At 39.0% G+C, this 243,250-nt stretch overlaps 3 protein-coding genes across 4 annotated transcripts; 1 reads left to right on the top strand and 2 right to left on the bottom strand.

Annotated features, from left to right (window-relative positions):
* Positions 1-2,399: 2,399 nt before the first annotated feature.
* ppp1r9alb (protein phosphatase 1 regulatory subunit 9A-like B) lies at positions 2,400-35,690 on the bottom strand. 2 transcript variants are annotated; one of them, XM_036564845.1, is made up of 18 exons: positions 35,534-35,690; positions 32,412-34,506; positions 24,490-24,622; positions 23,740-23,860; positions 23,258-23,362; positions 21,151-21,424; positions 18,856-19,008; positions 17,541-17,594; positions 17,220-17,449; positions 15,600-15,696; positions 14,702-14,834; positions 13,808-13,965; positions 12,845-13,166; positions 12,417-12,474; positions 12,247-12,318; positions 11,335-11,545; positions 5,427-5,615; positions 2,400-4,753 (listed from the first exon to the last, which is right to left on the bottom strand). In XM_036564845.1, exons 2-18 carry the CDS (start codon positions 34,317-34,319, stop codon positions 4,595-4,597), a joined length of 4,377 nt encoding a protein of 1,458 aa, XP_036420738.1. In that variant the 5' UTR covers positions 34,320-34,506; positions 35,534-35,690; the 3' UTR covers positions 2,400-4,594. The 2 variants fall into 2 exon arrangements, with proteins under 2 accessions (XP_036420738.1, XP_036420739.1); XM_036564846.1 differs by lacking the exons at positions 2,400-4,753; positions 5,427-5,615 and adding an exon at positions 7,720-7,905.
* Positions 35,691-49,746: 14,056 nt separating this feature from the next.
* On the top strand, positions 49,747-63,301 carry eef1a1b (eukaryotic translation elongation factor 1 alpha 1b). Its single transcript, XM_036564865.1, has 8 exons — positions 49,747-49,873; positions 54,309-54,490; positions 55,220-55,399; positions 57,037-57,333; positions 58,244-58,394; positions 58,935-59,191; positions 60,531-60,765; positions 62,503-63,301. Exons 2-8 carry the CDS (start codon positions 54,347-54,349, stop codon positions 62,625-62,627), a joined length of 1,389 nt encoding a protein of 462 aa, XP_036420758.1. The 5' UTR covers positions 49,747-49,873; positions 54,309-54,346; the 3' UTR covers positions 62,628-63,301.
* A 1,259-nt stretch (positions 63,302-64,560) lies between these two features.
* kcnq5b (potassium voltage-gated channel, KQT-like subfamily, member 5b) lies at positions 64,561-230,469 on the bottom strand. The gene is made up of 14 exons (XM_036564861.1): positions 230,156-230,469; positions 114,458-114,548; positions 107,353-107,479; positions 97,901-98,076; positions 96,342-96,467; positions 95,394-95,504; positions 94,782-94,877; positions 93,521-93,615; positions 89,214-89,240; positions 84,157-84,377; positions 77,030-77,138; positions 73,025-73,156; positions 69,706-69,832; positions 64,561-67,778 (listed from the first exon to the last, which is right to left on the bottom strand). Exons 1-14 carry the CDS (start codon positions 230,467-230,469, stop codon positions 66,768-66,770), a joined length of 2,763 nt encoding a protein of 920 aa, XP_036420754.1. The 3' UTR covers positions 64,561-66,767.
* Between the last annotated feature and the right edge of the window lie 12,781 nt (positions 230,470-243,250).

Here is a 243,250-nt window from a genome sequence, read left to right as displayed (position 1 = left end):
GACGTTTTTCAGTTTTTGAAATAATTTGAGTATGTCTGTTGTCCTTTACATTGTATGTAAATTTGATGATAAATGGACCAAAAGTAACGGCCCAAAACGACTTGGAAAAAATTCTGGTTCCATTGACTTACCTTAAAAGTTGAGTAGGTTTTTTCCTTCTCCTGTAAAGTTATCATTTTGGAGATACAAGGTTTTCTTCCGACAACAGGGATGCTTTTTTTATGCTTATAATGAGGGTCTATGCAAGGAATCTAAAACTCGTCTCCATCTTTTCAACTTTAACTTTTTGAATTTTACTTAAAACTGCTTGGATGAATGTAAATATTTGTTTTTTGAATTGTTACTCATGTCTAAGTTCTCTGTTTTGTAAGTTAGGTTTTTTTTATTATAATGAATTGTGAAGATTGGTACAGATTCACATTAACTACTGCAATTAGTCTTCATTTGTTCTGACAGGATTCCTGGAGGTCATCATTCATCTACATATGTCATCCTTTGTAGGTTTTACTGTAAAACTGACAAGGGCTTAAATTTGAAGCAAGTTAGCACTTTTATATAATGAGAAGTATTATGTATGTATAGTGTTTCTTTTTTTTTACATACATGGATATAATGAGAAATGGGGGAGAAAGGAATTTCAGCCATATTTGCCTACAGACGTGATGAGAGAAATGTTACAGAATGTATAGTCAGAGGTCATTAGTATTATTAAAAATAACTGCTGTGGATTTGGGGGGGTGGGGGGTGGGAATGGAGGGTATAGCACTGCAGAACTCACCATTGCTTTCAAATGAAATAATTTCCAAATCTGATGTGGTAAAACCAACTCGACTGTTAACAAAAAAACAATAAAGTGGAGATTTTTTTATGTTTGATTTTGTGGGAATCCTTTTGAATTTATGATTTTTGGGCATGTATAGTATTTTGCAAAAATCACTGACCACCCTTCAGTACAGGTAATTCATTTTTCAGCATCAAGAAAAAAAGAACAAAACAATTCTGGATAGAATAATATAAGAATAACAGCTGATGTATAATAAAAAACATTTTTCATTCTCTATTGAAGGTGGTATTAATCATAATATAGCAATGATAATCTTTGTGTGTAAAGTTCACTCCTGACAATGTATATCAGGGAAAAAAAAAAAAGAAAAATCTTAAACGTGGTCTTCTGTGCACTTTGGAATGAAGCCCTTCATATATTTAGCAAAAAATTACAATGAAGCCTCAACAATCAAATATAATATAAAATTTGGTAACACTTTCTATGAATGTCACCTTTGTAAGCATCTATAAACACATTTATAACGTTATAATGCATTCATATGGCATTATAAACATGATTATAAACATTTATAAAAATGAATTACACTGTATAGCCATGTTTATTATGCATTATGAATTGTTAATATAATGCATTATAAGTAGTGTTGATAAAATGTTAAACTGTCAGTGTCAAAGAAGTCAGTCTCAGCTTGGAGAGCGTAAAGTAAAGACAAAGACCAAGCTAACGGTGGTGTACATTACCTTTCCCACATTGGGTAAAACACTGATGGCAGCTCTAGTTTAAACTCTGACATTTGAAGCCTGTAATGTGCTTTACTGTGTTTTAGTGTTTCAGTAAATCCTTCAGTAAATACTTCAACTTGAAGCCTCACTCTTAACACTGGAGGAGGCTTTAGTACAGTACGCTTCACTTTACTTAGAGCGGACAAATACGACTTATGAGCTCTTATAATTAGTTATGATCAGTACTTATAATGTATTATGTTAACAATTCATAATGCATAATAAACTGACTATAACGTGTAATGCATTTTTATAAATATTTATAGCCATGTTTATAATGCCTTATGAATGCATTATAACATGTTATGAATGTGTTTATGGATGCTTACAAAGTGACATTCATAGAAAGCGTTAGCTAAATTTTTTCAGTACTTGGTTCATCTTAATTCAATGAGTTCATTCTTTGCCTCCCATTCTTTTCAGTTCGCTTGCTTTCAGTTTTTCAAAAAAAAATCTGCAGGACTATTTTTCCACACCTCCAAAGTTCAGTCTTAGAAGTTGGTTGCATTTTCTGCTTCTCACAGTCCGAGTAATCCCAATAATACATTTAAATGCTGATAGATTTGATATTAATGTTAATGGCAGCTTCTGTGTAATTTTCTGTTATATATGTTTGAAGAAAATGACACTGAAAAATTAATAACCTGCCCTTAATGGCAGTTTTGACTGGAAATCAAATAAACAAAATGGTGGTCTCTGACTTTCACACAACAAGAATAAAAAAAAAAAATGAACACAAAAAATAGTCAATTTTAGATGAGTACATAAACTACATTCATGATCACACGACAAATGTTAAAAAATATAAAAACACATGGTTTTGTTTGTTAAGCCATGTTTTATTCACATTCCTTACAGACAAAAGTCCAGCATATTCTCATTCATAAACACTATGTTAGTCATGAAATTAATTACTTGCCAGGTCCAGCTTATCAAAAGTCTCAGTGGTGGCTGTGATATCAGACAGATGGTAGACTACAAAATCAGCATGTATTTGCTGTAAAAAAGAACCAGATTTTGCTGAAGTGTTAAGACATTCGTTCATAATATATAATCAATCCACCCTCTTCTTTAAGTCCATTCTGTTCGTATTTCCCTTTAACTTAAATCAGTTTAAAATATAAAAGCAACACACACACATTGCACAATCTTCTCTGATTAAACCAAAAAATAGGCAGTTAATGTAAAATACTTTTATTTATTATTACACAAGTAAAACGGTCACTCGTTGCCATTTGCAGCTACAAAAGACAACGAAGACCTCTCCTCCCATCGCAATTACATTTACAGCACTCATTTATGAAAGTATTATGTACAGCAGACAGTAAAAATATTTTAAAAATTACAGTAGAGGAGGCGAAATGCACTCTTAAAAATGCACACTCCATTTACATAGTGTGCTTGTGTGCTTTATAATGCGTTGTATAGATTAAAGTGATAGACTGTGGTTAGTAGGAGTGTCTAGGCTAAAGTGCAGAGCACTAGCAGCAACGTCAGGTTTAAAAGAATAGCCCAACAAACATGGTAAGATGGCTAACTACAAATGGAAGCTAACAGCTTGACCAATCATGCTGACATTGATAACAATGAATGGAAGCCAGTGGCCTCCAATTAGCTCGACCAAACATTCTAACATGGCTAATAGTGAGTCTAAACTAGTAGCTAGCAATTGGCATGTCCAATCATGCTAACACAGCTAACAGTGAATGGAAATTAATAGCTACCATTTAGCTTGACGAGCCATGCTAACATAGTTAACAGTGAGTGGAAGCTAGTAACTACCTACTAGTAGAGGTGGGTAATCCAGATCCAACAAGTAAAAACCCTCCCCAGGATTTTGCTCCAACTGCTCGACTTCTCTAATTTGCTCAAACCGGCAGCAAAGGTGTTCAGGCAGTTGGAACAAAAATCCTGTGGAGGGTTTTTACGTTTTGGACCTGGATTACCCACCTCTACCTATTAGCTTGACCAATCATGCCAGGCTATTTTTAAAAAATGCAAGGAAGTAGCTACAAATATTGGCATGACTGTATTTGCATAATGCAAAATTGTATGTATTCAAGTTCATTCATTGTTAGCAACATTAGCTTTTTGACTGAAGTATTCCTTTAAAACAGGACTGACAGTTGCAGCGCATGTCCGAATAGCACTGCTTATCTTGGATCAGGCCACATCCCTGTTTATGGTAATTACAGTCTCAAGAACAGATCCCAGATCAGCATTCGTGCTCTAAAATACTGCCTGAACACCAGCCCTGATGAAAAAGACTGGAAACAGATATATTAGTCAGCTCATTTACACTGCTGCCCTCTAGTGTGTACAACTGGTAAGTGCTACTGGTGAGTGTGGATGGCCTCAGCAAAGGCATTGGATCACTGAAAAAGGTAGGAGTATCTCATAAAGGAAACGTTAATCAAACTAAAACCTGTCCACTGTAAACAGCAGGGTGATTGATCTATCCAGGCTCCACCCATAGAGGTGTTCTTTTGTGGTAAATGTTGCAAGATTAGACAAGCTGTACACAACCTCATTCCTTCTAATCAGACTGATGACGCAGGTGACAGATGAGATGAAGTTTTTGTTGGTAATAATGCAAACAATCACGTGTTTTTTCCCCTCAGAATGCGCCAATGTTTTATAAAGCCTGTCAGGCCTAACGACAGTGACTATGGACGAACTAACTATGTCCTGAAATATAAAACTAAGAGCAAGCTCATTAAAAAAAACATCAATGATAATAATAATAATAATAATAATAATAATAATAATACCAGAGGCCTTTACAGCAGGTGTCTGACTGCGAGGAACTGCAAGAGTGCACCAGAAGAATCTGTGTGAAGTGACTTCAAGTGATGGTCAGTCTGTGTATTCTTCCACTCATCTACAACCTACACAGCTTCTCCAATGACCACAAATCATGCCCTGCTGGAACTGCTCGAATGATCAGTGTTGTTTCCCTGTGCGTACTGCCAGCCCCCGACTAGCTGGGTCGTGGGGTACCGAGATGTCTGTTGCCATGGCGACTTCAGCAGGCTGATTCAGGTTTTCCCGGCCTCCCGCCGCTTCGCTCGGCCTCCTTCTCTTTCTTCGCTCGCTGTTTCTCCAGCTTTTCCTGAGCCTTCTTCATGTCTCGCAGCTTCCTCTTGATGTTGGAACGATCTCTGTGACTAGACACTCCAAGCTCCTATTAAGGGAAGCAATACGGATTTCAATATTTAAAGCAACAGTTCAGAAAAAAAATCTGATTGTCAAACTTCTCAAAAGTCGCCAGTGTCCTTTCCTATGGAGGTAGACGATCTCTGAGTGACAAGTCAGAGTTTCTTTATTCCTATAATATCGTGCAAAAGTTGAAATGCATAAAGTTGTAAACATGACTGCGATTCATATATTACAGCTACACTATGTACGTTTTTAGAGACCTCTCTGGTGAAAACGTGTGGAAGAACATTTTGTATGGTGAGTTGTGTTTCAGACCCCTTTCCTGAGTGAATGAATCTGATGATTGTGCCTGTGTTGAAAGAGTATTCAAAGAAGACTCAGTCAAAACGTCTTCTGAGGATGTAAGTCAATGATCTGTCTTCATATCTTCATGATTTTACATTTAAGATCTAAACATCGAGCCGGACTTTTTTTGATCCTGCACGTACGACGTGAACACTAAGATCTAGTCTGAAAAACTGACCCAATACCTCTGACTTCTTCAGGCTTTGCAGAGTCACAGGAACAAACGCAAACCATATTTTAGCATGATTTTTCTCCTGACTCAGTAACACTACTCCTTTGAATTTGAACAAAAAAAAAAATCTTACATAGTGCTGCTTTAAAATGCTGCTTTAAAACTGCCACCACTGACTTACCTTGAGCTTACTACTGTCCAACTCCATGAGCTGTTTGCCATCCACGCTCTTTGCTGTGAACTCAGCGATGTACTGGTCCATGTTCATGCCCATCAACCAGTGACACACCTGTTGGTTGGTCCACTCTGACAGGGGTCGGTTTTGCCACACGTGTTGCTTCACAACAGGAACAGGCTCATCATCCAGTGTCTGAATAAGAACAGAACCATGAGAACACAAACACACAGCAGGCAAATCTGTATCAGCTAACTGATACCGCATACTGCAACATGCATCCTGCCCATCTTAATCTAACTGTAAAAGGCTTTAAAGCTATTAATGTAGGTTGTGTTAATACGGTACCTTCAAAATTCATCTATGAAAATAATTAATTAAAGGTGGTCTTGAATCTTCTCCCTATATTAAATTAATAAGTGTGTAATAATGTAACTGTCACTGCCAATATGGTCATTTTAAACGAGACATTTTTTCTTAGACATACATGATCATATACTTCAACATGAACATATGAATCATCTTTAGTTTGATGAAATGCTGAGTCTAGTTTAATTCTGAATAACCTGATTCTGAATCATTCTAACCTCAACTGTTTATTAAATAACTCCAAGAACTCTAACTCTAAGAATCCTAAACCCTAGACATATATCCCCCTAGATCAAGAACCCTAAACCCTAGATCAGGACCCTAACCCTGAGATCAAGAAACCTAAACCCTTGATGTATATCCCCTAGATCAAGCAACCTAAACCCTAGATCATTACCCTAACTCTGAGATCAAGAACCCTAAATGTTTATCCCCTAGATCAAGAACCCTAAACCCTCGATGTATATCCCCTAGATCAAGCATTTTAAACTCTAGATCAGGAATACTAAACCACAGATCAGGAAATCCAAATCCTAGATCAGGACCCTAACTCTGAGATCAAGAACCCTTAAACCTAAGACGTATAACCACTATATCAAAAAACCTAAGGAATCCTAAACCCGAGATTAGGAAATCCAAACCCTGAGATCAGGAACCCTAAACCCAGGATCAGGAACCATACACCTAAAATCAATAACCCCAAATCCTAGATCAAGAACCCTAAACCCTAGATCAGGACCCTAACCCTGAGATCAAGAACCGTAAGCCCTAGATGTATATGCCCTAGATCAAGAACCTTAAACTCTAGATCAGGAATCCTAAATCTGAGATCAGGAATTTCAAACCCTAGATCAGGACCCTCACCCTGAGAACAAGAACTCTAAACCCTAGATGTATATCCTCTAGATCAAGAACCTTAAACCCTAGATAAGGAATCCTAACCCAGAGATCAGGACCCTAACTCTGAGATCAAGAACCCTAAACCCAAGATCAGGAACCTAAAATCAATAATCCTAAATCCTAGATCAAAAACCCTAAACCCTAGGCCTACAACCCCTTGAACAAAAACTCTGAAGTCTAGACCAAGAACCCTTAATGATAAATCCAGAATCCTGAGAGAGAGAGAGATTAACATTTTCTGTACCTTTCACACCTTTTGTCTTGCTATTATTGGAATCTTGAATAATTTCCTGTATATTTAACTCTATATGCTATGGGTTATGTTGTATATAAAAACAATACAATAGATTTCAGACTTCTGTACAGTAGGTGGTGAAAGATACACAATAACTCTCTTTCTTTCACACACACACACACACACTACATACACACACTACATACACACACCTCACACCTTCCACTTACAAAACCATAAGATCTCAGTGCAAATCATTTACATCTACTCTTCACACTCTACAGCGCAGATTCTCAACCCAGTCACATTTCAAGGCTGCAGAATTCTGGAACTGAATCTAAATATACACTACTGTTATAATAAAGTTACAATAACTAATAATAAATACAATAAAGTTACTGTTATTTTATTATAACTTCTTTCTGGATATTATTTTATTTAGAACTTCATTCTGGATATTAACTTTATTGCAACTTCATTTTGGAGGTAAAACTTTACTAGACCTACATTCTTGATGTTCTACAGCTTTATGAGTCATTACAGAATAATCTACAGTTCTGCTCATCATTCTGGACAATTTTTTCCAAATTTTTTACAGCATCCTACAAAATAGTTGAAAGCTATAAATCCATAGAGCGCTAGCATGAAATTAAAAGCATTGTAATCTTTAACTGTAACCAATTTGGTCGTACATATTAAAAACAGTGATTCCAAACTTAAAGCGTAGTGCACACATGGACTGGCTGAAAGGCCGTGACGGCTGGGTGGAGAGTCTATTCTCTACAAAGCCAATGGGCAGATTATCCACTACTAATGACCTAAGGTCAAAAGGTCATGCGGCATGTGACCACTACGGTCACTCACCTCACAGGAGGAGAAGGTGAGGTTGTGGGAGCGCCCTCGAACACAAGGGTCACTCAGTAAAGCCGCCAGCGCAGACCGAGGGCTACTGGCGGTCGACTCGTCCGTCACAGATAAACTCTGCAGCGGGCACATACGCAGAAACACACACCGTCTTACGTGATGGAGAGAATCAGAACGAAAGCTGGCCTGACCTCAGATCAACACCTGCTCTTTGGACTTTGCTGTTGAATGAAAAATGTTCACCAAATTCCCAAATTTCACAAACCCTGTTCTTAACTCCAGTGCATGCAACTGAATGAGATCCAGTTCATTACTGTGCTTTGCTACATTTCAACAAGCTGAAGTTTGTTGTCGTTGTATTTGGCTCGAGTATAAACAGTACATACTGTGTAAAAGCCAGAACCACCCTTCATTTCTTTAATTTACAGTTAAAACAGGCATTAGGTACAAGTTGTTTTTTTTTCACCATCAGGAAAAAAGAAGAAAAAAAGTCTCAACAACTAAATATACTACCATTTTTTTGCAGTAATTTAGTGTGTCCACTCTGTCTTTATTACAGCTTCCATTCTTTTCAGGGGACTGGCAATCAGTTTTTCAAAGAAATCTGCAGGGATTTATATTTTTTCATACCTCCAAAGTTCAGTCTGAGAATTTTGTTGCATTTTCTGCTTCTCATGATCCAAATAATCCCAAATACATTCAGTGATGCTAAGATCTGGACTCTGGAGTGGTCAGTCCATTATTCAGTGAACAACAGCAGCTTCTTTGTTTTTTCTTTTTTCTCTTTCCTTTTCTTTTTAACAGCTACATCCTTTCAGACTCATAGTGTTGAGTTGTCGTCTCACAGTGGAAGGATGGACAGAAACACCTGTGGATTTATTCAGATCTGAATCTAGGAGCGGAGCTCGATTTTCTCCTCTCTCTCAAAGATGAAGCTTTAGGTTCTGTTTATCTGATGGGGACAGTGTTGGTGGTCTATCAGGTCTTGCAGGTGGTTGTCAGGAGTCCCATTTTCTCTGTAGCTTTTAATCATTATTTGAACTCCAGTTTTGGAAACTCCTGTATTTCACTTATTTATCTTTGATTTTCCTCTTCATTATTTGAGTGGATTATACATCTAATCTCCTCAGAAATATCTCCTGGAAATGAATGACTTGAACTTAACGTTACTGGACGTAAATGAAGGGTGGCCTGACTTTTGCACAATACTGCACACTATATGTCCAAAAGTGTATAAACCCCTGTTCATCCAGTGTTTCTTCTAAAATCAAGGGTACTAATAGGGAGTTTGCTTTGCTGCAGTAACAGCCTCTACTTTTTACACTAGATGTTGGAACATTGCTGTGAGGATTTGACTGCAATCAGCCACAAGAGCATTAGTGAGGTCAGGTACTGATGTTGATGATTAGGTCTGGATCACTTCAGCTCATCCCAAAGGTATTGAATGGAGCTCCATCACTCCAGAGAACACAGTTCCACTGCTCTACAGCCCAATGCTGGAGGGCTTTATACCCTTTTAGCTGATGCTTGGCATGTGGCATGGTGATCTTAGGCTCATCTACAGCTGCTCCAGAGCATCCTATTCAATTGAGAGTTCTTTTCTATGTGCGCCTACTGAAAGCCTGTGTCAGAAATGAGTGCAACTTTAAGCAGCTGTATTCACTTATTAGAATAATTGAATACTTTTGGACGTACAGTGTACTTACTGTAGCTCTATCTCCAGATGTTTCCGCAATCATGTGAAATATATCCTACGAATTTTCTAATCGATGTTAAGTAGTGCTAAACTAATAACTAATGCTACAGTAAGACATACGAGAAACACATGAATAGAATGGAAATGGTAATGGTGAATGAATGCTAGTGACTTCTACTTTACTTGTCTATACAAGTGTTCGTTCATAATCAGCAACCATGGAATCTGTGGGTGAAGCGTCCCTCTAGAATAGTTTACAACAGTGACGGGTGCCACTACCTAGAACTAGAACTGCAACGCATGCACAAAGTTGAGACGTCTGTTAGTCAGCCACTTCTGATGATTCTAGTTTTCAAAGTTTGCACCGACACTAAGTGTCGGTTTCCCAGACAGAGGTTAAGCTAGAGAATCTACAGTCACAATGCTGTGGACTACATAGCATTCCGAATGGGAATTCTCCATAGAGAGCAACTAGGCTTAATTACTGTCCAGGAAGCAAACCCTACATATGATTAATTAACTCATGCTACTGAAAAAAAAACAGAACTGTTACATAGCACATCAACACAAATGTCTAGTAGAACATCCAGTAGCTACTAAATGGCATGTATGTTAGTTAGCTGCCATCTATTAAAGCCGAATACTCTACACTGAGAACACGTTCCATACTGTACCAAATCTAAGGAATGCGAGAGGCGAGAAGGCCAGGACAGGTTGGTCTGTTTCAAAGAAGAGTTTTAGGCAGATATCAATCAAACTGACGCACAGGAAATGCCATATCCTGCAGGAGGCATTAGCATAGCAAGTTTGCTTGAATTGAACATATGAATGAACTAGTTGTCAACCACTGACAATGACGTTAAACAAAAGCTGTCCAGTCTGAACAAAGAGACAAAGTTAAAGGGCATTTCCAGACTTGTCCTGCACCCAGCACCGATTGTTAGCTCATTTTGGGGGGAGAGTCTCATTATCACAGGTTTGTTTTCACACAGGAGAACTTCTTTCGGACCTACATAATTCCATATGCCACCTTCATTTATGGAGGACCAGGGATTGGTTCTATGGACTGCTCCTTGACTCGAAAACAGCTTTAACACTTGGCCAAAGGTACAGATCTATCATGACAAGCGGTCCCAGGCCCGGAAAAACAAACTCAAGTGTGAAAACACCCTAAGTTTGGAGTGCAAGAGTGAACGTCTGAGCAGCTCTGCAAATTCATAGCTCTTTTTTCTTTGCGAGAAATTTTCCAGCATCTTTAGGAATCACTTGGAAAGGTTTAAAGGAGACTCCAAATCATCTATACAGGTGCAAAACAATAATGAATGCTTGACAACTGTCTGAAAATCAGCACCTCTCTCATTCTAGGGGTGGGCAATACAGTAAAAATATGACATCACAACATTCAACATTTTTGTGCTATTTTTCCAAGAGTGCAATGTGACAAAATTGAGACTACAAAAGTTAATATTTCGCAAAAATAAAGTATTTAATAAGGAACACAAGGACTAAAAAAACAATTACTACCAATAAATGAATGAAATATGATGACATAATCAGCTGACATCCAATCAGCTATTTGTTACTGTTTGTTACTGTTTACATTACTATAACTTGTCTAAGTCTGTCTTATGATACATGCAGTAGTTCAGTTCTACACTCTTAAAGAAGATGATTCTTCAAGGGTTCTTTAGTAAAGACAAAGAACCCTTAAGGAACCGTCTATTTTAAAGGAGTGTTCTAGAAGTGCTGATGATACCAATGAAAAGCGTATTGTGACGTTATTTTTCGCGATAATGAGATCACATTGTTCACCCATACGCACTCTTTTCTCTCTCTCTCTCTCTACTCACCTTATTTCGTCGTTCCCTGTCCTCCGTGTGTCCCTCTGAAGGAGTGTGTGGCAGGCTGTAGCTGGACAGCGACTGCTCCTTCTCTCGCTCCCTCTCTCTGTCTCTATCTCTATCTCCAAACCAGGAGAAGGGCATGCAGGAGGGAATGGAGGAGACGGAGTCCGACGGAGAAACGGTTCTGCTGGATTCACCCACTAGCTCTGCAGAACCCCTGCACATTACAGCACAGAAGTGCAAATGAACTCAAAAATGATTCTGTTCACAAAATTGTCCAAATCTACATGAATATTACGCCTGTGAATGCTACTATTGCTACAAACGGTAACATTATATTTCGATAGTAAACGATGCAGCAACTTAACTTTCACTCGACTAAATATCTACTAAAAACATAAACCTAACCCTGGTCCAAACCCTAAACATAACACTCAGTTTAACCACACTGTTAACAATTTAAGCATCTGTAAATCTAATCTATGGAGTGCTAAAGTGAACTATTCAAATGAAGCGAGATCAAAATAAATAAGGGGTAACAAATGAAATTGATGAATAATCTAGCAATACTAATTAGCATGACTGAAAAAGAATATTAATAATCTGCTAATTAGATTCCATTTATGATGAATAACACCAGGATTTTGGGGTTAAAGTACTCCGTGTGTAACCTACAATACTGCAAGAACCACAGACCTTGTAACCCAACTATTCAGTGCCTATTTTTGCCTTTAGGTGTTTATCTTTGCTTTGAATTCAAGTGAATTTAATTTTTCTTTGTATAGCTTGTTTTACAGTGTAAGATGGCAACAAAGTAGCTTTACAGAGAAGTGCCAGACATCAGTTAGATACAACTAGACACACAGAAAGATCAAAAACTGACAAGACTGTCACAGCAATAGGAAGCTGTTTAATCACCTGCTCCCCACAGAGCCCCGCAGCGTGTCCTTCTCTTGTTTCCGGCCTTTCCCACCTGACCTGCGCAGACCACTACACAACAACGACAAAGAGAGTGTGCAAATAAATACCATTGAAATGACATACAGAACATGTGGACATACGGACATACAGGAGGAGCCAGGTCTTACCCAAAATCTGGAAATCTTCTCTTGGATCTTCTTGTGGTTGAACTATCACTCTCCTCATCTGTGAGAAAGTATTTGTATTTACATATAAAAAATGTTGTATTTAAAATGTATATATTTAGCCGTATATTTAGTCCCAAGTTAAGATCTGAGAAGGTCAAGACAAGACTGTTAATAAATTAATATTACAAGCAAATGTTATGTTAATTTAGGGATTATATCTAGTCTTACATGATCTGTGTCAAAGTAGGAAATACTAAACTTCCCAATTAATGTCAATCAGTTGTTATGTCTGTTACCAAGCAATGCAATATGTGCAAAGCTGATACATACAAACAACAAATCAGAATAACAAAAAGAAACATAAGGTAATGAAAAGAAATGTCGGTAGCCGAAATGGATCCCACAGCATAAACAAAACAATACTGCACCTTTGAGCTTCCTGCTCTGGCTGCTTTCCTTCTTCTTGTACCTCCTGTTGCGAAGGTTGTGAAGCAGGCTGGACGAGGAGTGGCTGGAGGAGGGGGAGTGAGGAGTAGAGGAGTCTTTAGGAGGAGAGAGGCTGGACCTGGTGCTGCCTCCTCCTTGAGGGGTGAGGCCCTGAAGCGAGGGAGAGCTCGACACATCACCACCTCCTCCTCCTGGCCTGCTCTGGCCCTCAGACTGTATGGAGGGTACAGGTATGGAGAGGCTCTCCAGGAAGGAGTGTCTTCGGTTACTTTCAGTACTGTTATCACTAATACCCTCTTGTTCCTATGGATGAAAAAGTGTCCAAAATTCATATGAATTACTTCATATATTAAAGACAATGTACATTAATCCCAAAAGAAATCATACATAAACATATAATAAAATGTACACACTAATTGTAAACAGCGAAAGCATGAATATTAATACCGTTAAGCTGTGGCGACAGTGTTTTGTTATTTTGCCATTATAATTGCTTTATTTTATGCATATTTATATAGCATCATTTCTTGTCCCTGAAATGTAGCCACTCGACTCCTCTCAACGTTTTATTTGTTTTATGTAAACGTTAATGTGAATGCATGAGTTTTAATCTTTACTTGGGTATTCAAGGCTGGGTCAGCAGAGCAATTTGTTAGCGAATGTCATAAAAGAAGCTAACCATGGCTGCATTTGTTAGGCTTTATCAAGCTAAAACTAGCTACTGATGCCAGAAACAATTCAAATTAACAATACAAAACAGTTTTCATATAAACAAAATCATCCAAATTCATAACAAATTAAATCTGTGTAATGCCTAATATACACCCCTGAGGCACACCTAAGTCAACACAAATTGCGCTGCACTAAGTAAACAAAAGAAAAAAAAAAAGGAAAATTTGGCATTAGTGTACAATCAGATTGTCAGTGCCAGTCCTGGTGCTCACCTGTGGTTGAATGGAAGACTGGGTGCTTTTGGCAGACTCTCTGAGTTTGTTTCGAGATGGCCTCTTGCGCTGGACCCCCTGGGTCAGCCTGGCTTTGGCTCTGTATGCGCTGCAGTCTAGACGATCCGTCTGAGGTACTGCCTCCCCCAAATCTGCATCTGAGGAGTGACACACTAAAGTTATTCCAACAACAAATGTCATTATTTTCAGCACAACCACAAAGCTCTCTGGATCAGTTGTGCTTCTCAGCACTGTAAAGGATGAAGGTTTCTTTCTAAATGCCACAAAACAGCAAATCACCAAAAGCTCTATTCAGTGCTCACGCTACAGGGTGAAATGTGATTACAGGGCAGAAGGGGCACATATTTGTTTTGTTTTTTTGCGTAAATGTGAAAGCAATCTAACAATGGAGAGCTATTAAAAGAGAGCTAACAATACAGCTAGGAGATTAATATCTTCTTGTAGCTGTATAACAGTAGTGGGATTGGTTGACACCGCAAGGATTTCCAATAGCTGCATTTGCATCATGCATTCTGGCTACTGCAGGGAGAGAACAGTGATGAATGGAAAACACAACTGTGAAATGTGTTGACCCGATGAGACAGAGGCATATGATTGCTTGTTTAACTTGATAATGAAATGTATGCACTTCAGAACTCAGGTAAATAACGCTACTGACAGACAGGCAAATGTGAATCTTAAAGGCAGCAAGATCTCATCTGACCAACAAATTGGAGCCTTGCAATGTGAATGAAGCAAAAACAATGTCGAGCAGAAAGGCCACACAGTTATAAAAGACCATGCAGTTCATCATCAAAACAGCATTCACAGTCAAGGATTCTCAGATAATGAAGCTTTGGATGACACAGTGCAACAGGCGATTGATAACGGTACCATAGAGAAGGTCGTCTGATGTCTGACCGTTCCTGTCTGAGGATCCTGAGGGGCTGCTATGCTGGCTCTCTCCTGCAGGGCTGCAAGAGTCCTCAGGGTGGCCTAAACTTGCTCCACCCTCTAGACAAGCAATCTGAAAAGCCATAGACAGAGACAAAGTCATTTCTCCAGAAAATACAAGAAATTATTTAAATTATTACTGGATGTCCCTAAGTTCAGCCTTGAATTTTAACATTTTTAAATAAATCAGATTTTTAAAAATTACTGAACTGCATTTTCATTCATTTTGAACTGAACTGTTTTATTTGAGGGTGGGACGGTGTCTGCGTGGGTTTCCTCTGGGTGCTCCTGTTTCCTCCCACAGTCCAAAGATATGCAGTCAGGCCAACTGGACACACTAAATTGCCCCCAGGTGTGTGTGTGTGTGAATGTATGTCTGTCTGTCTGCCCTGCGATGGACTGGCGACCTGTCCAGAGTGTTTCCTGCCTTCCGCCTTATGACTGCTGGGATAGGCTCCAGCTCCCCCCAGCGACCCAGAAGGATAAGCGGCTTAGAAAATGTGTGTGTGTGTGTGTGTTTGTGTTTTATTTGATTATTTTACTAAAACATCTAACAGGTCGATTTCCATTCTGCCAGTTAATTGGCCATTAGGTCTGGAGAAAGGGGTTAATATTCTGCTGTGAAATCATTTTTGCTTGCTACAACATGAGAAAACGAGCAGGTTACAGACTAAGCCTAGAGCAATTACCCCAAATTACACTGCCAAGTGAGCTTTCTCATACAAAATATCCTAAATTGGCCCTGTGACTCTGTACAACAACTGCAGTCTATGATGATCCATCAGCATTATCCCCAACACTTCAGCTTACCATCTCCACACTATAATCCCAGATTTACCTGTTCCTGTAGCTTCCTCACACTCTTCCTGTAATCTCTCTCCCTCTCCTCCACCCGTCTCTTCAAATCCTCCTCTCTCTTCACAAACTCTGCCTCCCTACAAAGAGAACATTGTTAAATACAGCACTTTCAAATCCACCACTCAATTCCATGAATTATTCAAACCTTGCACTCTGTTTTAGATTTACATTACCCACAGGCCTCTTTGGATCAAAGAGCGTATGAGGTAAAACAAGACCAAACATAGTTTAATAGTAAGTGTAGAGATGGGGGTGAGGGAAGAGCTTCAAATAACAGTAATAAGAACTGTTGAAAGTTTGTAGACCACTGTGATTTTTCATAGTTCTGCTATACAAATTTCAAAAATATTATTCATCACATCAGGATTTTACAATCGATGAAGGGATAAAGCCCCTGTTTTTCACTAAAGATTACAACAATGAATGTAAATAAACCACCCTGTTTGCATTACACCACGACCATGCATTTTCAAGTGTGCAGCAACTAGCGATTAGTTCTATAATTGGAAATGTGATTTTTTTGATTAATAGACTATCTTATTAGCAGGATGACGTGTTGTAACACAGGTGCTTTGGTTTTAGTGCAGGACAGTAGAGTGATATTTACTGTATTTATAACTGGTCTTGGCTGGATTGTGACAATATTCTTTGCCACTTTTGTCACTCCTATCTGATTTGTTCATATGTTGCTGATGAGCTGAGGTAAAAAACATCATCTCTGCTTCACAGTTCTGAATCTGAACAAGAATCAATTTCTTCTTTCATGGTGCGGTAAAACAACAGACGCCATGTCATCCCCTGCAATTCCTGCAGTGCACGGCACGAAATTCAGATTCCAAGACCAGAATAGATCTGATCACTGATAGAGCAGTGAGTGTGATGTGTGACAGAGGCGAGCTGGCTTGTGCCGAAGGAACAGCGTCTAAACTCTTCTTATGTCTAAATTACTCACAGAAATTCTACGTCCTTAAAGAAAAAAGTCAAACTGCAATACTAGTCTGTGTTGCTTTATTGAAACATGATGTTCAACAAATGGTAATTAAAGATCTATAAGTAAAACTAGAAAGAGCTCCCCCTTCTGGAAGTCTGCAGACATAAGTAAACGTAGCATTCTGCAAGCCCTAATAATCAAATGCAGATCTTTTTGGACTTTCTTATAGTCTTGACAGTACAAACAGTATTTAGTGCTGGTTTAAAGAGCTATTAACACTATTATTGACTCTTAGACATTTGTATTAAGAAATCTATGCAATTTTTTGGCCCTGTGCGAACTGTAAAGAATTCAGTCGAACTTCCAGTCAATCACATTTGCAGTACTACTATAAGTGTAAAGAGAACGTAAAACATGTACAGTGTACTCAGTCACATTATAACAATGTGTATCGTGAAAATTATTTTAATGACTGTGATACTGTATTTTTGCTTCTAAAGGGTCTATCACTCAGAATGAAAAAAAATCCAAGAAAAAGACTTGATATAAACATTAACAAAGACATTATTTCATAATTAACAGCAAAATCAATCAGCTAGATTGAGTCATGCCCACTTCCACAGTGCCACTGCACTCTATGTAACAGCATGAAGCCCTCAGTGGTCCTACCTCTGCTTGTGTTCTTGCAGTTGTGCATTGGTCTTGTCGTATTTGAGCTGCAGGGCCTCGTGCTGGCTCTGAGCTTCATTGAGCCGTTGGTTGATGGCCTTGCAGAGCGCCTGAGCGTCCAGCCAGTACTTCTCTAGCTTTTCCACTCTTTCTCTGCTTTCGTCCACACTCTTCTCCAGAGCGGCTCCTCGAGCCTCCCAGGCCAAACGGTCCGCCTCACACACTCGCAGCTTAGAAAACGCACAGACAGATGCATCGTCTTGATCTTGCACACACTAACAGAGATCATGACCGTGAACATCGGGAGGTTTTGGAGCTTACCTTTTCCTTCATCAGCTTCAGCTCAGATATAGTCGCATTGTGCTTCATTTGTAGCTGTAAGACAGAATCCTCAAGGTTAAAACTATACATTTGTTCATTGTTACAGATAACAGTGGGGTTGGCCCAGACAGCATGATACAAGCTTCGATCAGCCCTTGGTGTTTCAGAACGAGTACCTGAATACTCGTTAATACCACTCTGAAAACAACAGCATTTTATAATTAAGTATAACTGGTTTATTAAACATAGTATGTTCGTTTGTTCAGGTTATTTTTTTATTTTAAAGTACTTCAAGTTTTAATTTGTGTCAAAGTTTTATAAATTTGCACATCCCCTTCTAATGACAGAAAAGTTGTGACACTGCAAAAACGGAGGGAGAAGGGAGAGCTGCGTTCAGCCTTTTGCTAACATTACATGTGTAGACCTTTTTTATAGCCTCTTATAGCCTTTTTTACAAAAAAATGAGCCTCCAACTCTGAATACTGAGTGTTCTAGAAATCTTGAGGGATCTAAACTGTTTACAAATGAAGCTTCCGAATACTAAACAAGGAAACGAACACCAACACCAACATGACGATTGAACACTCAAGTATTTAAATTAGCTGTAGACAACATGATGCCATACAGTATAGGAAACCACACAAGCAGGTCTATTTGAGATAACTGAACAACTCTGTGTGGTTGTGGTTACTTCATATGAATTGGTAAAGCTGGGTTGGTAGAGGGCATCATCTTTGATAAACACCCCTCAAACAGTTGCCAAAATGACTTTGTTGGAGAGATTTCGTAGACAAACTGCTTTTGGTTACCTAAAAAACTTTTAATGAGTGGGCAATGTTTAAAGAACCATTTTTTGTAAATTACATGTGAGTATTTTTAAGTTTTACAAAGTTTTAAATAAATAAATTAATTAAAAACCAACCCAAAACACGAAGCTAACTGCTCCGCTGTACGGCTATAGGAAAACTGCTAGAGAACCTTTTACATTTGTGGTTGTCACACTTGTCCTCGGGGAACCCAGACGGCCTACATTTTTGATCTAACCCAATTATCAATACAAAGGGATAGAGCAAAAATGTGGACCATGTGGAAGTCCCTGAGGGCTGCTTTGAGAATCACTGACGTAAAAGGATCTACACCAGTACAGCTGAGCAGTCAGGTGTATTTTTAAAATAAATTCATCGTAAGGAGGTACATGCATCGTAAGGCAAAACTGTAGGAAAATAAAACGTTGTTTTTTGGATTTTTCGTTATTTTTTCATTCATATAGAAACTAAGAACACAGCTGTAGGCCATAACCATTTCTGAGCCATACCTCTTTAAATCTTTGGTCCAGCTCGGTATGATTTATGTCCTCCGGAAGGACGATGCCTTGATTTTTCAGGTGCTCAAACACCTCCTGGGTCAGATCAAATGTCATATCCTCTTCTTTTTCCTGCTCCTTCTCTTCTGCCCGTGTTGTAATATCCTGTATTACGGCACCAGGGAGGCAACAGAGGACAAATCAGACACTCATTTACAGATCGAACCTGACTGACTAATCCATCATTGAACACATTCACTATGAAAATCCATAATTCATTGTACTACCTCTCACCTCTAACTCTACTTCTCTTTCTCTGTTCTTTTCGTTGACGTCCCCTTCTGAACTTTACACATGCAGCACAAGTGCTCACTTGCTGATGGAAGTGTGGGGCGCAGGATGTTTAAAAATGGAACGGCCTCACCCCATTCAACACCCGCAAATATGGGCTGGTATTCACAAAGCAGTCCTGAATAGGGCTGGTATTGAAATTCAATACTTTAACGGCTTCGACCGTATTACTTCAGCACTACGAGAATTCTGAATTTCAATACCTCAGTAGTCAGTTTTATCAGCATTCGTGAGCCAATAAGGACGCTTTTCCACCTCTAGACTGCTGACTGGCTGTCTAAATTACATTGTGTAATGAAGTTGTTAAGGTGGTTTCCACTTTTACCTTCCTTTTTCTTAATTTCTGTATAATTAAATGATAAATTAATTAAATGGTTCAGACTCCCCTCTAAAATCTACATCAAATCCATTCAACTTCAAACTGATTTCTTCAGATTTACCATTATTTTAACATTGGTAATATAAACGCTACACATAAAAACACAGGTGTTTAGACAAGAAGTAAAATGGCTATATTTGCATTGCATTGCGACCTCTTGTTCCCATCACCTCCACTGTAAAGAAATCTGAATCAGAACGTTTCTCTACAACTGGGCCCCTCCAATAAACATTAACCATCCACCATCTACCCATCCACCCAATAAACATATTAACAATCCATTTTTTCAATTATCTGTTATTTTGTTTACAACCTTTTACTTTAAAAAGCCATTAAAATGCTTAATTTATATTCTAGTGACTCCTTTTAAACATAGGGCATCAAATAATGCCATACTTCTAAGATTTTTAACACAAGTGTAAAAAATTTGACATTCATTTTTACAATAAAATGTTTTTCATTGCAAGGGCTCAATTAATCATTTCACATCAAACCACTCTGAATTACTCAAAGATTGAATTATGCATCCCTTTTGGAAAATTAATGAAATTCTCTTTCACCACCAGGTTTTCCTCATTAGTCTGCAGTCTGCTGTGGTCAGTAGATACACCCACTTCCATCACCTCACAATTTCTGTTTTTAGCCACACCCACTTTTGGTTTGTAATTTAAAAGTAGGTATAAAAAGCACCACTCAGAAACAAGCATTATAGTCAAGGTATCAGAATCAGTATTGGTATAGAAACATTTTGAACAATAGCCTAATCCTAAGAAACCACACGATCACAGCAGTGGGCGTCCAGTCATTTCCTATGGGAGTACCAGATTTGTAGCCATGACTTAGCAACAAGTGGCAAGTGACACAACGACAGAGTGCCAAGCGACAAGTCGAGCTGAAATTTTCTCAACTCCATGCAAATAAACTATGATGCGGTAAAGCGACTAAATGACTGGCTCAAACAAAATCAGACTGATCCCCAGACTGTGCTCTCCAAACTTGCTCCTATTGACATTTCATTCCTATAACCAATAGTATCCCACAAAAGCCTTAATGAGATGTACCAGCAGGCGTACCACTTTGTTTCCTGTGTGTGTTTTTCTTGTAGCATCTTCTTGAAAATCCCCTGCCTGTATACATCACACAGAGCAACAGCAAGTGATTGGTTACTCTGCATGCGGCAACAAAGGATCTAATCAACTGCACCATCACAGCAGAGACGAAAGCAGCAGTTTCTTTTTCATCATCTCACATTCCTTTATAAGTTGTATTAGCAATCCATGCATTCCAAACGCTTGCCACAGTCCTTACATGTACACAAACAAAGTCTCGTGGGACATTTTTGTCCGTCAACCTACGCAGCAAGAGAATGACGTAGTAAATGTGTGCGGTACTCTTCCACCAGTCACGGAATCAGATTATAAGTGGTCACTAGAGACACATTCCAGACATATTAAAATGCCAGGTGTAAACTGTTATACATATCATTGTCCACTTGTGGTCAGATCACGTGGGACAGATGTTAATAAAAAGTATAAACAGGCCTTGAATACTTTCTCTATTCCACCTTTTCCTCTCACCTCTTTCACAGTGCTCTTGTTCTTTTCTCCAGACAGTAGCTGTTGATTCTCCTCCTGCTCTAACTGTTCTCCATGCGTGTGCTGTTGTCTCTGCTCTTCAGCCTGAGCTTCCTGAGGCTGGAGGGTCTTCTCTTCATGCTCTTCTTCCTCATTCTGAGGTATATCGTCTTCTTGGCGGGCCTGTTTCTGAGGGCTCTTCTCTTGCTCCAGAGTTTCACTGATCAGTCGAGCCACTTCACTCTCCACCCCTGGCTTCTCCCGGCCAATCAGAAACCTGAGTTTAGACACAAAGGGCAGTTAGGGTCATTAAGAAACTTTTAGACCCTCATATAGACTCTTATTCTGCATTTTCCTTGTGTGTGGCTTTATGTACAAGTAATTGTCTGAATTACATTTTTACATGACCATTTCACACTAAACTGCTTTAGACTGTACACCAATATGTATGTGGTTGTGACATCACAACAACCATTAGCTGACATAACAGAACTGGTGGTGGGACACTTTCCTCCAAGCAACAGTTCAAGAAGATGTGAAGATGCTTGTGCCATCCTTCGCCCTCCTAGACCCGGTGATATTGTGTGACTGGTGGAGTCCTAACTAGTGGGTGGAACTGGATTTGACTAAGTTGAGGAGAAAATTGGGGAAAAAAAAACTGCCTCTAAGCCCAAGTTATTCATATTTCGGCATCAGGAAAAAAAAACAGAAAAGATGTATTTAACAAAAAAAAAAATATAGAAGCCGCAACGGCTAAATAGAACATCAATATTTTTAATATTTAGTGTTTTTATCACAGCTTCCATTCATTTCAGGAGACTTTTTCATTTTTTCAAAGAAATATGCAGGGATACTTTTTCACACCTCCAAAGTTCAGTCTTAGAAGCTGGTTGCACTTTTTCCAAATAATCCCAAACACATTCAGTGATGTTGAGGCCTGGACTCTGGGGCGGTCAGTCCATTGTTCTGAGACCACCAGCAGCTTCTTTGGTAAATGTTCTTTTTTGTCTATTTCTGTTTCTCAGTTACAGCTTCCTGACAGCTACACATCCTTTTAGACTCATGAAGTGAACCTTTTTAATGAAGTGAACCTTTAACCCATCCGTGCACCTATCCACCTAACCTATCCACGGCGCCCGGGGAGCGGTTGGGTGCCTTGCTCAAGGGCACTTCAGTCATATACTGACAGCCGAAGGGATCGAACTGGCGACCTTCCGGTCACAAGGCTGGTTCCCTAACCTCCAGCCCACGACTGCCCCCATAGTGTCATAGTGTTGAGTGTCTTATCACAGTGGAAGGTTGGACAGAAACTCTTGTGGATGTTTTCAGATCTGAATCAAGAGTGGAGCTTGATTTTCTCTTCTCTCTCAAAGATGAAAGCTTTAAGTACTTTTTATCTAATAAGGACAGTTTTGATGGTCTACCAGGTCTTGAACAGTTGTTAGAAGTCTCTATAATTTTTAAGTCATTCTTTGACTTCCAGTTTTGTAAACTCATTTTTCCCCCCATTTACTTTCCTCTGATGTTCCCTTTCCTTATCTAAGTGGATTATCTTGCATCTAATCTCCTCAAAAATATCTACTGAAAAATGAGTGACCTGTGCTTAATGAATGTTTTGACTGGAAATTTAAAAACAGAGGGGTCTCTGACTTTTGCACAGTATTTTATATCTCAGTTTTTGGGCACATTATTTTCTACTAAGTCACTTTAGGTTTATTATGCTATAAAATATACACAGGCTGAGGGGAACTGACTCAGACAGTTGTTATATAATGAGCTGAAAGGAAACTCTGCCCTTTAACTGAAAATCAGACACTGATCTAGTGAATCATTAACTGATCCTCAAGTACCAGAGCGCAATATCTTTGTGCAAATACAAACACACCCTATGATCTATGACCACTGAGACCGGACACTAGAGTTAGTGGGGTTATGCTAGAAAGGTCTTCTGTATTTCACTGTCTGAAATGCTTCAGTTCATAACAATAAAGAAACCTCACCCAGAATTCCATGTGGTTAAATAATTGACAGAATAGACATGTTTGAACTGAGCTGATTATGTGTATGTGTGTGTGTGTGTGTGTGTGTGTGTATGTGTGTGTTTGCCTACTTCACAAGTCCTCTGGTATTCTTCAGTACAGTAGCAGCAAACACCTGAGTGACTCCAACCAGACTGACTCCATCCACCTCCACTATCTGATCGTTTACCTTAATGCTGGAAAACAACAACAGTATACAAAAGCAGTATTAACCTTACATTACTTATGTTACATTATCACATAACATGTCTTCTAGGTCTTTTGTCCCATGTTAACCGGAATTAGGCCCTAGACTGTGCAGACAGCTGGCTTTACATGTTCAGTGAATACTGAATAATGTAAGCAGTTTAGAATTAAAAGAAAAGCTCACCTAAAAGCATTTAATTAAATCTGGTAAGGCCTTTGCATGCATGCCTTTGATTTGATTTGATCAAATCCCACAGTCTCTAAAGTAAAATAAACAAACCTTGTCCAAACAGGCATTTTTAGGCTTAGTTTCAGTACTACTGAGTGAAGTACTCCTTTAAGGAATACACTGGTGTTACGCTCGTACCGGCCATCGCGCTGGGCTGCTCCATTCTCCGTGATGGTTTTGACAAAGATGCCAAGTTTCTCCAAGCCTTGGTCAGCCCCAACGCCCATTCCTATAATGCTGATCCCCAGCCCCTCTTCTCCTATACAAACATGCAAACAAATACATACAGGATGTTTACAGTAAAACCAATACAGTTCAGCACACAGATATGTTCTAGAGGCCCAAACAAAACAAATACATACAGAAAAGCCAGGAGTTCAGTAAACAAATCAATTCTAAAAATATTAAAGACAACAAATACAACAGAAAGGAAGTATACTGCACACAACAAACCAACGCACAGTGGAAAACTCACAGGATACTCATCTGTCTTTTCACTCATCCAGCCATCCATTCTTCCACCTTTTCATCCATGAATTCATTAATTCATTCATTCATTAATCTGCTTATCCATCTATTCATCCATCCACCCATCCATATATCCATCAATCTATAATTTCATCCAGCCACTCAGTAATTCATTCATCCTTCAATCTGCTTATCCATCTTTTTATCCTTCCACTCATCAATTCACTCACACACTCCTCCATCCATTCATTAATTCATTAGTCCACTCATTTACCCATCCATTCGATTATACATTCATCCATCTATTAATTAATCCAGCCTTGAAGACACTCAAGCAGTGCATGTACACATTCGCTACACACCAACCATGTCACACATTAATACATCACCTTAACTGGCCTCAAATCATTTAGACATTACCTTTCTGGATTTCCACAGGGAAGACGTTCATCTTCTCTACCCTCTTCTCCAGCTCATACTCAGCCGAGGCAGACACAGGGTCCACCTCTTCATTCCTGCGATCATACTCATCGTTGGAGTACGTACAGAACACCTGCAGACAGAGAACACACACACAGTTTCATCTGACTCATATTCCCACCACACATCACGAATATAATGACAGTTAAATGTGACACACCTTAGTAAGTAGAAGATTACAAACAATAACACAGGCTATTCTATCACATATTTCAGAATGCAATGAACTATTGGTGGTTCTAAAAGCAACAACAAATCGATTCCTTTGTATTCATCTTTGCAACAGTGCATTGGCTGCATTTTAGAATTACTATAATAATACTGGACTGGGATGCGTGATGTGGGGTTGCTGAGGGGGCAACAGCACCCCCAGATTTAGAGAATGTTAACTGCATCTGCTAAAAAAACTCTGCTAGGGCAGAGTTTGTTTTTTTTATTTTATTTATATAATTTCAAAACCTGCACTAGTCATGCCCTGTAAGTTAATGCTGTATTTCCATTACAGTGAGCTAAACTCTTTCCTCACCGACTACTGGCTGCTTTGGGGTGTGTGCTGACACAAACAAACAATACAAACAAGTGAAAGTGTTTGCACAATTGTAGGCCATTTATTTGGCCCAAAAACATAAACAACTGACATAATAATGGTCCATGTTTTTCAACACATTTTTTCCCAACCATTATACACTATACAGCCAAATATGGACATAATGTGTGACCATCAGCGCTATATGAGGTTGTTGGACATCCAATTCCAAAACCATGAGCATTTATATAGAGTTGACCCCCACTTTGCAGCTATACCAGCCCCCACTCTTCTGGGAAGGCTTTTCTATGACAGTGCCATGTTCAAGTCACTGAGCTCATCAGTGAGACCCATTCTACTGCCAGTACTTGTCTATGGAGGTTGCATGGCTATGTGCCTGATTTTATACACCTGTTAGCAGTAGATGTGGGTTAAAAACCTGAACTCAGTAATGACAAAGGGTGTCCACATACACTATATGGCTAAAAGTATGTGACTGGTTTTAAATTAAAACAACTTTAGCGGCAGCAGTGAGTCATGTTTGTTTATTTGAGCTCACACTTTAGTATGTCCTGCGTATTACATGTACAGCGTGCAAAGGTTTTAGGCGCCTGAGAAAATTACATTTAAAAGGCTATTTAAATGGACTGGAAGTGTTTATTTGCTCAGAAAAAACACTAATATTAGAATAAATACCAAATATTAATACACGAACTAGGGACTTTATGTCTGTCAGCACGTTTGCTTAATAATTTCCAAATTTCTCCTTGAGAAAGCTCAGCATCATTTGTGGTTGACATTCAACACCTGGTTTGTTTAATCAGCACTTAATTAAGTTAATGAGTTGGTGTTGAAATTGAACAAATCTGTGATGTCTGGAGGCATAAAAGAGAAATCTGGAACCAAACTTTGCTCTTCAAACCAGCTCACAAGATATCAGCACTTCTCTAAAAAAAATCCTGTATTTATATTCTTTTACACACATTCTAATGATACATGGTGGTTTAACAAGCACTCGTGGCCAAGATAAATGGTTTTAAGTAATGCGCTTAGGTGCCTTAGACTTCTGCACAGTACTGTATACGCTGCTTAAAATGTCAGCAACTCAAACACCTTCCTGCGTCCCTGTCATTAAGTGAATAGTTTGAATACACACAAAAATGTAGCTATGCCCAAGTATGCACTGGCTGGAGTATGCTCAGCAGACAAAAGCAGGTCAGACTGTGTTCCTCACGCAGGCGGCAGACTTGGCCTGCAGCACACATTAGCAGAATTAAACAAAAGAAACACACTGGCTGGAAATCAGTCAGTCTGACAACAACACCCCACTCTAAAGTGGCACAACCAGGCCACCGTAATCTCTCTCACTCTCTCTCTCTCCTGTTGTCATGGAGTAACTGCACACCTCTGAACAATGTTCTTTTTACCAGTCAAACTTAAAGGGGCATTTCACAGATTTCTCAAAATGAAAGCATAATTCAATAGTTAGGAGGGAAACCAATTCATTCAGAGTGGTTTGACCAGAAGTGCTCCATTCTAGAAAAACGTAAGAGTCAGACTTGTTCACAGTCTGATAGGAACCAGACGTCCAAATAGTTTAACGTCTCTAAAAGCTCCCTCACAGAAAGTTGTAAATATGCCCCCTGATGCCGGAGACATTGTTTTAAGACCATTTGGCCTAAAATCCATTCATGGTAGAGGGGTACATGCAGGACGTTATTAGGCAAAACAGTCCCCAAGACAACATATTTTTCTTGGATGTACCTCTATTGTACTGTTGTTACATCACAAATAAAACACAGGACACATGTACATTCACTGATTGCTCTGGTTAGCAGTTAAAATTATTAGACTTGTGTTCGTTGCATCCCCTCGCTCTTATTACCACCCTTGCGAAATAATCTGAGGTTAGGGTTGGGTGATATGTCAAAAAATATTATATCACAACACTTCAAGACATTTGAACAATACATGATATGCATCATGATATCTAGTTTTGTTTTTTTTAATTAAAATAATGTAATAAGTTAGAATAATTGGTATAAAATTGAACCTGTTGTGCAATATAAAATATAATAATAATAATAATAATAATAATAATAATAAACAACCTAAACTTGCAGTGATTTTATTCAATGTTTTACAAACTGCATTACACTAAATTCAATTAAACTAATACTGCTATAATGAAACGCAATCAGACCGTATTCTTTAAGTACTGATAATGTCAACGATATGCTCAGAAAAGTGTATTGCAACATTATTTACCACAATAACTATAAAATATGGTCATATCACCCACCTCTATCTGAGGTTACATCTAAACCACTGAAATACACAGAATTTGCAAAAATCTCCTGAAGTGGAGTCTCGTACTTCATCTCTCTGTCTCTCTCGCTGTGAATCTAAACAGGAGAGTTTATTTTTAGCCATTAGCAAGTCAGAAATTTTGAACACTGTGTGCTCTGAGTGACAGGGAGAGAGTGGAAAAACTACAGGAATTAGCACGCTAATCATGCTAATCAGGTCACACACCAGACTCCACATTACAATTCCAGGGTTTTGGAAGGAGCTTCCAGGGCTCCACATTCTAATACGGCTTGGTAAGAAGCAAAGCAAAACTTGAGGTGGAACTAGTCAAGAGTGAAATCCCCTCTTACACGCACAGAAAGCGGCCTGTTTCAGCCTCTCCTGCTGGCGCCAAACATCTCAACTTCTCACTACAGCAACTGAGAGACACTCTGAGTGTGTGTGGATGTGAGTGTTTAGCTATTTTAAGGGGTATTTCTACCAATTTTTCTAAAATATCTGCAGAATTCGATCACTGAAATATACAAAGAGTCATTCAGAGTGGTTTGACGATCACTGTAGAGAAACTTACTGACTCAGATATCTTTACAGTGGTGCTGATAGGAACCAGGGGTCACCAGGTCTACAACACAAATACAGACATTTTGTTTACTATGTAAAATGACCAGTGAACTTAAATGTGTCTTCAAAATGTTTATATGTAATGTTGATAATAGCAAAATAGTGGTAAAACTGGGAAAATGTATGGGGGAAAAAAATGTGGACATTTAAGTTTATTGCAAAATGATCATAAAACAATGTCTCAGGCAGAATATTCATAATTTCATGTAACAGCCTTCAGAGACATTAAACCCCTCAGACGTCTGGTTCCTATCACCACCACTGGGAACAATTCTGACTTCGTAGTTTCCCTAGAATGAAGCATTTCAATCAAACCACTTGAAATGACTTCACATCAGGGGTGCCTAATCCTGGTCCTGGAGATCTACCACCCTGGAGAGTTCAGATCCAACAGCTGGCTATAATATTCAAATGCCCCGAAGGCCTTCATTACCTGGACCAGGTGTTCTTTGGGTTGGAGCTAAACCCTGCAAGCTGGTAGATCTCCAGCACCCATTTATTTGTGCAGAGATGTAGAACATTAGGAGGAATCCTCCTTCAACAGCCTTTTGTAAGTGTCTAAATAAATGAAATAAAAAAAAAAATGCAGTTGGTAATATTTTATATAACTGGACTTTGAGAGTAAATAGCGGTCACAGTGAGGCTAATAGAAATGAGATGTTGTGTATATAAACAGTAGTCATGAGAGCACTGGGTGAACAGGTTTCCTACTAAGGATTTTCATCTTAAGATAGCCATAAGCCCGGTCATTCATGAGAACTGGTTCAACAAACGAAATCTTAGCCATGCTCTAGATTGCCATATGCCAATACCCAACAGCTAATGTAGGATCCAGATCTGGAGAGGAAGGGGAAGAGCAAAGCCCGAAGAACGTAATGAAGAGGAAGAGCCTAAATAGGGCACGCCTACTGCATCAAAACAAGCAAGGAGATTTCTGCTTCATCACTTAGCAAAAGAACCAAGAAAACAACACAGGAAACCACGTGTCAGGCGTAAGACAGTATAGTCCTAACCATACCGTGTATCTGTGAGGGAGAGCTCTGTGAACGTCTGGTTCCAACCACCACCTCTGTGAACAAATCTGATTCAATAAGCTGCATAAAAGCTCTTACAGTAGGTTATTACATGAAATGGTTCTAAATACACCTTATGCATGTGAAACTGTTTTAAGGAATTGGCTTAAAATCTCATTTTTAAAACATATTAATGACTGAGAGGGTCAAAAGAAAACTTTTTACCATCTTCCACCTTGCATATAAAAATTCAGAAGATACTTGTAGGTTCACCGGTGGTTTTGGATAGTGAATAAAATGACTACATTTGTGTTATCAACACTGCGATCCCTGGTTCCCATCACCAACAATGTAAAGAAACCAGAGTCACGCTTCTCTACAATGAACTGTTTCACATCAAACCACCTGGAATGACTTTGCTCACACCTCAGTGATTGAATTATGAAGAAATTTAGAAAACAAAACAAAACAACAACACACGAATTGGCCTTTAACAATAGTAAATGGGCTTTGACACACACACCTGTCATCAGACTTGAGCAACACTGCCGTCTGGAATTCAAAGCTAGACTTGGACAAGAAAAATGCCAGACTTTGTTCCGCACAGCTGACACACTTAACATACTCACATGCCTACTGTAGTGGATTTGCATTGCCAATTCCACTCTAAATCACTCCCTCAGGACACAGACAGACTAACATTCAGGCCCTGTGTCACTAGCCACACACACAGACATGGACAGAGGGGCTTTTCTTTGCTAAACAGGATCTGCCCCTTTCAAGTATTCCACTTTCTAGGAGTCCAGGATTCGGTCATGTGGCCTTGGGCACAATGCACTTCCTGTGTGATGCCAACCAATCACTGTTTCAGGAAATGTTCTGAGATTAACCCTGTGCACTAGTAGTTGAATGAAGCTTCCTTTCCCATCTTCTTCCCTTGATTGTGTCTGATCTGTAGCCACTGGACTCACTAAACACACTGGCAGAGCAGACTGGCTTGTGGATCCCCATGGCTGCCAGATCAGGTGAAATCAAGCAAAGGAAGCTTCATTCAACTATTCGGAAGCAGCCCTAGACGAGCTATGAATTAGCTCAGACATCCATACAAATGTACTCAGGGCTAAACAACATTATGAAAGGCTAGTGCTGTCAGCATGTAAGCCAAAACCAGAACTGTTCCACTAGCTTTCCATCGAACTGCTAACTAATTTACAAAACAAATACTGTGCACTGAAGGACATATAATGATGTGCTTACACAACTGTAAAAATTCTTGAAGAGCCACAACCATCATTAGCAGGATAACATCTCCCATAATGAGTAAGTGGCCTCTGATATGAGGGCCTTGATACACGTGGCATTTCTGCAGGGCTACTAAGAGTGAGGTGGGATACGGCGAAAATATATGACAATATCTCAAGACATTTTTGCAATACACTTCACAATACTTATTTTTTTAGGTTTGTTTACAGACAACACACTTAGAAAAGCATACTGTGACGCAAATCTATCACGATAACAAGAAATATCGCCATATTACCCGCCCCCAAGTAAGGTAACACAAAACTAAGATTTTCGACACCTTATAAATGTATGTTGTTGATATAAGATCAGTTTTGCCATCAGTGCTACAAAGATAAACAGATTATTGGACCATAGACTGGTACTGGTATTGCCAAAGCATTTCAGAGAAGAAGTGGGTGGGATTGTGTTTTCTGAATAATATAACCATAAATTGCAGTGTTTCTGCTATATATATTTTGCCCACCACAGGGGCGGGGGGCCTTGCCTGCCACCGCAGCTGAAAAAACAATCCTAGGGGAAACACTGAACTAACATTAAAAATGACATTAAAAGGGAGGAAACTAGATCAGCATGTCTGCTCTGAAACCCTATAAAACCACTGGTGAACTTGGTCTACTGCTAACTTGATCGTTCAATGGCATCATACAAATTAATAGTCTCACAAGGCCAGAACTGACCTATTAAAGAGAACCTCTGCAGACAACCATGAGAAATTTTCAGCTAAATGTGAGTGGGAATGTAGATTTATTAGAGTGGGAACAAACTGAGTGTGAAATTTCTAAATTAATCCAACACTTTGTGGCAGAGCTCAAAGTAGATGGTGCCAAATAGGCATTTAGATATGTAACGTATGTATGAAGAACACATCACATGCAGTAAAATTAAACATTATCTCTCACAATGAAAAAACAGTTCCATTAGCTAACAACAGCATTTCACTAGCTAGCTTTTTTGTTTTATTACAATTACTCTGGAAGATAAAGAAGCACAGGGTAGAATTTGGTGGTGTTTTTTGAGAGGGAGGAAACCTCATTAGTGACATAATCCAGCACCAAAAGTTTAAAAAGTATAAGCTGTCCCTAGACATGTATTCTTGTTACAAAATCATGACCGGCCCTGCGAGACTAACAAACGAACAGAACTTTGATGGAACATTAGAAGTGGTCAATATGACTATAATTGGATTAATGTCACAATATGTTTTTCTCAGCACACCATAGAAATCATGAATATTTTTTTTTCTGTTCCAACATATCAAACTTCAAAAAACTGAAACATTCCACTGCATATTTTGTCTTTAAATAATGTGATACTGTATTTTTGCCATATCGTCTACCCTTACGGGAAATTTTCCAAATTTTCCAATTTACAAATGTACATATTAGTCACCCAACTGGAGGTCAAGCTAAAGATCTCAGCACATGGAAATAAACCATTGCCCAAGGCTCTTTCCCTCCCTCCCTCTGTCCTTTTTTTCCACATGATGGCTGTCAGAGTCAGAAAAAGGAAATTACATGCCTGAATTGATGCAAGCTCAGACAAGACTTTAGCTGCTTGCTTGGCTGCACTCTTCAATGATCTAGAATCAGCTCTTCGTACCCACCCCATACCTATGACTGTAATAGGAAGAACAGCAAAACTAGTCTCAAGACAGTGAAAAAGGGAGCATGCGGAACCGTCACCTATATGAACCCTTTAGCTGCTGCAGTTGCGAAACAGCTAGCTACTCAAATGCAAAATACCTTCACAAGCATGTGAGATCTTGTAAGAGAACTCTTTCACTTATCCCAATACCAGCATAAACACACAAGCTTGAAGACAAGTTTCCAACAAATGAGGGATATTAGACTCGCCAGTTCAGACAAGCATGTCAGGCGAAGGTGCTGACAAAGGGATTTGGGTCAGTGCTAGTAGACTAACACCACTTGGGTTGAAACACATGATCTTGTTATCCCAGAAACAATAGGGTATGTTTAGACACGGATAACTTAAAATCCCAACCAGAAAAAGGAGCCTTAGGCAGAAAAGGAATACAGCAAATTCGCGCATGGATAACAGGCAGAAAATGTAAGTAACGTTTAGCATACCTTAATAGGAGCGGTGGAGAACCTGACCTTCCTCCTCGGGCTGGTGCCTTCCTCATCAGAGAGGCCTGGAAGCTCCTCATATTCCTGGGACGGCTCTTGCCCATGGTGCTCTCTCTTTTCCTGGTATTCCATATCCGGCTTACTCTCTCGGTCGTCCACGAAAGCGGCATTCTCGATCCCGCATATCAAAGATCTTTTCCCACCCTGATTCACTTGCTGTTGCCTCTCTTCATGTTCATCCTCCTCATCCTCTAAAGCTTCAACAGCCTCTTCCACAATATCATCTTCTTCCTCATCCTCCTCTTTTTCCCTCCGTTCATCCTCCATGGTGCTGTCCTCCACTTCCCTCACATTCTGTTCACACTCTTTCATCTCAGTCTGTAGATCTGGCTCTTGCTGCACTTGCTCTTGCTCATACCGGTCTTCTACTACTTGCCCCTTGTCGTCTTCCTCCTCCTCCTCTTCTTCTTCCTCCTCTTCTCCCTCCTTTTTCTGCATACCTTCCTCCTCAGCTAACTTTTCTTTGCTTCCTTGATCCTCGCCTCCTGCGTCCTGAGTGGGTTCCTCCCTCCTTTCCTCCTCCCCTTGACTAAGGCTCCTCCCTGATTCCTTCTCCTGGAACGTGTCTTGGACCTCTTTGCTACTAATCAGCTTCCCTTCTGAAAGGTGATTGCTGGTGACTTCCTCAAAAACATCATCCTCGATGCGATCCTCCTCGTTGGCTTCACTTTCTGAGGACTCGTTCTGGACCACCACCAGCTCAGCTCTAACCGTGGCCAGACCTGGAGCTCCGGGCTTATCTTGCTTCCCTCTGGAGGTCTCCGAACACTCCTCGGCTCCATCTCCAGCAGGACTGCCGGAAGCACTGCCCAAAGACAATCGATGGCTCTTTTCACTCTTAAACAGAACAGTTGGTTCTGTTGCAAGAATGGACACAGAGGATTCGTTAGCATGGTCAGCACTATGGGCACTCCAATCAGGGGACCCCTCCACGCAAACTCCGTTCACTGGAATGACTGGCTGTTGGGGCTCACTGTGTGACGTTAAGCTGCTTAACTGATGTGAACATGCAACTGCCTGGCCTGAAGGGCTTTCAGGCCACAGCGAGTAAGACGAAGGAGAACTGGCACTATCTGGGGATGAAGGTGGGTCTGAATGTTCACTTCTCGGGGAGGACGGCGGTTGGGAATGACTGCTTGGACTCTGTGAACGAGTTGAGACGGATGGACCAGACAGGGACTCGCTGTCGCTGTCCAACATGAAGCTCTCCAGCCTCCGGGATATGGGTCCTGCATTCTTCACCATGACCCCAGGCTTGCGAAGTGGAGTCTCACTCTCGCTCCTCCATCTCTCCGGCTGTCCTTCTGTTAACGGAGCATGGTCTTTTTTCTCTGATAACTTCCTTACACATCTCCCCTCGTCCGAAACACTGCACACAGAAGATCGGCTGATGATCCTGACTTGTGCAGTTCTCTCTGTTGGAAACTGATCCTTAAGGCCACTTTCAAACAGCTTTCTGGTCACAGAGAACTTCTCAGCCAACGCCACTTTGTCAAACGAGATGTCCTCCACCTTTCGGGCCGTCTCCAAGGTGGCGGATTCCATGCTGGAGACGCTGCTCATACTAGATCTACCCGATGTGGAGCCTCGCTGGAATTTGGCTGGCCCGGGTTTGGTGACAACTGAGCCTTCTTGAGGCTGCTGGCCATCCATTTGAAGGAAAATGTTTTTTATTTTGTTCACCCGGCTCCCTGAGGGTCTGCCTCTCGTCTCACTGCTTCCATTGGAGTAAGGGACAGATGGGCCCTCAAAGGAGCATTTGATTGAGTGGAAGTCTGACTTATATGCATTTCTGTGAGGTGAGGCACTTCGTAGCACCCGCTCACTTTTGGGTTCACTCTTGATCATTTTTAGAGGTTGAATAAACTCATGAAAATTGTCCAAGAGTACAAAGAGATTAAAAAGAATGTTTTAGTTTAAAATGACCCCATGTGCCCGTTGCTGCCGTGTACTGTACAGTCCTGAATCACGCTGGTTTGTTTCCTAGCTGCAGGGAGCTCTTGAAGAATGCCACATTGCACTGTGCTGCATTTACCTAAAGACAGGGAAACAGTCGTCTGTTATTTGAGAGATAATATCAGCTCAGTCTAACCTAACCTGTTTAAAGGAGTCATCTCTCCTTTTATACCGTATTTCTTTCAGTTTCGAAATGCAACACTTACCAAAACGTCTCACAACAAGATTTACTCTCTGTCTAGTCTGGCAATGATGGGACTAACATCAATTTTTCTGCATTTATTTCTGGATAACTCAATTGTTGGGATGTGAACAAAGTAATCGAGAGTGGTTTGACATGAAATGGCACACTGTAGGGATACTTCTTTACAGTGGTGGTGATAGAAATCAAAGGTCTACAATGCAAATACAGACATTTTATGTATTATCCCAGTGTTTCTGGTCCTGAAGGCCCACTGTCCTGCACATTTTAGTGCTTTTCCTGCTTTAACACACCCTCTTTAACTCAATAATGGGCTGTTAATGAGCTGATTAGCTGGATCAGGTGTTTTGGGAGCAGAGAAAACACTAAAAGTGTAGGGCAGGGGGCCTCCAGGACCACCACCAGTGCACCTACACATGTATGTCTCATGCATCAGACAGATATTCATCAGCATTTCATGTAACAGCTTTCTGTGAGATAGCTTCCTCAGACAGTTCCTAACGCCACCACCACTGTGAACAACTCTGTTACAGAGTTAACATCTGAATGATTTAATCATGCAGAAATTTGGAAACTGGGTGGAACTCCCCTTCGAGCAGCCTATCAGTGTTACCAAGTGCAAACGAAGAAACAGATAAGCATTCAGACGTTCTGCAAGAAACTTCCCAGACTAATAGGACATCTCCAAACTATCTAGAACACGCTGACCAACTTGTGCCACCGTGAAGGCAGCAATGAAGCGTCTGGACTGAAACCACACTGACTTCGTGGTTAACTAGGACGCTGCTGCCACCGCGCCGTCCTTCAACGAGGCTCGACTACAAATGGGAGAACTTTCTCTGTATCGCTGACAGCGACCCGAGAGAGGCTTCAAACTCACACAGAACGACCGAGCACAACTCACCGTGACCGCACGCACAGCGCCATAGCAGGTCCACGTCCAGAACCAACAGATTACAAACTTGTCACACCCTTCCTTCCCCGCCTGCCTGCCTGCCCGCTCCGTGCGCGTCCGCTCAAACCAACCTTATCCTCAGCTGCGCGCTCACGAGCGCGCTTGCGCGTAGGGAGAGGGCGCTGAAGGCGCTGCGGGGAAAGCCGTGGGAAAAAAAGCCCAGTTTGGGCGCTGGAGTCCCACATATTTGAGAGACTGGGTCTCCAGTGAGAGGAAGAAGCCTGGCACTCTGTTCCCTGATGGAAACATCTTCTCCACGTTGAACAGTGCTGAGTTTGCTAGGAGTTAAAGGGGAATTCCACCAAATTTTCAAAATTTCTGAAAAAAATCTTCTTCCCGTCCTTGCTATCTAAACAGATTCATTCAGAATGATTTGGTATGGATGGTTCACTGTAAATAAATATACAGACTCATTTTTTCACAGTGGTGGTGATACGAACCAGCAGTTGCCAGGTCTACAACACAAAACTAGCCATTTCATTTACTATCCAAAAGCACCAGTGAACCTACACGTGTCTTCTGAGTGTTTACATGTAATGTTGATGACGGTAAAATAGTCATAAATCTGAAAAAAAGTTTTATTCGGGACTATTTTGCCTTACAACACCCTACATGTATTCCTCCGCCATGAATGGATTAAAGTACATTAAAAGACAAAACTTTATCATAAAACTATCATAAAACAGTGTCTCAGACATCAGGCACTGTATTTATAACCATTTCATGTAATAACTTTCTGTGAGGGAGCTTTCAGATGCAAATTTAAATTGTAATTGTAAGACGTCTGGTTCCTATCACCACCACTGTGTACGTTTCTCTAGAACAGAGCATTTCACACCAAACCACTTAGAACGGCTTTGTTTACATCTCAACCATTTAATTATGTCGAATTTTTGAAAAATCGGTGGAGTTCCCTTTAAAACGAAGTTACTTGCCACTGGAGCAGTTCAGGCACAGCTGTGTGGGGCTGAGTGATGTATCATCTATAAAGCTGTTCTAGTCATTTGTTCTACTCAGTGAATGGTCCTACTGCGCATGCATGTTAATTTAGCCTTACATGAAGTGTATAACACAGACTTAATAGTATCACTCAGGGCTGGGTGATATGGCAAAAATTCTACATCACAATACTTACAAGACAAGATATTTTCACAATACACAATATGTATCACGATACTTTGACACACAGACACTGCCATCAAATACTTTGGCTACACTGTTAGAAATTATTTCTGTGCAGGTACATTTTTCATTCATCAAGGTACAAACAATGTAAATGTCCCCTCAAAGGTACAACAGTGGTTTTAAGGTCCAATTTTGTACCTTAAATAAGTTTTTCCAGGTAAAACGTATTTGAACATTTTCATAACCTGATGTTTTAAAACAGAACAATAAAATAAAAGCCTGGAGTCGAGACGGGGTGTGTGGAGTCAGTACAACTTTCATCATTTCAATGGATTATAGTACAATTATGTTCCCTGACAAAAGGTACTGAGATGTACCCTTGAGGGTACCACCCCAGTGACAAGAGCGGTACTGCCCCAGTGACAGTTTTGTACCTTTATTTCTGAAAGTGTAGAATGACTTTTATTCAGTGCTAGCAGGACTAATTATGCTCTCTATGGAATGAAACATGCAGCATTTTCAGTATAAGTATGATATAAGTAAGTAAGTATGTTATCCACGATTTGCCCAGAAAGGCGTGTTGTTGATCACAATACCAATATTTATTGTGATAGTGATAAAATATCCTCATGTTGCCCACCTCTAGCATTACTTACCCTATAATAAGGTGATTTAGGCTATTAAAATACCCTAAATATCCTACTTATAGTTTTAAAGCAGGTAGCATATTCTGATATGGTGATTTAGACTATTAAAATATCCCACCTGTAGTTTTAACACTGGTAGTATTTTCTTATAAGGTGATTTAGGCTAAAAATCTAAATATTGTCACTGCCCAAAAGAAAAGATGTATCTCCATTTTTGTCCATTTGTACTCTTCTACACTTTTAGAACACAAAAGCTGTCTTTTCCATTATCTGGAAATTTCATGATGACCAATAGAAATGCTCCAAAATCACTTGGAATAAAATCTCTTCACACTGACTTTTATTAAAATTGAAGGCTGTTTCTCCTGTAAAGCTACTATTTTGAAGATATATATGCCATGATGTCCTACTTAAGTTTTAATGCTGGTAGTATTTTCTGATAAGATCATGTAGGTTATCAGAATATCCTTCTTATAGTTTTATATAAGGAGCTACCTATCAATACGGTGCAGTACAGTCAAACATTGCTTGTCAATTTCTTCATATTTTTAGCAATATATTTAATAGACAATTAAGCATTAATCAATGCTCAATCAATATTGACCTTTTTTTTTACCTTGTTAACTGAATTTGGTCATATTAAGCACAACTTATCATACCATTTAAAAGACTAAATTCTTATTTTCCTGTAATCAACCATCGAGATGTGATGAATTTTGCTGTTTATAAGGTTTCATTTGGGGCAATTTTAATAGAATAAAACAGATCAAAACAGTCTAATCAATACAAGCTATATCAGGTTACTAAGACTTTCTCTTAGCAATTTTATTAATGCTAACTTGAATATGATATATTCTGAAAATACTGTGATTTTGAATTTTATCGGTACTGTCCAAGGCGAGAACTGAGCAGTGTTCACACTTTCCCTTTATTACAGCTTCTACTCTTTTCAGAAGACTCGCTTTCAGTTTTTCAGAGAAATCTGCAGGGATATTTTTCCACATCTCCAAAGTTCAGTCTTAGAAGTTGGTCACATTTTCTGCTTCTCACAATCCAAACAATCCCAAACACATTCAGCGATGTTGAGGTCTGGACTCTGTGGTCAGTTCATTGTTCTGAGAACACCAGCAGCTTCTTTGTTTGATGTGTCTCCTTTTCTCAGTAAGAGCTTCTCAACAGCTACACATCCTTTCAGACTCATAGTGTTGAGTTGGCCTCTCACAGTGGAAGGATGGACAGAAACTCCTGTGGAGCTGATTTGTTTAAAGCCTTAACTACTGTTTTTGTTTAATACCCTCAGAAATATCTCCTGAAAAAAATGAATAACTTGTATTTAATGGCTGTTTGGACCAGATATTAAGTAAATGAAGGGCGTTCTCTGACTTTTGCACAGTATTTTGGTGCTTATGTCTTTTGTTCATGAATTAAAATGGTAATATTCACTGTCTACATAAAACACTTTGAATTACAAGTGTATATGAAACATGCTGTGTAAATAAACCTGTCTTATATGTTTACATTTAAATGTTTCATCTTTTAAGTGACATATTGTGAAATGTTGAAGTGAAGGCAACTCCAGTAGCATTCACACCATGGGTGCTATTCAGTGATTCAAACATTCTGATACAGCGTTTTGCCAGCAGCATTCACTGGAACCAATCTGTTTGCAAGTGAAGGATGTTTGCTTTGTTCTGTTTATAAAGCAACCTGTTTATTCTCTAAGTGAGCCTCGCCATGCTGCTATTTTTACACGTGTGAAGCCAGTTGACAGTCCAGTGGCAAGATGTGCTCATTCTGAGGACTGCAGTGTCTGAGGAGACTGTTTTGGTATCCTGTGGGTTACTTGGGTAACATTTAAAGCTGGTGTTTTATTTGGGAAACATTTAAAGCCTAAATTAACTGGCACTGTCAGGTGAAACTAGTCCAGAGTCTCAGCTTGCTATCACTCTAGTCCACTGCCACTCTTCCAAAGCAGAACTGACGCTCAGGAGCTTTTGTCTTTCCCTCACACACATTTAGGTCACCATCTGAGTGCCTCTGATGAGAAGAGAAAAGAGGGGAGGAGAGAAGTGGAGGGAAGAGGAGGACAGGAGAGGAGCAGAGTGAACAGAGTGAGAGTAAAGATAGAAGGAGAGGGTGGACATTTAGACAGAGAACACAGAACTAACCACAAACCATGGCTCATTCCTATTCCTTATTTTTTACAGAGCATGCAGATTAGAGGTGGTAGACCGGTATTGATGGTTATCTGATCCAATCCTGTAACAAATCTGTCTAATCAGTATTGGCAGCGGCCAATACTCAACCTTTTTCACCGGGATTGGAAAACAAAAAGTATCTAGTATAGTATCTTGCCATCTAGCGCAGACACATTACTCCTATTTATTTATGTAAATAATGTCTGTATGTGTGTGTGTTTGCCATTTTTTAGTTTTTGACATAATTTGGAAACACTGTTGGCCTGCACATTGTGTGTAAATGTCATGATGAATGGACAAAAAGGCCCAAAAACGGCCCAAAATGATTCGGAAAAATGTCTGTAAAGTTATCATTTTGGAGATATAAGGTTTTGTTCCGACAGCACCGATACATATATATATATACACATATATATATATATATATATATATATTATATATATATATATAATATATATATATATATATATATATATAGACAAAGATCCCCCAAGTAAACACAAATGCTTATTTTAAATGAAGAAGTGCTGTAGTGTGATGGTCTGGGGCTGCTTTGCTTCTGCAGGACCTTGACGACTTGTCATAACTGATAGAACCATGAATTCTCCTCTCTCTTTAAGAAAATCCTGAAGGAGAATGTCCACCTGTCAGTTTGTGACCTAAACCTACAGCAACAAAATTAAGGTTTTGGAGCAGCCGAGTCAAAGTCCTGACTTTGTCTCATTGACATGCTGTGGCATGTCGGGCAGTTCATGCTGAATTAAACAATTAAACAGCCGAATTAAAACAATTCTGAGAGGAAGAGTGGGCCAAAATTCCTCCACAGCGACTTGAGAAAGACTCATTGCAAGTTATATATATTCACATATATGGGGCAAATATGCATACATATGTGTGTGTGTGTACATAGAATACATACACATGTTTGCTGTATTGTTGCATAGAAATATAGTGAATTACTTATAGATCCTGCTAGTAGTCCTACGTCCCACTGTGGGTCATAATGTGCAGTAAACCTTGTGCATGTATATGTGCGGGTGAGAGAGGAAGACAGAGAGAGGGAGGGAGAGAGAGAGAGAGAGAGAGAGAGAGGATCCTCTAACAGATGGCATTTTACAGCCTCTACATATTGAGAGTAGATTATCTGTGCTGATCCGCTGTACGCTGTGTCAATCAGCACTTCACTGGAACAGACGTTTACTATTACAGCTATCAGTACAGAACAACAGATAAAACTCTCTTTTATGATGACCTGAAACCAGTTTTACAGCTCCTGCTGCGTTATTTAACAGGTAAGCGGTTGCAAAGTCGACACAAACACAGCATCATCACATTCTACATTAAACTTCGGCATAAAATAATACACCTGCATGACGGCATGAGCCTGTAAATCTGCTGCCGTGATAAGAAAAGCTTGTAAGTTTTCTTCTATTTCATTTAATTCATTTATTTAGTTTTAATATCATTTGAAAACATCGGCTGTCCTTTACATTCTGAGAGTGTTTCATTATGAATGGACCAGTAAAAATAGTCCAGAATTCTTTGCAATAAGTTCATAAGCAGTATTAACAGAAACTGAGATATTTTTACCCTCCCCCTATGAAGTCCCATTTTGGAGATGCAAGGTTTTTGTTACAACAGCAATAATTTTTATATCTTTTATATCCATTATGCATAATTTTTTCTGCTTCTATACACTTTCTTCTGATTTATACCTATATACACATATATATATATATATATATATATATATATATATATATATATATATATATATATGTATATATATATATATTTTACTTCTAGTCATTCTTGACTCTGTCTCAGGCCAGAATCTGTTGTAAACACGACCCCCTCATACAGGGACGCCACAACAGTTTCAAGAGAGAGATTTTTCAGTTTAAAGAGTTGGAAAATCCCCTCCTGATGAGGTATCTTGAAGGTGGGAGGGACTTTTGAAAAACACAAAGCACTTTACAGCAGATAGATGAGCTCAGATTGTTTTTTTTCTGCTACTGCAGAAAGAAGTCAGATTGTAACGTTACTACATCAGTGGCTGTGTAAGCGGTCAGGGCTTCTTTGTTACAGTTGGGAGGATTCCAAACAGTTTTATGATGTATGACTGCACTCTGACCCTCATGGCAACATGGTGAGCAGTTAGAACCCATTGTTCTGAAGTGAATGTGTCTGATAATAACGTATAGCATTAAGAACTGTCACTACGGAAACATCAAAAACCTCATTTTTAATGAAAAATATGATGATTTTATGTGTGTACAGCTGTTCAGTGCTGTGTTGCTAGTCATGTACTGGCTATTTATGTTTAAAATCAGCTAAATAAAATAAAATAAACACAAGTATATTAAGGTAAAATAAGGGATTAGGTATAGGGTCACTCAGTATATTAGGGTTAATTAAGGTAAAGTGTCACTCAGTATATTAAGGTTAATTAAGATAAAGCGTCACTCAAAGCAAAAGGACTTCAGTCTAAAGTCCAAGTCAGTTAAAAGTCCAAAACTCTGAATCAGTCTTGTAGAATGGTTCATTTACATATGCAATACAGAATATAATAACTGACCACCATAACTATGTGGATGCAACGGTGGCATAATTAGAATGGCAAATAAAAAACTTGAACTGCAAAGTAGCACTAAAACATTAAAACATTACACTTTGTTTAAATTATCTTGGTTCTCTTTTTACTATAGCCTTCACTAAAGAACCCTCGAAGAACCCTTTATTTAAGAGAGTAGTTAATCCACTCCAAGTTGGCGCTGCTCCTTTTACACTGACCTAGAATCAGTCGCCTCAGTTTAAACCATTATAACAGATACAGCCAAACAGAACTCAGATCAGGATATAGAGGACATTGCAGCTAATATCTGATAGATTTGTGGCGGAGGTGCTAACAAATCTTAGATCATGTGTTTCCATTGGCTCCAGCATCACCCCGATGCCCAAACTGTTCCTAAGAACACAAAGTACACTTTCCAAAAAAGCAGTCACTTTGGGTTACGTAAGCACAAGACGCATTCCACATTAAAAATAGAACCATGCCAGAAAAAATCAAAGTACATTAGACAAGCAAAAATAAGCAAATGTGCCTCTTACCATGCCTCAGATCTGTCTTGCTAGAGAAATGTAGCGTTTAATGTCTGTTAGACTGCACTGATGTCGTTCAACTTGACTATACTGCCACCACTAATGTATCTATAGTGCTACTTCAATGAGCAATGGCTTCTTCCTAGTTATTCACTGGTGGGAAAGCTATGGTACGGTAATATATTACTGACGTCCTTTCTTCTTGGCCTGGGTTTGTTTCATGGCCTGAATTTGGTGCTGTTTTCCCCAGGTGGCCTCCGGACCTAGATTTTATAAAAATATCACCCAATCAAAGAGGCAGGAAGAGAGAGAGAGGGAAAGAGAGAGTGAGAGAGGGAAAAGACTATAAGGATAAATTTAGTAGTGTCTGATCTTTCACCACTGATAAACTGACTAAAAATGTAACTTTTCTCACTCCCTACCTGCTGTTTTACATTAAGCCATCTAAAAATGCTAATAGACAGGTTTAACATCCAGGAAAGTGCTGAACCCTGAAAAACACACAATGCCGAGGGCCTGGGGCTTGATTGATAGGTCTCTGTACCAAACATATACCCTCATAAATCACATAAATGCTTTAACTATGCAGCATTCTTTAACACGTGGTTGACACATTAAGCCTGCAAACCGCAGGCCTCTGAAGGAACTGGTGGAACTGCTTTTAATGACAGTTAACCCCCAAAAATGAGGAAAAACTCACATGAAAATGAACATGGGAATCTTTAACCCATTGTGTCTTAATTCACTCATTAACTTCCAACAACTACATTTAGTATGTTGCCACATAGCTTGTTCTGATTGATCTAAAGTGATGAAATTTTGTATAGTCGTATCTTTGATGAGCAACTAACAACACATTTGAATAATTACATGTTGTTTTGGTAAAAGTCAGTAGTCCAGTGTGACTCAAAACTATATTTAATATGATAGATTGAGTGGTAAAATTTGCTCCTCTTAGCTATATGGTTTGATCAATTTGCTCAGCAAACACCTATCCCACCTATCATTGAAAGAAAATGCCCAGCTAGTTAAAAGACCCTCCCTGAAATTTCAAATACCCATTCATGCTGACTTTTTAAGCCAAGTTAATGTCAGCTATCTCTGAAGCTATAAGGCTATTGCTATTAGCCTTGCTAGAAAAACCACTGGTCTAATGCTGGTCTAGTGCTAGTCTGGTGGTGGTTTAGCTCGTCACGCAGCATGGTCATGATGGTTGAGCCTAACGTCTTGGGACTGTGTCTGGTAATACATAGAACTTTAAACAACTGATTAGCAAATACACAGTATATACTGCATAAATACCTGCAGTTCAGTTTAGAACTCTAGCACTTTAGCTAAAAACTCCTAGACACTTAATCAGTGGCTTGATTTTTTACTAAATTCAGTGGGTGAGTAGTTATTACAGTAGTAGTTATTACAGTAGTTATTCTCTAAGATAGATAGATGTCAGATAGGTTACAGAGCCTCATCTTCTCAGTTATTACATTTTAGTGCTGCCTAGTACCTAAACATCTCACCAGCAGTGCACCAATCCCAAATTACTCTCTTAATTTAATGAAGGATCGATTAGCCAAACGAGATAATGGTCGATAGGTTTGGAGATGGTTAAACAAACACATTAACACACATATTAGATCACAATCTTCCTAAGTTCAGTCACGTCACCCCACTGCTGCGCTCCCTTCACTGGCTTCCTGTAGCTGCACGCATCAGATTTAAAACCCTGATGCTTGCCTACAAAGCCAAAAATGGACCAGCCCCTCCCTACTTGATGGCAATGGTCAAAACTCAAACTTTAGCACGAGCCCTTCGAGCTTCGAGTACAGCTTGGCTTTACCTGCCATCCTTCAAGACGCGTGGAAGAAAGCATCAAGACTTTTCTCTGTACTGGCACCCAGGTGGTGGAACGAACTCCCACAGCAGAGTGTCTCACTGTCTTCAAACACAGACTGAAGACACATCTCTTTATACAGCACTTAAATGAGCACTGAGTTAAGTATTCATTGTAACATATTGTACCGCACTTATTGAAATGTATTGTACTGCACTGTGCTGTGTTTAACTCTTTCTTTTCTCTAGGTATCAACATAGACTTTTGTTTCTAGCAGTATCTGAGCTCAGGACTGGCTTTCTCTCTAACCTATTTGTTACTAGCAAAGATACTTTCTCTAGATAGACAAAGCACTTTTTGTAAGTCGCTCTGGATAAGAGCGTCTGCTAAATGCTGTAAATGTAAATGTACTTATTGCATTATGTTTTTTTAATTTAGTCTAACGTTAATGTTTTTGAGCAAATGTGCATACAGACCAGACAAACAGATTTTTAAATATCACTGTCTTTCACACAGTACAGTATAACCCAGCGGAAAAAATGTCTTTCTTAAGATTGTCACAGAGAAATAAAGCAGATCTCAATATTATATTAATGAAGGATCACTGATTTCTGAATTGTTTCTCCTAAACCCCCCTCAGGAGAAAAGAGGAGATTAACATCAGCATTTCAGTTTGTGAGAAGTTCTGGTGATGAATGAGAAAAACATGAGTTCTCCTTCCTCACTGACAGATGACGATGAGATCTTACACTTTTCTTATGGAGATATTATTCAGCTGAGACTGGGTTGAGACAAGTCAGACACTAAAGAGTTAAGCCACATGTGTGACAACATTTTGATCAAAGTGAGAAATCTGAGTTTTATTTCTCAGGAGCAGAATTTCAGAAACAGGAAAAAATGGTTTAGGTCTCACTCTGATTTCAAACTGGACTTAACCACATCTAGAAGTACCTGAGACCAAGAGGAGATCTCATGTAGAATATTTCTTTCCTCTGGGAAACCACTGACATGATTTATTTCTAAAAGAATAATGATTTGACTTAAGTTGATGTGCAATGCAATCTGGAAAACAATGGGTCAGTGCACACGTTGCACTGCGTTGAAGTGGGAAAATTGTGACATCACCAAATTCTTGATGGTTGGCTGGGTCACCGGCAGTCAGGAAATTTGTTATATAAATAGTAAGTATATCAACTGAGATGGACATTAACATCAATTACATAAAAGGACACTGCCCAGTGGTTTTGCAGGTGATCAACATTATAACTTCCATTGCTGCTGACCAACATAGCGGCATCCATGAAACAGCATATCGCTGCTGTCTGAGGAAAACCTTGTATCTCCATTTTTGATGTTTTTCAGTTTTTGACATAATTTGGAAATAACGGTTACCCTTTACATTGTATCATGATGAATGGACTAAAATAACTAACCGAAAATGACTTGGAAAAAAGTCTGGTTCCATTGACTTACATTAAAAGTAAAGTAGGTTTTTTCCTTCTCCTGTAAAGTTACCATTCTGGAGATACAAGGCTTTCTTCCGACAACAGCGATATGCTGGTGACCAGCCATGCTGGTCTATGCTGTTTTTTCTAGCAGCGCATATCAGTCGGACTCACACTCTCACATGTAGAATCATGAAAAACATACATTTTTTTTCCTTTTGAGAATGTAAAATCATGACCAAAAAAAGAACCCATTGTTTTCTCTCTGCTAGCATATAGCACTAGCATTATAGCTTCAGCTATAGCTGCTAGCATTTGCTGAAAAAAACAGCACAGAGCTATTTTTTGCTGGTTCATGCCTTTCTAGTGGTAGCTCAGCTGGTCACCCAGCATCGTCATGCTTGTTATATTAACTTGGTTTGCCAATTTAACGTCAGCCAGGTCTAAAGCCTTCATGCTATTGCTGTTAGCCCAGCTAGAAATCCAGTGGTCTAGTGCTGGTCAAGTGCTAGTCTGGGGTTGGTTTAGCTCGTCACCCAGCATGGTCCTGATGGTTGAGCAGCCTCCTAACAGCCTCCAAAACACAACCTATGCTGGTTTTCCTAGTGACCTGGTGTATGCTGTTGTTTTCAGAGGGGCTAATAGCATTGGCATTATAGCTTCACAGCTAGCCGATGATAACTTGTACTGTTTACAAAGTGATTCACACAAATGACTACAGTTATTCAGAACCATGTGTAAATATACATTTTCTCCTGAGAGTGTAAAACATAACATAAACATAAAAATAGCTCAAATAAAAGTACTTGTACAAATAAAAGTACTTGTACAAATAAAAGTACTTGTCATTATCATTATGGTAAAGGCCATGTTGTGTTTCGGTGAAAACATTTGCTTTCTTCCATCACTTGTCAGCTTTTAATGGTAATGGTAGTGCTGGGAGGGTATTAGAGTGATATTTTTTGGTACTACATAGAACCATTTTTGCCAAGCCTGTAGCAAACGGCTCAATCCCCAGCTCATTTACGACATACAGAACAGGTGTCTGATTTGAGACGAATCCTTAACTTGACAGCAGAACTGCACCGAATCGTGATGTCACTGGTGAACTCTCTGCGGCTAGATTTGTGGAGACTACGACTTTTTAAGTGTGGTGGGAAGTTCTCCTGGCAGGGTGTTCTCAGACAGATGGTGATCTATTTTCTCCCCACACTCACCCGTTTCCCACGCGCTTTGGGCCACAGCGATACAGATTTAATCACGAAGACCTCCTTTACCACAAAGCACAGATAACAAAGAGACTCCCACAGCCGGACTAATTTAAGACATTGTGTGAACAGCTTCCATAAAACATTGTCCTGTACAATGCCGTATCGGCTGAATGGTTGATCTTAAGAGGGAAAGTGAAACAAGGAGCACATAGTGTGACTCCCTGTTCTTTTAAAGGGGGAATCCCACCTATTTAACTAGGCTACTGTAAAATGAAATGGCTAAGATGTAAACAAAGTCATTTAGAGTGGTTTGGTGTGAAATGCTCTGTTCTAGAGAAACTTACAGAGTCAGAATTGTTTACAGTGGAGGTGATAGGAACCGAATGTCTGAAACATGATTCTGAAAGCTCTCACAGAAAGTTATTACATGAAATGGTTGTGAATACGCCGCTTGATGCCTGAGACACTGTTTTAGGATAGTTTTTTCAGAGCTTGGTCTTTTCTAAACGTTATTCTAAGGCAAAATAGTCCCCAAAGAAAACACAGTTAGATTAACCACTATTTTGTCATCATCAGCATTACATATAAAAACTCAGAAGACACTTGTAGGTTCACTGATGGTTTTGGATAGTAAATAAAATGGCTATATTTGTGTTGTGGACAGTTTGACTCACCACCACTGTAAAGAAATCTGAGTCAGTAAGTTTCTCTACAATGAACCAGTTCACCTCAAACCACTCTGGATGACTTTGTTTATATCTCAACGACTGTATTATACAGAAATGTTTAAAAAAAGTTGAATTTGCCTTTAATGCTGAAAACTGAAGCCTGAAGACCGAAGCGACTGAACAGCTGTTTGGCTAAGTTTGCATGAGTTTTGTCTAAGCATGCTGACAGAAGAGCTGATATGTACAGGCTTTCATGAATATACACACAGAATGGCTTCAGTACTGTTCACCACTACTGATTTCTCTCTTTCTAACATATGAGCTTCCAAGCTTTTGCTATAGGCTACTTAAAAGGCCCAGACATCGCCTTAGCTCGCACACCAGTGCCTGAACAAGTGATAGTTTTCCATCTTAGCGAGTCCTCTTGGCTCTGTAAGGAGTTGCTGGCTGGTACAGCAGAATTCCTTTAACAAACTGTGTTTCTGTTTATCGTCTCAAGTCGCCTGAGTCACTTCAGAGGCATTTAGCAAAGCTCTGCAGTACCCTGTGGGTAGTTAGTTAGGCTAGCATTTCATATAAAAGGTATAGATGTCTATATATAAAGGTGTCTATGTCTCATAACTTATGCGACCTATTAAAGACAGTGACTTGTATGTCAAAGGTGGAAGGTAACTAGTTCCTTTACTCACAGTTCCACAGTTCCACATAGCTCTGTAAAATTTAGATGGATACTAACTTTTCTGAATACTTTCAAATACTTTGACTTCTACATTAATATTTGTGAGAAAAGGGATCTTTTTCCTCAGTTCTATTTTAGGTTTTCATATTTGACCCCTTTATTTATTTATTGTGTGTGTGTGTGTGTGTGTGTGTGTGTGTGTGTGTGTATGTGTGTGTTTACTTTCATTCTTATCTGTTGGTTCAACACCAAGCCTGCTTTGCTGGTCACACCTTTTACTTTGGCACTGTAGCATTTTATTTTAGACCAAAAGCATCTAAAAAGAGAAGAAAAGAGCCTAACAAACTTCAGTTCTTCCTCTTATAGATGCAGTAGTTAGGGTACACTGAGTACAACTGTAATACACACACACACGCACACACACATATATATACACATATAAGTTCATTCCCACAGTAACTATAAATAATAACTTATTTCTCAAAATAATGACATCATTCCAAAATAAATACTCAATTTTCTGAATGCTTTGACATAGTATGTTGGAATTTCATCTTAATAGCTCAAAATTTCAAGTAAATAAGTCATTATTTTAAGATTCTATTTGAATGTTTACAGAAAATAAGGCATTATTTTGAGATATATTTTGAGTCAATATTTAGAGACTACAAGGCCTTTATTTCGAGACAAAAAGTTATTTTGAGATTATACGTCAGTATTTAGAGAAAGTAAGTTATTATCCTATATCATACATCCAGTCATGCAATCATCCATGTGCCTTTCACAGTCTTGGTCCTGCAGCACCCCCTGCCCTGCACAATGTAGTGCTGCAGACTGCGAAAGGCACATAGATGATGAGGGACCGGGGTGCCATTTGTGCCCCACCGATATTACATTTACAAATATACATGCAAAGTAAAGTTAAAAGACACGTTACCTGTGTTTAAACTGTACTATCGGTGGGACACAAATGGCTCCCCAGTCCCTAATCATGCAATCATCCATGTGCCTTTCGCAGTCTTGGTCCTGCAGCACCCCTGCCCTGCACATTGTAGTGCTTTTCCTGCTTAAACACACGCACTTCAGCTCAGTAAGGGCTTATTAATTAACTATTTAGTCAGACCAGACATGGTGGGGGCCAGGAAAGCACTGGAACGGACAGGGTAGCGGTGAGCCTGCAGCAGCAGAGCTGGGAAAGACTGTAGATGATGGCTGAATAGCTAAAAGATAAGTATTACTGTGTAATACCGCCACCTGCTGGACGACTTCGGTACAGCAGATGCTCTGGCTGTTCTGACGACATCAGCGGCATCCAAGCCAACAGTATCCGAGACAACTGCACAGCGCTCTGTCTGCTTCAGGCCTTCAGCACCTCTTCTCAAGGTGAGACATGAGAAAACTGTGTTTTAGAGCGTCTCTGTGTCCCGCTTGTTCTTTATGCGGCTAAAACACACGGATGTCTCGGTGCATGTGTGTGTGTGTGTGTGTGTGTGTTTGTGGGTGGTAACGTTAATGGATGCTGTGCGAGGCTTCGATGCTACTTATATTTCTGTCAGGCTTAAATAATGAAGAAAATGGCGAATGATCTGTTTTTATTATCATTATTATTAGTTTCAAATGTCTGCGCGGCAGGTTATGAGCGCGAGGCGCATTGCAGCTCGCATGCTCTCCGTCATGTGACGCGCGCTCTATACATGAAAGCAGCCTATTGCATAATTGCCTTTCCACGTTGGTGAAGGACAAGAAGGCCCTAGTGGGTGATTTAGGAGGTTTGGCTTTTCAGAAAGACGCCTGAAAGAGTTGAGGGGGTTTGCCGCAGAGGGCAGGAGGCCTGTGCTGCTATTTTGATACCCAGACCGTTGGCAGAGCAAAGACATGAACAGTTCTGTGATGCCAGTTGGATGATATGCCATTCAGTACCTGAGCACGACGGTTTGCCGACGACTGGCCGATGGCTGGCCGACGGCTAACCTGGTCTGAATAAATAGAAATAAACATACTAACCGGTGACCTTCTCTAACGTTACAGCTGTACAGCTTTGCTTTTCCCTCCCAAATTTGTGACTAATAATAGGAATGGCTGACATTTCTAAAATTCAGTATCATGATTAGGTGGGCGATATGGCAAAAATCTAATAATCAGATACTTTTTACGATACACAATGTCACGATATTTGCTTCTTCAGACATCTGGGGCCATATTAGTGACATTCCTTAAGTCTGAAATCTTATCTTATTTGCTTAGTCATCATGACGACTTCAGTTAGGACTGAATTTAGGACAGAAGCTATTACAGAACAGTTCTTCAGTTCATGATCTTATCCCAACTCCAGACGAGAAAACAGTTTTACAGAAACGTCCTAACTAGACTAAATCTCCTAAAATCTGTCCTAACACCAAGACGACCCCAGAGCTGTCTTAACTTCTGTTTTAAGGGTCTGTTTCTATTGTTTTATGCAGACAGGCAGCACAGTTCACTATAACTAGCATAACGTTGCATTTATCTACACTGGAAACGGTGCTTTGACTTATGAGGGTTTTTTTTTTTGTCTAACAGCGTTTTAAAAGCCCCAGACGCTGCAGACACGATCTCCACCGTCCCCTCGTATTATCTTCGTGTGTTCATGTTGTTTAAAGCTCGTCAGATAAAATATTACAGTGATGGTGGTGAATAATGAGGAGACGGAGCTGAACCTGTGTCTGTTTATCAGGAGGAATAACGTAGCGCGCTCGGCTAAACCGTTCGGGAAACTAAAACAGCACGAAGCACTAAAACAATATTCTTAACTTCAAGTTTATCTCGCTTTAGTTTTGTTTGACCTTTTTAACCTCAGTAACAGTAGCTAATGTTAGCTGTCTGGCTAACTAACTTGATTATTTTGATTACGTGTTTATGTTTCAGCTGTGCGCCTATGGTCGGTTGCTAGGTAACAGGCATGACAGTTGATTGTCGACTTCGATCGAGTAAGTTAAGATTTCCTAAATTGAGATAAAATGCTGTAAGATAAGATTCATAAATTAAGGTAAGATTTCATTCTGTAATACGAATTTGTAAAAAATCTTATCTTGACATGTCAGATCTTAAATTAAGACAAAAAATAGGACGTTTCCATAATATGGTCCCAGCAGTGTTACATTCAAAATACTATCAAAACACAATGATTTTATTTGCACACTGTTTCACTAAACCCAGTTAAACCGGACTAATTCTGCTGTCTTTATAAAGAAACTTGCAGTTGGTCAGTGCTTTACAGTTACTGACAATATCCACAATGTGTTCAGAAAAGCATACTGTATTATATTGTGACATAATTTATCACGATAACGATATAACAGTATATATTGTTATATAGCCCAGCCCTAATCATGAACGTTTCCAAATACATCACTGGATGATATTCTATTTGACATTAATGAAGTTAATATGCTCGCTTTAATTCTTGCTGCTTTGTAACTAATGTCTTATAAACCTGACGTCTCCTTTCTTCTCTTAAAATGACACCAAAGGGGACCAAACACGGTATTATCAACGTTAACCAGACAGAAAGAAAACCTACTATTTATTTACTTTTTATGGAGATCTTTTAAAACAATATGAAGCACCCATTAAATGAGATATGACATATATACTGTATACAGACTGAATATGTCTTATACAGTCAAATGCAAAAGATTTGGCACCCCTGGTCAGAGTAAATTGTTGATTTTCTGAGTGAAAATAACACATCCTCTACAGAGAACACACATTTTAATGGACGGTTACTGTTTATTTGCTGAATTTAACATACTGAGGGAAAGATATAAAAAGTCGCCTGTGCAAAAGCTAGCACTTTTATATATGATGCCTTATTTTATACTCAGGAAATACATAAACTGAAATTGTTCACTAAAATGAGTGGAAACACTGCATACTTAAGTTTGTTCCCTTTAGAGAATGTGTAATTTTCACTTAGAAAATATGACATGTATTTTTGTAAGTTAATGAAATATGAGTAACCGTGCCTTACCATTTGCAGAAAATGTTATTTTTTTTATATAGTTTGTTGTAAGTGTTGTTTTTTCCTATTTACACTTCAAAAAAACCAACAAAATATGTCATTTGGTGAGGGGTGCCTAAACTTTTGCACACAATTGTTACATTACAGTTATCTGTCAGGTCCTGGATATAATGAGTAAAGTGGCACAAAATAGAATAAAAAAGCTAAACACAACTTGCTTATTAAGTGGAACATGTCTAGTTTTGGGGTTTTATATCATAAACTTAATGCTTATTATCATCGAATATGTCGCCTATAATAGAGCTAAAGCTGAAAAGGATATATGATCCAGCCCTTACTAATAACTCTTCATGTTACCATTATTTGGGACAATTTGACCATCATTCTTGATATAAACCGCAGTTCCAGCTGAACTGGTGTTGATTTGTTCTGTGTCGGCCCACACAGAATGGCTCAAAGTAAAACGTTTCAGACTTACAGCTGCGATAAATACAGCCCTTTCCTGATGGGCCTCACGCTGCTGTATTATTTTCACTCTGTGCTGGTGTCAGGATACAAGGTTAGCTAGAGCTACAACGCCACCATTTCACAGTGGTTTGATAGTGATGGTTGAATAGTGGCAGAGCAATCTAGAGATTAAGCTCAACTGACAGACAAACTGTTAGCAGGTAATTCATGTGTGAGTGTTTTGGTACAGTGTCTCTAAGTAACTGTAGTCAGTGCTCTACAATACCCTGGAGGAACAATTAGAGAGCTACAACAAGCCTCTGTTCAATAAGTTCTTTATTTTTAATGTAACATATGGTTTAAAACAGTCTAGAAATATGTTAATGGTATACTTAGAAATAGGATTATATTTGCTTATGGGGTACTGAAAAAATGGACCTTTGAATGTATGTGAATAAAATACATTATATCAACACATTTGCTGTTTTTCACTTTTCAGATTTTAGTTGAATCAGTATCCTAAAATATATAGTGTTTTGCAAAAGTCAGAGACCAACCTTCATTAAATTAATTTCCAGTCAAAATGGCCTTTTAAATCAAAGTTGTTTGTTTTTTGATATAAGATCAGATTGGATATAAGATAATATATAGTGAAACTGGTACTCATAACAACCATGCAAAACTTGGTAGACCACCAAACTCTATAAAAACAATGTTTAAAGTTTTCATCTTTGAGAGAGAGGAGAAAATCAAGCTCCACTCTTGATTCAGATCTGAATAAATCCACAGGAGTTTCTGTCCATCCTTCCACTGTGAGAAGACAACTCAGCACTGTGAGTCTGAAAGGATGTGTAGTTGACAAGAAGCTCTTACTGAGAAAAAGAGACAGACAAAAAAGGAAATTTACAAATCAAACAAAGAAGCTGCTGGTATTCTTAGAACAATGTTCTGACCACCCCAGAGTCCAGACCTCAACATCACTGAATGTGTTGGGGATTTTTTGGATAATGAGAAGCAGAAAATGCAACAAACTTCTAAGACTGAACTTTGAAGTCTCCTGAAAAGAATGGAAGCTGTAATATAGGTTGGAGACACTAAATACTGAAAAAATTACATTTTGCTATTGAGGCCTCAATGTAATTTTCCATTAAATATGTTTTCTGCTTTTTTCTGAAGCTGAAAAATGAATAATTTGTACTTAATGGCCAGTGTGACTGGAATTAAATACATAAACGGTGGTCTTATGATATTATCATGATATGTTTAACCATAAATTGGTGGCCATGTGAAACACATTGCTTTTTTATTCATCAACAATCAGCTCCTGAATAAGAGATATGTGTAATTAATTATTCAGTTTGTTTCCTGCTGTAGGTTTCATTACCCTGCTGTAATCCAATAAACCCAGAGCCATGGGAAAGGAGAAGCTGCATATTAACATAGTGGTCATTGGCCATGTGGACTCAGGAAAGTCCACCACCACTGGCCACCTCATCTACAAGTGTGGCGGAATAGACAAGAGGACCATTGAGAAGTTTGAGAAGGAGGCTGCTGAGGTGAGACAGTTCAAAACACAGAAATGACTCAGACAAAATGCTGCACAAAAAAGCCAGCAATAAAATTTTATGCTGTTTTTGTACTGAATTTATTTAATGTCTATTAATTGTTATACTTTTGAATGTGTGTTATTATGAAAGACCAACAGTGATAGAGGTTAATAATGCAGTAATGTTCCAATTATCTAAAATATTACAAAATTATCCAAAGAATAATTTATTTAACCTTCTAAAAATACTATAATTTCACTTAAAATATATATGAATTGTTAGCATTTATAGATCACATAACTAGAAACTAGTTTCTATTTACTGTTGTTTACCTTTTTTCATTTACTTTTTTTACAGATAGTTAATATTATAGTTAATATTTTCTCTTTTAAAATGATTTTTTAAGCAAAAAGGCTAACATAGCTAACAATGACTTTAAACTAGCAGTGCAGATTAGCATCTAGATCTCATGCTAACTAAAACTTCTACATTACATTCACTGTTATACACTTTAACTTTGTGACAGTTAATATTCTCTCTATTTAAGATGAAATTTAATCAAAAACACTAAAATAGCTAACAAAGACTGAACACTAGCAGTGTGGGTTAGCATTTAAATCTCATGCTAACTAGAATTGTGAATCCATTCATTGCCACATAAACTTTTGGCTAAAACACAATGTTATTTTGCCATAAGCAGTAGATTTTGAATTGTAGCTTTCTTGTTCTTCATCTCAGATGGGCAAAGGTTCCTTTAAGTACGCGTGGGTCCTGGATAAGCTGAAAGCTGAGCGCGAGAGGGGCATCACGATCGATATCTCCCTCTGGAAGTTTGAAACCAGCAAGTACTACGTCACAATCATCGATGCACCTGGACACAGAGACTTTATCAAGAACATGATTACTGGTACCTCCCAGGTCAGTCTTACAACCCGCAAGCAGAGTGTCCTCACTAAAGAGATCCACCTTGGACTGGATTTGACACCACATTTTAACACTTTCATTAATTTTTTTTGGTGAAATGCTTAGCTAAACAGCTGTAAGTTAACATTCAGCTTTGTAATCAAATGACTTCAGGTAGACTGTGCTGTGCTAACCATGATGCCCAAGCTTTGTATGTGTGATCTCAGCGATGTGAAATGGTTAGCTAATAGCCTTAAGCTAGCATTTAGCATTCACGCTAACGACATAACTTTTTCTGTTCTGTTTGTGAGCACAGGTAGACTGCCCTGCTAAAAAAACTGCACAGAGCAGCAAGACGTCCATGCTGGTCTAAGCTGGCCTATGCTAGTTTATACTGGTTTATGCTAGTCTAGTGCTGGTCTGGTGCTGGTTTAGCTTGCGACCAGCAACCAAAACACAAGATGTGCTAGTTTTGCTGGTGATCAGCCTAATAACTGACCAAAATACCAGCATCCAAAACACAACATGCCGCTGCTGTCGAAGCAAAACCTTTTATCTGCAAAATGATAACTTTACAGGAGAAGGAAAAAAAAAACATAATTTACTTTTAATGTAAATCTGTCTAACCAGACTGTTCCAGGGTCATTTTGGTCCATTTCTATGGTCCATTAATTATGACAACAGGTACTTTCAAATATGTCAACAACTGAAAAACGACAAAAATGGAGATACAAGGTTTTGTTCCAGTGATATGCTGGTTTTGCTGGGGACCAGCCATGCCAGCCTGTGCTGGTTTTTCTAGCAGGGTGTGCCTTTGCTAATAGTGACACCCAAGCTTTAACACATTTCTGTGCATGGTCTCAGAGATGTGGATTGCTAGGCTAAATAGCCTTAAGCTAAAATTTAGCATTTATGTCATGCTAATCACGACTCCCAAGCTTTAATGATGCGTTCACAGTGTTACGGTGAAAAAAAAACATAGCGGTACGCGGTCGGCGGCGGCATGAGGTCACAAATGTTGGTATGGTGACGACGGTGCCAGTGCATATAGATGATTACCAGAGGAGATCTTTAGCAGAGTAGACTGTTTATTTAAGGTAGAAAAAGTCAGGAGGATGCTCTGAACTCTTTTTTGTATAACTCTGGGCTCGTCTGGAATTCGATGAGAAGTTTGACATCCATGGCTCCCAAAAAAAATTAACATCCGGCTTATTCCACCACCGGTGGGACGCTGCTACTTGCTGTGGCAGAATTTTCCATCGCAGCTCCATTGATAACAATGGAACATTCGGTTTGCTGTCATCTGTCTGCCACAAACAATTTTAGTGATACAAAACTGTCAGTGAAATGCTTAGCTAAATAGCTGTAAGTTAACATCTGACACTTTTTTGCTTGTGTAATCTTGGTGATGTGAATATTGTAGTGAAATGCTTAGCCTTAAGTCATTTAGCATTCATGCTAATCACGTAACACTTCCTATTTCAGAGCACATGTGGTCAGGGCCATGCTAATCGTCACACCCAAGCTTTAACGCATTTTTTTGCACATGTAATTTCAGTGGTGTGCAAATTTTAAATTGTTTACATAAATAGCCATAACTTATTAAGATTCAGTGCTAATCCCATAATCTCCCATTCTGTCCATGAGCACAGGCGGACTGTGCCGTGCTCATTGTGGCAGCAGGCGTGGGTGAGTTTGAAGCTGGAATCTCGAAGAACGGGCAGACTCGAGAACACGCACTGCTGGCTTACACCCTGGGTGTCAAGCAGCTGATCGTGGGCGTGAACAAGATGGACTCCACAGAACCCAACTACAGCCAGAAACGCTACGAGGAGATTGTGAAGGAAGTCAGCACCTATATCAAGAAGATCGGCTACAACCCTGAGACCGTGGCCTTCGTGCCCATCTCTGGCTGGAACGGAGATAACATGCTAGAAGCTAGCCCAAACGTTAGTGCAGTTCTGCTCTACATATATTTCATTATCCTAATTGTGTGAATATGGGTTCATGCAAATCAATGATTTGTCAGACATGCATCATCACTGACTTATCACCAGTTACCTCATGGCCGTGATAGCGCTCTCCATCTTGTGTTCTGTTGCTTTTATACAGCGGTTTTACAAAGCAAAGAAAAAGTAAAGTAGAAAGCCCCAAATATTGTTTCAAGTATGTTTTTAATATTCTGCCAAAAAAGCTGTTCTAGTAAGAGAACATTAGCAACCAGTGTTCAGTGGACTGATGGAAAGATGAAAAAACTATGCTGTAAGATACTATAGATACTAAAAACTATACTGTTAGTTACTTCTTATTTATCTTCAGTTCACTTCAAGTTTTATGTTATAACGCATTACTGATATAGTTAAATAGGGAGTGTCTCATTTTGGGTAATCCAGTTTCTGGTCCTGCATTTTGTAATCAGTCACTGGTACGTACAGCACTAAGTAGCCAATCAGTTCTGTTATACTAGCAATAGCAAAACCTGGACCATGAACTAGATTAAGGATCCGGATTTTAAGACTTCTTGTGTAAGGTTTTGCCATGTTATCGGGAAATCACTGAGGCTGAGTTGTTAATTATCAGCACATTATTGACGATTCTTTCACTGATGCTGATAAAGTGGGTGTCAGATTTTGCCCTTTTGGCTGATATTATCAGCCAACCGATATATCAGTCAGGCCCTAATAACAAAACAGGCTGAACCCTTTTCATTACATAATGTAGGAACTACCACTTCATTTACTACAATGAACATGAATCTGCGTATGAAATAGTGTCATATATTGTATCTGAAAAATATCGGTGGCATGACAGCTGATTATTTATGGGCTGCAATGACATACAACTGTATGTTTCCCTCAGATGACCTGGTTCAAGGGCTGGAAGATAACTCGTAAGGATGGAAGTGTCTCTGGGACGACACTGTTGGAAGCTCTCGATGCCATTCAGCCTCCGACTCGTCCCACTGACAAACCGCTCCGCCTGCCTCTGCAGGATGTTTACAAGATTGGAGGTGAGGAAATGGACAGACAGAGAGACAGACAAGCAGCAGACCTTTTCAAAGCTGGCCACTGTGAGGAGCTTGGCCATCAGTCAGAATTAACGGCTAGCATGCTTAGTCACCAGCATAAAAATCTTTGTTGTTCAATACTGAATGTGGTATTTTCACCACAACTGTGGTGCTGTTAACTTCAGCAAAAGCACTGCTTTTCTAAGTTCTTTGAAATGCTTTGCTAGAAGGTGGCTGTGCTAAATTCAGAGATGGCACTGCTAAAATGGCTCTGCTATGAAACATTCAAAGATGGTGCAGCATTGCTAAATCCAGAGGTGACACTACCCCTTACAGCTGCTCAGAAACACTAAATTGTTTTAGCTTATGTGTTTACCTGTAGCCTAGTTATGTTACGTCATGTGACATATAGAGAAAAGTTTGAGGTTGGGTTTTTGCAGCTGGATGTTTTAGCATTCATGCTAAAAGCTGCCTTGTATTTTTATACATAACAATATTCTGCTACAATCAGTAAATTAAAAGGCATTTTCCTCTTATACTCAGGTATCGGAACTGTTCCAGTTGGCCGTGTTGAGACTGGCATCCTCAAACCTGGCCTGGTTGTGACTTTTGCCCCTGTGAACGTGACCACTGAGGTGAAATCTGTAGAGATGCATCACGAGGCCCTGTCTGAGGCGTTGCCCGGTGACAACGTGGGATTTAACGTAAAGAATGTCTCAGTTAAAGATATCCGCCGTGGAAATGTCGCGGGAGACAGCAAGAATGACCCTCCTCAGGAGGCGGCTAGCTTCACTGCACAGGTGAGGAGAACATTCAGTATTACAATCATAGAAACACGTAGGAACAAGTCATATTACACATGCGCTTCACCAAAGGTGACATAAGTAGATTGGCGGGAAGAGCACTGGTATTGATCCCTAGGGGGGTGTTTACACCCTCGTTTCCCAGGTGCAGAGCGAATGGTATAATTTTACCAATAACCTATAAAAATGCTTCTAACATGATTCTATACACAACCCTTACGGTTGTGTATAAAGTGTGTGAAGCATTAATATTATTGTCACAACAAACCTCCATCATCATAGTCAGCTTTTTTAATGGAATTACATATACATTTATTTGTTTTTGTAGACCTATGTATAAAAAGCTGTTTGGGAAATAATATTTTTTTCTCTAATAGCCTTAGAGTGCAATACAGTCTGCTTGCAGTTGATTTAAGTAGTGATTTCTATTTCATTTGTTTTAATTTTCTCTTTACATTTTATTTTGAATTTAATTACACAGCAAAAAAAAGCTGCTGTTCATCCAGAGACACTATTTTAATATTTAAATAATTTATTGCTTCTCTTATTGTAATCATAATATCCAAAAACTTTATTGAAAATGGCGTTTTATGTCCACATTGAAACTGTTCATTGCCATCATAAGAAGAGAAAACTGTACCTGTATAGGAGAACGAAGGTCCATTCTTCTGAAAATGTTCACACAGAGTAAAGAGCACAATTTTGGCGTTAAAAAACAAAACAAAAAACAGAAATTTGAAATTTAAATTGGCTAAACAAAGCTGTTGCTATGGAATCCCAGATGGTTGCTAATGTGTTTTTTGGGCCGTTGTTATGGTATCCCAGGTGTTTGCTAACATGGTGCTAGGCTGTTGTTGTGCTATCCTAGGTGGTTGCTAAGGTGTTGCTAGGCCGTTGCTGAGGTGTCCCAGATGGTTGCTAAGATGGTGCTAGCATACTTGTATGATGGTGACATAAGAAGAGTGTCTAAAAACATTTGGCTTGAGAGTTTGGAATAAGAGGTAGAGGTAGAAGTGAAATGACTTGTGTCATGTTTGAATGAATGTTGTATAAACATCATATGTCGAATAGGTTAAAAAAGCACAAGCAAGCTGTTCAGGTGTAGGTTCTACGGTCCTGCAAAGCTTTGTGGTTGTAGCTAAAAAAGCTGTAGGAGGGGTAGCATTGCAGCATTTCTGACCTTAGAATAATAAGAAGAAAACAGTACAGAAAGAACAAGTTTTTTAGGCCAATTTAATAAGACGTTTTCTTATACTGCAGCCATAATTTGAATGAACCATCCTTGTTAACCATTTCACTCTCTCTTCTTCTCTGTATATGTTTTATCTGTATGCAGGTCATCATCCTGAACCACCCTGGACAGATCAGTGCCGGCTACGCTCCTGTGCTTGACTGCCACACGGCCCACATCGCCTGCAAGTTTGCCGAGCTAAAAGAGAAGATTGACCGTCGCTCGGGTAAGAAGCTGGAGGACAACCCCAAATCGCTCAAGTCTGGTGATGCTGCCATTGTGGACATGATCCCAGGCAAGCCCATGTGTGTGGAGAGCTTCTCTGAGTACCCTCCTCTTGGTAAGTACTACATTTTCTGGAAGATTAGCTCTTTTTTCACTGCTTCCCTACACTCTTCCTTAAGGCTGCTGAACAGTTTCTGGCTTGGATGTACGGTTCAAGGAAAAACTTTTACTAGTATAGACCCTTTACATTATTGTAGAGGTTCTTAAGACTTTAAAGAGGTTCTGTATAGACCTGCAGTGGTTCTTCTATGGCATTGCTCCAAAGAACCCTTTTGGAACCTTTATTTTTAAGAATGTACAAGTAGAAATGAGTAATTTTCATCAGTCATCCACTAATTCTATCAACTATTTTTTCTCGTAAGCCACAACTGCAACCACAAGACACTGATTGTAATACCATGGTTTGGTTGTTTGACTGTTTACCAGTGATTTTGTTCTTATTCTGAAATTATTTACATTGATTGTCTGTCAAAATTAGCTCATTTATTAGTTACTTTTTAAACTGGTTCATTTTATACCTATACTTTAAGAATATGTACTAGAAGTCACTACATCACTTCTGCTTTGTTTACAATGTTATGTTAGTCAATGCCTTTTTACACATGAAGGACAGTTTCGAGCTTGGGATCTGCTTTACATTCTTAAAAACTAGCTGCTTTTAGGGGTTCTTTGAGCAGTGCCACAGAAGAAACACTTATGGTTCACTGAAGAACCATGTTTGAAAAAGTGTGAATAACCTTTAACTTTTTAAAAAGAAATGGTTCAGCTAAAAATCAAATTCAGACAATTTTGGCAAACTTACCCCAGATGTTTTTGATCAGCCAAAACATGTTTGGTGTCCAAATTTTGCTTCTTTAGTTTAGCACTAAGCTCCGTTGCAATGTATAGATTCTGGAAAGACTCCTTAAATTAGAATTTGTGTTAAATTTTCCGCAGCCAAATTTTGCTTTATTTGTTTAGCGCCAGAGGCTAACGTTGCTAATGAACATTAGAAGTCAGCAGTCACCCAAATCTTTTTCTGTAAATACATTGTCAAAACTCCTCTCAGATAGCTTGAACCACATCCAGCTCTTCATTAAGGTCATGCAGACTTGTCGATGTGGTTTAGGACACAGTACGACTTACTGTGAACATAAAAATGAACAAAACTTCATAGCTGAAAGCTGTGGGCAGCCTTTTTTAGACAACAGTGTTGTGCCAAATTCCTCTACCAATTTGCATGCACACACAGGCATACAGACAGATCACATTTACAAATGTAAGTTTGACAGTAAATTATAAATAGAAACATCAGAAATTGTGGACGTAATCTGTAGCTCCATATGCCTACATTATGTGTGCACACGACAGGCGGTTGAATTTCAACACCACATCTGTTATGTAAAATCGCAGTGTTCAGCTACACAGTAAAGTTTTGTTCATTACTATGTTCACAGAAAGTTATGCTGTGTCCTAAACCACATCGACAAATTTACAAGACCTTAATGAAGTGTCCTGGATATGGTTTGAGGAGCTTGAGAGAAATTTTGGGTTGTATTTACATTAAAGATTTGGGTGACTACTGACTTCTAGTGTTTGTAAGCCATGTTAGCGTCATAGCTTCATCTCTAAAGGAGCAAAAATTGGGCACATAATGTTCGGCTGCGCAAAATTGTGTAAATTAGGGTTCCTTTACGAAACTGTCACATAGTGCAAAGTTTCTGTGCCAGTTTAAGGGATCTTCTTAGATTGTATACTTTATGGTTCTTCCAAGGACAAATTGAATTTATTGAAATGATGTTGTTTCTCTAAGGGCGCTTCGCGGTGCGCGACATGCGTCAGACGGTGGCCGTGGGTGTCATTAAAGGTGTTGAGAAGAAGACGCCCACCTCAGGCAAGATCACCAAGTCTGCCCAGAAGGCCCAGAAGAACAAATGAATGTTGTGCAGGGCTGCGACCTCTCAAGCCAGCCATAGCCGAATCCACGTCACCCATCCGCTCCTTAGCTCCATAGTTAAAGCCTGGCTAATTATCACAATGCATCGCAAAAGTAGACGGAGGAAAAAAATCTAACTCATGACTGCTCTGACGATGATAACTAATATGTACCGTTGTATTTATGTTTGCTTTGTAGTTTGGGGTTTCTCGTCTAAACTGTTGTGTGTTCCATATATGGATTGATATCAGCACCTTATACTAGGCGTAGGAGAGTCTTCCTGTCCTTTCAGCTTAATGTCTGAGTCTGAGACCCTCTCCTAGAATCCCAATCAGCCATGTAGCTAACGTTGTTAATGTGATGTAGCCTGCAGCAGCTATAAATCCTCTCTGCTTGTTGTCGTAGATATGAGTTTTTACATTGGTCTGTATTGAAGTGACGTGTTGTGATGTAGCTTCAAACCTGAACTTGGTGTCTTTTTCTGGCTGCATGCATGAAGCTAAGCTAGCTAGCGCACTTTACTGAGGCTCAGTACCTTCCCTCCTTTAGCACTTTGAGTAAGCATGAGCTAAATACTTTGCACTCGCACTCATGTACCTTAACATATGGACGTAATCCTCATGTAACGTGGGATCAAACCGAACAATAAAGACATTTTATCACTCTTTTTTGGGTACTCATGGCTGTTGTCATTTTTGCCTATTTTTAAGTGCTTATATAAACCAACATATTGTATTATATGAATTAATATAAACAAATATTAGATGAAGTCTGAATGTAAGTAACTGCATATACATGAAAAATACTCAAATCTAGCCATAAAAAAATAGATCTTCAGAGAGGAGTTCAGCACAGCATAGGGGTCGGCAACATGCGGCTCTTTTACTGCCCTGTTGTGGCTCCGCAGCAGAATTACATTTTTATAATAAAAAAATAAAAGAATCCTCCTTTGCAGTAAAATAAAGTTCAAACTGTGGTCCAACAGTAAAATGAAGTATTCAGACCTTAGATTATGTAATGAATATTATGTTATGATCTATTTCAACCTAAGACGTTTATTGAGATAGTAATATGCTAAATATAAAAACAAAGTCATCATTTATAAGATGCTTGCGATTGGGAGGTTGGAAGGGCCAAAACCTAACCCTAAATTTACACTTGTGAATATATATTGTAGCTGAACTTGCTTATCCTACTCGGAGAAGTTGCATGTGAATCTACAAACCAAACAGCGCAGTGCATTATGGGTATACCCGAAGGATACTTCAGTTGTTTGCGGTGCTTTGTGGGACTGTTTGAGTGTACTGGATCTTCTAAACTATGTTTTCGGACACCACCACAAATTGGCAGACTATTTAGTGAATAGGCCGCAGTTTTGGACACAGCTAAAGAGTTGTAGTCTTAGTTTTAGCCTTATTTTAGCCACACCCCTGCCTTTTAGAGCAGGAAGTGGGACTGTATCCCTGTCCCTCATGGCCACACGGTGAGCAGTTAGATCCAAAACAGTCACTACTGAAACATTTGGTTAAATTTCAGTAGTGTTATTATTGTATTAGTGGTGACAAAATGTAATGTTTGAATGATACGTTTTAATAAAATAAACATAATTAAGGTATATAGGTCACTCAAAGCAAAATTTTAAAACTAAATATTAGTGTAAAATCAAAGCAAGCTAAAAATCCGAAACGTGTTTTCAGCTCTGACTTTGAACCAGTTTGGTAGAATGATTGATATGTGATCTGGATCCGTTAAGATTGATGTAGGGATTCTGCAAAAAATCCTGTAGCCGTCCTTTTTCATAAGGGTATTGGAGAATATGAGCAATGCATGTCTTGGGTCAGCTGTAATAAAACAATGTTACACTGTACCTCAACTAAGATCTTCAACTAGTTAGAGAAGAGAACTTGAAATAAGACAAAGTGAAGCAGTTGAAAATGGAATTCTAAGCTCTACTCAGTATTTAATTGAAGATATCAAAACTGTACAATGTTCAGCAGCAAAGGCGTCCATCAATGTGTCCGGCACTTATTGTATCTGAAGAAAAATAAACAAAGTTTATGATGCAATGTAACAGTTGGAAAGTGTAAAAAAAAACAACATTTCTGTAGGACCTTCAGTTACAGAGCAAAAGAAGATAGAATTAAGTTGGCTTGACCTAATTTGGCTTGAAACTTTATATTGCCAACTTGAAACACTCAATTATATATTTGAATTGCTATTCTTCTTCTTCTTCTTATTATTATTATTACAGACCTTTTTGTATCTCTCCCTTTTTCATCCATCCTTTAATACTGAATTCCTTTTGGCTTTGAAAAAAGTTACCATTCCTTTATCTAAAATGTACTTTTATAATCTTTTGTCTACAGCCTATTTTTTCATCATTCCATTTCAAACAAAGAGCTAAATGTAAAAAAGAAGTCCTTCAAGTTCAAGTGGTACATATCCTCAGATAAACCTCATAGAGGCTAGATATTCTATTCTAATTAAATATTAATACCACTGTCGACCAATTAAAACATACATTATAATACTTTTGTCAAGCCAACTTGTTAAAAACTTTCCTTCCTAGTTTAACATCAGTCATCTGGGGGCAGGACTCAGCGAATAATGCGGTCACTACTTTATGTACTTGTGCTGGAATCATGCAATGCTCATGCAGTTCTGTTTTCACCATGTCTTACTGAGTTTTAACAGCTGTCGTTGGATTATCTCTCCCTGTTGATCTGTGCTATCAGTATGGTTCAGCTGGAAAAAGAATGGTGCATGCAATGATATGTCATCATGTATGATCAACGGTATGAAACGCTTTCCTTTCTTTTAAATTAATCACTACTAAACATTTAGTTATAAAAATGAAATAAAAATAATTGAAATTAAAAAAACAAACTTAAACTACAGCCCCCTCCCCATTCCAACCCACTAACCCACCCTCTGCTAACCTCCCTTCACTGTTTTTTTTCCGAAATAAAATTCTTCAAAATAAGACAAAGCTTTCAGATCAAGCTTTGCGTCATTCATTAAAAGGAGCAGCTCAAGCAAATATGCTAACCTGGCTAACGATGAAAGAAAGCTAGTAACAATTGCCATGACGCTACACTGAATAAAAAGTGATGTGCTGGATTCACTCTATTCAAATGTGTACATCATTTCCACATGAATAAAAGAAGTTTCACACTATTTCATAAACTGTGTTGATGTAAAAAACCTATGTGGAAATAATGCAAACATTTAAATCAAGCTAATTTAATTAGGGATGTAACAGTACAATATATCATATTGTATTGTTTTGTATTTTTGTAACGTGACTATCATGTTAGCTTGTGGCTACAGCATTAATTTTAGTTATAAATACTGCAATTTTATAATGTTGAATGATCTAACAAGCTGAAAATTTAAACTGTAACACAGTCATATACAAATGTTTGATGCACAGTTTAGTGCACGGTTTCTATTTATTTGCGGAAGATTTTATTAGAAAAAAATAAGATCAATAAAGCGCCATTACTTTTACACATGCCACATTTTATGTTTTTGTACCTAAAATATGTCAAATTTGGCAAATAAACTGTAATTCTGCATTAAAGGGCGTAAAATTTGTTCTCTGTAGATGATTAGTTAACTTACTTTCACTTAGAAAATCAACAAAATGCATCATTTCAAAGGGCACCCAAACTTTTGCACATGACTGTATTAATGCAAGCCTTTTTCAGCCACTCCTTTTTTGCTGTATCGAAAAATGTAAGGAATTGAGACACCACTGTATCAAACTGTGGCATGCACCTGTCTCCCGGGCCTCACTGTGGAACAGGATGGGGGCCTGGGCAGCGGAGTTCGGGATTCATGCACCGTTCCCATTACCACTCCCTGTGAATTTCTTCTCCCTGCCATCCTCATGGTGCTTCGTCCTCGCTCAGGGTTCAGGTCTCGCCTTCCTGCTGGCTCTCGCGGTCGTCATCGGGGCCCGGGGGACAGGCGCACATACGAAATCAAATTACAAATTTTATGAGTTGCTACACCCCCAAGTTATTTTTCTTTCAGTTAGCATAATGCTAATTGCTGCCTAATCACTTTCATTCACTGTTAGTAACATTAGCATTTCTGACCGAACTGTTCATGTAAGAGTCTGACCAGAGTTCATCAAGTCAATTTAGTCGAACGTGCGACATACTGAAAGGCTCGGTGCCACCCGCGTTGGGTAGGTTGAGGTTTTCTCCTGCTGTTGTGGTCCTCAGAAGCTCAGAGGAGAACGTAACATCAGCTGCAGGCTGAGACAGGAAGCCAAAGTCAGAGTGAGTCTGAACTGAGTTCTCCAGGTCACTATCGGCAATGAAAAGGTCAGCTTCACACCAGCCCCCTCCAGAGTCCTGGCTGCTGCTGGCCGAAAGACTCCCTTGCCCGTCCACTTCTGGAGCTTCCATGAGGTCTTGGACTGAAAGGGATTTCTCCAGTGCTTGACCCCCGTTGCCTGGAGAAAGCGCAGCCAAGGGATACATCTCCATCTCCATCTCCATCTCTAGGCTCATGTGTCTCCTCCAGGAACCGTCCTCCTTGGCACTGGGCCTGCTTTTCTGCTGCAGCCTCCCCAATGCTGGCTCTCCAAGGGCTAAATCCTTCTGGGGTCTGGTTAAATATGAAGGAGGGTAGTCATTTGGTGGGTTGGACTGAGGTGGTATTGAGCCGTTGTTGGTCCGGCCTGACTGGGACGCCAACAGGGGCAGCTGAAGCCTTGTAGAAGCTGTTGACAATGGAGGTGGAGGGAGGAGGCCAATGTTGGGAAAATGCATCCCGCTAGAGTGGATGTTATTGGGCATGAGGATAGGAGGTGGGCTCCCACCAATGGGCGGACCCTCGGGGGTGGGCGTGGCTGGAGGCTGGAGTGGGGAGGGGCTAAAAGGTGGAGCAGAGGTTGGGACAGCTCCACCAGGAGGAGATCCAGACGAGTTGTTGAGGTTGAAGTTGAGCTCGTTGAGGCCCTGGGACAGGTTGGAGTTGTTTGAGCGGCTGAACTGCGAGGCCGAACTCTGGTAGTCAGATGTCTGCTCGAGCTCAAACAGCGGCAAGGAGGAGAGATTGATTGCCGAGGGGGAGCCCTTACGCAGGACCTGCCGGTAGATGTCCAGCAAGGAGTCCAGCTTAGATTCAATAGACTGGACCTGGACAGGGGACAGGGACAGACTTAACTGCTGGAACTTTAGGTTAATTATTCAGTTATTAGTCTTAAAACTTATTATTCAGTAGCTAATATGATGTTTGCAGAGATTATTATAAAGGTTTTGGTTACTACTATGAAACTATTCTGTATGAGAGCGAGAAACTGAAGTATATGGGCCTTTACAGTGTAAAGCGATAAACCCAGGATGTTATCTAGTAATAAAACACAGTAAATACACTAAACTGGACTAAAAAATTTAACATCTGTCAATTTGCAATTTTGTACAATTCCAACACATTTTATTTGTAAAAAAATGTCAGATAACTCTCTGACTCATCTGTATATGTGAAAAAGTTTCACCTTCTTCTCTGTACATATTGTCGCTGTCCAAAAAAAAACAACCAAACAACTGAGTATCTCAAAAATGACAACTTTCCAGTTAAAGGCACAACTGGTCTCAACTTTCATTAAAAGTTAATGCAACATTTTTTTAATTCAATTGATTTTGGACAGCAAGGGTATGAAATTCTTTTAATACAGCATTAAGCTCTTTGTACGTGGCCCACACTTCAATTTCTCACTTTCATAAACACATAACTTACATATTAACTTCACTGCAGTTACAGAATAATTCACAGTACTTGCTAAAAAAAAACAAAAAAAACAATAAAGATAATAATAAGGGGTTTAAAGCGAATTTCTGCATAATTAATTCTTTCACATGTGAACAAAGTCATTCAAAGTGGTTCGATGTGAAATGCTCAATTGTAGAAAAACTGTAGAGTGGTGGTGATAGGAACCAAACCTCTGAAGAGTGTAATGCCTCAAAAGGCTCCCTTGTGGAAAGTTATTGCACGAAATGCTAACAAATATGCTGCCTGTTGTCCGAGAAATTGTTTTAGGGTCATTCTGAGATGAAGCTTTGGCCTAAAATGCTTTTTCTAAAATCCATTCATGGTGAGGTACATGCAGGGCTTTGTGAGGCAAAACAGTAAAGGAAAACTAATTTATCACTGTTTCACCATATAAAAACTCAGAAGACACGTGTAGCTTCACTGGTTGTTTTGGATGGTAAATAAAACGGCTTTACTTGTTTTGCAGACCTTATGACTTCCCTATCACCACCACTGTAAAGAAATCTGAGTCGATAAGTTTCTCTACACTGAACCAGTTCACTTCAAACCACTCTGAATGACTTTGTTTACATCTCAGTGACTGGATTATATTGAAATTTTGGACTACACCTTTAAGGCATTTAAAACAGTAGTATATTTTTTCTTCAGTAAAAGACTACCAACACATTTCATAAAAAAAAGATGCTGAAATGAAACATATGACATTTAAAAATGTTTCTTTTCCCGTTTTTGCCACGATTAGATGTGAGATTACCAAATATCAATACAGTACTGAAAGCAATATTACTTTATCAGAAGTGTATGGGTTATGACTAGCTATATTTACATGCACACAATGGGGCAACTCATGTCTTAGTCTGAGAACTGAACCACAACATTGCACTGAACCACAACATTGTGTAACTTTATTAGTTTTCCCAGCATGCAGCATGTTAAATTCAGCAAATAACTATGCATTAAAATGTGCAGAAGTGTGAAGATGTATTAACTTATTTTCACTTAGAAAATTAACAAAAATATGCTTTTTGACCAGGGGGTGCCCAAACTTTTGCATACGACTATACATGCATAATCTGACACAGAAACACCACAACATGAAATGCCCCCTAATTCTGTTTACATGACCATTTCTTAACACTAACACTCTTAGACTAATGTGAAAGTACTGGTGTGCATGTAAATGTAGTAACTGAATAGATTTTAAATGGTCTTGAATGGGGCTCATTATACTAGAATCTGCCGAAGGAGACATTGTGAATTAGGGTCATAATACAGTGTTTGTTTGTTACTCACCTGCCTCTCCACCTTACACACTCTCCCCAGCATGCTAACATCCTCCAGCAAATCTCCATCAGCCAGCATCTTCTCCCTCAGCTTCTTATCCAGAGGAACCTGACCCTTCCCCAGGATCTGATCCACCCTGAGACACAGACAGTATTACAGTTATAGCAGGTAATAAAACTGATAGGAGAACCATAAAATCCATAACAGTCAGTGTGTTGAACGGTCAAACAGAATGAGAATATTCATGCAGTAAAAATGGACACTAGAGTTCAAACATTTGGCATCACTGTTAAAAGGTTTATTGCATAAAGTAGCATGGTGGCAGACAAGTGTACAACATATCCTCCTAATACGCGAGTGCTGCCCACCTTTGCGAGTTTATATAATCACAAATAATTAGTGGAAAGCTAACAAATAAATAAACGAATAAATAAATCAATAAATATATAAATGGATGGATGGACAGACAAAGAGACAGATAGATAAATGAATGATGTGTCCAGAATGATGGACAGAGCTGTAGATGACTGTAACATAGTTGAAGTTATAATAAAATGAATATTCATAATATGGTATATTTCAACAGTGACAAAAAATTGCTAGAAAATACATAATTACAGTATGTTTATCTACAAATGTCTTCTTGTTGTTGCCAAAACACTTCAAATATTGACTAAAACATCAAAGAATACCTTTGTTGCGTAGTTCAGAGTAGTTAAATCTGCATTTTCTAAGGTATTGTACATAAAAAAACCGAAACATGAACATAAAAAAGTGATTTCAAACTGTAATGTAACACGGAAGTGATCATATTGACATTGTCAGAAAACTGTGGTTAACCACAACAGCAATAGCGTCATCCAACTGTATTCAACAGAAAAAAAACTTTTTCCAGCAAATCCAGTTTAATCCTCACAGGTTTAATTAGGAATTGTGAATGATATTCTACTGCACACATTCAGTTAGTCACAACCACAAGGTGGCACTGGCCCCTTGGACGGGAATATCCCTTACCAGTCAAATCCAGAGGATTTCAAATGGGAGATCTACTGTATAAAACATACTGTAGGAAAACAAATTCACTTAATGCAGAAATTTTGTTTAAAGAAAAGAAACAAGGAAAATACAATACAGAATAAGTGAAGTGCATCTTCCACTACGCTGCAACCACTGAATTTCTTGGGAAAATCCACTGAAGAAATTAATCATGTGAACAAAAGTGATCAAGAGAAGACCAACAATGACTTCTTTAGAAGTTCCTCCACAGAAAATACAGCTTATTTCATTCACTCTAAACCTGCCCATTGAGTCCAGTGTACTGTCCATCAAAACTGCAAGTGACCCATTACTAACCAAGGAGAGACACTGCCTCCAGGTCAGCCATCTACACACGACATGATGGCACGAAACTGAAAACAACCCACGTTGTTGGCTCAAACAATAATACATCTTCAAAAACAAGTTCAGTGTCTCTAATGATGTGAGCATTTCTATACTGGTCTTGTGAAAATGAATAAAGATTAACTGAATTAATATTTAGTGAAGGTCAACATGTGAAATCCGGACACACACAGTTTTCACATTAAACCAAAAAAAACGTGGACGACCTTCCTGTGTGAATTAACGTGACTGCTGCTGTTGACTGTTGTTGTTTCCCAGATGCTGATTGGTTAACATAAGACTTGAGATTGGCTAAATGCCTGATATGTGAGAGTTGTTGGCTATGTAACTAGAATGCATGTATGTGCTGGCTGCATTGACCCCTACACTGACCACTTCCTGCTGTACTGCTTTCAGCTGTAATACATACGGAACTAGCGTATGAGAAAAAAAGCCCTGGGGTGACTGTAGGACAACTACAGTGGGAGAAAACAACAGACAAAAGATGCACCACAAATATAGACCATGTGAAGACATGGCCTTGCCACAAGCTTCTGTAACACAGGAGGATAAAAAAAGGACACTCCTGACCCATTCAAGCGACAGTGAATTCACATTGCCTTAAAATCCGAGCTTGAAACCGATGTGACCAATAAAAAAACAGACAGTTACTTCTTTATATCAGGTTAAAGGAATATAACACATTTTTTACGTTTCCCCTCACTGAGATCTACAGAAATACTGACAATGATCCTACTGTTTTAGCTGTATAATATACTGTTTTTATAGATAACAGTATGTCAGTGTCACATCAGCAAGTCTATTTGAGATTCAACACACTCTGAAGCAGGTGTGTGATGACTTAGGCATTCAGTTAGCACAGTGCTAATTGATGGAGTATAAGTTTTCATTATGTGTTTTCTACATTAGCCTTGCAGCTCTGATGTAAATATGAATTTTCCCCAACTATTCTTCAACTCTTATCAGCCTGAGCGCATGTCAGTTTATTATGTGCCGTATACACCACCAGTCAAAAATTTGGACACTCCTAAAGGAACCTAAACACATGCTTAGATATGTGTTTCTAAGACTATAAGTATAGTGATATCTAATATAATATATCTGAGGTCTGCAAATAAAATTATTTTCAAATAATACACATTTTAGAATTTCATAGTATTTAGTATGTCCCTCTTTAGCTTTAATGACAGCATGACAGTTGAACAATGGCTGTAAGTTGATTGACATAAACAAGCCTCTGACAAATAGATGGGATGCACTTGTATGTCATATGAACACGCATATCAATGGAAGGGGTACGACTCCAAATAAAATGTGCATAAATTTGAACAGTGGCCTAGAATTAGCGCAGAATCATTAATATTTATTCATTTTCCTTGCATTTTACTTTTCTATGTTTTAATATTTAAAAATTCTAAAATATTCTGTTGTTTATTTCCAAGTTTAAAAATTCCAGATTTTCTTTTTCAGTATTTAGTGTGTCCACTCTTTGCCTTGCTTACACTTTCCACTCTCTGCTTTCAGTATTTGTAAATCTGCAGGGAGATTTTCCCACAGCTCCAAAGTTCAGTCTTAGAAGTTGGTTACATTTTCTGTTTCTCACGATCCAAAAAATCCCAAACACATGACCCATAGTGTTCAGACTAATAGTGTCATTCTCCTCTTTCGCCTTCCTTGTAGATAGACTTATATCTAACCTTATCAGAAATTAAAAACTTGTACTTAATAACTGTTTTGACTAGAAATTAAATAAACGAAAGGGTGATCTCTAACATACGCACAGTACTGTATGTGTATATATATATATATATATATATATATATATATATATATATATATATATATATATATATACATACTTTTTAAAATGCCCTTGGTATCATATGTGTAGAAAGTGGATCCATTTCACTGCTGAGGTTTGTGGTACCTGGTCTGTAGACTTTTAATCCGACACAGCATGTCCAGATGTCCAGCTGAATACTGCTCGATCACGTCCTTCACGTCATATGGACGCAACGTCTCTTTAAACTTCTTCTTTGCCACATGGAACTTCATGATCCTGAAAATAAAGCACATAGCATGTAGAAAATTAGTGACTGTAACTCAGCAGAAAATTACATGAAATGAGAAATAAAAATTAATTTGAATTTCATTGAAGGAAATAAGTATTTGACCCCCCTAGTAAAACATCATTTAATACTTGGTGGCAAAACCCTTGTTGGCAAGCACAGCAGTCAGACGTTCCTTGTAGTTTTTTATAAGGTTTGCACTTCAGGAGTAATTTTGGCCCACTCCTCTCTGCAGATCATCTCCAAATGCTTAAGGTTTTTAGGCATGCATTTGGAAACGCGAAGCTTCAGCTCTCTCCATAGATTTTCTATGGGATTGAGGTCGGGAGACTGGCTTGGCCATTCCATGACCTTGATATGCTTCTTATGGAGCCGCTCCTTTGTTTCCTTGGCTGTATGTTTTGGGTCGTTGTCGTGCTGGAAGACCGATCCACGACCCATTTTCAGTGCCCTGGCGGAGGCAAGGAGGTTGTCACCCAGGATTTTGCGATACATGGCCCCGTTCATCTTCCCGTCGATGCGGTGAAGTTGGCCTGTGCCTTTAGAAGAAAAACACCCCCAAAACATAATACGTCCACCACCATGCTTGACGGTGGGGATGGTGTTCTTAGGGTCATATTCTGTATTTTTCTTCCTCCAAACACGTCGAGTTGAGTTGAGGCCAAAGAGCTCAATTTTGGTCTCATCTGACCACAGCACCTTCTCCCAGTCTCTCTCGGAGTCATTAATATGTTCACTGGCAAACTTGAGGCAGGCCTGGACGTGAGCCTTCTGGAGCAGAGGAACCTGGCGTGCACTGCAGGATTTTAAACCATTACGTCTCAGTGTATTACCAATGGTTTTTTTGGAGACTGTGGTCCCAGCTGCCTTGAGATCATTAACCAGCTCCTCCCGTGTAGTTCTTGGCTGATTTTTAGCCTTTCTCATGATCAATGAGACTCCACGAGGTGATATCTTGCATGGAGCTCCAGGCCTAGGTTGATTGACAGTAATGTTGTACTTCTTCCACTTCCGAATAATTGCACCAACAGTTCTCACCTTCTCATCCAGCTTCTTACTTACGGCTTTGTAGCCCAGTCCAGCCTTGTATAGGTCAACAATTTTGTCCCTGACATCTTTAGACAGCTCTTTAGTCTTGCCCATGGTGGAGATGTTAGAGTGTCACTGAGTCTGTTGGCAGGTGGCCTTTTATACAGGTGACAATTTGGGACAGGTGTCTCTCATGCAGGTAACGACTTCACTGAGATTAGGGTGTGTCAGTGGTCTGTGGGAGCCAACATTAGTCATGGTTTTTAGGGGATCAAATACTTATTTCCCTTAATGAAATGCAAATTATTTTGTATTTAAATATTATTTAATTTTCTAGATTTTCTTTTTGATATTCCATCTCTCACTGTTAAAATGAAGCTACCATAAAAATCATAGACTGTTTAATTATTTGTCAGAGTACAAACTTTCAAAATCAGTGGGGGATCAAATACTTATTTCCTCCACTGTATATATATATATATATACATATATATAAAAAGTAGAACATTGAGAGACATTTTACAAGAAACTGTTCTACTTGTGTGGAAAAGTTTCCAGCTGGTGAAGCAAGAAAAGCAGCTACAGCTGAGCTAAAGCTTAAAGCGGAGCAAAGTAAGTCTGCATTTTTGTTTGTATTATATTTTTAGATTACATTAGGACATCAGCACATACTGAGACACATACAGCCAAGATGGTAAAATGGACATAAAATGTTGTGGCTCCCAAGGTGGTTAGATTTTTATTGAAAGGACAAAATGACTCTTATTAACATTCAGGTTGCGACCCCTGCACTAGCTTTTAATGTAGTGTGCAGCCACAGACCCTCCGGGCGCTGCACTTCCACACTTTGCACAGTTCCGCCTTTTGTGTTCCGTCAGTGATACATTATCAATTAAAATTTAGAAAATCGATTTTTGATATTTGTGAATCAATTCAGAATCGTCCACATCCGCATCGCGATGCATCTGAGAATCGATTTTTCCCCCACCCCTAATATATATATATATATGGGCATCATCACACTGGCTGAACAAGTGACAGATGCTTTCTAAGCTCCAGTATGAAAAAATTAAGCTCACTTGGCCTCATGCTGTACTTTCATATTCCTGTCAGTAGGGGGCAGTAATGTAACTCAAAATAAAGTAACTCAAAAGAAAAGATATTGGAGATAAATTAATAAAAAATATTTGGGAACTGTTATCAAAATATTTGGGCCTTGTTCATTTAAAACTGAGTCAAAGTGTATTACCCTCAGAGAAAATATTATAGGATGGTTATGGTAACCAAACAAATTCCGATACTCTGATAAAACCTCAGGCAATGCTTGAGCTCTCTCTATCTCCCCTCTTCTCTCTCTCTTTCGTTTTCTCTGTCTCACGTACACCCACCCGCAATCACCCTACAGCTCTTCCAAAGCCCACTGTTGAAAGCTGGAGGGGCTACCACAGCAGCCTGTCAATACGCACTGAAGATAGCACCCTAACGGAGTGCGTCCACTAGCACTTTTCTCGCCGCATTCTGCAACGGATCCCTCTGGTTTCTGTTAGTGGGTGTTTCTATGTTTCTGTTTTCAAATAAAGGAAGCATATCAAACATATTTTGGACAATCTGATGCGCATCTTGCTGTTTCTTACTTGTTTCGATGTCACACAAAAGTTTAAAATGAGACTAAAATACAGACTTATGGCTTTTGACAGTGGTGAACCCTCAGCGCCTTGTAGGCAGTCTGAGAAGGCCTAATTATTTATGTGCAATTTAGATGCCCCTGAAGGCCTTCATGGAACAGGTATGTTAGAGTAGAGTTGGAGCTAAACTCTGCGGAGTGGTAGATCTTTAGGGTCAGGACTGGGAACCCACTTCTGGAAGTTCTACATATGTCAGTGACTGAATAGGAACATTTCAGTCAGTTGTTGGAAATGGGAAACACATAAAAGCTAAAATATATGCTAATATGTCTGTTACAAACTTCAAATAAAATACGGAATGAATTTTACAAGTTTGAACTGTTCTTGCTTAATCAACAAAGTCCCCTCAATAAAAAAACAATAACTTGGCATTAACATCCTACTCGAGTCCCATCGTGGTGCTAGCAGAAATTAACAATAGCATAGAGAAGTGCTTTTTTGCATTTATGGCATGAACTGAAGGCCTCACTCTAATAGTCACTGCCTTTTTATGCTTTTATAACTTTTACTGTGTGGATCTGGCAGAGATCTCCATTAAAATAAATATGACGCAGTGCAAAATTCCTAGACGTAGCAACAGATTTATAATTTCATTTTTTCCATATTATGCACTCCTGATGCCTTCTGTACAGTATATTATAAGATCATGCCCAGCCAATATGTAATTTACCTTATAAGTAATATGATCAGGAACTGGCAGTTATATTCCTTACAATAGGCTTTTTCAGTTAGACTGACCACCATTAGTGCGATGTCTATACTTCTGGTACGGACGGCTGATTGATCGACAAAACGTGGATAAATTCTATCAAAATTATTCATTCTAAACTTCCAATTCATCTGTGATTGTAAGCAGAAGAGGAGATATTTTATTATGATCTGAATTTGATGAAAAGCTATTGCTGTATATACAGTCTTGTTTTGCAGAAAGAAAAAAAAACATTTTTCATTTTTGTCATTTTTTGGGATCAACATAAGCAGAAAAAAGTCAGACGTGCATACCACAGAACTCAAATCAAATTTCAATGTAATGCTTAGCATAACAAAGCAATTAAAATCTGCAATCATATTTGAAAGGTGTAGAAACTCAAAAGTAACATCTCTGAGCTTCTAAGGCTTAAATCAAAGAGGTGATAAGAGATGGGTTACCTGACCGCTCGGATGACTGTCTTAATGGCTGGCTGCAGATCATCAGCAGACATTTCACAGTGACAGCCTTTGTCATCGAAAGTGTCCTCTGCTCCCACATTAGACTCAGCTGTTTATACACACACACACACACACACACACACACACACGCATACATGTCAGCTCTCTCATGGGGTCAAACATGGTTAACCTTCCAATCATTCACTCACACGAGTGAGGTATCATTGCTGTTAAAAGCTGTCTGTCTACTAGATAACCTGCACAAGAAGAATGACAAGGAATAAGAGAGAAACTGAGAAAAGCAGGTAATAATAGCAGGAGAGCCACACAGAGAGAGTTAAATGAGCTGAAATGAAAGAGCCAGTAAAAAAGTGGGAACCACAGAATTAAAGTTTGACTGCTAATATCAGTGAATGACAGAAAACAGCCACCTATTACTGTTAAAACCTGACCAAAAATGCTAATGTTGCTATCATTAAATGAAAGCAAATAACCAACCATTATTATCAGTGAATGAGAGTGAATGGCCACTCGTCACTACTAAAAGTCTGAGCAAAATGATAATGTTTCTATCATTAAACGAAAGTGAATAACCACCCATTACTACTAAAAGTCTGAGCAAAAATGAAATTGTTGCCATCAGTGAGACGATGACTATTACTATCCCCATTACTATTTGCACAGGATAAAGCTAATAAGAGATATTGCTTATTTTCATTACTAAACATGTTATGAAGGTTGAGTTTAAAGCAATTTCTTAAAAGAAAAATTTAAGTAGGCCCATCCGTAGAAGTCCAAGAGATTATTATAGGCCTTGCTCTCTCTGGGTGGGTAGGATGGAGGAAGCATGTGCTAGCCTACACCCATCACAGCTTGGTAGTGTGGTGAGGGACCTAGCCAGCAGTTAAACCGGTCATGACAAAAATTAAGAGGAAGACTGGGTAAAAATCCAAATAAAAAATAAAAAACATAAAGAAAAAGAGACATGTATCTACTCTGCGCTCAGGCAGTTAATATCTAGAGTGCTAATAGTGCACCTTCGCCAGCTTTGAGTTACAAGGGCGAGCCAGGGCACTGTACTGTTGCCAGCAGGTGAAGTATCCGGCCAAACACTTTTGTGCCTCACCTAAGGTCATCTGTGGCCAAAGATTAGCACCAGCTTTCATAGCAGGTCATGTGAGGACAGTGGAGGATTGTGTGTGAAATCCATGATATCCAGACTTAGCCACACAAAGGCAGTATTAAAAAAACAGGTTTGGGATTTAAAAATCAATAGTAATCATAAGTCCCTGAGAGGATATAGGGCTACCACTTCAACTGTACTGCAATGGACCACAGGAACCAATTTCCTTTTTTAAGTCTTTAAGTTAGAAAAGCCTGAGGTTTCTTCTGGTTAAGGGCGATGGCTTCACTGCCGCACTGGAGAGTAGCTCCAGTAACTGACTTATCCAAGCTGTACCTATAAATGGATCCCTTCATAGCAGCTGATGCAAGCTTTACAGAATATAGGCAAAAATCCCATGAAGGCTAATAAAATACTATCATTTTAAACTGGAAACTCGAGTCTAAACTTAAATTCATTGTGTTGAATGCGAACGTTCCGTAAAGCTTGTCCAAAGAACACGTTTGTGGATGAAGCACGGATAGGTCTGTTTATTTCACACAATCCACAGATATGTGAGAAGAATCCACGGCTCTGTTGCAATGAGAAGCACAAAAGTAGACAGAAACACACAGAGACAGTGGAATGTGACCCTCTCTTGATTAAGGCCATTGTTTTGTCTCGCTATTTGCCGGCTAGCCACAGGCAGGGTTGGGAACGTCGGGATTGGGAATTTTGTGGAAGTGGAGGGTTGAGACATGCAGACAGGGATTTGAGTGTCAGTAGAAGTGTGAAGAAGAGAGGGAAGTGAATGTGTATGTTGGTGTAAGTGTGTACTTGTTTGTTTCATGTATTTTAAGGATGAAAAAAAGTCTTTTGTTGTAGGAAAACCATAGAAAAACAGGGTGAACCTACTCTGTCAGAACCAACAAAATGGTTACTGAAGTTAGGTAAGGTGTAGGGTGTAGGGGACATACAGTACTGTGTAAAAGTCAGAGACCACCTTTCATTTATTTCATTTCCAGTCAAAACAGCCATTAAGTATAAGTTATTTATTTTACAGGAGATATTTCTGAGGAGGTTAGATATATGACAAACCACTTGCATGAGGAAGAGGTGAGCCAAATGAAAATATGTGAAAATACAGGATGTGTCATTTTCCAGTATGTTTTCTGCTTTATTTTTTACACTGAAAAATGAAAAACTTGTACTAACTGTCGTTTTGAATGGAAATTAAATGAAAGGTTGTCTTTGACTTTTGCACAGTACTGTAAATAATAGAAATGGGACATATTATTACATACATCCCTCATACATACAGTTCTGCTCATGGGTTTACATACCCTGGCACAATTTGTAGGATGTGTGCCATTCTTTAAATAAAACATGAGTGATCAGGAAACACGCATTACTTTATTTTAATGGGGTTCAAATTGAACTATAAGGCATCATAGAACAGCACAATCATCAAACAAAACATAGCAATAAGGAAAATACTGAGATGGTCCCCCGTTCAAAAGTTAGCACACGCTTAGTTCTTAATACTGCATATTGTCCCCTTCGGCATCAATGACAGCAGTCTTTCGTGATAGTTGTGGATGAGGCCCTTTATTTTCTCAGGTAGTAAAAGTTGCCCATTCTTGCTGGAAAAGGCCTCCAGGTCCTGTAAATTCTTGGGTTGTCTAGCATGAACTGCATGTTTAAGATCTCCCCAACATGGCTCAATGAAATTGAGGTCAGGAGGATGTGATGGCCACTCCAGAACCTTCACTTTTTTCTGCTGCAGCCACTGAAGAGTTGACTTGGCCTTGTGTTTTGGATCACTGTCCTGTTGGAAAGTCTGAGAGCGTCCCATGTGCAGCTTCCGGGCTGATGAATGCAAATTATCCTCCAATACTTTCTGATAACATGCTGCATTCATCTGGCCATCGATTTTGGCTAAGTTCCCTGTGCTGCTGTAGCTCACACATACCCAAAACATCTGAGATCCACCTCCATGCTTCACAGCAGGGATGGCATACTTTTTGTCATAGGCCTTGTTGATTTCTCTCCAAGCATAGCGTTTATGGTTGTGACCATAAACTCCAATTTTAGTCGCATCACTCCAAATGACTTTGTTCCAGAGGTTTTGTGGCTTGTCTAGGTGCTGTTTGGCTTATTGTAAGTGGGCTGTTTTGTGGCATTGGCGCAGTAATGGCTTTTTTCTGGTAACTTGACCACGCAGCCCATTTTTGTTCAAGTACCTCTTTATTGTGCATCTTGAAGCAGCCACACCACTTCTTACAGAGTGGCCTTTATTTTAGCTTAAGTTTCTTGTGGGTTTTTTTGTTGCATCCTGACCAATTTTCCCAGCAGTTGTGACTGAAATCTTTGTTGGTCTATTTTACCCTGTCTTGGAATCAACAGAACCCCTAGTTTTCCACTTCTTTATTCTTTTTTAGTAGTTTGAACACTACGGATTGTCATTTTCAAATCTTTGGATATCTTTTTATATCCTTCTCCTGATTTATAGAGGTCAACCACCTTTTCTTGCAGGTCCTTTGGCAGTTCTTTTGCTTTCCTCATTGCTTAGTATCCAGCAAAGTCAGTGCAGCTCTGGATGAATGTGCAGGGGTCTCTAAAGTGCTAAGAAACCCATTGACTATTTATACTTAGACAATAATTACAATCAAACAAGTCACAGCTGTGGAAATTTACCCTTAATAGCCATTTAAACCTGTGTCAACTTGCAAGGGTATGTAAACCTTTGATCAGAGCCATTTTAAGTGATTTCAATTATCTTTATAATTTAAGAAGAGCACAAACAACTATATGATCATAAATGGCTTCATCTGACCACTATTCCTAAATAAATTAAATCCTGTCAGGGTATGTAAACTTATGAGCAGAACTCTACATACAGAGCACATGTATGATCCCAAGTCCTGACAATGCATAAAACAAACCAAAGTGTGTGTGTGTCTGACAATCTACTTTACTGCAGACACAGATTATTAGAGACATGGTGGGGAGGGGGGATTTTTTGCAGCATCACCCACGCAGTGATGACCCCACAGGGCATGACTACACTTTGACCCTTCACCATACCAAGAGAGATAGAGGGATAAGGAGAAGAAAAGGGTCATTTAGCAGGACAATGCCTCACCAATGTCAACACCACAGCTCACTGAGCATTTCTCATGTAATTCATTTTTTATTTTAGTATTACTATTAAATGCAACTGTTTCATCTAAATTATTTGTGGTCATTGAATATATTACATAAATATAACATGTATCACTCACATCCCCAAAATTGCATTTGTGACCAATTTTACATTATTTTGTTAGTGCGTTCGTTTATTCAGGTGAGCTAGGTAGCAGCAGCCTACCAGACAGAGCAAGGTAACAAGTAGTTCCAGCCTATCTAAAATACAGTAAAATGTGGTTTGCTTGCATTTGTAAGTAAGTAAAAGTATTATATCACACTTTGCTAGTATGTAAAAAGTGCCTTAACATGAGCATTTTGGCAAGTTCATGCTGTCAAGGATGTACCTGAGAAGGCAGAGAGTATAGCTTTAGCACTAACTATGCTAACTACTCTAGCTGATGTTAGCTAGGTCCAGAAACAGTGGAAATATATTTCTCTGACAAAATAATCTGATGGCACATCGTTCACCTGTAGAAGACAAGGAGTTCATACAGTGTTGTACTGGATAGCTGTTGGTTTAGCTCATTAGCTCACCTGACAAGGCGAGTCATCCAACATGAAAACCTACCAATTTCCCTCCAGCGCACCAGCGCTTTCACCTAAAAAGGTCACCCTACACTGTTAGGAATAAAGGTTCTGTGCAGGTACATCGAGGTACAAACAATGTAAAATGTTCCCTCAAAGGTACAACAGTGGTTTTAAGGTCCAACTGTGAACCTTAAATACGTTTTTCCAGGTGAAAAGTATGTATTAGCACCATTTCATAACCTCATGTTTTAAAACAAGGCAAGACAACTTAGAAAATATAATTTTAGTGGATTATGGTACAGTTATGTTCCCTGACCACCCCAGTGAGGAGAGGTACTGCCCCAGTGACAGTTTAGTACCTTTACTTCTGTGTACAGCACTACATTAATTTAAGCAGCAAACCACTTGCTTTGTTTTTCTTTTCTCAAATGTAGTTAACATATTATTCTTTAACTCTGTTGAATATCAAAATTATCCAGAATGCACATCTCAATTTGGGATATTGTCAGTTTCATTTTGATTGGCTAGCCATGCTTCAGCGTAGCAGGTTTGATCAGTCTGATGGGAAGCAAGTCTTTTGGGGTCAGACGTGATCACAGTGATAAAGGGTTTCGTTTGAAGGTACAATCTGGAAAGCTGCTAGCATACGGTGTGGGCTCATTGTGGATTTAACCTGAGAGTCATCATCTCAAACATTATCCCTTCACAATGACCTGTCATTCACTCTCTTCTGACTATGCACCTGTTGCAAATGGAACCTGGGCACTGACAAAAGACTGACTATAAAACACTCGTCCTTGAGAGTGTACTGCTGTACAGGGTAATTATTTTTATGAATTTGACAAGAACGTGGCTCGCAGACGGCAGATGTTCTGAAAGGTCTGTGATGAGCCACAACAAACAATCCAAGATAATTTCTTAAAGTCACTGTGAACCAGAAAACAGAATGCATTTTCTTTCAAAACCGTGTCACAGAGCTTGAAATATCTGTTTCAACCCAACTGCTTATGTCAGGTTCGTTTGGGTTCATACATCATTTTCCAAATATGTATCCAGCTGAGTCTGGGTTCTCACAGCCCGCCTCCCACTTCGAACAGATTGTACCCTGCGCTTCCTCCTGCTTTTATCCTTACTTCATTCTTCATTTCACTACTTTACATTATTTTTAATAGAGCATAATTCAGCAGTCACCAAATAGTGTTGCTGACAGAGGCCCACACTTGTGAGAAATAGATAAAAATGGATGGGAAATAAAACCGTGAATCAATTCAGGAGAGTCCAGTCTGCTTTATCAGCACAGTGTGAGAACAGCACAGTATGGAAAGTTCACCCAGACTGAAAACTCTCGGAATGTTGTTCAAAAGCATTGTTTGAGAAACAAATTAATTAAAACACATTTTGTTATATAGTTCTTATTATACTATATATGTCATATAATAATAATAATAATAATAATAATAATAATTTATCAACTTAATGTTCTTCATTTTATTCATTTTCACTTTTTTGGTAGCCTTTTCATGGGTCGCTTTTCTCAAGCTAGAACCACGCCACCATTTGCAATTACCAATCTGGGATACCATATGAATGCCCTAGCCACATCCTAGCAATCACTTGTGATTTAATAGCTCTGGCTTTGTGAAGTTCGTCCACAAACTGTTCCCTTGTAGTTACATAATTATTAATGATTTTACATTTATCAGGTCTTTTTCAGATTTAATGAGGGGATTTGAGTTGGGTCAGAGCCGGGTTCGGACTCAAAACAGGATGATGTGGGTTGACAGACAGAAAGTTCTGGCATTGTCCATACTACATGCCTAAATCATAACATATTTGTCGTGTTGTTAGGCAATCTCAAACTAGGCCTGGGTGACAGGGCGATGTAATTAGATAATCACTGATGATGGACAAGTAACCCGATGGTGATGAGTAAAAGTAAAAGTTGCCTGTTAGTTCTCTTTGCTATGCGAAGTAATGCAAGCATTACCGCACAGCTCTCCACCTTCTACTTATATATAATTAATAATCACAATTTTTTAACTAGAGAATATTGTACAAATTATTTTTAAATATCACCCAGGCCTAATCTCTAACAGACTTGCTCGGACACATTATGACATTCTGTTATCTACAAACATGAACAAAAGTATGTTGTATAACTAAAAGCAATAGGAACCATTTGGAACAAACATGTCTTGGCTGATTGATTAAAATCCTTTAAAGCACACGAAAGAACAAGAAGTGGGGGTGGCCACAAATATTTGACAATGAATCAACAACTCAAGCTGCCAATCAGGAGAGAGCTCACCGTCGGTGGTGGAGCGTGACTGACTCTTGAGGCGGAGGGAGGGTCTGAAGCGGGTGCGGTCATTAAAGCTCCAGCTCTTTTGGACCTTGGCTGGACTGGAGGCCTCAGTGTTGATCTCAGCACCTGGAGAGCGGCGGTCAGTCACTGATGTTTGTCTGCTCTTAATGCTCTGACCCCGAGGACTGGCCATCCTCACCCGGTCCTTAAAGCTCAGCTTCTGACTGATAGAGAGAGAGAGATGAAGATCAGGAAAGAGAGAGGAAGAGGGCTCTAATGTGGTATAATATAATGGTTTGCACAATATTTGTACAATATGCACAACCTAACCTTCATCTTCATCTGGTGGGCAAGTGACTTTTAATCATTGACTGATATTGTCTTTAATAGGCTATAATCTTTTAGTTTGATCTAAAAACAAATTTTGAATGTTGTGTCTGTACTGAGTATTTGTTGTACATTTACATTTCCCACTAGTATTTAACTCATTTACATTTTAAGCATTTGGCGATACATAGGTAGGCGAAGGAAGAGTTAGGAGTCTAGCCCAAGGACTCTTATTGGTATAATGTAGGGTGCTTACCCAGGTAGAGATTGAGGTGTTACCGTCTACACTATACCAACCACAATAACAATATACTACCATAACTGTTTTTATCAGCCGTCAATGTTGATGGTCATAAGCCTACATCTTTACCAAGTCCGTATCGTGATGCATGGTATCAGTACAGGTCTCTGAGCTAGTTGAGTGTTTTGATAGGTGGGGATGGTGGGAGGGGGAGGAGAAACATGATACTCAGAAGAGATTTTTTGAGGCAGTCTTTGCATTTTGATGACAAAAATGACCGAAAACAAGAAATTTGTCTTCTAAATTGTGTAATCTGGTGAGTTGTGCTTAATATAACTGGTTTCATTCCAAAAATGCTGTATATCCATTTGTAACTTTTTTGGATGTAATGAGTTTTTGAAAAGAGTAACAGTTGGCATATAAAACACCTTTTTAATTCTCTAAAGTACTGATCTTTCTATAGCACTGATGTGTAAAGCCCACTGCCAACACTACATAAAATTCTTGAATGTGGTCTGTAACACGTTTTGCAACAAAACCTTTCAATGTCAGCCCTTAATCCTTTCAGGCTACTATAATTAGGTAGCATAACTGTTTTCTCGCTATTGAATATTTGGCAATATTACAAAAACACAATTTATTAAAAATGAACAAATTAATTTTAGGACAGATTCTGCAGGCCTGCCGAGCAAAACACATGCACATGTTCTCCACTGTCATTTGCCTGGAGGACGACCATCAGAGACCATCTTGCTCTACGGCGTGAGCATATGCTGCATTCATATGAGGTCGAAATGGAATTACCCAGAATATGAGATTCAGACTGGGATGTTTCAGCTGAATGACCTCCATTTCAGCAAATTGAACTTGGCAATAATGTGGTAATATTGTCTGAACTGTAATGACTGTTATCTACACTGCGTTCTTCCTCATGTTACAGCCCTGCCTTATATACGGGTTGAAAAATCCTGTGTATCTTAAAGCAGCAGCATTATGCAAAGCAGTAGCATTATGCAAAAGACCATGCTAAGTAGTCCCCATGAGCTTTCATTTATTTTAAGCCCTCTGTGTATCAAACATCTTAAAGCACTGATCTAGAACCAACTTTTGGCTTTCATCATCTTAATGAGTACTGTTATGTGGACAGGGTAGCTGATGATCATAGATAAGCACCTCTACTCTGAGATACTGTATACAGCTCAACTCCCAAGCAGAATCAGTGTTATTGAACCTTAAGAAATAGGCACCTTAAGCATGAACCTTCCTGATCTCTATATTTCAGGCATTTGCTTGTTAAACTACACATTTTATGAATTAACACAAAGCTTCAGCTCAGATGTCTGTATGGGGAATTCCATTTTCAAAATTTCTGCATAGATAATTCATTGAGATGTAAACAAAGTCATTCAGAGTGGTTTGATGTACGTGATTGGATGTGGACATGATTGAAGGTCAGAGTTCAAAAATCTTGTAGCGGGCTCCTGAGTGGCACAACCGTCTAAGTGTTGGCCCTATCATCAGGAGATCGCAAGTTCGATCCCTGGTGATGCTACAACCATCTGTAGCCGGGAGTCCAAGAGAGCACAGTTGGCCTCGCTCTCTCTGGGTGGGTAGGTGACGTAATACCTATTTTAGCTGACATAACAGATCTGGCGGTTGGCGCTTTCCTCCGAGCGCGTTCAGCTGTCCAGTGCTGTTATTATGATTTAACACCTTTTTGCAGTAGCCAGAATATGCAATTCATGCCTGTTTTTTGAGGAGGTCCCTCAGCTGAACTATGCATTTTCTTCTTCAGTAACACTGATGGAATATATTTTGATGAAAAGTATAATTTACAATTTTTTTGATATAAAGAAAGCTACAGTTGTGCAGTCTCTTCCAGCATGGTTTTTACAGAAGGGGGTTCTCGCCCCTCCCCTCCAAAATTTCACACACAGAGATCCAAAAAAATCCTAGTTAATCTGTTAACTGAGTTACAGGGAACAATATTTTATTTGATTATTTTCATTGAATACGTCTAAGTCGGTTTCCATTCTGACGATGGAATGGTCACTATAGGGCCTGAGGAAAGAGGCTACGTAGCTACCTAATCCTGCTACTTGAATAAACAAGTGTGTTTCATGCAATTACTTTTTTATAAGATTAACTTATTTTCAAATTTCAATGTGTAACTGTCAAGTTACACATGAATTATGTTTCACTGGCTATGTAAAACTTTGCACCACACAAATCATTTCTGGCTTACCATGAACCTTGACTTAGCATAGCACTGTAGCACAGTTAACACAGTACATGATGTATTCTTACACCTTGTTGGACCCATTTTTGTGCGAAGCCAGTGATTACCACCAAGGGACACACCAGAAGCAAGGGAGAGACACAAGCACAATGCTGACTTAGGTAGCCTTTCTCTCAACATGATTACAACATCACCCCTGCTGTTTTTCCAGATGAAAGAAGGAAGGTGAGGGGTGGCTGAATTTGTGAGCTCTGGCCATCTAGAAAGCTACCAGTGCTTCAATGAGTCATCAGCTACCCTCTTGTCTCAATAACGCCTCACGTAAATATGCTAATTTCACTAGCACTACACAGTTACGGCCCTTGGTGAACAGTGAGTCACCAGGGGAACGAATGGCGACTCATCAGGTGCAATAAAGGCTTCAGAAGCCACATTACCCTGATGAAGGACCCTCAACCCAACGCCTCGTCCACATCGTTGATAAGGCCTTTCACACAAAGAGCCAACAGAGATAAATAGGTGGATCAGGCCTATTCACGCCTCCGAACGCTCGTCCCTGGATAATTTCCGAAATTACTTTGTTTGTTTGGCTCAGCTACTATGATTTTCCAATTGCCCAAAAACTATTACTTTCTCTCACATTCTATTAAGAACCATATGCCTATGATGAAGGGAAATCATGCAGCTGCCTCTGGGAAGTGAATTTCTGATGTTTGCTAGCAGCATCTATTAGCATAATAACTGTTGTGTAACAGCGCTCCAGTGTCACTGTCAGGTTTGGCTTCCCTTATTTTCTCTTTCTTACTAAAAGCAATGCCTCCACGGGACTGTATTTCAGCAAAATCGAGACAAAGACACAAAACGCGGCACACTAAAATCCTGCAATTATTATTCCATCACTCACTCAGGTGCACCCAGTCTAATCTCACCACACATCTGCGACTAGAAAACACAATATGAGTTGCTAATAATGTAAGAAATAAGTAAGATAGAATATATATTCTGTAAGAACCTACCTAGACACCTAGTGGTGACCCTGTACATCACATTTTACCAAAAAATAAGAACCAGACATTACTGAATAACTTGGGGTTTAGAAGACCTTTATGATTTTGCTGAATATTATTCATTTATTCTACTATCCTACTAGTCTGCATTCACTGTTAATGATAAGAAAGTCATCTAGCCAAAAATTACTAACATGGCTAATGAAGGTTAGCATAGGTTCACTCTCTAGCTTACATTCAGTCTAAGCAATATAAGGATTTTTGGGTGGAAACTTTTTTAAATCATCACTGAAAAACTTAACTCATGCAAAAATGCTGACATGGCTATTAATGAATGAAAGCTAGTGGGGATCTGTTAGCATGAATATGATGAACACGATGTTAATTTACACTCTACTGTCTATCTTTCATTCATTGTTAGCAATATTATCAGCAGTATTGTTTGAAAAGCCATTTAAATCATCACTTGATAAACCTTGTTCATCCAAAACGGTGCCATGGATTATGGCTAGTTGGGATCAGTTAGCATGAACTTACATGCATAGCATCAATTCAAGTCGGACGTATATTCATATAACAACTTTTCTGGGGGCATGATAACTACGTACTATGTACTACGTATGGTGTAAGAAATATACAAGGAATACATTTTCTATAAGAACCTATACCCACCTAGTGGTCACTTTGTGCATTGCATTTTACCACAGCATAAGCACCACAAATTTAGAAGATCTTAAGCTACAGAAGACCTTTATGATTTTGGTGGATCATTTATTCTGCTATACAACTGGCATAAATTCAGTGTTAACAAAAAAAGTCATCTATCCAAAAATTGCTAACAGGGCTAACAATAAATGAAGGTTAGTAAGGAACTGTTAGCACGAGCTCAGATGCATAATATTAATTCACTCTCCAGATTATATTCCGTCTAAGCAATATTAGGATTAAAGCTCTTTAAATCATCACTGAAAAACTTCACTCATCCAACAATGCTAACATGGCTATTTATGAATGAAAGCTAGTAAGGATCTGTTAGCATGAACTCAGCATGAACTATGTACTAATGGAGTAAGAAATATACAAGGAATACATTTTCTATAAGAACCTATAGCCACCAAGTGGTAACTTTGTGCATTGCATTTTACCACAGCATAAGCACCACACATTTTGAAGGCCTTAAGCTATAGAGACCCTTATGATTTTGGTGCATTTTATACTTAGTCAGCAACACAGTGGTGATACCAACCTTGTGGACGTCTCAGCTTGGTCCTTCCTTTAATAGGAGGAGGAAAAAAAACAGGAGAAACATCAGATGCTACATATATTATGCATGAAAATGACATTGTACAACATGGTTTTGTAATAAAGAAGCTCTCGAGAAGGTCAGCAAGCTTTTATGGAAAGGCAACCATTCATTAGCAAACACATGCATACTAGCCTATACGATACATAACATACTGCAGGCAGAGACACAAAGCACAGGCCTAAGAATGTGAAATATACAGACACAGATTTTCTGAGGTAACAAAAATGTGAGTGTGGGTCTGTATTTCTGTATTTGTTTGTGGTGCAGTTGCCTCAGTATTTCCAGGCTCAGGTTTGTCCTAAAATGGCAGCAATATTAAGTTAAAGGAGGAATCACTCCTTCTAAATAGATCTAAAACTAGAACTAGAGATAAAGCACAGATGATCCTACTAGCTTACATTCACTGTTAACAAAAAAAAACCCTCATCCATACAAAAAAATGCTAATATGGCTGATAGTGAAAGGCTAGTTAGCATGAATTATATCAATTTAAACATATTAGCTTTTATTCATTGTTAGCAACATTGGGATTTTGGGTGGAAAGCTCTTTAAATCATCACTGAGAAACCTTACTCATCCAAAAATGCTAACATGGCTATTATCCCCAATAGGGATCTGTTAGCATTAATAGATGACAGTTTGCTAGCTCCCACTCACTGTTAACAATAAAAATACACTGAAAAATGCTTACATGGCTAAATGAAGGCTAGTAGGCATCTAGCATGAATAACTTCATATTAATTCACATCTTACTAGCTTACATTTACTCTTTCCTGCCATGATAAACCTTGTTCATCCAAAATGCTACCATGGCTAACAACGAATGAAAGCTTGTAGGGATGTTAGCATGAACTCACATGCACAATATTAATTCACTTCTTACTAGCTCACATTCATTGTAACCAACATTAGAATTGTTTTGTGTGAGAAGTCCTTTAAATAGTCTTTTTCATAAGACAACCTCATCCATTCAAAAATGTTAGCACAGTTAAGAATAAATGAAATGCTAGCAGAAAGTTTACATAATATTAATTCACGTCCTATTAGTTTTCATTCATTTTTAGCAAAATTAGGGTTTTTGGGTGGTAAGAATTCCTTAAAATTGTTGTTGTTGATAAAACCTCACTAGCATGGCTGACAATAAATAAAAGCTAGAACAAATCTGCTAACAGTCGCAACAGCTGACTGAGTTAACATCATATGACTGAATGGAATACATTCCAGTCTGTGCTGTTTCTTTCAGCAGGGACGCTAACTTGGCTACTATGAATGACCACTTGTGATCTGTTAGCATGAACCAGTAAGTAATTCACTCACAACCAGCATCCTTTTAAAAAACCTTGTCTGTTCAAAAATGCTAAACATTAAGAATGAGTGAAAGGTAGCGGCCATCAGTTAGCAGTTTTCATAATTCACTCCCTACTAGGTTTTATTCATGTTTAGCTACATTTGAGTAAGAATTCCTTTAAATTATTTACGTCAAGAGAACCTCAGAGACAACCTTAGTGAAAGCTGGTACGAATCTGTTAGCATAAACTTAGTTTCATAAACCACCTCATGCTAGCTTACACTGAGCGCGTTTACATGCTCTCAGTAATCCGATCATGAACGGATTTCTGCAGTTATCTGATTATTCAAACCTTCATGTAAACATCATACTCTGATTTCTTAGATGGGAGTAAGGTCTAGAAATCTGATTAAGAAATCTGATAAAGAGAGCTGAATTTTAGATCAGTACTCAGATTTCTCAGTGCACTCTTACTCTGATTTCTTTCGGATTTCTCAGTCTGCGCATGTGCAACAGACGGCGGTACTGGAAATAAGCAAGCAGCGTTGCTGCAAGACAGCAGCAAAACACTTTTGGAGTGACGCTGAAACCGAACACATGCCTGACAAAATGAAGCATTTCAATTTTTTTTCATCTTCTAGATGATGGATGTTCATATTTTCAGGTAAATCAGGCGCGATGTTTAACAAAAAAGCCACAGCATGCAGTTTGAGTTTTACGTTACGTTTACGTCACGTCTTCTTCTGTGAGTTTTTTGGCTGGTTGCAAAGCAGAAATCTGATTACTGTCTGACTCATGTAGACCCGGAGTTACCCATTATCTGATTACCCAAGTGCACGTAAACACGTTGAACGGATTACTGACAAAATCTGATTTTCTGCAGTTACCGGATTATTAAGCGCATGTAAACACACACATTGACTGTTACCAGCATTGAGATATTTTGGGATAGAATCTTATAATGTAAAGTTTTGGTGGGGGTGGGTGGAGGAATTGAGAGGCCATTTTGTAGGCAAACGAAGCCAAAGCCAAAATACATTTACTAAAAACTATTGCTAAAAATCTTATCAACAGGACAACATAGCATAACCTTGAAGCATAAACAACCACTATGCTGGAGCATGAATTACGTAACTAGCTCCCCAATACAGCAGTGTTTTTTCTTTCTTTTTCCTTCTTACTTTCCCTCTACGCCGTGTGAGAGCAGACCTTTCAAGTGTAATTTCTTACATTAGCAGATGGTAAGACATTTTTCTTTCCTCTCCTATAAAGTAACCATTTCAGAGATTTCTCTCTATGTAGCAAGGGCATTCTCAAGGGCAGCTGATGGACGGGCTATTATCTGAAGCTGGAGCCTGGACAATACTGGGCCTTGGGATGGCTTTGAGCTTACCATCAGGCAAGTAAAAAAGAAGACTGTTTTCTTCTTTTCTTATTACGGAAAACAAGATATCAAAGGTAATGTCCAGAATAAAGAGCAGCATGTGCAAGTCTATGTGTATGATAGAGACTGACAGAAGAAGAAATAGAGAGATCAAAAAGTGAACAAAAGACTACAAATGCAAAAGAAAGGGTTCCCATCTACAGATTAACCCTTTAATCCCTTTAATGTGTGACAGACTAAATAAAAAAATACTACTTTTCAGATTTCAGAGGTTATGTACTAGATAGCAAAGTAATAGTGACAATCGCACTGAGAAATTATGTTACTCAGGGTGAAGTGTAGATTAAATGCCAGAAATAGCCACTTAAGATATTGGCAAGAGGTTCCCTGTAGCTAGAAAAGAAGAGAAAGCCCTGCTAGGGTATCTGACAGTCTATTTTAAGCGTGAGCGTAAGGCAACACAGTCCCAAAAGAAAACGTATTTGTTTTAAAGTTATCACTACTTTATCACTATCTACACTACATTAAAAAACAAGAACATATGTGTAGGTTCACTGGTGGTTGGTATAGTGTAGTGGGTAACACCTCTGCCTTCTACACTGTAGACTGGGGTTCAATCCCCCACCTGGGCAAACACCCTGCACTATACCAATAAGAGTCCTTGGGCAAGACTCCTAACACTACCTTCGCCTACCTGTGTAAAAATGATCAAACTGTAAGTCGCTCTGGATAAGAGTGTCTGCCAAATGCCGTAAATGGTGGTTTTGGATAATATATAAATCAACTTTGTGGACATTGTGACGCCTGGTTCCTATCACCACCACTGTATAGAAATCAGAGTCTGAGTTTGCCTACAATTAACCATTTCACATCCAGCCACTCTGAATGACTGTTTACATCTCAATGTAGAAGTTTTCCTCTTTAAACTTGTTGAAATCTGCGGCCAGAACAGTTGCGATGCATGCACGTTCACATCTGGCCAAAGTGAAAGGTAGCAGCATGTAGAAACACAGCTTTCTGTAAGCTACCATGTTTCCTATCACTGTATAAAAGATGCAAGAGGCTTACTTTTCTGTTGTATGTGCTGGGATTTTTTGGGCAGTTGTAAGCTCATTCAGAGTGCAGCTCAGATCGGTAAGAGCTTATTACTGACTGGCGTTATCAGAGTAACAAAACAAATGTAATTAATGTGTAACTTATATTCCTATTCATGTGTTGGCTTATTCGAAAATGTAAAAACGTAGATAATGTTGTCAGATCATGTTCCTTACATGTCAAAAAAGGCCACAGAAGCCATGAGAAATCATGTTATTAACAGAAAAGTGCAGATTAAACAACAGAAACACACACTTTTGCATCTGCCTTAAATGGTTAATAGGTTTTCTGTTCTTTTCTAAATACAGGGAAACATGTTGAAATTATACTTTGTGCTAATTGATCATACGCTACGGATACAGTAGATTAGAGAGCTCTAGAGTGCTTTAAGCTCTTAAAAGGGTTAAAATGAGCGGGTGTGAAAAGATGAACAGCACAGAGAGCAAGTAGTAGAGCCGCTGCCAGAGGGTTTATACCTACTTTGTAGGACTGCAGGTATGCAACGCCTTCAAATGAGGCTTCCAGGTAGCAATGGAAACCGAGTTTTCATCAGCCGCATAGCTACGCCAAACACACTGCATGCCAAAAAAAACAAAAAAAAAAACACACACACGGGACGGAGAGGAGGAACGAGGGATGAAAAGGGGGAAAAAACAAAAGAAGGAATGAAAGAAAAAGGAGGACGAGGCCATAGTGAGAAAATAAGGAGGGAAAAAATAAATAAAAATAACAACAACAACAACAAAAAAAAGAAACAAAACAAATGCAGATTAGTGAAGAACATGGTTAAAGGTCCTCAGGTCCTTACAGGCTTCTATACATGCCTTGGCACAGGTAGGGCTCTTTCATAGAGCCGCCAGGTGGCCTCCAGGTCAGAGCGGCTACTGTCAGTCGAGTAATAACGCCACGCTGCCTGATACGGGACCATTAGGAGCGGAGAGGCTTATTTCCATTAGAGAATCAAATCAAAGGCAGCAGATATAATATAGCAAGCATGGCACAACATACACATTATATTTATACTCACAAATTTGGAATCAGTGTTTTCATTAAAGGCCCATTTCATGGAAAACCCAATTTTCTCCAGGTTTTTTGAAATGCAAGAGCTTGATGTAGTTAAAGTTTCAGAATGCACTGTTCACTCCTCATATGGAAAATAAGCTGCAAAAACAGCCCTTTTTGAAATCAGGGTTTTTGTGATATCAGAACTAAGATCCAGAACTAATCATCCAACATCAGTACCTGACCACACGAATGCTCTTGTGGCTGAATGCAATCAAATTCTCACAGCAATGCTCTAACATCTAGTGTAAAGCCTAAGAGGAGTAGAGGCTGTAATTGCAGCAAAAGGGACAAACTCCCTATCAATACCCTTGATTTCAGAAGAAATGTTGGATGAGCAGGTGACTACAACCTGTATTCATATTTAATCTAAATATGCATCAATGCTGTAACTGTAATGGATTAAATTAAGCACTTACTCAAAGCTATTTTCATTTTTTTGGTACATTGTCTGTATCGAGGTTTATTACTAGCATCTATTACTAGCATTTGTGGACACTAATTAGCATCTATAGTTACATTTGTGTAATTCAGAGTATTTTTGAGAACAATTCTAAATTGTACCAAAATGACCAACTCAAAGTGAATCATGGTCGAATTCGTCAAGGCAGGAATTTAATAACGATATGACATCTGATATAAGTCCAGTCATGGCACTGTGTAGGTTGGGAAGTGTTACCTGTATAAGGCAGGCTGCAGGGTTCCTTCTCTTCTCAAAGTGCTTCTGCCTGTGCTGCTCCTGAACCTTCAGAGCAAAGCCTGAACCCAGGATACCCTACAAAGACGAGCAGAGTAGAGATAAGCTGAGGGTCACTATGGAGCTAAAGGCTTCCAGGTGGGCACTAAAAACAGCACTTTATATATTGCTAATACTGATAAAAAGTTTTCTCTGTTCAACTTTACTGGATAGCAGTTCTTCTATGTTGTGGAAATCCTACACTGAAACTATTTCCAGCAATTATGCATAAATTTAGTGTTATGTGACAGGATTTCAGAGAATGCCTGGTAATATTTCACCTCGTACACTCAGAACCATGGAACTGATCCAAGTTTACCACTTCTATTTACTTTGTCAGCTGTTTGAGTGGAGTCTTTGCTATAAACTCAGAAAGTATCGGGTTTATGAGTTTAGGAGGACCATCCTAGTGCAACATAATTCAATCTGATGGAAATGAACTGCTGGCAGCAATTTTTTTTTCAATGCACATAAAGTTTCTACTCCTTCTTTGGTGCATTCGTTTGGGTACTGAGCTACGCCTGATCCGAGACGGATATGGGTTTTAGGACTCACTGCAGGCAGAGCGAAGAAGGAGATGCCGAGGAGGGCGAAGCCAGCAGACAGCATGCGTCCAGTCCACGTCTTAGGAGTCTTATCCCCATAGCCTATGGTGGTCAGAGTGATCTACGTGACAAGAAAGGACATATAAACAAGGGTAGATAATCATGATTAACATTATTTACATTTAGGCCTGACCACACTGATTGACCACTGAAAATATTGAAAAGAAATGTTCTTAACATCTGCTGACATTGTAACTTATGCTTTTAAAAAACTGTGTTGGACCATTCATTGTCATTGCCATTTGTAAATGGTGTAAAAAAACTAAAAACAAAAATTGGAGTATGCAAAAGTTTGGGCGCCCTTGATCAAACGACATGGTTTTGTTGATTTTCTAAGTGAAAATGAGTCAACACATCCTCTACAGAGAACACACTTAAATAGGACATTTTCTGCACATTTTAATGCACAATTAGTTTACTTGCTGAATTTTACATATCAGAATACAACATAAAATGTGGCCTGTGAAAACAATATGGCACATTTTATATTTTATGTTTTATTTTTACTCCAAAATACTAAAATTAGCAGACAAACCCCATATTAAAGTATGTTCTCTGTAGAGAATGTGTTACTTTATTTTCCCATAGAAAATCAACAAAACTTGTAATTTGACCACAGGCCCTAGACATTTGCATTTGATTGTATGAGGTTTTCCAATGACATTGACAATTTTGTTCAGCTTGTCATTGCACACTGGTGACCTGTCCAGGGTGTATCCTGCCTTCCATCCAATGACAGCTGGGATAAGCTCCAGCACCCCACCGCGACCCGAGAAGGATGAGCGGTTTAAATGATGTGTGTGTGTGTGCGTGTCATTGCACAGAACTATACATGTACTGCTAGTTTGTCTATACCACTTTATAGGCACTGGGGGTGGAGGGAGTGATGGAAGCTCACCGTGCCCCACCAGAGTGCATCAGCGTAGGTGGAAAACTCTTTATTGAACTCCTTCTCCACAAGGTAGACCAGGAAGGAGGAAAAGATCAGCACCAGAAAGCCAATGTACCAGGCAGTCACCAGCTCCTATACAACACAACAGCACGGATTAAAGTCAAGCGGAATTCAAAATCAACGTTTTTACCTTGTTAGTTCATGTCTCTGATTATATTAAGCATGACTTACCATACCTTATCATTTAAAAGACTAAATCCTTGTTTTCCTGCAATCTTTAATCTAAGGCCCAATCCCATTTTTCATTTTTACCCCTACCCCTTGTTTTCAAGTGTCACCTTGTTGCTTGAAACTGAGTTACAAGGATTAGTAGTTCAGATAAAGATAAAAAACAACGTTTCATTAACAGGCTACTAGTGGTGCTCTTTAGGTGACCCTGCCAGTCTGCAGTGATAGCAGAGGAAGGTAAAGTTCAGCAACCTCACTGCTGGGCTTTAGTTACATTTAGGGAGCTATATGCCTTCAGAGGGGGGTGTTATCATTATTTATTATTGCCCACCCCTAATACTTCAGTGATATGAAGCTGAAGTCAGCTATTCACCAGCCCATTAAGGTGGCACGGGAAATTAGCCAGCTACTGAGACATTCGCATACTATTAGCGATTTTTTATGCATGTTATTAAGAAAAGGACCATAATACATTGAAACGACATTAAACTAAGATAATACGATAGTTATCGTAATTTTTAACAGAGAAAATTCTCACATTTGTGGGTTTCTTTGGTCGCTCACGCAGCCATCTTGCCGGTTTTTCTTTTTTTCTCATAACACTCTGTTTAGAGTGCGTCTCTGAAAAACCTCCGTTTGGAGGACCATGTAGCCCTAACACTTCGCCCTACCCCTCTATCTCAACTAAAACTGGGACACCCTACCCCTAGACATGAACGTGCAAAATGGAGGGGTAAGGGCTAAGTGGGAGGGGCAAGACTTTTTCCTGCCTCTTAAATGTTTTCTGATTTTTTAATACGTCTCTCTGCACCAGCGGGAAGCTGTGCTGCCACTATAGCTTTGCTATGTAAAATGACATTCAAAGAGGCTCATGGGACATGCGCAGCCCCAGTGAAAAAGGACTATATATATGTTGTTGCTTCATGTTTTATGTTATGCTTTGTTGTGGTTCAAAATCAAGTTTATTTGACTTTATTTGTTAATCTGTGCCAGGTCTGGGGGCTAGTTAGTGTGGGTTTCTGTTAGTAACTGAGAAAAAGTAGGGCTAGGAATGACCTGCCTCTCGTTAAATAATTGTTAATTGCTTATATCATTAATTAGTCATATCACAACTAATTGTCAGCTAATTTTTTTATGATTGTGACAGGCGGGCTATAAACACAGTAGATTAAGCAGTAAACAATGAAACAATGAATCAACGGCACATTTATCATCTTTTTAATTTCTGTATCATTACTGGTAGTTATGATTTGGTCATGTTTACAATGACCATCTCAAAGCACCAAACACACCTCAGTATAGTTTGCTATAGTCAAAAATGACTTATCCCAGATTACCTTGCTGTGTGCATAAACTACGGATCCTAGCAGCTTCCAGGTGCCTCCGCGGCGGTCCATGCGCACCATGCGCAAGATCTGCAGGAAGCGGAGGCTTCGTAGTGCTGAGGCAGCAAAGATGTTGCCCTGGCTACCAGCCGAAACCACGGCGACCGAGGCTATCAGCACTATGATATCTGATGGAGAAATGGATAGTGGAAAGATAGAGAGGAATGGAAAAAGAAAAGATTAGATTAAGGCCGTCTCAAATACATACATGCAGGCTCTGTGTGTGCATATGAGCACTTGTATGAGTGACGGGTGACCTTAAATTAGCTAAAATCATTAATTAGAATCTGTTATGGATTAGGATCTGTATGTCTAAAAGTTTGTAGACACCTGCTCATCTAATGTTTCTAATGTTGTAATTAGAAGGGTCTGGATACTTTTGGACACACAGTGTAACTAGATAACATTAATTACATAGTAGTTACTGAATAAAAAGTCTTTATAGTAACAGCTGAATCACAGTAACGCAGTTTCTAGAGTTTAGAGTTATTACTGTGGCATTGCTGTACTATTTAAATGTCATGGTAGAACCACATATTTACTTACACAGTGCGTTATATAATGAATCCTATTCAAGTCACACTGTGTATCGACTTTTTTAATGTCTAAACAACGACAAAATTGACAACAATGTAAAGTTTGTACAGACTAAAAGTTTAGAATCTGCACTTTTGACAGAATTTCTCTGCTTTTCATTGGTTATGCTGTGGAGTGTTTGGTACAGGGCACGCACCCGCTGTCAAGAGTGGCCAGGTTCATGGCTTTCCCACTAAATCGGGCTTGTTTGAAAACACTGTTGAAGAAAGTTTTTACATTTCAGCTTCTGGTGGACGGCTTTTGAGCAAACGACGGGTTGGAGATTTTTGGCAAACCCTGCTGTAGGTAATGCTAAACATACAGCAAGATCTCTGGACTACGTTTAAAGAAAAGCAGGTATGATGAGCAATGTTAATTAAGATGACAGGATAAGAGCATTGGATTGCCGAAAAACTGACATGGGGATGGGACTGACTCTAGTTGTCAGATGAACCCCCTGCAATCCCCCTTAAAAGTTTTCAACCACTGACTACAAAACTTGATCGCTGGCTACAAGTCTAAGTGTTGCCCCTGTAATTAGAAGATCGCAAGGGATGCCACAGCCATCCATGTCTAGGGGTCCAAGAGAACCTAGTTGGCCTGGTACTCTCTTGGTGGGTAGGATGGTCCTTCCTTTCCTCCACGACTCTGTGAAATGGTAACCAACGTTGCTAGCTCCTCCAAGCGTGTTGAGATGTACAATGATGTTGTTTTATCAGACAACAAATAGACCAGTTGATACTTCAACCTTCTAGTTTATTAGCATGCATGATAGGGGGAGATCTAGGCTGGAAATAGAAATGAACATGACTAAATTAGGAGTAAAAATTGGGTAAAAATAAAAAAATACCCACAAAAAAGGTTCATATTAAAAATTTGAGAGCAAAAAGCTTCAGTATGGAGATCTCTCAGTACATGTCCAAGCATTTAGCTCAGTCAAAAGATAATGAGATCTCAAAATGACAGTCAAAAATAGTCTAAAGCATAAAAAGTGCTTTTTCTTTCTGCGAAACAAGACCGTACCACTCAAACTTTTCAAAGAAAAGACAGAGCTGATGGATCCCTCAATGACAGCATTAAAGTTAGAGGAGACTGAGAATGTACTATGGCTGCAAAGTGGAGATAATCAGAGGGACAACAATTTACATGTACCCTCTGAGAGAGAGAGAGAGAGAGAGAGAGAGACAGAGAGAGAGAGAGACAGAGAGAGAGAGGCCAAACAAAGTTCACACGAAAACCACATCCACTAAAGAAGCTGCACCAAACCCTCAAAGAACACAAACATCTCCAAGCCTCAAGCCGAGGAATAATATTAGCTTTCTCTCAATTTCTCTTATTTTTTTTCCCTTTTATCCCACTCCTCACATTCCATCCATCTCAGTCTCCTCGGAAGTTATCCTCATGTTCCTTGTTGTTTTGTGTCGTAAGTACTGAAACTGAAGTGTTAGCGGTGTGTTTTTGGCTCTTCGGGGAGTCTGCAGGAACCTGCTGATTTAGCAGAGCGCTCTCATCTTCATAAATCATAAACTAGCTGGCCAGAACAGCAGAATGTGGACACACGGGCTCGGTGAAAAATACATGAAGCCTTCAAACGAAGGGCTGTGGGCTTCTATTATTTGTACCTGACAATCCAACTGAGTGAAAATAATGAGAAACAGTGGCAGAAAAGGTTCACATTTAATGAAAATCTATGCTCACTGGACATTTTATTAGGTCTACTTATCAATATGCAGCTGTCTGGAAAAGTTTGGACACCCCCAGTCAAATAACATGTTTTGTTGATTTTTAAAGTGAAAATTTAACACATTCTCTACAGAAAACACACCTAAATATGGCCTTAATTTTAGTGCAGAATTTCTATTTAAAATACAAAACATACAATATAAAATGTGACAAAGCTTAGCATAACAATTACTTATTTTAATCATTCACAGCCCCTAATTACCATACATTCTTCTCTCTCTCTCTAAAAAGCTACTTTCATTCTTGAAAGAATTCATTATATGTAGATTTACAGTTTAATGTAAAAATACCTCTGAAGAATTGACGAAAGTATTCCACAAAATTAGGATGGCAGCATATAAACACTGACTGAATTCAGCAACTGCCAAGTGTCTTCTTTTATATGCAAAATAAGGTCTTAAATTGTATGCAAAAGTCTGGGCGCCCCTGGACAAATGATGTTTTGTTGATTCTCAGAAGTGAAAACACACCACCGTTCAAAAGTCTGCAATCACGTCATAATAATTGTTATGCAAAAAAAGCGTATACAGTGTAGATAAAATGATACAAACTACATATCTAAACATAAACCGGTGGTTTATTCACAATGTATTTTGGGAACAATGAGAAGTTATGACAAGGTAAAAAATAGTAAATATTACTACATATGAAAAGTAAGTATCTATTTCTAGTAATTACTTGTCATAAAAGTACTATAAATGGCAATTTGATCAATAAGATTTGGTCACCGTGTTTTGAAAATGAGGAATTCTGGAAATTGTATTATAAATTCATTCTTGATGTTGTATAGCTTTCTCAACTATTACTGGAATCATCTGCAGCTTCGATCAACGTTGAAAAGTTCTTCATTTGTAAGCTTTTATACAAATAATCTGACACCTACAGAATAATAGTATCATAACAGAAACAGGCTATACATGTATCTGCAAGAAAATTAGTTTATTATTGGCATTATTTAAACTGGTGATTCCAAACTTGTGAAGACTAGTGTAAGTTAACACAGCCTTTACAGAGAACACTCTTCTGCACACTGTAATGCCCAAATACTGTCTATTTGCTGAATTTAATGTACATAAAATTTGGCCAGTGTATTTTAAACTTTTCCAATATATTAAACTTGGCAGATAAATAGAAATTGTGCACTGAAACTTGCAGAAAAATGTCATATTTGAATGCATATGTCTGTAGAGGAGGTGTAACTTATTTTCACTTAGAAAAAAGCAACAACACATGATTTGATAAGAGGTGTTCAAACCTTTGCATGTAACTCTAAGTGTGTTTTGAGATACATGTTTCCTGTTCTTTAATAAACACATGGAAATGTACGTGAAACGTGTGTCAGTACTAATCAATGTTAGGACACAGATGCAGCAGACAGAATAGACTGAGAAACACTGGAGCGGTCTATCAGACCTACTAGTACAGAATCATAAATAACCATTATTTTCTCTGCCGTGATCTCAGTGACTTCTGGGAGAGAAAACACAGTGCTGCTGGTCATTCATTAGTCAAGTCAGTGACCCTGTTCCCCCTCAGGTACTTTAGGGCCTGTGGGGACTCATGCATTCCCGTCTAACAAAGACCCTGCAATACAAGCCAGTCGCTCACATCACTTAGTGCCAAATCGGTTCCAGTTATATGTTATTTACGAGCTGGTTGGTCTAGTAATGGTCAGAGGTAGTACATTGTGGACATTCCTGTATGTGCGTATGTGGTTTGATGAATAAATGGCTTAAACCGCACGCACATGAGCGACGACCAACCGAGAGCTCGTAACATGCACATTTTGAGTCACTGTTAACCCTCAGAAGCAGTTATAGTCATTGCTGACAAAAGCATGTTGTAAATTTATATTAGGCCCAATTATGACTTCATATGGTGATATTTTGACTTTGTGGAGTTTTCATGTGTCTTTAAAAATGTTCACATTTTTAAGATTTAATTAGGAGGCAGCACAGTGCAATTTAAGAGATTTTAAACAATCTATAAACAATCAATTGTGTACCTTAAATAAGTAATAATAATAATAATAACATAACAATAATTACATATTTGTACCTTTTCATAACCTGATGTTTTAAAACAGAACAATAAAGTGAAAAAGCCTGAAGACGAGATGGGGTGTGTGGAGTCAGTACAACTTATCATATATATCATTTCAAAGGATTATGGGACAGTTATGTTCCCCTGACTATAGGTACTGAGATGTACCCTTGAGGGTACCACCCCAGTGACAAGAGGGGAACTGCCCCATTGATGGTTTTGTACCTTTTTCTCAGAGAGTGTATTTTTGTTTTTATCAACCTTTTCAACACCTACAGTCATTGCTCCATATGAACTATTTCGGTGCTCATACATTTACAGTCATTTGAAAGTTTGAACCGCTTATCCTTCTGGGTCGTGGAGCTGGAGCCTATCCCAGTGGTCACTGTGCGGGAGCCAGGAAACACCCTTGACAGGTCACCAGTCCATCACAGGGCAGACACATATACATATACATTCACACCTAGGGGCGATTTAGTGTGTCCAGTTGGCCTGACCGCATGTCTTCGGACTGTGGGAGGAAACTGGAGGACCCAGAGGAAAAAACACACAGACACGGGGAGAACAAACTCCACACAGAAGACCCTGGTCACCCGCCTGGGGAACTGAACCCCCGGCCCTTCTTGGTGTGAGGCGCATAGCTGTATATTTATACATTAAATGCCATTTCGTTTTGTTTTCCTGTGAAATCGCTGTTGGGAATGAGCTTCACACAGGAGAAATGTCACAACTACACAATGATTAATGTGCTATTTTCTGCCATTATTAGAGAAAACAGTGTTTTGTATTGTATTAAATGGGTTTTTTATTACAATTTCTTTATGATACCATCCTGTGTTTTTGAATGAAATTTTTCATGTGTGTATTATATCTACATTTTATTATGTATCAGCATCAGCATCGATGGACGCTTTACTTGAACAGTATCTGATATCAGCCAACAGTTCCCACGTAGATGCATCCCTGCTAACAATCACAGACAATTATAGTCACATATGATTTAGTGTCACGTCCTCTCGAGTGCACTCTGCAAAAAGAGTGTGGTAAACTGATACTTTTGTTTTCAGGTTATAACAAGGTCTGCTCCATCAAACTCGTGAAACACACACACACACACACACACACACACACACACACACACTCTCTCTCTCTCTTGTTAATGACATTCATTATTTTGACCATTTCCCATTCAAAACAACGAGACCAGGGACAAGTGCTAGCAAAATCCCTGCAGACACACACACACACACACACACACATGCACACACACACACACACACACACTCACACACCACAGCAATACATTTCAGCTCTAATGAGCTCCACTCTGGACACACGGTGGGAAAGGGAATGAAATCCAGAGGAGGCCAAGGCTCTAGCCCGGTTGCCAGATTGTGGAAAATGACTCCAAAAGAGAATGAGGTTAAGACTGCATAGTTTCAGGCCAAAGCCTTCACAGTTTGGTTATAGTTATTGATTATATTAGTGGAAGTTATTATGTGATTATTTTAACAGTCAATGAGTCAACAATAAATCACGGTGCAATGTAGAAAAAATGGTCCTTTCAGATTTCTTTTTTACGGTGGTGGTGATAGAAACCAGGGATCATGATGTCTAAAACACATATATAACCATTTTATTTACTACAATCAGTGAACCCACATGCATTCTGAGTTTTTATATTTAATGTTAAAAATGTTAAAATAGTTAATAATGGAAAATAGTTAATAGTAAATCTGAAAAAAATGAAATCATTTTCTTTGGGAACTATTTTGCCTCACACTGCTGTGCATGTGCCCCTCTGCCTAGAGAGACTTCGAAAAAAATATGTTTTGGGTCCAGAACTGCTCTCAAATCTACTGAAAAACAATGTTTCAGACATCAGGCAGAATAACCATAACCATTTCATGTAAAAACGTTCTGTAAGGGAACTTTGAGAGACGTCTTTGAGAAAACTCCTCAAACATCTGGGTCCTATCACCACCACTGTGAACAATTCTGTAAGTACTTGTCTTTCTATAATGAATCACTGCACATCAAACCACCCTGAATGATGCTGTTTACATTTCATTATGCAGAAATTTCAGAAAATCCCAAAAATAAATCATAGAATATAAAATGTGCCGTAACTTTTGCACATTTTAGTTTTTTCCCCCCTAACATGTTAAATTCAGCAGATAAACAGTAGTCGTGTATTACACTGTAATTTTAGGTGTTTTAAGTTGGGGGTGCTGAACTTTTAGGCAGCATATACGCTGTATAAACAATAACGTCACGCAAAATTATCTGAATTTTATCATTAATTTTTTTTTTATATTTCATACCAACCTGAATGAGTCATAACATGCTTTAACACAGCGAAAGGATACAATAAATACATATATAATATGACATATCAAACTACTGACACACATCCTGTGTCTGTACTCTCACTCTGGACAAACTTTATGCAAATGAACTGAGCAGCAACCAATCAGATTGTTAATATATGGCACAGTTATCAATTGTGTCATGCCCACAAACACATTTGAAAGCACACTGAGCGGGAGATAAAACGGCTGATAAAAGCTTCATTATTACGTTAGATAATTTTTCAAATTAAAACAATACTAGGCTGTTTTGGGGCTCAGAACTGTCCTATAACTCTGCACACACCCCTCCCTCTTTGATCCTCTACCTGCGTGTGTTTTACTGGTGCGCCCACAAAGCGCTCAGCAGTTGGCAAGGGAAGCGATTTGGCTTGCAGTAATGAAAATACAGTGTTAACTTAAACAACACAGCTACTGCAGAAATTGAAAATATACAAATAAAATAGAAAAGTATAAACTCCATTCTAAAACAAGCACACATTGATGTTTACTACACTCAAATGATTATAAGATCCAGATTTCTCTATTATTATTGTTTTTTTAGCAGTTGCAGTCCTGAAATCTGGGAGTGCTGCAGCCCCCTCAGTGCCCCCATGACTGTAACAACAATGCTACAGATTTATATGAATTATTTCTTTGTTATTCATTCATATCTCAAAAAATAAGCAGAAAAATTATGTCAAGTGTGTTTTCTAAACTTACAATGGTGTTTGTAAGCAGAAGAAGAGACCATAACTTTGATGAAAAGTTATGATTGTGTGTGCAATCATAACATCCTTTATATTTTTGCTATATTTTTATGTGATGCATGCAAAAGAAATAGTCCAAATGACTTTTTGCTGTAGTTACTTTTAGCTATAATATATTGCATTCATTGTAAATGTGATGTATTTTTAAATGCTTATTTTCACAACAGGATGCCACACAAAACAGCAAGAATTAAAAATGCAAGATGTGAGTTTAAGGCACCACAACGCATAGCTGGAGATGATGACAGTGCCGGGTTGTCAGATTGGAGCAGAGTTTCGGTGCAGTGTAAGGGGGAGTGAAGTAAGCAGCTTAGCCTAGTGCCAGGCTGAGGATTAGACTGTGATGACAATATGAACCAAACTCAGAGAGGGCATGAGGTGAAACATGGCCACCACCAGACTCAAACACATTCACTCAGGCAGTGAAAATATGTTAATTTACATGATTTAAATGTGTTCGTTTGGGTGCACATGAATAAAATGTGTTGACACAGCCTCAACAAGCCTGAATCTGACTCAGTCAGCGTGTCTGTAAGTCCAGTATACAGTTCATAACTGTCGCCTATCAAACTTTTGCCTGAGTGGAAAAACTTCAGAAGGAACTCTAATGACCTCCAAGCACCTCAGGGTTATTTTCTTTTGTAACTACTGCATTTACTGGAATGGCTACACCTTTATATGCTCTGCATGTACACTGCGGCTGCACAGCATGGACAAGGTGGTAGTGCAATTGGATTGCTACATACTGCAATTGTGATTGACTTTACAATATATTAAAAATGCACTGGTGAATCCATAATGTGATGTGGTTAAAGACTGGCATTACTCTGACCAAGGTAGTTGACTTTTGTAGGTTCAGTGTAAACACTTTGGCGAGGAGAGTCCCCAGTTTGACAAGCCTGGATTAGAGGATGACCAACACAAACTGTGCAACAAGCTATCGTCTCTGACTTCACATCTTCAAGGTGGACTAACAAGGTAGGAGTGTCTAATAGAGTGGACAGTGAGTGGAAACAGTGTTTAAAAAGTCCAAAAGCACTGCTGTGTCTGAGCCACTCATACCAGAGAAACACACACACTAACACGTCACCACCACGTCAGTGTCAAAAAGCATAGATGTGGCCTGTTATGGCACACTAAATATATTATGTATAATTCTTCCGATATTTTAAATTTAATAAATAATCAGTAAATGTGCATTAAAATGTGCAGAAGTGTGTTCTTGTCATGCATTTTGACCAGGGGTGTTCAAACTTTTGCTTATGACTGTATATACACACAAATAACTGTAAATGACAGTGAGTGATGGGTTTGTTTCTCACTCATCAGAAGGGAGTAAGTGCTGATCTGATCTCAGACAGATGGGCTTTTCCAAACTTGTGATACAACAAAGGATTGTTTTAATGAGCTTGATCTGACAGGAGCCGGACTCATGTCCTTCAAGGGTCATTTCAGTGTCTCGGTTGAACTGACACGTGACAGGTTCATGTAATCTCACAAAAAAGGACTGTTTCCTGATCAATATTTAAGTACAGACCTCTAAAGTTGTGGGTCATTTTGTGGTCCAAACTAGTGCTCCTAACTAGCGCTCACTCATTCACTATTCACTACATAGTTTTTTTTGCTATATAGTGAACTAATTGGAGAACAACCACACAGCATCCATTCATCACCAAGCATTTGAACGATGCAACAACATGGCTGACACTATATAGTGCACTGTTTCTCAATAGGGAGTCATTTAGAATAGAGCTGACGTCTGATCTAATCTAGGTCCATCACCAAAAGATCTGCTGCTTTTCAGAGCCTTGATGTCCAGAGATTTAAAGAGAATTGCAGAATATTTTTTGCTCTTATGCAGTGTTGTGTTGTATTAATTTAGGATTATGAAACACTATGGCAACCAGTGTAGCTTCATACTCACCTATGATACAGAAAGGCTTTCGTGCGAAGCGCAGTCGTCCCTGCCATCCTCTGTATCTGCAGCAGCAGCCCGCAGACCAGATGCGGACAATATACTCCAGCCCAAACACTACGATCATCACAAACTCCTAATGGAGGAAAAAATAAACAAATTAGGGTTAGGAGAACACGTAAGTGTGTGCTTGTAATGGAGGTTGCATAGAGTAATAAATCCTCTAGTCAGCGCTGTGGACAGCAGTCAACTATTTGAGGATAATGCCTGAAATAGAGTCGTGGTAAAAACTGCAGTGAACACGCTGGAGGAGAGAACAGAAATCAGTTTTTCTGCTAAACACAAAGCTCATAGCACTTCATTAGTGTGGAAATACTACACAGAATGAAAGCAATTCCATTGCAAGCTGTATCAGACTGAAATACAGACTTGTAAGCCAGATTGGGAAGGTTTTGAGAACTGTGATAGGAAAGGGTCAACTGGAAACATGCAAAACACAGACCATTTAGAGCAACCAGCACAAAAAAAACAAACTTGGAGAGCTGGTTGGCAAATGCATGAGGATGGCTTGTTTACTTGCTACCTACAATTTTAAATACAATCCAGGAATAACATTTTAAAACAGGAAAACACAAATGTTTCCTAGTTTAGCAATGAGGCCAATATCTCACTCTGGAAAGCTCATTGGTGAGTAGATGCTACTAGCATTTAGCTTGATAAACAACCCTTTGTTACCTATTGCACAGTGCACGGCCAAATTCACGTTAATTTCTCAGCGAGAGGAGAGATTCACAGAGCTGTGGTCATTTTAGCATGTAGTTTACATCACACAGTCTGAATACTTCTATGGCCGGAGTGCCTGAAGCTAAAACTTACAGAAATACAACAAAAACTCATCTGCAGTGCACATCTCACACCTCAAACCACAGCACCAGCTGCCGCGGCCCCGATTAGCACGCTAGTAATAACAAAAATGTGGAACACACTTCTTAAAATATGGTAATAGCGACTAGTCGACTAGTAAAAATGAATAGTTGTGCAACATCTAGTTTGTAATACAACTGGACAAACAAATTGTATCACTGTCCTCTAAAAGCAGTCAAAAAACAAATGTTCCCCCAATTTTTCCCTTACCCCAAATGTTGACATGTTTGATGTCTGATGTTTTCTTCTTTTGCACTGGAGCTACAATGCTATTGCAGCTAACAAGTAGTTGAAGCTATTTAGCTAGTGAAAACTACATGCCAGTGGCATAGCTAAAATTTCCTTTTATTAGGGGTCTGGTTACAGGTTTGGGGGGCAGCTAAGAAGCACTCATTTGAACAACTTGATCACACACAGTGCAGCTTTAAGTCACACTTAATTACCAAGATACTATAACAACTGATATTATACCACAGTGAGTATTGGCTGATTAACCACCGGGCAATTCTATACGGCATAGGTATCTAGGGTGAACAGCTGAAGGCCGTGATTGTCTCCTAGTTTTTTCTATAAAAATGCAGTACTGATGTATTGGTTACTTGTCATTACCACAGTCAATTACAATGCTCGCTACCTAGCATAGCAGTTAGCATATTTTTATGCTAGGAACTAGGCCAGCTCAGCAGAAGAAACAGTCATGCAAGCTAATGCTGCGACATTATGTTGGCACTAAAAAGCACTGCTCTATGCCTTACTGCAGAGCTGGTGAAACGGTAATGTTATTTTACTAATAGAGGCATGCAGGCACGTAAACGTTGCTGTGGTGTTAGCCTGAACAGGCGCCTTAAATTTTGCAACATTTACAACAAAGGACATATTTTTCACATTTGTCTTTTTGCAATCAGATAACTTGGGTTTGAGGCAATTTGCAGCAATGCCATAGCTACTAGGGGGGGTCTGGGGGGGCATGGGCCTTCTCACTTGGATGCTAGGCTCCCCAGTCATTATGTCATTGTTTCAAACTGTGTTGAGTTGTTAAGTAATCTCAAATCACTTGCTAATGTGGTTTCTGACACTGTCTAACATACTGTTATCTACACACATGAATAAAACTACCTCGCATAGCTAAAAACAGTAGGTGCCAGTGTGAAGCGCTTATGCATTTTTCACAATAACAGTATGTCATACAGTGCCAGAAACTATTTAAAGGCAATTTGATTTGATTTTTGGCTGAACTATCACTTTAAGTAATTGAACAGTTGAGACTGATAGTTGTATAACACAGAAACAAACAATAAAACCTCTTGCATGAAAAAGTTTAAATGCAAATCATGATGACATGAAACGGAAGTGTTTATGAATGTAATGTGTTGGTGCAAATAATCTCTAATGCTTTTATGATATGAAGTCTCCTGGTCTGTCAGGCATATTTTCAGACATAACTGTACAGTAATCTGATTTCAGGGCCAACAGTAAGCCATGATTACTAAAGCTACAGAGACACTTGGAAGAATAAAAATCCACTTATGACAACAGGATTCGTTGACTCATAATCCTGATCCTGCAGGTTGGTTTTTATTGATACGGTTATAAATGGTATGTTGCCCCTTAGAGGCATGTTATAATTTTATCTGGTGTATTTCTCATTTGTAGCTCATTGAAACAAGCACACACATTCTGTTGAGTGCAGAGTGTAAAATGTTCATTCTTACTGCATTAGTGTCTGTAAGTAGAAGGGGAGATACTTTATGATGTCTTGAATTTTTGATATGATGTATGGTGTTGTTTGTTGTGTGAACTGTCTTGTTTGTATAAATATGTTTTTTTCCCTTTCTGGACATTGATACAAACTGGAAAAAGCAGTGCAGACACATCTAACACATTTGTACATAATATAAACAAAATACAAATGAAATGAATAACTAACCATGTAATTAAATGTCAATACATAAATACTAGGGGTGGGAATCGCTACGGGTTCCACATTACAATGTTATCACAATACTTGAGCCACAATTCAGCTCTACTGTGATATTTGTGATATGTTTGTGATATGCTAAGTATGGCGATATGGCGTATTGCAGTATAGTAAAATTTGCAAACTATTCCTCTAAAAGAAAAGAAAAATCTAATAAAGCTTATACTTCAATATCTTTGTTGAAGCAAAACAAAATTGTGAATTAGACATTCAAAATACCTTTATCCTTACAGTAACATATATAGAAGGTGCTTTTATTTGTAAAATAGTGTAAAAATAGTGTGAAATATTTGTGAAAATGAAACAGGCTTTGCATGTTTAACAAATGCTTTTACCCAAAACAGTTTTCAATGAGAATATAATGTTAGGAGTCTTGACCTTTACTCGTGTATTATAGTGTTGCTGTATTGCTGCCTGGGCAGGGGATCGAACCCCATCCTCTAATCCGCTATCTGGCAGTTTCTATAATAACACTACTGACAGAAACAACACCTTTTAATGGCTTAAGACAGAACAGCATGCAAGAATAACAATGGACTTAGAAAAATGGTCATAAGTCCTTTTTTATGTCCATTTTCAAGCTGATTAGTTCCTGTGTCTTTAAGACTAATATATATGTAAACTGGCATGGTTCTGATTGGCTGGCCTGTATTGTGACTCATTCAAACAGCAGTCAAAGCTGAAACACGTCTTATAACTTCAGTATAAATGGACGGGGGTAAACTGCTGTAGATTGAATAGGTGAATATATGCAAATGTGTTGGTGTTCATGTTATCACAAAAGCAATGAATTCCAAATTCTCATTTTGCAGCTTGGTGCAAAATGTTGACCATATAGACTAAGGAGCAAACAGTATATTATGAAACTTTAACAATGTTTTTATACTACATCAAATTCTTTCATTTCAAAAAAGGGAAGAAAAGTCAGTTTTCCACGATTTGGGTTCTTTAACATGCAGTACAGTGCAAGAATCAAAGAACACCCCTCATTTACATTATTTCCAGTCATAACAGCCTTACATGATATTCATTTATCAGCATCAGGAAACAAGCAGGAGACTTGCTTTCAGCTTTTGAAAGAAATCTACAGGGATATTTTTCCACACCTCCAAAGGTTTACATTTTCTGCTTCTCATAATCAAATTAGTCTCAAGCACATTCAGTGATGTTGAGTTCTGGACTCTGGGGTGGTCAGTCCAGTTTTGGCGACGGTTGCATGGTTGTTAGGGGTCCTATTTTCTCTGTATCTTTTAACCATTTTTTGAGCTCCATTGTTGGAAACTCTTCCTTTTTCAATTATTTTCTTTTTACTTTCCTTTTCATTATGCAAGTGGATTATCTAATATCTAATCTCCCCAGAAATATCTCCTGAAAAATGAATCTTAAATAAAATAAAAGAATGGTGGTCTCTGCACAGCACTGTATGTTAAGACTACTGGCATTTAAATAAAAACATATTTAAATCTGGGTCTGCATTATTAATACTGTTTAAGCCCACAATATTGTGATTTTATACTGCAAGGATTTTCCTCTACCCCTAGTAATAACACCATAGATATCATCGTAGAGCAAAAAGAAAGTAATAACTATACTTTCAAAGATTAATGTTGTGTGTCGTTTAATTTTCAGTTCGTGAGCAGACAATAACACAGTCTTCATCAAGAATCAATTAAGCTGTGCTAACAACAAAAACAATGATAGCGCTGTCACATAACAGTCAAGTTCATGACTCTAATTTTCCAGTGCCAAGCCAGTCATGTTGTGCATCAACTGCGTCAGTAATCAAATCAAGCGTGTGAGTATGACGACCGCGGCCAGAACATTATACAGCAGACCGCCAGGAATAAACAACCTGAGTAACTGAGTAGCCCTCAAAGAGAAAGACCCTTTGATCTTTGCTTTTAGCAGCACCAGCTACCAGCTTTCATCATCTCTTTAATCAAATAATCGCTGAGATGACGTTACTATATCCTATCATGGCTGACCACGTGTTTCACGTCTCGTTAAAAAACAAAGACCACTCAGACTTGGTTTGATCAGCTGTGATTTGACTGGACAAGGCTTTAAAGCGAAGAGATCAACAACAAAAAAAATCAAATTTACACAATTTCCACTTAAGTGTGGCCAATCAGCCCAGACATGTCTGGTGTCTGAAGTTTGCTTCTTTAGTTTTGCACTGGAGCTAAGAGGCTAATGTAGCTAACAAGTAAAGGAAGTTTAACCTGCTGAAAAAAACGGTACAAACCAGCACTCCATGCTGGTCTACACTGGTCTTTGCTGGTCTAGTGCTGGTTTAGTTAGTCAACCAATATGGTCATGCTGGATGATCAGCTTACCAGCATCCAAAACACAACATACTGGTTTTGCTGATGATTAGCAATGCTGGTCTATGCTGGAATGTTTTTTTAGCATCATGCATGTTTAAATCATCACACACTTGCTGTAAACTGGGTTGAGTTAATGTCAAATAGACTAAAAAAAATACTGGCAAAACTCAGAATAGTGGCTAAAATAGCTGCCCCTGCTGTTTTTAGCTATGCTGTACTACTATGCTACTTGTGTCCATAGCTATGCTACTTGTGTCTATTTCTATAGTAACAGTATCAGAAACCACATAAGTAAGTCCATTAGTCATCACTGAACAACTCAACATGGTTTGAAGCAAGTGTGTGACGATTTGTACACTTACCACAATGCTAATTTCTGCTAATTTCCATTACTTGTTGGCTAAATTAGCCTCATAGCTTTAGTGCAAAACTAAAGAAGCAAATCTCAGATATGAAACATGTCTCAACTACATCTGGGGTGAGGTGGACATTGTGTAAACCTGATACTTTGCGGAACTCGGAAGCATTAGTAAGTAATGCTTTAATTCAACCCTGTGATATGGTGTTGTTTAGTCTGTTAGTTAGCTGACTGGCCTAATTCTAGTTAAGAAAATAAGAAAACTAGTTTAGACAAAACTTCTTACTATATAGGATAATCCTTTATTAGTCCCACAACGGGAAAATTCTCAATCATGTCTGTCCTGTTCAATCAGGTTCATGTTCAGTCATGTAGTGTCCCATATCACTACACTCAGTGGTTCATGTGAGCAGCATCAGAGTCAAAGATTACGCCATTAACAGCAGTTTACGTGGCGCAGTGATAGAGAGTTCGGCTGCTGTGAGGAGGTCAAAGTTGTGCTTATATTGAGTATTTTACAATGGCTTAGCCACAGATCTTAGGATCGGAACTATCTGTTTTATAATGATCTATCTTGTAACCTAAAATGGCCCAGCCTCCTGCTGGAATTGCGGCACAATTTTAAGCCATGCAGTAATTTAATCAGCTATATTATGGATGTCAAGAGGCAAAAACATCAGCACGGGTGATGTGGAATCATATCAGTCTGATATGAGACTTGGACATATCAGATATTAAAGTGATAAATAACAGCACCGCCGTTCCTGTGGCAAAACCACTCCATGCCACTGCCTGGTACCCTGGAGGATCTGGAGAGATTCTGTATGGAGGAATGGTCTCAGATTGCCTGCTCTGGAATCTCATGAAGCATTATAGGAGAGGACTCACTGCTGTTATGCTGGAAAAGGGAGGCTGCACAACGTACTAAACGCAGGGGTGCCAATAATTTTTAAATGTGGTTTAAATAAAAAAAATATTTTTGTTTTCTTTGACTACCTTAACTAATTAATTACAATTAACTTAGATTTTTGTCTCATATTGTTTAGTGTGAGATGCTAATTAACCACAATGACATTTTTTATGTCCTTTTTTTACAAATCTTTATCAGTAACACTTTATTTGAAGGCCACCTGCATAAGGACTTTAAAACACATGAATAAATATTGATTTGTGTATTTATAAAGCAATAGTTCAGTATTAATGAACAGCTTTATGCCATTAATCACAAGATGACATAGAATGTTTTATGAAGTAAATGTAGTAAGCCTGGCATATTAAGGTGATGACATAAGGGTGAAAGACTTTTATTTCTTTGTATAAGCTCCATCATTTGAGAAGGACATAGTTATAACAGTGTTATAAATGAAACAAACTATCCCTCACTTCAGTTTAAGGTCTCTTGTGTCAGTCCAGTGTTCACAGTGTTTCCTCTTTAAAATCTGGTTTTTATTTAAACTAAACGATATCATATATTTTGGCGGTATTTTAAAAATGATAGAGGCAATTTTGTTTGTCATCCAGGCTTACCAGTATGAAGAGGGCGCGGGATGCCATTTCTGTGTGGTCTGGAATGGTGGAGAAGACGGAGAGCACCAAGCAGCCAAACACCAGCACAAACCTGTGCAAAACATACAAAAAAACAAGGTTTCAGTCAGGTTATGGCCTGCACTTAAATAAGGACAGCATTTCTGTTCTAAAAATATTGCAAATAAGACAGATGACCAATTAACATAACAAAGAGCAGCCAGAGAGAAATATAATTAGCCTCAGTTACGTTTGAATAATGGCCGCATTTATGTCTGGAAGTAAAAAACACAAATCAATCAGTGAGGCAAGAGATCAAAACAAACCAGTTTCCTTCAGGACACAAAGTCAGATAATGACTGTATTTGGGCCTCTGCCTTTGAGTCCAGTTGTCCTTTAAGTGACTTTAAGAGAATGAATTTTTTCCCTGCGCCTTGAATTCCTGACATGATTAACATCACGCAGAACTCTCTTAACAAACTCTGGACCACAAATTGCTTTCTGGATCAGAAATAGAACTCCATCCAAATGTTTCAACCTCTGAGCACCGCAAACTTCATTTTCCACTATATTAATATGAATTACGGTGTGGAAGAAACCGCTGTTCGAGGTTATATGAGGTTATAGATTTGAATTACTGACCCCTGCATGACGGCCAGAAGTGGGACATCTGTGAGTGATCAAGCTCTACTTTAGACCAGCTATGAAAAAGGTGACGCACTGAATTGACTTGATTTAGATGTGTATGTCATTTCCACACACACACACACACACACACACACAATGTGACATTCTGAATACATATTTGAATAAAGTCAATTCAATGCACTACTTTTTTTGCATTATATCAACATAAGGCTAACACAATGCGCTGCTATCATAATAAAAGTCCTGTATAACTATACTGTTTAAGTAAGATAACCTGAGAAGTAAGATAACACTCACTAAATGTTGTAAATTTGAATTGTTATTATTATTGTTGTTGTTGTTGTTATATCCATCGTATTCTTACACCCCATGATGCTCTGAGTGATTTATAGACAGAACTTCCAGTGAAGTGTAAACAGACAAGACATTAAATTTGTGAATCAATAAAAATCTAAATAATATTTATTGCTGAGATGCCTGATTGCTTGTGTGCTGTTGTTTGTAATCGACCTGTCAACAGAAACCTGAACGTGCTGCAGAGAAATACTTTAGTCAGAGGGTCCCATTCATAGACAAAGCCTGCATGTTGTCCCAGACCCCTCTGAGCCTCAGAGACATTTAATGGGACAAAACAGTAACTTAAAAAGTAAGAACACTTTTCAAGTTTAACTAAATAGTTTTGCTATAATCTCAAAATACAGTCATCACATAAGAAATAAGGTGGGTACAGTGTTGTGCTGCTGCTCAGTGGTAATAGTGAGCTGGAGGTTAGGGAACTCCAGTGAGCTGGAGGTTAGGGAACTCCAGTGAGCTGGAGGTTAGGGAACTCCAGTGGGCTGGAGGTTAGGGAACCAGCATTGTGACCAGAAAGGTGGCAGTTCGATCCACTTGGCTGACAGTACGTGACTGTCAGTGCCCCTAAGCAAGGCACCCAACCCCCAACTGCTCCCCGGGCGCCATGGATAGGGCTGCCCACCACTCCGGGCAAGTGTACTCACTGCCCTCTAGTGTGTGTGTTCACTAGTGTGCATGTATGTGGGTGTTTCACTGCATGGATGGGTTAAAAGCAGAGGTCTAATTCCTCTGTGTGCAAAACACAGTTGGCTAAAGGTTCTGATTTCTTTTCTATTCTATGTGATCTTGATACATTAAAATAAACCAATAAGCCACACAAGGCCATCTATTAAACAGGTTTGCTGCAGTTACAAAATCCTCTGACTATTGTTATTTGAGCTGATCACAATTTGTTACACTGGTGAATAAAAGTAACTGTACAAATTCTAAAAATAGCAATCCACACATATAAATATTTCCTGTGTATCCTGTGTGCTACAGCCTATCAAAGACACATGCGTGACAAATGCCATGCAGCTGGTGGTGGTCCAGTAAAACCAGAGATGCCTACTCTTGTTATAATATATTCCAGCTTCCCTTACATCTTTAAATTCAGTATTACAATCCACCTCCACATGCTGTTACTATGCTGCATGTTTCATAACTATGCCTGACCCTCAACCCCCAACTGACCAACTGTCTTTTCAATTACACTAAAGCTCAGGACTGTATGGAGAGTAAAGTATCTCATCTCTGTTGAACCCTTATGCGAAAGGCCTTATGACTTTGTCCATAATTCATCACCTTCACTGTATAGCTGAAAGTAGGCCTCTCTGTCTGTTTCCTCAGGGTCATGTGAAAGCCTTTATAGGTTACCACTGAGATCAGCAGGTTTAACCTGAGAGGATTCCATTGAGAGTTTGACCTTTGACCTTAATCAGCAGTTACAATGGGATACTCATAAGCTCCGGAATTTATATAAGCATTTGACAGATTAATGCAATCCAAACCCAACCACTTAACCTTTAGGCTAATGCAGTAAGCCTCAGTCACTTAATGAGATTAAACACTGGTAAAAGGTCTCCTAGGAGCGCATGAGCACAATAGGCCAAACTATGAAATATGACATGTCATGAGACGCAGACTGAGGGTGCAGCCCTCCTGACCAACCACTGCCTTCAGTGTAGTACATTTCTAACCATTTTACACCTACCAGCACATAGTTAATGGAGGATGTGTTCAGCTTACCTACAGATGAATTCCAATTTTTCAAAATGTGTGCATAATTCAAAGGTTGATCTGTAAAGTCATTCAGAATGGTTTGATGGTGTGAAATGGTTCATTTTAGAGAAAAAAAATAATGCTTATTTCTTTACAGTGGTGGTGATAGGAACCAAGGGTCTAGACGTCTATATCGCAAATATAGCTGTTTTATTTACCATCAAAAACCACCAATGAACTACATGTGACTTCTGAGGTTTTATACATAATGTTGATGATGGTAAAATAGTGCTACATCTGAAAAAATATGCTTTCTTTGTGGACTATTTTGCCCTACAACATCCTTATCTCTGTACCTGTACTGCACTTAAAAATAAATATTTTAGACCAGCATGTTATCATAAAACAATGTTTTCATATCCATTCTGTGTAATAACTTTCTGTGAGAGAGCTATCAGTGGCAATAAACTCTTCAGACGTCTGGTTCCTATCACCACCACTGAGTTTCCCTTTAAGAGAAATAAAAAAGAGAACATCCTGCACTACAAATATGATGACAGAAATAAGGTTATTTAAACATATTATATATTATCATTATTCATATTGAAACCAGACAAACCTTACTGATCCTACAAGGGAAAATTAGCCATTTTGCTGCCTAACTATGCCAGTCTGGGAGCAGTACAGCATCACCAGCTTCCTGGGGCAGGGGGGAGTTCAGAGCCTTGCCCAAGGGCACAACCAGGAATACCCCAGTCACTCCTGGGATTTGAACCCACAATTTTCCAGTTGTTGGCTCACCAGTTTTGTTATGCTGTTTGCTTTAACCTAGGAACACTATTTAGAGTGTCTTTAATTCACATGGAAATTATACTTAAATCATTTTAATGAATTTAATGAGTACTTTAATGAGTCTGTTTTCAGTGCACATGCAACAAATACTACATACCAAAACCATAATTGCATGTTTATAGTATATCATCATCCACGACTGGACAGTTTTAGGTATCTTAGCTTATAATGTGCTGTCTTTCAGTCTTGCCAAATGCAAAGCAGTTTTATGTGCACCAAACACTTGAATACATTAGGTCTAACAGTTGTGGGCCATAGATGATTAGTGCACATTTGGATAGCCTGCTAAGCTGTAGCAGAGTGGCCTTCCACAGCTGTGTATTCTGTGTGCTGTGTCTGCCGTGTGAGAACAGGGAGAGGGGGGCGTTAAACAGCAGGGGTCACTCTGAGGGCTCGTCCACCCCTTGTGAAAGTGGTGGGCGTGCTGGGGTTGCTGACCCTACACTGTGGCCTTGACCTGGACATCATGGCTTAGTGCAAACAGCTCTGTTGAGTGGTAGAGTGAATTCACTCACTAATGGTTAAAGCCATCTTAAAGTGACAGTTTGACCAAGAGCCAAACGTAAACAATTTTTTCCCTTCCTCAAAATGTAGTCGATCAGCCAAGACATGTTTGGTGTCTGATGTTTGCTTCTCTAGTTTTGCACCGGAGCTTCAAGGCTAATGTAGTTAACGGGTCATGAAAGCATTTTAGCCTCCAGTTTAGCATCGTGCAGACTGCATGGCAACACTGTTGCACACTTTGTCAAGTCATCTCACATAGACTTGCTTATGTGGCTTCTGACACTGTATTCCATACTTTTATCTCTAAAATTGGACAAATGTAAGGTTTCAAAATAGCAGCTACTACTGTTTTAGCTATCTACTGATGTACTAATAGTGTACTTCTACTGCAGTAATGTACTGTATTGTTACATATATGCGATTTTAATATAAGGTGACGTATAACAATCGCAATAAATAGTGCAGTACAATATAATCTATATGCTATATTCAATTTAGTACAATCACACTCGATTTACTGAATACTTACTGAATAATTCACAGTAGTTACTGCATAATTTGTAGTACTTATTGAATAAGAATAAAGAAAAATAATGAAATGGATAATTCATAGTAGCTGCTAAATAATTTAAAGTAGTTACTGAATAATTTATAGTAGCTACTGACAAATTCATGGAAGCTACTGAATAATCCATAGTATTTACTGAACAAATTGTAGCAGCTACTGAATAATTGACCGTATTTAGTGAGTCTTAAGATTAATAACTGCATAATAAGCCCCACAATTTAAATGGTTAAAAAGCCCCACAATTCAGAATTATCCATAAAATCCAGAGTCGAATTTGAAAGCTAGCACTGACAGAACAGCCGTCTGAAGGGTGAATGATTTGGAATGGTACTCAGCATGTCCAGACGGAGTGCATGTCTTTTCGCCAACAGACTGAGAGAGAACCTTTACCAGTGTCTTTGTTCTCCTGCCTCTTGTCAGCTCTATTACACGACTATTTCAGTGTAGTGCCTCAGGCAGCAAACACCTTTTTCAGAGGAAAAAAGAAGGTAAGATAGAGACAAAAGCGAGTCCAGGGCACTGAAGCAGCTCCACTCGAATGTCGTTCATCAGCCCCGGTTAATTACTCTATGGCCCACACTTCCTTTACGCCCACCTGCGCCCTGTCCTGGTGGGTGACACTTGGGGGTTGGTGAAGTGACACGACCTTTGATGTTGGAGGAACCTCTTAACCTTTAAAATGTGGCCTACAGAAAACAAATACAAGCACATGCACTCGCACAGTGTGAGCAGACACTGAATAGGGCCGCTTTACATAATCAAATTGATTTGTTTTGATACCGACTGCCAAGGACGAGTGACTAATACATACAGTCTGTCTCGCGCTGTCGCTCTCCCGCTCTAGCTCTCCTCTGCATTGTTTGCAATGTCGCATATGTATGTGATGCTGTGTGGGCATTTGGCTGGCATGGTTTGGGTTCACCTGACTGAGTCACTGCAAAATAATACAAAGTTATTCTGACTGATCATCAGTATCTTATGATGAAAAATTTCTTTGATTGATTTCCAGTCAAAGCAGCCATTAAGTACAAGTTATTTTTCAGTGTCGTCTAGTATGATATCAAATCTACACACACACAATCTAAGCCGCTTATCCTCCTGGTTTGCGGGTGGGTGCTGGAGCCTATCTCAGCAGTCATTGGGCAGAGGGCAGGAAACACCCTGGACAAAGAGGACCCTGGTTGCCCGGATGGGGAATCGAACCCAGGCCCTTCTTGCTGTGAGACAAGATCCTTACAATCTTAAAACCAACCAGTTCCAGCTGTGTCCTCTTAACAAAAGCTGTTCCCAAAGAGTCACTGACATTATGTTCTCCTGCCCAACAGTGTCCAGACACATCTTCAAAGCTGTGAATTTACCTATTTTAATGTGCACCCACTGCTGATAAAGGTGATACAGCTGTGCATATACATCTCATATAATCTCCATAGAAAAGCATTGTTAGAAGAATGGGCTGCTCTGGGGCAGCAGCACATGAGCTTAGGGTCACCATGCCACATGCCAAGCATCAGCTAGAGGGGTATAATGCCCCCTAGTATTGGGCTGTGGTGCAGTGGAACTGTGTCCTCTGGAGTGATGGAGCTCCATCCAATACCTTTGGGATGAGCTGGAGTGATCCAGAGCTAATCATCCAACATCAGTACCTGACCTCATTGATGCTCTTGTGGCTGAATGCAGTTAAATCCTCACAGCAATATTCCAACATCTAGTGTAAAGCCTTCTCAGAACAGTAGAGGCTGTTACTGCAATAAATAAGGGACAAACTCCCTATTAATATCCTTGATTCCACCCGTTATATAATAATGAAAGATAACTCCATTAAGTATATCTATACAGATCAGACACAGGTTACAGAAGAACTGCTGATTTCCCTCTATTAGCCTTGTTTTAAGCTTGAATCTATTAATAGCATAGCTGTGCACCACTCTGTGACAGTAATAGACTGTATATAGGGGGCACCTCCACTGCCTATGTGTCATCAGCTCAAATGCTGTTAAGTATAGAGGCAGACAGAGTAATCAAGTGAGGAGAAATTGCAGCTATTTTCTCTTCATACACTGGAGCCCATCAGGCCCTGTGTGTGGCGTTCCGGCATCAGACAGGGCACGACCGATTCTCTACAGCAGCCACAAGAACAGCTATGTGTGACCTGTCCGTGGTCCTGAACCCAAAATAACCACTCTACAGGAACTAGATCTGCATTTCTGAAAGGAAACAGAGCGTTTACCAGGCAAATATTCACACATTCAAGAATTCAAACATAGGAAAATAAGAATAAGAAAAAAAGACAGAGAAGAAAGGAAGAAAGGGACAGAAAGAAAGGAAGCAAGAAAGGAAGTAAGATAAAGAAAAAAGAAGGACAAAAGGCAGGAAGAAAGGAAGAAAGGGACAGAAAGAAAGGAAGCAAGAAAGGAAGTAAGATAAAGAAAAAAGAAGGACAAAAGGAAGGAAGCAAGGAAGAAAGAAGGAAGGACAGAGGGGATGACGGAAAAAAAGGTGAAAGAAAGGAAGAAAGAAAAGAAGAACAGAAGAAAAGAAGGAAAGGAAGAAAGAAAAGAAGAACAGAAGAAAAGAAAGAAAGGAAGGAAGAAAAAGAATAGAAGAAGAAAAAAGAAAAGGGAAGGAGGAAAAAAAGAAAGAAAAAGAAGGAAGAAAAAGAGAGAAAGAATGGAAAAAAGAAAGGACAGATAACCTCTACAACCTCATCTTCTTTCTTTCTTTCTTTCTTTCTTTCTGTTTCTTTCTTTCTTCTTTTTTCTTCCTTTCTTTTCTCACTTTTGTTTCTTTCTTTCTATCTTTTTCTTTCTGTCTGTCTTTCTTTCTTTCTTTCTTTCTTTTTCTTATTTTTTGAACACACCACTCTTTGATGGTAATAGACTGTGTGCTTTTTTAAACGTACCCTTCACTCCCTATATAGTCCAATTATTAGTAAACTAAACTGTAAAAATAGCCTGTTTTAAAGTCACTGTTTCTGTTATATCACAAAAACAATACATTTACATACATCCTCCTATTCAGCCTACAGCATTTAGCTCCACCCGTTTATGTAAAAGGTTTCATGGTCTGCTTTTTAAATAAGACACAATATAGAGCAGCCAATAAGAACAGAGTTCATTTACATATATCAGTCTCAAAGGCACAGTAACAAAGACAGCTTGTTTAGCTCTAAGGGATAAAGAGAGATCAGTTAATAGGTATTTCAAATGTAATTATGGCTGTTTACATAAACCTATACAAAAAATATAAGATATGGGCCCATAGATCGGTTCATCTCACTGTAATGGTGGCTTATTCTGCTGCATGTGTTAGGCTGTATATTTCAAGCCTAGTCTAATGTAAAAATAACAGCGTCTTGGACACAGCACCAACCTGAGGGTCTTAGGCAGAATTCATCTCATCTTTGTGCTATACTCAACACTTTTGTGTACAGAGAGACGAGAGAGAGAGAGAGAGAGAGAGAGAGAGAGAGAGAGAGAGAGAGAGTAGCATGCCCTGATGCCAGCTATTATTAAAACAAGTGCTACAACTGTTTATAAATCAGTCACTCTTGGTTATTCTTACTGCACAACATGAGGATTAATTTCCAAGCAACCGCTTCAGCAAACAGAACCAGGACCATTACGCCACAACAACCCCATCAAAGAGCGTAATAACACACGCCTCATACTCATTCCCCTTCCGCACCCACAGCAGCTATTTTAAATGTCTAATGAATGAAAGTCAGGTGAGAACAGCTTTCATTATGACAATCCAATTATGCTAACTGGTGTCCTCTAGCTTTACTGCATTCTCAGATACATTAGAATTTTTGTGCACAGACTGGCTGTAAGAAAAGCACACCGTAGATTTTAGACGAACTATTTCTCACACTGTAAAAAAACAAACCTTAAAACATCTTTTTTCTTAACTGAACCAAAACTTTGAAATATGTAAACACACATAAAATTCCTTAAGAAAAACTTGTACTACTGTACCACTAATATACTACTTTTGCAACTGATATAAAATTTAATTTAAAATGTGTGGCTAACTTAATTTTTGAGTACATTTACCTTCAATTAAAAAGAGCAGAACAATAATCGGTGTCTAACATTCCATTAAGTATAAGTTTTTTAATTTTTTAATTATCTTCATAATCTTTAAGATGTAAAGTGGTTTAGCAAGTCAGAATTGTTCACTGAGGTGGTGATAGGAACCAGACATCTGAAATGTTTAATGCCTCTAAAAGCTCCCCCACAGAAGGTTATTACATGTAATGGTAATGAATAATCTTCCTGATGCCTGAGACATTGTTTCACAAAGTCCATTCATGGTGGGGAGGCACATGCAGGGTGTTGTAAATAATAAAAAACAATTCCCAAAGAAAGCTTTTTTGAGCTTTACCACTATTTTACCATCATCAATACGCATATAAAATCTCTGAAGACACGTGTAGTTTCACTGGTGGTTTTGGATAGTTAATAAAATGGCTATATTTTGGTGCCCCTGGCTCCTATCAGCACCACTATAAAGAAATCTGAGTCAGTAAGTTTCTCTGCAATGAACCATTTCACATCAAACCACTTGATTTACATTTCAACAATTCAATTATGCAGAAAGTTTTGAAAAACTGGTGGACTTCCCCTTCAGAATTCAGCCACATTTTGTTTTTAAAGTCAAATACAGCAAATAAGTTTTACAGTGTATTAAATGCACCATTTTCAGGGGCTCCCTAGTAGCATAACAATAAAATATTGTATGCTCTATTACCAGGAGTGCTGCTGGGATTCAAACTGTTGATCTTCTGATGCAGCAGAAGTGATTCGAAACTCTGTAGCCATGAAATTACAGAAAGATCAAATGAAATCACTGAAACGTTAAAAAACGACTTTGCTTTCAGAGCATGAGGAAACTTTTCATTCTTTTTTGGGCAAAAAACAGAAAAACTTATGGCCTTGTGGGTCTAGAGTAGTACACAGTTTAACTGCCCCATCACCAGGAGATCATGAGTTCAGATCCCAAAGACGGCACAGTTCAGAGTTCGAGGGAAGAAGTCCAAGTCTGGGGGAGGGAATTAAATTGGTGGGAAACTCAGTGGAAAGCCAACAAAAAACATAACGCTGCAGTCAGAACAAAACCTCGTATCTATCTCCAAATGTTAACTTTACAGGAGAAGGAAAAAACAAACTTTACTTTTAATGTAACTCAACGAAACCAGACAGTTGTACAAGACATTTGGGCCATTTCTTTTGGTCCATTCATCATGAAATTTACATACAATGTAAAGGGCAACAGGTATTTTCGAATTAGGTCAAAAATCAAAAATGGGGGGGCTCCTGAGTGGCACAACCGTCTAAGCGTTGGCCTTATCATCAGGAGACTGCGAGTTCGATCCCTGGTGATGCTACAGCCATCCGTAGCCGGCAGTTTGAGACGACTAAATTGGGGGGAAAAAAATTTTTTTTTGGACAAAATAAAAAGAAGATGTCAAAAATGGAGACACAAGGTTTTGCTCCGACAGCAGCAAAAAGCAACTTCAGCTTATAAAGAGGCACCAACACTCACTTTTTTGAGTAAAGTTAAACTGTAAGATGCAGGACTAAAATTAAGTGACTCAGGAGGACAAAACTAATACTATTAATTTATTACAGCGCCGCTTAATGGAGCATGCAAAGACATTCTGTGGACAGATTCTAAACTTTCAATTCATCCCACCAATGGTAATTATAAGAAGAGCAGATAATTTATCATGATTTAATTATTGTAGTTATAGTTATTGCAGCCATGCTTTGTGGAAACAACAGTGTTTTGTCGCATTTGCCATAGAAACAAATGGAAAAAGTCAGAAGTGCAGACAAAAACCTACTGATAAAGACTGTTAGTGTAACTAGCTGTGGAACTCATAAAGTAATTATGTAAATATATTTAAATGATGCTGCAAAACAACAACACTAATTCTACAGATGTCTAAGGGTTAAACCCCATCTGGTCTTTGGCAGGTTATGTTTGGTAGGTGGTCTTCATTTTGGCCACCTGTGCTGTAACCAACATGCCCTCTGACTCTGTTGCCATAACAACGGATTTGAAGGTGTGTGATTGGTGCATTGCTCAGTGGCAGCTTCTCGCTGGGTTGTGGCTGTTTACCTGCTGGGAAGAACTTTCAGAGAGCTGGAGTGTAAAACCCAAATGCTTCATCATAAAAGCCCCCATACTTCATAATTACAGTGCATGAACTGCTAACATGTACAACCAGTGCCATCCACTGCAGGCCAAACAAACACACTGAACTCATAGGAGTCGCAGTTGTCAATAACAAAAGCACAGTGTAATTCAATTTTTTCAAACAGGCAGAACCTAAATTTCTACATTTTCAATCTATACCACATTTATGTTTGTATAGAAGAAGAGACAATTAATTATGAGATGTATACCGTCTAGTTCTGCACAAAGAAAAGAACATTTTTCATTTTGTTGCCAGTTTTTGTCATTGTTTGACATCAAAACAAACAAAAAAAATCAGAAGTGTAGACTCAAAACTGTTGATACTGTTGAATATAAATGGAACTCATTATGTTACTATGTACTTAATTTTGTAATAACATTTAAATAGTATAGCAAAAGGACAAGTAATAACATTTAAGCTTTATTTAAAGCAAGAAAAACACCTACTGAATTACTAGTACTTTTAATTTTACATTTATTTATACTTTTATTTCTTTGTTTACCCAAAATTAAGGTGAATATGGGCCAGATGACTAATACAGTAGTGTTCAATCTATGCTGTATTGTCAGATGCATAACACTGGTTGAAATCACTACCGTTCAAAAGTTTGGAATCACTTGCCGCATTAACATTTTTTCAAATATCATATATATTAATAACTTTTATAGATTCAAATGTTACAAATTATTCACCAAAAGGCGTTTTTAGATGTTGAGTCAATAAAACAATAAATAATATACTGAGATTTTCTATTTAAATGAATTATTGTTATCTTGAAACATGATGAATATTAATTATAACCTATTTCTTAATGTTATCCAGCTTTATCCATCATTTTAGGATTTTCTACGGCTTAAATATTCTGCACACACCTGAAATGTCTTAATGTTTATTTACAGCTTCCTAATATTGAACTAATTATCTGAAACTTGTGAAATTGTACAGGATGAGCATATTAGGATCATTTTATAGATTTACCTGCAAACACATTGGTTTTATGTTCTGGATAGCAGATAACAAACTTCTGAACAGTGATTCCTAACAGTGATATTATGCTGGTACTAAGTTAAACCCTCTTTAATAGCTGTCAATATACATCTTAAAGTAAAGCAACTCTATGAGGAGAACCCAAATGAGAAAATCTCTTAGTTTCAAAAAGCAAATACAGATTTCTAAACTAAAACAAATGTTAATCTTGTTTAATTTCATGTAGGAAATACGTGACTTTATTAGCAGATTTGACACTCGTCTGATCCACAGCCATTTCCATTTTTCCACACCTATGAATATTTCATATTCCCATCCAAACATGCTAACGCTGCTAACATGGAGGAAAGCTAGCTTCAATGCTTCTGGTCTGCCTTTAGAACAGTAAAATGATGCACTTTCCATGTTTCAGAAAATAAACACATTTCTAAAGTAATTTCATGTTAAGGTTTCAAGTAAAAATATCCACAAATACCAGTGAACAACACTGACTTCATTAGTGAATTTGATCTGATTCTACAGTCACCTCACTGCACAAGAACAGTCCTTCCAAACATGCTAACGCTGCTAACAATGTTAGTCCAGTTAGCCTGGTTTCTTTTGCGTGAGGCTAATCATTCAGTATTGAGTATGGTTTTGTTGGGTGAAGAGTTTCTGTAAAAGTCACAGATAAGCACAGAACTACTGTACACAGTGGTGTCCAGGTGCCTCAGGGTTCTGGCGAAGCCCACTGACGACACTGACAGTAATCCTGTGTGTGTGTGTGTGTGTGTGTGTATGTGTGAGGTAGCAGGCTGCCAGAAACACTGCCACTGCTAACTTTCCATTCTGGCACTCTGAAATACTCTGCCAGGAGACATCTGGGTTTTCTACGTCCACTGAGGTGTGAGAGGATTTTGTGATGACTTTCCTTGGACTGAATTCAAGTAACATGAAAAGGATGCTGGACGAGCCTCAAATGCTAATTTCACCTCGCTAACAGATTCGATTCCTATCTGATTCTGCGGCCACTAGGTTGCGTGAAGATAAAAATAGGGAAAAAAGGTAAAAATGATAAGGCGACCTGACACTGACATTACCTGATTAGCATGAAGTGCTAGAGATGTGCTTTTGTGATGACTTTTATTGGAGAAATAAGATGTTGAATTAGCCAAAGATGCTCTTCTGAACTGGCTAACGGATTAGATTCCCACCCAATTTATGCCTGCTAGGTTGAAGCTGAGACTATATGAGTGTGTGAAGAATTTAAATAACCTGAAAAAGATGTTGGGCTAGCCTCGGATGCTAATTTCGCCTGAAAATAGACTGGCCAGTTAGCAATTTGGCACTTGTGGGCCAAATTATAGTGTTTGTTTTGGCCCAGTACATGGCTGAGTCCTTGGCCCAGATCTGGTCCCACACACTGTAAAGTAAGCAGAACTAATGGATATGGCCTAAATCTGGCCCAACTTACATTTGTCACAATTGTGTTGGTCCACAATTCTGGTATGAATGTTGTGGACCAACACAATTGTGACAAATATACTGTGACAAATATAGTCACAAGGCAAAACCGTATGAAGTTGTCCAGGATCTGGCCCTGTTCTGCCTGGTAGTCAACCAACACTTGTGTAAAAAAGCCAGAATCGGCCCAGAACTGTCTACTATCTGGATGGATTCCCGCCTGATATATTCCCACTTGGCTGTGTAAAGATAAAAATGGGTAAACAGGGTAAAAATTGTGTTAATCTATGGCACTAATGTTATTTGATTAGCATGAAGCGGTAGTTTATGTAAAATGTGTACATTAACATTGACTGCAGCTAATCACTGAACTAAAAGCAGCAAGAAAACCAGAAAAAAGCTCCTTAAAAGTTGAGTCCTGCCAAACAGCAGGGGCAGCTGAACAGAGAACATATAGCATGAGTGCATTAAGCGTGACAAACGTGTTCAAGTCATGGCAGAGGAAAGCTTCGCTAATGGCGCAGCTTTACTGGATAACGCTAAATCTCTGTGCCGTATGGAAGTAGAACATGCCAGACTTAAGTAGATGGTCTCCTTCAGCAGAACTGCGCAAACATAGGACACTCCGCTTGGGATTTAGATACATATTGAAAAGGTTCATTTTAGGCTTAAATTCAGTTTGATACAGACTTGGCTGAATATTACTGTCACGCATGTCAAGAATGAGCACCTACCATTACCAGAGGAACATACCCACACACAGACACACATACAGAGCAGTAGAGGCACTAAGTGAGTGGTGTGGTAGATAATTATCTCTGTGTGTGCCATGCTGTGTGGAGAGGGCTCGACCCAATTAAATAGTCACAGCCCGTTTAGCACCATGCCAACCCAGGATACACTCGCCCCCGGCCAGCGCTGAGTCTTGTGCTTGTGTGTCTGTGTGTGTGTTGTTTAAAAATAATCAAGGTGTGTCGTGCTGATTCAGGTGTGTTTCTTTATAAAGAAGCCTGAATTAAGTTATTAATTTGAGACATAATTGAAAGTTCATGTCACAGTATGTAAGAAGGGTTTCATCGCGAATCGCATTACAGACATATGTGTATATATATATATATATATATATATATATATATATATATATATATATGTATATACATGTGTATATATTTTTCCATGTTATGCATTGGTGGGAGTGAGTTTTACACAAACAAGAAATATCAGTGCTATTTTATAATTAATATCACCTTCATTAGAGAAATAAAATGTGTTTTCCATTTACATCAGTTCCTTTTCTTTTAAAAAAATCGTTATATTAGCAATTGCTCTAAACTGATATACAACTTCTTGAAATGAAACCCTTCAAATAAAACCATTTTTTTGCTTAAGTAAACCCATTTTTGCAGGTTAACAGTGGCTTATTATTCTGGGATGTACCTTCACTTTTACTAAGTATCACTTTTAACAAACGTAGTAAATCTGTAAACGTAGTAAAGTGTAAATCTGAAATATTTTATTGTGCAAAATAGCAAAAAAACCCAATAATGTGTAGATAAATCTATGTCAACATTGCTTAATTGTCCATTCCACTATAAATAGGGCAGAAGCACCCATACAAGCACCTCAATGTAACTGCTGCACCATTTAAGGTGGACTGGGAAATTTAAATAAGCAGTCGATTTCAAGTTTGACAAATTTCTCAAGTCATTTGTCTCACAGGCATGTTGTGTGGACAAGGCCCCGACCACAAACTCGGCTGGTGCAGCTGACCAGGTCAGGTTCCTTCTCAGGCGACATAAGAGAAAACAGATGTGCAGCAATCACTCTGGTGCCCATGTTAGACTAACCAAAAAGACTGGCCTTTCCATCATATCCACTGCCTCAAAAATAAAGTGAACTATGTTAAGTGCAAAGAACCAGACAGTGGGAGGTGATCAAGGGTCACCTGTGCTTTCATTTTCATTTGAAATGTGACTGAAAGATCCCTGACTCAGCCACTTAGCTAAACGGGACAACATTAGCATGGTTTGCACTGTTTATTTTCGTGTTGTCTGTGTGTGTTTGTGGCATAGGGATATAATGGCTATGATAAAAGCATTAGCACATTCCAGGTAATCTAGAGTGATGAAGGCTGGTATATTTGGTAAGCAGCAGTAAACAGAATGTGTTATTAAAATAGCTGTAGAACTGACCACAGAGAAAGAGGCTAAAGTGCATTGTAATGCATTGATCTGAAGGAGTCAATTCAACTGCATCAAGTTTTGAATCAGTTTTAATGCAAATCATTTAAAATATGTGATCTTTTTTTGTTCATCAATCTTGTTGAATAATGATTATTGAATATATTCACATCCAGTGTAAACTGTTCCTCCAGTTACATGTGTATATGTAATGAATCTAATCAAATTAAATTCTCAATGCAATAAATGAACTGTTTGATTGAACTGTTTCTTTGGAGAATGATTTCCTAAAAAAATCGTTTCCTAAAAGAATCATCACACTCAAATTGAACCGTAGTGATATTTGAGATCTCAGTTTGAACTGAACTGAACTGTGCTGAAAACTAAGATTTCAGAATTCACTGAATCATTTCCTTTAAGAATCAAACTGAATTGAATCGTGGTGACATCTGAGATTTCATGGTGCACTGAGTCGTTTCCTAAAAGAATCGTAATTAAATCGAATCGTGTTGAGGTCAGAGGTTTACACTGCTAGTGTTTACGCAACATGTTCCCAAATTTTAGGGCTTTTTTGTTTGTCTTTTGCCTCCGTATTGTGTAAGTGGCCCAGCATCCCTCACTCCCTCCCTCTCTCTTCTCCCAGTCCAATTCCCTTTCGTGACAAACCATAATTAAAGAAAAGCAGATGGACGGCCTGCGTCACCCTCCTAATGATATTTCTCAGCAACTGAGAGAGAGAGAGAGAGAGAGAGAGAGAGAGAGAGAGAGAGAGAGAGGGAGAAGGAACTAAGACAGAGAGAAAGAGAGAGAGAGTGTGCAAAAAAAAACAGCTGGAGGCCTGTTGGGTTCCAGAAGCAAAACCAAAATAGTTTCAGTAAGCAAGAGTGTGAGGCTCTCCAGTACTGTCAGATTAAACCACAGGTGACTAGATGGGAGGAAGATATAGCTATGGAATAAGAAATAAGTTTAAAAAAATCTTTTAAGGTTTATTTTGGGACTAAATATACAGCAGGCCTGTCATGCAATCACTGATTTTACACATATGTACACTGCAGCTGCACAATATGGAGAAAATATCACAACTGTGATTACATTACATCATACTGTGACTGCAATACACCTAATAACATACGGCCAGGGCCCAAAGCTAAGCTACACACTACTATAACCTACGGATACACTGTAGTCTGTTACTTAACAATAAGCCTTAGTATATAATAAACCTGTGATTTTAAGGGGCTAAGAACAAAATGATGAGCCTTAATTTGAGATGAAAAAAAATCTGCCTTATTTTCATCAAAATTGTTACATTTGTCATTTGTCCTGATTCATCAAAACGCCCACAGAAACCCATTCTGTTCTGTTGCTTCATCTGCTGGACTGCTTTGCTGTTCCTCACACCTGTTACTTGGAGCTTTCGCATTTTTATTTTAGACCAAGTGGGTCCATAAAGAGACAAATACAGCTGACAAACAATTTTTTCTATGCTGATTGAGGCTGGATGTATGAACAATTTCCTGCAGTTCTATAGGACAGTGTTATGTCACAATACAGTGCTTCCAGCTGGATAACAGCAGTTTATACTAATCCTAAGAGTTATAAGAGATACAACAAAGATACTGTGAAAACAGAAGCCTTCATTGATTTCAGTGATGATAAACACTCAATTACAGTGTACCTCTAATTATCCGCAATTTGACAAACTAGTTGCTCCTAATGTCAATATTAGGAATCCTTTGTTACTAAAGCTGTTCAGTGATGGCTGTTAAGTCCTGTTTTTAAACTTCTTCCCAGGTTAATGATTTCACCATTAACAGCACTGCATTTTTTTCAGCATATAATGATGAACATGCACCAGCCACATTTCGTATTGCAGTCTTTAATGAAGAAACCTTCACTTTACAATTAGCCCCTATTTTTCTGCTATTGTAATGTTAACGTAAAGTAAATGACGTCGGACAAGTGCAAACTGATAGATGAGAATAGTAACCACCTGGGAATGGAGGGGTAACAAACTACACACACAACTGTAAACGCTAGGCTATGAAGTTAACTTTGTGCCAAAACAAAACAAAATTATAACATCCACAAGCAAAAGTATAAAAATGTTCAAAATATGTTGCAAATAATGAGAGTTAAATCAAACTTAATTTTTCAAAAAGATTTCTACTCATTTTCAATCATTCTTATATAAATGTATTAGTCATTTTGCCAGTTTTGCTTTCATTTCTTTCTATTTGCTGATTTTGCTAATACGTTCTGCTTCTGGAATTAGTGCCCAAAATAACACATATATCTTCTTAGTCAGGTTGACACAGAATATAAAAGAATATGACAAACATTACTTATAATGTCAGATATGCCAGCACAACGCTGCACTCATAGCAGCACTCAGTACAACGTGTCCCGCCATACTGGTGGCGGTTCACACTGAGTGGCTATGTGTTCAGAAGACCTGTCACTCCAAATCAGTTGACCAATAGAAAGTGCAGGTGAACGTCGTCTTCTAACACCCGCCCCCTGTTAAAAAGTGCCAAAAGTCAGAAGCAAAAGAAAAATTTCAGAAGCAAAAAATGTATTAGCAAAACCAGCAAATAGAAACAGAAAATGCAAGCAAAAACTGGCAAAATGAGTAATAAATTTTTACCTGAATCAGCAAAAATGAGTGGGAATCTTTTTGAGTATTTGCAACAACATTTTTTACTTTTTGACACTTAATATTTTGCTTGTGGATTTTAGAATTTTTTTGAAAATTTTGGCACAAAATTACCTCCATACTAGGCAGGGATGCCATGGAGGAAACACGAGAGGGTGGAGCCAGGAAGAGGACACTGTGACATCACTGTAGACTTGGGGCTGCAAGATGTTTGTAAACCATGACCACACAATGGTTTACATGTGTCTTACAAAGTAATGTTAATAGATTGTTGCTGTCAGGACAAAACCTCATATCTCCATTTTTATTGTTTCATGTCATTTTCTAACCTAACCTGAAACAGGCAGTTGTCCGTTATGTTGTGTCAAAAATTTATGATGATTGGACCGACAGAAATGGTCCAAAATGACCTGGGGAAAAAAAACATATTTCTATTTACTTTCATTAAAAATTTAGAACGTTTTTCCTTCTCCTGTAAAATGACCTTTTTGCAGATACGAGGTTTTGTTCCAACAGCAGCGATATGAATTACTGAGGATAACTCTAAATATTTCTGTTCATTATTAGTCAGTTATGAAGTAACAGCTAATAGATAGAAAATGCTGACTGTTTTCAGTCTGACTCGGCAGGCTGTGTCATACTGTCAGCATCATGTCACTGTGACATACACTGAGCTACAAGGTCTGTCATTTCACCCCAGAAAGTATCATAAAACAACCTGATGCCAGGCAAAAATCTGTCACCTGACACAGAACATTTATGACAAACGATGCCTACTAGAATATGTGTTTATAAAGGTTTATGTAGGTCTAGGTTATTTCGCATTATTAGGGTCATTATTTCATAGTACTAATATTTGACCTTGAGCATGTGCTTAGACTGCACCCAACCAAGTAAAGCTCAAGCGAGTCTGCGTACAGTATCTTCTAGCCTCCGGCCATGCGTGAGTGTGAGGGGTCAGTGTAATTAGGAGACTGCGCGAGGATGTCTGGACACCTCATCACTTTCTGACCCGCTCTCATTAATACTGCTTTGCGAAGCGAGGGAGCGATCGATCCGGCGTGTTTCAGTAGGACAGAGATAAACACATCTGATGGATGGGTCTGATCCTAAATGGGGCGCCGAGCTACGGGACGGAACCTTCCGGACCTGGAACTCAGGCGTAGACGACTGAGCAGTCAAAGGTTTAAAGTGCATTACATTACAACACGCATTCAGCTTTGGTTGACCCCGCCAGATCAGCCGAGGAAAGCCCATACGGTCTTTACATCATCGATGCTTCTTAATTATTTGAGTGAAAGAGACACAGGTTGTTCTTCATCAAACATTAGGCTGGCTTTATGTAGCACTTTAGCTGCTTGAAAACTACATGAAACTAAATTGCACTTGAGCTCCTCAATGTGCTTGTGCTGCTAGGACAGAATGAGCTCAAGTGAAGTCAAGAGCTCAAGATCAAGGGATTAAGTACAACCGTAATGGCCACTTAAACACACACACACACACACACACTGGAGCCTATCCCAGTGGTCATTGGGCAGAAGGCAAGGAACACCCTGGACAGATTGCCAGTCCATCACAGGGCAGACACACAAACATATACATACACAGACACATTCACACCTAGGGGCAATTTAACATCCAGCAATTTAGCAATTTTGCCTGACTGCATGTCTTTGGACTGTGAGAGGAAACCCACACAGACATGAGGAGAACATGCAAACACCACACAGAAAGGACTCTGGTCGCCCGGCTGGGGAATCGAACCCAGGCCCTTCTTGAGGCGACAGCGCTACCCACTGCCTTTAATTAATAAAACATTAATTTTCAAAAGTATAACATGAACTGCACGCTCTAAAGATCAGTATATTATTGCTGTTGTAACTCTATTTTTAGCATTTTTTACTTTTTTGCATTATTTAAAAACTTCAGATGTGCTTTACATTGTGTTAAAAACCTTCTTCTTCTCCTGTAAAGTCACCGTTTTACAGATACATGGTTTTGTTCCAACAGCGTTAATATAGACCATCTTTGTTTGTGATGCTTCTTTCTCAGGGTTTATTTTTTTAAATAAAACTTTGTACATTTTTGTGCTTTTGTTTATTTAACTTATATTGTAATGTATAGGACAGATTACTGAGTCACACATCTCACCAGCTGAATCTGCATATGCAGCTATTATACTTGATGATTTGGTCACAAAAAAAAAAACACACAGGTATGCAAAACCTGAAAGCCTTAAAGGGGAAAAAATCTGAATAAGTAAATCATCAGGATGTGAACATTCAGCCTTTCAGAGAGGCTTGATGTAAATAGCTCTGTTCTAGAGAAACCAAGTGAATTGAACACAGCATTTTATTCCTGTCGCAAATAACTATTACAAGAAGCGGTTATAAACATCCTGCCCAATGCTTGTGACATTGTTTTATAGTAGTTCTGAGATAAGCTTTTGTTCTTTAAATGTATTTTTCTAATTATATCCATGGCAGAGATGTAAATGCAGAGCGACATAACAATACGCAAAGAAAACGTAATTTATTTAACGCTACTTCACATTTTTCAATATTACACATAAAATCTCAGAAGACACATGTAAGTTCACTGATGGTTTTGCATAGTAAATAAAATAATAAAAACTGTAATAGTAACAGTTCTCAACTCAAATAAACAGTAGTGGCTTTGATGGTTTCTGTTCATTATTATTTTGTGTGTGTTAAACATGTTATGTTTGTGCTAAAGTTTAAGTGTGGAAGTGTGGATGCATTTTTTGTTTTAGGTTTATTTTTGTTTTTTGGGTTTTTTTAACTATGACAGTGTACCCTGTATTGCTGTAGTGGAATCCAGCATGAAACCAATAAAACTGACAAAAAACAAGCGATTCTTGTCATATCTTGTCATATTCCAATATAAAACAAGTCTCTTACAAATATGTGTGTATTGTTGGCAAAATCTAATACAGACACAGATTAACCTTTATGTCAGCAAATGTTATCAGCCATATAATATAACAGGCCAGACTGCCACACAGTGATGGATGATCAAGCCAGTCTGCAGCTAACAAGTTCAACCATGATGGCCTTGTGGCAACAGCAAAACACCAAGACCATTTATTCTCTTGTTCCTTGCTTTTCACATCTATAAGTAAATGCTAGGTAATTATTTGCATCAAAATGTATATTTATGTAACACAGTCTTGAAGAAATGACTTGAGTCTGCGTCAAGGCGCTAGAAAATGCCCTCTACCTGGTTAGCTTGAATTGGAAAGACAGTGCTAGCAAACACTGTAATATCAGTATCTAGGCAACTGTGACGCATTTGATGGGGATTAAGGGGAAGGGAGTTTGTTATAAGGTGTACGGTATGAGCGCCTGGGTGGAGAAAACACAACAAGTAAAGCAGCGGATTCGGCACATAGACGTGGCGAGCGTGCGTCATACGAGCCTTCAGAGAGCAAAAAGGTCACGGTAAGACATGTGAGGTTACCCGAGGGCTGCGTGGACTTCTGTACTTCTGAACTTCAGCGCTCATCTGAGATGCGAATCCGTGAGTGTGATTTTTTTTTTTCTTTTTTGTGGATGAATAAGTAAAACGTGCCTTGTATGGAACTGAGATCCTTCACACTTCTACAGTATGCTGCCTTGGCGCAACTTTGCCTTTGGGTTTGATTTAAATCTTTCATGAACATGGACAGTGTGTGTAACTCTGACATGCCAAGAACTGTGTGTGTGCATGCAGAGTCTGAAGGCGCAGAATTCCATCACTTTGACACTGCACGTCAAATTAATGGCTAACATCAGACTAACATCATGCCAGCGTCATACTAATGATACACTTACGTCAGTCTAACGTGCTAATGCCAGTCTACTTTATTATTAAGTGCCGTCAAGTCGATTCTGACTGCTTGTGCCCATATGAATAATGTTTCTCCAGAATATTCTCTCTTCTGTTTGGGGTTTTAGGCTTCTGAATGCCTTGTGCATGATTGCTTTGATAATATCCATCCATCTATTAGCTGGTCATCCTCTTCTTCTTCTACCTCAAATTGGGGTCTTTTCTAATGAACTGGTTCTTCTCAGAATATGTCCAAAATAAGAGCTTCATTATCTGGACTTTAGTGAGAGGTGAGACTTGATTTGGTCAATTTGGTTTTCTTTGCTGTTCAAAATACTCTCAAAAGCCTTGACAAGACCACCACACTAACATCAGACTAGCATCACAATAAACGTTGGACTAACATTGCACTAACACTATGTTAATATCAGACTAACGTCATGCTAAAGTCAGAAGCCTAGTATCATGCTAACATCAGTCTAACACCACTAAAATCAGACTAACATTCAGATTAACGTCAAGCTAATTGGGACTTACATCATACTATGCCCATCTAACACTACACTAACTTCATACTAACATCACCAAACACATCAGACTAACAGTACATTAGCATTACACTGTCAGACACCACGCTAATGTTAGGCTAGTGTAAGACTAACATCAGAATAAAGTTACAGTATTTTCTAACATCGTTTTAGTGTCAGACTAACATCAAAGTATTGTCAGACTAACATTACACATACATCATGCTGGCACTAACATTATGCTAGTGTCAGTCTAACATCATACTAACGTCACTCTAACATCATGACAATGTAACACTAACATTATGCTAATGTCAGTCTAACATCACACAAATGTCACTCTAACTTCATGCTAATGTCAGACTAACACTAACATCAGACTAATGTTATCCTAACATTTAACTAATATCACACTAACATCAGGCTAATGTAACACTAAGTTCGCACTGTCACACTAACATCATACTAACATCAGTCTTACATCATGCTAATGTCAGACTAACACTAACATCAGACTAATGTTATCCTAACATTAAACTAATATCACACTAACATCAGGCTAATGTAACACTAAGTTCGCACTGTCACACTAACATCATACTAACATCAGTCTTACATCATGCTAATGTCAGACTAACACAACACTAACATCAGACTAATGTTACCTTAACATCAAACCTAACATTGAACTAACATTAAACTAACGTCAGACTAAGATCATGTAAAACATCAGACTAACATGACACTAATATAACATTGTCAGACTAGAACCATGCTAAAGTCAGGCTAACAATAACATTAATGTCAGACTAACATCACACTCACGACAGTCTAACACTATACTAAAATATGACTAACATAAAAAAATATCAGACTAAACATCAGATTAAAATCATGCTAATATCAGGCTAATGTTACACTAACATCAGACTAATGTCAGTCTAGCATCATTCTAACGTCAGCCTAACATTATGCTAACGTGAGGCTGACACTGCACTAACATCATGCTAACGTCAGACATCTCACTAGCATCAGGCTAATGTTGTCAGACTAACAATTGTCAAAGTGATGTTTTTCAGTTTGCCAAAGCACTGACAGTTACTCGGTTTTTAAAGCATTGTACTCCTTCAATATTCAGGACTAATTAGCCACTGTTAGCTAACTTTCATGCATTTGCTATTGATAGCTATCAGTATGTTTATGTCCTGCCATGTTCTTCAATATAAGTCAGAGAGCAACGCGACTCAAAAAGCAAGCTGAAATAAACCTCAGGCATCTCATGGTGTTTAAAGATTAAATTCTAATCAATTACTGAATTATAGAGCTGGGCCTGCATGCTCCTGGGTGGTATTATTTCATATAGCGTTTCATTGCACAGACACTGATTTGTACTGCAGTACTGGAGAGGCCTCAGTTCTCTTGTTGAATTTTGCTTGGAAATTCTTGGAATTCTCCAGTGAATCACAGAATTAAAGAATCGGAAAGAGCGGCTTCGACAATGTCCCATTTGTACTATTCTCCTCTGTTCTTCTCTACCTGTAGGTGATTCCTTGGCATGAAAATAGCTAATAGCCCATTCATCACTTCTTTATTCTGCAGTCTCTGCGCCCCCAACCCTCTCTTCTTTGTCTAAATTTGGCTGATCATGAAGGATGGGCCTGGAGGCGCGCGCCTTAAACAAAATGGCCGCCTCAGCCTCAATTAATCACTTACGGAGGCAGAAAAATCAACTTTCAATTGAAAAAGATCCATGACTCTCCCTTATCTCTCTTTCACTTGACCGATGTTGAAGGATCTTTGGAGAATTTCTTAAATGGTCTCCGTCTTTCCTCTCTTTGTCTCTCCATTGCCATTGTTCCTATATGATTCTTGGCTTAAACATATGGTTCTAGGAGATACTTTGAATGACAGAACTACATCAAGTGGAGGTTCTTTAAGCTTTAAGAAAAGACTCTTCACACTCAAAGTTCTTCGAAGGTACCTTTATTTTTAAGACTGCACCCAATTTCTACTGCATGTATCTAGCCTCTCTTTCATGTGTTGCTTTGCCCCTTTCAGGAGGGACACCATTATTTTGAGTGTTTCTGCACACGCTGGACTTCCAATCCTGCTGAAAGCTTGCATCAGCAGTGCTGTCCTTCTCAATGTACAGCATAAAAAATGGATTGGGAGAAGGCCCACTGAAATAAGCTGAACTTACAACATATAACCCTCTCCGCAGAGTTAACCATGGGTCCTGGACTGGCAATCCATTAGAGCACCACATCCTCCAATGACCTCCACTTCACCCTAAGCAGAAATGATTTGCTAGAGAGGCAAACTGCAGGAAATATGTGATCTTCTACCATTGTGGGAAATATAAGGCCTACAAAATATAGATAAAAATGACCGTGCAATTGGCCTATCCATGCGTTTACCAAGAGCTTTGAAGGTGCTCCAACATAAAAGATGTAAATATGTATATTTTCAGGCTACTTTCAACCTTTCCTAGAAAATTCATATCAATTCACTACACAGCAAAAGTTAGGCAACGTTTCCTAGAACATCCCTGCCAACTTTTGCTATAAAATGCCTTATATACCATTCTTTACAGCATGTATTGGCACCTCTAACCATACTATTCTGCAGCCATGCTACCAGCAAAGGCCAGTGAAGCATGAGAAAAGCTTCTTGAAACAAACGAACAATGCTTTTGGACGGCGAGCGTTTGGTTCCAAAGCCTGTTTGCTGTCTTTGTAAGAAGAAAAAAGATTTATGAAACACTACCCACACACATATACAGTGCTGAAGGCAGACGCTTAAAGCAAAGCACAGAGGCGATGTTTAGTGACAGTCAGTGTCTGAATGACTGAATTGGCAGATTTCTACAGGAGGTGGACACACACCAAGGCCTTACAACATAAAGACATGTTGATGTCTGAAAATGAAAAATTGACAATATAAATGGAGAAACTTGAGTAACTTCATGAAAAAAAACCTCTGTATACAGCATGTAAAGTTTGTGGGTGGGTGAATATGCACCTGTCAGTTCAAACATTACGTTGGCTAAGAACAGTCTGACAGAAATCATCCTAATCATGGCAGCCATTAATTTCACGAAAGAAACTTTTTTGACATTTACTTTTATTTCACTGACATTCAAAGCAAAAACAGTCCCAGCAAATGCCATCTTCTCTATATGACTTCTTCGTACTAACATTGTATATGTAGCCTCTAAAAGCAACTGCTGAGGCATATATAGTATGTATGAAATGTCACACGGGAACGCTTCAGCTCCTGAGCTAATTAAGCTAGCTGTAAGCTCATTAGATGAATGGCCTCTCACTCAGTAATAAATGACCTCCTATGTATATAATCCCTTTAAGAGTCTTATAAAGAGGCTATATCTATAATGCAGTAACACAGTCTCAATCTTGCCCAGACTTGGCCTGCTTTTAGCGCACTGGGCCAGATTCTGCTGGCTGCCAATGCTATCCTGCCTCTAGACCACAAGTCTTGGCAAAAGCTACTCATTAAAGCAATACTTTGGCAAACAATCTAATTTATTCAATCCTTCTTACCCCAAATGTGGTCGAATAGCCAAGACATGTTTGGTGTCTTTAGTTTTGCACTAGAGCTAAGAGGCTAATATAGCTAACAAGTACATTAGCAACTGGCACTGTACAAACTGCACTTGCCTCAAATCATGCTGAGTTGTTGAGTCATCTTAAGCAGACTTACATATGTGGTTTCTGACACTGTACAACTTACTGTTATCTATACAAATAGACAGAAGTGCAGACAAAAGTCAGGCTTCTTCTAATAATGTTTTACTTTTTTTTTTGCGATACAGTTTTCTTCAACACATCTTGGCAGATCAACTACATTTTTTTTATCCCTTATTAGTTCCACAACGGGGAAATTTAACCTCCACATTTTAACCCATCCATGCAGTGAAACACCACATACACACTAGTGAATGCACACACACTAGGGGCAGGGAGCACACTTGTCTGGAGCGGTGGGCAGCCCTATCCAAGGCACCCGGGGAGCAGTTGGGGGTTGGGTGCCTTGTTCAGGGGCACTTCAATCACATACTGTCAGCTCAGGGGATCAAACTGGCAACCTTCTGGTCACAAGGCTGGTTCCCTATGCACACATGTTCACTTTACTGTCATTAAAGTACTTGGAAAAATATATAACAAAAGGCCTGGCACACTGGCACAAATTCTGGGCGTCCAAAGGTGAGACTGTGCTCTAATTCATGTAGTCAACCACCTTTACCTGATATATCAGGTTGACCCGGCCAAAAAAAAAAAAAAGTGTCTGAAACACGACCCACAATACAAAATGTTCTTCAGCATGTTGCATGCAATTACACATTTCCACCAGAGATGTCTCCAAATCTCCAAATCTTACATAGTGTAGCTTCAACCAGACAGAAAGCTCTTTTAAAGAAGGATAATCTATTATTTTTGTTGATACATTTTAAACTGTTTTTTTCAAACATTCCAAAGCACCCAATAAATTCATTACAGTTAACTGTCAGGTCCTGGATATCATGAGTAAAGCACACAAAGCAGAATTCAAATGTTGAAAACAAACTGCTTGGTCACAGGAACACTGCTATTTTTTGGCCATTATATTATGGATAAAATGCTCATTATCTATCAAATATATCATTAAAAATATTGCTTTAACTGACAAGCAATATCACAGTGTGTCAATATCATGGTATACTGGTAAAGATGATATATTGTCCCACACTAGTAAGAAGTACATTGTATTGCAACTGAAACATGCATTTATCTATTCACTCTTTAGCAGTCAACATGAATTCAGAGGACAGCAAACTGCAAACTCAAACTAAAAACTCACATCTGTACCAGAGCCAATCTGATTTTACTACAAATGCTTAATTTAAGCATTTCAGTACTGCTTCTGTGACAGCGTGCACTTAGCTAAACAGGGCTATGGGAAGATCTCATCAGCAGGTCATTCAGAAACATTGTAAAGTTTTGTCATTTTAGATGTCAAATAATGAAATACAGACTAGATGATGATCTAGAAGCATTAGAACAGTAAAGCCAAGTCTGTATGCTACACTTTATGATACTGTCATTGTTGGAACAAAACCCTGAAATGAAAACCTTATAGGAGAAGGAAGAAATGTTCTTGAATTTATGTAAGTTAAGATTTTAAATCATTCTGCACCATTTCTGGTCTATTCATCATGAGATGTTCATAGTATGTAAGGGGCAGCTGAAGTTTTCAAATAAAAAAATAAAAACCATGAAAAATAATATAAAATTATGAGGTTTTGATAGGATGCTAAAGATATACTGGGTAATATATCTGAAGTTAAATCTTTTTCTGACCACTGTGTCAATGGACCATTATCGGGTACAGCCAATCTGAGACACAGTGGAAAAATACCAGGAGAAAACTAATACGTGAACATTTATCTTTCACTGAAAAGCTATGAGACAATCGCCAGGTTATTAGGAAAGTTCTCAGTGGAAAAATGTCTATGTGTGGTCAAGGCAGCTCAAAGAAAAATACATGGGTTGTGCTTCTTATTTTGCTTTATCAAGCCAATGAAAGATGAGGAGAGAGAATGTGCCACTGGTAGAGCAGTAACAACAAAGTCACGGCTGATTAAGTCTGTGGAACTACTAGTAGATCATTTCCATGGTTTTTGTGCATACCTTTCCACCAAAGATCATTTTGGGGACGTTCTCAACATGATGAGGCAGGGCAAATGGCATTATGGGTACTAAACTGAGCTATGGAAGTTTCAAGTGCTGTCACAGTTAATTATTTAAACGACAACAAAAAAAAAGATTCTCAATGAACCATCAGTGACTAGTTGGCAGTTTGGATGGTGTTGTCAGTTTGTATGATGATAGCGTTTATTATTGTGTTTTTAATGTGCCACAATTATTGATGTCAAGTAATGATCGTCTTTGTTGAGAGATGTGGATTGTTTTCATAACATGCTTGTTTATGTAAAAAAAAATCTGTAAAAAAAATGGAAAAATGTACTGGCAAAAATTAAAGGCACATCTTCCGTAAAAGTGAACAGACAATTCAGTCACTCCTTTAACAAAAACTACTTAAATTACAGTACATATTCCGTTTATTTACAGGACAATTCCGTCACTTCACATATGGAGCACTCCATAAATTTACATGGACCCATTTCTTTATCGGTAAAGAATCATACATGTCCCCTCAGGTCAAAAGAGAAAAAGCTTCTGTATCCTCCACTAGAACCCAACCAATATATATTATTTGGCTTATAATATCTGGCATTATTGATGATTTGCAGATTTAGCTGTATCAAAAAAAATGTCACTGATAATGTGCCATTAATTAGTGCCTTTTTTAGATTGTGACATCACCAGGATTCAAACATGTGATATACTCACAACAGAGCAAAACATCACAAGCTTGACTACTAAGAAACCAGTTAGCAACTGCTAAGCTTAAAGACACCTCCTGCTTACTTTTATCACGGCAAGATAAGCTGTACTGGTAAGACAGAACACAAAACACCATCATGGTAAACAAAACAAAAACATGGTAACTCTCTACCGCATGATGTTGCCTCTGGGCAACAAACTCATTTTCCTGACTTTACAATACCATCACACATATTGAAAGACAATGATAAGATTAACAATAAAGGGAAGAGTTTAAGTAAGTCAATAAAAAGCATATACTTTGTCAAACTATCTCTTAGTGGGCACCTCTTTTTTTAAATTCAGTATTATTTTTTTTGTTATGAGGATTTGCAGAAATATGTTTGTTGCCTAGAAGCAACATTGTGCGACAGTTGTCACACAATATTGCCTCAAGGCAACATATTCCGAAAAGACCCCGCACACATTTTTTTTTATTGTTTTTGAATTTAATAATCAAGTCTGAAAAAAATAAATCAAGGACTATTTTATGCTAGAAATGTGAATTAATTTTTTTTTTATTGCTCTTATAATGCAGTAGAGGGTTAAATGTATCCAAACCTGCACTTTAGTACTGGGATTACGATATAACACAAAACTTTTTTTCTGTGAACACAATTAATGAAAAATAAGAAAATTGTAGATAATTAAGAGAAACTAAAATCTCAATGAATTCTGGGTAACTCAGTGGTAAAATAAAGACATATAACATGAGGTAAAATCTCCATCATTACAAATGAAAGACAAAAACTGATTCATTACAATTAAATGAAATGTTTCTTTATTGTCTCTTGTCAGCTTTTGCTGCTATATATCTGTCATGTTTTTAAAGCATTCAACTCCTTTAACAATAAATTTTTAATATTTATCAGTGAGGATCACTGTTAATTAACATTAGCTCACTTGGCTAGCTGCCGTTCATACACGCCATAACATTAAAACCACATTGTTTCTACACTCATTGTCCATTTTATCAGCTTTACTTACGATACAGGTGCACTTTGTAGTTCTACTGTTACAGACTGTAGTCCATCTGTTTCTCTGCATACTTTTATGCTGTTCTGGTCAGGACCTCCACAGGACCCTCAAAGAGCAGGTACTATTGGGGTGGTGGATCATTCTCAGCACTGCAGTAACACTTACGTGGTTGTGGCATGTTAGTGTGTGTTGTGCTGGTACAAGTGGATCAGACACAGCAGTGCTGCTGGAGTTTTTAAACCCCCCAGCGTCACTTCTGGACTGAAAATAGTCCACCAACCAAAAATATCCAGCCAACAGCGTTTCAATATTATTGACAAGACATTTGAATTTATCAGCATGGTGAAAAGCAGCTGCATAGTCTCATGATGAAGGTGCCATTTTCCCTCCAATCTCATTTGACTGGCGCTCTCTCTGCTGCAGTTGTAAAATGTTGGGTGACAAGTAAACTTCCCAGCATGCAGTGTGTGCTTAGAAATATGGAAAAGTTACAGCGAATAAACAGAAACGGAAAAATCCTGTTAAAATTACAGAACTAACCTGTAACACTTCTCAAAAGTTAGCCTGGCTAGTTATAGTAGCCTTTACTTATTAACCATCAAAGCAACTGGTGTACTATTAGATTACCAACGTGATTGATAATGACAGGCCTAGCCAATCCCTTTCAGCATTCTACACCATTCCAAATCTTACATTTCGATATTCTGAAGAAGATAAGTGTGACTGATCAACGCCTCAAATCATCAAGGTCATTGGAATAAAGGAAGACAGACGCGTGTGTACTTTGAGAAAGACAGATAGAGCTGGCAGAGCCGTTTGACGGATGACTGTTAATGTTAGTGCTGCTGTTTGAGCCCGGAGCCAGAAGAAGCATAGTGGAGGCAGCAGGCCTCCAGAATTGTTTTTGGTAATGACTGGCGGAGCTGCGGAAAACTTCTGCGCCGGCCTGACGCGAAGGAAAGAACTTCCAGCTAGACAAACAAAACCCAGCATGATGGGTTTCACACCCTGAAATGAAATTTCAGCTCTAATCGTTGTCCAATGATTCATTCCTGACAGCTGCGGAAGACAATACTGCAGAATATTAGCTGCTAGGCCTTTTTTTGCCTATGTCACATTTCATTCCACATTAGAAAACAGCACTTCAAAATTATTACTGGGTTGTTATACACTCAGTAACATTACATTTTAATGCAATAACAAATAAATTATAGTCAGTGACATCATTACATTTGCAGTGCACACTGTGTTGGCATTTCCATTCACTTTTTAAATTTATTTATTCATTTTAATGTCAAGAAATGGCAAAAATGTAAAACTTCCAAGCCAAAAGGAACTAAAATCTTAATAAGAATCCACTTCTACTTACAAACACCAATGTGGTACTAATTGGAAGTTTAGGATCAGCACTTTACACAGAATTTCTCTGCTTCTTTCAATGAGCTATGAGTGAGAATTCATAGACAATTAAAACATGGTTTAGTTATTGACTACGACCTTTTAGAGGCTTAAGTTTAAAAGCAAATGAGAAAAATGTATTCAAAAGTGCAATAAATTTGATTCTTTCTTGCTTGATAATATTAGCATTTGTGAAAATGTGTATGAGCACATAGATTTCTTTCTCCAAGGTTACGTATCCAAAGGCAAACTGGGTGCTTACAGTGAGAGGAAACAAGTATAAAGACACAGTTTTTGTTACTTAATATTAGGGGTGTGAATCTTTCGGCACCTTACGATTCGATTTGATTATGATTCAGAGGCTGCGATGCGATTATAAAACGATTATCGATGCATCTTGATGCATCTTTTTTTTCTATATAGGATTTTTTTTTCACTATGTCAGGACTTGGTAATTTAAAGCAAAGTGTTTGTAATGACCCATAACGAATGTACTCCCAATATCTTTTATTAAAAATCAAATGGAAGTGATGTGGTAAGTGAACTAGAAGGCTCTCATTCACCGCTTGTTTGGAGCACATGAGACGCTGCTGCCATTCATCTGCGATAAAATGCGCAGTTACAGTGAAATAAGACCCAGTGGCAGTGGTTGTCCACGCAGCGCGTTACCGCTCTCCTACACGTTCTCTTTAGTGATTTTATAACTTCAGTTTTGGTCTCGCTGTAGAGAGTTGGGGGGGGAGAGGTCGCTGGGTCAGTAAGATATCTTCGAGACGGGACGCTGTATCTCGGCTCCAAAGTGTGCAACATAGCGCTAAAGCCCTGGTTCTCAACGACTGAGAACTGCAGACCGCATGTCACATAGCAACACAGTCTCGCCTGGCTAGTATATTTGGAAACGACTTCTTTGCATTTATAAGCAGCGCAGTTGGTTTCCTGTTAAATCTGCAACGAGAGACTGTCACACACTAAAAAGGTGCGAAGATGAAGTCGCTTCTCTTTTGAATTTTCCCGGTTCACCGTAAATGGTGCTGCATTTACATGTGGCGTCTCAGGCAGAATTTAAGGAGGAACGGGTTAATTCGAACAAGAAGCTGGAGAGTGAGAAGCAACTTCAACCTCGGAAAACAGTTGAACGTTGAAAGACATTTTACAAGAAACTGATCTACTTCTGTGGAAAAGTTTCCTGCTGGAGATGCAAGAAAAGCGGCCATAGCTGAGCTAAAGCTTAAAGCAGAGCAAAGTAAGTCTGTGCTTTCGTTTATATTGTTTAGCCTATACTAGGACATTATCACGTACTGAGACATACTGGACATTAAATGTTGCGGCTCCCAAGGTGGTCTGATTTTTGTTGAAAGGACAAAATGGCTCTTCTTATCATTTGTGTTGTGACTCCTGATCTAACCTGGCTTTAATGCAGAGGGAGCCGGTCGGATTTCTCACTCATCCAGTTGTGTTTTTGTTATGTGCCGCCACAGACTGTCCGGGCGCTGCACTTCCACACTTCCAAGTTCTGCCTTTTGCGTTCCGTCAACATTACGTTATAAATTAAATATTTAGAAAATCGATTTTTGACATTTGTGAATCGATTCAGAATCGTTCACGTCTGCATCGCGATGCATCCAAGAATCGTTTTTTTCCTGCACCCCTACTTAAATAGTTATGTATTCATTAGCATGAACAAAGGTATGGTTCAAAAATGAAACTGATGGGGGAAAAAAGTATTCAGACACCACAAATTAATAACATTAGTACTTTTGTTGGAAAGCCAGTGTTGGCAATTACTTTAAGATGTCTACTGTAAGACGTAAATAGCTTTTTGCAGCATTGTGGGTCAATTTAGTCCAATTCTTTTTTGGCAAATCTCACTTTTGCAGTGGAATGATTGTCCCTCTGTTGGACTGTTCATTTCAAGTAGTCAGGAGACTAACTAGGCCATGCAAGCACTTTCCCCTTTTTTTAAACCAGTCGAGTTATTTTGGCTTTATGTTTAGGGTCGTTGTCTTGCTGAGACAAGCCCTCTTCTCCTCAGATTCAGTTTCTTAACCAATTAGCTCTCCTCTAACATGTCCCGGTATATCACTGCATTCAATCACATGTAATGCCCCAGTATTGTTTGAAGAGAGGCAGCCCCTCATTATGAAGCTCCCACCACCATAACAATCTGAATTATAGCCAGGGTTTTAGTTATGTGTCAAAAAAGTACTTTGTTCCAAATCAGTTCTAATTTGTCTAAATTTTTGTGTGAAAATTTTAGACACACTTATTTGTGCTTGTTTTTAGCAAAGGAGTTTTGCTGGAGTCCTGGAACGAAGATGACTGCAGTGCCGTTCACTGCCTAAAGTTCTGGATTCAGCTCACCCTGCTGATACTGTTTTCAGTTGTCTGCTGGCTTCACTTTTACCTTCCTTATCAATAGTCTGCATGTCACACCTGTCCCAGGACGATTAGTGGTGGTTCCATGAAATTTCCACTCACACATTATTGAAACAAATGTACAGATAGAGATGTTTAAGGTTTTTGCTGTGACTCTGTAACATTTTCTATTCGAGTATTATTTAATAATGTTGTTCGTGAGAACTTTATGGACTGCCTTCACCTTCACCATGATTGCTACTTGTTGCCTGAAATCTTCCCAACCAATGGAAACATCTTCCATATTGACACCAGACACAATTTGCACAATAATGTTTTTATTTTTGCACCACTAACATGTACAACTTGCTTTATTTTAACCAATACATACATGTATATACTGAACCCTTAAAATCCCAGGCTCATTACATACTAAGGCTTATAATTCAATAACTACAGGGTCTTCAGTGAAAACTGGCTAAGCTGTTCTTGAGTTATAGAAGTGTGTAATAAAACTTTGGGTCCACCATTGGGCCCCGACCATTTAAGGGCTTACTAAAGTGTGTGAATACTTTTTCCCTATTAATTTATTCTTTTAAAAAACATGTTATTGTTTCTGTTTATAAATACATACTTTCTTGCTCTCATTCATAAAAACAAAGTCATTATAGGTGTACATTTGAAGGACAGTATGTGGCTTTAACAACAGAAACAAAGCCATTAATTCAAACGTGGTCCTAAGTGGCAATGGTAAGTAAAAGGAGCCAAAGGAATGAACGGAGAGGGACGGAAAGATGATATAAATCTTGAGGTGAAAATTTAGAAGCACGCTGGGACTTGGGCTCAAAGCCCACTGGTTGGAGTGTGAGAGAGATATTTTTCTTCCATTAGTGGCTGTGCGAGACGATACACACACATGCACACATGAAGTGCAGTAACTCACATCTTTAGTTAATTTACTAATCATATCATAATGGGAAAAGGCCTGGTCATAACTCATTCACAAGGCTGCATATCAGCACTGGAAAAAGAAGCAGAACACAAATGTTAGCCAAGAGAAGCATATGATCCTCACCGGCGAGGGAACAGAGGCGATAACGTGAGAATAAACGCCTGAAGGTTACGTCAACATCAGTCTGCAAAACACTTACGATTTCATTCAATAAGCATGAACACCATCAACTGATTTTCATAGATCTTGTTCTCAAAACTTTGTAAACGTTTATCAGTTCTACATTGTGACTGGCTGAGCAATGTTTGAAGACATTGTAAAATACTCCTTATAAACTGATAGTTCTGGATCTAAAATCTGATTGGTTGAGCCATGTTTGAAGTTACTGAGAAATGCCCATTACTCTGATAGGCTAAGCCACACCTGAATATATACTAAAATATCCATTACAAAATAGATTGGCTCTGAAATTTGACTGGCTGAACCATGTTTGAAGTCATAAGAAAATATTAATTATAAAATGGATAATTACGGTTCTAAAATCTGACTGGTCGAGCCACGTTTGAAGTTACTGAGAATCGCTCATCACTCTGATAGGCTGAGCCACCCCTGAATACATACTAAAATATTCATTATAAAATAGATTAGATTACAGTTCCAAAATCTGATTGGTTGAGCTACATTTAAAGTCATACTAAAATATTCATTATAAAACTGATTTTGGAGCTGTGGTTCTAAAATCTGACTGGCTGAGCCATGTTTGAAGTCATTATAAAACATTAATTATATAATAGACAATTATGATTCTAAAATCTGACTGGCTGAGACACATTCAAAGTCACACTAAAATATTCATTATAAAACAGATAGTTGTGGTTCTAAAATCTGATTGGCTGAGCCACATTTAAAGTCATTGTAAAATATTCATTATAAAACTTATAGTTTTAGATCTAAAATCTGATTGGCCATGCAACATACTATGAAGCAATTGTAAACACACATTTCAATGCATACATCAACTAAAATCTTTAAAAAAGGAATACAAAAATACAAATTAACACAATTCCTTCACTCATTCCGGATGTACGGATACTTACGCGATTTAATATTTAACTGTTAATCCTTTATTTCTAACTGAAGATGTATGTTTAAAAATAGAAACGATGGAAATTGAGAATTGAGAGAGGTTTTGGGGACAGATTAACGGAAACAAATTGGGTGATTATTGACTTCTAATGTTTGATAGCCTTTATACAGTACAGAACGCTTTGAGGGGGAAGAGTCTGCGCCAGGATCGGCTGTAACGGCTGGATAAAACAGGCTGTTCAGGGAGACTGTCTTTAAAATTGCATGCTGTTGTTGCCACAGGTTAAGGAAACAGTGTTGTAAAGAGATACTCAAATCAGAACGCTGAGGTTTTCTGCACATCACACAAAGGCAGGTGGCCTTCAGTATTCAGCTCTGACCTGACCAAGACCCCAGCATTATTATTCTTATCTGAGTGGGTAGATGGAGTTGAGTGAGTGTGGCCACGTCCTGATATAACCACAGTATGTTCTACGACTTACAGCTGACATAGCAAGAGTGGGAGAAAGAAAGGAAGATGAACAGATGCATCATTAACGCCACTGATAACTGTGGTGTAAGAGTGGTGTAATTTGGCATGAATAAGCGGAGAAATTCTGAGGAAACGTTCAATCCAAGCCACATATGTGTTTGATTTTTTATTACGATTTAAATTTGATGAAAAAGTTGTTGTGTATGTGGTCGTCTTTTGCAAAAAGAAAAAACATTCTGCCATCCATCATCTAAACTGCTTATCCTTCTGGGTCGCGGTGGGGTGCTGGAGCCTATCCCAGCTGTCATTGGGCAGAAGGCAGGATACACCCTGGACAGGTCGCCAGTCCATCGCAGGGCAAACAGACAGACATACATATACAATCACACACACACTCACACTTAGGGGCAATTCAGCACGTCCAATCAGCCTGACTGCATGTCTTTGGACTGTGGGAGGAAACCGGAGTACCTGAGAGAAAACCCACGCAGACACGGGGAGAACATGCAAACTCCACACAGAAAGGACCCTGGTCTCCCAGCCGGGAATCGAACCCAGACCTTCTTGCTGTGAGGCGACAGCGCTACCCACTGCGCCACCGTTCTTATATCTTGACACTGAAACAGCTAAAGCCTGTCAATACTGAATGTAAATCTAAAGATATATATGATTCTTACTACCTACAGAATTGATTATGTAGTCTCATTTTATTTGGATAGTCCACTATAGTCCCCTAAAGATTATCTAGAGATGCTAAAATTGTCTGTTGAAACTCAGTTGATTCTAAACAGTGGTGGGGTTAGGGTTAGGATTTGGACGAGGGTTAGGGCTAGGACCAGGGTGAGGGTTGGGTTTAGGTTTTGGGTTGAGGTTAAGGTTAGGATTAGAGCCAGGTTTAAAGTTAAATTATGGTCAATTTAGTAGATATTTAGTTCAATGTAACAAAGTAAATTATGTATCTACAAAGCATCTTAAGTGGACTATCCAAATAAAGTGTTACCAACTACTGAATAAAATATATAATATATAATATATAATATAGGGAAACAACAGATGGTGCCAATCTGATATTAGGTGTTGGCATTGGTCTGGTATCAGGAGACAATTCTGAATATCACAGAACAGGGTTGGTAGGGTTACTTTAACCCTTTAGACTTCAACAGAATTCTAGATTATTCATACCAGCACAACACACACTAACACACCTCCACCACGTCAGTGTCACTGATCCACATCTCAAATGATATCTGCTCTGTGGTGGTCCTGTGGGGGTCCTGACCATTCAAAAGAGGGCTAACAAAGTATGCAGAGAAACAGATGGACTACAGTCTGTACCTGAAGAACTACAAAGGGCTCCTACAGTAAGTGGAGCTGATAAAATGAAATATGAATGTAGAAACAGAGAGTAAAGTTATGGCTGATTGGTGTATTACCTTGGCCTTCATGTACACAGAGCAGCACTACTATAGGGACACAGCACATAGTGGAAGCGAGAGTACTGGGCAAACGATTAATGGTTATAACTCTGTGTACACTATATTGTTCTTGCCCATGTAGCCACATTTTTAGATGTAGTTTTTTTTTCTGAAAACAATGAGTGCGTTTATATGACACAATCATAAGCGTATTTCTGCAGTTCAAATGGTCATGTGAACAGCAGACTCGGAGTAAGGTCTAGATATCGGTTTTAAAATATGATCAAGAGAGCTGGATCTTAGCTCAGTAATCAGATTTCTCAGATTTCTCGTAAACTCTTACTCTGATTTCTTTCAGATTTCTCAGTCTGCACATGTGTGAAACAGGCTCTAGCAGAAATAAGCAAGCTGGCTACCACGAGACGCAGCAAAACACTTTTGGAGCAACACTGAAACCAACTACATGCTTAATGAAATGCAGGATTTAAATATTCTTCATCTTCTAGATGATGTACGTTCATATTTTCAAGTAAAGTGGTGCAATGTAAAAAAAAAGGCGCAGCATGAAGTTTGAGTTCCACATTATGTTTACTTCACGTCTTCTCCTGTGAGTTTATGGGCCGGTTGAAAAGCAGAAACTCATGCAGATCCAGAGTTTTCCCATTTTCTGTTTACTCAAGTGCATGTAAATGCGCTGATAGGATTACTGACAAAATCTGATTTTCTGCAGTTAATGGATTATTAAGTGCACTCACTGTCTGTTTCATCTTTTGATTTATTTTTACTGCTGAACAGTATCTATTTTAATTGGTTAAAATCATTATGCGATCCACAGATCACGACAACAAAAAAAAAGTACAACACCATGTCGATGTAGATATTATTTATGTTTTGCTCATATATTTTAACCCATTAAAATCCAAGGCTTCCGCCCAATGACAGCTGGGATAGGCTCCAGCACCCCACCGCGACCCAGAAGGATAAGCGGTTTAGATGATGGATGGATGGAAAATCCTACGCAGTGTGTAATACAACTTTGCCCTGGCCTGTTAAGGGGTTAACCAATGTTGAGGTTCTGACCAGCGTTCTGACACATTTGCTCAGTATAGTAGTTTATCACAGCGAGCTGTATTGATTATTGAGTGCAGCATGACTGGTAACTGCCCTGATGACAGGTTTTCACCATAAGTGTAACCTTAAAAACAAAGGGCAAGTAGAACAACTTTTCTCAGATGACTGCTTTATTGATGATGGCTGACTGTCCCACTGCATAACAGGTGTGGCCAGAGGGTTAGCCAAGCTTTAAACTATGGTGGCACTGTCCATCTCTGGCTACCCCTTGGCTTGCTATCAATCCAAAGAACGCTTTATAGCACCTCTATATTTAAGAGCGTCTCAAAATAATCAAATCAATCGAACCATTTCTTAAGGAATCGTATTCCAATCATTGTGAAGTCAAAGAGACACCCATGGGATTTTATTGTTTCAACAACCTTACGCTTGCAAGGAAACCTGTTTAGCTCATTGATTCAAGGAATCAGGCTTCATTCTCGAGACTGAAGTTGTGAAAGTTTCTGTTTTGTTTCACTGCAGAACAGAACAGGAAAAAATGTCAGAAATTTGTGCAGCTACTGGCCTACGTGAGGCTCACTGCTTGGAAATAGAGCTACTGTGCACTGATGGCTGACTTTATGGCTATAATCTCTCAGTTCATGACAGCTGACACATACACACACATACACACGGAACCCCCCCCACCCACCCACACACACACCTGTCCAGGCTAGAGTGGATGAGTCTTAGTGGAAATTTTTCTCTTTCTCTCATGTAGGTGGAGAATGTGGTCATGAAGGCAAAAGCTGTGATCCATCATGCTGTGAATATTAATAGGACATGTCTGACAGCAAAACTAATTCAAATGTGTGAGGTCTGAAAGGAAACCTGCTGCATAACAGAGTGCATTTATGTGTGTTAGAGCTGACTATATATTGCCATACGGGCCTTTTTTAATACAGATGAAGCAGAAGGTCAATCAGCCTGAAATGAGCCTTGAACCCAGAGGTGCCAAAACTTTTTGCCTCGGGGGTTAGAAGCAATATATAAACAATATACAATAAAGAAAGGTAGGTAGGTTTTAAATTTAGTTTTTAAAAAGGTATTTTATAATACATTTATATAATGTACCTACGAATATCTTCTCTCAAATTAAACCACTGTGGATACTTAAGTAAACCTGCTTTTGTAGATTAACAGTGGTGTATTATTCTGGAATGTCCTTTCGCTTTTAATAAGAATCATATTTAACAACTAAAGTAAGTTTAAAAATATTTTCATTGGGCAAAATGGCAAAAACAGACCTGAACAATATAATAATAGATGCCAATATAGCTTTCTAATCTTTATGAGATAAAGCGATCGCAAACAATGCTTCTCTGAGCTCAACAAAACGGTGCTAAATGTTGTTTTACGCCCAAATTTCCCAAATCACTTACACTCCATGGTCCTCAGACGCTGCTGAATTCAATAACTGTTTCAAGCCATTCAGGCTATCAGTATCAGCTGACAAGCTGCGGAGCCTCCACTTTGTGAGGACCAAACCCTGAGAGTGCTGCACTGCCTGAAGCAGCTGGCTGAGCGAGGGGCGCTGTAGGCACTGCACACGAAAAGCCAATTGCAAAAGTCTCCATAGGTTAGTTTTTATGCCTCTGAATTGTGGAACAAATTACCTCCTGCAATTAGGTAGTCAGTTCAGTAAGTTCAGTACAAGTTACCTCAGACCGCAACTCACTATATGAAAGGTGATTAGTGTGCTTTGTGTACGTTGTATTACCTGTGTTTATTTGTGGTAAACCTGTATAACGGTAATGATAAAACTCATACAGAAAGAAGAATTTCAACCAGTAGACCAGATGAACCAGTACATCCAGTACACAACAAAACATACATATAGTATAAAACTATTTCTCGTTGGCTGAAGAAGTGTCGGGCAAATCTAGTCTCATAACCCTGCATTCACACAGGCAGTGACTTTTCGCCTCTTGTAACCCAAACTGCTGATTGCTCATTACCTGTGGATGCTTCTGAATTTCTACTGACGTTGTTCGCCATGGTTTCACTGATGCCAAGCACAAATCAGATGCTTTCCTGAGAAATTGCTTGTGTGCTTATTTTTATTTAATCCCTTTGTCTGTGGAGTCAGTATGTGGGGAAAACAGTATGTCTTTGTGATAACGGTCTATTTGCAATGAAAGCACAGCCACCATTATTGTGTGGAGGAGATGAAGCGCTTACTACGCTGCACAGTGCTCAGTTCCTACTGGTAGTCTCCATATGGCTTCGCTCCATATTTGAATAAAGTTAAACTTCGCTCAACAAAATTTTGCGTCGCCAACGTTCATGCTGCCTCCTGTCACTGGAAATCGCCAGCTCTCTCTGAAAATAAATGATCCCTGACTGCTTTGTCACGTTATGTTATAGAGCCTTGTGCCTTTTCCCAATTAACGTGACTAAGAACTGCCTACTTTGGCAGGAAGGGGCTGTTTGATTGTGATACAAAAGGCAGATGCCATTCTGACTGGCTATCTGCACAGCCTTGTATGCACATTTTCACCCATGATAGCAGGCAGTTGTCTGTTCATGGCATTACATCTTTGAATCTTATTCAAAAGCACACTTCAGAGCTTTTAAGTGAGATATCCTCATGAGTTTGCTGTCACATTTGTTTGCTCCAGGTTTGTTTTTGGTGTAGTCCATATTAAATAATTGCTCGCCAATACATGCCATGCTAAATCAGCGATCTGTGGTTGGTGATTTTGCCTGTCAGTCAAGCGGCCCTTTCCTGTCAAAGTGGGAGGTTCTTGGCCATGTTAACTGAGAAAATCCACCAGATTCTCTGACAACAGGCAGAAGTTTGAGAGAGGCTTGCGAGACTGATTAAAATGTTTTTAAAGAGTCCATATCATATTTTTTTGTTGAAATAGGTGCGTGGTATGTAAACACTGCTAAAATTTCATGCATAGCACCACACTCGGAACACTAGTTTTTGCATGTGTTTTACTATGTTAAATAACAACCAGTTGAATGTTTTTTAGTAGTTATTAGTTAGTAGTTGTGCAATTGTGCCCTACTGTGCAAACCTTACCTAACATAATCATATAGTCACAGTGTTACTTAGAACACATTTTAATTTATCAGCATGGTGAAAAAACGTAGCTAGGCACTCTCTATCATGATTAAGATGCAATTTTCTCTGCTAATCTCATTTGGCTGGCACACACTCTGCTGCAGCTGTAAGTCGTGTTATTTTGTCAGGACATCATATTTTTTAATCTTAGTCATGCAACAGCCCCAAAACATCACTAGTTACTGGCCCTTTTGCAACAATATTTTTGTTGATTACGCAAAATCTGTGGGTTGTCAATAATGGCTGATATTATCAGCCAGTTGATATATTAGTGGAGAATAGCAGAGAATACAGAATGTTTTTCTCCTTCAAATTGAACAAATGATATGATTTTTCATGGAAATAACTGGAAAATTTAGGAATCTTCTGATTATTTAGTGAAGGAATTCTAATGGATTTACACAGAATATGTACTGTAATTTAACAGAGCTTTCCAATAAATGAGTGATGTCTGTTAACATTGCAGAAAATGCACCAATAATTGTTTGTACTTTTTCTGTTTTTATACAGATTTTTTTACAGTGCAGCTAAAAACAACAGTACTAACTCGAAGGCTGAATTTTATTAGTACTTTTGCCCATTTTTACAGATGTAGATTAGTTTAGGCATGTAGTCTGTATAATGCTAACTGGTGGCATATCTTTCATTACTTGTTACCCTCATAACCCCAGTGCTAAAACTAAAGAAGTAAACTTCAGACACCAAACATGTCTTGGCTAATACTCTACTTTTATGGTGAAGGGTGAAACTGTGTGTGCCTGATTCTGTTCAATCTACTCCTTTACATACAGTAACATGCTCTGTTTGCCAAGTCTTGTCCTTTATTCTCCTCCATTCTCCACAGTGAGTGCTTTTGTTAGCTTGGATAAAAGCTCAAGCTAAACAATCACGGCAGACGGCCCTCGTTGCGCTCCTTATGGCCTAGGGCGTCTGCTTGCCTTGGCTTTTCATACCCAAACACAAAACAAGTCAATTATTTTCTATCCCACTGATGCTGCACTAAAGCACAAGCTCTTCAAGTAACAGCGTACATGCACACTGAGGCCTGCTTATTCTAATGAACTGATGGGAAGCGGTGCGACTTGTGTTATGTTTGGGTCTGAGGGGAAAACTGATGCTCAGACACAAACACCACTTCACTCATCCTCTGTGTAACTGCATAGAAGTGTTGTTCAATAGTTTTACTATCACATTAGCATACTAAACACTAATCTGTTACTCTCTGGACTTGGAAGCAGATTAAATCACACTAACAGCAGTTATAACACATTTACAAACACTGAATAAAGTCTGAATAAGCACCCCTTGCCACTGGTGATGCTTTCTTTCCACTGCCAATACTGACTGCAGGTGTATTTGTAAGCCAACTTCAAGTTCATACTTTTACATGTATCATTTACATATATCAGTCTAAAAGACAGGAACAAAAACAGCCAGTTTAATTCTAAGGGATAAAGAAAGGCAACATGAATTATGACCTCTCTGACACAGAACCACACAGGTCATAATTGCACCTCCAAGAAATCTAAGAAGAATGTAGGAAACGGGCCCTTTGAAAGGCATCATTGCTTAAAGTCACGTTTTTGGAGCACCGCACTTCTTGTACAAAAGATCCCTCATAACTCATTTAGATGACCATGTACTTGTCAGCTTGAGCAGAGCAGCAACTCTTCATAACCACCATGAAACTTTAACATCGATCCTTTCTCCAACCATCCTGGGCTGACTCATCAAAATATCTGACTAGACAGTGGAAGCGCATGTAATTTTTAAAACTCTATTTTTCAGGAAAAAGCATCTCTGCCTGTCTAGCCAATGCATTATTTACATGCATACAGAAGACATTTATTTACTGATATAAGCAACTGAACAGATCAACACTGATAGTGATAGAAAGCACAGCATCTCTTATACTTTCTGGTTGCCATAGCCAAATTGCAAGTGCAAAAAATACAGAAAAATTATATTTAAATGAAATCTTATTCCATTAAAAGTGAGAGCATGGAGCAAAAATACACTTTGAAAGTTAAAAAGTGTCTGTTTTGAAAAATATTTAAGTATATAAAAGTATATAAAAGTAAAACATCAATGTTTTATTGTGCCTTTATTAATTACACTAACTTTAATGCTGGGTATGAGATTAATACTCTCCACATAACCCAGCCTAGTGAGTCTGCCTGGCCTAAACCTGTTCAACTAAATCTTAAACTCTTTTTCATAGCAGCAGCTACACATTTTTCTTCAATAATGTTGATGGAATATATGAAGAGTTTCATTCCAAATAGCTTTTGTACATTTGAATACAGCAGTTCACGCAAATGTTATTACCCCCAGCCCCACGTGTAATAACATGAGCTGTTGTTACAGCTATCACGATACACCTGTGTAAAGACATGAGTAAAAATTGAAGTTGATACACGTGTCTTACATAAGCTCTATTGCTGTGATCAATCTGTAACAGCAGTAATTACATTGTTATTTATGCATTGTAAATGTTTAACTACATAATTATTACAGACATTTAATATAAAGTGGGACCAGCAAAAATCTTTCAGCGTTTGCAACTTGTAAAGAGTACTTTGAAGGTCTAAAAGATATTGTAAATAGAAAAAAGTAGGCTTTTTCCTCTAGCATTCAGTGTGTATAACACTTTAGGAAAGTGCAAATATTCCAAAATAACACTTAGATACAAGCACAATCACTCAAGTATATGGATTGAAAGTTTGGAATCTGCACCTTTAACAGAATTACTTCACTTGTTTCAATGAGCTACGAGAGAAAAATCATTTTTAAAAGATGTGTCTCACTGGCCACTTTATCAGAAACACCCAAACTGTAGATCCACCTTACTGATGTGTTATTAAACCATCTGCTGATGCACAGTTTCTGTTAGCCATTCTCTAGTGCCTCATCAACGGCCAATTTCTGACCACAGCGCTGCTCTTGGCTAGATACTCTTGGGGGGTGTACCACCCTGAATCTAGCAGTGACACTGATGTGTGTAAAACCCCTCTACCATGTCAGTGTCACTGCTGTGTCGAGAACGGTCCACCGCCCTAATAACATCTGGTCAACAGCAGTCCTGTGGTCAGTAGCTGACCAATGATAAACAGAGGATAGGGCTGACAAATTGTGCAACAGATTGGCCACAGTTTCTATCTGTACACCTGTACAATGGACATATAAGACTGGTGTTTCTAATAAAGTGGCCACTCAGCTTTCTACCAGCGTTTAATGAAGAGATGCAGAGGAAAAGTCTGCAGGCATTTCTGCACGACGGAGCAGCAGCGAATGAAAGCTCTGGTATTATACCGGGCAAAGAAGTTTGGTTGCCATGGAGATCCATTTAGCTGCTAGAGGCCCTGACAACCTCTCTCTCTCTCTCTCTCTCTCTCTCTCTCTCTAACACATACTGATTGCGAAAGGGACACTCTAGTTTAGCAATTTTCTGCTTGTACTGGAGTGCTATTCATCTACTTCTGGTGTTCCTTTGCCGCTAACTGTCAGGACTGTACCTGTACCTACCTGACTGAAAAGAAGAAAAGCCTTTTATGACGGCTGAAACGGTTTTAATTGCCTTCTCTCTGAAGTGCATTTGTTTCAGCTATTTTGACAGAATCATCCCGACATTCACTCCTATACTCGCCTGGGGGTGTATTTAAAGGAACACTCTGGCTAAAATGGAAAATGTAACCATCGCTACACATCTGCTGTAGCTGTCACACCTACTCACATCCTACAGCGGTGGTCTCTAGAGAGAGATTCTCAGGTTTAAAAGATAAAACCCCCTTCTAATGATGCACCTTAAATTCAGTAGGAACGTCTGAAAACTACAACTTCTTTGAGGTGGATTTTTTAGGGTGGAATGTTTGAGTATTTTCATTAGCTGGAGAACGCAGCTCGCTAACATTAGTGCTAGAACGTCAAATATCTTATTGTAGCTGTATAACTGTTCTAGCTGTCTTCAAATCACTGTTACAATGGAGAATAGATGGAGGAGGACAACAAGCTAAAAGCTAAAGTTAGTTAGCTTAGTTTGGATCCTTAACTCTGGCTGGAAAGGTAAAAATATCTCACTGGCTTCCATTTTCTGTTAAATTTGTGTTATCTTACAAGAAGACTACTGAGGTGAGAGTTACGCTAATGCTAGCTTGGTTGTTTTTATTAGCCAATAGATCAGTGGCTAAGCTAGCAGTCAAGACTGGTTGACACCACAGGGATTCCCAATGACTGTATGATGTATTTGCGTATGTAAAATTGTGAATTCTGTTAAACTGGTGAAGCTGAGGGATTTAATGTTGCGCTACATAATACTGCAATTAACAAATACACAAGTAACATATTAAACGCTAGTTTTAGGCCAGAATGCCCTTTTAGTCTTTATAACTACATCTCTATCCATCCCTTGATGCTTTGAGTGAGTTGTGGACAGAACTTCTGACAAAGCTTAAACAGACAAATGTTAAATGCAATTAACATCCTAATATGATAGAAATGTGGGAATAAATACAAGCACTGTTGGGAGGCTTTAATGCTTTTGTGCCAATATAGCAACAGTAGCCTGAACCTGTGAGAGAAACACTTTAGACAGAGGATTCTGTTCATAGCCTATACAGTTCTTAAGCTAATAATTTTATTTCACCACGTTCCTTGACTTAGCCATAACAGTAATGAATGACACTCCTGTTCCACAACCAAAACGTACATTGCCACAGCCACACAGGCCAGTTTATTTAGCTGATTTTTATGAGCCTTTTATTAAAATAAAGCTCACAGTTTGTGGGCTAGATAACCACTAGCATTTCCTACTGTCTATTAGCCAAAGGCATAAAAGAAAAATTAGTTACTTATTTAATAACAAATCATCACTGTCCAAAGAAAAACAAGTATCTCCAAAATAGTAACTTTACAGGAGAAGGCAAAAACTCTCTTACCTTTCAGTGTACGTCGATGTAAAGAGATTTTATTCCAAGTGATTTTAGAGCATTTCATCATGAAATTTTCACATAATGTAAAGGACAGCTGTTGTGTTGAAATGGTGTAGAAAACTGAAAATCGACAAAAATAGAGATACATGGTTTTCGTTGGACAGCTACGAAATAATAAAGCAAGAGGCAACTGGCTATTTAGCACAGTGAGTCATGTAAAATCATGCTACGGCATTTTAGTACAGCAGCATTAAAATACAAGGTGCACTTACTCACTCATGTTATTTACCTCATAAAACTGCAACACAGATCGGCCAAAGTCCAAGTAATAAATTGTCCATTTGACAAATTACTTGTTTGAAGCAAAAATATGCCCATTTTATTCTTTGAATGGCTCAATCACGCATGCCTAATTTATTGACTTCCACATATAAGACAACTGCATCAAAGAGACCCAATATTTATTGTCGCTGTCATATCGAAACCTTGTAACTCTTCAGCTACTCTTTACAACATGTGAATATTTCATGATGAATGGACCAACAGAAATGCTCAAAAATTGACTTGCAATAAAATTTAGGGATGGGTCATGGTTTTGCAAGGCCCCTAGGCACAAGCATCTTTGGAAGCCCCCAATTAATGAATGAATGAATGAATGAATGAATTATTTATTCATATTCATGTTTGCTTCTTCAAAAAGGTAGTTTGTGACACAAACCAAATATAATCTATGAATTTTTGGCTTTGTTAGATTAAATTCTTTGCACATCAAATAAACACAACCACAGCATTCAGTAATTGTGTTATTAATTGGAAAAAAGTAGATAAAATGACGAAAAAATAGTCGCTATTTGTTCATCTAATGTTTATATCTGCAGTGGACTGTCCCAAGTATTCAAGCCCCCTCAGGCCAAGTAGCATGAGGTCCCCCCCAAAGGCCAGTGGCAGTGGCTCTACTGGCCCGGTCAGTAATCCACCTCTGGATACATTAACTTACATTACATTTTTTAAGTTTAAGTTTTTTTCTTCTTCTACAAAGTTACTATTTTGGAGACACAAAGTTCTGTTAGGAAGTTAAAAATATTAAGACAAACCAAGACAGCAGTACAGTTCATTACACACACACACACACAGACACACACACAGTAGCTAACCTAAACAAAAGGATGACAGTGTGAAGACAGGAACAGAAAGAGTCTCTAAAATCCTCCTCTTCTCCACAGCACAGAGGGATCAGTAGTCTGGGACTGGTGGGAGATGGACATCTGTTCTTTATTTCACCCCTCACTGGCACACACACACACACACACACACACACACAGACACACACACACACACACTCACAGACTCACACACACACACACACACACACACACACACACACACACACACACACACACACACACAGATACTGCCTGTCACTTTCACTTCCTCTGTTTCTCCACTTCTCACTTTCTCCCCTTATGCTTTTACTTCTCTGACCCTCAAAGATAGAAGCAAAATAATAAAACGCTGCTTAAAAATTCTGAGAACTGGGTGTGGCCTAATATTCTGATGAGCACCTGTGATTGACAACCCTTAGTCCGACATTCTCAGTGTGCTACATCACTGAAACAGAACTGAACACAACAGTAAAAGCAGAGAAATAAGTGAAAGAGGCTCTACACACGCAGGACGCGTTCTGGACTATCCTCTCATTAACATTATCTGGCTTTAATATGGAAACACCTTAAAGGAGGTACGGTTCCTATTCACTTTGCTGCTGGATGTGAAGCCAGGGTATGCTGGCATGGCCACCTGAACAAACAAATGGATGGATGGATGGATGGGCGGCCAGACAGATGACTATCTTGACAGCTCTGTTATGTGTGTTAGGTTAGCTTTTGCTTGGTGGTTAGCTTTGGCTCTGTAAGTTTCTCCCAGTCAAACACAGAAAGACCGTAAAGGAACACGGTTTTGTTAAAGCTGTGGAGGCGGGGATAACCCAGCCTCACGATTGGTGAGGATACTGCTTACATATGCATGACCCAAGATTAGGGCCATCCACACTGCATCGAACATGGAGATCAAGAACATTGCAAAGTAATTCACAGATTGCAAGAAGCAAACAGATTGAAGTGAGTCTTGAATGGCAAAGAAAACTAATGGATCCTCAAATCAAGCCTCACCATCTCACTCAAAGCCCAGATGACCAAACTAAAGCTCTTATTTTGGACACATTCTGAGAAGAACCAATTGGAAAAGACCATTATGCTTGAACAGCTGAAGGTAAAAGAGGAGGACGACTAGCTACAAGATGGATGGATACAATCAGAGGAATCACAAACCAGCCATTGAGAAGCCTGGAGACCCAAACAGAAGACAGGATATTCTAGAGAAACACTGTCCATATGGTCACCAGGAGCTGGAACTGCCTTGACGGCACTTAATAACATTAATCAGAAACACATTAGTGAATCATTAATCTGACACGTATAAAGGCAGGCCTCCATCATTTTAACCCAAATAACATGAATTCCTCAATTCATCCGAACACCCACAGAAGCACATGTGGAAGTGGTCAGGATACTCGCAGCACACGGTTAGTCACTTGGGAGGTGCCCACAAGAGTACATCTTCAGTACCTCCAGTTAGGGAACACAATTGTTACATACTTTGTTGCTGTTATATATTTTTTTTTGCATTGTCTCCATCACACTCCATCTTTACTCAGTGCTTATTTTTTAAGCACTATGAAATGGTACACATGTTGATTCACTGGCCATTTCGGATAATAAAATAAAATAGTTACATTTTACAATAGTTACAAACAAATATGCACTTGTACAGTCCCCTTTTTTCTGATGCAGAGGTGGGTGAATGTAGAGTTAGAAGTTTTACGCAAGGACTCTTGCTCTGGACCCCAGTCTGCCCTAGCCTTCTCTCTCTCTCTCTCTCTCTCTCTCTCTCTCTCTCTGGTGATTTACTGTTATGATCACAGTAAGTCTACCAAACGATCACAAAGCCTTCCTCAAAGACCACCTGTTCAGACCCTCAGAGCTTCTGTGGTGTGTGTGTTTCTTTACGTCACCTCCATGTTTATAAAAAGAGCACACGTGCGTGTTTGTACATGCCATTTCCTGTGAGAGTGAGTGACTTCATGACTCATAGAGCATCAGCTGATTTCTGTTTCTCCCTGTGTGTGTGTGTGTGTGTGTGTGTGTGTGTGTGTTGGGTCTAATCCTGGGTGTTTGAGGGGCATTACGTGGATGGGGCCCAACAGTGGCACCTGTTTGGCTCCTCGATCATCTTAATACATTGCCACAGAGGGTGAGTAAACTATAAGCCATGAGGGATACACAGAATTGACCTCTCCATGCTCCGCCCACAAGGCATTCCTTCATAGCAACTGTTGTGAGGTTGCTATCTGTTGTCCATCTGTTGTCATGCACAATCTGCCAATCCACCATTCATCACTGGTTAGTTTCTAACCACAGGGCTGCTACTGACCAGATATTATTGACATGTAGCAATATTTAAAGACAACTGACTCAATCATGCTCCACCAACAAATATATATCTATATTCAAGACGTTTAGCTGTTTTATGTTCTACTTATGTTCATAGAAAACCTCAAGAAGAATCAGCGTGATCAGCATGAGAATGATTAAGGAGATCAGGTCTGGTATGATTTGACACAGAGGATGTAAGTTCACAATGAACTGGCAACCGTCAAGTTCACTGTTCACGAGCTGAGGAAAGCGTATTTAACCCCTGTTACTGAGAGGCTCTACTCTTTCCCCTCGCCAGCTGTTGGCATTTCACTCCTCACATACCAGCCATCAACTGTTCTTCTTATAGCTCACTCTGACGTCAAAACATATTTCCGCCGTGGCAGGAGAGAGGAAGCACGTTCATTTTAACAACACTAATGTTGTTAGGCGGATCACAGGGGGACTCAGTCATTCAAACACAAGTACAGACACGAGTTAACAACAGCTAAGGTTCAGTTTGAGCACAGAGAGAGAGAGAGAGAGAGAGAGAGAGAAGCTTATAGATTTTGTACATCATCGCTGTCATAGCAAGTCCTACACTTACAGTGCTTCTAAGTGCTTTACATTTTGTGAATATTTTATGAGGAATGGACCAAAAGAAATGCTTCAAAATGATTTATAAGATATTAAACATAATAGCACAGTCCCATAAGTGTTGACCACATCAGTGTCATTACAGTGTTAAGAATGATCCACCACTCAAATAATTATTTATATGAAACTACATGTAATAATCAGGTCATATACGTGTTATAAATGTGTTCTATATAATGTTCAATATGTATTATATATTCTTTATATTGTGAACATTAAATGATGTGGATAAACAGAAATACTTCGAAACAAAATTTGTTACGTTAACATACAACTAACAATGAAAGCGCTAAAGTAAAATTAAGAACATATCATCTATCTATATGCATTTATAAGTACCAATATGTAATAATAAGTCCCATAGGTGTCTATGCATAATAATAATGTGGTCCATATGTATTATGGAAATATATGTATCTGTGCATAAGTATAACTATCTTTGGGTCATAATAATTACAAGCCTATTATTTGCAAGCCTAAACTGAAACCTAACATTGATGTTAAACTCAGTAACCAAAATTAGTGAACAGATGTTTTTTCTCTTTCAGTTGTAAACAAATAAGCATTAAGCTTCTGTAAAAAGGACTTCACAAAGTCTGGGCCTTTTAGCTACACCTAAAAAAAAGGTAGGTTAGTTCTGTTTTCATCTGGTTGAGCAGCACCGTGGGGACATTTTTGCTTTGAAAATGTAGAAAAAAACTCAGTATTGTGGCTACTTTCTGACCTTTGCACTGACATCAATGCTGGAAGTCATTTGTGTCTCTTTTCTCAGACGACTCTTGTAGCAATTTTCATCAGTCTCACAGATCCAGTACATAATGCTTATCCCAGCTCTGCGTGAGTGTGAGTGGCCCAGACAATGGCACATTGTCAGAGCAAGGGTCCATAATGACTTTGGAAAACGTACCCCTACAGCCCACCCAACCCCCCCCCCACCCTCTTCACATTTTCCATTAATAAAATTCCTCAACTCTGAATAAAGCAGGAGTGAAAAGGCAGGGACGTTTTTCCACGTCTGCAAAAGCACTTTGCTCTTTCTTTTTTTTTTCCTTCCCTGTTTTAACCCCGGTGTGATTGGCAGAGAGTAAAAAAAAGCTATTACCAACCATGTCTTTGCGTGTTTCTCTTCTACTTCAATTTCTTTTCACTTTTTTTCAAATGAAAAGATATAAAAAGAAACAGTAACCGCTGCAACGAGAAAAGCAAAGTGGCTTGGAGCCGTGGAAAGGGCCTTGTGGTCACTGTGACGTCCGTCGGTTTATGGAAATTTCCAGTGTAAGGAATATACGGCTCTAAAATTGCCCTTCATGGTGACATTTTCTTTTAAATACACAATAAATATCACCCATATAGTTCATTTCAGACCTGCAATAAAAAGTCATTTACGTGATGTGAGCTGGTGTGGAATGCTTTCAAATTCAGAGACATTCTAAACCGTTAAACCTGCTACATCAATCAACACAACAATGGTCATTGCCGTAGTAACATCATTTCCGTGGCAACACTAATCAAAGGACTGTGACCTCTGAGTAGGTAAAGAGTCTAATGACCGACCCAAAACTAAGTTTTGTAATACTGCTGACTCTGTGGAATCAACTGCAACTTTAATAGACTTTTAGTCTAATCCACAAATATATAAGTATAGATAACAAAAGACTGGCCACTGTATTAGAATCACCACCATGCTCTTTCACTCACTGGCCACTTTATTAAAAACACTGATATTAGAGGTCCACTGTGTTGGCGTATAATTACAAACCAAACCCCATCTTTTGTGCAGTTTGTCAGCTGCCCTCTAGCCCCTTAATTAGTGGCCAGTATCTGGCCACAGGACCATTGTTGACCAGATATTATCAGGGCGGTGAACCATTCTTAATACTGCAATGCCACTACCCTGTCAATGTCACAGTGTTACCATGTACAGCGGTGTTGGTGGGTTTTTACACACATCAGTGTCACTGCTAGGTTGAGGATGGTCCACCACTCAACAATATCCAGCCAAAAGCAGCTCTGTGGTCAGAAACTGACCACCAATGGAGGGCTAGAGGATGGCTAAAAACACCAGCGATGTGGAGCTACAAGGTGCTTTTTATAAAGTGGCTGGGGTATGTAGGTTAAATACAGGATGAAAAACAAACATGATTAAACAAACGTGGATCTACGGAAGTCTGGAGAGGCCAAAAGCTGTTGCTAGAATTTTCTGGATTGTTATCTTGAGATAATAAGTTAATTATCTTGTAACAACCTTGGTATCTTGAGATAACATGATAATCAACTCGTTATCTCAAGATAACAACTTTACTATCTTGAAAACACATGATATTTAACTCATTATCTCAAGATAACAACTTTGTTATCTTGAGATAACAAGATAGGTAACCCGTTATCACAATATAATTAACTCATTATCTCAAGAAAACAAAGTTGTTATCTTGAAATAATGAGTTAAAAGTTGTTATCTTGTTAACTTGAGATCACAAGACAGTTAACTCGCTATCTCAAGATCACAATCCAGAAAATGATAACTACCTCATGGCCTCTCGGGACGTTCGTATGTATCAGGTGGGATTTTTGTTTCTCACTTTTTTATGTCAAGATCTTGAGAATTCTTCTGTGTTATTCAGAGAGTTCCAGTTTTTCCCACATAATTAGACACTATAAGATCTAGTTAGTAAAACTGCATCAAAATTGCTTCAAAGCATGAGTGGATAACTAAATACACCACTGTGGCAAATGCCCTGGGTCTACTGACTGCCTTTTGGGGGGGCACCAGACCACAAGGCCCAGGATGGCTCAAATAGGCCTACTGTCCACTGCAGATGTAAACAGTGGATGAACACATAGCCCTTAAATATGTCCAAATGGCTAAATAAATGAAAAAACAGATGAAATGTTATCTGTGTTTAAGCCTTTTTACTGTTATTTCTGACTCATTGTTGCCATTCAAAGGGGAAGTAAGCCTTTACCTTTCCATGTGTGTACGACTGCTTCTGTTTTTGCATTGTAACTTGCTCAGGCTTGAAAGGAAAAAAAGTCTTTCCCAAAAATCTTCAAACCTTATGCAGAAATCTTCATATACAAAAACACCAACACTATGCAGACACAACAAGATATAGCGCACTAGACTAATTCAGCTTATTTTCAAAATAAGAAATGAACCAATTTCTACTGTAGTTCAAAATAATATTGTTCAATTTTGTAAGCTTTATTGTTCAGCACTTCAAAGCTACAAAAAAACAAGGGTGCAAAGCACAACAGCTTAGCAAAAAGAAGACAGAAAGAAGAAGAAAGAGAGAAAAAGATGATGGGGTGTATTATTTTCAACTGTGTCTGTTGGTGTTGGAGCAAACTGTACCAAAGCAGAATGCTGCACTCAAAGCCAGTGGCCAGGCGTTTATTTCGTATGGCTAACTTAAGCCAAAAACCAAGCCTGTCCAATAGGAGAAGAAGCCAAGGACATTTCTAATGGGCAATTATCACTCTGAACTTGTTATCTAGCTCAGTAAAAAAAAAAATCTGAACTGTGTCATATTGTTAAAGGCTACGTGTTAGAGTTAAGGATAGTGTTAGCGTTCAGTCGGATGTATCAGTTTTTAATGTTAACAGCATAGTTTCAACACAGACCATAACTGCCCAGTCAACACTATCCACACATGTAAACTTAGCTGCAACACAGCTCCTTTTGAATTGTGATGTCACAAAACCCAGCTCAGCAGTTCAGCTCTGCCCCCTCACGTTGAAGTTATAAGGAGTGTTTCAACCCAGGCTGCTCTTTTGACAACACAGAGCAGCCAATCAGAAAAGAGCTCATTTACGTATATCAGTCTTAAAGGCACGAGAACAAAAACAGCTGTAAGATACGGGCCTTTTAAAAATGACAGATCACGAGAGCATCGTGTCGGCTGCAGCTGCGTGTGTTTGTGTGTGCATGCTTGATGAATTAAGACGTTGAAAATGAAATTAGTAGCAGATTTAATAAAAAAACCGTAAGCCCTGCGGCCCTCACACAAGACAATCTTGACTAAGCATCAGACGTTTTAATCAAACAGCGGCTTGTTCACTCGGCTCGGTAATTAATCAACCTGGACAACACTCGTCACTCTTTCAGCAGTAAACCTTGACCCTCTCTTTATTAACGACAGTACAAATGCGCTGGGTGTGGAGTACAGGCGGATGAGTGTACGCAGATAAATGTGCGGGGAAGTGTGGGGCAAAATGAGTCTTCATTAAACTCTTTATGAAGTCATAAAACCTCTTACAGCTTTTAAAATGTAGTCCATTATGAGGTCACTGGCACCTACTACTGCAAATCCTGCCAGTTATGTGGTCTGAGGGTTTGACCCCATCCAATATGACTGTGCCTTGTTTGGGGAACAGCTCTATTTACTGGGCTTCAATGTGCGCATATGTTTGTGCACCAGTGTTTGTTGGTAGATGGTGGGGGGCTGCATTGTTATCAATGCATCCTATATTGCAAATGTTTAAAGTATCATATTTTGTGTGGTACTCGTACTGAATCCTACATCATTATTTATGATGCACAAATCAGCTTGTCTCTAAAGTCACCAGAGAAGTGAGGAGCTGTGTTATACATTTCTCTCTGTCTCTCTTTCTCTGTCTGGTTGCCTCCCTCTCTCTCTCTCTCTGTGTAACTGCTGTGATGAGTGGCAGTGAGGTGGCCAGAGCTCACTTCATATATTTATATTAGCTGCAGCAGCGCTGTGGACATAGGTCTCCGGTCTTCTCGGCTATTTCCGGCCTCCGTAATGGCTTCTCATTAGCCACAGTATTAGCCTGTGTAATAGAATTGCCAAAGAGGATACACACACACACCCACACTCACACAGTAGCCCACCCCTTCAAAGCTGAGTGATTAGCCCATAATGGCTCTTGCGCCTGACTACAGGTGGAACATACCGTATGATGCCCATTAGAGCACCTCTATTAATTGCACAGTAATCATTTTTATGACTTTAGCCTATACATTGAACGAGGCTGGAAAAAATACGTTCCACTGTGAGTTATAAATAGCAGAAATTCACAGACACTACTTGTAAACACAATTGCAGTATTAGTTGAAATGATCATCATAAGAAATTGTATGCGAATTAATCAACTTTAGTAAAAAAATCTTGATTATTAATAATCTGTATTCTGCTTTTTTACTTTATTAGTATAAAAAAAGTGTGCTACAGTAGCTGTGGTTGACTGACAAAAGACAACTGACTGTCTAACTGAAACTTTTAACACTAGCATATAACATATCATCACAGTCCAAAAAGGAAGAAAAACATTAGCAAATTTGCACAAGAAAGCAAAACGTTCTTAACTTTTTAGTGTAAGTTAATGTAAAGAGATTTTATTCTATGTAAGTTTAGAGCATTTCCATCAGTCTATTTATCTTGAAATGTTCACATACTGTAAAAGGCTGTAATATATGTATAATATGTAAAATAACATATCCCAGTAAACCTATTCATTAATAGTGTCAGCGTATGTTTTGAACCTGCGAGTTCACCAGGTTCTGCCAAAGTCCTTACATTGTAAAGGAAGAGGAGACAGTTCACTGGTTGAAACATGAATGGAAAAGCCGGTAATGCTGGCACTTGTTTACAGGCAAAGATCCCCCTGTAAACAGCCAATCAGCTTGTCCGCCTTGTTAAGCATGAGCATGTGAGCATGTGCAGTAGGTAAAACAACCCAAAAATACATTTTTTTGGCTTTTCTTTTGGCAAACACCACAAACTAGTTATGTGATTTCTGACAGATTTTACTAGGAAGGAGGTATAAGGTAGCGGTAAGATGTATGGGAACTGACATATAGGTAATTTCATATTGTGTGGTGACATAAACTGTGACCAAAGCATTAGTTAATGTATCACAGTTCATACATTTTTGCCAACGTGAGCTGCTGCTCTCACTGAACATGAAATCACAGAGTTCATTGTTAAAGAAATGTCCCGCTCCCCAGCTGGAATAAAGATTTTGATTGGTTCTGCTGTCATATGGGTCAAAATGGCACCTTCACATGGGTGCTGTCAGGCAAACTTTGTAGAAGAAACTTTGCTTCGGCATACGCTCCATGTCGTCATTTGCATTGCAGGAACACTGAAAAGAACAGTGCAGACAGATGCACCAAAAATAGAACTGTTGCAGTCTCATTCCTGCATGATGGATGTCCAGGTTTTCACTTTACAGTTCAGCTCTGTCTGAATGTTTAATGTTGTAAAGCAGGCATGTCAAACTGGGAACTTCCAGGCCAAAGTGCTTAGGAGTTTAGCATTTACCCGCATCTAAAGCTCTGAATTCAGTTCATGCAGGCCTTGTTAATTAGCTGATGAGCTAAATCAGGTGTGTTTAATGAGGCAATGTGCTGAAGTCTGCAGTGTTTTGGCCCGCGAGGACTGGAGCCTGACACATGTTGTAACAGTGGATATGTAGGTGATGTTGGAAGGAAAAAAATCAACTCCCTAGACCAGAGGTCGGCAACCCAAATGTTAAGAAGAGCCATTTTGTTCTTTCAACAAAAATCAAACCACATTGGGAGTTACATAAGCTGAAGATATAATATAAACGAAAACGCAGGCTTACGTTGCTCTGATTTAAGCTCAGCTACAGCCGCTTTTCTCACATCTCCAGCAGGAAACTTTTCCTCAAAGGTAGAATATTTTCTTGTTAAATGTCTTTCTGCCTTTAATGGTGCCTGAGGCATCATAATGTTGCTGCTGAAAATAAAACTATACTAAAACAATGTCTCAGGCATCAGGCAGAATATTCATAAACACTGCACGTCATAACTTTCTTTCAGAGGCATTAAACTCTTCAGACATCTGCTGTGAACAATTCTGACTCAGAATGAAACATTGCACACCAAAACACTGACTCTGTTTACATCCTAATGACTCAATTATGCAGAAATTTTGAAAAAGTGGTGGAATTCTCCCTTAACGTGGCAGTCATTATGGTCCAGTAGCTGTGAGTGTTCTGGGAGTCTATACAAAATTCCACATGATGAACCACATGGGTCTTCTGCTGGACAGTTATAGTGTCTTTTATTATCTCCCCCTCTCTATTTCTCTCTCTCTGTTTCTCTCTCTCTGATGAGCTGCTGACGTTCTTGAAGTCATTACTACGCTCCTGCAGTGCTACTGTTGGCTGAGCGAGGAGTGAGGGACGGAAATTCTTCATCTTCCAAGCTTCCGTTAGTCTGTGTGTGCTTAGTGAGCGTGTGTGTATGTGTTTAGAGTGAAAGTGAGTGGGTCGGTACACCATATGTGAATTTTTACTCAATTTTCCACTGAATATCTGCTTTGTCCCCTTTCTGAACTTCTGTTTCATATCAACTCTAGTTTTAGCAAGTTTCAATCTTATAAAAGACGTGCTTAAAGGAATAGTTTGGCAAAAAAAATCCAATTTTACAGTTTTCCCCTCTTATCACAAACGCAGTCTATCAGACAAGGCACTTATCTGAAGTTTGCTTCTGTAGTTTTGCGATGATGCTACAGTGCCAACGTGATGGTGAGCTATCAAGTAATGAAAGCTAATTACCTGTTAGTATTGTACAAACCGTACACCTAAATCATCAGACGTTCTAAAAACACTGTTCAGGTTTTTTCTTTAATCTCAAACAGACATGCTTATGTGGTTTCTGACACTGTTACCTATAAAAAGACTTATCTATAAAAAGAAAGTATCTTACATAGCTAAAAATGTAGCAGCCATCTTGAAGCCTGAATTTTCTTTGTATTTTTTGGTATTTTTATCGAAAACTGTATGTTATGTATCTATTTGAGATTACCCCAAATGCAGTTGATCAGACAAGCCATGCAGTTTTGCACTGAAGCTACAAGGCTAACAAGTAGTGGAAGCTAATTGCCAGTAAGCATTGTTCAAACTGCATGTCTATATTATCACACTTGCCTCAAACCATGTTGAGTTGTTAAGTAATCTCAGACAGACTTTCTGATGTGGTTTCTGACACTGTATGACACACTCCCTGCCAAAACATTAGCTTATACCAGCTTAGCTTATCACTAGCATAATTAGCATATGTTGTGTTTTGGATGCTGGTATGCTGGTCAAGCAGTATGACCATGCAGGGTGACCAACTAAACCAGCACCAGACCAGCATAAACTAGCATGGAATGCAGGCCAATAGGTGCTATTTTTTCAGCAGGGCTGTTATCTATGATAGCAGCTGCTATCTTGATGCCTATATATATCGCTGTTGTTGGAAGAGAACCTCGTATCTCAGAAATGATAACTTTACAGGATAAGGAAAAAACCTACTTTACTTTTAATGTAAGTCAATAGAACCAGAGTTTATTCCAAGATATTTTGGGCCGTTTCTTTTGGTCCATTCTTCAAATTCTGAAATTTACATACAATGTAAAGGGCTACAGGCATTCTCAAAATATGTCAAAAACTGAAAAATGACAAAAATGGAGATATAAGGTTTTCTTCCGACAACAGTGATATATATATATATATATATATATATATAGAAACCACATAAATAAGCAAGTTTATTTGAGATTACTCAACATAGTGTGAGGAAAGTGTGACGATTTATGTTAATTGCTAACTGGTGAATGCAGTCTTCCATTTCTTGGTAGCCACATTAGCCTGGTAGCTCTAGTACAAAGCAAGAAGCTTCAGACACCAAATATATCTTGGTTGACCAACTCCATTTGAGTTAAGGGGGGAAATTGTGCAAATGCAATTTTTTGACTAAAGGTTTTCAGCCGTCTGAAGAGCTAAGCCCACAGAGCCCTGAAGAAGGGCATACTGTACCAGCTAAGTGTATAAGCAGTCAGGCACCTGACAGGAAAAGCCTCTCGGTCTGCATCATTGCTCTCTAATGACCCTCATTTCCTTGGCTCCTTCCTTCCCTTTTCCACAGCAGATCCATAGATTTGGGATGGTGTATGGCTACGGTAGGTGCTAACAGGCTGACTGAAGCATCTGTCATATCAGTCTGCTGCGTAATTGGTCTTAGAGTCTAAATGTGTGCCTCTAGTTGTTAGCAATTCTTGACCTCATTGAGAGGTACAAGAGCTACAAGTAAGCTCTTGTAACAAATAAAAAACTCTTTAATTTTCTAATATTTATTCATTTTATTGCAATTGTCATCTGTATTTGAAGATGTTGCCAAATGTTTCAACCTCAGATTTTGTACCAAACCACTTTCGTTAGCTGTGCTGTCAGCAGTTAGCTCCTCAGTATTGCTCTGTACAAGGAATGCTTGATAATTTATTGGTGTTTCTCACTGTTAGTTATTTAATCAGCATTTTATTCTCTCCGACAAAACTCTCCAATTTACACTGAAAATATTTAGAATATCAGGCATGATGTTAACACCTGTTTAGCACCACAACTGGTTCTCTTTCTGCAGGTGCAGCCGGCAGTGGTGCCTTTTCATCATCATCATCATCATCATATCATCATCATCATCATCCAAGTCGTTTATCCTCTTGGGTATACACATACACATTCACACACATACTCCTACACCTAGGGACAATTTAGTATGCCTTTTAATATTGTTTATAATAATAATCATAATTATATAATTACATGATTATAAGATTATAAACTCCAATTTTCAGTTTTAAATCTCTTTGGCTACTGCCTATAATCACACCTGTTTTTCTCTTAAAAGCTCACAAATCTTGCTGTGTTTTTAGCATTCCCTACAGAGGGCAGGGTGGCCACGTCCAGCCAAAATCTCCAGCCACCAATCTCCGCTCACCAGAATCTGAAATTTTACAATTTTCTCCTGCCTTTTTAGACTAGCCTTATTTGTCAGAAAACTGTGAACCTGGCAACCCTTATGGCGGATGCAGTTCCTGGGCCGGCCACACAAGCGGCTTTACATCGTGGCCACACAAGTCTGTATCGTGGCTATGGGGTTTCCCAGGCTGAGAGGGACGTTTCCCCATGGCTAAGGTATTTTTCTGGGTCAGCCAAGTGACCCTTCACCATGGTCTCAGGGTTTGTCCCCTTTCACAGCAGCAGGATTTGAAATTTGTATTATCATCACACAGATTGCTGCCTACACTCCGCAGGTTCATCGAGAGACTGCATTTTAATCAACACTGATTTTTCAAACACGTGTTAATTGTGAAAGCCCTGCCCAGTTTTTTCTTGTACTGCATGTCCATGTTGCACACAATCTGATGTAGAAACTCCTCTGTTATCCTGGCCTGATCTGGGGGGTGTAGCAGTACACTGTGTCTCTTCACTGTCCTATAGCCCGTGGAGCTACTAAATACGATTTAATGACGCAAATGGTCGAAAAGTCCTGTTGCTTTCGTTATCTCTCTCTCTCTCTCTTTCGTTTCTCCCTGTATCTCCCATTCTCTATTGCTATCTCATGCGCTCTTTCTCTCTGTCTCTCTCTCTCCCTCTCTCCTCTGCCCTTTCAAAACTCTGCACAAAGCAGATACTGAAATGTCATCCTCGAGGTGGCTCAGCATTTGTGTGAGTTGTTGGTAATTTCCTCAGTTGTGTAACCTGCGGGTCTCTCTCGTTCTATTCTCATGTAGCCTCTTGCCCACGCTACCACAATCGCCACTGATTGCCAGTCTGCCAGTGTGCCTCAAGATGCAATAAACTCTTTTTCTAGAATTAAATTGCAGGTACCCCAGAACAGCAAGCTATTTGCTTAATATATTACAAAATAGGCCTGCCATGGAGAAAAGTGTTCTGACAAAGGAAGATAACTTTTGTTTGCAGCCTCTTTTTCAACCAAGTCAGGTGGAAATATGTGGACTTTGAAACATGAAGCACTTTAAAACTATGTCTCTGGCATTTGGCAGATGTTTTCATCCAGAGTGACATACAATTTCAATCAAGTTACAGAGGTAGGTGAATGTAGTGTTAGGAGTCTTGCCCAAGAACTGGTATAGTGTGGTGTGCTGTCCTGGGTGGGGAATTCAACCCTTGTCTGCCACTTGAAGGGCAGTGGTGTTATCCACTATGCTATACTATACTATACTAACCACTACTATACTATACTAACCCCTACAGGGCAGATTTACAAAGAGAGGCACAGTTCCTCACAGTCTAATTTAGCCAATTTAGCAGGCTATCTACTAAGATCTTCTGTACAGATGAACACAGCTGCAACTTTGTTATTAATACATGACCAACACAATATAACCAAGCATCTGGCTCACATGTTTTTGTATGAAAACCCCGTTTCCGCCAGACATTTTATCAGACATAAAACAGGCTTATTACGGGCACTAAAGGTGCTAATTGTAATAGCCACCTTTTAACACCAAATGGAATTTGCAGCGCTAGCAAATCTGCCCCTAAGCCTGATGTTTTGGGTTTGAAGCGTGACTCATTAAGTCAAAATAACAGTTTATTTCCTCAGGAGTTTGACTTAGTAAGTCAACAGAGTGGCAAAGTATAAAGAAAAGAAAAAAAGAGTTACTCATTAAGGAAGAATGTTATTATTTCAACATAATAAAAAAGTAAATTTTGTTATCGCAGTCATATCAACAACTATTTGAAACAACTTAAAAACAACAGCTGACCGTTACACTGTCTCATAATGAATGGACCAATAGAAATGGAACAAATTACTTAACTAAAATCTCTTAACAGTTATGTCTTATGAAGTTTCGGAGTTGCAAACATTGTTCACTGTGTTCCATGAATGCATTCATTCGTTAAAACCCACATAGAAATAACATCAGGAAAGTTTAAGGTTGATCAAGACAATAAAAACATAAAGATTTGTTAGAGCGCTCATTTGCATATAGCATCCTTCTGCAAAATACTGCACTATCGATTAGCACACTGTGCAGCCCTTGTGCGCAACAAGTTCTTTTACAATCAGCTGTTGAGAATGCATGGTTCATTTGCCCTGTGGCTTTTCAGCTTTATTAAATATAAAAAAACACCACATGCCATTGCCATGGGACTGAGTGAATCAATGCTGTAAAGAGAAAGAGAAAGATCGAGCGAGTGATATCTAGTGACACACAGAAAGAGCGAGACACTGAGAAAGCAGTCATGGTCAGGAAGGAATCCGTCCAGCCTGAATAACACCTTTGTGTGGTCAAGTCAGAGATTCAAATCAGAGTAGATTTTAGGCTGTGACAACCACAGAACCATCCGGTCTACAGCTATTATTACACAGCACTTTAAAAATGCTGGATGTGACATTTACCTGCCAAATATACTTATTAGACTAAGCCCAATGGCAAACAGAGCTTGTAGGTGCACTTGTACCACAGATAGCAGCAAGTGCTGTTTGTTTTCTAGATCCCACATGATCCTTTACCAAACTAAAAGACAGATTTGCATGAATTATTCAAATCTGAGGTGTGTTTTCCAAAAAGACTAGCATTCAGATTATCGAAAGGTGGATGAATGTCATTTGAATGCTCTCTCAGTTTTACACTTGTTGGATATTGTGCTAGTTAGGATTCGCATAAAAGTTCCGTGAGACATGTGGACTCCATCTTGTATATTTACTCACAGAATTGAATCACATTGAATTAAATATCTGGATGTTTGTCACTGAGTGTATTTTGTTATACACTTGTTGGATGTTATGCTAGTTGAAATGAACATAAAGGTTTCATTGCATACACTTTATATTGAAGAACTAAATTGAACTGAACAAAATATCTGGATTTTTTGTCATTGAGTGTCATTTGAAAGCTTTCTCTCAGTTTTGCAGGCCTACTTGTTTGTAGGCTATGCTAGTTCAGACTAGCACAATGTCTCATGACACATGATACAGTTTGTACACTTTAGATTTATTTTTTTTTATAACAAAATTGAATAAAATATCTTCATTTTTGCCACTGACTGTCATTTGAATGCTCTCTCTGTTATGTACTTGTTGGATGATGTGCTAGTAGTGACTAGCATAACCTTGATACACAATACACTCTGACATTTTGTACTTAATGACAAAATTGAATCAAATGAAATTAAATTTCTGGATTTTTGCTACATAACAAGCAAACTGAATTCAATCCATTTCCCGAACGACAGCATTGTTAGCAACAGCATATGGAGGACAGATGCAGTTGCATTTCTGCTAGCTAGTTAGAACGCTAGCATTGCTAGCGACAGTGTTGAACGGCAATGCTATTCTGCGACCAGCTTTACAACTTTTTTTGCAATAGTTTAATCTCTCATATGGCACAATAAAACTGGTCCTAGCTCAGATAAAACGAGCAGCTTCTACCACAGCAGCTAATGCATCCAGACTGGCCTAATTAACTGCTTTTAAATAAACGCGAAAAGCTTGTTCTTGCCTTTATTCTTCTCAGACAGTCTTTTTTCCCTGTTTTACAATGGAAAACAAGTGCTACTGGGATCAGCGGCAGTGTGTAAACTTTTATGGACACTTTTGAAAGTATCTGAGGTGGAAAGTTACAGCCTGTCAGAGACAATTTTCCATTTAGAATGGTGCAAGTGGGGGCAAGTGTGTGAGAAAGTATGTGTAAGTGTGAGGCAATGGTCAAAAGATGTCCCTGTACATCATTTTGAGAAGTTGCAAGCTGTGGTAATATGAGAGACAGAGAAGGAGAGAGAGAGAGAGAAATATGGCTTAGAGTACTACTTAGGGCACTCCACTAATTAGACGCTGAATATTCGCAGTAAGTGATTTCATATTGAATGTGTCACATTATTAGCTATTCCCTAATTGTGCTCAGACAACCGTTTTCGGACTAAAGCCCGAATTCAGTAATCATGCCTCTTAGCTCTCAAACGGGGCTCTTGTTAGAACTTTTTTCAAAAGTTTTATTTGATTTAAGTCAAAAATTCAACTCAATTCAAGAAATAATTAATCCATTCAGTCTTTTCTTTTCTAGATGGAGGTATTCAGTTGGGGTCAGCCCTTTCTCCTCCCTCTTAACAGCCGTTCTACGTTCCACATTTCACCCTGAACCCATCATTACCACTTGTCAGTGTCCGCTTGTCAGTTTTGGACTTAAAAGGGTCGTTTCCTTCAAAAGCTGCTTGTATCCACAGTAGTGAAATGGGGGAGGATTGACAGAGCCAGCAGTGAAGGTGACTGGTTGGCAACAAAATAGGTAGGTAGCAGAGTGGAGAGGGAGAGAGAAGTGAAAGAAACAGCAGTTCACATTCAAACAAATAAATAATGAAAGGCAAGGAGGAACAGCGGATATACGATACATACATATACAGACATATATATATATATATATATATATACACCTCTGGTCAAATTCCATGTTTGTTGGTTTAGCTGTTTTTCAGCTTTTTAGCTGATGTTTCACTATTTTGTCAGGTGTATCAGGCAGCTGATTTTCAAATGGTTTAAAAAACAGTGTTGTTATAACAGCAAAGTTCAAAAAAAGAGAGAAAGACAGAAAAGCAGAGGAAAAGCAAGACATACTTTAATAAAGAGAACACTCTGGAACACGGATGCTCTGGAAATCTGAGCGGTATCAGTTGTTACCCATCTCCAGTAGCACAGCTGATAGAGTTAACGTCCTGTGATAATCTGTGTTTAACCCATCAGGAATGTGATTTAAGCCTTTTAAAAGGTCACACACTCCAACAGTCCTGCTGGAACTTCACACCTCGATGACTTCTGATGAACCTCCATAGCACTGTTTAGTCTTAGATATGGGTCTGGCTTCCTCTGCAGTAATCAATTTCAACAGGTGACATTTTAGCGCTTAGAGAGACACAACCGGCCATATGACCGGGAGATATTTAATGTCCTGAACTCATTAGCAATATGGCAAAATGTCATCCAAGCAAAGATATAAATAAAAAAGAAATGGCATTAAAATGAGTTCACAAAATTTCTGAAGTGATAAAGTGCTTCTGTGTCAGAAATGTGTTTATAATGTATCATAGTTTGAACATCCCTGGTCAAATTACATAATTAGTTGATTTTCGAACTGAAAATAAGTGAACACAACCTCTACAGAGAACACACTTAAATATGGCATTTATCTGCCTATTGTAGTGCACAATTTCTATGCATTTGCTGCAAAAACAAAGCATAAAATCTGCCATAACTTTTTCAAAGGCCACATTTTATGTTTTATTTTTCCTCAAAACGTTAAATTCAGCAAATAAGCAAAAATTGTGCCTTAAAATGAGCAGAAGTGTGTTCTCTGTAGAGAATTTAACACAATTTTACTTAAAAATCAACAAAACTTTTTTATTGTTATTTGACTGGGGTGCCAAAGCTTTTGCTTATAACTGTACAATTTTAATAAATTACATTGAGTTGGATCATCAGTAAGGCTAGTGTTCAACTACAGACACTTGTCCATTGTCCAAACTCAGCTCTTACAGAATTAGCTAACTAACTTTAGCAGAACTAGCCAGCGCTTTGTTAGCTTTAACTTCTTAAGGAAGTTATTTATATCGGCATAGACTGCAGTGCTGGGATCATATGAGACGATTTAGGGTCAGTTTAAGCCTTTAATATTAAAAATTCAATACAGTTTTTGCCCCTTGACTAGCAATAGATATAAAATGGATTTATTTGCATTAGCATTTATACCTTGTAGCTCACAGACAACAAATTACAACAATGTGTGTGTTAAATTAAAATGGTACTACACTTTTTTTACTAAATACAACTGATTATATAACTAAATACAAGTTTTCACTTATCAGCCAAGAAACAGCATTTAATAAATGGCTAAAACAGAGATAAACATACAAATGTCTCGTTTGCTATACTTGCTAGGCTAATTTGTTTTGAATCCGCGGTGCTGTCCTCATTTTCCATTTTCATTTGAAACTGCTTTCCCCTCAAAACAAAGTCATCAATCAAGCCTTAAACGGGCTTATTTTAACTCATAAAGCTCATAATCCCTCAACTGGGCATTCTGACAGTTTTACAAAATCCTAAATAAACAACAACTCATTTGACAGACTGCATTTTTATGCATATTCATATCCACTAGTCTTCTGAGCTAATTAGCGTCTTATTGGTTCCACCTCATTAGAATATGATTACATTGACGTTCAGGTCTCTAAGAAGTTGAGATTGTTTTCATGAATTCTTGATGAAAGTTATTTGTGCCAATTTTCCAGAATATATGCAGGAGTGTTTGTGTGAATTGCAAGAACATGTTTACGCTACCATGCAAAAGCCTTAACATGACTGCACAGCCTCCCCCCTCATCACAAACACTAGGACTGCAGAATGTATATTGTCTATTACTCATTATGGCAATATTGGTCTTTTCAATACTGATATAGTCATATGCAAACGTTTGAATGCCCTTGGTCAAATTAAAGAGGTTGACACATCCTCTACAGGGAACGCATTTAAATGGCATTTTCTACTAACTTGGCTAAATGGCAGTGGAAGATGGTGATGTATTTTTAAAGAAATTATTTGGGCTATTTGGGTGACTATTGAGTTTTAGTGTTTGTTAGCAATGTTAGCCACTCCACTCCATCTATAAACTAAAGAAGCAAAATTTGGACATTCCTTGGCTACATCTGGGATGGAAAATTCGAATGCGAATCATTCCTTTATTGCTTTATAGCTGGCTTCCTCAGTTTGTAACCAGCCCACCCTAAAATGAAATTCTGACACAGACACAGCTCTTTTAGCTGCAACTTCTGTAAATGCACACATACACAGTGACGATTTGGCTAGTTCAGCAAATCCCAGTCCCTCTTCACTTACTATAAAAGGTCAAAAATTGCCCTATCAGTCCAGAAACAGTGCTGTTATCTGCTGTATGAGGCATCAAGAGACTATGTGCCTTTTTCCATTCATGAGTTCAGTGCGCTCCCAAATACTTTCGTTCTCGGCAAGTGCTGCTCTCACATCATCACCCCTCACAGACATTTCCCCAAAGAGAAGATAAAATGGAGAGGTTTGCTCTTTAGGTTGGTCAAAAGTGGTCTAGGGTCGGTTTTGTGAGTAGTGTGTTAATAGGGAGTGAGGGATGAAGAGTTCTACTGTTCCCAGGTCAGTATGCAGTGTTCAATGTGGATAATGATGGGTGGCTCAGTAAATAAGCCCCTCATCTGTGACTAACAGGGTTTTAAGAGATAGAGAGAGACAGAGAGAGAGAGAGAGAGAGAGAGAGAGAGAGAGAGAGAGAAAGAGAGAGGGAGAGAGGATTCTAATATGATGACAGTACTCAACAACTTCCTAACTTCTTAGCAGGAAGGTATGAAGCTGTAAAAATAAAAAATTAATAAGATTTTTTGTTACCACTTTACAATACAACCACTCTTATAAACAGTTTATAAGTGGTTTAAATTAGTTTATAAAATGTTATTGATTAGGTAATAAACATCTTAATCATTAATTAGCAAATACACATAAAAGAAGAAATCATTTGTCACACAGATGGAACAATGGTGAGAAAGAAGAAGGCATAATGGTTTGATTAGTGGATTAACTACATTATAGAATTAATTCTAGAACTTTATCTAATCCTTTAGATTAATCGAATAGAGTAATCTTAGCACTCTATAATGCTCTGTAATGTTTCTATGACACGTAGTCAATCAGACAGATTGCAATACACTGCAGAATGTGTAGGGGGCAATATAACCTTATAGAATTATATGTGCATAAAAACGTGTATAAGATCAAGCACACATCCATGTGACCTCCATAGACAAACAAAGGCAGTAGAATTGGTTGTACTGAGGCGGCATGCCACCTCACATGTTTGTGAAATTTCTGCCTTGTTACATCTGCCCCAGTCAACTGTAAGTGCTATAATTGTGAAATGGAAGTGTCTAGAAGCAACAACAGCTCAGCCCCTCAGCAGGAGACCACACAAACTCACAGAGTGGGACCAGCACTTAACTTATATGTTGTATCACTCACTACAGTTCCACACCGCCTCTGGAAGCAGCACCAGCAGAAGAGCTGTGCATCGGGAGCTTCATGAAATGGGTTTCCATGGCTGAGCAGCTGCACACAAGCCTAAGATCACTGTGTGCAATGATAAGCGTGGCTGGTGTGGTGTAAAGCACACCGCCACTGAACTCTGGAGCAGTGGAAATGTTTTCTCATCTCTGAATTTCTGAATCTGTGTGGTAGTCTGATGGACGAATCTGGGTGTGGTGGATGCCCGGATAACGCTACGCTCTTAAAAAAGATGGTTCTTCAGGGGTTCTTTAGTAAAGAAAATGTTTCTATATAGAACCAAGAACACTCAAAGAACCAGACATAAGCTTAAAGTGTTCTTTGCGTCATGAAAGTGTTGTTCAGACCAATGGAGAATGTGCTGTAGATGGTTCGGTACAGAACCACTTTGTTGCATCATAAAAGAAAAAATAACTTGTCACATAGATGAAACTTTGATTGATGGTGCTGTAATGGGGGAAAAGTGAGAGGAACCAAAAAAGGCATGGGTCAAATAATTAAATAACGGTCAATGGATTAATCAGTTATGTAAAATAATTCATAGGCCTTTAGTTGCACTTATAGAAGCAAGCAAACTTTCACTGTGAGTTCAAGAGGTGAAGTGTAGAGTGCAGTGACGAAAACATTTGACAGATATTCTGAAGTAAGTTTCAACACCATTGTTATGGTGAGCTTGTAGACACAGCATTATTTGAACACACAAGATGGTCTTAAGGCCACAATTGCTTTTGGAAAGCTCACTGATGTTTCGGAACCAGCCAACATAGATGACTCTCATCTCTTTTCTGCCAGAAATGATGCTGTGTATGATCCTTCACCACTACAGCTTTTCTTATGTTGTGCAGGCAAATCCAACGGCTGCTGAATCGGCAATAAAAGGCAACTAGGCTCACGTGGAGGTGGAGGAAATGCTGACTGTGGTCCATGCGCCCTAATCTGGTTAACCGCCTGCTCTCCGTCGCCCGATCTTTCTCTTCCTCTACGATTTTTTTTCTCCCATCAGCCGCATCACGCTAGCAGGCGGAGATTAGCCGAGCATCTCGGCAAACACAATGTCCGCTTTGAGAAAAGAAGAGCGGACTTGTCAGCTTTTTTGCTCTTTCGACGACTGTTATGACACCCTTTGAATTGAAACAAAATGAGCAATGAACACAGACTCAGAGAAAATATAACAAATTCAGAGAGGATTCCTGCTGACAAAATGCTGCAGTGCAAATTCACACTCAAAATAAAGAGGGATATTTCTGGAGCTCAAAGGCTGTTATGTAACAACAGAATCCCCCCACTTCCAGATACAATCGTGACACATCATAACGAAACAAATGAAAAGCTTTGTGTTTTGAGGAGTAACATTTGCACACTGCTAGCTGATATGGGCCCTGTTTAGATTTACTGCTAAAAATTCTGAATCTCTAGTACTTGGATTTTTGGATTGCACGGCTAGCATTTTCAGTTGAAGTGCCCCCTTAAGAAAGGCTGACGATCAGGAAAGAAGAGCTAGATGTTTCGTGCTTCGGTCATGCTAAAAATCCTTTCCCACCACAGTCTAAGCTCAAGTTTGTCCAAACCATTACTGTTCACACCTAACCCTTCTGTCTACCAGCATATAAAAAAGCTGAATATTTTCGACAGCAGAACAATGAACATGCCAACATGTATTCCTCATGAACATCTGCTGCGAGCCCTCTCACGTGAAACAGTTCTATCCTTCATTTTTTATTCCATCTTTATTCACACCTCTATTCTTTACTCCATCATGCTCAGTTTGTGCCACTTTTGTACAGGTGACATAAACAGACATCCACAACGAGCGACAGTCAGGAATGTTCTTAGAACTTAACAGCCCGCTTAGATATCTGCAGGGTGGAGTTATTTTAATGTGAAAAATGTAATATACCATTAATGTTGTAACAAGATCATGTATCTCCAAAAGGGTAACCTCACAAAATAAGGAAAAACACTTAAGTTTCAAAGGAAGGTCATGGAGAAATTCGTTTTTCCAAGTCATTTCGGACCAAAACAGGAAAAAGACAAAAGTGTAGATACAAGGTTTTCTCCTGACAGTGATATTTCATACTAGTGTTTTAACTGTGGTTAAGCTACAGCACCAGTGGTTCTCAAACTGGTCACCTGAGCCCCCCCAGGCATTTCTGTTCTATCCCTTTGTGCAAGTTGGGCCCGTCTGGGGTGTCCAGAGGACTTGTTTAAGGACTACTGAGCTAACTATGGATTATATTGGTAATATGTGCCACAATGTGAAACCCCCTGCTGTTCTACCAGAAGACAGCTGCTGTGTGAGTTCCTGACCAACATTTAACACATGGTGAGTCATTTGAAATAAGAGTGGGTGGGAAACGAGGGTGGGCTAGTCTGACAGTAAGGGGAATCTGTCTAAGAGGAGTGCCTCAGTACAGAAGAGTGTCAGGTTAAATCAACTGTTAGATATTTACAGCTTGTCATAAACAACTTTTTTTTACAAAAAAGTTGGGACGCTGTGCAGAATGTAAATAAAAACAGAATGCAACGATATGCAAATCATGTAAACCATATTTTTAAAGTAAAACACTACAAAAACTACATATCAAATGTTGAAACTGAGGAATTTAATTGTTTTTTGAAAAATATATGCCTATTTTGAATTTGAAGCCAACAACACGTTCCAAAAAAGTTGGGACGGGGGCAAGTTTACCACTGTGTTTCATCACCTCTTCTTTTAACAATACTCTGTAAGCATTTGTGAACTGAGAAAACCAATTGCTGTACTTTTGAAAGTGAGATGTTTTCTCATTCTTGTTTGATATAGGATTTCAGCTGCTCAACAGTTCGGGGTCTCCTTTGTTGTATTTTTCATTTCATAATATGCCAAATGTAATCAGTGGGTGACAGATCTGGACTGCAGGCAGGCCAGTTTAATGCCTGGACTCTTTTAATATGGAGCCATACTGCTGTAATACATTCAGAATGTGGTTTGACATTGCCTTGCTGAAATAATCGAGGCCTTCCCTGAAAAAGACATATTTAGGCATATTTCGCCAAAACACGTATATATCGTTCATTAATGGTGCCTTCACAGATGTGCACATCAACCATGCCATGTGCGCTAATGCACCCCTATACCATCATGAATACTGGCTTTTGAACTGTGCACTAATAACACACTGAGTGGTCTTCAGCCCAGAGGAAGGCAGTGTCCATGATTTCCAAAAAGAAATTTCAAATGTTGATTTGTCGGACCACAGGACGCTTTTCCACATCCCCTCAGTCCATTTTAGATGAGCTCAGGCCCAGAGAAGGTGGCAGCATTTCTGGATCCTGTTTATATTGGGTTTCTTCTTTGTGTTTTTGAGTTTTAACTCACATTTGTGGATGCAGTGATGAACTGTTTTCACAGATAGTGGTTTTCAGAAGTGCTTCTGAGCCCATGCAGTGATTTCCTCTATAGAATAATGTCTGTTTTTATTGCAGTGCTGCCTGAGGGCCCAAAGATCATGGGCAGCAGATACTGTTTTTTTGTTTTTATTTACATTTTGAACAGCATCCCAACTTTTTTGGAAAAGGGATTGTGTACATATACTGTATATATCACTGTAGTCAGAAGAAAACCTCATATCTCCAAAATGGTAACTTTACAGGAGAAGGAAAATGCCTACTTAACTTTTAATGTAAGTCAATGGAACCAGACTTTTTCCCCAAGTCATTTTGAGCTGTTTTGTTTTCAAATTATGTCAAAAACTGAAATAATAATAATGTATGTATGTATATATATATATATATATATGAAAGGAACTGCATGTGCATGTACGTCATACCACTGCAAGCCCAGAGGCTACTGCCTTTCCTCTTAAAAGAGGGATCAAACTCAACAGGCTCACCTCTGCCCACACTCACATACAGCATGGATCTCCAGAGGATTTTATCTGTTTATGACTCAGCTATAACTGGCCCATCGATGAGCCTGCATCATCATCGTCACCACTACCATCAGCAGCTCCATCATGACGCACGTGAACCACACAGGGCCTCTTACTGTTTTCCTGGAATAAAGATCGTAGTGCCATTTATTGACATTGAGCCAGCATGTCTTAAAATTACCCAGAAACCACTGTAGCCTAGGCATATCGTTAGGCTGAGTGAAGATTGCACTTCTAGGGCTATATTAACTTCAGCTGCTTGAAACTTATATAAAACTACATTTCACCTGAGTGAACCATTATGTAGAGCATCATGCAACTCATTTGAAAACTAGTCGCAACAGTTGCAGGCGTCTCCACTTTACGGAGAAAATTTCATGAAACAGCTGATCAAATTCATGTGATCACATCAAACGATCTCATTTCAAACAACTGATTTCAACTGATACATAATAATAATAGTAGTACTAATAATAGTAGTAGTAATTATAATAATAATAATAATAATAATAATAATGAAAATGAACCAGATCACTTACTAAGGCTGAAAAGGAGATCATATTGAAGGTTGGTAGTATAATAGTTTATTATTATGTATCAGTCACTTACCTGGGCCATGACAAAAAAAAAAAAAGTACCATAATAATCCGATGAATTTTTGTCTGTTTGATCAAATATCGAATAACTGCAACAACAGCATTGAGAAATCATGTTGTTATCCACACAGAGCTAACAGTAGAAATAGACGCTTTTTTAATAAACTTGAAGGGTTACCTAAGGTCAGGTTTCTCCTTCGTAGGCTAGTCAAAAACACAAATAAAATTAGTCAAAAAGCATAAAAACCTTTCAGCATTTTTAGCATTTCGGTAGCGCTGTAAGCTGCACAGTAAAGTCAAGTATCAAACATTTTTAAGTGCTTATCTGATCCACCTGAATTTTTGGCTAAACAGTTTCTCTGCTCTGGATGGCCATGTATTTTTCTTCCTTTTCTTATTATAATTCAACTGAGAATAAACTGTAAGCATTTTTCCACACCAGCTTACGCCTTCAAAGCACCCAAGCAAAACAATCGCATTTTTATGGCTGACCACATTTGGATAATGAGTTTGGCTGGTCACTTAGAGCTAAATGTGTGTGTGCTGCTGCAACCCTAATAGAATTCTGGGCCATGAGGCTAATGTCATTGCTTTGAATGGACAGCAATCTAAAGAGCATCTGTGAACAACAGAAAGACAAATCAGGTTAGTGAGAGTGGATGATTGTGCATTAAGCCTTAGAAGTCTAGAGCTGTGATTGGTGCTTTGCTGTGCTGTTTAAATGTAATTACGTAATTACACAGTTCACCCAGCAGTAACATCATGAATTACATTCACAGTTGATTTACATTCTATATTGACAGGTTCGGGTCTTTTGCCATTTTTCAAATAAATGTGGCAGAAATCTAACGGATGGTTAGTCAACAATACCTTTTCATCAAACTCAAACCATAATAAAATATCTCCGGTAAATATCTCTTCTATTCTACTCACAAATGTGGTGCATACAGGGACAAAAACGTATTTCAAAACGATATTTTGAGTTTTCCTCAATTGAACACAGCTAGAGGAGAAATGTTATTGCTCAAATGGTGTGGTTTGAGGGTTCAGCACAAGCAATAGTGATTCTTCTAAAATTCTTTAGGAGAAATAGCGTTAGACAAAAAGGAGACCCGAGATATATCTGGCCAGGTAAAACTTTTATAAACGTTTATAAAAGTGAAAGACAGCACCAAAAAGGCTCGGAGGCTGTCTTTACAAATTGAAACTTTCATGCAATTGTTGCATGTTGTGAGTTGCCTGCAACATAATTTCTGTGCAACTTGACAATTACACGAAGCAATTAAAAAAAAAAAAAGTTGCACACAACATGTTCAGTGACTCCACTACTTAAGCCCAATCCCATTTCTTATTTTTACCCCAACCCCTTGTTTTCGAGTGTTACCTGCCCCTTGGAATAGAGGTGGAATTGAAGGGGTAGTGGTTGAAATCTTCCCCTACGAAAAGGGAACCCTCAAATAACAAAGAACATTACTTCATTAACAGGCTATGGTGGTGCTCTGTAGGCGACCCTGCCAGTCTGCAGTGATAGCAGAGGAGGGTAAAGTTCAGCATGAACATTACAAACATTTATAGACACTTATTCCGAGAGGCTTTATTTGTCACAATGTTGCATTTGCCAACTTTTTGCCAACTTTTCAGGTGACACAGATTTTTTTTTTCTGACATTAGGTTTTGTCCTGACACTCTCTGGGGTGAAATGACAGACTCTGCAGCTCAGTGTATGTCACGGTGACATAATGCTGATAATATGGTTCAGACTGCCAGGTCAGACTAGCTAAACGAAAGAGAATTTTCTGTGCCTCTTAGATAAAGTGAGTTTCATTTTAATATTTAAGATTAAAGCTTTGTCACTTCATCAACATCATGTCTTTGTCACATACAGCGGGATTCAAAAGTCCAGAGTGAAAATACTTCTATTTTGCGTTTCTGTATAATTTAATACAGAGTTTTTCATTACAAACAATATTATCAGCATAACAATCTGAGTGAAAAGTAGAATCCTGCCTCTGATGAGTAGATTAAATCCACCCGAGAGTCGTCTGAACATGTTTCAATGGAAGGAATAGACTAAAAAAAAATTAACCAAAGAACTTATCATGTCAGTGTTACAAATTAGCTTAAATTTCAACAGTGACTGAGAAACAGTGCAGAATATTTAATATTTCTTCTTCATTTTGTCATGGTTTTTAGTTGTTTTAAACTTTTCAAGACTGTAAAACTTTGTATAGTTTATTTCCAGGTTAAAAAAAACAAACAAAAAAAAACATTTTCTCTGTGGTCTCAGAGTTTTGGACTTCACTGTACACTAAGCTACAAAGTCAGTTGTTATAAAGTATGAATTTGTTACAACAGCAGGCTTTATGACAAGACGACTCCAGTTGGAATAATCCTTTATTATATTTGTAGTATTTATGTAGGCTTAAGTCAACAGCCAGGTGCCGTAGCCTTATGAACTCTGTCCTCCAGTAAAGTGGTACTGATTAGTCTATGATAATGTGAATGCAGCACGAAGGCTGAAAACGTTTAATCCAAGTCAACATCCCACTCAAACCCAGTAATTGACTGCGTTGCTCTGCTGGAGTAGGAATGATGCAAAAATTGTACACCGATGTGCTACATACACACTCACACACACAGAAAGAAAGAGACAGTGTGCCTTTCATGAGGCAAACTTTTGGCCAACAGATGACTCAGAAATGTAATGTTGGTGTAGAGAAAAGCCGCTAACAACACCAACAGAGGGTCCAAACCCAACCCCAATGGAGCTCAAGTCGATCCAGATTTGTGTTCTATCTACTCTTGAACCAGGTGATGAAGGGCCATAGAATTCTTATAACCCGACTCAAGCGTGTTCAGAGCCACAGCAAATATCAGAGATGGACAGGCCGAGGGTCCTCCAGGACCCTGCCAGGCCCAGACTTTCCAAACTGACATTAACAAATAGCGAGATCGCTCCAAACCAGCCTGAAATACAAAACCGTCGAGCAAAACAAAACTGCTTTGCCCACCGGACCACACAAACACAAACGCAGGCTTACAGCAAAGCGCCTGCCGGACTGCACTGGGGGCAAAACTACTTGACCACAGTGACTGTTCGGAAACATGTTGACAAAGTACCGACTCAGCACGGCCTGTCTGGACAGAAGCCTGGCCAGTGTAACCAAATATGCCCCCCAAGGAAGGGCAGCAAACGTACAACTGATACATGATCTGCACTTTCTAAAAGAGAAAAACTCGTACTTGAATAACGCAAAAAGGCCTGTGTTCTACATTTTTTTTGTATTTTTCTTCTCCTGCAGTCGACTTCTAACTGTCGTGTGATTCTATGTACTCTTCTTTATTCCTTAGACTTATGGAAGAACAGGTGTCTGTCATTAGACTTATGCAAATGACCTCTGTTCTGACTGGCTGCTCTGTATCTGGCCTCATTCAAAAAGCAGTATGGAAACATGACCCAGCAAATATGATCATGGTTGTGACATCACAGCCATGACAAATTTAAAACGGCTGTTTAATCAGTGTTTAGGTACTACATCAAACTCTTTCTGGAGCAGTTTCCTCTTTTATGACCACATGTGATGCAAACATCTGGGTTTCTATAAACATCTCGGGTTCCATACGTGTTGATAATGGTAAAATACTCTGCTGTGAATGGATTAAAAAAATGTTTAAGGCCAAAATCTTATTGAAAACTATTGTAAAACAGTGGCTCGAGCATCAAGCACCTTGTTTGTAACCATTTTGTGTACTAACTGTCTGTAAGCGTGCTTTTAGAGGCAATAAATACTTCAGATGTTTGGTTCCTATCACCACTGTTGTGAACAGACTCTGACAGATTCTAACTCAGCAAGTTTCTTGAAAACTGAGCAATTCATTTTAAACCACTCTGAAAGATGTTGCTGATAACTACCTAACTATACAGCATTTCTAAAAATTTGGCAAAACTTTAACAGTGTTTAATTTTTTAGCATTCAGCAATAACCCAATATGACTGATCAATCTAATATGGTCTTCTTCATGAGTGAGATTTTGTTTACACCTTTTTGTAACACATTTACAAAAATGTTAGTGTACAAAGGTTCAGATGGCTAATGCAACATAGAAACAAACAGGAAAGGAAAGAAACAGAAAGAAACTACGCAGGTGCTTTCGTCTCTGCTGTGATGGCGCAGCTGATTAGATGCTCTTCTATTGCAATCTGAGACGCATTAGAGATGCTTTGGTATTCACAGTTCAAATATCGTGTGGTCAGATACATCCCTGACCACCTGCACAGGTGGCCTACTGATCGGATCACAAAGCATCTCCACATGTTTACATCTGTACTTAGTGCTATCCACTTATTATTGGATATGTTAACGCCAGGTGTATGTGGAGCCTCCAAAAGGACTTGAGGCTTAAAAAGGCTTAAAATATGATGGATTTTGCTTGAAAATGAACTCTGTAGCTGAATTTCGGGTACGCTGGTTTACACAGCTTGAATAGGGAATTAGCTTTTTTCTATATGACATTACTATTTTTGTTCATATATAACATTGCAATTAACCTCCTTTCCTTTCAAATATTGTTCATTTTCTCTCCCATTGTAGCTTCAAACAAACACTCAGTCGGAACCAAAATCTACATCTACACACCCTTAAGAGCCTGTTGATTTGTCAGTGCTTAGTAAAAACGGATCTGAATGTGGTCACGCCAATTAAGCCTCTCACACTGATCTGACTTGAGAGAGAGAGAGAGAGAGAGAGGGACAAAGACAGAGAGTGGTGTTTATAAGATCTCAATACATGAATACATTATAATTGCCTGACTGACGTCAGACACAGAAAATAAAATTGGTGAACTTAATGAACCTCCTTCATAGTGAAGCTGATTTATTCCATGCAGACTGTAAAACATTAACACACCCTGCCACAACAAAGGTGCTAACGGTTCTTCTATTTGACACTCACACTGACCTGCCACGTGCTCATATCTAACATCTTGTATATTTAACAAACGTAGTGATCTGAAATGTGGGCCAAACCTAAATACAGCCCGACAACTCACACAAAACAATGAAAGCCGTACTGCCCCCTACTGTAGTGTATTACAATCTGTCAAAGTGACCATTTGAATCATATAAACATTATAGGGTCACATCGCCCCCTACAATTCCTATAGTGTATTACAATCTGTCAGAATGATTGCGTTGATCATGAAAACATTATAGAGCCATATCACCCCCTATTTTTCCTGTAGTGTATTACCGTCTGTCAGAATGACTGCATGTATCAAATAAACATTATACAGCCGTATCGCCCCCTACACTTCCTGTAGAGTATTACAGTCTATCAGAAAGACAGTGTGGATCATACAAACGTTATAGAGCCTTATCGCCCCCTACACTTCCTCTATTTCTTCGTGTTACATTCTGTCACAAGTACATGTATTATATAAACAACAGAGAGCATTAAAATGTGCTAATTTTTATATTAGAAACACATTTACACATTGACTTTTTTCCATAGTCGACGACTAAGCAACTCCACAAACTATCACTACAGCCATAAATAAAATGGAATTGAACTGCATTTATATATTGCAGCTGCATGAAAAAAATCTTAATTTTAATTTTTTTACATCATTTGAACACAGTAGCTGTATTTGGTTCCTTCATTTCATGGTGCATGGACTAACAGAAATGCTCCAAAAATCTAATATTACACGCTGAAATCAGGAGAATCTTGCCTGACTGAAAATCTTGGGGCATGTCTAGCGCTTCACACCTTGGACATTTATGTGGCTGACTCATGGTAAGGGTCACGGTAAGAGTGACTGGCGATACCTGCCTGACACTGCATGAAACCCTCTCTCAGAGTAGAGTCAGCTTGGTTAACAGTGAAATCAGAGTGAATGGTTGTATCTGACTAAAGCTGAATGAAGGCTTCATTCATCTTCGCTGAACGTAAGACATAATTCAAACTGCCCAGAGAGATTATACACAGACGAGCGGCATTGTAAGCGTGCATGTGTATGAATTTATCCTTTCATGTGCACAGGACCAAGAACACATGCGTGACATGCATGTGGGAGGAGTTATTGTGTGCACTGGGGGTGAGGGGTTGTGGTAGAGGGTGTGAGGGATGGGCACAGATGTTAAGATTGCTCTGGGCTCTCTCTACTTCAGTAATTGCCTCTTTCCTCGGCCTTGTTTTTCCAGTGGAAAAGCATTTTGTCGTTCAGCCTCTAAATTGTACTTCATGTAGTAACAGACAGACAGTTTAATTGTTTTTCTATCTCAGGAAACACTGAATATTACTCCATTTAGCTCTGTACAGGCCACTATATAGCAGAGAGAGAAGGCACTTTATGCAATTCCAGTCTCAAGTCTCAGAGGTGCTGTTCTGAGTCAAGTGTGAGTCAGAGTCCAGTTTCAAATCTCTGAGGCGCAAGTTGAAGTCATGTCATAAGTCTTTGATGTCCGAATTCAGCATCAAATCTCTGGGATACAAATCCTGGTCAAATCCCGAGTCTCTGAGGTGTGAGTCTGAGTCAAGTCTCGAACCTCTGAAGTGAGAGTCTGAGTCAAGTCTCAAACCTCTGAGGTGTGAATCTGAGACAAGTCTCAAACCTCTGAGGTGTGAGTCTGAGTCAATTCTCAAACCTCTGAAGTGCAAGTCTGAGTCAAGTCTCAAACCTCTGAGGTGTGAATCTGAGACAAGTCTCAAACCTCTGAGGTGTGAGTCTGAGTCAATTCTCAAACCTCTGAAGTGCAAGTCTGAGTCAAGTCTCAAACCTCTAAAGTGCAAGTCTGAGTCGAGTCTCAAACCTCTGAAGTGCGATTCTGAGTCGTCTCAAACCTCTGAAGTGCAACTCCGAGTCAAGTCTTGAGTCTCTGAAGTGTAAGTCTGAGTAAAGTCTCAAGTCTCTGAAGTGTGAGTCTGAGTAAAGTCTCGAGTCTCTAAAGTGTAAGTCTGAGTCAAGTCTCGAGTCTCTGAAGTGTAAGTCTGAGTAAAGTCTCGAGTCTCTGAAGTGTAAGTCTGAGTTAGGTCAGAGACAAAAGGTTTTTTGTTGAGTTGCAAGTCAATTATGGGAGATTCAAATTGTGAATCAGTCAACATGTGACTCGAGCACAAGACATTGACTCGAGTCCTCTGATATAAAGCGCTCCAGTTTATTATTTAACCCTACCAATGTAATGTCTAACTGATAGTCAGTAATTCTGTGTTATACTGTGTGTTTGGTATCCGTTGTGCGTGATAACATTACATAAGTCCTGGCAAGGAACACACTGTGAGTGGCCGCAGGATTGACTTTTAATATTCAAATGACATCACGTCACACATCATGTTACTAAAGAGGAAATGTAGATGAAAAGGCAGAAATAGCTTAAGCATTAAAGGAATAAAGAGTGCAACTCCCAAACAGCAGCCCATAATCTGTTATGCTGGTGTAATTAAACTCTTCTTCTTCAGAGCACGATGCACCTCTACATATTACTAAAACTTACCAGCACTCTCTCGTTATAGCCACACCTCCGTGTAGGGATTACACTGCAATTACCGTTCTCAACATGTTAATAGACAGACAGCAAACATCTAATTGCTACATGGTGGATATCCAAATCCGGTCAGGCTGTATGCTAATGCATGCAAATGGCAGCGGCATCCCTGTGACACGTTCTTAGCCGTATGGCAGTGTTCCTGGCTCTAATTTCTCCCCCGAACGCTGCTGTGTGCTTTTCGCTGAGCGTCTCTGCGCTGTCTGCAGTTGACAGCAGAAGCAAAGACCTCCATAATTATGCCTGTCAGATACACCTCCAGGCAGCCAATCAGAGACAGGGATTTGTGCTTCATTTGCATGTGGAGAACAATACAGAAACTCTGTCAGCATTTCAGAGGCCGAGGGTCACCTTATACTGTCCTATTTACACACACACACACACTCATACACTTACACTCTTGTATACACCCAAACAGTCAGCGCCATAATTATTGGCACCCTTGGGTAAAAAGTCACATAGAGCAGCTGTTAACCAGAACAAACAGAAACACTCATCAAAAAACTATGTTTAACACAACCACATACGCCACAATTACTGGCACCACTAGAAACTCTTAAGAGCAAATGTAAGTGATTCATGACCTCTTAAGCAGTCGTCTATGCCTTCTGTTTCACTGAGGTATAAATAAGAGTTGACACAGAGGCCAAATTCACATTGGCTGAGTCTCAAATGGCTCCCTACTCCCTATGTAGTGCACTGCATGGGGCATAGCTATGGTTTCTACACCCAAATAGTGCACTAACTGTTGGATAGAAAGTCACACAGCTTTATGATGAACATAAATGGCTGTGTATTAGACATATAATGAAGTACTTTAGCATATCGCTGTTGTCGGATCAAAACCTTGTATCTCCAAACTTTACAGGAGAAGGTTAAAACATACTCTACTTTTAATGTAAGTCAGTGCAACCAGACTTTTTTCCAAGTAATTTTAGGTCATTTCTTTTGGTCCATTCATCATGGAATTCACACAATATATAGCACTATGGGTATTTTCAAATTATGTCAATAACTGAAAAATGACAAAAATGGAGATACAAGGTTTTGTTCTGACAGCAGCGATATAGTCCATTGCTTTATGACTACACAGTGCATTACATAGGGAGTAGTGAGCCATTAGAGATTTAGCCTTAGTCATTCATCAGCATAGGAACATTAGAGAACAAACAAATGGAAAGAGAAGTGTGCTGACCTTCATAAATCAGCCAATGGCCCATATCCACAGGACGATAATTAAGAAGTTTAAAACAACCAGAGCTGTAGTGAAGCTGCATGGACGAAGATGCATTTTTGTTTTACCTCCTTGCACAGTGTGGAGGAGGATTAGATACACAAGTATTTCCCAAAATCATTGTTAAAAATTGGCAGTTAAAACATTGTCCAATCGAACACTCTAGACACTGCAAACTGATAATACTATTGTGATGGGGGTGGGCAGGCTGCTTTAAAAACAACTGCTTTCCTATGCCACTAGCATACCATCTGTTTGCACAGGAAAAAAAGATCTGCAAATAGCAAATATGGACTGCAGGCTGGTCCTCAGGCAGACAGACCGAGGATCCTCTTAATCTATATTCGCAGCACCTTTCTCTAGTAACCTGTTGCAGCATGGCTAGTTATGTGGTAACACCACACTCCCTGGCATGTCTGCTTAATTTGGAGTATGTTTGTGCATCATAATTACCATATGAGTATGGTGTGTCAACTTGATTAACATTCACAACAGATGGAATTTATTGCCAATCACCAATACCGGGTACTGATTACAATTAGACACTGATACCAGGGTTTTAACTACAATTAGATGCTGGATCTGTGCTCTAACTACAAATAGATGCCAATATTGGGTTCTAACTACAATCAGACGCCTACACCGGGTTCTAAGTACAATAACACCCTGATACCAGGTTCTAAACACAATCAGATGCTGAATAAGTACAATAGACGCTGATACCGGGTTCTAACTACAGTTAGACCCCCCCCTTCCACATTAACAAAGTATCTGTAAGGTGAGCCAGAAGAAAGCCTTTTCTTTCACCTCGTAAGAAACACGATGAGAACTTTGGAACCAGGTTCTATGCTCAGATGAGACAAAAACTGAGGTTTTAGGCAACAAGCACTTGGCGGGTTTATGTAGAAGAAAAATGGCTGTACTGAAAAAATCTCATCCCTGCTGTTAAGTATGGAAGAGGATCTGCGACGGTATTTTGGCAAAGTGAGGTTGAACATGGCAGTGCCAATAATCCTGACACACTCACACAAACACACACTTGCATATCTGTTAATAGGTTCTAGTTCAGTAAATTTGGTTCATATGGTATTCAGTAACGCTCTCTGTCCTTGTTGGCCTCTCAGTCTCTATAATTGTGCTAAGTGCTCAGTATAATTCTGCTAAGCTTTGTTTAGCACTTTGTTCTCTCTCTCTCTCCCTCTCTCTCAGAGCACCTCTTTACCACTCCATTTCAAATCTCGTTTGCATACTTGCTCAGCTGTAACTTACTGAAAAGGGGACATTTTCCATAGCCCCCTCCAACAAAGCTTTTTGTCTCCGTAATAAAGAAGAACATATAGACGCATACATACAGCTGACAGGGTGGGATTAGAATAGGCCCAGAGATGAGGAGCTGAGAGTGGGGGCTGCTTATGGTCAGATAGCTGCTTGAGATGTGAGTCAGCTCTAGAGGAGTGTATGGGTGGAAATGAAGTGTTTGTGTTATTTTCTAAGAGAGAGAGAGAGAGAGAGAGAGAGAGAGAGAGACATAAATACTGCAGATGTGTCCAGTTGCACATTACATGTACACGCTGTTAGAGTTCGTAGACACCTGCTGATCCAGGGTTTCTTTTGAAATCAAGGGTATTAAAGGAGAGTTTGTCCCTTTTGCTGCAGTAACAGCCTCTACTCTTCTGGGAAGGCTTTACACTATTTTGGAACATTGCTGTGAAGATTGATTGCATTCAGCCACAAGAGCATTAGTGAGGTCAGGTACTGGTCAGTTTCCCAAATCTAACACTATTCCAATATTCCATATTATAGAACTCCACTGTTTGTGATTGTTGAGCTAAGTTCACTTTTAGTCTGGTCTTTTTTTAAAAACTCTGATCACTTGAAACAGATTTACTACAACTGCCTCTGTCATCAGTTCATTCATTCTTTCATTCATTCTTTCATTCATTCAGTCAACAAAGTAGCCGCCACTTTGTCTAATTGTTCCCACGGCTAAGTTAATGCATGCATTTATGTTCCAGAAGAACAGTACGTCCATTCGACAGGAGCGTGTAAGCGCACTCAGAAAGTCAGGGGTCAGTCCTCTCAGCAGCTCATTAAGGCCGGGATACACACGCAGGAAGTCTCCTTCTTCAGATTGTTCCAGCTTTTTCCCAAAACAGCGGGAAACCTCGTGGAGTGAAAGCCACTTCCAGAGAACACACTGGAGCACACTTCACTAATACTGGCACCAGCAGGTTCTTTTGTTAAGTGGACGTAAGCTGACGTCAGTTTCTTTCCATTATGAAGTCCAAAGCGCACATTATCTATTATTATACAGTTTCCAGCATCTTTCTCCATGAAGTTTAGTACTTTCCTTGGGTCAACTGCAGAGATTTACAGTTTGATCAGTTTTAGAGCTCCACCTCTGACATACATTTTTACAGATTATATGTTGGGATAGTCAAATTCTTTTGACAGCCATTGGTCAGCAATTAATTGTTAACTGCCTATCGGGCCCTCATGTGTACAGTTCAAAAACATTCCTCAACTCGAATTATAAACCTGCCTATTCCAATAGGAGGAAAGTTCTGTTTGTTGGAAATGAAATAAAATGAAGTTAATAAAAGATAATATTATTCATTAGTCAGTTAATCATTCACATCCCTACTTGGGATAATGACATGTTATATAACTTATTACAGTACAGTTACTTCTAGGAAACTGACCACAGGGCACAGGAGAAGGGAAAAGACTGGGCAATGCATTATAAATGTGTTATTTATATATAGTGACACGTGCACCAAAAGAAAATAAAGTCTGATTGTAGGCCATTTTTAGAGTTGAAACAGAGAAAAGGAAGGAGAGAGAGAGGGAGAGGGAGAGGGAGAGAGAGAGAGAGAGAGAGAGAGAGAGAGTTGGGAGTTTTCCTGCAGCTGTTGTGCATGACCTCCGGTCATTTGGTCACATGACTGCATGGGCAGCCTGAAGCAGATGAAGTCAGGACTATTTCTGATCTCTGCCAGTCTGATGCCACCTCTCTTTCTCTCTCTCTCTCTCTCTATATATATATATATATATATATATACATACAGCATCTTCCATCAATGATCAAAACCAGACATCAGGGTAAATCCTATCAGAGTAAAGTGGATGGGTATCCCTCTCTCCCTCTCTCTGTCTCTCTCTCTCTCTCTCTCTCTCTCTCTCTCTCTCTCTCTCTAATTCCTTCCTACTCTCTTTCATTCTCTCTAACTCCTCCTTCCTTTCTCTCTTTGTTTTTCACTCCTTTTGTCTCTCCCCTCTCTCTCTCTGTCTATCTCCATCTCGCTCTCTCTTCCTCTCTCTTTCTCTCTCTCGATCTCCCTCTTTCTCTATTTGTCTCTCTCTCTCTTCCTGTCTTTCTTTCTCTCTCTCTCTCTCTCTCTCTCTCTCTCTCTCCTCCTCCTCCTCCTCCTCTGGCAGCGTGTTTCCTGCTCTCTACAATTAAGCCGTTAATGAAAGCTCCTCGTTAGCAGAGGCTGCAGAATCGCCATGGTGATTACTGACCCCCATCGAGCTCTGTGGATGGACTTTTCGCCCTCTGATAGGCTGTGTGATGTGTGTGTTGTGAACCTAGTAACCTGTAAATGTTGACAGCAGACCTGCTGTAAATATAAACACATGCATATGTACTTATTAGAGACAAATTTTAGTTATGCTTGTATTAGCCTGTTAGCATCAGAAGCTAAAAACATACACACTCAGCTCCTTCACTGGTTTAGCTTCATCAAACTTAAAGAGGAATATAGACCTGAAGGCCAGCTGGTGGGTGTGTGTGTATCTGATAGAATAAAGAAAACAGTTGTCCATTTCCCCACGCTTAGCAAGACTTCATGATTGCAACCCAACCTCTAATGCATATTGTGGTAAAAGACGGAGGCTAAAAAGCACAGGAGTAATATATCATGGCTACAGCAAAGACAGCCTGTTCCTCACTGCTATATTTATTATTTATTTCTTACCACATCACCTCCACATAGCTGCTTTCACCCAAACATCACTCTTAACTCAGCCTGTGACCACCGCTCCTCTCTCTATGTGTATGTATGGTGTGAGGGGGCGCTGGCCAGTGTGACAGATGTCGTTCAACTGGCACACACTGAAAACCATGCACAGCTGAAACATGTACAGTATTCTGCAACACGTGTCCCCACCCACCTCCCCCCACCAACACACCCACACATTCTTCTCACCGTAACGATCAAATGACCTCTTTAAGAAACAAACAAGTGACACAAGATATCCTCTTCAAACTCACATGAATGCTAAGCATGCTAACAGCTTAGCATGAAAAATGGCTAAATGTGGCTAAATTTAGACACATTAGCCGTAAAACTAAATATCAGTCCCAGCGATTGCTGCAGTTACACTTTGTGCTGTGTGTTCAATGTAATTTCCCACCAATTCTAAAAAACTGTTCTAAATTAAATTAAATTGCAGTAATGCTAAGCTAGCAAGTCAGGCACACGCTAATCTCACATGGTGCTTTAGTGAAAAGGAGTATCAAAATAAAACTTCTACACAATAGCAAGTGCCCAGATAGCAAGCATACATCGGTCCGCTGGCTTGATAAGGTCGGCACCCCACTGACTTTTTTGCTACTGCTTGTCCACCCTCAGACCACCCAGATTACTGTCCAGCATACAAGCTCTAACTAGTTTTTAATCTCCTTAAACAAATTTTTAGATGCACAGAGACTTTTATTTTAGAAAATAAACTAAGACAAATTGTACAAACAACTGAGAGACAAAAAATAATGACTAGGCCTGATATCAAATGATTTTATAGAAAACGTTGCTGACACTGAACTAGATTAAACTTATTTACTAAATTAATTTACAAAGTATAACTAAAGAAAAGAAGAAAGAAAAAAAAAGAGTAAATTGGACTGTGAGTGGAAAATGACCGATGGTAAGTGGAATTTTGCCTAATACTCTGCTTAAACACCGGTGGACCGCCCAGAAAATGCTGAGCAAAACGCCAGTGGACCACCAGCTTTGCCATCAGCTGGCCGTCAGTGGTCCAGTAGCCTCTTGCTACCAACTCTTGAACCAACTTTGAGAGATTCAGTCCTACTGTATTTAGAATGACCGTGTAGTTACACACATTTTCATCTCCAATTTCACATGGTGTACCTACTATACAATACAAAGAAAAACAGGTAATGCTGTTCAATGGACATGTAAGTTAGCTGTAAACATGGGCTAATAGTACCTGTAAGTAAACTTTACGGCAAGTTTAACAACTTCTGTCTTCATTTTACCAGAACTTTAGTACAGAACAGAGACTCCAAAAGACACAAGGCCTTATAAGATTTAGCACTGCAGACAGAAAATTCTCCATGCTAAGTTTTACGCTCATGTTAGCCTGCTAGCATCAGTAGCTAAAAACACAGCTCAGCTCTCTCACCGTTTTGCCTCATCTATATAAAGTAATATAAATTAGAGCCAGCTTGTGTTCATGTATGTTTGTATAAATGTGAGAAAATAATCAAAAAATTACCCAATCCTTACACTTAGCAAGATTTCATGACTGCAGTCACTGAACAACAGTTTCACATGGGGCAAGATTAAACATTCAAGTGCGTTTTTAATCATTCTACTACATCATGAATGAAATCAGAACAAGACTGATGTGTCATTTCGTAGAAGAAGAGTTTAGGACACAATAAAAAGAGCTAACACTTCCCTTTTTCAGCTAAGAAGGAGAAGCTAAGCACTATATGAGAGAGGATTTTGCTAACATAGCATAACATATGATATCCTGATAACCCTGTGCGTATGGATGAGGGTGAGAAAGAGCAGCGGCGTTCGCTGTCTAAAATGCTAACGAAAGGTTTTAAAGCCACAAACAGGGATTACACAACAACAAAGAGGTGACAAAGCCAATGAAATGTCTAAAAAAGCTAAATGGATTTAGGAGGGGATGATCCCTTCCTAAAATTCAAAGGCTCCGCTCTGAATGCAAGAATCAACAGCTTTTGACATGAAGAACTAAATTTTAAGGATCTTAGTTCACAAAAATAGAATGTACATCCACAGAAAAGGTTCATGTTTGGAACGCTAGGACTAGCCAGTGTTCAGCCAGTGAGAGACGTTCTATATATGTTGACAGTATGTTTGCTGAGACAATACATTGCCACTTTCTTATATCAACATTAATTGTGTAATGATTTCAATACGGTATCGAACACTATCAATACAGTATCTCTTCTGCACCACCTTTTGTGGAAATCGCAGTCAATGAGTGCATTTGCATGCACTCAATAACACCGATATGATTTCTGCAGTTATCTGTTTATTCAAATGGTCATGTAAACAGCATACTCAGATTTCTTAGACTGGAGCAAGGTCTAGAAATCCGATTAAGAAATCGGAATCGATAAAGAGAGCTGGATCTTAGCTCAGTAATCAGATTTCTCAGTGCATGTAAACTCTTACTCTGATTTCTTTCGGATTTCTCAGTCTGCACTTGTGCGACAGACGGCGGTACTGGAAATCAGTAAGCAGCATACAAAACGCTTCTGGAACATTGCCAACTACATGCTTGACGAAATGAAGGATTCTTCTTCATCTTCTAGATGATGTATATTCATATTTTCGGGGTAAAGTGGCGCAATGTTAAAAAAAAAGTTTTACATTAAGCTTACGTCACATCTTTTTCTGTGAGTTTATTGGCTCATTGCAAAGCTGATTTCTGATGACTGCCTGACTCATGTAGACCCGGAGCTTCCCATTATCTGATTACCCAAGTGCATGTAAACACATTGATCAGATTACTGACATAACCTGATTTTCTGCAGTTATCAGATTATTAAGTGCATGCAAACGCACTCATTGATCAATTCTAGGCAAATTAAAGTGGGAGGGAGGCTTGTATTAAGCACTCACACTAAAATGACTAGGCTTTTTTTATTAAGTCACTTATAAATTCTAGTGCTTGTGATTTATTGTGTTAGAAGGCTTTTGTTTTTGTGAGCCAAACTAAAGTGTGTAGTGTATAATTAGATCTCTGTACAACACATCAAATATTGGAAAGCAGGGCTTCTGAGTGGCACAACTGCCTAAGTCAGGGGTGCCCAATCCTCGTCCTGGAGATCTAACACCCTGGAGAGTTTGTGATCCAACACATTTGGCTGTAAATTTACTTTATTTCCTGTATCAGGTGTTTGTTTGGGTTGGAGCCAAACTCTGGATGGTCAGTCATCCATGGCAAGGTGTCCAAGAGAGCCTAATTGTGCTTGGCCTCTCCGGGTCAGAAGGATGGTCTGCCATCTTCCCCATCACTCACAGCGGATGCAAGCCAACGTGGATGTCTGTTAGCTGATGTAACAGAATTGGCAGTTAGTGTTCTACTCTAAGCACGTTGAGCTGTCTAATAATGTGTCAGCAATAGTTTGAAAAGCTGTGGTGCTTCATGTGTCTCAGAGGAAGCACACGCTAACCTTCACCTTCCCAGCTTTGTGGCATTATGTGATGAGGGATTCCTAGCTAGTGGGTGGAATTGGCCATGACCAAATTGGGGGAAAAATGGATTTAAAAAAAGGAAAACTGCAAAATGAATTGAAAAACCCCACCAAATCTGACAATATGTGCGTCATTATAACCTTAACTGGGAAACAACCAAGAAATCGAATCATATTATTATCACCAGTTGCACATGCTTTAACTCATACAAGTGGGGAAGATCACTGGCTTTTGAGGTAAGCCTAATAATAAGGAAACAATACTCTTGTTATACTGTGGCCTTTTTACTCTTTTCTTCTGGGAGATAACAATGACAGTGAGATACTATAGTGCAGATGCTTGACAGGAGTCTTAAGTAAAAACTGAGAGAGAGAGAAAGTAGAACCTTATTTTATCATTTTATTCAGTAGGTTTCAAACTGCCCCCCAGCTGTCTGTCCATGATTACATCCTGTTGTCAGCAGCTGTTCAGAGAGAGAGAGAAAGAGAAAGAAAGAGAGAGAGAGAGAGAGAGAGAGAGAGAGAGAGAGAGACTTTGCTTTTCAAGGTTCTCAGTCTGTTCATGCTAAAGGAAAACAATGCCAATTTGGAGGGCAAAGTAACAAAAAAAATCTGCAACCAAAGTTCTCCCTCATCCCCATCCAAATCATAATGAGTCACTCCGAATGACATTCTGAAAAATTACCAGACTAAACAACTAGCATACATGTGAATAATAGCTTGATGTGAGACCTTTTCACTGAAATCTCTGATATTAAAAGCAGAGAAAAATCTCCTGGTACAGTCAGTCACACACACTAAGCCTCCAGCACCTTCCATCCAGAAGGGTCCTCTTAGAAATGCCCTGTTAGCATGCTGCAGTAGGGATAAGCAATCTGATGACATATTTAGTGACGTGCCTATATGGAGACATTGACCAGTGCTGATGTCCAATGTTTTTCATGTACATATCTGCTGATATATACTAATACATGAACGTTTATAAAAGAAATTGGGACTAAATCTACCTGGATTAGCATTAGGGAGAAATGAATCATGATACTAATGCAGTAAAATTAATAAAATGCAGATATTTTAGCGCAGTAGCTCAGCATGGCCTAAATGCTCTGCTCTTCTGGAGTACAATAAATACAGTTGTGATGTGTTAACTTATGTGTCAACTTAGATTTTCACTTAGAAAATGAATAAAACATGTCATTTGATCAGGGGCCCCTAAACCTTTACACAGGAGTGGATGAAATACGGAATGACATAATGGTCAAGTCTCAACATCTGTTTGATGACGATATTTTTTTCTGACTAATTCTGATATTTGAGTGCCAGCAAGAGTTAATAAACGGATATCCGGTTAACTTCAAATATAGGAAAAAAAAAGACTTCAGCCTAAATTCAACTGGAACTGGAGGTTTACTCTTCAAGGTGATAGGTCTGATGTTAAGAGGCTAAAAAATCAGCACAAAAATCCAGCATCATGCAGAGTGATACATTTGAAAACATGCCTGTTATGCAAAAAAAAAAAAAAGACTAGGGAAATTGGTAGTTTTCGTGCTGGATGAGTATCACTAACTGCCTCTTCATATGAACTAAGCTAACTGGTGCAGGACTGGATGCTGATGAGGATTTGTCGTCTTACACAAGGTGTTTTCTCCTCAGTCGACGACATGCCAACATGTTAGTTTGTCAGAGCAATATGTTTCCACTGTTTATGGACCTAGCTAACGTCAGCATTAAAAATGGTAAATTCTTTAGCAAAGAAAATTGTTCTATATAGAATCATTAACACTCAAAGAACCCCTCGCAAGATTCAAGGGTTCTTTGCATTGTGAAAGGGTTCTTCAGATTGATGGAGAATATGCTGCAGATGGTTCTATATAGCACATTTTTGAAAAGGGTTCTACATGGCACCAAAAAGGGTTCTACGATGGTTACGATGTCAAGCTTGTAACAACAAAAGAACCCTTTTTGGTGCTATATAGAACCCTTTTCAAAAATGTGCTATATAAAACTATCTGCAAAGAACCCTTATATATGCAAAGGGTTCTTTGAGTGGTAATAGTCCTATATATATTCAAGAACCCTTGAAGAACCATCATTTCAAGTGTGTAGTTAGCTTGGTTAGCATAAAGCAGTGCTATCTGCCTTCTTAGTCACGTCCTTAACAGTTAGTCCTTGGCAACACGCTCACGTTCAGGCACTCGCGTTTCAGAGTGGGTACATGAGGCATATATACTAACTCATAAATACAAGCTAACTGTAACATCGGACTGTCATTTAATTGCATTGCTTTTTGAACGGATTCAGTACTCCAATAAAGATTTCAGTACTCGAATACTGGCACTTTGAATGGCTAACCGAGCACTCAAGTGCCCGTCGCTCATCCGTAGTTCTGCTTTCAGTTTCATGGTGACTTTAGTTCATCTTTGCAGAGTACATTAAAAATATCTGTTAAAATGTGGCACTGTGTCATTTTGCTTGTGTGTCGGGTCCATTTTGACTTTTTCGCAATTCTAAAAAAAAGAAATATTGCTATACATATAATGTATCACACTGTTAGATTTTGGTCAGTTTGCTCACTCTTACGCTGTAATATTAGAAAGGCTAATATAGCTGCTGCCCATGTCAGAGTAGAGAGATTGATTTTCACTGTGTATGTACCCATGAGCCAAGCACCCACTTCACAAAGACAATCCATTTTCATATTCATGAGCGAAAACGCCAAAGCAAAGAGAATGTCACACGATCACTCAGAGAGGTTAACAGGATTAATCTTTCCTAAGAAAGAACTCAGCGAAAGAACAGAGACAGGAGGCAGGCTCAGGATACGCTGCGGCGTAACCGAAGAGGTACGTGTTCTATGTATTAACTGCTGTTGATGACATGATTTCCTGAGAGTCTTCATTTGTGTCCTACCACTCAGACCACTTAAGTTATGCTCAAATGCACTCAAGCTCTCCCAAAATCCAAAGTGTACACTATGCAGCAGGAAGGCATGGAAACCATTAGGATTTGTGTACACCCACTTAAATATGAACAATAACATGTATAATATGTATCTCTAGCCATTCCTACAATTGTAGCACACGTAAAAGTACTTAACACTGAAACGCCTGAACATAAAACTCGCCCTCATTCTCTGTCAAGAGACAAATGAAGAAAAAAAAGTTTTTATTTAGATTAAACAAATCAGGATTATATTTGATACAAATGATGATGATGGCTGACAAACCTAATCCTGATAGAGAATCCATCATATTCCAGCATGGCTGGCCACCAGCAAAACCAGCTCATGATGTTTTTTGGATGCTGGTATGCTGGTTTAGGACACAGTATGACATAAAGCAGCACTATGCAAGAATTGGTATTTTTTGCTCTTGGGGTCCCCCTACAATTGCCAAGTGTTTTTCACGTTTACACCACTAATACAAATCTCGCTGAAAGCCCCCTTCATGAACACGTTCATTTACTGATGAGCTGAACAAAATAGAATCCGACTCCATCACGCAGTCATATGGACGCTACAGATTACACTCACGGTTTCTATGTTTCTACATCTAAATAACCCAAATCTAATCTGTATCTTCCATATGCCTGCATTACGCACGTGCACACAAAGGGGAGTCGGATTCTGCCAGCGCGATGGAATTCAGTACAACATCTGCAAAGAACAACAGAAGAGAAAGAACCATGTTGACTTTCAAGGTACAGTGATATTACAGGACTTTATTACAGGAGGTTGCAAACTTTCAAGGCTTATTTGGAGTGAAGTTGACAAAGACTGACCAAACCGTGAGATGAATTTACTTCTTTGCATGCTAACTTAGCCTGAAATGCGACTGAGGTCAGACGACTTTTGACATCCAGTAAAAACTAAAAACTCTGCGTGACAGGGATGACAGTGATAAGGTGTAACATTGGCAGGGATGACTGTCCTGCATCCTTTTATCTCGTTTAGCTCTCACCAACAAGCAAAAGCCAGTGTGAGATTCACTCCTGCTCAGTCTCTCCCTCTTTTTCTCCTCCTCGCTTCCTCCGACAACAGACACAGAGTTATTGTGCTGATTTTGCTTCCAGAGGACGTGTGGAACTCTGTAGAGAGTGATGCAAGAGATGATCATCGCTCAGCGGCCCCATTCTGTGAGTTTGCATGGAACTCAATAATGGATTGGGGTGGATTAATAAAGAAGTCTTTATGTAACTAGATAAGACAAGTTGCCGTGTTCTAGCTCGTTTGGTGTTACTAACAGATAAACAGAATATACCTAATACTGGACTATACCAATGCCCTAAATAAACTCAAAGAGTGGGCTAAACAGCTTCAAACAACTCCACTTTCAGGCTACAAATGAACACAGACTTCATTGAGAGACCTGTATAATGATGCATTTGTCACTGAAGGATGTCAAGGCAGCGCGTTATATGCTACATACTTGCAGGTGTAAATTATAGATCGAAAAAGTGATGTCAGAAAGTCCAGCTCTCTACAGTGCCAAGCTACAATACATATACAATTTCTAGACTTTTCAGAGTGGATGATACGCCAATAAAACAACAGCACAGCTTAAGGTGGAATAAAATTAGTTTTGTAACCATTTAATGTTTTTGCCATCGAATGGATCCAACGTCCTTAAGCCTCCACTGATAAGTATATGCTATCTGATTTCCAAAACTAATTACATCCAGGCAGCAAAACAGTAGCTATTATTTTAGCAGCTTTCTCTCTTAATATTTGGGTCTGCCACTGATTAGGAGCACTAGCATGGCCATGGTGTACGGACAGAAGCTAATTAACCTCCATTCAGGCCCAAGCCAGGAGCCCACCTTAATAGCAGGCCAAAACAAATGGCTTTGATTTACAAAAACAAGAAAATCTACCCAAAAAGTAGGACAATCAGGGATTTTTCTTTCGCTCGGTGTGCCAAAAGTGTTTAAACATTGTGGATTTGTGCGCAGCCTTGCATATACAATCGGAATCAGTGAGCAGTTTCCAATGCCAGAGGCTTTTTTGCATGTATGTGTGAGTGTACGTGCGCTACCCTGTATTGTTATTAGTGCTGTGCATACTCTACAACAGCTCTGGACATGCTGTAATTAAAACAAGCAGATGGGTCTGTTATTAATATTTCATACTCCAGAAATAGATCACTGTCCAACTGGAGTTAAAAACAAAAACAAAAAAAGTGTTTGGCAGAAGCGAAACGCTGGCCTCACAGGGAGCCTCAGAGAGTGATGACTCCGGCTTTCTCAATGACAACTGCCCGCAGGACCCAAAGCATCACTGACACACACCAGGGAAGTCCCAGGACTCATTTCAAACTAGCACAGCAATTCTGAAAGGTACCTCACAGCAATGGTTTGTTCAGAAATCAAATTTATAGATTCAGGATAATGTAGTTAACAAGCTATCAGCAATCAAGCAAAAGTCACAATCTCGAACAGATTTGATAATGTGGTTTCTGACACTGCATGATATACTGAAGTCTATAAAAATGGACAATGGTCAATAACAGTCCAATATTTCACTTTTAAAAACTACTATTCAGGCATTCAAATGAGCTATTTTGAATTTGAGCACTTTATTTTAGATGAAAAGTAAAAAAGTAAAAAATTCAAAAGTAATCTACGACATGGTTTCTCAGCCACTGGACCGAAGACCACAAGTGGGCCGCGAGACACCCCTTGGTGGTCCTTGGACCTATACTAAGGGGGGGCATTGGTCCGTAGTGGGCCTGTGATGGCACTCTAGCATAAAAATCAGTGAAAAAAAATAATTGACTTAACAATAAAACAGAAATAGTTTAAGAAATGCAAATTCCAGACAGTGAACAACATTAATACAAGCCCAACAATAACAGTGCACAAAGGCAGCTTCTTCTTTTTTTTGCCCTTTGCCTCTAGAAACACCTGACCTTTCAGTTGTCCACACCAATATTCTGGGGATATTTTGTGTTCACTGATACACATCACATATTGCAAGGGTAGGCCCCCACAAATCACTGTGTTGGAAATTTCCCAAAAATGACATTTCAAAGCAAAAACATTGAGTTTTGTTATCTTGTGGGCCTTCCTGCTTTCTAGTGATAAGCAGGTGGGCCTTGAGGTGGACAAGGTTGAGAACCCTTGGTCTATGATGCTCAAACTACTGAAACACTCTACTACCCCACCAGAAGATCTACGCAGCTAACAACATAACATCACACAGAGTGAGTGAGTGCTATTTCAGAACAGGTATTTACAGGATAGAATCAGATTCATTCTTTTATTCCCCTCTGATATCTGCGATTTTCTGCTGATATGCTGACCCGATACCTAGTATCAGACTGGTATCATCTTCACTAAAAACAATAAAAGCAGCTGAAACCCTGAATTTGTCCATACTTTTAACTCCTGAAGCACTATAAAAGCAATAAACAAAGAAATAAATACCCCCCTAAAGTCTCGCACAAGCAGAGCCTCAGCAGACGCAATTAAGCTCTCTTTGGCAACCCAGTTCTTTCAGATCACATGCAAGTGAGGCCGAAGAGACAGTGGCAAGCACTGAGGCTGTCGTAAGGGTTCAGCTTAATGCCAGCCGGAAGCTTGAAGATAATGCACACTGACCTGAGAACAGCAGGGCTGGGGTCAGCTCAGGCTGAGAAAGGGCAAATATAGGGCCAGCTCTGTGGGGGGGCGTAGAGAGGTGAGGAAGATGATGGGGTGAAGGGGTGTAGAGATTTGGAGAGGAGGGCTTGGATAGGAGAAGGTTGGGCAAGAGAAATCAAAAGAAATATGAACAGATCTGAATATCTGAAGAGGATGTAAGTTAAAGATGTAAAAATATAGATGGGAATATACAGGAATAGACAGGAATTTCTAAACAGGAACAGACAGGAATATCTAAATAGGAATGGATAACATTATATCAGTAGGAATTATCTAAATAGAAACCAAATGTAAATAGAAATAACTAATCTAAATGGAAAGACTAGAAAGGAATATCTAAATAGGAATAACTAGAAATATACAAACAAGAATAGAAAAGCAATCCAGAATGGAATAGATCTAGAAAGGAATAGCTAAGAATATCTAAATAAGACTCGACAGGAACATGTCAATAGGAATAGAAAGAAAATTCCCATTAGACCTAGATAGGAATTTATTAACAGGAGTACGAACAGATAGGAATATCTAAATAGGAATCAATGGGAATATATAAATTGTTAAACAAGGGAATATTTAAACAGGAATGGCTAGAATATCTAAATAGGTATAGATGGGAATATGTAAATGGGAATAGACAGTGATATCTTCCAAGAAACACATAGGAATATCTAAACAGGAATAAATAGGAATATCTAAACAGTAATCATTAGGAATATATAAATAGTATAGCACGGGAATATTTAAATAGAAATGGACAGGAATATCTAAATAGGCATAGATTTTATTATTTTGTTATAGTCAATGAAAAGCTCAGTTTTACACTAATATGAAAGTTTATAGGTTGGCATGTCACTAGCGAGTTGAGGTATTTATGAACAGCTGGAGAAACACCCATGCATTTCAGGGTTACACAAACATGGCACAGCACCAGAGGCTAATAAAACCATGCTGGTTGTTCTGAATCGGAGTTCTGCATAACTCTTCAATATCATTAAAAGAAAAACATTTTCCTCTCCAATAAAACTAATAACAATTTGTGGAGTTTCCAGAGCAATGACTGTAGTTCACAATCCCTCCCCAGAGACTGAAATACTGGTAAGTACATTAACTCTAATTCTGAGTAAATACACATTGCGCTTTGACTCATAAAACATTAAAGTTAGTCTTCATACCCATGGAATATGGCTTTTTGAAAAACCAAAAAATGTTAACTCTTGTAGATGGATGGATGGATGGATGGATGGATGGATGGATAGATAGATGGATAGATCTTTATTGATCCCAAAAGAGAAACTGCAGTGTTTCAGTAGCAACACATAAAATGTTGACTTTACAGCAGAACGAAAAAAACTGCTCTACTTTTAATGTAAGTCAATGGAACCAGACGTTCTTCCAAGTCATTTTGGGTCATTTCTTTTGGTCCATTTATCATGAAATGTACATACAATGTAAAGGGCAACAGGCATTTTCAAATTATGTCAAAAACTGAAAAACATCAAAAATGGAGATACAAGGTTTCCTTCCAACAACAGTGCTGTACTATGCAGAAAATAAAAAATAGAAATAACAATAGACATAAGTTAAATTATAAGAGAGTAGAAATAAATTATATATCTATTTGCATATTTACATAGCATATAAGACAGATTTGTTGTATTTACATGATAGCAGGCACTGAGTGGTATGAGGTAGATTAAAAGCACAGACATAACTAGGAGTTGCAGCAGTATTACAGTGTAAAGTGCACAGTGAAAGCGTCATTACAGCAGCAGTTATGTAGAACGTAAATGATCAAGTAAAAGAAACTAACCTTGCTTACAATGAATGGAAGTGAGTAGCCACCAATTACAATCACAGTTAGCAATTAGCCATTGCAATGTGTTACCAAATGGGCCTATATCGCACTTTTTCTGGTATTTCTTCCCCTGAGATCCATTATAATGTTTGTGTGGATATATACACCAAAAACAGTCATATTTCACTTTTCCATAACCATTTTCATTAAACAGGCTGTTTTTGTTATTGTGCCTTAAAGACTGATATGTGAATGAGTCTGGTTCTGATTGGCTGCCCTGTTTTACGCCTCATTCAAAAAGCAGTCCAGTCTGAAACACTCCCTATAACTTCTACATGAGTGGGTGGGGCTAAACTACTATAGGCCCCGAATAGGCAGGTGTAAACGCCTTGGTTTTGTGGCATCACAAAAAACGATGAATTCAAAACAGGCAGTTATTGCAGATCAGTTTTTATACTTGGAGCATATCGACTGAGGAGTGACTGGTACATTTTGAAACTTTAACAGTGTTCAGACTGTTATGACATTAAGCTTCTTTATTTAAAAAACCAATGAAACGTGGGTTCTCAACGCTATAGGCCCTTCTCACAGTGCACAATGACGATGTAATTTAAAAAACAGCACCTTTGCACATCAGGCAATGCAATTATGTCACAAGAGTTGCTCTGTTAAAAGCAAGGCGGTAATGTGAGACACACACACAAACCCAGACCCACACACACTTGCTGCTTACCCTGACACACTATACTACTCAAACGCACAGCTGTTGAGTGGACTTCCCCAGTTCAGGCTTCTGTTCATGGCTCCAAACAACTTCTCTCTCTCTCTATGTAGGGCTGTTATGATTACTTGCTTACATTTGTCTGTTTTTACTGTTTTGTCAAATAAAAATATTTAAAATTTACTTTACATAGTTCTTATTAAAACCGAAGGGAGTAATACACCCCTTTAAACTACATAAATAGGCTCACTTAAGTATCCACAATGCTTGTATTTGATAATAATAATAATTCATAAATCCATCATATCATGATATATACCTATATATAAGCTGTCAGAAATCATACCATTATATACATTTTATATACATTATATACCATTATATACATTTTCGGCCACACCACCCACTACTACTTCCTTTTTAGTCAATCTATAGTGAGTTCATTTAAAATTCTCCTACTCCTTTTTTAAACTCTGTTAACACACGTTTCTAGTTTGACCCTTCGAACCATCTGTAGCAGCGCAGACTGATGCCCAGCTGCTCATGCACTGTAGCGACTGCAGCCATCTCATTCTAATACAGATCTTAAATGGCTTTTAAAGCAATATCTTCAACAATTTAAGCAGACTACATTGGACGGAGGTTGCAGTAGACCTATGGATAACTCAATGAGCAGCAAACTGATAAAAGCAATAACACAGTGGAAATCTCCAGTTCCTGATGAGAGCCTAGACTGTAATAAAAGTATCCATTAACTACCTCCTCACTGTTGGAACAAAACTTTGTATCTCCTAAATGATAACTTTACAGAAGAAGTAAAAATGTTCTTAACTTTTAATGGAATTTAATGTAGAATTTATTTTGAAGTAATTTTGAAGCATTTCTATTGGTCCATTCATGATGAAATTTTGGCACAACATAAAGGGCAGCTAGCGACTTCAAATTATGTCACAAAATGGCAAAAATACAAGCCTTTTTCTGGGGTATTTTGTGATATACTGAAAATATTCTTATAAAAGTACATGTTTATTTTCTAAAAACACCTTAAGGATACTACCACTGTGTAATGGTGCATTTATGACTGCGCTTTCCTCTTTTCTATAAGTGCTCTTTCACCTTCTTTACTTTTTTCCATTCTGTCTAGCACTCTGTCTGCTGCTGCTTCTTTTTTCTCTTTGGACCTCTGTCCCCCTTTTTACACCTTTCACAGCACTCAGTAAAAAAAACACTGTGACTAGTTGAAGGGTCACTTGCACGTTTCAGCCTTCTGTGATATCAGTACTGCAAAGGCCAATAATGGTATATACTCTACAGTCCTAGTGTGGTTCATCATCCACTGCCATGCAAGAGTTAATTTAAGTCTGGTCACGTGCTCACAGTTTACAACAACACTAGTCAGTACTTTTGAGAAACCTTTCCAGAATTTTGAGAAGACAAATAAAACCAATGTTTTGCTTGGCCCTCCTCAGTATTAGTCTGCTGGACCAAGGTTAGGCCTGTTCTTTCTCACTGGTTACTGCGTATCTGTGCGTGTGTGTTCTTTCTCACTGGTTATTAGGGACAGCTAAAGGCCAAAGGAGGTTCAAGCTGGACCTGAGAACCAGTCTAAGAATAAGAGCTGGTATTCATGAAGGATTTCAGTGCAGGAAGGCTGCTCCCAGAGCAGGTTTGCTCTTTAGGCCCTTGTGGCCAAGATACAGTATAAACAGTGGAAAAACTGATTCTGGATCAGAACAATAATATGTTTTACGATCACTGGTCCAGGATTCGGTCACTCTTATGTAAGCCAAAGCTTAAATATGAGTTGACCTTTGAACTCAGTGTCCTTGCCTTCAAATAAATCTCACTAGGAACAGAGAGAGGCAGTAAGGACAGCAGTTCACTGCAACAGCACCTACAATAGATAGATAGATAGATAGATAGATAGACAGACAGATAGATAGATAGATAGATAGATAGATAGATAGATAGATAGATAGATAAATAGGTAGGTATAGACAGAGGTGCATATATAGGTAGATGGATACGTATCTGTCGTAGGTAATTACATAACACATGTTGTAGTTATTAACTAAATCAACATTGATTTACATTCTGTACTGACAAGTTCAAGTTTGCACTTCTGGCTTTTTTACACTTGCTTCAATGTCAAAAACACTGCAAAAACGTAAAGGATTAATCAAAAATTACTATATTAATTTGTTATCTCCAGCAATAACTGCATCTTCTTAGGCCTAAAGAAACGATGGAAAAGCTTGAACAAAACATGCCCTTCAGAATCCCAATCCTGGACAGACATTTTGTTCAGGGCTTTCACAATTGACTCATAATAGTGGGAGGCAAAGGAGACATTGGTTAAGCTGAGACAAAATACTCCGGTTACACCACAGAGCAAAACAGCCTTCACCTAAACCACATAATGTCCTGTAATAACAATTTATTTATTCAAGCTCGCTGACTTTCTTCAACCACGGCTAGAATTAGCGGTAGCAGCATCCATTGACTCAGCAAGGACACCATGCTAGGTTGGTTGTTTTGCAACGCATTAGCTGCTGTGTCAAGCTGGGTGGTGACGATATGAGAGTGGCCAAAGTCAGTAAAAGTTTTTTTTTTTTCTTGTAGAAACACACCGTGTACACACTAACACACTGAAGCACTTGTATTCAATCATCTGCAAAGGTGAAAATTAGCCTGAAGAGCTACAGGTTTAACAGTATGCTAGCGCTTGGGCTAAGGTATTGCTATGGTGTACCCTAAAAAAGGGAAAGCTATGATGTTTTATTGAAGTACAGTGTCATTTCAATTTGGTAAGAATAGGTTATGAAGCTATTTGCTGCGCTATATTCATGATATGCCATACTGTTTTATGCTAGTACATAAGCAAACACATAAACTGTGTTCCATCTTAAACATACACAAGTTGTTTCAACCTCATTAGCAATTCAGCCTGTTTAAAAAAAACATTAATCTATACATTTGTGTGCAAATCAGTCAAAAAAACAGTGGGTTGTGGATATGCTAACCCTCAAAGATGAATCCAATTCAGCTAGCCCAGGGATGCTCAGTCCTGGTCCTAGTTTGGGCTGAGCTAGCCTCTCACCGAGCTAGCACTGTTCTAATTTTGCACATGTGGATTACACTTGAGGAAAAGGGGCCTAAAACAAACTGACAAAAAACAAGATCCATTATAGCTGTGGTAATATCCTGCAGATGAACACATAATACGACACTCATCCCAGCTCATTAGCATTGTCTGATATTTGCACAATACTGATAAAAAGGCTTGTTGTTTTTGGTTGTTCTTCAGGAGAGAGATTTGATTGGGTAACAGCTGATTTTAGTAACCAAATTTTGTATCGTGATGATAATGTGTCATTATGAGTCTTCTTTACTGGCTATGACCCACGCAAACCCACACAGGAAGACGAAGCCGTTGTGTTACTCCATCTCAGATTACCTAACAAAAACCAGATCTGTAACGTGACAAGGAAACAGTGGTCTGTTTTGATCAAGAATCACCAAACGCCAGACCAGCGTGTGCACCATGTCATCACCAGGCTAGCATTTGTATGCAATCCTGTTGCAGAAGTCTAGGAAGAACTATTGCATCAGCTATGTTAGAAATGTGAAGTTTTAAGTGCAAAACTTTGCTGCTCCAAATGATACAGAGTATTCGTGCCATTTGCCCCAGACAACCAGGTTCAAACCTAACCCAAGGATGCCGACAAGGCTAATGATTTTTTATAAAAGAATGAATTTTATAAACATTATTTCCATAACAATGAGGTTTCAGCATAAATATCCACAGACAGTTAGTTATATACCAATTTATGTATAACTATATTACATAAACAAGTGAATAGTCACAGATTAGCTTCATATATATCACATCCTTCTGTGTCGGATACTAGCTTCCATTCATTGTTAGAAACATTAGCACATACACTGATCAGGCATAACACTAAAACCAGATTGTTTCTACACTTATTGTCCATTTTATCAGCTCCACTTACCATATAGGTGCACTGTAGTTCTACTGTTACAGACTGTAGTCCATCTGTTTCTCTGCATACTTTGTTAGCCCCCTTTTACCCTGTTCTTCAGTGGTCAGGACCCCCACAGAGCAGGTGTTATTTGGGTGGCAGAATATCCAGCCAACAGTGTCCTGTGACCACTGATGAAGGACCAGAGGATGACCAACACAAACTGTGCAGCAGCCAATGAGCTATCATCTCTGACTGTACACAGCACTGCTGTGTCTGATCCACTGACTAACACTAACATACCACCACCACGTCAGTACTGACAACGATCCACCACCCAAATAAAACCTGCTCTGTGGTGGTCCTGACCACTGAAGAACAGGGTGAAAGGGGGCTAACAAAGTATGAAGAAACAGATGGACTACAGTCTCTAATTGTAGAACTACTAAGTGCTCCTATATAGTAAGTGAAGCTGATAAAATTGATAATGAGTGTAGAAACAAGGAGGTGGGTTTAAAGTTATGGCTGATCAGTGTATGTTTAACTGTTCCTTTAATATGATCATGCCATTGAGTAGATAAAACCAACTGCCTCCTAGATTTTATTCATATTCATTATTAATAGCGTTTTTATGTGAGGGAGGTGCGAAGTGAAAACACTCTTCTTCCTTCCTGCTTTGTGGTTAAGTCTAAACTAACACGTGGCCTCAGCTAACCATACATTCTGCAACAGCTGCAGAGCAGAAATGAAGAAAAACACAGAAATGAGAGCAGAAATGAGGAGCACAGGGCTCACCTTTCCCCACTGTCCTCACATGATCTGCTTCTAAAGGCCATACCAGTGATTATACTGAATTGAGGTGGATGCCAATGAAGAAAGGGAAAGCCCAAATCTACGACGCATTGCTGAAAGAAAACCCTGACTGCTAATTTGAACCAAACCCTTCTCACATCTTCAAAGCTTTCTTTTATTGTTAAGGCCTGCCCCCTGCTTGAGAGAAAGATTTCTCTTCTGAGAAATGTAACGCATGCGAAACATGTTTCTATGCGGTGTTACGCTCCAGACAGACAACTTCTTACTGGCTTTGCTTCCGCAGGGTGAAGATGAGTGTGTGCCTCCTGTCATAATGGTCCTTTGATGACCGAAAGATTGTACCTCTTTCTTCTTTCTCTTGATGACCCCTCTCTGCCTCTTTCTTTGTAGCTGTCCATTTCTGTCTGCCTGTCAAACTATCTAGCTGAGATTACTAACAGAGTGCTTAAACAAAAGATGCTGAACCTGACTTCACTTACAGTGAACTAACAATGTATGCAGCTCAAATTCATAGCTTTAGATGAAAGAACCTACCTTGTTTACCACTGTAATCCTCATATATTGGGTTGTGATGGGTAAACTTGTATAATTCATGATTCTTATTGTAATAGTCGGAGGCATTTAATAGGAAAGACCATGTGTAATCATAAATATACAACAAATCGGCTTAAAAAAGCAAAGAATATGGAAATTCTTCTGAAATCAAGGGTATTAACACAGAGTCTGCCCCCTCTTTGCTGCAGTAACACCCTATATTCTTCTCTGAAGGCTTTACACTAGCTATTTGAACATTGCTGTGAGGATTTGGTTGGCTCTGCCACAAGTGAAGGTACTGTTTAGTTCTGAATCACCCCAACTTATCCCAAACATATTGGATAGAGCTCCATCACTCCAGAGAACACAGCTCCACTGCTTGGGGGCTTTACACCCCTCTAGCTGATGGGTGTGGTGACCTTCGGCTCACATCTGGCCACTCCATAGCATCCCATCTCATTCGGTAATGCTTTTTTATACAAACTTTGTCCAATTGAACGTCTGTGTCAGTGACATGTGCACCTTAAAGTAGCCAGGCCTGTTTATCTGGGGTTTATGTATTTAAAATGAGGCACACAGAAGCACACAACTGTACAAACCCCTACTAGATAGCAGAAATCACCCAGAGGAATAATGGCTAATGGACTGGTCTGTGTGCGTACAAGCGTGTGTACATTGTTGAAAAGAGCACCAGAGATGCTCAAGGTGATTGGTGAGTCTGGCGTCAGTGTGCAGAAATGGCCCTTCTGGGCGATGAGGCTACTCTTGATGTGTCTCCATGATTTAAGCTTTATCCTTCACTTCTTAGGCCTGAGGAGAAGCTGAAGCGCTCACTTCTGCTCCTGCAGAGCCAATTCACTGCATGGTTTAGTGTGGTTCCTGCATCAGCACAGCTGGTTCAACTCACCAGCTGTTTGTCAATATCTTCATTAGATGAATCGGCCATGTACCAGTGCTACAGGTTTGGAATAACCGAAGCCATGCCGAAAGTGAGATGTGCAGGCTCTGCCCACAAATGGGTTTCTTGACAGACTGAAAATTACAATAGTACACTTTAATGGAAAGTATGAGACAAGTTTAGATATTAACGTTTGATCCTGAACTTCAGAGTTTATGTACTACTTTACTTAAGAATTAGAAGTTTAATTATATTACAATCAAGTTGTAGAAACTGAGGCAATCCTAACCTTATTTAAGTGAATTCATCCCTTAAAGTTTACAGTGTAAGTACTAAAGAAAAGCTAGACAAGCCTTTGCCGAGATGCACGACTCTGGGTTTTCTGGAGTTGACTCTAACTCTTGACTCTTGCCACTGGAGACGAGGTGTCGACTCCACTTAATTTTAACCAGGACAGCACCAGAGCCAATGATAAAGGGATACACAAGAAAATAAACCATTTATCTTTTGAGTAGCAGCAGAGTACAGCAATGAAAATTTGTAGTTTATACAAGTATAAAATGTGTATATTATAGCAGGAATATCAGACAGCTTAACAAATGAGTCATCTTACTAATGTTTCAACACAACTTACCCTGAGCCTGTATCAGGTAATGAAACTTGGTGAAACTGACAAACTCATCACTACAGTCAGCATTCTTTGAAAAGGAACCACTACAAGATTATTTTTCAATTCTCTGAAATGGAACCAGGTTTTCATTCCGGAGCAGTTGGATGTTATCTTGTTCCTCTTTTCACAAGGCTGAAGTTTGGCTTATTCACCAGTTTCTTACTTGATTTTTCTGGTCCACCTTAAATGATGCACCAGTTATAATACCGTATTTGGAGCGCTATTCAAGGTGGAACAGTTAATCTCAGTAAAAAGCAGGCAAATTCACTCTGTTGTTCACTGCACTCTGTAAAACATACTGTTTGTTTTCAGTTTCGGTTTTTGTTCCTTGTACTGTTTCTAATCATTTTGATAAAGAAGAAAATGAGCGGGGTGCAGAGCGGTGCAGTGTAGACGCAGGCATATTAAAAATGTTTCTATGACCGGAGTTTGACCTTACTGTAGTTGTTGAGCAGCACTGGCATTTCTAAAAGCCTAAAATTAAACTAACACAACTGAAACTCAGACACTTTCCTGCTCAAACCAATTATGACCACCAAGAATCATTCTGACTCTTAGAGCCAATGGCCAGGAGTCGCCCTCGACTCCCAGATGTGTTGTAGTCAAAGAATCGATTCTTTTAGAACCAACTTCCTATCACTACAAAAAAAAAACTTAAGCTAATGAATGAATAAATAAATTTAGAGTGCACTTATTATGTCAAAAAGACTTTTATTTTGTATACATGTAAAAAAGTCACACTGTTAAGAATGGGTGCCATTTTTTGTCATCAAATCAAAACACCTTACTAAGAGGCTAAGCAGGAAGTTCAGCTGTTTTAATGTTGCTAGCTCCCTAAGTTTGTAGCCTACTCCTCTAGCTATGGTAGCATGGCTGAAGATACCCTATAAGACTGGCTTACAACATTTTCTAACATTAAGGCACAATTGGGAATACGTTGCCTCAGGCTATATCAGTGAAGTCAAGCTAAAACTAATTGGATTAGCTAGTTAGCAAAGTTAAAACAGCTAAAGTTGGTAAACTCTCTGCTTAAGTAAAACAACTCAGACAGATATAGACATACAGCCTGTGGGGTTTGCTGAATGAAACTGTCCCCAAAAAAATAAAGCCACACCATAAACATAGTGTGTTCTGCAGTAGTCCAATCTTACTTAATAAAAAAGGACTTTCAACACCCAATCTCATCTATATATAATCACAGCAAGCTATGTTCTCTCTTATGAGCAGCTTTCTCACCCCCAGGAGCTGTCAATCACCTCAGAACGCTGCTGAAGAACAGCATTGTGGGAGAAGAGTGCAGAAGACAGGTGAGAATGAGGGCCGTCCTGAGAGTATTACAGCTGCAGGGGGCTGGAGCTGCATTTAATAATTGAGTGGTAATTAGATTAGATATGATGGGAGGTGTGTGCTACGTTTTTACCATCGGCAGAAGAGTCTGTGTGTTGCAGGATATGGACAAAATACCAGTACTGTGATTAAACTGCTACATTTTATGAGTGTGTTACCCCACACAATATACTGAGAATGCACTACTGAAGCAGTAATGTGTAAAGATCGGCTTGAATTATTTTAACCAAAAGATCTGACTCGTGTTGGATTACATGAACCACGTAACTCATCAAAACATCCACCGACACAACCGGATGTGATTGGTCAAGATGCTCACAGCACAGAAATAACACTGATTGGCTAGAGGGCTCACTTGCATATTATAGTCTTATGCAATATAGGTATGGCAAAGGCCAACACTGTGTCAACAAGAACTGTGTTATTCTATCCATATGCAAGTAAACAGTGCAATGAAACAACTTTCCTCTAGCGCAACATGCAAGACAGGACCTGTGTTTATTAGACAACACAGTGCGAATGACCAAGACATACCCTGAACATACAGCCAAGGAGACTAGGGTTGGGCAATATGACAATGTTTTATCGTTATCATAATAAATTATGTCACGAGCATGTAGTGGACACTGTCAGTACTTAAAGACCACTAACTATGTTTCATTACAAAGAGAGCATAATTGGGCCTGTTTAATTGGATTTAGCACAGCGCAGTTTGTAAAACATTGAATGAGAATCACTGTAGTTGCAGGTTTACTACTGTGATGTATTTTTGCCATATCAGCCATGCCTAACGCAAAAGAAAACATAGCAGAGATGGCACGACACCACTTTTCCTGTCCGATACTGATGCTGAAACCTTGAAACTGAGTTGGTTAAAAACACATATATTCTGTGGAAAAGGAGGTTCTTAAGTATAGGCACTCAAAGAAGCATGTACTCATGTTCTATGTGACTAAAATCAAGCTGATATGTACTGCCCTACCTCACGTTTATGAGTCCTAACATTAAAACATGTAAAAATGACAAAAAATACATTAGACCTTATGCAGTGATGTTGACCGTTGGCTTTGAATTCCCAAGATACTGATAATGACACACTGCCTTAACGTAAGACAGCAAGACAGACGGTTAGGGTAAATGGAATAAAGAACGCTAAATTAAATCTTTTAATGCATTTTCGACTCTTTTTTTGGAGTGTAAATCAAGTAGCCACTCCCATCTCTATCACTTATACCAACATTTCTTCTTCTATGCAAATTGTTCATAAACATCACAGACATTGTGTGGGAAACTAGTATTACCCACCTCTCCATGGAAAACCAATCCCATCCCAATAGTGCTTAGACTGCTAGTCTCAGCACAATACGTTTACATGACATACCATTTAAACAGCACTGTTTGATAATCATGGTCTGACTAAAGTTAACATGATTGAAATACATGGTACAGGATGATACTGATCAGACTAGAATGCAGATTAGATTAGATCGCTCCAGTGACTCTCACGCAGAGACGCTGCAACACTTTGCAAAGCTTTCGGCAAACCACATGTGTGATGACAGCTTGATGGCACCAAAACAAACACGAGTGACAAAAGGCGGAAGGTCTCACACTCCCCCCAAGCTAAACTTTTGTCAGATACAGACATGATTTGATATTTAAATGGGTGGAAAAAAGATCACAGCTGTTTTTAAAAAGTCAGGCTATACTGGCGGTGGACTAGTCTTTTATGCAGCTCATGTCTTGGTTTGATTTAGTTTCTCAGACTAACTAAGGGAGTGTTCAGACTTGGCAGTTTTGGTCTGATATCTTCCAAATCAACTTTGGTGTGTTTAGTGTGTACCCTGAATGCAAAACAGACCAAAGAGGTATAAACAGACCAAACACAGAATGAACTGCCATCACCTCCCTGTCTTTAGTACAAAAACAATGCTGTTTTAGCATGTGAGCGTGTCATATCATCCCACTGGACCAACTATACAGACATCTCCTTAATATCTTCCTCTAGATGTTCCTCTGGAACCCCTTCATGACCCCTTCATAGAACCTTTAGTTCTGCCAGGAAGATTCTAATGCTACATCATTCATTCATTTATTACTCCTGGCCAATCACAGGCCTACACCTGCCTTTAAATTGACTCAACTTATGCACCTTTCAGGTGCCAATGTTTTGACATTCCCCTCCTTCCTTCCCACCACCACCAGTTGGGTCCCTGTCTGGTTGTCCGGAGGGTAGGGGCCTAAACGCTCCAAGACCTGGTCCAAGGACGGGGCCTTCGCCAAAGACTCCTTCATTTCTACTGAGTTGTTATCTTTCAACTTGTAAAATTCTATTGAGGATATAAAACAAATTGTCTTCCTCCTGGGGCAGTCGTAGGCTGGAGGCTACAGGCCTTGTGGCCGAAAGGTTGCCAGTTTGATCCCCTGAGCTGACAGTATGTGACTGAAGTGCCCTTGAGCAAGGCACCTAACCCCCAACTGCTCCCCAGACACTGCGGATAGGGCTGCCCACCGCTCCGGGCACGTGTGCTCACTGCCCCTAGTGCGTGTGCATTCACTAGTGTGTATGTAGTGTTTCACTGCATGGATGGGTTAAATGCGGAGGGGCAATTTCTCTATTATGGGACTGATAAGGGTCTCTTAATCTCTTGCCTCCTGAGTCCTTCTGGTAGAAACTAGTACTTTTGGTTTTAAAATGAGACTGAGACATGTCCAAAGCCATGATGAAATCAGGATTAATTTTATTGTGATAAACAGCATGCATTTCTAAACGAAAAGAACACCGACCAACCGCATGTCTCATTACAAAGAGAACATAATTAGTCCTGTTTAAGTGGGTTTAATGCAGTGCAGTATATAAAACTGCTGAATAAGAAACATACAGATTATTTTTTAAAGTGGCACTACTAGTGTACGGTGTCTGTGTGTCGAAATATCATGATACACTTTGTGTATCCTGAAAATGTAAGTATCGTGATATGATATTTTTGCCATATTGTCCACGTCCTACTTGATACACACATATGACTGCACAAATAAATCCTAAAACGCACCACGTTTACAGAGACTTCGCCCCACTGTACATCATGGGAAAACCACAGGAAAGCTCTTGAGGCAGACTGCTTTAGAATATCACAGGCCATATGTGAAATAAGACACAGATAAAACCCACAGGGCCAGTTAGACCAGAGTACAAAGTGGTTAAGAAAGTTCACTGGATATTATTGAAGTTATTGTCACCAAATGTACATGATTTTTTACTCATATGACTCTTGTTTACATCTTTTGGTCCAATGTTGAATATGAGAGTGTGAATACAAAGCGAACCAGAACCAAAATGCAACGTGTTATTTAAATACCAATATAAACGCACCCTGGGAGCTAACTGTGCGCATATAAACGCAGTCAGCATGGTGTCACATGAACCGTTCTGAGATTTACACCTCCAGTTCCACTACATAAGCGACTTATTTTTCATATCGCTGGGCAGGGACAAAATCTCATATCTCTTGGACGCTAATTCTACAGGAGAAGGAAAAAAAGCTTTTAAATGTTGTGTAACTCAGTGTAAGTGTTTGGACTATTTCTATTGCTTATCATGGAACATACACACAGTGTAAAGGGATTTCAAATGGTGTGGAAAAAATAAAAAAACATAAACCAGAGCAACGAGGTTTTAATATGACAGCGAGGATATCCTCCTTCTGAATATTCCTCTCTTTCTGCATGTTTCATTCCCTCCTTTCCTTGAACCTATGGCCCCACTTGTCGGTAGCCCTTCTTCCTCTTTCTTTCACCCTCCCATCTCTTCTACCCTCACTTCCACTCTCTCTAGCATAGTTGGGTGGATAAGAGAGCGTTAATCCTGAGGTGTGCTCAAAGACTGCACTGTGTACAGCGAAGCGCCTTGAAAGCAGGAGGGGCAGCCCACTATACAAAGCCTGCTTCAGTACGAGTGCACACACACACACACACACACGCGCACACTGAGCTAAGACATCAAAAATGAAATAAGTCTGCTGTAAATGGGTTCACTATGGCTTAGCGCAGCATCCCATAGTCGCTATACAGTCTTAGGCCAAGCGGCAGTAAGCTTCGGAGCAGAGCCCACCACTGCATCTTTTCTCTTTAAACTTCTATCAAAGGAAAACACTCTGACATTTTTCTCTTTCAAACAGCAGCAGCAACCCTCAGTAAATATTCACACAGCCGAGTTCTGTGCGAGATGAAAGAAGCCAATAGCGCCAAATGCTCTTTGAAGCGTACCGTTTGCCCAGAAACCAAAAGGTGCATTGACAAAAGAGCTGCTCGTATTTAGGACAGAAAAACAATGAATGTAACGATGAATGTAACGTGCCTTATCTGTAGTATGTGCAGCTTTTTGAATGCTGGTGCTTTTATGTTAAATATGGAGTTGCAGAAATATGCAAAATACAGCTGGATAACCTTACAACTGGATCTGAAATGTTGACTGTGTCTTCGTTCCAATCACTTGTAGAAACGACTGGAAAGAAGAGAACTTTGATTTTTTTTTTTAGTTGCTCTATATAATGTGAAGTGTGAACTGAAATGGGTACCTAAATGAAATAGGAGCTCACAAACCTGACTGTCTGTGCCAACGTGTCAGTAAGTTACAGTGCTGAGAATGTTACGGTATGACATTGGTGAGAAAAATTACGCTATGACGAGTGCTGAAAATGTTACCATGTTACCACTTTTGAGAACGAGAATGTTATAAAATGACAATGTTGAGAAAATTAAAGCATGACATTGCTGACGATGTTACAGTATGACACTGGAGAACCTTACAATATATAACACTGTTGAGAATGTTACGGTATGACTCTGATGGTATGTTGCAATATGACATTGTTGAGAAAGTTACCGTATACATTATGACAATGCAGAGAAATGTAACAGTATGACACTAGAGAACATTACAATATATAACATTGTTGAGAACGTTACGGTATGACTCTGATGGTATGTTGCAATATGACATGGTTTAGAAAGTTACAGTATACACTATGACAATACAGAGAATGTTACAGTATGACACTGTTGAGAATGTGATAGTATGACACTGTTAAGAAGGTTAGAATAAAGCAATGTTGAGAAAGTTATAGCATATAATTGTTGAGAATGTTACGGTATGACACTGTTGAGAATGTGATGGCATGACATTGTTAAGAATGTTAAAAATTAACACTGTCAGGAATGTTACGGCATGACATCGGAGGATGTTACAATATAGCAATGTTTAGAACGTTATGATGCAACACTGTTATTGTTGCGGTATGACACCTTTGGGAATGTTGCAGTATACGTTATGACAGTGTTGAGAATGTTACAGGATGATACTGTTGAGACTGTTATGGTATGACACTAGAGAATGTTACAGCATATCAATGTTGAGAAATTTACAGCATGACACTATTAAGAATGTTACAATATAACAATATTGAGAAAGTTACAGTATGACTCTGGGGAATGTTACAGTATGACACTGTTGAGACTGTTACAGTATGACACTACTGAGCAAGTTGCGCTATGACTCTGGGGAATGTTACAGTATGATACGAGAATACGATAGTATATAATTTTACAAATATGACAATGCTATGAAAGTTGTGGTATGAGACTTGAGAATGTTACAGTACAACACTGTTGGTAATATTACTGTATGCCAATGTTAAGAGCACCATTACAATGCAGCAATGCTTTGAATATGATCTGACATTGCACAAAAATAACAGACACTGTCCCATCTATTCACCAAGGTTATGAACAAATCTGTTGGAAGGAAAGAAAGGTTTAATGGACTAAGGTAAGCCTTCTCAAAGAACAAGATGGCAAATCCTTCTCCAACAAAAGGTTTGGCACACAATCTTATGGCATCAAACAACTTTTGATTTATTTTTATGCTTTGGAAGTCTTGCTGTGCAACAACAAACACTAATCATTCAGAGCAAATGACCACCAAGCTCTTAAACACAGTAATGATAGCACTCTCACTTTTACGACCCCAGGGCCGGGTTTGAAGAAAGCAGCTTAAGTCTAGTTCTAGAGTAGGGCTAAAATCACTGATGCAGGCAATATTTATTCTAACTGAACGGAGAAAACATGTTTTGTGGAGGGGCAGTTCACCAGAAAAGATTCGTCTGAAATCTGCTTGAGATGAAACTTTCACACCCTGGTGGTGAGACTGCATGAATGTGCTCAACCCATTTCTTTAGTATCCTCCAACAAACAGCAGACAAAAACACCAGCGCTGCCTTCATCCAAACACACCATTCTGTACTACTGTGCACTTCTGTCCTGGTATATTAACGTCCTCTAAGGACCACAGCAAATGAGCTGACCCAATCTCACATTCTTGCACTTTGCCTTATTCCATAACACTGTATGGCAGTACAGGTCATCTAAATGCATTCGTCTTTATTAGAATGCTGACTTTATTTATCTTATCCTCTATGAGTCACCACTAAGGGGGCTTCTGAAAGGCACAATTACCACCATCCAAGTGGAAGTAAACGGCTTCTGCTGAGATTTAAAGCTCCTTGGTTATCCAGGCATTGCGGGGGGCACTGCACATCCCCATAGGAATCATATTCCATGCTATACAGAATTATCAACATGACAATATGATGCAATTTCAGTATGGCAGTCGATGCATCTTAGATCCTATTTCAGTACAACATACAAACACTCATGATTTTAGTATGACGTTTATTCTCTGGAATTCAGAATGGCACATGTTAATGGATCATTTGAAATGGATTTTCCAAAATGTCTACATTGTTAAATCATTAAGATGTAAACAAAGCCCTTTCAAGTGATTTGATATGAAATGTTTTGTTCTGGTTTCAGAACTGTTCACAGTGGAGTTGACGGGAACCAGACGTCGATGCATGTGCCTTTAAAAGCAAAGCAATTACATGCAATACACTGCCCACCCGCAGTTTTGGCCTCAAACCTAATTTTTAAAAAATCCATTCATGGCTGAGAGGAACATACAGGGCATTATGAGGGCCCAAAAGAAAACGAAACGAAAACTTATGTTTTAGGATTTACCAGTACTATACCATTATCAGCACTGCTCATTACATATAAAACTCAGAAGACAAGTGCAGGTTCCCTGGTCCTTTTGGATAGTCAACAATTTGGCTATATTTGTGTTGTAGACATTGCGACCCCTGGTTCCTGTCAGCACCACTGTAAAGAAATCAGACCCTGTAAAATTGTATATTATGTCTCATTTTGCATCAAACCACTCTGAATTACTTTGTTTACATATCAACGACTTAATTAAACATACATTTTGGAAACGATCTCCTTTTGGTTTGAATTCAGAATGTCATGTATCCAGAAAGAGGTGTTAATTTTCATGTATTCTGAATGATGTGTAAAAGTAATGATTCCAGAATGTTTTGATGTGATGATTCCAAAATGACATTTTATTGTAACGATTCCAGAACGACATTTTAATGTAATGATTCCTGAATGATGTTTTAATGTACTGATTCCAGAACGACATGTTTTGATGTATTGGTGCCAGTATGATGTTTTAATGTAATGATTCCAGAATGATACGTTTAGGTGTAATGATTCTAGATGACATGTTCTGATGTAATAATTCCAGAATGATATGTTTAAACATAATGACTCCAGAATGACATTTAGGTCTAAAGACTCCAGAATGACATGTTTAGATGTAAGGATTCCAGAAAGACATTTTAATGTACTGATTACAGAATCACACGCTTTGATGTAATGACTCCAGTATAAGGTTTTCATTTAATGATTTCGGAATAACACGTTTACATGTAATGATTCCAGAATTCCACAATTAAATATTGTAATGATACCAAAATGACTTTTTCCATGTAATGATTTTGAAACAACATGTTTAAATGTGATGATTCCAGAATGAAATGTTATAATGTAATGATTCCAGAATGACATGTTATAATGTAATGACTCCAGTATTATGTTTTCATTTAATGATTCCAGATACCAAAATGACATTTTCCATGTAATGATTTTGGAACAATATGTTTGAATGTAATGATTCCAGAATGAAATGTTATAATGTAATGATTCCAGAATAACATGTTTACATGTAATGAATCCAGAATCACATTTTCCATGTGATGATTTTGGAATTACATGTTTAGATGTATTATTCCAAAATGACGTATTAGGTGTTATTTTTCCAGAATGACATATTTAGATGTAATGATTCCAGAATGACATATTTAGATGTAATGATTCCAAAATGACATATTCAGATGTAATGATTCCAGAATGACATATTTAGATGTAATGATTCCAAAATGACATATTCAGATGTAATGATTCCAGAATGACATGTTTAGATGTAATGATTCCAAAATGACATATTCAGATGTAATGATTCCAGAATGACATGTTTAGATGTAATGATTCCAAAATGACATATTTAGATGTTATTATTCCAGAACGACATGTTTAGATGTAATGATTCCAAAATGACATATTCAGATGTTATTATTCCAGAATGACATGTTTAGATGTAATGATGCCAGAAAGACATTTTAGACATGACATCTAGAATTCTAATGTCATGATTCTAGAATGACGTGCTCTTGAATTCAGGATGACACGTGTTAGCGTGATGAACTCAGTAGCCTATAGGACACGTGTTAATCTGGTGAATTCAGCATGTGTCCCTTGTCTTCATTTCATACGACACGTGTTCATTCTAATGCAAAGCAACTCGCAGCAACAGGTAGAGACTACGGTCAACTCCACTCCGTAACCGCAGCCGCAGCAGCAGCGGCGGCGCATTCCGCCAAACGCGCCGCTCAGATAAAAACAATGAAAACGTGCAACTTACACGAAGGCGTGATAGACGAAAGCCCACGAGCGCGGTCTCTCCAGCAGGTTGTACAGGCAGTTCTGCACGCGCCGGTAACGCGCGTTCCGGCGGCCGCCGTGCGCGCCGTACAGCAGCGGCTTCCCGAGCAGGCTGAGGCGCGCGTCCCGTTTCCCGCGCTGGCCCTCGGTGGCCGAGCCGGAGCGCGAGGAAGCGGAGGCGCACGGAGGGCGCGCAGCCTCGGCGTCCAAACTGTCTTTGGCTCCATGAGCCGAAGGGGCGCTCAGCCACGGCGCGGGACCGCCGCCGTCGACGCCGCTGCGGTTCCGCGGCATGGCATCAGCCGGGCATCACGGCATCATCCCCGAAAGGCGCGTGGCGTGGCGTCGGAAAGCAGCGGTCAACAGCGAGCGAGTCTGGCGCGAGAGGAAAGTGGAAACATCAGGGTCCTCGAAGGAAACTGTGTGGCTGCGACGGACGGACACAGAGCTGAGGACGTGAAGACACAAAGTAAATCCCGTCTGCGGGTCAAACAAGAGCGCGCGTTTGGACTCCACGACACTCGCGCGGGTCTTCGCCTTGTTTTTTTCCCCCCACCTGTATTCGGAAAAGCCACGCCCCGTGCGCTGGTATTGGCTTGTAGTTTGTGCACTTATCAGCGCGCCGGAGGCGGGGCCGAACCTGCCAATCCCAGCCAATCGTGGTACAGGAGCTGGGAAGCTAGCCAATTACAGCGCGGGGGGAGGCGGGGTTTGTCGGAATACGGGTGGAGAAGAAAATAATACAACGCGTGTTCTGAAGTGTTGATCAAGCCCAGCGCCAGCGTGCTTCTGCGGTCGAGTTGCGTTATGACGCTGCACAGGAAACACACACAGCGTGTCTCATAATCCGCCCCGAAACAGCGCAAACCGCTGCTTCACAAACACACTCTGTCTCTCCGACGCTGGAGGAGATGCAGCGGGTAATGTTGGGTGCTTTTCGCCTTACTTATACTTTCAGAATTGTTCAGCGTTGCTTTGAAAAGCGCGGTGTGTACAAAGAATCTGGTAGCCCAACTGAGCACTTGGTGCTCAGAGTGGAGTGGAGTCTGGTATTTCCCTATGTAAAAGCGCCCATTTGAATAGACTAGACTTAGGCCCAACCCCATTTCTTCTTTTTACCCCTACCCCTTGTTTTCGAGTGTCACCCTAACTCCTTGGAACGGAGTTACAAAGGGTAGTTGCTGAAATCTTCCCCTGTGAAATGGGACCCTCAACTAAAAAAGAGCATTACTTCATTATCAGGCTACTAGCGCTGCTCTGTAGGCGACCCTGCCAGTAAGCAGTGACAGCAGAGGAGGGTAAAGTTCAGCAACCTCACTGCTGGGCTTTAGTTACATTTAGGGCATCATATGCCTTCAGAGGGGGGTTAAGACGATTATTTATTATCGCCCACCGCTAATTCTTTGGTGATATGAAGCTGAAGTCAGATATTCACCAGCTTCTTGTTCGAATTTTCTCCTTCCACCTTAATTAAATGGTGCAGCAGTTCCACTCTGGCGCTTTAGGCATCGAAACTGCTAGACTATTTAAAGTGGAACGGGAAAGTTAGCTAGCTAGCTACTGAGACATTAGCGTACTAATAGTGATTTTTATGCTTGTTATGAAGAAAACGACCATAATACACTGAAACGACATTAAACTAAGATAATACGACAGTTATCGTAATTTTAACAGAGAAAATTCTCACATTTGTGGGTTTCTTTGGTCGCTCGCACAGCCGTCATACTGTTTTTTCTTTTTTTCTCATAACACTCTGTTTAGAGTGAGTCTCTGAAAAACCTCCGTTTGAAGGGCCATGTAGCCCTAACCCCTCCATCTCAACAAAAATTGGGACACCCTAACCCTAGATGTGAACGCCAAAACAGAGGGGTAAGGGCTAAGTGGTAGGAGCAAGGGGTGAAATGGGATTGGGCCTAACTCTCTGGAAATCTCACCTCTCTGAAATCAGCTGTCATTGAAGATTCCTTTCATATTCTGCTCTGATAATCACACTGTAAAGCAGTGTTTCTCAACCCTGGTCCTGGAGGCCCATTGCCCTGCACTTTTTAGTAGTTTTTCTGCTTTAACACAGCCAATTTAACTGAATAATGGTTTGATAAGGAGATGATTGGATGGATCAGGTGTGCTGGGAGCAGAGAAAACACGAAAAACTATTCTAAACACTAAAAAAAAAAATTCTAATGCTTTCTAATGGTCCATTTTCAGCAGGGATATACATGAATCCAGACTGCTCACAATGTAAAAGCACTCGCCTCAAGTTTCTAGAACTAGAACAATTGTGCAAGTAGTGTGTACTTTAATTAAAACTAGGGTAGTGTATTGCTAGTGTGTACCTGCGTACTTGGTTTATAACTAGAACTAGTGCATAGCTAGTGTGCATTTGTGTCATAATGAGAGCTGATGTGTAGAAAGTGTGTGCTTGTGAGGTTTGAGGGTAACTAGAACTAGCTATTGTGCACATGTGTACGTGTGTCATAACTAGACTAAAGCATAGCTAGAGTGCACTTATTTACCAGGGTTATGACGAGAACTAGTGCATAGCCTGCTTGTGTCACAGTTCGAATAGCTAGTGTGAGTTTGTGTACTTTAGTTATAAATAGAACATAGATAGTGTGTGCCTGTGTACTTGACTTACAAACTAGAACTAGTGCATAGTGTGCACTTGTGTACATGAGTTATAATGGCAACTAGTGGGTAGCCTACTTGTGCTATAACTATAATAGCTTGTGTGAGTTTATGCACTTTAGTTATTAGTGGGACTAGTGCTTAGCTAGTGTGTTATTGGATTAGAACTAGAACTATTGTGTATCCAAAATGTACTCATGAACTTTGGTTATAACTAGAACTAGTGTGTAGCTATTACGTACTTGTGCTTATAGTGTAGTTTGTACACTGCTGATCCTCATTTACACTGCTGATACTCATAGTTATGCTTATATTCATTGTGTTGTAACTACCTCATACCACTTAGTGCAATACCCGCTCTCATGTAAATACAACAAATCTGTTCTTTATGCTATATACATTTGCAATAGATATACTTTTATTCCTGCTTTCTCTTAGTTTACTTAAACTATGTCTATTTTTCTATTTTTGCCTAATTTATGTCTGTTTTTTATTCCTATTTTATTTCTGCCAAATATATGTAAGTTTATGCGCAATTGTATGTCTTGCTACTGTAACAGTGCAATTTCCGTTTGGGAAGGATAAAGTTCTATCTATCTATCTATCTATCTATCATATATATCTATCTATCTATCTATCTAAAGTTATAACTAGAGCTGGTCAGTAGCTACTGTGTACTTCAGTTATAACTAGAACTAGTCAATAGCGAGTGTGTACTTGAGTTATAACTAGAGCCAGTCTGTTGCTAGTGTACACTTGAGTTATAACTAGAACTAGCCCATTGCTAGTGTGTACTTGAGTCATAACTAGAGCCAGTCTGTTGCTAGTGTACACTTGAGTTATAACTAGAACTAGCCCATTGCTAGTGTGTACTTGAGTCATAACTAGAGCCAGTCTGTTGCTAGTGTACACTTGAGTTATAACTAGAACTAGCCCATTGCTAGTGTGTACTTGAGTCATAACTAGAACTAGTCTGTTGCTAGTGTGTACTTGAGTCATAACTAGAACTAGTCTGTTGCTAGTGTATACTTCAGTTATAACTAGAGCTAGTTCGTAGCTAGTGTGTGCTTGAGTTATAATTCGAGCTAGTTCCGTAGCTAGTGTGTGCTTGAGTTATAATTCGAGCTAGTTCCGTAGCTAGTGTGTGCTTGTAAACTTGGATTGTAACTAGTAGAGTTAGAGAGCTAGTGCACACCTGTGTAGTTATGTAAAAGCTAAGACTAGTGTGTTGCTAATGTGTACTTGTGCTCTGACTAGAATGCTTAGCTAGTATGTAGAATTGGGCAGTGAGAATTCAACAAAACGGCCAAGCATTTTAGTTAGAACACAAGTACACATAATGGATTGGGTGAACATAGTCCCAGGTTTGGAGTTAATCCAAGAGATTAATTGATTTACCGAAGTATGTCTTGAACATATATTAGATACTTGAATAAAAAAAAGAGAATAATGAAAAGTCTCCGCCTTAGCTGACCAGTAGACCACAGACGGTCCCATTTCCGCGGTTGTTCAAGATGGTTCAGTGTTTGCTAGTTCTCATAACAGTCATATATAATTGAGAGGTGCTCACTTTCAGTTAAGCCCCTCAGACAAGTATCAGTCTTATGACTGGATCTGAGAACAGGAAACACGCCTTTTCGGTTTCATCTTATCTTGTTCAGTGGCAAGAATACACTTCCTCTCCAGTTCATCTTGTCAAGTTAACAAGAAGCATGTGACTTATAGTTAGCTACATTTCAATCGCAGCTTCGAAGATAAGATACATGTAATTTAGAGCTTGTAAATAGGATTATATGACTGAGATAAACTGAGAGGTTCCACTAAATGACATCTCTATGTATTGTAACACTTTCAAAATTGCTGTCCGATGCAGGTCAGATTATACGACTCCAGTTTGGACAGCACAATTATTTCCTTGAAAACTAGCATGCTTTTTTCATGTATGGCTCCAACTGTCAATCCCTTTGGATTATCATGCCAAAACAGACTGTTTTCAATGGTCAAAATTACCAACATGATTTAAATCAGTGTTTCTCAGTCCTGGTCTCGGGGGCCCACTGTCCTGCACTTTGTAGTGTTTTCTCTGCTCCCAACACCCCTGATCAAACTAACCAGCTCATTACCAGCCCATTATTGAGTTAAAGCAGGAAAAGCACTAAAATGCGCAGAGCAGTGGGCCTCCAGAACCGGGGTTGAGAAACACTGATTTAAATTGTACACTTCAATTCAGGGTTGATGTTTGTTAGACTTCACATAATAAAACTGCTGATGTGGTCAAATTTGGCTTTTAGGAAGAACAAGATTTGTGCAGGACATCAGCAAGAGTGACTTCAGCTATTTACAAACCAGTGGTCATTGTTTATTCAACTTCTCAGAAGAAGAGTGCTAACCTAGGGTTGTGCTTTTTACACATAATTGGACAAGAGGAACTAATACTAGATCAAAACTTTGACTTTGAGATGTATGGTACCAGATCTAAGCCTTTCACTGTAGTGCAGCCTTTCTCTAAGCGAAGGTTCCAATTTTTTAGTTTTCACAGTGTTTCAAAATCATCTTGATGGTTTTATACATTGATTCTGTGAAATCTATACTTCTAAACTAAGATAGGCTCAAAAATGACTTCCCATAGGCTTCCAAGGGACACAGAACTGCACGGTCTTAAAAGGGAATTAGAAAGATTTTTTTAAAAATTCTGTCTAATTAAATCATTAAGATGTAAACAAAGTCTGAATGGGTCTAGAGAAACTTACTGACTTCTCTAGAAGTCACATAGTCTGATTGTTTACAGTGGTGGTGATAGGAACCAGACATCTGAAGCATTTAATGCCTCTAAAAGCTATTTCACATACACCCTATGGTTATGAATCTGCTGCCTGATGTCGGAGACATTGTTTAAGATTTGAGACAAGATTTCGGCCTACAACTGAATTCTTTAAATCCATTTACGATAGTGAGGCACATGCAGGGTGTTTTGTGTCAAAACAGTCCCCAAAGAAAATGTATTTACCATTATCAACATACTCAAACTCAGAAATCATTCAAACAGCTATATCTGTATTGTAGAGACTGTGACCCCTGGTTCTTATCACCACCACTGTATAGAAATCAGAGTCAGTTTCTCTACAGTGAACTGTTTCACACCAAGCCACTCTGACTGACACCCTCTGGTGTTTTGCAGTCATGTTTTTGATATGGCGGGAGAAATAGGAAGTGGCCAGGGTCCTTAAACTGGCTCTAATCTGTTTTGTTCAAAGAAGGAAGCATAGAGAGGCTACTGTACAGATCATTTTGATGGTACACTGAATTACAGTAAGGAGAATGGTGTCTCTTTCTGGACCAGAATGCCGGCTATAGCGCTATGTAACTTTGGAGGAGCGGGCATAAGAGTCAGTGTCAAGTCAAAATTTATTTACATAGCACTTTTTACAACAAATTTTGTCACGAAGTACCCGAGAACCGCAAAAACCCTTATGCCACATCACACACCAACAACCACAGGTGTTGCCAAAAGACCACAGAAGAAGTTGTTGCAGGAAGCGACCGAATAAGAGTAAATGTCGGAGTGGCTTTTACTCATCGGCGAGAGCTAAAAGAGATAAAAGGATGCAAGAGAGTCTCGGGACAACAGGAAAAACAGCAATAATCCATCAGCAGAGTGTTCATCCCTGCCAGTGTTATTTATGAATGTATTGTTTATGAGTTTGTCCAGGTACCAAAAGTCATTTAACCCCAGTCCTGTTTCTAGTTAACATGCAAAGAAATACATTCATCTCACGCCAAAAGTTTCATCAGTCTTTGTCAGTCTCACGCCAAATAAGCCTTGAAAGTTTGAAGCCTCTTGTAATAAAATTCTGTAATATGAGTCTACCTTTGTAGTCAACACGGTTCTTTCTCTTCTGATTGTTGTTTTTGCAGGTGTTGGGCCGAAATCCAACTCCAGGGCCGAATTTGACTCCCCTTTGTGTGTTTTGTGTGCGTCACGCAGGCAAATGGACTCTACAGATTACACTCATGATTTTTGTTTATTTACATATAGAAACAATCAAAATTGCAGGTGTCCATATGCCTGGATTGTGTATCCTTTAGCTCATCAACAAATGCATGTGTACAGCTGTCCACTAGGATGGGCTCAAAGTGTGATTTGTATTGACGACAGGGGTGTACAAGTGAAATACGCTCCACAGCTGTACCCCAAGCGCAAAAAATACCAATTATCACATAATGCTGCTTTAATTGAATAAAGCTCTCGATACAGTTTGGTGAATTTATCATCTTTAGCTAACTTTACACAAACTCGCTGTTTTAGCTAAAATATATGAGATGTTTAATATGATGTGGCTAGGCTAATAATGCTAGCTGAGGTAAAAACAGACAATTAGATTTAGTCTATTTATCTATTTTTGGGGGGGAGGGGATTGTCACACTCTAACGATAGATGGGGTGTAGCATGGTGGCTAATGTGTCGTTCTGATGAGAATATTGTCAACCTGGCGACAGTTGCTATGAAAGAGTGGGCGGAGCACAGACAGGTCAATTGAGCAATAAGGCTTGTAATGTGAATGTGGCCTAAAGGTGATTCCGCTGTCTCACTCTGTGCCTCTAAGCCTGTGGGAAATCATTTTTACTTTCTTAATTTGGAAGCGCCAAGATCGTCAATCTTTCAAATTTCCTTTATTATTGGATTATTATTATTGCTCATTTCCTCTTCATTAATAACTAATTTCCCAAATACAGCTCCCCAGATGTGGCTGTGGCCCTAACTGCAGTCTGGTGTGTAATCAGTGGTCCAGAAACTCTGTCCACAGTGTGTGAAGATGTGCACTAATAGAACACTAATTGGCCACATTAGGAAGAAAATTACTCTCAGAATTGCGTTGGTGCTGGCTCATCAGACGCTAAAAATAGCAAACACTCACTACTCTTTTACCATCTGCCTCTTTTAGGGTCTGCGCAATAAGCGCAGAGCGAATGTTTATGGGTGAATTGCCCGGAGAATGACCCAGAAAAGACGACAAATGGAGGCTGTGCAGAGACCACCAAGCCACAGCTATGCTGGGTTGGTAACAGTGGGAGACAGGGGAGGTATCTGCTTAATTACAGAGGCAGAAGCCCCCTGGGGAGTGTGTGTGTTGTGTGAGTCGTGTGTTACACCGCACTGCAGTTCATGAGCAGAGGAGGGTTGAGGGGCCTGAAAGTCTTCTGCAGTAAAAGTGTTACTTCAGTAAAACAATGACTCAGGTAGAAGTAAAAGTGCTCTCTTAAAAATAAAGCAGCCAAATGGAACCAGGAAGAGTGCTTAGCAGCAAAGCCACATTTGGTTTCTTTAAAGAACCTTTAAATGGGTGGTTCTTTAAAGATGCATGTGAGATGTGCAGGTGTGAAGTTTCCACTTTGAAAAGTTTGCCGCTATAGGCTGCCAAAAACTCAAATTCTCAGTAATTTGCTGGGAGTGACATTTTTTATGCAGTTGGTGTGAAAACCTACATAGAAATGTGACCAATTTCCTCCACATGCCTTTTACAAACGTCGCCGTCAACGTTATGTTTGTAAAAATCATTTTTTGTTGGCCTGTTCCTCATGACATGAGGATTAGCATTTAAGTGTTGTCAGCACTGTGTTGTGTTAATGAAAATGTATATAGAGCTCACATTTCATACTTTCTTCTATATGTTGGTGTGTTGGGGTGTAAAGGCAGGTCACTAATCAGGTGTGAGATGGAGTGAAGGTTTCAGAGTGAGCCAACTATACAATGCAGGAGCCGGAGGAAAACCGTCTGGCTCAGAGGAAAGTGGAAGAAAGTGGGGAACAGTGTAGATGAGTGGAGATAAGTGGAGATAAGTGGTTGATCCAGCATGACCTCCAGCTTACTGTGTCTGTAGACAGCTGGAGGTCTTAACCAGGACTTCTTTTACCTTCCATTCCTTCCTTTCTTTCTTTCTTTCTTTATTTTTTTTTTCCTTTTTTCCTTTCTTCCCTTTTCTTTCTCTCTTTCTTTCTTTATTTTTCTTTCTTTCTTTCTTCCTTCCTTCCTTCCTTCCTCCCTCCCTTCCAACCTTTTTTCTTTTGGAAAATCTATCTTTTCTCTTTCCTTCCTTCTTTCTTTTTTGTTTTTAAAGTAACCTTTTTTGTTTCTCACTCCTTTTCTCTGATAATGACATTATGTGCTTTCTTTCTGAAAGTTTTTCTTTTTTTTCTTATCTCATTTTTCCTTCTTTCATTCATTCTTTATTTCTTTTTTTCTGAAATTTATGTTTTTCTCTTTTATATAATAATCTGTCCTTCCTTTCTTGTTCTTCTTTCCCATTATTTTTAACCATTCATTCTTTCTTTCTTACTGAAACTCTGGGCAGGTTTGTGTTTTATCTCAATTCACTGATATTCAACTAATACAGGCTTTGACTGTTGAATCAGTTTGTGCTCGAGCAGTGGACACTCTGAACTGTCCAATGTAGTGACCTTCCAGCGCTACTGATTCGCCACTGATTCTCTACAGCCTGACCAGCGTCTGCCCTCTGCTGGTGGAGCGTCTCATTTTAGTGGAACATCTACTGCAGGCTGTAAACAAATGTATTTTCTTATAATACATTTTATGTACACAAAGTTGGAATGTATTTACGCTCTAAACCACAACAAACAACAGACGATCTGTCAGATATTCAAATATACATACATTTACTGTTTAAACAAAAGACAGCAGTGTATAAGAACTCACGGGGGGAGGGGGGGGGAGGAGAGAGAGTGGGAGAGGGAGAGAGAGAGAGGGAGGGATGGAGAGAGAGAGAGAGAGAGTGAGGAGAGAAAGAGGGGAGGGAGTGGGGGGAGAGAGAGAAAAAGAGAGAGAGAGAGAGAAAAGGAAGGAGGGGCTTTTAAAGAAGTAACTCTGATGTTATGTTTGTATTTGTTATTACTGTTTTGTAGCTGAACCGTAAAGATGACCCTGATTGACCACAATTGGGCTGGGAATTCCTTCAGGCCTCAGATCCAGTAAAGAGCCAGGGGTCATGGGTAGGGGTCACGAAGGCCTTTTGACAGATTGGTTACAGATGTTACGCCTTGATCTTGACTTTATTTCTCAGAACTGAAATGGAAATCCTTCGGTTTCTTTTTCTTGAAGGATCTGTTCTGCGCTGCACAAACGGCCTGTTTTGAATTCACTGTTCTTCTGATGTCACAAAAACCAATGCATTTACATACATCCACCTCTTCAGCCTACAGCGGTTTAGCCCCGCCCATTCACACTGAAGTTATGAGTGCTTCAGCTTGTGCTTTATGAATAAGGCACGATACAAGGCAGCCAGTCAGAATAGAGCTCATTTACATACAGTACTGTGTAAAAGTCAGAGACCACCCTCGATTTATTTAACTTCTAGTCAAAACAGTCTTAAGTACAAGTTGTTCACTTTTCAGGAGATATTTCTGAGGAGATTAGATATAAAATAATCCACTTGCATAGTGAAGAACTGGACTTCAAAAAATGATTTACATTTACAGAGAAGTGGAAGTACTAACAACCATGCAAGAGCTGGTAGACACCACAACTGTTCCCATCAGATAAACAGCACTTCAAGCTTTCATCTTTGAGAGAGATCTTGCTTCAGATCTGAATAAATCCACAGGTGTTTCTGTCCATCCTTCCACTGTGAGAAGACAACTCAACACTATGAGTCTGAAAGGATGTGTAGCTGTTAAGAAGCTCTTACTGAGAAAAGGAAACAGACACATCAAACAAAGAAGCTGCTGATGTTCACAGAACAATAGATTGACCACAATCCAGACCTCAACATCACTGAATGTGTTTGAGATTATTTGGTTTGTGTGAAGCAGAAAATGTTAAACCAACTTCTATGACTGAACTTATATATCCATGCAGATTTTTTTAAAAAGCTGAAAGTGAGTCTTCTGAAAAGAATGGAAGCTGCAGTAAAGGTGCAGAGTGGACACACTAAATACTGAAAAATGTTGATATAAATGATATTATATTTAGTTGTTGGTTCTTCTAATTTTCTGTTACATATGTTTTCTGCCTTCTTGACTCTGAAAAATTAACAACTTGTGCTTAACAGCCTTTTTGTCTGTAAATACAATAAATGTCTCAAATCTCAAGGCACAATCACCAAAGCAGTTTCACTGTGAGATAAAATCATGTAAAAATGAATTAGGACTATTCTTTGGTGCATTTTTCAGGATAGAAAACACAAGTAAAATTCAGTATATCGTCGCTGTCCAATAAAACACGTGTATCTCCATTCTTGTGATTTTTACTTTTCTACATCATCTGAGCTCAGTTTTTGTCCTTTACATTGTGTGAAAATTTCCTGATGAATGGACCAGTAGAAACGCTCCAAAATTGCTTAGAATAAAACCTCTTTCCATTGACTTACATTGAAAGTGAAGTGTTTTTGTTCTCTCCTGTAAAGTTACTATATTGGAGATACTTATTTTTCTTTGGACAGCGATGATATGGGCCTCAACTACAGTCATGCTGTAAATAGAGAGTGAAGAGAAAGAAATAAGAAAAATTTCTTCCACACACTTTTTTTTTATTTGGAAATAATAAAAATGAACTCTTTTTTTAAATATAAAACATACACATCATTTGAGCCACATCTTTATACAAACAAAAAATGTTGCAAGTGAATACTTTTTTATAATCCTAGTTTTTTTTTTCTCGACTCATTTCAGTGGAACACATACTGCAAGTTGTAAACAGTCAGCTTTTTTGTATTTTCTTGTAATTCTCTACCCAATAATACCGATAAAGTAGGATGAAAACCAGCCTGACATGAAAAGAAAACAATCTTGTTATTTTTGTTTTGCTTTGTTGTTTTTTTTTCCCCCCCAGATGAACATACGTTGTTGTTGTCGTAAGCTGAAGTGAAAGACTTGGGTTCAAAGCACAAAGATGACCGCGTTCTGGCTACTGGACTTTTCAGCAAATTCGTTCAGCCCACTGAGGCGAGATGCTATTGGAGGGTCCTGACGGAGAAGTCTTGACTTGGCCCCACAAAGTAAGAAAGGTTTCCGCTCAGCGGTCCCTCGGTTTTCGGGATGTCCTCTCCCAGAAAAGAAGATCCTTGGCCCCGTTTGCAAATATGGCTTAACCACATGGTTATTTCATATTTACATTATATGTGCACATTATTGTATTTCACATATAGATGCAGTTTGATAGCTATATATACTTTTTTATTGTATATTGTCTGTCTTGTTCTAATTCTGCAGAGATTTATGGGATTTGTACATTGCTTTATTATCTAATCTGTTTCTTGGAGGTAAAGTATGATTTACATTGTAAAAGAAGGAGGTTAGATTATGTTCAATATTACAGTACAGCACATATTTCTGCCCAGAAGGGTTAGAAAAGACAAACAAATGTGAGAATTTTAAATAATAATAATAATAAAAAAGTAAATAAAAGTAAACATTCATCACCGGAACGGGGGACAAGTACTTGGATTTTTTTTTAAGCTGATCTGAAAGTCTACCAGTGAGTGTGAATGGCTTTAGTTTCTTAGTTTTATCTCTTTATAATCAAGTACAAGCAAACTGTACAAGTACATGCAACAAACAAGCTGGCCTACTGTATGTGGAACTAACACATGTATCTATTTCTGTAGTATTTTTTATGTTTTCCTTCTGTTTTTGTCTGTTTTACAAAAAAAAAAAATGTGCATGCAGCTCGGAAACAGTTCTGAGTCATGCTCCGCCCCCCTGATGGGAGGGGCCAGTGGCCGGACACACCATTGGTGTTGATAAAAGCGATGGCAAAATCTGATTGGTCACTTTAAACATTGAAAGATGCATGAGGGGAACTGGCTTTACACTTACTGATATTTTTTTCCGGAAAATTAAATGCCGTGAAAATGAAGTAATGAATTCATTAGATTCTCTTTGTCTTTATGAAAGAATTAAGCTCTTGTGCTCGCACTCGAATCGTCTCTGTTCATGCAAGGGGATCCAACATGGGCTGAGCTAAAACTCACTCCTACAGTGAATTACGTGCTGTGGGCTGTGAATTACGTCAGGGTGGCACGTTTCATGTTTTATGCTGTTGCTGTTGAGAGAAAACCTGCAGGCAATTTATGATTTATATTTACAATTACAAGGCTAACAGTAAAATGAAGTACTTCTGGAAGAACCTGATCTTACAGACATTCATAGGAATAATTTTAGAGAAGGGCTGATTTCATGGAATGAAATAGCAGAGCAGCTATGGCTGGTAAACCCACTTCTAGCAACTTGCACCAATTATTCAAAAGATATGCCTAATTAAATTATTACGATGCAAGCAAAGTCATCCAGAGTGGTTTGATGTGAAATGTTCTGTTCTAGAGAAAATCAGAATTGTGGTGATAGGAACCAGACGTCTGAAGAATTTAAAATTTTACACAAAATGGTTGGTCTGATGCCTGAGACACTGAGTGAGTTTACATGCACCTAATAATCCGGT

Source organism: Colossoma macropomum, unplaced genomic scaffold, assembly GCF_904425465.1.
Source record: "Colossoma macropomum unplaced genomic scaffold, Colossoma_macropomum, whole genome shotgun sequence".
In the NCBI taxonomy this organism is placed as follows: Eukaryota; Metazoa; Chordata; class Actinopteri; order Characiformes; family Serrasalmidae; genus Colossoma; species Colossoma macropomum.
The sequence above is the reverse complement of the archived record's forward strand: the minus strand, read 5'-3'. Positions and strand labels throughout refer to the sequence as shown.

What these genes read in the sequence shown, in the direction of transcription:
- ppp1r9alb (XM_036564845.1), bottom strand. Translation starts at nt 34,319, where the DNA reads ATGATCAAGAGTGAACCCAAAAGTGAGCGGGTGCTACGAAGTGCCTCA. An exon ending in TCTCCACCGCTCCTATTAAG is followed by an intron (nt 24,623 to 32,411) that starts GTATGCTAAACG and finishes CTCTGTCTGCAG; the next exon opens with GTGTTCTGTACGTACTCCAA. An exon ending in AATACCAGAGGACTTGTGAA is followed by an intron (nt 21,425 to 23,257) that starts GTAGGCAAACAC and finishes GTCTAAACTCAG; the next exon opens with GTTTCTGATTGGCCGGGAGA.
- eef1a1b (XM_036564865.1), top strand. Translation starts at nt 54,347, where the DNA reads ATGGGAAAGGAGAAGCTGCATATTAACATAGTGGTCATTGGCCATGTG. An exon ending in TTGAGAAGGAGGCTGCTGAG is followed by an intron (nt 54,491 to 55,219) that starts GTGAGACAGTTC and finishes TCTTCATCTCAG; the next exon opens with ATGGGCAAAGGTTCCTTTAA. An exon ending in CTCTGAGTACCCTCCTCTTG is followed by an intron (nt 60,766 to 62,502) that starts GTAAGTACTACA and finishes TGTTTCTCTAAG; the next exon opens with GGCGCTTCGCGGTGCGCGAC.
- kcnq5b (XM_036564861.1), bottom strand. Translation starts at nt 230,469, where the DNA reads ATGCCGCGGAACCGCAGCGGCGTCGACGGCGGCGGTCCCGCGCCGTGG. An exon ending in AAAGCCTTTCTGTATCATAG is followed by an intron (nt 98,077 to 107,352) that starts GTGAGTATGAAG and finishes TTTCTCCATCAG; the next exon opens with ATATCATAGTGCTGATAGCC. An exon ending in CCTTCTTCGCTCTGCCTGCA is followed by an intron (nt 94,878 to 95,393) that starts GTGAGTCCTAAA and finishes TCGTCTTTGTAG; the next exon opens with GGTATCCTGGGTTCAGGCTT.